Source organism: Pezoporus flaviventris, unplaced genomic scaffold, assembly GCF_033815535.1.
Source record: "Pezoporus flaviventris isolate CSIRO_AGI_PZ_B2104156 unplaced genomic scaffold, CSIRO_AGI_Pfla_v1 ptg000007l, whole genome shotgun sequence".
NCBI lineage: Eukaryota > Metazoa > Chordata > Aves > Psittaciformes > Psittacidae > Pezoporus > Pezoporus flaviventris.
In genome coordinates this window covers 96,627,062-96,915,419 of record NW_026892555.1, presented here as the reverse complement: position 1 = coordinate 96,915,419, position 288,358 = coordinate 96,627,062, and the positions used below count along the sequence as shown (strand labels likewise).

General features: G+C 38.6%; 4 protein-coding genes and 1 long non-coding RNA gene across 14 annotated transcripts; 3 read left to right on the top strand and 2 right to left on the bottom strand.

Annotated features, from left to right (window-relative positions):
• Nucleotides 1-32,423: 32,423 nt before the first annotated feature.
• On the bottom strand, nt 32,424-58,429 carry BRD9 (bromodomain containing 9). Of its 10 annotated transcripts, XM_061449682.1 has the most exons (19): nt 58,344-58,429; nt 57,400-57,620; nt 55,264-55,396; nt 52,567-52,627; nt 51,484-51,628; nt 48,411-48,521; nt 47,467-47,642; nt 46,010-46,138; nt 45,036-45,168; nt 42,863-42,938; nt 41,539-41,634; nt 40,877-41,009; nt 39,727-39,838; nt 38,117-38,155; nt 37,613-37,684; nt 36,225-36,327; nt 35,120-35,287; nt 34,229-34,337; nt 32,424-32,881 (listed from the first exon to the last, which is right to left on the bottom strand). In XM_061449682.1, the coding sequence occupies exons 1-18, from the start codon at nt 58,414-58,416 to the stop codon at nt 34,237-34,239; spliced, it is 2,082 nt and encodes a 693-aa protein (XP_061305666.1). In that variant the 5' UTR covers nt 58,417-58,429; the 3' UTR covers nt 32,424-32,881; nt 34,229-34,236. The 10 variants fall into 10 exon arrangements, with proteins under 10 accessions (XP_061305666.1, XP_061305667.1, XP_061305665.1 ...); XM_061449683.1 differs by lacking the exon at nt 32,424-32,881 and having other exon boundaries at nt 33,399-34,337; nt 36,225-36,308; nt 37,597-37,684; XM_061449681.1 differs by lacking the exon at nt 32,424-32,881 and having other exon boundaries at nt 33,399-34,337.
• Nucleotides 58,430-58,722: 293 nt separating this feature from the next.
• TRIP13 (thyroid hormone receptor interactor 13) lies at nt 58,723-71,898 on the top strand. The gene is made up of 13 exons (XM_061449692.1): nt 58,723-59,096; nt 60,364-60,529; nt 60,828-60,957; nt 61,748-61,803; nt 64,269-64,359; nt 65,900-65,972; nt 66,955-67,018; nt 67,268-67,354; nt 68,201-68,307; nt 69,117-69,270; nt 69,456-69,568; nt 71,093-71,162; nt 71,703-71,898. Exons 1-13 carry the CDS (start codon nt 59,005-59,007, stop codon nt 71,796-71,798), a joined length of 1,299 nt encoding a protein of 432 aa, XP_061305676.1. The 5' UTR covers nt 58,723-59,004; the 3' UTR covers nt 71,799-71,898.
• Nucleotides 71,899-104,712: 32,814 nt separating this feature from the next.
• LOC133267362 (collagen alpha-1(XV) chain-like) lies at nt 104,713-221,320 on the top strand. The gene is given in 42 exon segments (XM_061449642.1): nt 104,713-105,078; nt 105,202-105,284; nt 140,205-140,752; nt 144,177-144,251; nt 144,642-144,737; nt 146,599-146,722; nt 147,512-147,630; nt 149,773-149,880; nt 150,602-150,628; nt 152,298-152,360; nt 156,255-156,332; nt 158,350-158,412; nt 159,632-159,757; nt 162,486-162,548; nt 164,958-164,993; nt 165,331-165,483; nt 169,075-169,143; nt 174,043-174,078; nt 176,939-177,001; nt 177,912-177,947; nt 178,043-178,126; nt 187,040-187,105; nt 188,986-189,021; nt 190,574-190,636; nt 192,728-192,805; nt 192,926-192,961; nt 196,331-196,384; nt 196,465-196,524; nt 198,566-198,634; nt 199,012-199,053; nt 201,478-201,523; nt 204,748-204,837; nt 207,562-207,611; nt 209,221-209,331; nt 210,701-210,845; nt 214,200-214,264; nt 216,002-216,130; nt 216,299-216,358; nt 217,727-217,786; nt 219,270-219,455; nt 220,631-220,746; nt 221,104-221,320. Coding segments are annotated over 42 exon segments (3,840 nt in total). The 5' UTR covers nt 104,713-105,067.
• Nucleotides 221,321-221,377: 57 nt separating this feature from the next.
• Nucleotides 221,378-223,274, bottom strand: LOC133267363 (uncharacterized). The gene is made up of 2 exons (XR_009742754.1): nt 222,997-223,274; nt 221,378-222,067 (listed from the first exon to the last, which is right to left on the bottom strand). It is a non-coding gene; the product is annotated as an uncharacterized LOC133267363 (long non-coding RNA).
• Nucleotides 223,275-239,586: 16,312 nt separating this feature from the next.
• On the top strand, nt 239,587-277,371 carry TGFBR1 (transforming growth factor beta receptor 1). The gene is made up of 9 exons (XM_061449621.1): nt 239,587-239,741; nt 250,731-250,982; nt 251,389-251,631; nt 257,557-257,787; nt 263,971-264,138; nt 264,835-264,991; nt 270,951-271,075; nt 271,761-271,891; nt 274,179-277,371. The coding sequence occupies exons 1-9, from the start codon at nt 239,663-239,665 to the stop codon at nt 274,302-274,304; spliced, it is 1,512 nt and encodes a 503-aa protein (XP_061305605.1). The 5' UTR covers nt 239,587-239,662; the 3' UTR covers nt 274,305-277,371.
• Nucleotides 277,372-288,358: the final 10,987 nt, after the last annotated feature.

Below are 288,358 nucleotides of genomic sequence, written 5' to 3'. Positions count from 1 at the left end.
ACTATGAGAAGTACATAGATCCATTCAAAATAAAACTGGACAGATTTCCCTATTTCATTCTCCCCATCAGTTAACATGCCAGTTTGTCTTTCATTTCAAGACAAAGTCTTCTGGGAGGGATGCAGATCTGCTTCCTTCAATTGATAAGGCTCGTTTTCAAATTCCTACACTTACTGCCCATCCCTGTTATGTCTGTAATGTTCATCCTCATTTTAATTCTGTTCAAAGGTTTCATTATTTAATTTTTTTTTTTTCTTTCCTTCTCTAGTTCTCTACAAGATAGGGAATTCTTTGCTGCTTAGGCATCTCTTTTGCTAATACATGAGGCCAGTTGCACCAGAGCTGGGAAACTTTGTGACCAGCATCAGTTACCAGACTGAGAGAGATGAGATGCAACACTGACTTAATGATAGATTACATGAACAATGGGTGTTCAGTGAATCAGCAGTTATATCATATCTTGAGCCAGAACTATTAAACAGTAAATGAAAGATTTTTTCAAGTCGTCTGGCTTTGGTAGGAAAATGTTCCACCAAGACTGCATTGTGATTATAAAAGCCAACTTTAGTTCGCTTGTGATTTTCATACATGATAAGTTTTAATCAGAATATTTGTGTGAATCAAAGAGTATTAATTTAGTTGAAACTTCCATCAAAATGATGGAATAATTTTTAAATGTCAGCTAGTCACTCCATTTAGAAAAATAGGGCTTTTTCTGTTGTTGTTGCTTTTTTTAACCACTTCTTGGAATAGAAAGAAAAATCAATCAAGTCTACTCCAGTCTTTCATCTGGTGAAAACCAAGCACGATTTTCCAAGTTATAGTCATAAATATATTATCATTTGTATATTTACATGCAACATTCATATTGCCAATATGTTATACTATGTTACGCATAGTTGATTTATGTAGAGCTATGTGTATACTCTCAGACACATGAGGGCAAAACTAGCTACCTGCCAGATCCCCACTAGCAGTACAAATACATTTTTTTTATACATTTTTCATGTATAAAATTGCAAGGAATATTTAATTGTCTAAACAATGTGGCAGAATTTCAAGTAGATAAACAAGCATAAAGGGCCATTCTCATGCACAGGAAGTTTCACTTAAGATGTTCTGTATTTTGCAATGTGATGTTCTGTAACTTTGAATAAAAACTAATCCCATTATTTTTACAGAATTGATGCTGTACTTCAATTTTACTGAAATATAAATTAATAATAAAATAATGAAAATATGAAGGCCAGAGTTCAGGAGACGGGCACATGTATCAATGAAATAATTTCATCTCACTGACAGTACAGGGCAAATTCCTGACCATGACTGAATTCATTATTTATTTTTATTTGCTAAAGGTCCCATCAAAAAAAAAAAAAAAGTTAATGAAAACTTGAGCCTGAATCACAGCACATAATGCTTGAGAAGCTATAAAGTTAAAACCAGCCTATCTCACTCACTCTCCTTTGTTGCACACAGGCCCTTTCTGAAAGTCGCTTATCACATGCTCTTTCTTTCAAGTGGAATGCTATTCTAATCCATATTATATTATCTTCCCAACCCCCTACCAAAACCTGAAAAAGAACAAAAAGTAGGACAATCCAGAACAGCTTTAGAACAGGGTACAATTCTGCAGTAGATCCAGTAATTTGGATCAAGATTCAGGAAAGTGTAGTAGTGTTCCCAGTACTGTAGTAGATTATCAGTAGTGTGTTTCATACAGGCCTTCCATTGAGTAGCTAGCAATATGCATAGTCTCCCTCTGCATCTGTTTTGCAGATGTAATTTGAGGATAATCCATTTTGCAGTAAAGGATATCTGAGAGGTGTAGATATATTGTAGCACAAAGTCATTACTGAAAAGGAAAAAACCCAGTGATGTGAAAGTTATGAAAAGAGGCAGTTCTTTTTTAAAAAAAAAAAACAAACCAAAAATCTTTTTAAGGCAGGTCCTTCATTCACTGAATATCTTAGCTCTTTGTGAAGTGACCTTGTAGTTACAGTAGCTGACTTTGTCGTTAATTATGGCATATTCAAAAGCCCACTGCACTGAAACACTTCTAAATACCTATGCTCTCTATGATTTCATACAATAGACAAAGACTAAAATAGTTGCTGCAGCTTTACTAATTTTCTGATTTCTTTTTCCCTCAGTTGATTGTTGAAAAACATTTTGTTGTCCCTTTTTAGTAGTTTATTCAATTTATCATAGATAGTCCCAACTTCACTCTATCTTTGTTAGCTCAGCATTTATTCAGAGATCTAAAATACTCTTAGGAGGAGATATAAATCACACTTTTCTTTTTGGCAGGAGCAGAAACGGCCAGGAAGTGAACCTCAGAACTGCAGAGAGGGTAGGCATCTGTGGAATCTAATACCAAAGTACCAAAGATTCAGCATTGCAGTTAAGACAGTAAACAAATCTGATGTCATTTGTGTGGGAATGGCTACATGAAGATTTTGCTAGTGCAAGATTTTCAACACTGTTCTGCCTCTGGTGACCTACATTCTCAAATGTTTCAGGGAGTGATGGGGAAGTCAAAATAAAAGATAAAAAGCTTACCAAGGCTACCCACAAAACAGAAACAGCCCTTCAGGTACTCACAGCAATTAACTGCGACAATTTGAGAAGCTGGGTACTCTTTTGTTCAGTTTAGCTGAAGTTATTTTGTGTCAGCAGATGTGAAAACATATGAAGCATTTCTTAAACTCACCCATTTGTTCAGCTCAAATGTTAATGACTGTGCCTGGCACTAAACCCCACAATATTTTTTTTGTGTGTGTAAAAGTAAGAATTCTTTTACTATGACAATTTATAGCAGGCTACTGTTAACAAATGTTCATCAATTAGGAAACAAAGTGATATGTAGGTTTGTGTTAAAACTGATTGTTATCCAAGCAGGTACCACATGTCACCTTTTTTCTTGGGTAGACAATACGAGAAGCCTATCCAACAGTCTCTAGTTGTGATACTTTCTTTTCTAGCAGTGTTAAAACAAACAGAGCTTTGTCAGGCCTCATCCCATCAGTGTGAATATATGCTGGTACCACATGTGGACTTACTGTAATTCAGCCTAGAATCAACATGTAAAGTTCTAGCTCCAGTAAAACTAAGAGTTTTACTACTAACATAAAAGGAATTAGCATTTGATTTACAATACCCTTACTTTCTCATGTACTGGTACTAAATAAAGCCACAAAAAGTCAGTTTAAAAAAAAAAAAAAATAAAAGAAAGCAAAACTGAATCTGTTCTGTACTGCTTAGGGAGCATATGTTCAACACAACAAAAAGCAAAGGGCCAAATACAATAAAGGTTCTCATATTCTGTGTTGTTGATTTAGGTATAATGTCATATTTGGCCACCTAGTGCTCATTTGAATAGCTGAATCCTGCTCTTAATTTAGGCCTTCATCTATTACAAACAAAAGCCAAACAATTACAAAATATGAAGAAAACAGTTAACTAGAGTAAAATCAGAGCATTTTCTGGTCAATAATGAGAGCTAATACAAGAATCTTTTTTGCTATTCAATGGAGGTGAAGAATGATCTTTTCACAGTAAAAGGCACAGACATACCCTCTGTCAAACTTTGGTGAAGCTGCTCAAAATATCCTTGTCTTCAGGTGTTTATACTAGACTTCTTCCACAGCTCATTCTGTCCATAAATACGACAAACAGCAAGAACACCTCAGCTTCCTTCCAGACACCTATCTGGTCTCCAGCCTCCGTGCTGCAAGTTACATTCAGTCCCACTTTTTAGACAGTTGGAGCAGGAGGCTGGGGTCAGTGCGTTATCATTCTCATTTTCTTTTGTGGCTACTTGTTTCTTAGATGCACCAACGTGGGCTCCTCCAACAGTCACGGGACCTTTACAGTCATACCTCCCCCTGGGTCTCCTCTCTGTTATTTTGGTCATGCCTGACCTCCTCCTACATGGGCCACCCCTGCAGCCCTACAGTTACCAAAACCTTGACAGTCATGCTCAGTGGAGGGAACCATATGTAGCCAAGAATATCTGAACAGTCTAATTTAAGTTACTGTTTTTCTGCTAGCATCTGTTAAGTAGGTACAGTGACAGAAGAAGGGGTGAAGAGCAAAATAGCTTTGTTTAAAATTGCCCATTTAAAAAAATACTGATAATTTGCAAAGGCTAGTTTTAGGACCTACCTATCAGTGAGAACACTTGCTTTCTTGTAGAATTCCCTTTCTCTTCCCCTAAGTGAATGCCCCTGCCTGTCACCACCCAACCTCAGCACCAAAGATTCCAGGACTGTGCTGACAGCAACTTACTAATCTACACTTTCATGTTTCTTCATGCTATTAGGTTCTGACCCCTGAATCAAAAGAGAAGTCTATACATACATAACCCATCACACTGCAGAAAAACTGTAAGCGATCTCTGGAAGCTTAAATTCTTCCCAGGTTGCATTAACTTTCTACTAGTTTCATCTCTGTCTTCAAGTCAGTTAAACTTCCCTGTCCTACAGCACCAAGGTGCCAATGAAAAGAGAGGAGGGAGAACTGATAAGTCTCCATATACTGGCAACTAGTACATCAGGATTCCAAGACATCAGAGGGAAGCCAGTTAAGCCCCTGTAGTACTTGAATGTCTTCCAGTGTTAGGTTTCAAGCTTTAGCAAGTCTTCTGAACATGTAGAAACAGATACCTCATCACTGGCCATTGCCTTCTAGCATGAACAAAACATATTATTCTAGTATCTGGAAACTTCCCCTTCTTTTCCATTTTCCCAGACAGCAAAGTACTGATGAATGCAGTCTTCCAAAGGCAAAAACCTATAAAATGTGTAACATGGGCAAGTGATCCTCTCTCCTTTAAACGTGGAAGAGCCAAATTCTTTTGCCAGGTTCTCCCTGTGAAGGATTTTTATTAGTGGCTGAAATATGTCTCATGTAAGATTTCAGTCCAAATTATTGCAAAGTTACAAGCTACTGAAAATTTATTGTCTTGAAAAGCACTGTACAGTTTATGGTTGCTGCTTATTACAGCTAAAGCACATGTTAATTACTTCACAATCATAAAATGGAATGGGAAATAGAGCCCACATCTTTTGGGCACAGTCCCATAAAAGAAAAAGTAAGAATGTGAAAATAAATTTTTTTTAAATTAATAATACAAGATTAGCTAATTCTCTCCTTTCAATTTCCTTAGTTGTCCACACATGTGCAGTAGGTTACGTTTTTCTTCATATCACAATTAAATGCAGGTTCTTCCATTAGATATTTACATATGACGTTAGATGCAAGCAAATGACAAACGGGGGTAGTCTGCTCTTACTGTTTCCATCCCAATTCATTCTTGTAAAGCAAAGACCCTACACAGGAAATTAAAAATCTTCACCCAGCAAAGAGCAGCACAGAACTTCTTGCAAATGAAGAACAACAAGCAAATAAAGAAATCATAAAAGAAAAAGGTGGTGAGGAAATGAAGAAACGTTTAGAGGTTAAATTGCACTATTTGAGAAATAATATTATATTACATTCTATTTGTAGCAGACAAAAATAGATTTATCCTGATAATCCTGGTAATTTGCTAAGCAAGAGACTGTTTTGCATGTGTCTAGAACAGACCTGATGGCGCAGTTGCCTTACGTAAGCCACTATGAGAGAGATACTCAAAAGCTCTTGGTCATTTTGCACAGGATTTCATATGCATATCCTATATGTCTCTGGCCACCCAGTTAACCATTACAGATTAAAAACAAATACTGATTAAAAATGGCCAAAGTCTATGAAAAAATTCTCAGATTTAGATCAGCCAGTTCTGAGCATATAAAACAGCAATACTTCGTACAGTCTCCAAGAAATTCAGTTGCTTTGAAGAAACTAAATTATTGCATTTTCCTCTTTCTATTTTTGTATGGTTATCCTTCAAATTCTTCAGCAGAGTAGTATAAACTAAAACTGGTACAAAGCTTTGAGTTTTTACTTTCTTTGTCTAGTTCTTTTAATTATTTGTTACAGCCTTTTTTAAAATAGTCGATTTTTCCACAAGGCTAAATACTAAAATTATGGAAAGTTGGATTAAGGAAATAATTATATACAAATTCTAATTAAATTTGAAAAGTTAAAATTCATTCTGCTTGCTTTTTTTTTTTATTTCATTAAATACCAAAACCCAAGGCAATTATAAATACTGCCAGGAAAAAAAAACCACTGCATCTAGAACAGACTGCAGAATATCAAAACCCGTACCTTGAAAATAGACTTTAAAATCTGAAAAGAACTAATGCATAAATGGTAAGGTGAATGAATGTGTTTGGATATATTATTTAAAGGTACTGGACTGAAAATCTGTACTCAGTTTTGATACATATTACATTTTGTTTGGGAATATCACTAACAGCAAACTAACAAATAGTTCCAGCCACTAATTAATTGTTTGGATACATGCCTTTTCACTTGTATCTTCTCAGTATTACATGATATAAATTGTTCTTCCTCTCAGATTATACAGTATACATACACAAAGGCCCAAACATTTTATACGTTTGTGGGAACATCGCTAACAAAAGCTGTGCTGGTCAAAGAAGATATATTAAACTTCTCCAGCTATAATCGCAACACAGACACAAAATTGGTAACATAAAAAAAGAATGGAAAATGTTTTTTTCAGGTGCATATGCATTTCAGGTGGTATTAAAGACTAAAAGAAACCCAAGCATTAACAATAAGCCACAGGAAAGCTGAAGCATGTGTTTCCCATGGTACGGGTTCTTACGGTGTCTAATTTGTTCAGAAAGCTTGTTAGTAAAATAAATACATAACTTTATTAAGTAACAAAAGACATTCACTGGAATACAGTAATAAGGATAATATTTAAAAGGAAATCTCCCCAAGTATATCTTTCATTACCATGAAAGCTATTTAAAATAAACACCTTAATCAGAATATTAAAAAGACATAAAATAGGACATGGCAATATTGTGCAAGATCAAATGGAGCATATAACTCAACTGGTACAAGAGTGGTAAGAACTGCTACTAATTACCAAATGGAATTATAAAGAATATAAAATTCCGTTATTCCATTTCATATGCCCACACTCATTAGAACTGGTAGGAAAATTAAAAAGATTTACAATAAATATGATCAGATCACTGGCTCTCTTACAAGCCAGCAAACATTTTGAAAACTAAAAAAGACTTCTGAGCAAAGAAATTGTTCTTCACCACTGGCTCAGTTTGCAATCCGTACTAGTCTTTTCAATTCTTTGCACCTTTAAATGGTAACTTTCTCAGAGGTCCGTTGAGAAGTCTGCTAAAAACTTTGTTGCTAATAATATAAATTAAATTTCCCCTTGAGAAACATTGTGGGGTGTATTCAGATCAATTGTAAAATAACTTTTACTGGCTGAAAAGAACTTCTTGAGATCATGCCATTCCAGACTTACAGCAAAAGCAGAGCTAAGCTCAGTACTCAGTGTTTCATTCAGTCAAGTTCTCCGCTATCTCCAAAGACAGACTTCCCTGTGGAACTTTTTGCAGGGGTTATCTACTCTCACTTTTACTAATTTCTCTGGGAAACCACATCATTTGGAAAGTTGTCTATACACTTTTATATTCAGGACCTGGGATGCAAAAGTCCGTATTCCTAGAACTGAAACGAACTTAACCACAAACACAGGAAGTCAAAACATTCTTAAAATATTCTTAAAGCTTTGTATTCAGATTGGGGGTCCCCAAGGGAGATTATTGAAATAAAAAAACAACACTTATAAAGTTATATATAATTACAATTAGCACTTTGTCAAACAGCAGAAGACTCACAATGAAGGTCAGGATGAAATTTCACCTATGGAGAATCCTAAGCAGTGATCAAAAGACAGCAGTCATGCCTACAGAATTCCTTGCTGGCCAGAACTACATGCCTGACAATTCTAGTGAATAGGACTAGATGGGGAATCCCAGGCAGTTCTTGCATGATACTACTTACAGCATCTTCACAGTTCCACTTGAACAAGGAACATAAATGTCTTTGATCTGTTTCAAATGTACTTCTCTTTTAAGTACATAACCCCCCTTGGGTAGCAAGAAGGAAGAACTGCATTTACATGAGGCCAGAGCCTGCCTGGTTTGTATGACCAAATTCGCCTTCTCATCTAATCTACTACAGCACTCTGACAGGCAGGAAAAAAAATCCTCTCAAAGGAACACTGTGATCAATTAAATTTTTTTCTTTTGACTCCATTTAGAAATGATTCTAAAGCACATTACGTCATACTATAAAGCTGCTGTTCCACAAACTGCTCAGCTGCCAGTCTGTGACAGCCTGAGTCCTTCCCAAAGGCAACAAAGCAGACAATATAATCTGCTTCATCATGCCCTCAGCATACTAATGTTCAGGAATAGAATAAACATACAAATGCATATTTTTTATTTCCTTGCAGAACCAATTTTAGACTAAAATATTAAAAAAAATCCCCAACCAAACCCCCAACTGAAAACAATTAACCCACAAAGACAATGAATGAAAAAAAGAAGGCAACACTTTTCTCCCACATAATGATTTGAAGGGTTTTGACAAGAGTGCAATGAAGTTTTTCTGTCATTTATAAGAAAAAGAATGTACAGCATGGCACAAGTTTGTAACACTCCTGTCAAAGGCAGTGTGAGCCAGATTTTAAGTAAAAAGGGGAGGCAGGGGAGGCAAGAAGTATCTCACGTGGAAAAAAATGAGTCTGGTTTCGCGCAATTTCTTCAGTTAAGCTCACTTCAGGGCTTTGGAAGCTTGCACATGATGTATGTGGTTCCTTATAGAGCATCCCTTTATCGGTGGATGTTAATAATAAAGTAATTCTAACAGAAGTCTGCATGCTCTTCCCAACCAGCCCTAGAATGATGGCCATGAATGTCTGGAAAATCCTTTAAAAAAAGGCAGCAGCTAGACGGCAGGAGAAATGAGTTTCTATTTTCAGGATTGCTAGATTTTTACCTCAAAAAAACCAGCAAAATTTATGTGATACACTCACTTTTCAACCTGGTACAAATTCTCACATTATTTAGTTGGATAAATGTTGGTGTGACATAAATCCCACTTCTTCACCTTTAAATCTTTGGATATAATTTGAAGAAAGATGTCTTTCCTTTTTACATGCTATTTTAGAGCTCTGAATTTGTTCCAAGGTGAAGTACACAATCCTTGTTTTATCATTTTCTTGCTGGAAGGTAGGAAAAACTTCAGGACAAGCATCCCCTTGGGAGGGTTGTGTAGCCCTGGAAGGGTTTGCTGAAGAGGTTTGGGATCTCTAGCCCTGGAAGTTTTCAAATCTCAGGATAACCTGATAACCTTCAGCTGACCAAGATGGTCAGACTAGTTAATCTCCAGAGATCCAGCATTTCGGTGAACCTTTTTAAACAGAAAAAATGTTATGAACAACAAAACAAGGAAGAAAAATATGGTTACAGGCATGGGAAGAGAAAATCTGACTGACAAACTGGAGAATTTCACAGAACTCTCATGTTGGCACCCATGAGCCTTCAGGAACAGATACGAATTCTCTCACATCTAGGATTTAGTTAGTTCCTGATAACAAATTCGTGATAAGACTAGGAAGTGGTAACGTCAGCTATTTTTAGCCACATCTGTACAGACAGGAGCTCTTTTGGAATTGAACTTAGTAACTTAACACCTCTGTTACCACGTGATTGATATGACTGCTCATAAGGAATTGGACCATTTTCTAGGATAAGGATTTTAAGGAAACTGTAGGAACCTAAATCTTCAGTACCTTTCTTACAGAACTGCTTGGTTTCTGATGGCGATTCTTTCAATCTCTACTTTTTCAGAAGAGTATTTTTAAAGAATCATGAATATTGGAACATTAGGGGTGGTTAGAGCATCTCCCTGGTAGTTTGGTGTTCTTTGATACTCTTCAATTAATTCCTGTCAAAGCAGACAATGATTCTTCTGGACTAATATTCTGCCTCCTTTACACTGGTCATTAACATTTTCAGTTTACCTTCATGTTGCAATATGGTTATAATTCTCACACAGCTACATGAATGTTTGAAGCTCATTTACAGATGTTTTATGTTTATCTAAAACAGGAGACTAATAAGTTACTGATAGCAGTGGAAGTTAGACCCTGTACTTGTCCATTAAACAGCTTTCTGTTCAAGTCCCTGCTGAAATGGGGACCATGCTGTTTGGTCATTCAGATTATGACTCTAGTCTCTAATTCTTGTAATTTTTCCTTTTAAATAGTTTGGCTCCCTAAGCAAATGGAATAGATAAATGAATACAGATCAGTCATGCTCTCTAAAATAAATGTGCTCGGTATGACAGATTCACAACTGCAAACTTTATTAACAGTTTCATACTAGCTGCCTTTTATACTGTCCATATGGAACAGCTTAGGTACCTTAACTCAAGTGAAGAAAGTCAATTCCTGAAAGTAAGTGGCCAGTTGCATCCTGATTTTTCATTCCTGCTCTCATGTTCGGACATAAGCAGGAAAAGAGAAAGCACAGCCAAAAGGAGGCGTACCAATCAAACGCTTCTTAACAGCCATTTCTAGAACACTTAATGCTCATGTAAAAACCAAAATAATCCTGAGATTTCTTTATCACAAACCAGAAATCTGGGAGTGATACACTTCCCAGAACAGAGGAGCCTTGGTAAGGTAACTGCAAGGTGTTCGTCAGAATCAACTTTTTAAGAAGGTTAATTTATTGATGAAGATTCTTTATCTTAATGCCAATGTATTAATGCAATAAAAATTTGAGAAACACACTGAAGCATTTTTAATCAAAATATCCTATCTATCTTATTTTAAAAGTTCTATTGCATGTATATTTCTTAGTTTTATAAAAGTCACAATCTTGTCACTTCAAGGTTTCAAGTACTGTGCAGGTCACTACACTGAATGGTTCTAACAAGCCAATGGATTCACAGCACTTAGATTTCTTGGGGAACTTAGCGCCCTGTGAGCTGTTCTGGTCCTGACTGCTGGTAGAAAAAGAAAGTACAGCACAGCAAATGCAACTAAGCAGCTGCATAGCTTAGAATACAGCCAACAGCTAGACTGATGAGTTCAGGACAGGACTGATTCAGATCATGAACAAACAAGGTTTAACACTGAAGACCTGGGATCATAATTATCAAGTAGAGGAAAATAAAAGCCTGAAAGAGCATTTTGGTAGCTTCTTTTTTGTTGTGTCGATTTGTTTTAGTCTTGTTTCAAGCACAGAGCATAGGGATTTTGCAAGAATAAACTCTTGCTTGCTTTCTTTGTGAACTCCTAAGACACTAGCTGTTTGATTTAACTGAGAAGGGAGCAGCCTGCTACTATCTACAAGCACAGATGAGGGCAATGAGATGTGTGATCTGGTTGTCCAGTGACTACATGTTTAAATGGCTGTTTCTTTTAATGCAAGAAGCAAGCAGCCAGCCTTATTCTAAAGAGTAAAAGCTTCTCTTCCCTGCAAAGACGTTGTGCCTACAGCAGAAAGTTATCTTATGGAATGACATGTTTCCCTTAATTATGGTCAATAAAATTAAAGTAAGCAAGGCAGATTTTCATGTCTACCCCTCAAATGAGCCATTCACAGGTATAACAGTTCCTAATGAGATCCAACATCCTTATGCTTATATGGGCTGCATAAGATTTTTTTTCTCTTTGCATTAATTTTCTGAGACAGTTCTGATCAGATAAGTGCTCAGGGTACAGTCTTTAACCTCGTTGTCAAGAAAAGCAAAGATATGCAAACCGTAACCATGTGACATCGTTACGCTCTGTGATATCAAGCACCCTAGCAACTGGGATCTACAAACAGCAGCTGGAAAACACATTCACCTTATTATTTCCCTGAATTACTGTTTTTACAATGAGATGACTGCATTCATTTACAGGGATTTTCTCCTTCCCTCCCCACAGTAAACAAGTCTCATTACAAAGCTCAAAAGACAAATTATTTCAAATATAGATGAACAATTTGGACTTGGAGATCTGCCCTGTAACGATGCAACAGAACACAAGGCCTTATCTCTGTTGGATGAGAAATGATCTCAGCAGTAGCCATGTTAACAAAGAGGTCAATAATGACTAGTAAACATAACCCAAACAATTGAGTAAGTGAAGGGTAAGCCATTCAGGGGTTGGTGCAGAAGAGAGCCTAATGCTTTTACAAGGCCTTTAAAAAATAATTCTTCATTGCCTTGTATTGAGAGCACACAAAGCACAAATAGACGGTTAGCTGGACTCTTTTTTTTTTTTTTAATCATCGTAGAGAAATCATCATTCTCTTTAAATACAATTCACAACAATCCACTTCCAGACACTGCTAACCCTAACCACTCAGCATAAAAGATGGTCAGACTGGTATCTTGGATGTACAAATATCGCCAGCAGCGCTTTGTGAGAGACAGAATGTATGTACACAAGAGAAAATGAACATTTCTACTAAGTCAGCAAAAAAGGCCAGGTGTATAGAAACACCGTGATCTCAATAGGTCACAATACAGTGCAACTTTAAACAGTTCATTAAAAAATACCAAAGCATAAACCAAACACACAAGCAACTGTTTCTTTATTTTCTGATCTCCCTTGGACAATTCCTGAAAATATTTGTTGGCTCACTAATTTTACTTCATCCTCTTGATAAATAATTATTCCTTTAAGCACCTTGCCCATACCTACAAGGATACTGGGCAAAGGCTAATTTTAACGACAATGCTAAGAAAAATGTTCAGGTAAATGCTCCTCATTACTGTTCTGCCTTGCAGACTCCATCTGAAGAGTATGAGAACTATTCATATCAAGTAACTGGATCTTCTCTGATGAGTCTTTATCTAAACAAGTATTGATAAAGATCACAACTGAAAATAACAGGTATTAATTTTTTTTAATTTAACGTTTTATTCTTTAATTTGCCAATCGTGCTGTACAGTACTACACCTGACAAGCACCCTTCCCTGTGAATAAGAAATAAACTCTAACAGTTGCCACACAAAGATGTTATGACATCCATGTGGTATGTACCTTCACACTGCTGAACACAGCTTAACTCAGCTGTTCAATGGGAAGCTGTAGTTTAAACTCCACTAGCTCCTTCTGGAATGATAAAATCCACATTTCAGTGCCATTTTTTGAGAAACCATTCTGCTTTAATCTAGTTTGCAGGCAGTATTTCTGAAGTGCAAGTATGTATGCCAAGAAAAGAATCCTGAGAATAGATAAAACCAAAAACCAGCCTTTAAACCCAATATCTACTCCATCCCAGAATTTTTCACCAAAATTCTGTAAAAGTGCTTATTTGCTTCTTGGTTTGTGGGAAATATGGGTGCTACTAGTTGCACAGTGAACAGATGATTCCATGATGTATTTACTTGAAATACTGCCAGAAATCCACACCTTGCACTATCAAATCTGACTCAGGGATTTACCCTGAGGTACACATTACCTGGGGGAAAAAACATCAAACAATATAAAGAAATGAATGAAAAAAACCTCACCAAACAAAATTTTATTCTTTGTCCAATGTTGAAAAGGAAGACGTTGGGAATTCCTATAAAAGTAATTAAAAGAAAAAGTCATGGGAGTACAAAGAAAGTGACACTGGTTTGCTCAGTTGGTTGGTTTTTCCAGTGTAAACTGCCCTGAATCTCAGCAGATACTACCTGAAGTGCTACAGTTAGCCAATTATCACAGGTGTTTACAAAAATAGTTGCATAATTAAACAAATTATCAGCAATTTTCAATTCAATGAATATTCCAGCCACTTAGACCTTGGCAGAAAGCCCTGCCAAAAGAGATACAAAGACTACAAAAACCAGGGCAACATAGAAAGTACATTTCATGCTTACAATCTTGAAGCTATTACAAGATATTAGTCATGTAATAATTGTGCAAATATCTAGACATCTAAATAGTGAAGAAATTAATTATGCTCCTTAACCCAATCAAAGAGGCTTGAACTGAGAATGCTCAAAGCAGTCTTTTACTGCCTGTAACCTGCTGACAAATTCTCTGGGCTTTACTAGTGCCAAAGTGTGCAAGTGACTTCTGCACTATTTGTTCCTTAAAATAGTATTTCACTAGGGCTGATCAGGGCTGGCAGCCCCTTGCAGATCTTACTGCCAGCTTTAGAAAGGCAGTTCAACATCAAGGAATGAAACCTAAAGGAAAGAGCCTGCAAAAGAACCTTATTCTTAGTTAGGTATCTCCAGCTCTTTGTCACTGAAATAACAACTTGCTCCACCCCATCCTGCTGAGCCAGCAGTTTTTGTCCAGGTCTGTGGCAAAAGTGACTGATGGCAGGTAAAGTGTTGCAGAACCCGCTAGAAATTTCAAAACAACAAGTTCACTTCATGCAAACAGCTGGACAGTCAAAGGAGGACAGTGACCACTAACAACTCATGATATTTTAGGGACATCAACGTAGCAAACTCAGTTGTTCATTTGGTGGCAGTCTGTCTGCAGACAACAGCCTTTAATGTGGGGGACCGAGGTGCATATCCATTCCTTTATTCCCAGAGCAGTTATTTCCCAAGCTAAAGATGCTGGAATGGATCGCACAAAAGTCCCTATTACAAACATGCAAACAAAACCATCTGCCTCTAGTCCTACTAATTTTTCATCACCATGAAAAGAATGTCTCCCTTCTAATTCCTATTAAAGAAATAAAAAGCCACATGATCACTCTGTTTTATGCAAGATTTTAATGACGCTCACGTGCAACTGAAATGGCTCTTCAGGTACTTAAAGTCAAGCAGAGAAACCCAGTTTTTATTCTCATGATATAAAAAATTGATCTCCTTGGTTCCATCACCATAAATACGTGGAGCAGAAAAAGTAGCAAGACAAAAGGCAGACTGAACTACAGGATATTCTCAAAGTTGCCGAATGCCTCCATAAGAATTTTGGATTTGCAAGTTTTAAGTACTTTAACAAACATTCTTACAAAATAGTTTATGTTTACTCTGATTGAACACTTCATTTATTCTCAAGGCTGTGATCTAAAGATCAGCAAAGTTTATGATTCTTGTTCATCAGCAGAGCAGGGAGTAGCTGCCAGACTTAAGGTTTTTAGGGAAGTGGACTACTTCTTCCCTAGCCAGCCAGGCCTTCTTAGTATTCAAATTGTTAATTCATGAAATGCATTTATTTAAAAGTGTATTTATTACCTGCTCAAAGCTCTTACTCTTAGGTATATCGATGATCGAAGTATACTTTTCATTTTAGTGTGGGATAAAATGCATTCATTTTAGGTGTGTGTGTATGAACACGCCCATGATATACCACAATACCCTCCAGCCAAATATGGAGAAGGACAAGACAGTTCTTATCTCTTGCAGCAACCCAGGTTGCAGAGACAAGTTTAGCCACTCCTTTACATAGGCATCTGTAATATGCAGGGGCAAAAATGCCCCCCTCCCTGCAGGCCACATGAAATTTCTAGGTGAACAAAACAATTGTAAACAGGAATGAAGGCTATGAAAGGAAGGTACAACCACCTTTCCTCAGGAAACACCTATACAAGCACCCACTGCAGCTTCAAAGTTAAAAGAACATCTTCTGAATCAAAGAGCATTTACCGAATACTATGCTTGTGGTTTCCAGAATTAATTTTTCCCACATAGAGATTTTAATCTTGAATCAAAGCTCTTGACAGAAGTTGAATTCATCTGCTGCTTCAAACACAATTGTAAGAAGAACACACATAACCTGTTACAATTCCACAGGTTAAAAAAGATACGCGTTTTTAAATACCAACAAGAAAGTATAGAGCTCAGCATCTGGTACGCCAGTATTTTGACAGTGTATAGAAAACTCTTTGTGGTTATTTATTTCTCATTTTAAAATAATTGTTCAATTCTGTATGTCCTGGACAAGGGAGGAAAAAAATGAAAAAAGCACACAATTTAACTTTCAGAAAAAATAAAAATGAAAAATAAAAATTGTGAAAGATTCCTTCATTTTAACAAAGGAAATTTCAAACACTTGCACATATCTACAAGCAGAATAAAGAACTAACAAACAAGGTGGGTCTTCTCAGCATATGAGTAGGAGCAATATCAAAGATTAGAACAATTTTGATTTGTTAGAATACCCTTGTCCTGTATACACATACATATGAAACAGCCAATACAGATTCTAAGCAGAGTGTTTTGGAAAATTCCTTTGCAATTCAATTGCCTGCCATGGTTAAACAACACCATCTCTTTAATTTTCTGTGGTATAAAATAATTTCTTTAGGCTGAAAGGGTCGTGGAAAGGCTGTTGAAATGTTTCTGGAAAACCACAGATTATACGGGTTTTTTTCTTCCTCTTCTTCCTTTTTTCTTTTTCTTTTCTTTTCTTTTTTTTTTTCCCTACAAAGAGTAACATGAATCATAATCTAAATTATGAATACACTTTTCTGAGTTTTTTCTCACTCTTTGGTCTGGATGCAAGAATCCTTTTTTTTTGGTATAGATTTTGCATCTTTCTTGCCCTTTTGCCACTGCTCTACAATTACTTAGGCAACCATCTTCCGAAGCATTGCTGCCCACAACTCCAGTGTTCTGCATCAAGGCAGCCACCTGTGTCAGACCATTGCAATACCACAGCAACAGGGGGGGAAATCCAGCAGACTAGTGTGACTTAAAAAAGTGAATGATATGTCTAGCGTCAAATTGTCTGAAGATGAATTTACATTTTTCTAACATTTATGCTAATACCCAGATGATTTTCCATGTTCCTCTAACCTTTTATAGAGGGTATTTAACTAAAGATACAGGTATAGATTGACAGTTTCAAGTCTGATTTTTAACACAGAAATACACTCCCCTGCTCTCTCACCCTTAGACAAGAAGCTGAAGCAATCTAGGCACTAGAATAAGGAAAGGTTGCTAATTCACTAAGACAAAATGCTGAATGTTAACAATCCAGGACATCATGTCCAGCCTGTAGGAGGCTTTTGTTCTGATTTTTTGATTGCTTCCATGGCAGGAAGTTACTTCAGTTGTTGATTCAGAGTTTTCTGAGAATCACGATAGCAACAGAAAAAAAACCCCACCAAATCCTCAGAGTAATTAAGGTTTCTAGTCTTATTAAAAATATTCATTGCTTTATTGTTTTGTGCAATGATTATGAAGTTATTATGAGATCAAGCACATGTTTCCTACTAGGTTAGTTTCAAAATGCTTTATCAGTTTAAGAAAGAAAAAAGAAAGTACAGATTGCTTTTTCTCCATGCTCTGTGAGTTTTTCCTGTAGCAATAAAGGAAAAAAAAAAGCTAAGCTGACTTTTTATACAAGTGTGTGAGAGTCAACATGTATGAACCTCATGTTGAATAAGTTATTTTGTATCTTCCTCTTCATCCTCTCTCTCCACCTCCCACTTTAAAAAAATAACCGTGGTCTAAACTAATGCTTTTCTTCATGTTCATAGATCAGGAATTGAATGAATTCAATTAGTATGATTGTGATCAAAACAGAACTTGATGTCAAATCCTAGAATCTAATAGTCAGCCAGTGAAATTCTCTATTTTGGGAACATACAATCAATGCTTCTTCAGTTTCCCTATATACCTTGTCTAAAATCCATTTTGTTGCATATTTCCAATAGAATATTTTTTACTAATTTGGAGTATACAAAACCATAGGATTTCAGAGTTCTTTAAGAAGTTTTAAAAGTAAACAAGGAAAAGATTAAAATAACAAAAAAAGCACTAAAGAGAGTAATTGCTGAGAACATAACTAAAGAGATCTGGCAGAAGAGCAGCAAAATGACATGGGAAAGAAGGCCAATATATGACAGCCTGCTGCTGCAATTTTCAAGATATAGATCTGTAGGTTGAAGAATTTTATTTCTCTTCTTAACTTGCTCCTGTCAGATACTTGCACACACAGATGAGATCACTCCTGAGCTTCCTCTTGTCCAGGCTGAAGAGTTCCAGCTCTCTCAGCCCCTCCTCTATGAGAGATGCTCCAATCCCCTCATCATACTTGACATCCTGTGCTAGAATTGCTCCAGTAAGTGCATATCTCACATTTACTGCGGAGCCTGAAACTGGACACAGCATTACTGTCTCTTGTAATCACAAAAAAATACTGAAACATAACATAACATAACAACATAACAAAACAGTATATATAGTACCCTTTGGACAGAAAAATGGGTATTTTTTTCTGTTTAGCTACCATAAATACACTTTAGCAATAAATGTGATATACAAGGATGTATTGTATACCAGTGCATCTCTCCTATAGTACTTGCTATTCCATCTCATATTGCCTAGTCCAAAGATGTAACTGTGGCAGCTTCTTCTTTTGAAACAGCAGTAACAAACCTATGCTGAACATTAAATTCCAAAGAAAATAATGTTATGCACACAAAGGAATCATGTCAACACAGATATCCAAGCTTGGCAAAAGCCTTAATGGAGTGAGTACAAATGCATACAATAAATTGTACCTGCCATCTCAGTGGAGGCACAGGACAGAGATCCATGGGGCAGCAAAGACACAAGAGTTATTGATGTGCTAGAAACCACAGAAGTGCCTGAGAACAGTCACACAGGAATGAGGGCTTCTCCCCTAAAAAAGGTGTCAGGATCAATAGCCCAACTGAAGTGCATCTACACCAATGCCCGCAGCATGGGCAACAAACCCATGGGAAGCTAGAAGCCATTGTGCAGCAGGGACACTATGACAGAGTTGCTATCATGGAAAGATGGTGGGTTGACTCACACAACTGGAATGCTGCAATGGATGGGTAGAAACTCTTCAGAAGGGATAGGCAAGCAAGGAGACAGTGGGGTAGCTCTATATGTTAGGAACTTGGACACATGCAAGTCTATGGGGCTGGATGGGATCCACCCAGAGGTACTGAGGGAGCTGGCAGAAGTGCTTGCCAAGCCACTTTCCATCATTTATCAGCAGTCCTAGTTGATTTTAGGTTAGCAAATGTGATGCTCATCTACAAGGATGACTGGAATTAGCATCCGGGGTACTACAGGGCCATCAGTCTGACCTTGCTGCCAGAAAAACTCATGTAGCAGACCATTTTGAGTGCCATCACACGGCATGTACAGGACAATGGAACGATGACACTGAGTCATCATCATTTCATTTATGAAATGCAGGTCATGCTTGACTAACTTAATTTCCTTCTATGACCAGATAACCCACTTAGTGGATAAGGAAAAGCCTGTGAACGTTGTTCATTCAGACTTTAGTAAAGCCATTGACACCTTTTTCCCACAGCATTCTTTTGGAGAAACCAGCTGCTCATGACTTGGACTGGCATATTCGTTGCTGGGTAAAAAAATGGTTGGATGGTCAGAGCCAAAGGGTTGTGGTGAACGGAGTTAAATCCAGTCAGTAGCCAGTCACAAGTGGTGTTCTACAGGGCTCAGTACTGGGACAGTTCTGTTTAATATCTTCATCAGTAATCTGGATGATGGGATTGAGTGCACCCTCAGTAAATCTGCAGAAGACACCAAGGTGGGCAGGAGTGTTGTTCTACTTGAGGGTAGGAAGGATCTACAGAGGGATGTGGACAGGCTGGACTGACGGTATAAGGTTCAATAAGGCAAACTGCTACAGGCTTCGGGAAGAGTGGTTGGGAAGTTGCTTGGTGGAAAAGGACTTGGGGGTGTTGGTCAACAGGTCAAAATGAGCCAGCAGTGTGCCCAGGTGGCCAAGAAGGCCAACATCATCCCTGTGGCCAGAAGGACTAGGGAAGTGATTATCCCCCTGTAAGAAGGTGGCTATGAGGACAAGAAGTTCTCTCATGAGAAATTTACCAGACTGGTTCATCTTGTCTCTTTGGCAGTGAAACTGCTATTCTACAAGAACTTATTTTTGCTCATACTCCAGTTTTATTTTATGTATTCCCAATGAAGATATAAGAAATGGTGAGGTCAAAAAATCTATAAACTTTTCTCCCACCAGGCAAAGGATTTGCATAGATATTCATGTTCCTCTGCTTCATACATATACTTATTGTGAAACTGTGAAGTTTGCATTTCTAGGTGGAAAATACTTTTACATAGAAACCACTATAGTATTATTTTTTGAGTGAGGAGTGGTCCCCATTTAGTAATAACTAAACTATTTTCATAGGCAATGCAACTTTATGACATGTAGTAACTTTATGACATGTAGGTAAGTAATGGCCTTTGAAAGACACAACAACCTTTCTTGGTTTTCTAATAATGATTTAGGGGCTCTCGTGTGTAGATGGAAAACTGAACATTTGTCTATTTGCATTACTGCAACCACCATGATCTGCACTGCAGTGGTTATACTCTCAAGAGACACTAACTGATAAAATTTGTAGGGTCAGGAAATATTAGACATGCCAACAAGAGAAAACAATTGTTATACTTACCAGAACACTGACAGTTTCTGAACTGGAGCTGCAGTGCATGAATTGCAATCTAGTTAAGAACCCACACTAGCCTTTTTGACTTTCAAATGTTTAGAATACCAGCCGTGCCAGCTAAGGACAGTAACATGAAGCTGCTTAACAGTTTGTAAAAGCCCAAAGATGGGCCTCTAGAAATACCCCAAGAAGACAGACAAGATTGAATGATCTATAATTAAACACTATCAGGTGCAAAAAGGTCAGACACTAGCAAACTTTTGTCGTGTTTCACAGTATTCCCATCCTTGACTCCACTTTATAAGTGGGTAGAGCAGCCAACATAATTAGTGCTACAGACTGACTTTGGAAGAACCAATCCACTCCTTGAGAGGAAAAAAAATTGCTTTCCTCCAAGCATTGTATTAGTCACAATTCTACCGTGCTTACAATTCTACTGTGTTACTAGCCATAACATTGTTCTGATGGCTTACTGTTAGAATTATCCTAGCAACTGTTTTGTAGAAAACAATAATCCATCATACCGTTTGGAAAAAGAGAGCTGTTGCAGATTATCTAGCAGAACCGTATATTACAAATGAGAAATCTCTGTGTTACCATAATAGTTTGGGCTTGTTTGTTTTTTTTGGTTTTGGTTTTTTTCTTACATTTGCTGAAGATTTTACAACTCCTGCACTTTTTCTTTTTTAGTGCAGAGATTGACTGAGTACATAACAGTGCAAAGCTGTTTTAAGTTACTGCAGATATTTAATTTCTAAGGGTGATTTATGGAGAATAAGAAAACACAACTCAAGCTTATCAAGATACCTCTTGGGTATAAGAGTTGCTTTATTAGAAAAATTTAAAAAAGCTCTCCTGTTTTTTGTAATTAAAAAATAAAATGTGTTCATCTGGTCAATCGGTAAACCATTCATCCTGGGTTCAGCAGTAGCAGTCATTTTTCTCCTTAGTAGCTGGTGCAGTGCTGTGGTTTTGACTTTCAGCCTGGGAACAGCGCTGATAACACTGATGTTTTTAGCTGTTGCTCAGTAATGTTTACTCTGACAAAGGACTTTCTGATTCTCATGCTCTGCCAGGGAGGAGGGGAAGCTGGGAGGAAGCAGAGACAGGGCACCTGACCCAAACTAGCCAAAGAGGTATTCCATACCACAGCACAGCATGCCCAGGATGTAGAACCGGGAGCAGTTACCTGGAAGGGCTGGAGCACTGCTCGGTCAGGCTGGGTATCAGTCAGCGGGTGGTGAGTGGTTGTATTTTCTTCCCTTGTTATTTCCCTTATAATTATTATTATTGGTGGCAGCAGCAGTGGTTTGTGTTATACCTTAGTTACTGGACTGCTCTTATCTCAACCCATGGGAGTACATTCTTTTGATTCTCCTCCCCATCCCTCCAGGAGCGGGGTGAGGAAGGGGGGGGGAGTGAGCGAGGGCTGCGTGGCTGACTTGCCGACTGGGTTTAAACCACACCATGCCAAGAAAGTACAGCTATATTTTTTCCATCAATTCAAAAAGCATCAATGGAAATTATAGCCATATCTAGTTTCTTAAAAAAAACCCCAAACCAACCAACCAAACTAACAATCCACCCCCCCCCCCCAAAAAACAAAACACAAAGAGAAGCAAAAGAATAACTTTAAAATGGGGAATTATTGCAACATATTTACATTATTCTTTGTCTGAAGTACATAGACATGTTACAAATACTGACATAAGATTCACCCTTACACAGACCTCTGCAGAGCTTCAGGTAACAAGAAGTACATGATGATATGCCAACTTAGACTGATGGAAAATCATGTCTAAGCATTATGATTTGGTACAAATACCAACAAACATTTCTGTGTTCACCACAGCCACAATGTTATAACTTTAGTGATTAATTTTTAAATCAAGTTACAAGACCGCACCGAATTACAACAGGAATATTCCTGAAAAGCATCATAGGTCACTGTTAGCCAGTTTGTTTAGCAGTAAACTGCAAAAGTGTTGTAGGCCCTGTACACCAGAATGGGCTAGGGGGGTATTTGTTCTGAAGCCTTTCCCAGCATTCCTGGAAGCAAAGCAGTGCGTAAGAACAGTATACTAGATAATCTCCTATGTTATCTCAGTTGCTAAGATATTGCTTGAGTCAGTTAACGATTCAAAGGCCACTATAAATATTTATGTTTTAGTAAAATTGGCCAAGCCCTAAAAGAAAGGAAACACCGTAAAAAAAACCAACAAACCCCCCAGAAAACAACCTAAAGGTGCAAATAATTTAAAACTGAAGCCACATAATACTGGTTAAGAAAGAGGGTGGATACAAATTAGCCCGTTAATTCATTCATTGTCATGACTCAGAGGACTTTAACTTCATTTTAAAAGAAGCAATGAAATGTCAATCCTCCAAAAATTATGCTGTAATTTCATTCATCAGGAATGATATTACAAGTTTTTGTGTGTTTTATGTCAGAAGCAGTTTATCCTGTATTGCACAAGTTCAATGAGACAGGTTTCACATTGCAGTTCAATGACCAGAATATAAGAATCATAGAGTACCAGGTTGGAAAAGGATTATCTGGCCCAAACTCTCTAGGCAAAGCATGACCTAGACAAGATGTCCCAGGGCCCTGTCCATCTGAATGTTAACAGTGTCCAATGTTGGGGAATTCACCACTTCCCTGAGAGATTATTCCAGTAACTGATTTTTCTCATTGTGAAACATTTTCTTTTTGTGTCCAGTCAGAATCTCCCCAGGAGTAACTTGTGCCCATCACCACTCATCTGTTCCATGTGAAATTTTTAGATCTGATAGCATGCACAGGAACAGAATGGAATATAGAATATTTTCAAATTTTTTGTTATATAAACCAAATATACACATGAAAGTACCAGCAGCCAGTTTCAGCTTTGTTATATTACATCCATTCAAATCTTGGCTTACCTAAACTTAGAAGTTTGAACTTTGTATTTCTTCTGCAACCATACTAAAGATAAGATCTAAAGACATTTAAAGAAATTATACTTGATTGCACACCTCCAAGACTATGATTATTAGTAGCAATATTAGTATTATTAGCATTATTATATTTTCATATATCTTCCAGAAAATAAGATAGATCAAATATTTGTATAGTGCAACAAAAATGCTCAATTAGTGAATGAGGTACATCATAACACATGCCTGTTCAATATATTTCATACCTTGTTAAGTAAACCCCACTATCTTTCTTGACAGGATATGTACAAGACTAGGGTAGTATGACTGTGAACTCCTGGAATGCTGAGCTAGTCCATGTGTTTTCACAAGGTACTGAGCTTTGCTCAGCAGAGTAAACAGGCAACCACGGGGGATTAGAAATACCAAGCCTATTCCCATTTCAAGGACTACAGGAATAAAAGACAACGTTTGGAATTCAGAATCCACCTGGAAAGAAGCAATTCCACCAGATCACATTTTTTTCATGCTTCAAAGTCAGTTATGTAGTCCCTGATTTTCAGAACAGTTAAATCCAAACCTCAACAATGAGTTAACACTATTCTAAACCAAACAGAAATCAAAGTAGTAGCAATGGGTAAAGTAAGCAGCAGGCACTCTGTTACTAAGTCCTTACAATACAGGGAAGGAAGTTAGCAAAGATACTCTCTAGTAACTATAGGAAGGTGAAAAATATACTCAATGCAGGTAATACTTCAGAATCTGGCTTTAGTTTAACAAGTATGACAAAAATATGACTAAATTTGACCAAGTTTCAAGGCAAACAGAAAAAGGCACATTCAGACACAGTGTAGCAGACTTTAAAGGTCATAGGATGTATAACACTGATAAAAAACAATGCTTTAATCAATTTTATTCCTTGAAACTGCAAGATTATTTTAAGAAACTCACATCTAAACATTTAAAAGGAGAATACCTTGTCTCTTATATAAAGAATGAGTTTATAAATTCTAGTAAAATATGTGGAATTTAAAATATATAATGCCAGTACGCATTGCAACAATTAGCAATTCTTCTTACTATGGCCAAGCCACTAAAACACACACACACACACACACACACACAGAGAGGTCTGAAAACCACAACCCCTGTCCCTAAAAGCCGGAACCTGTTTGTTTCCTTAATGTAATGATTTACACATCAACTTTTCAGAGATAACAACATTGATTCTGGATGACATGCATATGTTTATTTCTGTCAAAGACTGGAACAGGATTATTTAAGTTTTTTTTTAGCACATTTTGCATCACTGGATCAATTGAAGCAGCAAGGTGAGAAAGTAAGGTGATGAAGAAAAATTAGACCAGTGACTTGTGTAACAAGTTAAAAAGGCATCAAGTATTTTAACAACAAATTGTCACTCAAAGGAAAACAAACTGTGATCGAGTATGTACCTCTTCTAACAGTTTTTTATCATATGACTTAAAATACTTGTTCTATTGGTAAGAGCTGCAGTATCATAAAGGAAGAGGAAAAATATCAGGTAGCATAGCTAATATTCATCCTGTGCAAAACCTGTGTTCGTTTTGTACCTTTCCCTCTCAATTGGCAAAAATGTATTCCAATACTATGAAGGGGAAAAACATTTTTTTCAGATTTTTTTAATAATTATTGACTGAAAGATAAATATTACGCTCTGTGTTTCCTCAGAACTTACGTAGCCTGCAGCATGCCACAGAACGGTGTGAATTAAAAATCTAATAAAGCGTTAGGGACTAGTCAAACCCTGTTGCAATCTCCTTTCTTTCACCTCTTTGAAGCCTCCTCCCTTGAATCAAATCCAAACGTGACAAGGTCAGCATGCCTTCCTCCGAACAGGAAATAAATCTTCTGTCTAAAAAGAACCTCAAGTTCCATTGTCTTCTCCAACTCAGTAGAACTACATCCTAAGGCAATAATTTACAATGAAACATTCTCTAATGCCTGTAAGTATATGAACTGCCTTCCTCAGAATTGGATGCTACAAGGTGATTGTTTTAAGTCTCACCAGTCATTGTTAGCTGGGGGGGGAGGGAAGGCATATTACCATTAAATTCATATTGCAGAAGCCCAAGAAAAAGGTCACACACAGAAGTCATCCAAATCTTCATTCATAGTTTGCCCCATTCTTCAGAAAGTCGTTATCTCCCCATCAGCTTATCTCATCTTCCTTCCCACTGTTTCTTGGCTGTTTTGTTACAGACATCTGAGGATCCATTTTTCCACATGTTGCAGTGTGACCACCACTTTCCATGAAACTCCTGTATTAGTTTATTGCCTTGTTTTGCGCTGAAGAACACAAGGGCTACATTGGTTATTGCCAGAGCCCTCAGAATTTCAGTGCCAGCCCCACACAGTTAGTTGCAGAAGTGTTCAGGACTAGTGCTATGAGGAACAAGTTGATTTCTTTGCACTGGTTGGGCTGTCATTCCCATCCCACCTCTAGAAATTAACCTGCTACCCATCTACCTAAAAGAACCCCAACGGAACAAAAAATACTTCAAATAAAGCCCACACCTGGACCGTCGTTCAGAAAATATTATTTACCTATATACCAGGTTTAAACTGGAGGACACCTCTTATCCTGGTTAAAAACTTATGTGTTTTACAGTCAGATGAGCCATCACATGTGCACTGCTGAAAATAGCTGCCACACCATGGTTTTGTTTTGTTACCATGACAGCAATTACCAATACTTTGAAGAGAATGACTGCTCACTGACACAACAAAAGGACAATGGGAAGGTGTGTTTTCTTCAGCAGTCCAGGAAGTCTCATTGTGTGCCCAAATGCAATTATTTCCTATTATGTTTAGGCAAAGTTATTCTTCATCAGAAACAGAACAGCAACTAAGCTGGTCAAAAAAAATCTCATTCAGAAAGGAAAAATGCAGAGGTACAGCAGTTTTAGGACTTTGCCTAAAAAAGGCAAAAATTTAAAGAAGAAAAAATAATTTCAATATTTCTTATATTTAAATCCTTCTCTCAGCTAGAACATAAAAACACATTGTCAAATTGGTAACAAATGCCTGTTTTGGCTGCATTTCCTTTTATACTTCTATTAGTGTTAGAATCAAACTTTCTTACTACAGTCTACAGCTTTGGTGTGTAAAAAGCAGTATTTTTAAAATGCCATAAAAATCAGGCTTCACAACAGTTAGTAGGATTCTTCGTCTTCCTAGCTCAGACCTATCTCCTCCTCCATACAGAGAGCAAAATGGGAAGACTTCTGAATGGACAACCTTATGTGCCATCTCTTTCAAGAATTCCTGAGCAAGAAATGCAGCATGCAACTGGGTTTACAGGTCTCAGTCTTCCTTTCCTAGATCTCTCCTGCACTGTGAATGCAACTGTACTTGCACTAACATGTTTCACACCCAAGTTATTCACATCCATCGTAATTGTGGATTTGTCTGACATTTTCAATACAAACCAGACATTAATATATAATGAATTCAGCTTCTTTCACTAGAACTTATAAAGCATAGCCTACTTGATACATGGTGTTGTAACTATGGCTCTTCTCAACATAAAGACTAATCAAATGGTTGTGAGACATGACATTTTTAAAGCACAAGTCCTCAATTGATAATACAGGGGATGCACATGGTTGAAAATACAGGACTGCAGGCAGATCAGAATTTCAGCAAGGCTGTTAATTACTCAGATATAAAGACATTGTATTCATCAGCATCCTGCTTTTCTTCCACTGTATGTTAAACTTTTCTTTTTTCAAAAAAGAAAGGACACAATTAATGGACTGTTTTATTACACACATTGCAAACAGGCATAAGACCTGCAGCTGTGCTGACTAGTCAACCTCTGTTTCAACAAGAATTACGGTGCTGTCATAGGAGTGCTCCATTGACACCCTAGCATTTCCTAGCAACTATCTATGTTTTGAACATTAAAAAGTGGATGAAATACCGCCGCCTATCAGTGTTTTCTTTCTCATTATGCTGTTAAACCTTTCTTCCTCTTCCATGTACAAGAGTCTCATTTGAACATAATGCAGAACTTCAGGCCATGCTCTCTAATGTACCGAATTACCAAAGAACGAGCAATCAGATTACAAGGTGGTTCATGTTATCCACGTTGACACTTCTAAAAAATAAAATTAGTGTTAGTTCATAAATCCACTACAGATTCACTGATGTTTAATCCTGTAATGGACAGAGTGCCTCATAAGCAAATAGAGAGCTGGTCATTCTGCTTTTCACAGGGCTGCTTCCAGGGTTGTTTTTTTCCCTGCAAATATAGTCTCCAGTCTTTCCAAATTTGTTGTGAGCCAAAGTATAAAGAGTATCATACATTACTGCTGAAAAGCAGCACTGTATACATTCCAATCACATAATAGCAACCCAGAACAACCTGTTTATAGTATTACACTAGGACACCTGGATCTCCGTGAGTAGACACCTGGACCTACGTCGTGGTTTAACCCCAGCTGCCACTCACTCACTCCCTCAGCAGGAGGGGGGGAACTGGGAAAAAAAAAGGAAAATCCATGAGCTGAGGTGAGAACAGTTTAATAATTAAAGTACAATATAATACTACTAAGAATAATGAAAAGGGAAATAACAAGGAGAGAGATAGAAAACTAAAAGGGGGGGGGGAGAACCCAATTTTAAAAAATAAAACTATAGCAGTGATGCACAACTCAGTTGTTCACTGATATCCAGCCTGACCCAAGCAGCCTTTCCAATAATTGTCCCCCGTTTCTATACTGGGTATGATGTGCTGTGGGTATGGAATACCCCTTTGGCTACTTTGGGTCAGGTATCCTGGCTCTGCTTCCTCCTTGTGCCCCCCCACACTGCCAGAGCATGGGAGAGCATGGGAGACTGAAAAGTCCTTGATCAGAGTTAAGTGCTACTTAGCAACAACTAAAACATCGGTGTGTTATCAGCATTGTTCTCAGACTAAAGCCAAAACACAGCACTGCACCAGCTTCTAGGAAGAAAATTAACTCTAACCCAGCCAAACCAGGACAATCATGATGAGTAGTCATGGAGATGCATGCAGGTTTGGTTTATGTATTAGTTTCCTTTATCAGATATGTGGAGGAAGAACATCACTCTGCCCTGGTTTCTTGCAGATTCTTGGTGAGCAAGACAACATCTCACCTGAAGTCAAGTAATGGCACAACAGCTGTTTAGAGTTCATTTCTTTCCTGCACTACTAGCTGGGCTACAGTTAGTGAAAGCGTGCACAGTGAAAAACACTTTCTAAATTCATGTAGAGATGCTTTCTTCCTAGCATATTATTTTTCTAATACCAGAAATATTCATTTAAAAAAAAAAAAAAATCAGCCTCTTTTACTTATTCAAAGACTGACATTTCTCTGTAAGAGGGTACTTTCTGTGATTAAGACATGTAGACTTTTTTAATCAGTCTAGGAAAAATACTTCAACTGAAATGCATTGTCTCTTGGCCTCCAAACAGCTGTGGCTCTTCTCCCTCTCTTGCCTCATGCCCCTTTTCTTCCAGCCACCACCTATTTAAAGTATCATTCAAAACATTAGTAACTAATGTACACACACAGTTATGTACACACATATCCTCCTGCAAGATGGGACCAACATAAACCCAACTAATCTACATAAAACTAGTTCTACAACATTCAAGTGTGGGCTTAAGCTCACTAGGAATAAATGCCACCCCTCTGGAGGTGCCCCAGCCCTCACTCATAGCATAATTAGTGAGGCAGGTGAGAGGTTTTTTCCTCCTGTCCTCTATTTGGACACCTATCAGTTAGCATTTATAATAAAACATGTATCAAGCAGGATGATAGAAGGTTAGGAGAAAAACAGAAAAACAAACCAGAACAGAAACCCCAGCATATTTCCATCCATGTGGCAGTAATGGTACAGACTCCAAATCCTTCAGTAGCCAGGTAAATAAAAAGCAGCAAGGCAACAAACTCAAAAAGGAGTGGCATGCTAAAGACCAACAATTCACTCTGGAATGTAGGGTGGAGAAAACAGATTATTTCTGCTGGTCAGCTGTTCAGGTCTTGTCTGCACAGAAAAACATGCCTTAAAAAAAAACAAACAAAGTGTGTGCTTTTAATGTGCTTTTTTCTTTATTCCTAACATTTTAATGTACATTCTGTACCTATACTTATGCATCTCAAAACAGACAGTGGAGGAAAGTTGATTCATGCTGAATCACTGTTTACAAAGATGTTTGCAGATGTGTGCAATGCATTCTCAACATTCCTTTTGCTGCCACTGAAGATGGCTGTGCTAAAGCATTATGTTGATGATAGCTGTCAGACAAAAAGAAATCGCAGTTATGTAGACAAATATCCATTTTCACTGACATATTCCTATCTCATGGAAGAACAGAACAAAGCTGATTTTTTTTTACCATTACTCACATCCTTGCTTCAGTACAATTTTTGATATAGCAGTTATTAGAAGAGAAAATAAATTGCAAATCAATCTTCAGTGTTGCCTTAAAATCATTTGGTGCATTTAGAACAAATGCACTCAATTTTCTCAATTTGTTATAGAAACTCTGGTTGGGTTTTAAAAAACATCCTGAGAAACACATCTATCTCTCAATAGCAGCATCAGAAACATTAATCCAAACTGATGGTAACTCACATAAAGTAGGTTGATGTATGGTGCCACCTAGCTAGATGATTATATGCTTGTCATGTATTACAGATTTAAATGTGTTGCCACAAAAGTACAGTTCTCTTCCAAATTATCTAAACATGAAATGTCTACCAGATAAACTTCAAACTCTGTCCACTTCTAGTCTATGCAGGATTACAGTTAAACAGAGGTAGGTATATGTTAAATAAAATCACAGACTACATAATGATTTCTCAAAATCTTAATGATTGCAAAGAATCATAAGCTTAGAGGTCAATAATGATTATTTCTAAGCTTTACAATGTATTTTAATATGAACTTACAACCTGCATAGACAAGAGCGAATGAGACATGGCTTAGGAATTTTTTTTCTGCTTCAAGTAAGTAGCAACAGGACTGGTATAATTGCTTCTTAAAGCTTTTCCAGGGTCAGACTGACAGGCCACTATCTCACCGGATTCTCATTCTAGCTATTCTTGTAGATGATCACTGTATTTGCTAATCTCCAGTCAACTGGGATCTCCCCAGTTAGCCATGGCTGCTGCTAAGTGATGGAAAGTGGCTTAGACAGGACTTCTCTCAGCTCCCTCACTACCTCTGAGTGGATCCCATAGACTTGTATGTGTCTAAGTTCCTAACATATTGAGCTACCCCACTGTCCCTCTTTCCTCACTTATCCCTTCTGAAGAGTTTCTACCCATCCATTGCAGCATTCCAGTTCCGTGAAACAACCTACCATCTTTCTGCGATGTCATAGTGTTCCTGCTGCACGATGGCTTCCAGCCACTGCTGTTTGTTGCCCACGCTGTGGGCTTTGGTGTAGATGCACTTCAGTTGGGCTATTGATCCTGACACCTTTTTTAGGGGAGAAGCCCTCATTCCTGTGTGACTGTTCTCAGGCACTACTGTGGTTTGTAACACGTCAATAACCCTTGTGTCTTTGCTGCCCGTGGATCTCTGTCCTGCATCAGCACTGAAATAGCAGGCACAATTTACTGTGTGCAAGGAATTGTTGCTTTTTCCATGAAGGACAAAAAAAAGATAATTTGCTATTTACTTTTAAGAAATGTGAAAATATTCTCACATTGTGAGGAGGGTGAGAAATAGCATGTAGAATAAAGTTTTAGAAGGCCATGTGAAACCCCTCTGCATTTCTGACTTTGGTGAATTTGTATTCATTAAGATTCGCTCTTAACTCCTTCCTGTCAGATAGTTGCACACATTGATAAGATTACTCCTGAGCCTCCTCCAGGCTGAAGAGTCCCAGCTCTCTCAGCCTCTCCTCCTATAAAGAGATGCTCCCACTTCCCTCATCATCCTTGACATCCTGTGCTAGAATTGCTCCAGTAACTGCATATCTGACCCATACTGGAGAGCCCAGAACTGGACAGTGCATTACTGTTTCTTGTAATCACAAAAAATACTGAAATATAACAACAGAATATATATATATAGCACCCTTTGAACATACAACTGGATTTTTTATTTTTTTTTCCTGTTTAGCTACCATGAATACACTTTTGCAATAAATGTGATATACAAGGAGTAAGAATTTTCTTCAGGACATTTTCTAATAGAAAGGTGAAACTCTTCTTTCTTATTTTGTATGAAAACTGTTAAAAACAAAGAAGTAACCCTTAACTAAAATATAGTCAGTTATCCAGAGGCTGAAGAGGCAGAGCACATTTACACAGTATGACAGTGAATTTACAATCTGTTTCAGAAGAGACAACCAGGTTTATTTTACTTACTTAAAACATTTTCTGCAGGGGTTACTGCAAATCCATAATTAATTTTAAAATACAAAACACAAAGATGTGATCAAAATAATCTGCTTGTAAAACAGTCTTCTTGGTTTCAAAAGATACTAATTGTTGATTTCATGTGCCCATTGATTCATGTCTTGTAAATCAACCCAGCCCTTTAAAGCTGGTACAGGCTACTTCTGCTAGTGATGTAATATATTGATTGCTATACTGTTTACCTGCAATTGGTAGCCATGAATACACAGTTACTGCAGCTTAAGCCTGCAGCAAAGTGACCCTCTTGAAACAATAAGGAATCATGGGTGCAAACAGATCTTGGTGATGTGTACAGTACAGTACTGCAGTAGCATAATGGTGAAGGTTTGGCATTTCTTTCGGATGGATGTGGTGTCTGAATAGTAAACGCAATGTAAATGTTAAACCTGACCTCCATTTCTACACAAAGTAGTATAGTAGTAGAATTCCAGTAGAATTTACATTTAATTTGACTCTCCAAAAAAATCCCAGAATTGTTTTATATAAAATCTTTGGTCCCAGTTTAATAAAAAAAAAAAAATAAATCCTTCCCCACAGAATTACACATGTGCACTGTGGAATATGTTTTCTATACACTCAAAAGTAATTATTCGTAAATACTTCATGTGATGAGTATCTTGGCTCTCCTATGATCTCTGGCAGATCTGCCCATTTGTGTTGTGTGATCCCAACTTTTCTAGACCAAAATATGCCAGTATTCTATATGTAAATAAAATAAGTAAAAAAAATAAAATTAAAAATATCAAAGTGCTTGCAGCCTTATGATTAAAAATACACTCCAACATTTAAACCTGAAACAAATAAATAGCACAATCTTATACATGCAAACTTTATACATGACCAAAACTTTTCACCTCAGGCTGAACTGCAAACCCAAGATATTTTCATCAAAGAAGGCTGGCCTAGGTAAGATACTTACCTGATTTATCAAAGTGTCTTATCAAAATCTGTGTTTCTGCTCATTATTAAGGCAAGACACAACAATGATGTACTAGCAGAGGAATATGCTGCAGAACTTTGCTCCTAGAGAAGAATCAGTATTAAATCCTTCACAATCGAGATAACTCATGAAAGCTTTGCTATCATTGCCAATGATGATTTCAAGAGTTCCCTCCTGTCTTCTGATCCTTACTTTACTTCCAGCCTTTAGGTGGGCACCACTGCTCCTTTAATTGTGAAACTGACTGACTAGGAGGAAAGCAAAGAAGAATGTTTGAAACTCAAAAGTTTTTGATCCAGTTCAGGTGGAAATCCTACAAATGATTTGTTGCAATAGAAACAGCAATCAACTAGTGTATAGAGAAGAAAAGGCAGCCACCAGAATCACCAAATCACCAGAAACCAGCTGATTTAACATAACATGACATCTAACAGCTAAACAGAAATCACACCGCTTAAGTGGGGTGGGGAAGGAGCTCTGAAGAGACATGTCAGAAGGGGAGGGAAACAGTCCAGACCACAAATAACTAGTCTGAGACATTCCTGTTTAACCTTTATCAAGGCTTTGATATCAGTTACCTGACAGACTTCCCTGTTGGTTCCTAGAAATTTACAGTTAATTTTGCTTACAACTATATGTGTCATAATGAAATTTATCTCTCAAGGCAGCACAAAAATTCAGACCAAGACCTCCTACTATTTCAGATTTAGTAAAGATAAGGAAATGAATTTTATCTTGGCAAGAACAAGGTATTTGCAAAAATAGAAAGTGGCTTAGTATTTTTATTAATATTTACAAAATATTGTAAATCCATAAATTTGTCCAGCTTGCATGTATCAAGGGTACAAAACCCCCAGTTTCATCAATACTGAATTATAAAAGTGTCATTAAAATTACTGAAAAGCACACCTTACCCAGATTTTTTTCAGCCAATATACATATATTAAAAAATAAAAGGATTATATTTTCTTTGTTTCAAGACACAAGGGACCACGAAAACGTCCTTTTTTTTAGATCCAGGGTAGAATTCTCATAGTGAGCATTTTAATGCAGCTATCAAGCAATGTTACTCTCCCTCGAGTGATTAAAAAAAGATTTAAGTACGTGGAAACAGAAACAACTTGTACAGATCATTAGCAACAGGAGATGGGAAATACAATAATGATCACAATTCATGCAGCTCTGTCACTGCTAGAATGAAACAGTCCTCCTTGAAGATGTTCAACTTAGAACCTGAACAGAACTGGTACATAATTTTACTAGAAGCATTTAATGACTGCTGCCATTATACTGGGAAAATTATCACTTTTTAATTTCTATGAAATACAATTTTTTCTAACACATTATTTGCTGGTTTTCAGCTAAGCCACACACACCAGTGTACAACAATCTCCCTCAAGAAACAAACCAAAAGCAGGTCTTTGTACATTGCTAACAACGTGACATACTATGTAGTTTTGTTTTGTCTAATCCAGCATACATGATAATAATATACAGGAATCCTCATAGAAAAGAGGAACAAAATTGAGGTTTCTGCCATGGACAAAAACTTTATAAAAGCATAATACAATTAAAATACAAAATATATATAGTACATGTCAGATTAGTTAGTAGTGGCATTTGAGGTTTCTGGAGACTGAAGAAATTCATAGGGATCATGAACCATGTCTTGCTGCTCTCCAACACTCAGATGAGAGGGGCTTCCTGCAGAACATGGGAAATAAAAGAAAAACTTTTAAAAGTACAGAAAATTAATGGAGAGGCGTTTATGCATATAAACAGCAAGGTTAGTTCATATGCTCCTTTCACACTTTTAAAGCACGACAGACATCTAAACAGTATGTAAAGAGCAGATTTTGAAAGAAAAAAAATAAATTACAAGATTCTTTACTATTTTAGACCTTTTTGGGAAAAGCAGTCACAATTCTACTAATTTGAGCTAAAAAAAAAAAACAAAAAACCCAAAAAACAGGATACAAAGTTTCATTAAGTATCATCAAATGGTCAACATGTCCTACCTTCACAGGGATGGCAACAAATTGTTAAGTGATATGTTAACCTACTATCCTGTTTTATCATTGAACTTTATAGTTGATAATGGAAGGCTATTGTAGAATCCCACCTGTTCTTTGCTGCATACAACCATGTCAAGGAAACATTAATACTCCTTAGTATTTCTAAGGGCATAAAATGCAAGTGCATATAGGGATTTACTGGTCAGTATCAATTTACTTCACAATTACTTCAACCATGCCTAATAAAAACCCAAGTAACTACAGTTAGTGCCCTTAATTTCACAGGTCAAAAGCGTATCTTCTGAGTTGTCTTTGCCTTACATATTTAAAAATTAAAACATAATTCTGTAGTTAACACACTATTTTATCAAAGTAGTTTCATACAAAGATTTATGTAAATTAAAATATAAATTTTAACAAGTTTCAATTATAGCAGTAGTACTGCAACTTCTATAACAAAGGTAACTTTACCAAGATGATGTTGGTCTCTTTCAGAAGTATTGGAGAGGGAACTCAAATTGGATGATGGCCGGGATCCCACTCTCTCAGCCTGAGCCTCATGAAGGTCCTGCAGCAGCTTAGTTGTTTCATCCAGATGTAAATGGTTATCGTCATGATCAAGCTCCTTCTTCACTTTCCCTAATGGTCACCAGTTACCAACCAAAACCCAAAATCAGCACATGCATACTGACTCATTATCAAGACACTATAAAAAAAAAAATCTAAAATAAACATTACACATGATCTTAATCCTGCATTTTCCTTCACACTTCTAAAAGGCAATAGCTGCAGATCTGTTTTCAGTTTCAAGAAATACATGTTGGAAAGCATTTTGTGATATTGGAGACTCAAGAAGAGCACCATGGGAAATGGCTGAAACTGAACTGACTCCTAGTATAGCTTGGCAACTTTCACATTCTGAATTAGAAGTATCTTAAACCATGAGTGATGCTATTTTTTTTGTGATGGCATTTTTGAAGACATTTGGCCAGCTTGGCAGACTGCAGAAATGGGAACATTGCTTTGTGTAGTATTTAAAGGATACCTCTCTCAAAGATGTTTATTTGAAGCAATATCCTAACATTTTCATACAACAGTCTTATTTGAAGCTAAAGTCTTCCTAATGCCTGAAATTTCTTCTGATTTTTCTTCTGGGACATTCCAAGTGATGATATGATTGAGCTCCACACATTTATTTACTGCCCGGGTTATTTCAAAAACCAGCATATGAAGCAGTAATATTTCTGAAACAAAGCTCCACACCGACCCTCAAAATTTATGAACACATAAAACCAAGCAGAACAATGAAAATTGTGAGGTACAAATACTTCAATTTCTTCAGTGATACAAAAAACTTAGCCTGGTTAGCACACTGATGTTTCAAAGGAAAAACAAGACCAATGTTTCATTTACCTTGTACAAGCCTTTTACCTATGTCTACCTATAGACTTTTACATATGCTAAATGTAGACTTATTTTGACTTTTTGAACATGCTTTTATGCTTAGCAAATGTAGCTGTTATTTTGCCTAAATAGTACAATAAAACTGCAATTGATGGCTTCTATATTTACTTACCTAATGAACTTAACATAGAAATATCAAGAGATACATCTGAGTACGGTTTCATAGACAGAAAGTCCAAGTCAGAAGTGTTACTGTCTCCAGCAGATTCTCCAACCTATTAAAATACAAGAAACAGAAACACTAGCAATAGTCATAAGCTGTCATAAACACTAAAAGTTATTAAGGTACATGCATGAATCTATACTCTCAAAAATGTGCACCAAAACACTTGAGTCTGGAGCATCTATAACCATCTTAGCTAACCTGCAACTCACAGGCAGCTCACAGATGGCTCCAGGACAGTCCAGTCATATGAATGACAAAGGATCTGTACAGTCAAGGGATCTTTCATCTCAACATCCAGGACTGTTGACACAAACATTACCAAGTCCTCTGGAACTCAATTACCTGTTCAATTCTTTCCTGTCCCATGTCAGAACTCTGGCAGAAGGACGCATTATCAGTATCGCCATGAGCCACTTCCAGATACCGTTTTTCCCCTCACCTATTCGATGCTATACTGGATTTATTGAAATTTTTAGTATGTGCCTAACAAAACCAGTAAGGTGGGCCTCCCTATACACAGCATCAGCTGGAGCTGGCCTCTCAAGTATTTCTTTTTTTGATACATTTGGATAATAAGATACAGCCTGCACTACAACAAAAATGCATTTTTTTCCCCATATTTATTGCAATACTACTATATAATCAGTGTAAAAGTTGTTAAGCTTCAAAACATATTCTAAACAAAATTCTGAGGTGGTCTATTCTAGCAGGAAGACTAAAATAAGACTAAAATATACAACGAGGTATTATTTTTTAGGAATATGAAAATGAAATACAGCACTTTCATGAATTAACTTAACCAATCACCTTCTAGAGAAATACAAACCTTTCCACAAAAAATAAGGAATATTTATAAAACTATAAATTTTATTAGTTGTTATAATGTAATCCATATGATTTTTATGTGAATTGCCGTGGAATACAACACAAATTTTCTGCTGTTACAAATAATTTGGAAGATAAAACCACTTAAAAAAAATTGATTAGTAGCTGTGAAAGCAGAAGATATGCATTATTTACCTCTACTTTCTAACACACATTTTCAATGGATATGGCAAAACTGAGGTTTTAAAAACTTTTATAGCAGGTTGAACCTCAAATATTCATCAACAGATTAAGTATCTCAGATTACTAATGGATCTTTCTGCCTCTGAGATTGTTATGCATGCTGAATTAAACTAGGGAATACAGAACAACAGGACAAACAAAGCCACTAACTGAAACAGACTGAGTGTCAAGAGAATCCATTTTAAGTACAGAAAAGCTTATTCTAGACAAAAAGAATGTGTCAATATATATTTTATTTTCTTTTTTAAACACATAAACCACTTTACCATAATCTGTTTGGAAGAATCTGGACAGGTATTACGCAACTTGTGCTCTTCTTTTATGAGAACTGGCAGAACCTAGAGAACCAAATCCTATTTTAGATGTTAGCATTTAATAGTTTATACTTATGTTTCCTAAGAATACTCTTAGTTTGTGTAACTTACTGATTTACCATGATTAGATCCCAAACTACCATGGAACACTATCACTATTTTGTGATGTTTGCATGAAACCTTTAAATAAAGCAACAAAAATGACTAGTTCTTCTCTAATGGGTGACCATATACATTTATGTAAACAATTTAGAGCTAAGACAGCCTCTTTAAGACTAACCTAACAGTCTTTTCTTTACGCAGTATTATACAGAACAGATGCACATTAAATAAAATTTGGAATTTGACTGTTGGAAACCCAGAGAACATCACTTTCTCTACTTCAAATGCCAAGACAATTTTCCAATAAAAAAAAACAAAACCAACTAAACCACACGGAGTATCAGCATAACTTACTTTAACTTCATCCAGTGGTTTTACTGGGATGTTTCGCCTCTGGAAAGACAGAAACACTGTTTTATTCAAAATAAGAGAGAGACCTCTCTCTTGTACATTTTCAAGTATATTTACATTCAAACTTCCCACACAAATTGAGGCTATAGACAGCTAACTTCTTGAAGTATCTGTAATGCAGTTATAGTGTAACAGTTACTGTTTCAAAATATATGCTTATGCATTTTAAGTAATCTTTGAGTCTCCTTACGCTATTTCTTCTACCCATGAACTTCATATTCAAGTGCAGTATCTTAGCTGTTACTTACGTAACTTCTGATTCCAAATCAGAAGATGGTAATTCTTAAGACTGCATTTCAGAGATACTCATTCTTACTCAAATATAGCAGCAGAAAGTATTCAAATACATGGCACATCACCACTGAAACATATTTAATTGCACTAAATCTGTACATATCCACATGTGTCACAACTGAGCACCCTTTCTAAATGTAAATAGCCAATGACCATTTGAAGGGTATTCAGAAATTTGCATTTGGAACTTGGTAAAAAGGGAAAAAAATTATTTTAAAGCTAAATTAAATATTGAACAATGTTCAAAATATTGGTTTTGAATTTCTCTTTTTTTTTAAACTAATCCTTTACATTTCCTCCTGTTTCATATAGAATCTTTTTCCAGTAGCTACTGGAAAAAAAAAACATAAAATTTTGAAGGATCCTCTGTATTTTTTATTCTATTATCTCCTTTTTCCTGAACCATAATCTCCCCTATTCTCCTTCTACATCTGCAGAGATTCAGCATAATCTCATTTCTACCATGTCAGGAAGTCAGAGTGCCTTCCATCCTCCCCTTCCACCTCCCTTTCTTTATTCCTGAATCATTCAGAATGTCACCATTTTAAACAGCAGACAACTACTTCAAACTAGAGTGGTTTTCAGGGTGAAGGTAACATGAAACAAGATTTTGCAATTTCTGGTAACCTATTTTGTCTTGGGAATGCAAACATTTCCACCAGAATTATATATACTTCTGAGAAAAATCTCTTCTCCAGTCTTAGTTTTAATCTCATTGGTAAAGTGCTTTTGGAAATAAGTTTTTCCTTCAGACATAATACATGAATTTAAAAGTTAGTACTGTTGAGTAATAGATACCTGTACAGTGATATTAATCTATTCTCCAACATTATATCAACATTCCAAATAATTAATCCTTCCACAAGGAATATTTTGCATTAAGAAAAAAACAATCCTTAGCAAAAGCATTGTACTGTAACTCAGAAGCAGATATGTTAAGTCATGACATTGAATAACAGGGCTTCCCAAACAGCATTTAGCTGGTAGGTCCTTTCTTTCCCCTGCTATATTGCGCATTTTCCTTTCTGCTGTCACACAGTGAACCACATTGGAGAAATGATCCAGCTAGAGAAAAGAAAAAGATTACTTCTCTGCTGAATAACTCAGTTCCTAAATTGGTTCACAATAGATGAATAGCTAAGCCTGCAATGCTTAAATTGACAGTGGATAACAAAGTATGTCATACAGTATTAAAAACCAGAAGTACGTCCATTCTTGTTTTGATGAACTCGTGACATTTCTCTGCATCAAGGACACACCTGCTTTAGCTGATACATAGTTTTGGAATGATCTCCACTAGTGATCTGGTCCAGAAGATCATCTACTATTTTCTTGCTGTAATTTCCAGCATCCTTCACAAATTCTTGTAAGCTGGTAGGAATGGAGATACAAGCATTACAGAACATGTTTATTACTTTAATTAAAAAAAAATAATAATATTTCAACATATAACACAGTTTTCCCTAAATACGCACCTACATTTTCTTTGTTCTTTTGATTTACTTTTTTTTTGCCAGGGGAAAGCCATTAAGGCCTTTCAGATAAGGTGGGTTTTTTTCCCCTCCCCTCCCCCCCCCCCCCTTTATTTTTAATGGAAGGAAATGTACATGCAAACTTGTTTTTTACAACTCTAAGCAAGTTTTCACTTGGAACTTTCACTGGTAGTGGATTAAAAAAAAAACAACACGAAACAACCAAAAAAATCCCCACAAAGGAAACAACAAGTTTGTGATTCTTTCCCTTTAAGAGGAGCAATTTAATGAAAATTGGTATTTTCCTTTTCAAGCAGCTTTAACTGTTTAGAAATGCCTTGAAATTATGACTGTTTTAAAGTCAGTGAAATCTACTACTTGCATATCTAAGCCTACTTATTGTGGGGTTTACAGCAAAACATTAAATTTTTAACACCTATAATATCCTGCAGTCAAAGATCCTAGTAACAAGATCCATAACAGCCTTGCAAACAAAACAGGGTAACTTAAAAATGAAAATGAAACAGAAAACCAACCTAACACCCCCCCCCCCAAGCCACCAATAAAGAAATGTAAGACAACCCCTTCCCCCCTAAAAACAAACCACAAAACAACCCCAAACCCAAACCAAACCCCACCAACAAGGTAGCCTCAAGTTTTATAGCGAGTTATTTTTAAAATCAGTTTTAGGGGACAAAAAAAAAAAAACAAAACACCAACCCCCCCCCCCAAAAAAAAACCACAAACAAACAAAAACCCCACCAAAAAAAACACAAAAAAAACCCCAATCCAAACAAAAACAAAAACCAAAACCAAGCAAACAAACAAACAAACAAAAATAAAATCAGGATTTGGAGGCTCCTAGTTAAGATTTAGGCCCAAATGCTTCTCATAGAATTTCTACAAGAAGTTAGGCCTCATATAAGGAAGCACTTACCTCAAGGCGCACTGTATCCCTGTTTCATCACCATATGCTGAGTACAAGAGCTCCATTTCGTCTGATTTCAAATCATGAAATATAGAGTTGTTTTGCATAGAAGGTGCTGTACTAGCACTTGTAAGAAAGGTTACTAGACAGGTAGGAGAAAGATGACAAATGATTATTACAAGTGTAAAAGATCATGGAGTGGGGGGAATATTTTGTTTTCTGAAATAGAAAGTGCAGTGCATTTTTCCCTCCAACTGAAATCAAGAGCAGTATCACAAGGGCATTTCCAGACTCTAGAATCAGCATGACTATTTTAACCATATAAATAAATGTACTTAGGGTTTTTTTTAAATCTCAAATCTAAGCACAGTTGTTCATGAAAAATTATTTCTTCCAGAGAACATGGAGTACCATTACTGGAAAGCTTTTATTGTGGTTATAACACAAAGACAAAACATTAATCCATAAACTCCTAATTAAGTTACATTTAATAAGCAAAAAAGACAAATTAATTAAAACTCCATTCTGCTGTAAATGGAATAATTATATATTACAGAAACAACCAAGTGAACTTTCACTTGGAGACAGGCATAATCTGAAATTGTTTTATATCAGGAAGTAATGCAAACATTTAATTAACACAAAGTTCAAACATGTTCTTTAGCATTTACCTTTATTTCTTCGTTCATCTTTAAAGCCCAGCGTAGTGAAGCCAGGTAATAATTTGCTTGACAGTGAACTCAGATCCACTGGGTGAGTCTCTTCCTCTAATAATTTAAAAGAGAATGATTATTTTTAGAAAAGCATTTCATGTATAAAGTTTATAGTGAAAATTGAGATTTTGCCACTTCAAAAAGCTGTTGTTATCATAAAGCCTAAATGTCTTTCAACCTGTACATTAAGGACAGGTAGTGTAATTCAAGCTCGCCATTTAAATTTCAAATACATGCTGTAAACGTATTTCCATCTCTTATTCACAAGATCTTATTCACAGAAACATTAAGTTAGCAGGACAGTTCTTTACATCACACAGTGAAAGCTTCCTCTGTTCCCTTTACCATCACTGTCTAAATTTTCAGTGGCATGATTTCAAAGGTAATAAATCACTCATTTATTATTTTTTTTTCTTTCCAGAATTAGGCAAGGGCATGATGACAGCTATATGTTCACTTCCATTCCAGAAAAATTTACTGCCAAATGAAAAGCAATGTAGGCAGAGGTTTGTATCCCCCCAGTCAAAAAATCAATAGATATGCAACTAGTCAAAAGGGTTCATACATTCATCAGTGCAACAATACGTGAGCTGTGAATGAATTCCAATCTCAAAAGGTGCAGAGAGGAGGTGCTAAATCAACATGACACAGCAGCATAAAGACTACGACATTTCCACATTAAACTTTGAAACTTCTGCATTTTGAGAAAAGCATAAAGCAGTATAAATTATGTATAGTAGTAACACAAACAAAACCCCCTAGAAAAGATCAGGGAACTAAAGAAAAACGATTGAGCAAAACCAAATTAACTTTAAACTGAAATTTAGTTAATAATTTAAATTATGAAATAAGCAAAAAATTATTCTGAATTTGCATCTGTGCATTGCACATTTACATAGGATTACAGACCTTTCCCTCACCTTTTATCTATTAGATTTTAACACTACCAGGTACCTGAAGAGAAAGCCTGTCTTTCAAAGTCTCTGTGAAGTTGTAGCAATGTATAACTGCTTATAAATAGATATTATTTTACCTCCTTACTGTTAGCATGAGTAAAACAGAGCATCTGAGGAGTGACAATTTGAAAGGCAGAGAAATACATTATACTGGAGATACTAAATATAGCTGTTGTGGAAAATGGTTTGGGGAGTTGTTTTTTGTTTGGTTGGGTTTTTTTTAAACTCATCTGTAATACACAGGATCTGTGTGTACAGTTAGGACATCAAAATCTGCTAAAACATTAGACATTAGAAATGTCTGCTTGAAAAATTTTGGCATTTACCTTCTGCTTCTGGATCAGATGAATTTACTACGTTAAATAATAAAGTTCCATCTCCATTTTTTTTTAGATAACCAATCTGCAAATAGAACCACAAAGATGTTGAAGCAATCACTCAAAACAGTCCGAACCCAAAAAAGGAGGTGTTTACTTACACAGAAAACTACAAAATGCATTTTTAGCCATATTCAGATCCTGCACTCTGGTACTCCTTTTAACACAGAAAATTAAATTATTTAACACTGCCTGGCAAATGCTTCACAGAAGACTCAGGAGTAACAGTTTGTATGTCACATATACAATTCCTTATTCATCTTCCTAAATCAGATCTAAAGTTTGCATCAAAGACAAAATCAATTCCATTATAATTAGTACAGAGCCAACCTTTCCAACTGCCAAACCTACAACACACTTTCTTTTTAGAAGCAGATCTGTAAATCCTATCCACAATCTACCTCATTGCTTATTTTTCAAATCTAGACCAAACTGCTCGTTTTCATATCTCAGCCACAACTTTCCATAAACAGAAGTATTTTTATGAATATCCAATTCTTAAACAGGTGACAAACCTATCAGAGCACACACACAAAATGCTAAACAGACAGCCAGAAACATGAAAGACATTAGAACACACTGGGGTCTGTAAACTGCCAGAAGTGATGCAACAAACTAAGCTGATGTTAGAAACTGACCATACTTAAGGCCAAAGCTAATGTTGACATATAATAAAAACAGAGGTGACAAACACTGGAAAGAGAATAAACAAGAACAATACCATGAAGTGATGGCAAAAGTTCATAATGGGTGAATTCTAAGAACATATCAGTTTTACCTAGATTCAGTGGGATCTGTAGCACATTGTCTAGCCTAGACAAGAGCTGCACACCTAGAACAATTCTCAAACACTGCAAAACTGACTGTATCTTCATGAAAGGCCTCTTCAGTAAAGTCAGCAATTAGCAGAAAATTGGTATTGCTTTAAAGCGTTTTTAAAAGACACTCTTAATTTGGAGGTTTGAAACTGCCTTCAATCCTAGCAAGTCTTTAATTATCCAAAGAAACAGAAATATACTGAAAAAACTAAACCTTCTCCTGCTGTTGAGGTTCTACTTCCTAATCCAGTTGAGCCTAAGGGCACTGCATAATAAGGGCCATTGTCCAAGAAAAAGATATTTAAGTTTGAAGACAACTGTTATCACTAATGCTTCAATGCAAATGCTTCTTCTGCAACAGTTGTTAAAAAAATTGGTGGAAAACACAGGCTGTAGCAACCTCCTGATTATTTTTTGACTGCAGTGGTCACTGGAGTATGTGACAAAATGAGAAATGAGGACAAAGAATAAAGACTACACACAATGCGATGTAAGCAGAGTAAATGCACCTCAGCATAAGCCTGTAGCAAATGCCTGTAGCATTCACTCCAACCCTAGCATGAAGTAGTGAAGGAATCTGCCATTATCACATAGCTAACAAAAACAGCCCATAAAAAGAACGTGCTGAGAAAACTGCACTAACAGTATCACTGAACTTTTCTTTCTAACTCTTGGAACAACACAAAACCAGACATGGAACAGTAACAATCACATTCAAGATGATGAAACCTATAGTTAGCACTGTCAAAAACTCCAACATGGACAAACTATTGCCATCTTCTCCTAGTCACTGAAGGATACCTGTAATTTGTACTCACACAAGAAGATGCTATAGGTGACTACAGCTACATGAAACTACAAGAGGTTCTGGGCTTCTCATTGAAAACTGTAATTTAACACTTAAAATTCCTGAATTTCAAACCTTCAAACTATGCCAAAGTTCGCTTTTTCTGAGTGCAACTATAAGAAGAGTGTGATGCTATTTTAATCACTTTCAATGCTAAGGTCTGTAATTAAGGAAGCCAGATTCAAGACTGAGCAACATTTCACTGTTTTCTGCAAGAGAATGACTAAATATATTCACTGCACAATATACAACTCAAAATCCTTTTAGGACACCCTAAAATGGGTCTTCAGTAGGAACTAAATGATAGACAATAGAGATACTGGTGCTCCTCACAGGGCATACATCCTAGATGTTATGGTCTTAGAAAATACAATACTAAAGCCTCTTTTCCAAGATGAAACAAAGCATTCAATAGTCAGACACAAAATGGAACTGTGAACTTTGTTGTGCAGTAGACCTTGCTGTTGGGTAGATATCGATTGATCCTATCCCGAGCTTCATCTGCTGCATGTTCCACTAGTGCCAGGACATGTTCTTCAGCAGTGCTATCTGTCAGGCTGCACGCATTTCCCTCAGGTTCAAATATGCAACTAAGAAAAAGAAAGGAGTAGCTGTAGAAATTAAAAGCTAAAACAAAACAAAGGGCTGAATTTTGGGTTTGCTAAATAGAACAATCCATCCCACCCCCTTCCCAGTGTCAGTCTACTTTAGAATTTAAGTGGAATTATATTATGAAACTGAAGTATTGCAGCAGAAGCTGAGAACTACCAAACTATGGAACTTCAAAAATTTTGTTTCTGTACCTTGAAGAAAATAAAGGAAGCGTTACAAAACAGATTTGGAATAAAATTGCATTAATACAAAGCGAATGCTGTATGCGCTCTTAGTCTCCCACATGCACAAATACACTATTTTCACAACTTCCAACTAGGAAGATGCAGAAAAGAAATTTTGAAATGACGGAATAGATACTGTGTACTCTAACCTGAAGGAAAAAAAAAAAAGGAAAAAAAAAAAGCTGCATTTTGAGGATTATATCAGTTAGTTGCTTATAGAAGCAAGACACTGCTCCCAGTTCAGCAGGGAGTCCTTTAATTCCTATGTTTGTTAATACTGGCAATTAGTATTCCTACTCAGTTTCAATCACACCACTTCTTCTCATTGAAATGACAGAAATTAACATTTATGTTTCAGTAGATCCCTTTTCATTAAAACACCCAAATAATAAAAATGTAACAAATAAGCATACCTAAGATGGAACAAGACATATCTTAGCTATTATATAAATATCAGAGAAAGGTAGTATTGTAAGGGAAAGTGTGAAGATATCATAAGACATGGCAGTCTTCGGTATATTATATATTTAAAATAAACTTTGTACATAAAATTTTTCAGGGTATTATACGGACATTAGACACTAGGGCCAAACACCTTAGGTACTGGGTAGAGCATCTCCTCACACCAAATCCATTTCTCTCTCCTGGGTTATCTTCTTCCATTTGCTTAGCTAAGAATTTCTCTCTGTATAGATATTCAGATCTGATACACAAGGAAGTTTTGCTATTAAAGACAATAAAAAGATCACAGGATCATACCATTATGAGACAAATGTGTTATACGATTTGTTTCATTGAAAGTTTAAGAAAAGGTGTACACAGCAGGAAACTCCTCAACAACTGGTACTTTCTATCACACTCTACAGAATACTTAACAAGATTTGTGAAATAATGTTCAGAAGATTGCAACATCCTGGACAAAATTTAAAAAAACTACTTAGGATGTCCAAGTAATCAAGTCACTTTTTTAAACCACAGTATATAGGTCTAAACTGCTTTAGCACTTTGCAAACATTGACTTCAGCTATTTTTCCATTTTTAACTGGGAAATAGGAAGACAAAAATATCTGATATTAGGTTCAATTCTCCCCTCCCAAAGCTCTTATTGTACATCAAAAAGAATATCCTACTGATGCCAAAATACAAGTGCTTAAAAGCTCAAGTCAATTAGAAAAATCAAATGTTTAAGAAGCCTGCAGAATATGTGATCAGATAATTTAAGACATGACTTGCTCTGCCACAGTTTTATTTTCATAAAATTCCAGTTGATATAATGGCCTACCATTTAAATTCAACATCTATCCTAGGAAGCCTATGCAAGAACATTGAACAACATGATGTTCTTCCAAATCACAGCTTCTGCTAAAATCTCAAAAATAGAAAAACAAACCCTTTAAATTAGATTTTAGCTGTAAAAACCACAACTTTGTGACATGGGGGTGCCTATTAGCTGGAAGATAGCTATTGCATTAGCATACAAAGAAGCTTAATTTAATTTGGAACATATAATCTGCTCTAAAAACAACCTCCTGTACCTCTACATCCTGCCCCAAAAAAAGAAGTTAAATAAAACAATTTACTGATTGGGAGCCACTTTGCTCTCCCAGAAAGGTCTTGATTTTGATACAGTCCATCATTTTAGGGGAAAAAAAAGGGGGTGGGGGGGGGGAAGGGAGGAGGGACATGATATAAAAATGCAGAAGGAATTTATGGCTATGTTCAAAAAAGAACATTTCAAACCTTTATGAGAAGAAACTATTCATTTAATAAAAAGAAAGATGAAAATATCTGTATCTGTATTTATATCTATATCTCTCTATATATATCTCTATATATATGTATCAACTATGTTTAAAAAAATATGTAGACATTCTTTGAATTGTCTGTTTCAACTTGGGAATCACTGTATTAAAATACAATAAAATCACCCATTTATCCTATGGACCACAAAGAGAAAGGCTGAAAGTAATTTATTTTCCCTCAATTCTTTGCTGCTGTCTAGCATTACAAAAGCTGAAACAAGCCAGTAAGCATGCCCATTAAAACCTTTACCTAATAACTTCTTTATTTTGCTTTTTGGATTTCTTGGTAGTCTCTGCTTGTACAGGAACAACTTCAGGGACAGGTTCCTCAACTGCTGTGTCTTCATCACCCAAAAGAGCTGCCTGCTGAGAAAAATCCATGTCCTGCATAAACGACATGCTGCGCTTCAAAGCTAACAGCCGTTCCTAGAATCAGAAAGGACAGAGCGGCAGGGACTTAACCTTTCCCTCATAGCCAAGATGCTATGATAATGGGATGGGATGGGAATGGCCATGGCCTTATTTTGTTCTTAATGCCTCGTTTCCAATGGCGATGCAACATGATTTGGTCATGGTAGCATGGCATCAGAATTTCTGCAGCCCAACTATCAAGAGAGAAACAAAAACAAAAAAAACTGCATATGCAAAGACAACTGCCTATTTTACACAAAACTTACCATAACTGCAATACATACACACACACACACACACACACACACAGAGCAGCTCATCAAAATAACTTCATTTTACAAGCCAACAGCTGTATTTGAGTAAAAAGCATTTGCATGTGCACATCTGTAAACACCCCTGAAACCTCCCCTACACCCACCATCTTCAAAAAAGGTTTCCGTTTACACAGAAATAAAACATAAATGAGATCCTGGTTTTAAAATTTCAGCCAGAAACAGTATTCAACACTTGAGATTTATATACATGGACACTAATCGCTTCCACTGAAGCCAGTGGAAAAAACTCCCTCAGACTTCAGTGGTGCAGATAAAAGTTGAGAAATATGCGTGTGGTTACAACAAGAATGCTATCAAGCCGTTTAAATACAGCAGTCCTAACAGGCACTACTATAATTTATCACAGATAGATGAAATAACATTTATCTTTGTAATTAATTGATCCTTTTAAGTATAGCAAAAAAACCTGCATAGAGTTTCTGCTTTTTGTTTTTAATAGGTCTCTTACTTTGCTCATCATCTTAAAGCCTGTATGCAGTATCTTCTTGGCTAGCTTGTAGTAAACAGTATCTGGTCTGTTGTAAGTCATTGCATTATCACACATCAGTTTAAAATCTGCCTGTAAAACACAAAACAAAAGAACTGTTAAAATTTCAAATTCCTTTTGTAAAGGAAGATACTATTCATCATGGCAGCTCTGTGAATAATAAAATAATATTTCAGCAGAAGGCTCATGGATTAAACACAAGCCAAAAGGTAACATAAAATTGCAAAGGTTTGAGCCCTTTTTGCTTCTTCAAGTTTTGTTTGGAATTAGCTTTTCGATTTTAAAAAAAGAATACTTTACTTTTCGCTGAATAACAAATGTAACACATTACACAAATGGACAGTGAAGAAATTCGTAAAACGGCTGAGGCACCAAGGTAAGTACATTTTTGGTAGTTTTGCCATCTTCTGAATCATACAAAGATATCAGAAAGATACAAAGCATCTTACATAAAATCTTAGTTCTATTAATTTGACCACTTTTTCAGACACTTGCATTGAAACAAAAAAACAAAAAAAGAAAACTTCAAAGTATAAGAACAGGCAAGCCTGATTTTGCCTGCTCCTTTGAATGTTTATCCATCAGACGTAATGTCAAGTAATTTTTATTGACGCAAGGTCCAAAAACAAAAGTACAACACACTCCACTGTAACAGAACCAAACAATTTGGGTGCTTTTTTTTCTAGTCACATGCTACTCATCTGTAAAGCATAGAAAGAATTATTAGAAGCTCTATGAAACACTGAATTAAAAAGACATTATTATACACCTCTGAAAAATTCTGAAGTTGGCAAATCAACAACCAAGAATTACACAGTGGTCTTTCCAGGCAGTTCACAAACTGGATCCTAACAAATTCAACTAGTGACTGATTTAAGAATATATTTTTCTCTCTTAATTTTTCAATATTTAAACAATGACTGTTCAAGCAATCAGTTGTCCTTCATTTTGTAGACAAATGCAAATATTTTTTTTGTGCAGGTGTCCATTATATTTGAAAATGAATGGATTATGTGCAAAAGTGTATGCAAACAGGATGATATGCTTTTTGGTAAGTTAACCCACTCAGTTTTCAGACCAGTGAATAATTTGCTGAGACAAAGATATTCTAAGGTTACTATTGTGGTTGGACATAGACATACTTCTACAGACGTTTTCTGGCACCCAACATTCACAAAAAATAACTTTGCCGTACTGCACTTATGACCGGATTCTGTGAAAAAACACCCCAAAATTGGTTTATTTCCTTTTTCCACACAGGGATGTCAGAGCAGTGCTTTCCCAATCATTTAGTAGTTGTCATCAAGCCAAAACTAAGCAAGTAGGTGAACACAGTTTAAACTGGCAGTCTCTGACTTTTTATGGTATTTAAGCCATCTGCCTTTGATTAATGAGACCATCACAAAACCAGAAATTGAGAAGGTGACATGGAGGAGGAAACTATAAACCCAACACCAGATAAAGAAGCCCACATGAGCTATATATCTAGTGGTGGCTTATGAAATGCTGCAGAAAAAAGACAGTCTTTGCATGACCAACTTTGAAGCACACCACTTTTTGGCAGCAAAACTGATGAGTTCTCTGCAGCAATTTCCCCTCCTTTAAATACAGCAAATGGTTCTTGTGGATTCTACTCTTAGATTATTTATTGGCTTGTGACTAGGCTCAGCTAGTTACATGTATTATAAATGAAAGATAACCTTTTGAGTAGGCTTCGTTTTAGAGGTTAAAAACCCATAAATTTAATTTCTGTATTATACAGAATTATAAAGGCAAAAACATAATTAGGTATACATATAATCTCTTTGTCACTGTAGGGCAGACACTTCTATCAACCATTTCACTGCTCCTTAGAATACCAGCAGAAATCAAGTCCTTCAAAAGGAACAGAACTTGTCAGTCTAAACAAGACTGATTTTCATAATTTAGGTTGTTATCTCCCCAGTATCAATATTGCAACCATATCTGTATCTAAATAGAGCCACAGAGCTCCCATTCACAATTCCTTTTTAAGCTGATGAATAAGGCAATCCAGAACACCACTAGAATTTAGAGACCTGAAGGCACTGCTAGTGGCAATGCTATTACGAATCTTTCTTTACTATTTCCTGTAAGTCCCTATACTTTTTTTTTGAAAAATAAAGCATACATAACACAAAAGAATAATCAAAGCACCCATAGGAAATATAAGCCATTATTTGCTCACCTCGCTGGACCCTTCAAAAGAAGTTATGCCTGATAAGCAAGCCAATGCTCTCTGCCAAGTCTATTGCTACATCAACACCACTCTAGAAAGCAGTAACAGTGAAGGCAGCAAACAGAACTCCATGTATCAGTTACAAACCCCTCCTTTCCTTCCAGCAGCTTGCAATACCATCAGAGATTTCTTACCGCACTGTCTATAAAACCACAGTGCATCTGATAAAGCTTTACAGTAATAGCAATACACAAAATAGCCAAGGAAAGTTGCCAATAAGCCTGCCAGGTAAGCTTCTGCCAAAAGACCATTCCAGATAAAGTTATATGGAAAACAGGATGGCTAAAGATAAAAATATATAGTTATTATTGGATCTTACACAAAATGTTCAGTATATCCAGTTCTCCTGCAGACAAGTCAAACTTGACATTTAATCACTCTAATCAGGTCTAAATAAAAAAAAAAACAAATTAAACCCCAAACCAAATAAACAACAAAACTGAACCAAAACCCTACCCCATTCCAAAAATAGTAAACACCAAAACAAAGAGCTCGCTCCAGTTTCTTTCATGAATTCTATAGAACTGTAGAGCATGTCCTTGATTTTTACAGTGATTTGTAGTAGACTGCATTAGATTCTCACAAACATAGAGCTTCCTCAGTGAAAAATAAAGCACAAACCTCATTCTAGCACACACAATTATTTTTATAAAGTGCTCAGCTCTGAAAAAAAAAATGACATTAAAATAATGAATGTAAGAAAGGCTGCTACAGCTAAAAAGAATCTTCAGTTTCTTACTAAAGAGCTCTGAAATAACTAAGTCTCTATGAATTTACCTTGAATTCAGTGACTGATTTGTATTCATTTGCTGCAATTTTTTCCTTCATTGTACCAAAATCCATAGGGTGCTTTATTATCATAGAATATCCAGGAGCAATGGCATCCGTGACTGGAAAAGCAAAAAACCCATGAGGATCTTTCCTAAAAATAAAAACAATACATTTAGATCAGCAAAATAAATTATCATAGTTTTTATACTGCATTAATGGTACAAAAAGAACAATACTACTTTAAAAAAAACAAAAAACAAAAACCCACCACCAACAAAACACAACAAACCCCCCTCACACACTAACACAATAAAAAACCTCACACACTAAAAGCACTCTTATAAAACAGAGGCATATTTGAAAATTTTTCTGATACAGGAAAAAAATTTACACATATGGAGACTTTTTTGAATTAGACTCAGCTAGTTCTTGAATTGTTTCTTGCAAGCTCTCTGTGTCTCAAATGGGTCTTTTCACTGAGTAATAAACTCTTTGATTCTTCTTGTTCATAAGGTCCTCTAAAAATAACTACTGTGTTTTGTAGTTTCAAATTAGTGTATTTTCAGATTAGCTAATTTTAAAATTATCTTATTACTATATAATAAAAAAATATTATATATATTTTTTAAACATGAGCTACAGGGATAACGTTTTATGGAAAAGAATAAAATAAAAGGCCTCTCCAGCTTTATCAAGTAAGTAGGTATAAACTTGCTTTGGCATCTGACAGAGGACACAGAATAACAAAATTTCGTAAGAAGAGTTCAATCTTTTAAACTATTAAAATTCATAACTGTTTTTATATTCCTAATGTAAGCCATTAATATTCAATAAATTTATAATGGCAACATACCCTCTGCCCAAAACACTTCCCTGCAAAAGCCAGAATTGCATACATGGTAATAATTTTCCTCAACTAATCTTTAAAACCTGCCAGGTTTGATATGATTGCAAAATTACCAAACATATTACAGCCAGTTTGTAGACACTATTTTCAAACAGAAAATCAGAATAAGAAGTTGTAAGGTAACAGATATAATTATGCATTAGACATCAGTGCCACAGCTGTAGATACAAAATGCTTAATACCTTTGAAGCTGGCGAAGGAAGTGTTCTAGTAATTGCTGGATTGGTGTGCTCTCATTTTCAGCTGCAGTTTGAGACAGAAACACAGAAAAGTACAATGAAACAGAATACAGGTATACGCACCTATTTAAAAATGTAAATACCAGAGAGAAAATCTTAACTACCAGTACAGCTTGTACTGATCTGAAGATCAATGAGACATGATTTCAAAGCAGAAGTACATCAGATTTCTAAGCATGCAGTAACTATTTCTTCTCCTTTACTACCTACTGAATTTAAATCCCAGTAAAAACTAGCACACATTAAATCAGATGCTAAGTCTAGTAGTTGTAAGAAAATGTATTAAGGTGAAAGTAAGGTATTCTGTATTTTACCAGGAAAAAAAAAAAACAACTGGGAACTTAAAACATGGCTCCTCAGATACTGCAGTTGGGAAATTCACATTCTTACAGCATGTTATCTATGCAATTATAATGGTTTCTTTACCATAACACCCATGCAATTAGCTTTTCTGAATCTTTTCAGTCAAAAAGAAGAGTGACAGATTGCTGGCAAGAGAAATATTGATTACCATTTCACTTTCATATAGATCAAACAGTAAACACTACAAGTTAATTTTACCTATCCATGAACATACTTTAGAGAGACTGGCTTTAATGTGAAGTTTGGAAAAAAAAGGAGCATGATAAAATCTAGAATGGAAACTCCAGCTTTTCTCATGCTAATGGAAAGATACTTGCCTTCTTAACCAGAACCGGTAAGGTAATTTATATGCTTTTGAACGGAATTTTCCAAGCAGGTGAAAACAGAAGCCTTGTATATACAGAGATCAGCTTTTAGCTTGTCAAGCTCCAGACTTCTTGGAGACATAAAGGTTTGACCAGAAAATTTCAGTTACCCCTATTAGGTCACCTTGACAGCTGACGGACACATTCCTCAATCTAACGTGCAGACATAAACAAAAATTTCTTCAGTAAATTACCTGACCAGTCAATGGGAAGTGTCCAAACACAAGACTTACAACACTCCTAAAGACACAGATTTTTGCTACTAAGTTGCTTTTCCAGGAAAAAGGAAGACCCAGAGAACTACACGCTGGTCAGTCTCACCTTGGTGCCTGGCAAGATCATGGAACAGATCTTCCTGGAAACTATGCTAAGGCACATGGACAGTAAGAGGGTGATTGGTGACAGCCAAGATGGCTTCACTAAGGGCAAATCATGCCTGACAAATTTGGTGGCCTTCTACAATAGGGTCACAGCATTGGTGGATAAAGGAAGAGCGACTGATGTCACCTAACATGGATCTGTGCAGGGCATTTAACCCTGTCCCACATAACATGCTTGTCTCTAAGTTGGAGAGGCATGCATTTGATGGACATACCACTCAGTGGATAAGGAACTGGCCAGATGGTGCCACTCTAAGTCGTATTCTATGGCTCAGTGTCCAAGTGGAACCAGTGAAGGGTGGTGTACCACAGGGTGGGGCTGGTATTGTGACCAGTGCTGTTTTAACAACTTTGCTGGCAACATGGACAGCAAGTTTGAGGACAACACTGAACCGTGTGGTGCAGCAGACATGCTGGAGGGAAGGGATGCCATCCCAAGGGACCGGGACAGGCTAAGAAGGTGGGTCTCCTGCAAACCTCACAAAGTTCAACAAAGCCAAGTGTAAGGTCCTGCACATGGGTTGAGGCAATTCCAAACACAAATACAGGCTCCGTGGAGACTGGATTGAGAGCAGCCCTGAGGAGAAAAACCTGGGGGGCTGGTTGACAATAAGCTCACCAAGACCTGGCAGTGAACACTTGCAGCCCAGAAACCAACCGTGTCCTGTGCTGCTGCTGGTCACCAGCAGCGTGACCAGGAGGTTAAGGAAGGGGATTCTCCCCCTCTACTGCATTCAGCTCTGGGGCCCCCAACACAAGAAGAGCATGGACCTGCTCAAGCGAATCCAGCACTTCTCCTATGGAGACAAGCTGAGAGAGTTGGGCTTGTTTAGCCTGGAGAAGTCTCTGGGGAGACTTTGGAGCAGCTTCCAGTGCCTAAAGGGGGCTGACAAGAAATCTGGGTAAGGCCTTTTGGTGAGGGCTGGTGGGGACAAGACAAGGAGGATTGGCTTTAAGCTGACAAAGGGGAGATTTAGATTAGATATAGGAAAAAATTATTCACTGTAAGGGTGGTAAGATAAAGGAGAATCTGTGGTTAAAGGAAGTGTTCAAGGCCAGGCTGGATGAGGATTTGAGCTACCTGGTTGAGTGGAAACAATTCCTGCCCATGGCAAGGGGGTTAGAACTGGATGATCTTTAAGGGCCTTTCCAACCTAAGCCATTCTATGATTCTATGAAAACTTGGTTTCAGACATTCTGACCACTGTTATGTAAATGCTGAGGAAATGTTATGGAAAAGAAATTAAGGGGACAATACACACAATAATACTTGTATACTAGCTTTATTCTGCCAAGTAGCAGAAGCCAGTGGCAAGTTTAGTTACATGAAAATAAACCTACTAAAACCCAGAAGTACCAAGAGGAATACTGACTTTTCAGATAGCTGAAAGCTCTTAATGTTGGAAAAAATAAAGGCTCTAGATTTTTGCAGATCCTCATGGATATTTTACGTTTTGGAATCTTTGGCAAAAGCTATGCTGTGCATGCTTTTTGAAAACACACAAGATGATTTAATTTTTGTCGCTGCTCACCTGGCTGAGTTCTGCATGCTCTGACAGGACGATCTGGAGGAGGTTCAACCTCCACTTTTTTCCCAGGATCAAAGTCATCAGTTTCTCCTTCAGTGTCACACTGTTCTTTCTCCCTTTTCCTCTTTTTCTCTTCCTAGCATAGCAGGAAGAAGACAGATTTTAGAAGAATGTACTTGGAATGTACAGTCCTGCACACCAAAAGGTAAGAGAGTGATTTTTCATTTGGAACACTCATTCTATATCTGAGCCATAATATGGCTTAAATAAGAGTGCATATATTTCCCTGTCACTTTTTTCAATTTTCTTCTCCAATGAAAACTAATTCTGTTCACCTTTTGCTTTGTATTTAATATATTATTGTTCTATCATTTATTACTGTTCTTTTAGTAAAAAGAATGTTAAACTCTGAAGCTATTTATATGTAAAATAGATATATTTCTATGTAAAATTGCATGATGATAAGCTACATCAGAGGGTAAAGGAAGTATAATTTACTATTCACTAAAGATCAGTCTGTAACTCTGCTATGATCAGTGTATTTTGGTTGTCTCATGCATTAAATGGGAACCAATAAAGTACATGACAATTTAGGAAACCTGCAAAATAACCATAAGACATCCTCTGTAACAGTGGTAGCAATTAATGATCTCTTCCTGAACTTCAAAGCAAACGCATGCCTGAGTCATTCCTATAATCTTACAAGTCATTACTCATGCTCATACAGAAAAGCATACTTCTATTAACCATACTTAGACTACAGTTTTATTGCTTACCTATCCGTTAGTTTCTTTTGCATGCACTAATAGTGAAATTCTGGGAGAAAAAAAAAAACCAACAAACTTGCCCCCTCCACCCCAATTTAGCAAAGGCAAAACAAATAATTAATTTGATGCTGCAAAATCTACATTTCAAGTGCCATGCTCTTGGCTGAAACATCTGAAAAATGTTTGTAGAAAAAACTTTGCACTATCTGCCCTGTATTCAAGAACTTCTGAATGATCCAACAGAGTTATAGCATTTTCAAGTAGGTCAAGCCTAACAAATCAATTCAAAATGATAGCGTTTAGCCATACACACATACAAAGTAGTGCCAAAGAAATATATTACAAGAATAAGAAAACTACAGGACTGTACAGGGCTGAAGATAATTAAAAAAGCAGGTATGTCAGAGAATCATTAGTACACAGAAGAAATAGAATCATAGAATAGTTAGGGTTTGAAAGGACCTTAACATCATCTAGTTCCAACCCCCTGCCATGGGCAGGGACACCTCACACTAAACCATGCCACCCAATGCCTCATTCAACCTGCCCTTGAGCACCACCAGGGATGGAGCATTCACAACTTCTCTGGGAAACCCATTCCAGTGCCTCACCACCCTAACAGTAAAGAATTTCTTCCTTATATCCAATCTAAACCTCTCCTGTTTAAGTTTTAACCTGTTACCCCTTGTCCTGTCACTACAGTCTCTAATGAATAGTTCACCCCCAGCATCCTTATAAGCCCCCTTCAGATACTGGAAGGCTGCTATGCGGTCTCCAGGAAGAAAGTGTACAGGTAACTGTACCACCAACACTGCCTTGCTGATTTCAAATTCTACTCCTAAAGGTCCTACACATACAATAAATATGTGACCATACCGGTTGCTACTAAGAAAGACACAAAGCCTAGCATGCAGGTTATTCTAAGCAAGAGCCAACAAGACTACCGTACCACAGTAATCAACAGATCAGATTTCAGAAAGCTGTTTTAACTAAACATATCAATTACAATGTTCAATAACTCGGTATATCTCAGAAACAGAAATGCAAGTTAGATTTATTTGAAAAACTGAAAATACCCTCCTCGAAGGGTAGCAAAACATGTTTCTGACCTGGCTGTAATCAGGAAGTATTCATACCTACAAACAAAGCAAATGAATAAAGAAACCAAGCAGTTACAAGAAAAAAAGCTTCTCCTTCGTTCAAGAAATCATCACAGGAACATCTCGTCCAAATAGGAGAAATATACCAACACATACACAGGGGTTTTCTACATCTGCCAAGAATAAGTTTCTTGTAATAGTGAATCAAATTGTACTCTGTGCCAGATTTTAGATCTGATAAGCAAGTCTGAATTCTAAAAATCACAGCTTACCTTTCTCTTTCTTCTTTCCTCATCATCTAGATGCTTTTCTTTTTCCTTCTCAGACTTCTTTTTCTTTTTTTTCTTCTTTTCTTTATGCCGTTCTCGCTCATGATCTGATCGGTCATCATAGTAACTAGAATCATGCCCTGACCCAGAAAGTTCAGTCACTTCACTTCCTCCAACTTTAAGCACCAGCTTTAATGGTTTTTCCAAAGGCTTATCCACGTAATCTAAATGAAAAAAAAGTAAAACATCTCATAAATGCACACAGAGATGACAGCACAAAGTAATTACTGATGCTTCCTCTAGAAATGTTCTTTACAATAATTTGCTGAAGGCTGAAAACATATGCAATGCATTTGGAGAGAAAAATAAGACTAACAAATCCATGTTAAACAGTTGTTCAGCACATCTTGCATCATGATTTTCCACAAACTGGGATCACATAAGGAACTAACCCATCAGCTTTCCCAGAAAACATCTCAAGATCCTTATCAGAGTAAGGTGAAACCAAGCACCACTCAACTACTGCAGCAACCGGAATCCATCAAGAAGAGCCATGCAAACCATGAAGGCGCCTGGTCTCAAAACCCCACCACACCAGCGCCCATCGCTCACTCCGCAATCCCCGTGCACCTCCCCGAGCCACCTCCTTCAGACCACCACCCACTTCACTTCTCCCACTACCGGTCTGCTAGGAGCCCCACAACACGCCATTTCCCTTCACTGCCGCCCCGTGCGACCGCCCGGCTTCCCCAGGTGCCCGACTACTGGACAGGATCAGCGGCCTGGCCCCCCACCCCTCACGTACTCAGACAAGACCCTTTCCCTCCCGACGCTCCGGTGCAGTCCAGCCCACGAAGAGATGCCGGGTCCTGCCGGCAGTAGAGACGTCCCTGAATATAAAGAGAGACCTCTCCCCGCCCCACCTCCGTACAGCTCCCAGTTCTTACCGCTGTAGGCGGTGGCGGAAGCAGAGCGCCATTCCGCTTTCTCTGCTTTGTGCTTCTTGTGCTTCTTTCCCATGGCCGAACCGCCCCCTCCCTAGTAACAGACTCCCTCCAGCCCCACACCGGAAGCAGTCAGAGCACAAGAACTCCTTCCGCCTGCCGCGGAGGAAGATCCAGGTCATGGGAGAGGGCCGGGCTGCCCCTCGCCAGCCCGCCTTTTACGAAAGGGCGGTAGCAGTGTGCTGGCTCTTCAGGTTCTCTTTGATCTTGACGGGCTTTTTTTCCGTTTTCTGCGCGGCGGAGGCTCAGTCCTCTCAGCAGGCAGGGTGCTGAGGGAACAGAGGAGCTGCTCGGTTCCTCCGCTTCCCGGTCGGACCTGATTTTTCCAATTGCAGCGTGCCGTTCTTGAGGTCGTGTCTGGCGTGAGGTGATTTCCTGTCCCCACCGTGGAGGTCCGCGAGGGAAGGAGCGGGCCGCTAATCCCCGCTGCCTAGCGTCGCGGTTTCCAGAGGGAGGAAGGGAAATGTCGGTTCACCCGCTGGGCGGCGTGCACAGAGACGGGGCTCGGCGTCTCCCGTGCCGGGAAGGACTGGTGGTGCCGTTGTCATGTAACGGTTGCTGAAAGCCTGCTCTTTGGTATTGCTTTCCCCCAGGAGTGGAAAAAATGGATGAAGTCGCTGGGGAATTGAAGCAAGCGCTCCCAAATGTGTGTGACAACATTCAAATACATGTGGAAGTTCTTCAGAAATCAAACAGGTCTCCAGTCGGGACTTCACTTGTTGGAGCTTGCGTCCTGTTGCATTTTGACCCTGTGCCGTGCACAGCACTCTGCTCTGCCTTCTCTATACTTTCCCATAAGTTTCCACATAGGTGTCGCTTCCTAAGATTGAACAAACGTCTCAGATTCTTGTGTGTCTTGTGACCTAGCCTCCTAATAGAGTCTATTCTGTACTTGCTCTTATACAGCAGAGCCTAAAACCACACACAGTATTTCAGATGTGGTCTTACAAGTGGCTAGTAGACTGAAAGAATCTCTTGTCCTAACATTTGTGCTCAATCTAAAATAAGGTTGGCTGTTATTGTAGGAGCACATGACTCATTGCCATCTTGTTCCCCAAGTACGTTGGTCTCTGGTCTGTACTGTTTACTGGGTAGTAGATGGAGGGACAGGGTTTCGTATTTACTTTTGTTGAACTTCAATAGATTGTTGTCAAACCGTATCTTCAACCTGCAGAGGTCCCTCTGATAGGTAGCCCTCTAGTATACTGAGAGTTTTCCCTGCTTTGATGTTATCCGTGAACTTGCTGTACTTGCTTTCATTCCTGTTGTCCATGGTGCAAATGAAGATGTAAAAACAGTGTGAGTGCCATTATTGCCAGCACTGCCTCGCCTTTCCCAATTGACATGCTGGCAGGTCTGTTTAGTCTTTGTACTTCTAATCACAGCCTTTTGAGCTGGACAGTTCAGCCAAGTTGTCTCATTATCCAGTTCTTAGCTTACCAGTTTGGCTATCTGGATACTTTGGGAGACTGTGTTGAATACGTTGCTAAAGTCAAAGTGTAAAATGTCCACTGCTCTCATTTTGTAAGAATTAAAAGACAAGGATCTGTGAATCCACACAGGGAATGTATCACCAAAATTGCAAAATTAAGTTAATTCCTTTCTGAAATCTTAAAATGGTGTTCCTTTTTTTATGTAGTTTTTGCCTCTTCTGCTGGAATTCTCCATATAGCATGTCCCCATCCTGAAATACCAGCTGTCCTTAGACTTGAAAGCATAATAGAGCTTCCAAGTAAGGTGTACCAAGTTCAGTTGAGTGGTTTGGCTATGAGTTTTTCTGCTTTTCCTAGTTGAAACAATCTGGGTGGTTTGTTTTGGGGGTTGGGGGGAGAGGTTGTATGGATTTTTTTATTTTGGCAAAAGACGGAAGCTTTTTTCCATGTATGAAATAAATCATTTTATGTTACTTCATACTTCCTTATAAATGTCAGTATCATAAATAATGCTCTTTATTTCTTGTTAGTGTGGCCAAGAAAGAAGATATCAGGATGAGTGTGTTGAAGCTGTTGAACAGACATAACATTGTGTTTGGTGATTACAAGTGGACAGAATTTGATGATGGTTTCCTTAACAACAATGTGCAGTCTGTGTCAATTGTGGATACGGATCTGAAACTGAAAGACAGACAGGTATTCACAATCAAGAATGTACAGCTCTGTTCATATGCCTGTGAACTGGTCGTAGGTAAACTACCGATAGCTAAAGGGCATAAGCAAGACAAGGTTTCTAGGATGCTGTAGTATCTTTAATAGCCAAACTGGTATAACTGGGAAAAGGTGGCTAAGTTTTTGGACCTACATCCCTAACTAAGGTCTGAAACATAAGTAGTAGGCTTCAAAGCTGGATGGACCAAAGCTGTAACTTTTTCATGTTCTCATTAGGATTGAATGATAAATAAGATGTATTAAAATTCTCTGTCTGTTCTAGCCCATTGACTTGAGCAAAGGCAGTCTTTCTCTTCATATTTTTCATCTGAATGAAGAAGGACCGAGCTCTGAAAATCTGGAAGAAGAGAATGAGGATATCATTGCAGCTAATCACTGGGTGCTACCATCAGGTACCTAGATGGTATTTCTGGAAGGTCTAGAGCACTTACAATGAAAAAAAGTCTTGGAAAGGCTAGAAGGCTTTGTTCTCCAATAGAGCATGGCCTGTCTATTACTGTCTTGTGCTTGGGGAGGTTGTATTCTGTGACTGGGAGAGGAAGTACAAATCTGAGCTTAAGCTCAAAGGGAGCTGTTCTGAGACATTTCTTGCTCTTTTGCCTGACTATCCATTCTGTAAGTATTCAATGTGATACTTTGACATTATTCCTGTGTTATTGTGGTTTATAATTGTTTAGTCTTTATTTATTCTTTCCTGAAAGTTAGAAACCAGCTGCTAGAAATGATTGATACCCAAATAAATTTTTTTTTTCTTTTTTATTGTCCTCTACATGTTGATGTTAAAAAAAGGGAAAAAAAACCTGAATGATAAAATTGGGCTTAGAACCCTCCTCCCACCCCAACTTTTCATATCTCTGTATCTTGGGGAAATGTAGGTCCATCCCTTATTGTGGATAGAAAGAATAATGTTTTTTATTTCATGTTAAGAAATGAAGAAAATTAATTTTTACTCACAGTTATTCGATGAAACAGAAACTCCTGAATTTGTTAGAAAGTAGTGTTTGCATTTTGAGAAAAAATAACTCATTTTTTTCCCCAAAATTTTAACTGCTCTCATATATTTGTTCTTAATCCTTAATTTTAGTTAAGAATAATTTAAAAACTGCTTTGTGCTGCAGTGATATATTACAAGTTCCCAGATTGATTTATCCTAAACAGGTATATAATGTATTGCTTTTGCAGCTGAATTCCATGGCCTTTGGGAAAGTCTTATCTATGAAACTGAAGTAAAATCACATGTAAGTTGAAAACGAATAACGATTAAAATTGCTTGAGAAGAGTTGAAATGTAGCCTGTCTGAAGTTTTCTGCATTCCGTGAAGAAGTTATTTGGGAATCATCAGCTCAAAAAACCTTTATGTAATTTTTGATAGTTACATACTTCTTTGAAAAACGCTTAACAGAAGTCAGAGCTGATGTTTTGAGATTAAACATCATATTTACAACGTATCAATATGTACTACTGTGAAGTCAGCTTTGTAAAAATCTGTTTCCCAGTGAAACTGGGTTCAGTGGTGCTTATGCCACAAATTATAAACAATTTCTTCCTATGCATTGGCTTATTATACAGACATCAGAAATTCAACAGCTAGAGGTGTTTTGCTAGCAGCTTATAACATCTCTTTCACTTTTGCTTTAGGCATATCAGCCTGTGTGTAAAAAAACTATGGATGTTCTGTAGAGCAGGGTAGAAATTCACTTCATTAAAATACTGCACCTTGTTTTAAGGCTCATGAGTTGCATAGTTTTCTAGAAGGGAAGAAGAAAATTGGGGGAAAGAAATAACTTCAGAGAGGCTTAGAAAAAAATTATGCAGCATTCTTTGAAATTGATTCTCTGTTTCTCCATTCTGAAAGTCCCACAAGATCCCACAAGATCTTTGGTGTGGCACTGATTACCTTGCAGTAAACTAACCAAGGAAACTAAATCACTCAAAGTGTTCAACTTATTGTGTGGTGCACTACTTTCCACCAGGTTTTGTCCCATTAATCAGTCCACTGTGACTATAGCTAATGGTCATTTAACAAAAGTGGTTATTACCATTATATCAAATGGCCATGTAACAGGCTAGTCAAAAGGTAATAGGAGCTTAATTATGTGTTTCTGACAGCAGCTAGGTAGTTCATTGGTAGCAGTAATGTCAGCCAGCAAGCACTGTCACTGTTCATACAAATCCCCGTTGAATGATTTAACTAGAGTGAGTTGGCTCCCACTTAAATGCTGGTAAAATATTTAGAAGAAACAAAGCAGTTTCATGGGGTCATTTTCTAGTTTGAAGATTCTGTGCATTCATCAAAGGTTGCAATGATAACTGTCAGTTTATAGAACTGTAATACTGGAATCTGAAATTCAATAATTGTGATGTAAAAACCACACATAGTTCAGTTGGTCTTCGACATCACTCACTAAGATGTTTTTTGTGCTTTTTAAAAAAAATTACTTCTACCTGAAGTTTCTGGACACAAGTAATTCACGTGCTTGTTTATAATAACATAAATACAGTATTCTCACTTAAGTCTTTATAACCATCTATAGTAAAGCAAAACATTACAATGATTGTACTTACTTCATTTATAAGGTAAACAACAATTAGTACATCCACAGCTGTCTGATTTATGGAGCTGCTTTCCAAGTCATCTGTGAAATTACAAGACTTTAATTAGCCTTACTGATGTACTAAATAACAGCAAGTTAATAACTGTTGACTGTCAGTGTATGTTGGTAGAAAGGAGTTAGAAGAAGCGGCTTTTAATGACTAAAATTAGAACTACTTAACTTTTGTAAAAGCAATTGTGATGAATGTTCATTCTTAAACAATTGAGCTAGCTGGGTGTGGTTGGGTTCTACAGACTAGTGGTTGCGGTGAATTTTCAAAATGTTCGTGTTGATATAGTAATTGAAAAACATGCTGGGTGGAATTCAGTTTTTTTGCTGTTGTGTAATTGCTACATCTTGGGCATGAGATATTGCAGGAATACTATTGTCCTACTAAGGCATAGAGATCAAAAGCATATTACAGGTAACAGCAATATAAAATAATATGGTATCAGGTGTTATTATAGGCAAAAAATCAGTGTAGATTCACACCTGAGATTTGTATACATTTTGTTGAGAGAGTTCTCTACTTCATAATTCTAGATAATTCTAAAATGAAGTAGTATTATTTTGAGAAGGAAGCATTCAGGGAAGTGCATGCAACTTCCCTTATTTGAAAGGATAACCAGTCTACAAAGTCCTTACAGTAGCTGATACAAATGCTTTGGTAGAAAGGAACTTAAATGTGACAGGAAATGCTTTGGTGGGTTGACTATAAAAAACTGAACAAATATACATCTAAACATGACCTGGAGTTTGAGTCTTTGACTCAGTGTGCTTGGGCAGTTTGTGTTTTAAAGACACACTAGAAGTGGGATAATGGAAAATGAAAATATTTTCACTTTCTTAAAGCATTTCATTTATTCATGTAAAAGTTCTGGAAGTCCATTTGTGCCCAGTACATGCTATGTTTTTTTTTTCTGAGGGCAGGAAGGAAATTAATTTCCAGTCTTTGTGAGAGAAAATTTACCTTTGACTAAATGACGTAAGCCTATTTTGTTTTGGTCTTTGAGTATACAGTAGATGTAGCTAGAAGATTGCTTTTAATTGTAATTGTATTTTTTAATATGTCTCTAATTTGTGTGTGTCTTTTTCTCCTCTATAATTAGTTACTTGATTATGTGACGACAACGCTACTATTTTCTGACAAAAATGTTGACAGCAACTTGATATCATGGAACAGAGTTGTTTTGCTGCACGGTAAAATTTATCTGTCTTAAATCAAGTAGATTAATTTGCCATCTGTTTAGACTTTCTTTCTGGTAAGACTTGTGTTGCACTTCTGTATAGTGAATTTAGATGATGCAAAAGCAGCAGAGAAGTGTTCTCTCTTACACAGATTTAGATTAAATTTAATGTCAGAATGAAATTAATGTTCACATGTACTATGTTTTGCAGGAATTTAGATTCTAGAATTTGCAATGCAGTTACAGTAGTTGGTTTTGATTTTTATTTTTTCTTAGTTTTTATTTTTAAGTGATGCTGTTTGTTTTTTTTTAAGTTCAAAAGGTAATGCAGCTACTGAGAGCATTAGGAGCCATATATTTCTTACAGTTCTATTGCAGTATTAAAACTTTGTTAGTTATGGCTCTATGAAAACTTCTGAGGAAACTGGGAAATCAGTCTGTGTGTTATTTTATTAACACTGTATTCTATTGCCAGATACGTAGGCAGTGCTTGCAAATTTGGTTATTACTATTTCAGTGAAGCCATAATCTTCAGTCAGTCCTATTTTACTGGGTAGGTTATACCATAAACGAGAGTAACATCAACTGGATCGGTTTTCTTGCAAAATGCAGCTTGCTGTTGATTAATCAATAGCAAGTCTTGACAATTTTGTTGTCAAAACTGGCATTCATAAATAAAAAGGTCATAGTGAAAATGTTTTTTATCAGTGTTGATTATATTAAAGTTATAATCATCAGTTTAGAAGCTGCAGGATATTTTTGTTTGGAAAGTTATTTATTTCAGACTATTAACAATATATTTAGGATTTATTTAATTTTTGTAATGAGTTCATTATTGCAATCACAAAGAAGTTAATGCTGGGAAATCCTCAACTGTAGTGCAAAATACATTTATGCTAAAATGACAGTATTGGTTTTGAATGAAAGTACTGTCTTCTGGCTGATGTTATCAATTTGTTTAGCACCCATACATCATCTTCCATACATTCGTTCTATGTTTAGCTATGCTTGTACTTGTCTATTTGGAGATGGTCTGTGTTGCTCTTCAATAGTGTGTCAAAACAGACCCGAAAGGTTTGTCCCACAGCATACTTCCTAAGATATTCTGTGTTGCCCCAATGTAGACATTTCTAGGCAAGTGGACAGCTGGTCAAACTAGGCATGATGTGTTTCTGGTTTGCATGTTAGAAAAGTATGTTTCAGGAAGATATGAGCATAGCACTGATTTTTGAGATTACTGTTAATCATAAGACATGCTAGGGTGATACTTCTGACTTCTGTGTCTGTTTTGTATTTTAACTTTATGGTGCCTACATACAAGCTATTACACTAAGTTTACTAATAATTGAAAATTATATGAATTCAAAGGTCAGCTCTAGGACTGCAGCTGAGTAAGCAGTCTTCTAAAACTACGCTGGTGTTCACAATCGTTGTCTTTGTGTTTTTATTCTACAGGTACTGCTGTAGTGAAATAAGGTAGTTATAATGATGTTACATGTAATTAACAGTATAATGCAGATTCTGTGTAATTTATGGATTTGATTTCAAACCAGGCCCTCCTGGAACTGGGAAAACTTCTCTTTGTAAAGCATTGGCTCAAAAGCTGACAATTCGGCTGTCATACAGGTGATAGTTTTTGGAATTTTATTCACTTAGTTTGCTATTGTTAATTGTTCTTTTGCAGTAGCCCAAAGATATTTAATACTTGCTATTAAGTAAGTGGTGCCATATGCTAATGTTCATAGTTCTTTGCTAGCTAGGTAAACTATGAATAAAATTGACTCTGATAGAGACTGCTTAGTATATTTAAAAATGTCTATTTATGCCCAGGTATGTGAAGAAAGTTCCAGTGGTGGTATAGTAATTTGTTTGTTCTCGCTTTGTACATCAATTAATATTAAAGGGCAAAGAATCACAGACTATTGAGCCTGCTATTTGTATTTTCATGTTCAAGAAAGCCTGTTTTTAATAGGTAGTCATTTTTGTAACCAGTTTGTTTTGAACTTGGGTTGTCTTGAGTGCCACAGTCTGCAGAGGTCAGTCTGTATATCAGGTGATTAATAAGTTAACCTTAAACTCCATAGCTGCTTAACAAAGTTAATCACATATATTTTAAAAGTTATATAAAATGCTAGGTGTAATATAATATGTAAATACTGGAGTGGATCTGACTGTAGGCCAAGCTGAATTTGTGATAAACGTGGTCGACATAATGGCTGGCTGAGGTATTCTGTTCTAAGGTTATCCATGCAGAGCTAAGTAAGTGAGCTTCTTGCTTTTATGTGTGTTCTTGCTATACTGAACAAAGCCTTACATGAACAGAAGAATGAGACTATTAGCATGGTACTATTACTTAAACTATATTTAAATAGCACCTGTTCTAATGAAGGAATCCTGATAGTAATTTAATATAAAAAATTCTAGTGAGACACGTTTCTGGAAATGACAAACTCGAAACAGGTATTATGTTTTGAAAGGTAAGTAGTTTAGGGACTAATTCACAGAATTCCAGGGTTGAAATGGGGAGAGTGAGATATATGGAAGTTAATGATATCACTGACTTTTATGTACAGTACAGTTGATACTTGTTTTTCCCTTCATACTTTAGGTATAGGTATGGACAGTTAATTGAGATAAACAGCCATAGCCTTTTCTCTAAATGGTTTTCTGAGGTATGTATTGATGCAGCTAATTAAGTAGACTTTTAGAAATTACACTGTTTTTGTTGAGCTTGTTTAATAAAATAAGTGTACATACCAAAGATTGCTCAGAAGAATTAATGTATTTGAGAACACTTAAATAGAAGCTATATTGGAAAGTTACTTTAAAAAAAGCAGGTAATTCAATTTTTAAATATGGTAAGGCGTGAAAAGTTGTGTGATAAGGAAATAGTTAAACATACGCATATGGTTTCTTTCTAGAGTGGCAAGCTTGTAACCAAGATGTTCCAGAAGATTCAAGAGTTAATTGATGACAAAGATGCTCTTGTATTTGTACTGATTGATGAGGTATGATTCTAATAGCATTGATGTACATAAAATTTAGCAGAAAGCAAATAGATGGGAGGGAACTCTGAGAGTGCTCACTTTTAAAGATTAATAAAAGCATACTTATGATTTTTTGTAAGTTACATAACTTTGTGCAACCGAATGAATTTTCAGTTTGACTGGTGCAGATTTCAGCGATTTGTGAGGAAAAAAGTGTGATTTAGCAGGCAAATTCCAGCTGAAAATGAATCTAAAACTTTCTTCATGGAACTTCCTTTGCTGCTGTATGTTACGGGTATTGTTTTAAACTTCAGAGTACCCTAGGTTTGTATTAACTGTGCTCTTACATATATCATAAAGCTCTAAAAAGCATTATCATGGTTCAGTTTATCGTCATTCTCTTCTGGCTTGCATATGTAAGCACCTTAGTAAATATGTACCTTATTAGCTTTGTTATATTGGAGTTCCTACGGGGAAGCTAATTCTAAATTCAATATATTCCTTATTCTGTGTGTCTTGTTCCCCCTTTGCTTGCAAAATTTAATTAGTATGATAAACAGCTTCCATTCTCCAGTCAGGAATTTCACTCACTCTACTTTACTTCCTTGACATTCCTTTCTCTTTCCTTGTAAATTCCTACTTAACAAAAATTTGGGAGGTGAAGTTTTAGATACCAGACATAAGAATCTGAAGGTACATTGGATTATTTGCTTGCTGCCAGCAGTCCAAATGTGCAATCCTTCATGTTTTGTTTTTGGGGTTTGGGGAGGGGAAGGTGGGGGAGTAATTTGGGCAATTTTTTGTTGTTGTTTTTTTTTTTTTAATATAGTTTTTTGGTTCTCTGTTTGTTGGTTTGGTTTTTTGTAGGTGGAAAGCCTCACGGCAGCCCGTAGTGCTTTCAAGGCAGGCACAGAGCCTTCAGATGCTATTCGTGTGGTGAATGCTGTGCTGACACAAATAGATCAGATTAAAAGGTAAACTCATTGTTGCAACAGGAAAAGGTATTTGATTCCTGCTAAATCTTAATTCCTATTTAGAATACTAAACCAAATTGGTTAATGAACTATTCTTTGTTAATCATGCTAACTGTGAAAAGAAATAGGAATAATCAAACAGAATATTTTGCATGTAGCTGAGTGAGCAATCATATCAGATGGTATGCTTCCTTTAAAGCTAGGGAGTGATACAGGCCAAATAGCCATGGTATCTGCTTGGAGAGAAGAATAAGATCAGTGGAGAATTCATTCATTATTTAGAGCTTCTGGATGTCAATTTAAAGCAGACTTGCACAACACATGGCTTAGAAGCAATCATTAATGATGCTTGGTCTGCTTTGTGCGCTGGATTTAGTGCAGCCTACCATATTCAGTTTTATTTGTATCACTTTCCTCCCCTTTTTGCTTGGCTCTGTTCATAGAAAGAAAGGTGCCACATATTTGACCCTGTCTTGTTGCTAATGAAAGGTAAGTGGCTTCCTTACACATAAAAGTTCACAGGCTTCCTCTAAAAATAGCTACTGTTAAGAATATCCTTTCAGTATTTCTTTGAGCAAGGAGATGGGTCAGAAACTATGCCAGTAGGCTCTAGATAGTTAATGTATAACACTTCTAAGGTAGGGTTAAAGAAAACTATGTATACTTGAGACACTGTGCGCGCTTGAGAAATAGTTGAAATAATAGATTGGTGATCACTGGCCAGAGCTTCAGAAGTAGTGTAATAAGTAGTGGCTGAGAAGGAGATAATTATTGTACATGTGACCTAAAAGTCTGCTTTTATCTTGAAGGTATCCCAATGTAGTCATCCTGACTACTTCAAATATTACAGAGAAAATTGACATGGCCTTTGTAGACAGGGCTGACATAAAGCAATACATTGGACCTCCATCCACTGCAGCAATATTTAGAATCTATCTTTCTTGCTTGGAAGAACTGATGAAGGTAATATTTTGAAAGCAAGACTCTAAAATGTCCTATTTAAATACATTTGACATTTTAATCATATTTCCTAAATAACAAAAATGCACAAAATTAATTTCTTCTCTTTATTTCCACTCTTACTGTACAAGTTAATTTTGAATGTATTTAAGTTTTTTCATACAACACTGTATAATTCTTCTTTCTAGTGTCAAATAATATATCCTCGACAGCAGCTCCTGACACTCAGAGAGCTAGAGATGATAGGCTTTGTAGAAAATAATGTGTCAAGGTTAAGCCTTGTACTAAAAGAAATCTCAAGGTAAGATTCTGAAATTCTACTTTTTTGTAATATATGAGTTGTGGAATGATGTATTAAAATAGTTGAATATGGCTGGAGTTCTGAAACATCTCCACACATCTCCATCTTTTTCTGGTAAAGTTACTGCAAAACCTGTCAGGGGACAAAGAGTAGAAGTAATCAGGATTTTCCAACATTTCTTAGTCTCAGATCTAGCTTGGCTTAGTATTCCTCTGGTTTCCGCTGTGCCCTTTGAAGTCCTCTTGACAAATTTTGCTGGCTGGATTAGTAAGATGCCTTGGGTTTCAGTGGATATGGTGAATTGTAATGCAGTTTAGCATAAATAGCATTGGCCTTATTTCTTGCTAAGAAAGTGTCTTAGAATGCTTTGCTGCAATCTACCAAGTGAGTTTTTAGCATCAAGGTGTAAGTGGACAGAAGCAAAGGTGAAAGGAGTGAAGTGCAAATGGACAGTGTTGTGATTTGCTGAGTATACTAGTAGAGCAAAATAGTCTTTCACTTCAGCATCACAATCCTTGAAACAATAATAATTATATTTGCAATATCAAGCAATATATTTTTCCAAGGTACTGGTTTCTGTGGTACAAAATAAAATAACATTGATAAAGTCAGGAAAGTTTGTTTTCCTTCTGCTCTATGTAATCTTAACCAGTAAGGAGCAGAGTAAAAGCAATAAAGTTTTCTCAGGCATAGGAGTTTGGTTTCTACATAGAGAGGTATTTGGAGGAGACAGAAACATATAGGCTGAGAAAGTTGGGGCTGTTCAGCCTGGAGAAGGCTGCGTGGAGAGCTCATAGCAGCCTTCCAGTATCTGAAGGGGGCCTATAGGGATGCTGGGGAGGGACTCTTCATTAGGGACTGTAGTGACAGGACAAGTGGTAACGGGTTAAAACTTAAACAGGGGAAGTTTAGATTGGAGATAAGGAGGAAATTCTTTCCTGTTAGGGTGGTGAGGCACTGGAATAGGTTGCCCAGGGAGGTTGTGAATGCTCTATCCCTGGCAGTGTTCAAGACCAGGTTGGACGAGGCCTTGGGTGATATGGTTTAGTGTGAGGTGTCCCTGCCCATGGCAGGGGGGTTGGAACTAGATGATCTTAAGGTCCTCTCCAACCCTAACTATTCTATGATTCTATATATTAAGTAGGTGAGGTAAAGGGAGTAGTGTGTAACTGGCGGGAAGAAGGAGATAATCGGTAGCTGAGAGGTGCAGCCTTCAAAACAAAATTTTCAAGTCCTTCCGGGGTATGTCTATATACCATTTCAGTGTAGACATTTCCCCAAATTAATGAGATATGGCACAGTGACGTGAAGGGCATGGTGTAAGCATCGGCAGGCAAATGTGACTACGCTGTTTCTGTACCCTTGCTTGCTTTTCTGTACTGTATAGCCTCCCATAGGCTGAAAGTGACTTGCTGAATTTTGATTTGAGTATTTTAGAGCAACTTATGTGAGAAACACAGAACACACTTCTTTTAAGAGTTGATATTTAGCATTTAAGCAGTACTTGTTTCTGTTTTACTATAGAAGAAGTGAAGGTCTTAGTGGCCGGGTCCTGAGAAAACTTCCTTTCCTAGCACATGCACTTTATATTCAAGTAAGTTTATTATATTATATTTTAGTTTGGTTTTGGACAAGTGGGAAGACATTTGGACACTGTATGAACTAAAAGATTTGGCCTACACCCCCCTTTTAAGCTAAATTGCACTGTTGCTGCAGCTTTGTGGACTGGAAGAATTTTGTGCTTCTCATAATTTAAAAAGTTGAAGAAGACATGTGGGATTGACCTGTCCAACAGCATTCTCTTTTAATTAAATGTTGTGACAGAACATTGATACTGTTTCTCTGATAATATCTTGCTGGAGCAAAACCCTCTGCCACTTTATAAATTACATTAATTTGTTAAAACCTTTTTTGAAGCAAATCCACAGTAATAGCAATTGACTTTGCATAGCTTGACTTTGACTTTGCTGTGTTAGCTGGTTTAAAATAAACCTAGAGTTTTATGCTTTGTAGCATTTTGAATATTTTGTTACATGGAAGTCAAATATTTCTCTTTTAAAAACTGATTTGTGTGTAAAATATTATGTATGCCTGTTGCAGTAGTGTGTCTAACAAGATGTTCCCTTATTTTCAGTCCCCCAGTGTTACAATGACAACGTTTCTTCAGGCTCTTTCACTTGCAGTAGACAAGCAATTTGAAGAAAGAAGCAAACTTGCAGACAGTGTGTGATACTCTCCTGTTTTATAGTTGTCTGTATTGTTAACACTGAAAAATACAATCTGTGTGACTGCTATTCATCTGTTTGTAAACACCCTAAAAACCTCCTGGAATGTCTCCTCAAAACTTTCATTAATAAACAATTAAGAAATTTTACAGCATATTTTTCAAAAGCTTTATTTCAAATGCCAGTAAAGGTACGTAAAACAAAATTCTTGCTAAAAGTCAGTTTTCATCTTTTACAGTTGTTAGAATTCGGCAGACTTCTGTTCCTTGTTTCTTAATCACTAACTTTCTATCCATGCATCAGTTTTTATACTTCTGTTTTTTTTTTTTATATTTTTGACAGCAATAAATGTTCAGGTTTTAGATCTGATACTTCTGCCGTAACTGTTTGTTATTGCTTCTGAAATCACAAGCATGAAACTGGGAAGCATTTGAAGTTCTCAGTGATGGCCCAGACCCTTTATAGTGACAAGTTTCTATCTTGAAATTTATTATCAACTGTTACTTTTAAAATTTCATTAGATTCAGAAGTTTCGAGCCAAGATATCACTTAATTGTATTTTGTAATACCATTTCTTTGTGAAATGCACTGACGTGAACCAGAATGGACCCTGTTTTCTTGCTGAAGAGTACAATGTGTAAGAAAGGTTCTTTAAAATGCATGAAATCTGGTTTTATTTTATTTTATAAACATGACATAGAAGTAACAAATAATCTGTGGAGAAAAATATTTTGTAGTGCGAAAGCCAGGAAATGTATGCATCCAGCTCCTAAAAGGAGCAGAGTCAACTTCTGCATGGTAAAATACATGCCCTATATAATATTGGTTACGAAACTGTCAACTCTTCTTTTTCTTTTGTATTTGCAAGTATTTTACCTGCAGTCAGATGAAAGAATGAAATGTTAGGAGAGTTTCCAGATTAGAAGGTTATTTTTTCTAAAATGAAGATAATAGTGAATTTAAGATAATGATATCCAGTTAATACTTGCTAGCTACTGGTATTGGAAATAATTCAATGATAGTCCATTTTCTTACTTCCTTATTTGTATCTTTTAAATGAATGTTATACTATACATTCATGAGATGATTTTGTCATGACCTACTTTTATTGATGAACTCTAGAAACTGTGCATTAAAAAATTGCACAGAACTTGTCAAGTGCTAGTACATTTTTATTATGGCATCTGTGTAAAGAGAGCCTGTTTGTTAAGCCTAAGTGTCTGTTCATTACCTTAATAAGAATAATGTATATTTTTCCCTATCCATCACCCGCAACCCATCCCCCCCCCCCCCCCCCCAATAAAGAAAGGTGGCTGGTGGGAGAAGATTGTACCAAATTCAGTCATTTGCAGTTGTGTTCTCTGTTTTTCCCACAATCACTGTTTTATAAATACTGGCGCATATAAGGAACTTCCTTAAAAGCCAGATGTAGAAAGTCTACTGAGAGGCAAAATTTTATACAGCCATAGTGGATTTGTGGCTTTTAAAATAAAGGCATCTAAAGACTTAAGCACTCATTACAGGTGTACATTATTATATGTGCCTGTCTTGATCCATATAATAGATATTGGAGTACTTCCATGGTAATGCAAAAGCATGAAATTATTTTCTTGTCTGGATTTGAAGTTCTTTAAGAACTGTAGAGGTTGCACATATTGCCAGTTTTTGTGTGTGTTTCATTGAGGGCCGATAAATTAACTCTCCTTCGAAAGCAGACTTTACTAGCACTGCTTGTTTGGCCTTTCTGTAGACCCATTGATTTTATCAAGGCTATAAAATGTGAAGACCAGCTCTTCCTGTTTACACCTGCCCTCTTCATTCCTTGATCTGAGATGACGTCATTTTCCCCAGCCATGTAGTTTGCCTTTTTCTTAACATTTCATAGATACTCTTAAGTATTTCTTGCTAAAACTAGGACACACTGGTATTCTGAGAATTTGGCAGAATTTAGAGACCATTTTTAGTATTTGCGATTTTGAGAATACATGGATTTGTGCTATGGCTGGCAATAGTATAATATTTTATTAAGATCCTAGTTAAGTAATTCTGATAAATGATTTATTTTAGGTGGCAATTCCAGAAAGAAAACTCACACAGTGACAAAAGCTTATTTCTGTTTTCCAATTGTGTGGAGCCTTTCTGCAACCTAGGAATTAGTCCTGGGAGAGGGTGCTTGGCAGGTTCTAGACTGAACTGTTTCTATCTTGTATTTAACGACCATCTACCCTGAAGTATGCACATTTTCTGCAGAACAGAAAAAGATGGTCATAGGAGCCCCCACGAAATCTTATTTAGGTTTTGTTGAGGTTTTTTTTTTTGCAAACAAGTAACAATCTTATTTACTGAAGGCAGACAAAGAATGCTTGTGCTCTGCTTGGATTGCCTTATGAATTTCTAGGACTGCTGTATGGAAGGACACGTTGGATATGAAGAGTCCTCATAGTAACCTCTCCCAGTCAAAGTAGGTGTTCATGTTCAAATGCAGTAACCATGGCTGTTCTTTTCAGAGGAGATTCTGTGGCCATGAATTAATCCTGTCTTTTCTATTTGTGTTCAGTTAATGGTTATATGGAGGGAATAAGCATCTTTCCCACGTACAATTCCAGAACAATTTTTTTTTATTTTCAAACTTAACCATAGATTGGAGCAACTGTCTTCTAGCGCAAAAAGCCCTTTAACTGATCGCCTCTAATTCTGTTGAAAGCCACTAGGTGGCAAGCATGAATCCTGAAGTTTTCGCAAGTCATGTAGAAATGGGAATGCTGACTGAAAGTCTCACAAGCCCTAATGAACAAGATAACCTTGATGCAGTGAAAATGCAGTGAAAATCCCTCTTCAAAATATAGTATTAGCTGTATTATAATGTAATGCTGTAGAATTCCTTTGCTTAGGCTTGCTGAAAGAGGGATTCTGAGATATAAAATGTTTTGCCAAATAAGCAATAGCAGAATTTGATCCGAAGGAATGAAAGTGAACTTCCCAAGCTATGGCAGAAGTTGTTTTATACTGTAGTTTAACTATTTCATCTGCTGGGTGGGGTCTAGGTCACTATAAGCATAGATGATGAAAGTCTGAGTCTGGTGAAGGCAAAGACTCTCAGCATAGTGAGTGGAATGTAAGATTTTATGACAGCTAAGTAATCCTGAAACAGTAAAATAAATTGAGTTTTTATTCCTTGCAAAAAGAAAACATATACCCTTTGCCAAGCTGAGCACTGCTTATTTTAAGATATTTCTGTGACTAACATTTTTCACAGCAGCTGAGAGTGTTCATTTCTGATCCAGACCCTATGACGTGATTCAAAATTGGGAGAGAAACGTTTGAAGAGAGAAGACTTATTATGCCATTTGTTCACTGGAAAATACGCAAAGACAATGATTTTCTTAAAAGTAATCTTAAAGGTTAAACAACTGTCTGAAACTGGACCTCAGATGCAAGGTCCTGCACCCGGGCTGGGGCAATCTCAAGCACAAACACAGGCTCAGTGGAGACTGGATTGAGAGCAGCCCCGGGGAGAAGTACTTGGGGGTGGGGGGGGAGTTCATTGACATAAAGCTTCCCATGACGCAGCAGAGTGCACTGGCAGCCCAAAAGCCAGCCATATCCTGGGCTGCATCACCAGCAGCATGACCAGCAGGTCTCCTGAGACCCCCCTCTTTTGCAGTCCTGCATCCAGCTCTGGGGCCCCGAACATAAGAAGGACATGGAACACTTGGAGCATGTCCAGAAGAGGGTCACGAAGATGCTCTGAGGGCAGGAGCACCTCTTCTATAAAGACAGGCCCAGAGAGCTGGGCTTGTTCAATGCAGAAAGGAGAAGGCTCAGGGGAGACCTTAGAGCAGCTTCCAGTGTTTAAAGGGGCCAGCAATAAAGCTGGAGAGGGGCTTTTGAAGCATAGGTAGTGATAGGACAAGGGGGAATGGTTTTAAGCTGAAAGAGGGTAGATTTAGATTAGATATTAGGTGAAGCCCTGGAGCCGGTTGCCCAGAGAAGTTGTGGCTGCCTCATCCCTGGCAGTGTTCAAGGCCAGGTTGGATGGGGCATTGAGCAACCTGGTCTAGTGGTAGGTGTCCCTGCCCATGGCAGGCTTGTTGGAACCAGATGATTTTTAAGGTCCCTTCCAACCCTAACCTTTCTATGATTATATAATTCTATAACCTGTGGAAATGCACAATTAATTTCAAATGATCCTACTTTCATGGCTCATTGTCAATGCAGTGTTATAGTTTTAGTTTAGAAAGGGTTGAGAACCCAGGGTAGGAAAGCCAAGGCCAGGCAATGAGAACAATATGATGATTTTAAAGCAAGGTTCTAGAAGTCAGAAGAGGATTTGTGTTGATTTAATTTATTTGTATGTTGTATATGTATTTGTAAGAGTTGAAAAGTTGTTGTGGTCTGCTAAGCGTCTCAGGTAATTTGAGAAAGAATGAGGACATTGATGCATTTTAAATCAGGCCTCTGGGGATGTATGTCAAAACTACTGGATCTGAAATAAAATAGCTTTATCTACAAATTTTAATGATGGTACATTGAAATCTCTAAGGATCAGCTCAGAGTTTAAATGAAAGATAATTCATACCATTTAAGAAGTTAATTAAAAAAAGCATTTTTTTGCTCAACTTCAAGCTAGATGAAGCTGTATTTAATGCATAATGAGCCTTTATTAGAGCAATGATTGAAGGTCCAGTGAAGTCTTCAGGCTAGACTTGAGTAAATAAAAGCATTGTGTATAAAGCTCTGGTGTTTTGTCAATTAAGAGGTACAAACATATACTTTGGAATAATTCTCTCATTTTATTAATAAAAATTTCATGTAAATCATAATCCTTCCTTTTGTTTTTATCATATATTCTGTGCCATGTAAAGAAATCCACTACTTGTATCTTTGCCCTAACATCCTCTGAATGCATTTCTGGGCAAGCTGCTTGTCTTTTAGTCGCCCCATTTTTCTTGTGATTTTAAATTCATCTGTCCTTCAAGAGTGTGTTTAAAGGATAGACTAGTTGATTTTTGCGTATATTTCGTCTGCTAAGTCATTCAGGGCATCAGAGTGGTCTGTGCTGCTTTTGTCTGCTTTCACAGAAAGAAAGGAATTAGGATGCTTGGTGGTATGATTTCTTTACAGAATTTCCAGCACGGATTGTCATTACCATGCATTGTCTTTCAGTAGTCAGGCTGCCATAGCGTCTCCTCTGTGCTGCTGCCAAGATAAACTCTCGGGGAAGATATTTCCAACTTTTTACCATCTCTATATGAGTTTGTAGGGGAAATAGCATTTCCAGTGGAATGTTCTAACTTGAGTACAATGCTAGTAGTCATAGCAAAATACCTTTTACATTGCTGCAGATCAAATTAAAGTGAAAAGCAGAATGCGGTCTGTTTTCTACTTCTGCTTAGGTTCTTGAGGCACTAACATAGTAAGTAGAGGTTGGATAGACCATGTTTCCTCATAACCAGTTGCTGGTTTGACCTACCATGCTTATAAACAATAGCATGATTCAGGCAGGGACCACAGACAGGGCCATAGGAGAGAGTGTACTTTTTGTTGCTGCTGGTCTCAAAGTAGCCAAGTAGTTTAAAGTTCAGCTTACAATGAAAGCCTGAAAATAAGCAAAAAGCATCTGAACAGGGGTCAGATCCAAAGCTTAGGTTTTTCTAAATGGCATAAAATTTCACAAAGTCATTTCAAAGTCCAGCCCATCAATAACAGCGACAACAAAAAAACACACATCCACAGAAAAGTGACCAGAGTGACACAAAGTAATGTAGATTATTCCAGCACACTTCTTAACCATTTTGCTGTTGTTGTTTCTTATCTTGAAGGCATTTACATCTTACATGGGTGAACTGGTATTAGCCAGAAAACAAAACGAAACAACCCCCCCAGACTTAAGTCTTTCTTTCTACTAAAGAGCTGCTGTTCATGAACAGCTGCTGTTCACAAAGAGCTGCTGTTTGCTGGCATTCATGGAGAGCTGCAGCACGCAAAGTGCTGCCCTTTGCAAAGAGCTGCTGTTTGTTGTTGTTTGCAAAGAACTACCACTTATGAAGTGATGCCAAATATAGGCTCCTCTCTCAGTTATGTTACAGTTCATGTCATAGTTGTGAGGCAATCCGTGTCACAGTACAGGTGGAAACTTAGATGGCAACTTCCTGAATCAGATCAGCTATACTGTTTCTTTTATTATGGGCTCCTTGAGTAGCCTTTCCAGCACACTTTGTTCTGATACTATATCCTCCCACTGATATTTTTCCTTCATTCTTGACATGTCAACTTACCAACATCCTCACTTAAAAGCAGGCATTCCAGTTACTCCATATTATTTCCTAGAATTCCTAAATTTGTGTAGGAAAATACGTGGGTTTGGTTTTTTGCATCCTTTTTAAATTACACTTGATTTTTTTTTCTGGCTTCTTTGTTTTCTATTTAACTATTGCATAATCTGCACTATCTTTTGAGGCCAGATCAAAATGTACACAACAATATGCAGCAAGCTAGACTGGAGCACACTGTTTCCCAAGTAGCCTCTTTTTCCCTCAGATTTGTTTTGTTGTGGTATAGGAGTAAGCTGTAGTCACTAGAACTGTAGAAATATTTGTACAGTAATTTGCCCAAGAATTCTGTTTTACGTAGTCTCAAGAAATAACATGGTGCTGCATATTCTCTGATTACAAGCATGCTTTAATTTTCCATCCCCAGCCAACCATTCTTATTTCTTTTGGCAGTTTGTCATCTCCTCATTTATGCTGATGATTTGTAGAACTTTTGGAAGAAGAAACAAAAAAGCTGTCATGGAAATGTCTTTAAGGAGTTTTGCTGCTAGAGAGAGTGATCATCAAATCAGTCCATCTAATGTAATCATTAATCATTAAATTGATATGCAGATAGACACCACAACTCGTTAAGGTTGTAAAGTAGGTATGCTTTTATTCAGAGCTGAGACGCATGGGGAACAGCTCCTCCAAAGGCATGCGTACCTCGGTGTTGTTTCCCTCTACATTTACTTTCTAAAGTTATATATATTCATAAGGTTGCACAATATGCCTATACATATTCATGTCCTATCCCTGCTTTGTATTATAATGAGCTAGAAGGTCCTTTGAGCCTGCCCAGTGCCCTTCTGGTCATGGGTGAGGATCTCAAGATGAAGTAAATGAGTCTTCCTCGAGCCTGAACTTTTCACCTCTAGCCGTCACACATGCTCTTTTGGGGTCTGGTCAAAGTCCAAACCACAAAGCTGGTCTTCACTGGAACTAAGTAACTGTTCCTCCCCCTTATTAGTCTGTGTCTTCCCCTTATCAGACTGTTTCTCCCCCTTATCAATAGCCTATTGTCCTGATACTGCATGGCAAGCTTGACAGGTATTTGCAAACAATGCTTTCTGTTAAACAGGCAAAATTCCTTTGTCCCCTCTTGCACAACCCCCTTCTACGGCCCCTGGTACTACCCCCTTGTACAACCCCCCAGTACATTGGTCAACCCTCTGCATCAAAATAAGGCCTTACTCCATTTGGCAGTCTTCTAGGAATAACAATAGGGTGGTACTCAGTACTTAGCAATCTGGGTGTGAAGCAGTCAAAAAATCACTCTGCTCCCAGGGAAGGCCCTTATCCTAAAACTACACAGCTATGCTTCCATTCAAAAGGACCTGGAGGCGCATGCTGTGCTCTTCACTCTGGGTCAGGACTATCCCAGCAAATTCTGCTTGAAGGACTCTGTGCTGGCAATTTCTTACTTGAACAGAGCTCAGCATCATCTTAAACCCACCTGCAGATATGCGTGCCTCATGTCAAACCTTTGAAGCAAACTATTCTTTGATTCTTTAGCCTGTTTGAAAGAGCCTTAATGTCACTGTAAGTGCCCTTAAGGTCACTGTAAGTGCTACTTAATGTCACTGTAAGTGTTAGGTCTTCTTTTGATTTCAGACACCTTTGGGGTCAGACTTGGTCACTGGAAAAGATTTAAAAGCCAAAGGTAGCTTGAAGCTTCCCTGCACTTGTCTGCTGCAGCTTTTTGGTCAGAGTCACTAAGAAAACAGAATCACAAAGAGGAAAGAGAGCCATTAAGAGCTCATTTATGCAGCACCATACTTCGCCTCTCTCAGTGGGACTACCAAAAGAGGTGGCCACTTGAAGGTGCCTAGGCTTTTCTCAGTTTTGCTGGTAGAGGTAGAGCACCTGAGTAGGCTGTTTATTGGCAACCTCTTGTGCTGGCAATCCCTAGAGATGTCCAGTAAGAGATTTTGATTCCAGATTTTTTTTCTTTTCAGAGTATAAACTAATCCTGGAAGAACAACATTTCTGTGAAGTAACCAGATTGCTTTGTTAAACATTTTAATTAAACTCACTCTAAAGGTTGGTATTTTCAGCACATTTGCTGCACGATCACTGTAAGTATAAATGCATCTAAAGGGGAGCAATGTCTCAGCAAATGTTTCCCACTCAGAAAAACGCTGTTTAGGGGACAAAACTTGTCTAAGAAAGCAGGGCCTGGATCTGACGGCTGTCAGATTATCCTATCAATTCTGCTAGCTGAACAAAATATAGAACATACTTTGAAACTGAGCTCAATTCTAGCAATTACTGGTATGTAGCTGGGGGTTTTCTATAGCCTTGCTTCTAGACTTTGTTTAGTCTGTAAATATACATAAAATACTCCTGAAAACTAACTTCCTGTTGCTTTGACAAATACTCGCACAACATCTGCACTAATGAATATATTAATATAGTGAAGGCTTACCCTTCAGCTGACATATTCAGGTAGAGTCTGTGGACTCATCTTCCTCAGTTTGCAAAGAACTGGCTATAGGTTGCAACTAGAGGCAATCAGATCTGGTGAAATAAACGTCTGTGTGCAGAGAAGCTAAGATGTGTTTCTGACTATTGACTTAATTTTACCGAGTTTGTTGCTTTCTGTTTCTTGAACTACCTCGCTGAACATCCCTTCTGGCACTACTAGATAAGCTGCATGGCCTTTTTTTAGTGGTTAAGCACCTATGGTACCACCATTTAAGTGCCAATTTAATAATTAGTTTCTAGGAAAACAAAGATCTGCAGCCTTGAAAACATATTTACAAATAAAATATGATAAAAGGAACTTTGATAATGTTTCTTCTCCTCAAAGGTGCATAAACATGGCTGAACTGAAATCTAAAAACAAGCAAGCAAAAAGAAATCTTAAAACAAGAAACAAAAAGCTAATTTCTTGAGCATTCTAGGAAGGTTCTTGCTCAGCCCAAGGAATTACTCAAAGCAGACACCAGGACTGATAAGAAAAAGGGTAAGGGAACAGATCGGAAGTACATCATTGGAAGGTGCAAAACAAAAAATCTGCACAAGTGAATATTTGTGGAAATTAATACTGAGATCATCTGTATGAATAAATACGGAGACAAAGCAAGAATTTTCCTGTAAAGGTGATGATTAGGCAAATAACTCATTTACACAAGCATATAGATGTCTCTGATTGTGGTAATCATACTGTGCAAATTAGATGAATGACTGTCCAAGAGTTTTCAATGAGAGTGTACATTTAATCTGTTTGAATAAAAGCTCACTGACTTAAACTTTGGATAATTGTAATTATTATCTTTCCTCAATAAAAGCATTTAGAAACTTGACAGAAAAAAGCAGCCCGACAGCAAGGCTGGAATCTTAGGGTGAATAATATTATTACTTTGAGAATTTGTGTGGGAGGTTTTACATTTGTTCTGCTTTCCTCTTTTCTCTCAGGAATATAAAACAAATACTGGGATGGTGCCATGGGAACTAAAGCAGCATTTGCTTTTCTGGAAACCTTCTTTTCAGCATTAACCTGCTGCCAATTTATTGTTCTAGCATCCAATTCTTATTTGTAGATTGCATATTAAATACAATACAGAGCAAAGCTTCTGAAACTGAACAGTAAGTTATGGCAAGTTTTCATATAGCTAAATCATTGAACCTTTGGGAAGTGTAATCTAACTCTAAAATAGAATGAAAGATTTCTGTCAACTGATGGCTCCTTTAACAAGGAAACCAAGAATCAGGTGCAGATATTCTGAAGCTTTTTATACCAGAAATCTGAATTTCATTGTCCACATCAGGGGTTACTCTTTTTGAAGAAACTATGAACAGGTGAGTAACTAGAAGCAGAATTGGTAAGCTTGTCCTAGAAGAATGAACTTTGTGCTAATGCTTTGTTTGAGAAAATGAGAAGACGAGCAACAATGTCTGGCTTGGGACGAAAAAAAACCAACACCCCCACCCCCAGCCCCCAGACTCTTTACCCCAGTATCCTACCCTCCATCCCCTTCCCCGGCTATTTTTCCTGTCTTTTTCTGAGGAGGATGCTAGAAGACAGCTAACTTCAGCAGGCCTCAGAATGTGGGGGGATTCCTGCTGTCTTAGCCTGCCCGATGCAAACCTGCTGCAGCTCCATGTTCCCAAGGCCTGCCACAGCAAGACTGAGCATTATATGCCCAATGGAACTATTAAAATAGCTGACCCCACAGATCATGACAGATGGAAATAGTGTCTGTTTTGAAGTTTGTTAGTATTCATACACATAATCAAGCACATCCATGGAGAAAATGGCTAGGAACAGGATGTAATAAGTTAGGACAAAGTATGGTGATAGCTCAGTGAGACAAGCATACTGTGCAGCCACCTGTTTAAACACGTGACCTCTTATCCATGTTTCCCTTTATTTTGTCACACTTGTTCCTAACCCAATCCATATTGGTCCCTGACTTTTCCCACCGTCATTCCTTTCCTATAAACATCACATGAACACAAAATTCACTTTCCCCTGTATCCGGTAACCCCTATATGGTATCCTTGTACCCCTTTGGACAATAACTTCCACTAGAGGCTGTTTTGGGGTAGTTTCTTTCCTTCATCTTAGTGGGTTTCATCCAAGGGAGAAGGTACATGGGGGCAGTATTGGTACTACTCCAGTTTGTGTGGATCAGAAAATTGTGCCTCTATCTACTTCTATCTCACCTTGAAGGCATCAGCACCCATCTTGTCAGTGTTTGCTAATGCCTGCCTATGTGAAGGTATCAATGTGTGCCTTGTAGAATCAAGAAAGCAGCAGATAAGTAAGCAGAACCACAGCTGAGCTCTTCCTGGAAGTCAGCATATAGGTCATACAGCACAGTTTGGGAACTTCTGAGAGCTACTTTAGTGAGTTCTGTTCCTCGTGAGATGCAGCTGGTTTTTAGCTGCATCATGCCAACAGATCACTCAGTCCCTGGATACATCAGTTTCTGCATCTGAAACAAAGAAGATTCTGCATAACCTTGTGCAGTCCCAGACACTTCATGAAATCAAAAAGTCATATTTGTGCTGCATATGAACCCAGAGAGAAACAACAGAGAGCAAGGGAAGAGACAGAGGCAAAGGATTCTGTCAAGGAAACCTTTCCCCTCAATTTTTAAAAGAATTACACCTGTCTCAGAGCAGACATACTGAGAAACAACACATCCTCTAGTTACTCTAGTATTGAATACAGACCTACATGCTACATTACATGAGCACTTGTCAGCGTATTGGCTCTTGGGAAAAATCAGGGAATAGAATATAGTTCTTCTTTTGGGGGCAAATTCAGCTGGGGGTAAATGGTAATCAGAGTACAGGAACTGTTACCAAGGAGGGTGCAATCCCACAGGCTTTGAACATAGCACACAATGCAGGGTAGTGAGGACAGTCTATTGGAGATCCCCAACAGGGTAAAGAAACCCATCAGATCCAGGCTCCTCCCACAGACAGCAGAAAATGAGGCCAGAAACGGGACTGGGAACAAGGGTACCATGCACATCCAATGGGCCCACCTGGTAGACAACCTACATAAATGCTTAGGTCCAAACCTCATCCAAGGGCCAGGATTTCGAACAGGCACACCTACAGCACAGTTCAGGCAGAGTAATACCCCAGACTGGGGTTGTGACAGCCATCCTGGGCCTATGGGCAGAAGGTATGGGTGGATGTTCCATATGAGGCTGCTCAGAGTCATTAAGGTGGCCTTGATGCACTCAGAGCCCAGTGCCCCTTAAAGCTAAATGGGGTAATGCCACCTCCAATGTACTTAGTGCTGTTTCTGTATTTTGAAACAAAATAGAATTTGGATAGCATGGGATTGTCTGCAAACCTGCTTTGCAGCTGTTGCAATAGTTCAAATACTTGGACTCTTGTCCAGTGTAAAGCCTTCCCCAGATGCTTGGCTGGATTTGGGAACTTTCTGAAGGCAATTAGATTCATAAATTGGAGGTGAGCCAGGTTTCACTTCTCTGAAGATGCCTGTGGGGTTCACTCTGTGGAAAACATAGTTCGTTAGACTGTAAATACAAATTTTTTCTTCCCTAAGTTAGGTTTGTTCTTCTACCATTAAAGTCAGTGTTTTTCTTTAGTTACTAATAGCATAGTATACAGTGTGTATGGATGCTCTGTTGTTTTCCTCTTTTTAATCATCCACATCCGTTAACTGGAAGGCTGGAGTGCTCAGCAAGCATTTACTGAGGTGATTAACTATGTTGCATTGTTGGGTTTTTTTAGTTACTGAAATAAAATGTGGACGCTTAGTGTGGATGTTTGTACAGGGCTTATTACGTTATTTTTTTTTTGGCTCTGTTCAACATAATACTCAGGATTTTCACAAAAAATAAAGAAAATGTGCCTGACATGCTGGAGCCAGATCTTTCCTACTTTTAGAATACTTAATTCCTGGCCTTGCTATGGGCTGTTAAATAGCTTTCAGCAGTTTATTTAAGCTTTATCTAAAGTGGATCAAAGCAGCATTCGTGTGGGTGCCCTTGAGATCAAGCTTCATATCTCTGTAATAGCCATGCTTTCAAATACTTCTGGGGTATTACAAAAACAGCTCTGAAGTACAGGAGTGCAACAGTAGAGAGAAAATCTTGGCCTGGCCACTATGGTAGCTACATTAGGCTTGTCCAAAGGCTCAAATCTGTTTAGCAACCAGTGATGTCATAGTCAAGATGACACTAATCACAGCATGATTTCTTGGCCAGTGTCCCGTTCACACACCTGCTTGATGGTACTGTGTTCCTTGGAAGTTTTTATTCATGCATGGAGATGAAGCCTGTTTGGAAATGCTCTGTCACCCTCCCTCATGCCAAACAGTGAAGACTCTGAACATGTGGGTACATAAATAATAAAACCCCAATGCTGTGTTTAGGCAGAGTTGTCTCTACATGTATTCCCAGACTTTCAAGCTATTACTTCCATACCCCATGTTTAACTTTCCTAGTTCAACACTTTGCAAAGGAGCAAGGTCTGATATAAGGCATTGAGAGCTCTCTCATCCTTGAGATCTAGCTTTTCTAGTCCAATCTGCCAAGGTGCTGAATAGCTATTGAATAATAGCATCAATCTGTTTATGAGGATTTTCTTCTTGCAAAACTTTAAAAGTAGATTTGTACTCACGTTCCTCTAGAATATAAAGATTGCTACTGAGTTAAGAAACAATATCTGGTTTTCCTGTTGAGATTTGTCCTAGAAATTCAGATCCAGACAAAGCATCAGGCCACTAAGAAGTGACAGAAGAACTGGATGCTCTATCAGAACTTCAGCTATAACATATTGACTCTGGAGATGAACAAGAAGACTAACCTATAAGAATCAGTTTTCTTCTATCTCACATGCCTGTGATTTAATCACTGCATTTCTTGAATGAATAATTCTAACTTATAGGCCTGGATTTTTCTGGTTGCAAACACCTTTAATTAATACACAGGCATGAGTGCATATGTATAATTATTTAATATGATTAACTTAATTATTAATTACATGACATAGCATAATACAAAATATGTTTTTTGTAATAAATTATGCATTTTATTATACATATGTATACTGAATGTGTATGATTTATACATGGGTAATACATTATACTGAGCAAGGAAATAAAACTGCTGCACTCAGTGCACTGTTGCCATATTTAGTATAGCTGCACATGTTGTGTTTATGCAAAGAAGCCAGTACTTACATCTGCATTATGGTAAGTAAATTCCTATACCTTTAATATCCATGTCAAGGAAATCTGAGGCATTAGCTCTAGTGAAAGAAACTTTATCTGCAGGCAAGCGGCGCTCACACACTGCTTTGCTCCTGTGCCACGGTATGAGCTTGGGGACAACAGCCTTTAATAGGAGCACATCCATCTGCTATAACTTACAGGATTTCTTAGAGATCTTTCTTCTTTCTGTCATAGACTACATACTGTGATAGTGAGCTGTGAAGGTGTGACCCATGAAATTAATCTCTTTCAAAATCAACAAATCACGTCAGTTGAGAACAACTTCTAATTTAGACTAAAACAAAGTGGGACTTATACCAAAGTTTAAAATATAAAAAGAGCTGAGGAAAACTGATAATTTTCTTTAGCATTCAGCCTGAATGAGGTACTCATTACCTTTTAGAGAAGGACTGTTTTCTGGGGAGGTGAAGTTTGAACTTTAGAAAACTTTTTCAGGCTTCCCACATCTTCTGTCCTCTCTACAAATAGTCACATTCCTGAGACAGAAACTGCTTTTATTATTAAACTTTATTATTATCACAAAGACAACTGTTCAGAAGTATTTCAGCTCAATATTTTTTGTTAAAAATCAGTCAGTTTTTCAAATCATTTTGCAAAAATACTTTTTTTAGAAGTTTTGCTTGTTTTGGGTTTTTGGGTTCTTTTTGGCTTCAGGTTTCTTTTGAGGTTGATCTAGTTTTGGGTTTTGTTAGGTTGTTTTTCTGTTTGTTTGTTTGTTTAAGTACACAAAATTGTTTTTTCCTAAAGCTTTTCAGTTCCACCATGGTTCTGGTCAAGAGGCAGCTGAAAAACATCAAAGAACAGCCATCATCACATCATCATGGGCTGGGATGACCGAGGTTTCAGGGTCTACTTTAGGTACCAAGGTATTCACAGAGAGTGGACTGGAAGAGAAGATCAAGACCTCACTGTCTGCTTTGTCTCTGGCAGTCTGGGAGCTACTATTGAGTGAAGGGTTGGGTTGTGCTACTATTGACTGAAGAAAAAAGCAACTGTCAGAAGCAGCAATTGTTGAACAATTCCTCCATCCCTCTACTGACCCTCTCAGCCCAGTTCTCTGTCCTATTGTGTTTCTATCCCTTGTATTTCTTACAGTCCTTCTTATATCAAGCTTGACTTTTCTGTTTGTCTTCATCCTTTGGGTGGTAGCAAAATCAATTTTAACTTTACTGCATAGAAATCACAGGCCATCTTTGTCTGAACTGAATAAGTAGGTTTCCCATACCCCCTGCCATAGTAGGTTTCCCATACCCCAGGCTATAAAAGCCTCTGCGGCCTAGATTCTCAGGCCTGGTTAGTTTCATACTTAGTACACATGCTTTCATGGGTCTCACTTTTGAGCATTTTACATGTGGCTTAAAGCTGTTAGAATTTTGTCATAGAAACAAATATGACTGTTAAAGGAATAAAATTTGCCTGAATCTCCAGCATCAAACCCACAACAATCTGATTCTTAAATATAAATGCCATTTTTAAATTAACAAATTGATTTCACAACAGCTAATGCGAACCCAGTAGGGAAGTCTTAACTAAAACTGTCTGAAATTGGAAGTATAGTTAGGGGTAAGGTCAAACAGATGAGCTGTGATCGCTATACTTAGCAGAATCAATATTTCACTGTGTGCAGGAAAAGAGTACATATATTAAACTGTGCCTGCAAATTAAATTAAGGAAAGAAAGATACAAAATGGAGTATTTACTGCTGGTGATAAACTACTAGTCATTTGAGTAAATTCTGGGTGAAATCTATTGCACCTGTTAAAGACAGTGAGTACATTTACTGGGCAACAGAAACAGCTGAAAATCCATTGCCCATTTTTCTGTATTTATTCATTTCATAAGTATGCAGTGCAAGATGGACTACTAGTTTGGAAGATTCTGCTTAAATCTGAATACATTTTGTGTTGTTTTCTTCATTTTGTCTCGCATGCGGGGTAAGACTTTTATAGAAAGAAGGCCTTCTTGTGGCATTCAAAACTGACCAAAATAAAGAAAGCAAGCAATCTTTCCCTCCTTCTCCTGCTGCTTCTGGCTGTATTCCTGCTCCCAACCCTGGTTCTCAACTTACATGCAGTAAGCCAAATGTTCTTAGTTACTTGGTAGAAAACTAGCGCAGCAGAAATGGACAGAATAACTCTGCCAGTTTAGTGAGCTCACATGAAAGAGCATGGACAGAATAGTACTGCTGGAAAATCTCATTTCTAGGCTTTGATTTCACAGCAATTGAAGCCAAACTAAGTGCTGACTATCATGGTCTTGCCCATCTGTTGCACCTACCCATCCTGCCCATCAGTTCCTGTCCTTACCTTCCACCTCACTGATCTTGCTCTGAGTCTTCAGGTGCTAAGTCTTCGGGAAACTACGTGTTTTGTTTAATCAGTTTTTCTGCTGGCTTAGTACAACCCCTGCTCCCAAATCTCAGTGAAGTTGCCAGTGTAATGGTGGTAGTGCCCAGGAAATGTTTTAGGGCAGTGGGGACAAACAATGGAACAGCTTTGTTTTTTCCCAGGATACTGGACCCGTCTTCAGGATGTGTGCTGATTAAACTGTATGAATATTTTTGCTATTATGTTTCTATATTGAAAATAAAAGGCGTACTGAAAGTACAGTTTCCTTTTGAGGAGAAAGTACATGAATCCCCTGCAAGTGATTCCTCTGGCAGCACAGGATCTATTTCCTTCAGAAAGAGAAGGTAAAAGATAATTTAGCTTCAAAAAGGTAATGTAGCTTCTCCACTTATTTAAATGAAACTAGGATTTTATTGGGATTCTGAATACCTACTTCTGAGATATGACCCAGATGTCTTATACATATCTGTGTGTTATTCTTGTTTAACAGCCAAAAAAAATTAAGAGCCACTGCAGCCATGCTCCCTCCAGAGTCACTATCTGTAACTCCTTTGAGGCCTAGTCTGCAATGGCCCTAGTCCTGACAATACTTTCTATTTCATGGTGCTTCCACATTGCCCAGCGGACGAAAAAGGCGACTGTATGTACAGATCTTAATTTCTCTAGAAAATTTTTGCTCGCTAGTTTCAGACAAAGTGCAATGGTTTGGGTTATTTGATCAAGACTTTCAATAATGAAGAAAACAGTAACGAGTGGTGTCCCTCAGGGATCGGTGTTGGGACCGGTCTTGTTCAACATCTTTGTTACTGACAAGGACAGTGGGATTGAGTGTGCCCTCAGCAAGTTTGCCAATGACACCAAGCTGTGTGGTTCGGTTGATACCCTGGAGGGAAGGAATGCCATCCAGAGGGACCTTGACACGCTTGTGAGGTGGGCTGATGCCAACCTCATGAAGTTTAACCATGAGAAGTGCAAGGTCCTGCACCTGGGTCGGAGCAATCCCACACTTACCTGCAGGTTGGGCAAAGAAGAGGTTCAGAGCAGCCCTGTGGAGAAGGACTTGGGGGTGTTGGTTGGTGAGAAACTGCACATGAGCCAACTTCAGTGTGCGCTCACAGCCCACAGACCAGCTAGAACCTGGGCTGCATCAAAAGGAGCGTGACCAGCAGGTCGAAGGAGGTGATCCTGCCCCTCTACTCTGCTCTCATGAGACCTCACCTGGAGTATTGTGTGCAGTTCTGGTGTCCTCAACATAAAAAGGACATGGAACTGTTGGAACAAGTCCAGAGAAGGGCCACGAGGATGATCAGGAGACTGGAGCACCTCCTGTATGAAGACAGGCTGAGGAAGTTGGGGCTGTTCAGCCTGGAGAAGAGAAGACTGCATGGAGACCTCATAGCAGCCTTCCAGTATCTGAAGGGGGGCTATAAGAATGCTGGGGAGGGATTCTTTGTTAGGCACTATAGTGGCAGGACAAGGGGTAATGGGTTAAAACTTAAACAGGGGAAATTTAGTTTAGATATAAGGAAGAAGTTCTTTCCTTAGGGTGGTGAGGCACTGGAATGGGTTGCCCAAGGAAGCTATGAATGCTCCATCCCTGGCAATGTTCAAGGCCGGGCTGGACAGAGCCTTGGGTGACATGGTTTAGTGTGAGGTGTCCCTGCCCATGGCAGGGGGGTTGGAACTGGATGATCTTAAGGTCCTTTCCAACCCTACACATTCTGTGATTCTATGGTTCTAAGCGGTGGGAAGCACAACCAGATTTTCCACTGACAGGAAAACTGGTTGAAGAGTTATCCTTCTTTGATTGATAATTTAAGCATCAGAAACCAGTGTAAAATACTGGTAACTGGTATTCATCCAAGTTTGGTATTCTGGGGACAAAAATAAAAATTCCCCAAGTAAGAGTGAATATAGATTTTGATTCCAACAATTAATTGATTGTATATTTTCTATCTTATGTTTAAAATAATTTATTTGCAGGTTCTGTATTTGAAATGTGACATGGGAATCTGGGTAGAGCAGATTAAAGGTTTTATTTTATATATGATAATTTTTTTTAAAGTTTTTCCTGTCCCCCATTGCTTTTTAGCACCTGCTTTCAGACATGGAAATTTTCAAGTTCTAAAATTTCACCTACAACGATAGCTTTCTAGATGCTGCGGCACAACAGTTTCATGAGGTTTAAGGAATTGCTTAGGACCTGAATTATTCTCAACTGCAGAAGCAAAAAGAAAAAAAAAAAGGAAAGTAAGTACTGACAGTAATTTCTATGTCCTGGAGAGCATCATGCATCTCTTTCAGGACCTGTTAGTGTTGAAGGTCAAAGAATGTAGGAACATGTAAATATTGAAATGATAAATTAGCCTTACTCTAGACAAACATCCACATTATTTCCACACAAGATGTTTGTAAAAAATATTTTTACTAAAATGCTAAACATCATTAGGTAGGCACTCTGAAACCTGTTTAAATCTGGTTTATATTCAACAGCGGAATGGACTTACAACTGAGACAGCTACAACCAAATATTTTCGTTTGAGTGTAGGCATTGCTTATACTAAATTCAAACTATGTGTTGGTTGCATGAATCCTACATCAGACATGTCTACATGCAGACCTCGTCTACAAAGGAAGCTGTAATTCTAGCATAACCGTGCAATGTAACTGTCAGCCTTGATCTCATACTTTTGGTCTTCATCTCCTGCTCCACAGCATTACTCTACCATATTCCGCATTCAGCATTTTTCTCCTCCACCTGTTTTCCTGCTTCATGCAGATATGTTAGATAGGAATTACTCTATAGAAACAGAATTTTAATAATGGCAGTGAAAATCAGTAAGGTTTCAGGCAGCAGACAGAGGAAACAAACCTATAGGAGTGCAAAAAATGGAGGGAGCTAAGAGAGGCAGCAAACTATGATGCAATTTCTTCATTCTGCTTGTAGGTGTCCTGTATCTCATGGGAACATTTTGGATCTTTTGAGAACGTCCAGGAGCTCTTGTTCTCCAGGGTGCTTGCTAAAGTTTGGAGATATTTGGTAGTAACAAATTTCAGCCATTTCTAGTCACTTTGGTCAACTATTCCTTATGAAATGTCCTTTGATCTGACTGCAAGATCTAGAGGGCATGTCCTAAACAGAAATAGTTCCTGCAGCAGATTGTGAAGAAGAGGGCTGTCCAATGAAGACAGTGGATAACGGTTCAACAATGATGGAGATGTGCCACAGGGCATAGCGCCCAACACCAAATGGAATTTGTATCCAGGTTTGAACCCTGGTAGGTAGTATCCTTAATCCATACAGAGCTCCAGATCCGTACTCTCTTTTTCATCCTTTGCTTTCATGTTACTTTGTATTGCCAACTACAATTGGCATTTCTTGCAATACATGTGCTATTTATACATGTGTTTGTCAATGTCATAATTCCTGAAGTCATAGAAATTTTAAAATAGTAATTTACAATATTTTGGGAGAAAAGTTTTAAGAAAATGTCTGATTCCTCATTTAAGACTCATTTGAGGTTGGGTCATGCTACCAACTGTATTGATAATTTTTTAGAAAGTTACATGACTAATATTTAGCTGTCTGCATTTTATATATAGTCAGATTAAAATGTTCCTTTTGCCTTATTGGTCCTGCAAAGATGCTCTCTTTACAGAACTGAGTAGAAGAGGGAAATATCAGCACTTGTGACAGTGGGGCGCTCCAATCCCACAAACGAACCAGAAAATATCTCTGATTTCCTTTCCAGATGAACCCTCCTTTTCCTCCTTTTGTTTCTAATAATTATCAGGGAAATATTAGCTGTTCTAACTGCTATACATAAAACAATAAGTGAGCTTCAAAATTGTCTTATGGCTTGTTTGGATATGATCCTGAAACTTGCATGGGATAAACTCAGAACTAATCCAGAGCTAACCCCTTTGAATTCTCAGAGACATAATGTTAGTGCAGAGTGGAGAAAATAGTCACCTGAATTTTGCTCAGAATACTTCAGGTTGCTGAATCTCAGCTGCTCTACAAAGAAGGTTAGCTGGCCATGTGTCTGAAACAACAGTAGACACCAAACTGTGGACAAAATGGCCTTCAGGAGTATTCTCTTATATCCAAATGCTTCAAGGAAGAAAGCTGATGCTCAATGAGCCATGTTGGGAAGAGGGGACAAAAATAAAAGAACTGTTAAAAGTCAGGGTTTTTTTATACAGAAAACATATGTAGGGAAGAAATGGACAGAGATATGGTGAAAAGACAGGAAAATGTCACCCCAGAGAGGGAGTTTGAAGGTAAATGTATGTCTTGTTTATCAAAGAATGAAGGTGAAGTGCTGCACAATGGCTTCACAGAGACAATGGCAACTACCCACGGAATCATTAAAACTATCAGTGTTTCTTTTGCTTATCTGTATTTTAGTAGCTCTGTTATCAGAAGTCCTGACAACTCATAACCTACTGCTGTGGCATAATTAAAAACTTTGACAGTCTAGAAATACTGGTGTGGTGGGTCACAGTCTTGAGTTCCAGATAGCTGTGTTTGTTAATTATTAGATACTGAGGAATGGGTATATAAATCTCTCTGATCTCCTGATCTTTGAAAGACACAAAACACTGTATTCTGGCAGAGTAGCAAGAAGCAGAATGTGTTGCTGGTTGTTATTTTGTGAAATAATGTTGTAAGTAAGATTTTTTAAAAATCAGGATTAAATCCTTTAATACACTCCAAATATATCCCAGAATCTCCAAAGGAAATGAGACTTTATGCAATCCTCCTGCCTTTGTGCGTCTGTTGTGTTACGTGTGTGTCCACAACCACATCCTTTCTGTGCATTTTAGCTAGTTTGTTAGCTTGTTTCAACCTTTTGGTGCAAACAGGATCTCAGGCAGATTAGTTTTTTACGCTTTTCACAGATAGACAGCAACAGATAAAAGACCTGATTTATTTAATGGCAAGTGGCTACGAAGGAGAAGTGTGGGTCTCCACAGTCTTAGTTTTCCTTTACTTTTCGTCACTGTGTCACTCAGGCAAATCCTTCTTGCAAATCCTGATCTGTCCCAGGCATTAATTCTTAGCTGCATTTACTAGAAGCTTCCCCTGCACCCCCAGACTGATGTCTCCCTCTCAATTTGTCATCTCCTGACTAATGGTTCTACATTCAGATCTGAAGCAGTTGGATGCCTTTTGCTCTTAACCATTTTTTTAAGAAAACGAAGCTTATTGTACTTTCTCTTTGCCCAGACATCTGATTTTTCTGTTCTCCATACCTTCATTCTGTCCTCTATACTCCTTCTATTGACACCTTTTCTTCTATGTATGTGGCAGTGAATTATGACTTACTTCAGCAATTTCAGCCAAGCTTAATGTAGAATCATAGATTTTCAAAGGTTTTGCTCTCAGTCTTGTGAGAATTGAAAGAATTCTAATCTGAAAGAATCCGAAATCCTAGCCTACAGTGAGGGAAAGGCAGTGAGAACTTCCACCCTTCAGGCAATCCAACATGCAGAGACCATCTGGGCAAATAACACATGCTGGTATGTCAGCATGTCTGTAGCTCAGAACCAAGTTTAGCACAAGCAATCACTCTTCAAGCAAATGACCTGAGAAGGTCAATGTGACCTGGGAGGTAAGCTGGAGTACTGAATCCTGACAGGCAAAACAACTCCAACAACAAATCAGAGGAACAGAGCAGCCTGACCATATCCCAGGACACCACAGGATAGTGTACAATCACTGTCGGAACATGAAACCCATCAACATGAGTCAAGGAAGAGAGGCTTCAGGACCACCTGACAGGCACAGGAGGAGTCACTGGCTACAGCAGTGTGGGACTTATTATTGGATGCTGGGCAGAAGCATCCTGTGATTGCTTAAGGGAGAGCTAAAGGTGTGGAAATGCGGGGGGATCACAATAGTTTTGGGGAGTGCAATCATAGGAAAATAGATGGATAAGGGTAAAAAAGCTACTGGTCATGTGTTAGCAGATGGATGGAAAGTATAATTTTCTGGCTGTGCCTTGTTGCTGTTGTGTCTGGATGGATGGATGAATGGATGGATGGATGGATGGATGGATGGATGGATGGATGGATGGATGGATGGATGGATGGATGAGTCAATCGATCATGTGTGAATGCTTGTGTAAGTCTGAGTACCAGCAACTAGAGTGGGACTGTACACTGGGGACTGTATATCTAGGTGTCAGCAATCATGAGAGTCAAAGGAATTGAGTGGAGAGATGCTGGATAGACCTGAGTATCTAAGAAGGGGAGCATATTATATATATATCTACACATTTTCCACTAATGGGCTTCCATCCTGATCAGTCATGGGGGGAACAGAATGGTGCTGTTTGTGCAAATGCTGTGATTTCTGTCTCTGTTGATCTGCATGGCCAGCAATGTGTACATACATATTATGTATGTTTGAGTGCCTATTGGTGCTACAGCTCCTCTACAGGCTCAACCTCAATACAGGCAGGACCTGGGGAAATGGTTCTTCCGGTCTCACCTCTGTCGGGGTACTGGATTGGCAACCGCTGACAGATACAGATGTTCATGTTATTAAACCCCTAGGGTAGTCATGATGTGAAGCTGGGGTGGGGTTTTTTTCAGTTATTTAAAAGGAATAGATGGCATTCTGGGCTTTAGGACTCAAGTTAGTATTTTTAATAAAAATTGGTGAAACAGGTTACTGTTACTACCTTATTTATGTAAAAAGTTTTCCCTTTAGAGTTTAAGAAAATCTAAGCTTTTAAAAAGTCTTTGTGATTTTTTGGTTGGTTGGTTTGGGGATTTTTTTCTCTTTTTCTTCATTTTTTCCTGTGGGGCTTTTCTTTTTGTTTGTTTGTTTGGTTGGTTAGTTGGTTTTATATATGTGATTAAATCAGTTTTAGAATAAGGAGAATTAATGATTCCTAACTGCATTTTCCTCCAACAGAATTTCATCAAAATAGGCATTTTCCTAAATTATCCTAACAGATGCAATTTTTTCATAACACTTTGACACATTTTCAGCTAGCACTAATGGAAATAGAATTGTAATACAATAACACAGGTCTTTTGGAGTCTGTGTCACAGAACAGCTAGGACTGACTGCTCCAAAAGGGAAGTGAGGCATAAGCTGAGAGTGATCATAGTTTAGGTAGAGACCTTGCTGTCCAGGACACTGTCCCACAGCACCTGAGCTGAGCAAACAAAGCAGGGTGCTAGTAACAAGGTCTGTTGACAGTTTCAGACAAGGCAAAGCAGTCACTCATATCCAGCATCTGTTGATGGAGTCTAGTGAAAAACAAATGGAGTCAGGACTGGTGGTAAGACTACAATGCAGGTCCTGAGTCCACCCAGGAGCCTAACTAACTGCAACATAGGTCTAAACCCCATCTGATGGTACCAGAGACAGGACCACAGACAGGCACATCTGCACCTACCTCAGGTACTGAAGCTGCAGGACTGATCTTCGATAGATAGAGTTCCTGGCACAACAAGCAAATAGTGTGAGTGGAGGTTCCTGGTGAGGCTGCTTAGAGCAATTAATGGCTATAGGTGCACTCAAGGCCCTGACAGTCTGTTACTTTTTTTGCATCAAACTGATGGAAGGACTTAAAAGAACAGCAACCTGAATGCTAAGGAACTTGTCAGTACTGGCAGCTCCTCCATATTCATATAATCAGAACCTGCTTCTTAGCAATAAGTGAGGCTTCAACGTTACACATCAGATTTAGAGGTGAGCAGACCCTAATCATCCTTCTTTGTCTAGGTATGCTCCTGTTGTGAGTAAAAATCTTTTCTCTGAAAGCTTAATGTGTTAGGCTATTTAAAAATACCTGATAAAACTCATTTGATACTGATATAGAGCATATTTTAGATAAAAGGAAGAAATTCTTTACTGTGAGGGTGGTGAGGCACTGGAACAGATTGCCCAAAGAAGTGGTAAATGATCCATCCCTGACAGTGCTCAAGGCCAGGTTGGACAGAGCCGTGGGTGACATGGCCTAGTGCAAGATGTCCCTGCCCATGGCAGGGGGGTTGGAACTAGATGACGTTAAGGTCCTTTCCAACCCAAACCATTCTATGATTCTATGATTTCTACAAATTTATTGCTAAACATAAAACATGTCTATGCCATTATATTTATTACTACTGCTCCTTCTCTCTTATTTTCTTATATAATTACTTGGTTTGTTTTGACTTAATAAATAAGAGCCATTACCACCATCAGAAATGATGAAACAAAAACAGAGATCATTGTTGTACTTTAATCACCTAAATATTATGTTTACTTTTACATTGTGTTATTATTGTGTTGTAACTTTTTTCATTTATTTAGCTTGATTTCTCACCCTTTTGGGTTTCATTGTCACATGAAAGGAATGAGCAAGTTAAGGGCAGACTAACAAAGGGATCATAAATCCCTGAGAAAATGTTACTGAGGAGAGGAAGTTCATCTAACACAGCTGCCAAGAATGAGGCAAATGAACATCTGCATTGGATTATAATGCTGCAGGAAAGCTAAAGTGATTCTGTGCTAAAGGAACCTTCTGTTAGTCTTACTTGTTTTTTTCCATTTCTCCTTTGTTTACACTTTCTTGGAGCCAAGGAAACACCAGTTTCTTTATTAATACAACTACCATCCAGATGTGCAAACAAAGGCTTGCAAAATCCCATTTTTATATATACTAGCATTGGGGCTAGTGTCAAAAACAGGTATTTCTTGAGAAGTCACCTTAAACACAAAATTTAATTGAAACCATCCCTGTGCTCTGCAGCAGTAGCTACTGTAGACAGGAAAGTTTCTATCACTTCTACAGGAAAGAAGAGAAAATTCCTGAGTAACATAGCAGAAGCTATATGATCAGCACATAGCCTTGATCTGTGAAGGATTTCATCAATCTGCATAGAATATCAATTGCGTATTGGTCACTCCTTGCTAAATGCTCTTGGTTTTAAATTAAAAATACAGGTTTTTTTCTGCTTTTTTGCAAGTTCACCTGTGAGCCAAAAATCCAACCAAGATTTTTTTCCTTTGCTGGTGTATTACCAGCTATCAAACTTGTCCCAAAGTAAATCCTTCACTGCTCTTGTAAGATCTTACTTACAGACTGCTGTCATCCCATACTACTGCAATTGCCATCACAGTTGTAACTGGTTGATATGTACTGCTCAGGTTTTTTTGCAATACTCAAGAAAACATAGAAGCTGAGCACACAGAACTGAGGAGGAAAGTCTGGAAAAGTAACATTTTGTTGCTCTAGGTAGCAAATGGAATTGTTAAGTAAATCGTGTGGGATTTATAGTTTTGTTTTGGGCCTTTTTTGTTTTGGTTTTGTTTGATTTTATTTTGTTTTTTTTGAACTGTTCTGGTCAATCTGAATCAAAAACTCAGAGAGGTTGAGAGAAATTACAAATAACTGCCATGCTTTATTTTTGGAAAATCCAAACTCTGAGATCTACTTCTCCTCCTTTCTCTCACAAATAGCGTTAAGAAACTTAGCTTTAGCCTTTCTTGAAAATCTATCCTGAGGTTTTGTTTGATTGTTTGCTACATATGTCACTTTAAACTGGTATTTAATTTTTTAAAAGGTTGAAATTTCCTTCTACCTTGGAAGACAGAAAGAGAAATGCCTCTTCTCTATTCCTCCTGGTATTGCTCTACAATGCATACCTCTCATGCAAGATCCCAACTGATGTACAAAAATACATTTTTTCTTATATAGTTTTTCTTGTTTGACTTCCTCTTTGCAAAGCATATAATTTAAAGGCTTTTTTCTTTTTTCTGTTTTTTTTTTTTTGTGTGTGTGTAATGAGTGCACCACAGAAGTGGGTTTTCCATAATTGTTGTGGAGGATCTGAGGTTTGGTTGCTCAGGTTGAGAAAGATGAAAAGAAAACCTTGAAAACCTAGTTAAAAGGTTTCTAAATATGCTTCAGAGATGGTAAAAACAGATGTGCTGTCAGCTGGCTTGGGTAGGCAATGATATGAAAAGGTTGGATTTTCTTGAAATGCCTTATAGGTGCGGGATTAATATTTGAGGTCTTGAGGTGTGGCTGACAGTGTTAATATACTGGCACCCTATTTATACCACAGTAGCAGGTGTAACTGTATTTTAAGCTTATTTCGCATGTTCTGTTAATTCGGTCCTGTCATGTAAACACAAGTGGAAACTTGAAGCATGTTAAATTAAAACTGACAGAAAAGAAACACTGAAAGTGAATGACAATGTTTGGGTTTTTTTTCCAAGCTGACACTTTCTAGAAGGCTTTTGGGATGTGCTCTGTGTGTGCCAAGGAGAAGTGCTTCTTGAAGCGCTCAGCGTTTGTGGTATTGGTTCATGCTCTTAAATGATTTATATTTTGCTAAGCTTTGATTAATTAGTTACTACCGTTTCCTATCCAGGTTGTCTGCCTAGGTTGTGTTGTATGGAAAGCTTAAAATGAGTGAGGATGGCCTAAGAAATAAAGGTTACTGGGGTTGGCTCTGAGGCCTGTGTTTGAAAAAACAAAAAAAACGCCCATGAACAGTATAGGTAAGTGGCAGAGTTGTAGCTCCATAGCTAAGGCCTTGTGCTCTGGCCTTTTTTTCTTTTTCCCCCCCAGGAAATACTAGTTAATTTACTAAGATTCATCTCTATTTATAAGCTTTGATTTGATCTCCGTGCATTTTTCTAGCAGTGTTGAACAGTCCCTGCTGATGTGCCAGAAGGCATGTGTTTATTTAAGTTGTGAAGCAGAGCCTTTTCATTTCAAATCAATTTTTGTAGAGCATTATTGGATGTGTTTATGCACCAAACAACTCTTCCTAAAATAAAATCAATGAAAAAACGGTTGGACTTACAACATGTGAATTGTGCTGTTGCTCAGAGTTTTCCCACATCTTCTTTTTAACAGGTATAACTAACTGTATTTTAAATTTGGGAAAAACTGTCAAGCACATGGGTAATGTGTTTATTTCTGTCTCGTAACTGTGGGTGGTTGCTATCCTGTAACAGTCATAGGCAGCATAAACGCATTTTCTATTCTGCTAGTATTGTGTGTTTCCTTTTTGTGGTACTTAAACGTCTAGCTTTTTTTTTTCCCCTGCTCCCTTCATTAGCAGGCTCACTGGCAGGGTTGTAGCCATAGCAGTCCCAGGACCAGGGCCTCATGTTCTGTGCACAGGTGTGTAGTCATGTCTACATGTAGACAGTCTAACAAGTATAGCCAGTGGAGAAACTTAATGTTGAAAGCCAATGTTGAAACCAGTCAGCAAGTTTAGTTTTTAACCTCTGCTGCCTTGTTCTGCCTGAACAGGCATTCCAGAAGTCTCAGCCAGAAAGTGTTCAGATGAAGAAAAATCACAATTGGTAATGGAAGGACAGGTAGTATGGAAAGCAGAATTTACTGTATTTTGAGAAGAGAGGGAGAAAAGTTCACAAAATGGTAGGAAAGTAGTCTGCCACTTGGAAAATATTTTCCAAAAATACACTGGTGAAGCAGAAACAGACATACTTGGATAAGAGTGAAGAATGCATTTATTTGCTAAAATGTGATGCCAGACTAAGGTGGTCATGTACTGTCCTTAAAAAAGTTCTTTGACAAACAATAATCTCAAAGAAAATTATTCTTGAAGAAAAAAAATCCATTCTGTGAACTGAAAAGTGAAACATAAGACATAAAAATTGCCATTTTTATTTAGAGCTGTTTCTGCTTTGAAGGTGTTTATTTATTTATATCCATTTAAACTTAATAATAGATGGTTTGGACTTTTTTTCTTTTTTCTTTTTTTTTTCTTAATAATTTTCCAACTGACTATTTAGAAAATTATTTGAAAATGCTTTTTTTTTTTTTTTTCTGTTTCGAGGTATAGTCAGTTCTCTTAACCATTAAAAATTATTATTATATTATCCCAGTTTTAAAATAGTTGGATGCCTTGATTTTCTCGAAATAATATGGCAGCTGAGCTACTGTGTAACACAGATTTGAAAAGGAAAGAGAAATCTGTTTGGAAGATCTTTGTGACACTGTTGCTCAGTGTTGGCAAATAAAGTTACCTCCCTGCAACATGGAGTGTTGATACTTCAGGCGTGAAGTTTGGTGTTCATCAGGAATATATATTCTACAGTACAAGTGTGATTATATCAGCCTGCCAGCAAATGTAGCCGTCATGCTGAGATCATCATACACAGTGGCCTTGCTTGACTGACAGTTTTCCAATGACAGATGGTGACAACTCTGTGTGTTAAACTTCATGCGATCAGAAACTTCTGCTCTTCCACCTCAATTATTTCAGATTAATATGTGATGGCTTTTTTTTTTCTGAATAGATCTTAGTTTTAATTTATATCTTAGCTTCCTTTTTTATGTGATGAATTTTGTTTAAAAATTTTAAAGTCCCAAAGTCAAAAGCAAATATGTCTTAGGGGAGAGGAAGAAGAAACAATCAGCATGAATATAGTATTCCTACCAGTAAAGGGCTCCAGATGTTGACAACTTGCTGTAAGACCTGATGGCCAACACCAAAGTGAAATCACTTCTGTCTAGCCTTCCTTTTCAATCAGTAGGCTTCCCAGAACTGTGTCTATGAGGATGGCTTTTGAATATCTCCAAGGATGGATATTGAACAGCCACCTTGTCCATTCCGTGACAATGCCTCGCAAGTGTTTGCTGATGTTCAGAGAGAACTTCCTATGTTTCTGTTTGTGTTCATTGCCTTTTGTCCTACCACTGGGCTCCACTGAAAAGAGGCTGGCTTCATCTTCTTTGCATCCTCCTTTCAGAGATTGATATACATTGATAAGATCCTCCCCTGGGCTTTCTGTTTTCCAGGCTGAACAGTCTTAACTCTCAACCCTCCTTGCAGGAGAGTTGCTCCTGTCCCATAATCATCTTTGTGTATCTGCATTGAACTTTCTCCAGTATGTCCTGGGTAGCCCAGAACTGGACACAGGACTCCAGGCATGACCTCACCACGCTGAACAGAGAGGAAGGAGCACCTCTGTCAACCTGCTGTCAACAGAAATAATCTGTAAGCCATCCCACCATGTCTCTGTGACTCCAACAAGATTGTAGGCCTGCAGCTGCACAGAGATCTCGAATCATTATGTTTATTCCCTGTGCTATGTACATCAGTGCACGTGCACTTCAGAGAGGTACCCCAGAATCCTGATTTGCCAGCAAGGGTCTGGGTTTTTCTAATAATGTTCCCTTATTTATATGCAAATGCTGGAGATCATCCTGCTTAAGCCTGCTTTTCCAGATTTTATTTTTCCTTTCTGCTTCCTAATTGGCTTCCAGAGGTCTTCTTAGCTTTGTCCTCACCTCTTCCCAACTTCCTGTCCCAGGCTTTTCATTCAGTCTTATTCTCCTTTTTGCACGCTTCTCTCTGTAGTCTTCATCCATCCTCCCACTAGTCTGGTTGCCCTTCTACCTGTCTGTGTGCCCAACAAACCTTTGCTTACTACAAAAGAAAGAGGGAGGAGAAATCCTAATTACACATAAAATTATTTCTTATTACTAAGCTTATGAGAGTTCCATGAAAATGTCACCTTGGCCCTGGTCAAGGTTGTGTTTCTCATCAGAGAAAATACAGAGAACATTGCTATGTCACTTAAAAAATTGTGACGTACAGTCATCCTAACCATTAATGTGCTTAATCATTGTGCAGTCACAATGCCCCCACCTCCACCAAAGATCAAAAGTGAAATACTAGAACACAGAAACTCTGAGAGCACGAAACTCTGAGAAGGGCTAAAGAGATATCCAGAGGTGTGGAATGGTTGCATTACAAGAATGACCAAGTAAGTTCACACTCAGTACAGAAATCAGACAAGCGATTTCAGAAAGCTTCAGAAATCACAAAGAGCATGGAGAAAACAGAATGAACAGTGAATAGGTGATCCCTATTCACTACAAGAACTTGGAGAGATCAAAGAACCCCAGGACCAAAATCAAAATCAAAGAAGCAGAGGCTTTTTTATGAAGGGCATAACTGAGCAGTGGATCTCCTTGCCAGAGGATATTGTGGATGACTAGAAGTCTAGGTAAAAGAGGAAACCTTTATTCTTTTTTTAGTATGGTTCCTAACTGACTCAGGCTTTTGTGCATACTGCTACTCTAACACTATTTTTGAACAAGAAAATCTTCTGGTTCTTAAATTCTAAGATTATAGAGGCTAGAAATGTGGAGCTAAGAAATTTGTATTGTAGTCAGGAGGAAAAAAAAACAACATCTGAACACAGAGATGATCAGAAATATAAGAACACCCAGCCATATAAACAAGAACCGAAACAGCAGAATTGTAGTCTGCCATTTCAAGTCTTAAGGAATGCAATCAGTTGACAGAGCTGAGAAAAGTAAACAAAACTTCTGCCTGGAAAATGGAGATTTTTAACCAGCAGGAAAACTCCAACTTAGTTGAAGGCAGCTGGAGACAGTACTGAAGAAAAGTGCTTATGTCCTAATTCAAAGAGGTCTTGCTGAGTTTGAAAAGGAAGGAAGAAACAAACAGCAAGGTTAAAACCGAGTGAATGTGTACAAATGTCACTGCCCTTGTGGGGAACAAGTTAGACATAAATAGATACAGCAGATATAGAGAGCCTGTTAATATTCCATAACTCTTGAGACTACAAACGAACACTAGAAACTTAAAAAATCTCAAGGCCCTGCAGGAGCAGGGGTAATAAACTATTTGTATTTAGAGATTCCTCCACTACTGTCTGTTTAAAAGTAATGGAACACAGAGGTCAAGACCGCTTTGCCTTTCTTTCCTTTATCCAGTAGCTCTAAAATTATTCAGCATTGGCCAGACATCCATATTAAAATATCCAGCAGAAACTAAAGGCTCTCTCAGCAGCATTTCATTTAGATCATCTACATGAACAGTAAACCTGTGAGGGAAGGAGAGGTGCTTCTTTTTTTCTATGGGTTTTCAAAAATCAGAGGGAAAATCCATCAAATGATAAACAATAGAAGAAATGGTTTTTTAAGAATTAAATCTTTGCAGCTTATGTTGTAAAAATAATCCTTACCAAATAGTCATCTAAATTTTATAGATCTCTGGAGTCTGATAATACATTTATCTCTTAAATATGCTAGACATATATTTTGGCCATATACACCAGACAAAAACTGTAGTGCAGCAGAAGGCATTATCCATTTTACTCATAGAGAGGTAGAGGGATTACTATTGAAAGAAGGAACTGAGTTAAAAAATAGTTTGACAAGGACTAATAATGGCTCTTGGTAGCTATTGCTAAAGATTACCTGAAAAAAAATAAAAAGGAAAAAGTGAGCCAGTCTCGTATATACAGACATTTTACAAGAATGCTTGAAAAAACAGGGAGAACATAAATCTAAAGTCCTAGAAAAAGTCTTAAAATGAAATAAATGTTTTTGGTATATGATTTGCACAAATGTTGCAAACACTTCCTATCAGCAGCATTGCTGGTTTTGATAACAATGGAGAAACTTTACGGACAGACAAAGAGCTGGCAGCCTCATGTAGAAAAGGTGAATAATGAAATTTTTTTTCAGCCCTGATGTAGTATTATGGAACAGAAAAAAGGTCCTCAAAAAAAACCTTTCAAAGTGTGTGTTTATAAGAAGAAACTTGATTAAACAATAGTTCAGTTTCTTGCTTCCTTATCATTAAGCAGAAGGTGGATAGCTAATAATGCTTGTCTATGGCTCAGTTAAAAATGTACCTGAAGAGAGTTGAGCTGTTGTGGTTTCTAACTTAAAAGAAGAGTCTGGGGCAGAATCAAGACTCCAGCTTTTAAAGCCCTAGGCTCAGTATTTCCTTACTTGAAAAAATAACAACAAAACTAATAAAACCCGATGCAAAAAAAAAAAACTAAGTAAAACCAGTTTTAGTTTTTAATCTCCTAGAGCAATCTTCAGCACCTTCTGGTCTAGATCTACCAAGAGAAAACTGGCATCTTTCCATATGAAAAGCTTTCCAGGCTCCCTTCTGTCCCAGTCAAAAAGTGACAATTGCAGTCTTTGTTAGAAATTGCGTGACTTAAAAATTGTCTTATTGATCTCAAACTTATTTTTCCAAAAATTCTTCCTTGAGCAAGAATTGGCTTTGAAGGACATGTGGAAAAAAAGGCTTTTCATGAAGTTAGGAGGGAGGGGTGAAATAACATTTAGAATGGAAACTATTAGAAACTCTTAGCTACAGGGTGTCTATAGCAGACTCCTATATGTACAGCTGCTGAGGTAGATAAACAGTCTTAACCTACATACAGGGTATAACTCTTTATAAATAAGAGTATTAGAGAAAAATTGTCAGGAAAAAAGGGTGTGGCTCAAAATGTCTCTGTAGGTGACAGAAAATCTATGGGACAGTAACGCTTCCAGGTGTATGTTGCAATTTAACTGTGACTGCTCTGTCCTGCTTGTACCTTAAAACTTTCTTCTGTTGAAGTTTGGTTAAAACAGTCAGAGGAATGTCCTATTCTGTATAAGAATGCAAGAATGCATATCATTGGCTATATAATGCTGGATGGAAGGATGTTGGAGGTCATGTTTTATTGGATTGAAGGTGATGAGTGGGCGGAGGGAAAGGGGAAGCTGGAGAAGCTATGCTACTGTTAGAGTACACGGTAGTTAAAGACAAGACTGGATAATAACAAGGTTGGGGTGATGTACAGCAGTAAGGGTTGTCCATCAATGAATAAAGTAGGAAGTTTTCAGCAATGGTCTGACAGGAAAGTCTACACGGAGTCAGATTTCAGAGCTGGAGCACTGAATTGCAGTGAGTCACACAGAGAGCCTGAGAGCTGCCTTTGTTCCACTTGTGTCTGAACGTTGGAGGAGAAACAGCAGGCTCAAGTTTTTATTAACTTCTTATTTTTGTAAGCATAAAACTCATGTGCACTGAACTTTTTCCTCACTGGAGGTCTTTCAACTGACTTTCAGAAAATGCTCCCATGGTAAGAACTCTCACTTCTAAATTTTACTTTTTCTTTTTTTACCCTTGTGCTTCTGTACTGCATTTTGGACTCATTATTTTCCATGCCTTACCCCCCCTTTATTTTTTGGCACACCTGCTCCAGGCACACCTGGTGGACCTGGGACTTGCTGCTATTGCTCTCTGGCCTGTCAATCCATGCTGGTTCAGCAGCTCAGGTCATAGAAGGTAAGACTTCTCCAAATCATGTATATAACTTGAGAGTAAGGGTTAATTTTAAGATAATCTTTCCTAATATGGAAAGAAACTCTTCATTTCAGATCTTAATTTTCTCTGCTGCTTACTGTTCTTTGTTTCATATAGGGAAGCCGCTCCAAGAGCTTAAACTGCCATTCATTCTGGAAAAGGTTAAAAAAGACTTTTCTCCAGCTGTTAAGGCAGCCTATCATATCTGCTATCTCAATTTCATAATAATCAACAGAATGTATTTTAAAAAAAAATTGAGATTACTGAATGGTTTTGGGTGTATCACCTCAGAGAAAGGTAGCAGAGAGCAATTATGATAGATGTATATGTCACTTTGGAGATACCAGGAATGTATCAGGCACAGTATGAATGCAAAGACAAAGATGTGATGCTTTCTCCAGTGCATAGAGGATTCTGCTGTTGTCTGAGCAAATAATGATTTTCGGATTTCTTGAGTTAAATGGTTAGTTTAACCAGCCTAGCCTTTCTGGATTTTCAGTGGAAAGTCTTTCTGTAATCGCAGATCATGTGTTCTTGTAACAAAGCCAAATCCCTCAGCATCTCTGGAACACATAGCCTCAAATTTAACTTAAGAGAGAGAACGCTGATTTAAAAGTTTACATGTAATTTTGAGAGAAGTTTGAAAACTTCATTTATCACTTTTCCATTATGAGCAATGATACCTACATCAAAAAGAGGGTTTTTTACTATCTTACAAAAAATGGTCTGAATTTGTTATGCAAATGACTCTTAGATAAGTATGTAGTAGGACCACTAGAAACTATTGAAGGGAAACGATATTGCACATGAAGACTTTAATGTTACTCAGACTGTATTTTCCTTTTTTAACTGATACTGCCATAGAATAGAAGGTTCATCTAAGAGTTAAAGCTCTAGGTTCATTGTAGTAGGAGAAAAAGATTAGTTATCACTAACAGATTAGTTACCACTAACAAGTGCTGCAAGTGCAGATGAGAAATATAATGCTGGACTACAGATTATTAATTAAGGCACCAAACTGGAAACAGATATTATAAAGAGGAAAATGTTATTGTATGTCTGAATAGTGACAGAAATACAATATATTATATATACACTGGAGATAAATCTGTTGCATTAGGCAAAACTGTTTTTCTTAAGCTGATGAATGAGAGTGCAGTGAGTGAGATCTGGACAGGAAAGAATCAAATTTCGGCACATAAAAGTTAATAAGCAGAAGCTCATTAAAACTTCAAGCACAGTGATAGAAAGAACAAATATTTACTTGACATACAGTTTGTCTTTTGGTAGATTTATGCCAGTTTCTATTACTCGAAGCTTTGGTCCTGTAAATATCCAATCCTGTGAATGTCAGAACAGAAGTCAGAAGTAAAAAAGTTAACCCTACTGCTACAGGACAATTTATTTCTGTGCAATACTGCTGGAGGGACTCCTAAATTTACCATGGATGAAGACCAAGTGGGGTTATGTAAGTCTCCTTAGAACACTGGAAACTTGGAGACTGTTCTGGCAATGTGTTCGTGCATGATTGTCCTACTCATTCCCTACTCATTTGTCTGTTAATATAAAAGTTCTTCTTCCCAAATGTTTACTTTTTTTTTTTTTTTTCTTAAACATGTGATTTTTAAGTGCCTGACTTTATAGGGTTCTCATGTTTTCTATTCCACAACATTGGACTATTTTACAAGCAATATTTTCCTGATGCTTGTTTTAAATGCTTTCATCTCCTGAAATCAGGTGTTGAATGCTAGAAATAGATGAACGGTATAAATTCTCCCTGTAACTACTGAAGAGATATATATTTCAGATCTTTTAGTCTAGCTATTGCAGAAATAACTTCTTCCTTTCCCACAGTTCCTTTTAGTAATAGAGTGCACAGAAATAAATTGTGTATTTAAGATGAAAATATTTGGAGACACAGGAGATTAATTGACCCTCTGGTATTCAGGCCTTTTGATGCTAAACTTATGCTTTATCCAGTGTTCATTTACTCACTGCCTCCTTTAAGAGTACTGCTTTCCAGGATTTTCCAGCCCATTGGATATTGCTGTACTGCTTTTCTAATGGCTGACCTCTCCTCTGTCTCTCCATATCACATATTTCTATCTCTAAATTCCTTTTTATATACAAAGAAATGGGAATGAATAAGTCTGGGTTTAGAGGAACAGTGCAGGTTTTAGAGGTACAGGTGCCTCCTGCTGTATCGTTGTACAGGCTATATTCAAAACAGAAAACATCACCGTGAGATATTCATGTCAAGAAAATTGCTCATGCATTCACTGAACAATGGGGAAGGAGTAACTTCTTTATAAACCTGCAGCCAAAGCAGTAACCCACAGAGAGTCTAGAGAAGAAAATTCTGTCATCTTTGCTTTTACCAGTTGGGCAGCCTCTTCAATGATGTCTAGTGAGTTTGCTTAGCGGTATGCAATTAGGTAGCTACAGCCTTGTCTTGTTTTCCCCAAGCACCAAAGGGGAGTACCAAATTGCAGAGGGAGCAGGTAGAAGCAAAAGTCTCAGTAGCACTCCATCACAGTCCTTGAGCTATGTCATGTCTTTGTGAGAGACATTATAAAGATGACTATGAAAATTTTGATAATTTTCCTATCAGGAAGTGTTTTGACCAGGTTGTTGTTCTTAAGGAAGTTGTATAACTATGGACAGTTCCTACAGAAAAAGAGGAAACAAACTGAAAGGATGGTGGGGAAGAGTAGGGGCAGTCTACTCTTACATCAGATTCAGATGGCAGTCTTTGAAATTGTTTCAGAGCTTCTGGGGTTTAGTTTAACTTTTTTGTGAACTTTTATGGTGTTGGGTCTTTTATTTCAGCAGAAGTGTTGCTTTCATTCCCAAGTCCTAGAATATCTGACTACTGCTTTCATTGTAAAATAAGACAGACAGTAAAACAATGTATTTAAAAAGCTTATATTTAAAATCGTGAGTTACTCATTCATAGTACCAGCTGACACCCCTTCTCAATCAAAATTACATCTGTTTAGATTGTTAAAATGAAGTTTTATATCTGTATGTAATCTGTAGATCAAGCTATGTGTTGTGACAAAATATTAAAAAAGAAGGAAGAAATATTTAATTCAGAATTTTAAAATTCTGTTGCGTATTCTGCAAATTGCTGGGATTTGGTCATTATTTCACCAAATCTCTTAAGAAATACTTAGATCTTGCTTTAGAGTGAAACTATACAGGAATTCTGAAATCTCAACAGTTCCTATGAATTAGAATTCTGATTTTTTATTAACTCTGTTGGGACATTTTAGCCTCTTTTGCTGGAGCTAGCAAAAAGGCAAGGAATAATATACCTTTTTCCTCTTCACCCAAATACAGTGTCATTTGAACTGTCCTGCTTTTGTAGTTTTTCTCCTGTGTTCATGAAAATTGTGTAAGTATAGTACCCTGTTCTACTTAGGTTTGTATGGGAGGGTTAAGGATATGTTGTGTGTTCATAAATTACTTAGTCATTTCACCTTTGTTCAAATTGACAATTGAGCATGTATCTATCTGTACATAAAAGTGTAGTCTATCTTATTCTAATTGGCATTGCCTTTGGTGCATGTACTTGGCCTTTAATTACACCTGATAATGTGTCTTGATTTACATTGATTTACATTGGCTGCTTTACCCATGTTGCTTTGTATCTTCCACCACAAATTAAGTTAGTGAATAGGTGGTCAGAACACAATCCTGAACATGCTGGGACCCAGGTTGTGGATAGAACTAAAGTTATAAAACCTGCAAGCTAACCTTGCTGAAATTTGAATAACAGAGTCCTCCCTATGACTTGATCTAGCCTTTTGCAGAAGTCATATTTATTCTTCCGGGCTATCTAGGCAGTTACCAGTGTTACTCAGTTCTTGGCATTCAAATCAGTGCATGCCTTAAAAATATATACATATATAAAAAGAAGGTTTAAGTGTATGTGGTTCTGCAGTTGGTATTATGGTTATGTGCTCTAAAATAAGCTTCAAAAATTTCTCATTGACATCTGGGGTTTATTACTAGCCAAGCTGAACAGCACTTTCTTGCCCTAAGTAACATGCTCAGCAATAGTTTACATAAAGTAAATATTTGTCTCTTTCCTTGGCTCTCTGTAGGCAGAATGGCTGTCATTAGGCTTTTGACATAAACTTTATACTCATGACCTGTTAAGTTTAATAGAGGAGTTCTGAATTATTGACTTTTATTGGCTGTTGGTCAACTGCTGTAATTCATACAAACATCTATCCTGCACTTCTGTTCAGAATGAACCAACATAATGAGAGTAAATAAATATCTATATGCATTTAAAAACTTGTTTCTATCAAGTAATAATGTATGTGCTTTAAAAGTTAAACGGATACAATTAAACTGATTGAAGTGGTGATGGGGACAGCTCATACTATTCTTTCCTAAGGTAGAACACAATTATGGTTATGCTGGTGTGTATGCAATGTACTAGTTTGTAAAGATAATTTAGATGGCACTATTTTCTCTTGTATCTTACTGAGCATTTGGACACCATCAAATTGCACTTGACTCTAAATTGAACGAGCCACTGTGTATCTTTCAGAGGCATCTTCAGGCTGTTACCAGCTGTTGTGCATGTTTTTAATGTGCAGTTGAGCCTAATTTCATAGTTGATAAAATGTCTTTCCATGAAAAATATACTTAATTTACTATAGAAAATCAGTTGGGTTCAGTTCGGGTCATCTGTGTGAGTAGCTGAAGAGATTGATAACACCAGTGGAACAAACCTGCTTTAGTAAATTTGTTCCATTTTGTCACTTTTCTAAATGGATTAGTTTCCTGTGTAACACCCTCTACATGCTAATTCTCTTGGACAGTAAACTACATGCTTGCTAAGCTACAGGCTTAGCTTCAGGCAACAGATTATTTTTTTTTGGCATTTTCTGAGGCCTCAAGGGGAAACCAGCTGGGTTAGATATAGCGTGATAATGGGTGACTTCTTTGAAGGCATCCTGGTCACACTCGAAGCCTGCAGCAAGCAGTTGTTCCCATGGTCTGAATAGAACTCAAAATCTCAATTGTGCTTGCATTTGCCACTAATTGGTGTTTGAAGGACCTGCTCTGCTAAGAAAGGCTATACTGACATATCTCCTTTCTATGTTGTTCTGGCTTAGCTGTAGGCAACGCGACACAAGGAATTTCTTGAAAGAAGTCCTAGTCATCTCCTGAGTATTTAAATGCATATACGTCTGTTTGGGCACTACCATGCCCTCTCACATATTTCCCACAGCCTATATGTAGTTTTGTTACTCAGTTTGTGTCCTGTGCAGCAGCTGCTGTGTATAAACTGCCATTTCCAAGTATTCCAGGTACTTCTGGTAGTACCTGCTAACCTATCAATTTAATAAAAATGTTTCAACTGTGATTTGTTTCTTATATGATAAAGACAATGGCTGACCCTGGTGATCTAGTGTTAGGTACTGAACTACCACTCCTTCCTACAGAAGTGAAAGGATGACTGGAGAGAATGAGAAGTACTGCTGTAAGTGGCTAGGAATAGTTAGAAGAATACAGTGATTTACACTGTGTGCATAAGAATAGCCTTGGCTTGTTTAGCTCAAGCAGGTGGACACCGACAAAAATACAGACTTCAACTGCAGGCTGCCATTTCAATAACTGCAGTGGAAAGGAAGATTTCGTTGCAGTATATATTTGGGGTATTCAAAAGGTTCCAAAGAACTCATTTCTTATTCTAACATGTTATTTTCCAAATGAAACACTTGTTTTGGAAGCTGCCTGTACCTTTGCCTGTGATTTCTTCCCCTTAAGTTTAGTGTATGAACTGTGGTTTGATTTGGATTTCTACTAGTAGTATCTCACATTTAACCAAATTCATGCCATAGCTTTGCCAATTTACACAGTGTGCCTTGACTAGTGCAATTTGATGGAATCTGATGACTTTATTTCAGATGTCATTAACGTTATCTATTTAAGAGAGTATGTCTATTTACCACCACAATTTCTAGGTCACCAAGTACTCTTTTCCCATTTGGCCAATGCACATGATTACAGCACATATGAAAAAGAACAAAATTAGTCAGCAATTTGGACTGTGGTGAATTACATCCGTATAATCTTCCCATCTCTCTGTTCCCAAACATTGAAAGTCACAGATACTGCATATAGTATAGTGTGGATAGAATTCTCCCAGAAAATGAGTAAAACAGGCCAAACCTAATTTTAATATATTTGCATACAAGCAGTGTGCAACAACAAACAGATGTGTTATTCAGGATACATTCTGGTAAGAAAGCCTTGGAAAAAGCAACAGACAGGGCTGCCAAAGAATTGCAGTATTTTAAACAAATATCTGTCTTAGAGCCCAATCTGAGAAGAGCTAGGGTTTGAACCATGTCTTCCTAAGGGGTTCAGAGAAGAACCAGGGTTTTCTGGAGGCACTCAAGTATATTTCATTTCAAACCTCCAATTGACTGAGGCCTGAAACTGGTAATAGCAATTCAGTGATGAGATTTGAATTTGAACTGCATGGTCTTTTGCTTCATCTTCAGTACAGAAGATAGAACATTAACAAGAATGATATTTGGCCATTTCATAGAATCATAGAATGGTTAGGATTGGAAGGGATTTTAAAGATCAGCTGGTTATGACCCCCCTGCCACAGGCAGGGACACCTTCCACAAGACCTGGTTGCTCAAAGCCCTGTCCAACCTGGCCTTGAACACTGCTAGGTATGGAGCAGCCACAGCTTCTCTGGGCAATCTGTGCCAGGGCTTCAACACCCTCATTGTGAAGTGTCTTTTCCTAATAGCTAATCTAAACTTACCATCTGTCAGTTTAAACCCATTTCCCCTTGACCTGTCACTACATGTCCTTATCAAAAGTCTCTCTCCAGCTTTCTTGTAAGGCCTCCTTTAGTTACTGGATGGCTGCTTTAAGGTCTCCCTTCTCTTCTCCCGGCGGAAGAAGCTCAAATCTCTTAGCCTGTCTTCACAGGCGAGGTGCTCCAGCCCTCTGATCATCTTCATGGCCCTTCTCTGGATTTATTCTATGCTTGGGGATCTCCTGGGTCTTATGACTCTGGGTCTACCTCCTCTGCTGCCACTGAATCCATGTTTTGCTGTGGCATGTTCCTACCATAGAAACTTGTAGTGGAAGCTTTCAGTCTTATTCATGGCATATATTTCTCTGAACTGTGAAATCACAGTTCCATACATAATCAGGATGTCTGACTGCTTTTTAGGAAAGCGAATATAGCTTTTGACTTTCCCTATAGGTTTTTGGTGGGCATTTATATTGCATGGTCATTGCTTATTGCATTTTATATCTACTTCCCTTCTTGCAAGTGATGCACATTACCTAACCCAGAGAGAACAGAACCCACATCATAGAAATAATTTCAGTTTTGTGCAGCATGCTAAAGAGTAAGTTGTTGACTTCTGAGAGAAAAGAATATTGCTCCAAGACATGCTTCAAAGTTTCCTATAAGCAGTAGCTATGTTGCATGGATATTCTGAGTAGCCAATAACTGGGGTTTACTGCAAAACAGTTTAAGAACATAAATTGCATGGCATCCAAGCTCTGATTCATCTCTGGTAATACTTCATATGACTAAACTCAAACAGTAAAAGGAATCACAGAAGAGATGGAAACAGGCTCAGATGGCACACCAGAAATATAAAGACACAGTCTGAAACTACAGAAACAGGTCAGGAAAGCTAGAGTCCATATGGAATTTAATCTAACAAGAGACATGAAGACCAACAAGAAGGGCTTCTACAGGTGTACCAGCAGAATAAAGAAGACTAGAGAACATGAGAACCTGCTGCTGAATGGGGCAAGGAACCTGGTGACAGGGACATGGAAATAGACAAGGTACTCAGTGCCTTCTTTGACTCACTTTTTGCTGGTAGGGTTTCCTTTCAGGAAACTGAGGCCATGAGCCCACTGGGAAAGTCTGGAGCAATGAAGATTTACTCTCCAAGGAGAAGAAACGAGTGAGGGAACATTGAAACCAGTTGGACGTATAAAGTCCACAGGACCTGATGGGACACATCCATGAGAGCTCATCAAGATGGTTGATGTCATTGAGATACAACTCTTGATTATCTTGACAGGCTGGAAAAATGTATAATAGAAATCTCCTGATGTTCAGCAAAGAAAAATGCCAAATTCTGCACCTGCTGGGGATTAACCTACTACAAGCTGGCGTAGGACTGTGGACAAGCTTATCATGAGCCAGCAATGTACCCAGTGGCAAAGAAGGCCAACAGCACCCCAGGCTGTGTTTTGGAAAAGTATAGGCTGCAGGATGAGGAAAGTGATCCTTCCCTTCTTCTCAGTGGTGAGGTCACTTTTGGACGGTCCATCTTTGGGCTTCCCTGTTTAGGAGAGACATGGACATACAAAACAAGTGCAGTAAAGGACAACTGAAATAACTCAAGGATTGGCGTGTCTGCCTTAGAGCAGTAATCAGCTGAATTTGCTCCAGTTTATCAACATCTTTCTTTTCCTGTGGTCCCAAAACCAGATTAAGTATTCTGTATGTGATCTAATGAGTGCCAAGTAAAGAGGAAAAATCTTTTCCCTCCTGATACTATGTTCCTGTCTTTATAGCCAACAATGCTGTTGCCAGCTTTTGCTGATTGAGCATGCTGCTGGCTCAGTGTTGAGTGTGCTGCTTACCACGCCTCCCATGTCCTTTTCTCTGGAGCTGTTGATCAGACTGTATTCTTGCAAAGAATTCTTCCTTGGCTGGTGCAGGTTTTTACATTTGCCCTTGTTGAATTTTACAGATTCCTGTTGTCCCATTCTTTCAGCCTTTTTAGGTCCCTCTAGATGGCAGACTTGTCCTCAAGCACATTAATTGCTCCTCCCAGCCCACCTGTTTTTATCCTCTTTGATGTCACCTGCAAATTTCATGAGTCCATTGTATTGCCTCCACAAGTCACTGATGAAGATGTTAAACAGGACATATCTCAGAGTATACACCTGTGGTCCACTTCTTACCTCAAGGTAGAGAATGACCCATTAATCACTACCCTAAATGCAGTCATCCAACCAGTTATTTACCCATGCAACTGCCTCCCCACTCAGAGTTACACTTCCTAACATCAACAGAAGAATGTTGTATCAATGCTTGAAGAATGGTTAGAATGGCTAAGTGGTCTAAGGCATTCTGGTTTTAATGTCTTCATTATCTGGTGGATTATCAAGTTATTTATCTAAATAAAAGTTACTTCTGGCTCAGTACCATTATGTTTCATTCGAAGGTATATCTTCAAGAGGCCTAGGGCTGTTGTGGACAGCCAAAAAAATGTATTGCTAGCTTATTTGATTATTAGGCATGATATGTACATGGTGTTTAAAAAAATGAGGGGAAATCGTGCAAAATCTGAGGCTTTTCTAGGAATTCTCTCATATTTGGGATTCCTGACATCAAAGTATCCATTGATCAAGCTCAAAAATACTCCTTGCCAGGCCATTGGCTGCATCACAGTGAGGGCGTGCAGTCTCTCCACAGTATAGACCTTTATTTCTGCCATCCAACTTTGTTTAACTACATACTAACTAATTACACTGCATCACTTCTGTGAATATGATGCTTTTTTACTCTCAGAGGACCAAAGTGCTAGCTTTTCTTAGTCTTCAGCTTTTCACAAGCTGTTCCAGTTTCATCTGTTTCAACACATTGCCAAACCAACATAGCTCTTGACTTCATAGAAGGAACCACTCATCTGCAATGAATGCTCCACAGTGGTACTGCCATTTTGCGGTGCATGTGAGTGCGTCTGTGTATGAATCTAATCCTTTCTTGCTGTTCACTGTAAAACCAAGCAAATATTTCATCCTTCTCAGAGTAGCTGTGAATGTGGTTTAACATGCATGGTTTGATTTTTTTCTTTTTTTAGTTTTCTTTCCCATGCAATTACATGAATGGTATATGACACATGCAAGTTTTCTCAGCTGAAAAAATCTGGCTTTGATCAAAATAAATTATCAGTTGTTATGATGAAGTGCTAGTCATGTAAAAACACTTATCTAAAAGAGTTTTGAATATTTAATTAGAGTTCTATAACATATGACATATTTGTGTGTAACTGCATTTGTTTTTAACAAACAATACTTGACTAAACTCAAAGTACTGCTAAGGTGGACAAGGCCTTGATTCTACATTTCTTGCTCTGGGTTTTTTTTCTCTGATGCACTTATAGTGAAACATTTATCTGTCATGAGATGCAAATTTGACAAATAGTACTGCATGGCAGTTTCCTGGTCCAGAGATACGAGTGGGGGTATGGTGAGAGTGATGTTCAGTGTAAAACTGAACATGCTTGAAATTTACAGGATGCATTCTCAGTGGAAAAATACACAAATCACTGGTGACCTGGTGAAGTCATTGATGTCCTTTTTACATTTGCTCTTATCAGATCTCAAAAGACAGAACAAAATTATGGCCACTCTGTAACTGTTTTATTCACACCAGCTTTGAAATGTCCAACAAGGAGGTTTTCATCACCTCTCTTGAAATATTATCCTTCAAAAACTAATTTTTTCTACATTGATCAAAGTTGCTTTTTATTTGTGGAAAAACAAAAAACCAAACCAAAAAGAAAAGAAAAAATTAAAAATAAAAAATAAAAACCAGTGGGGAAAGAAGACTGCTATTCTTACTATGAGTTAATGCAGACACCACTGAGGATATGCATTATAAATGTTAAATTAATACGTAACAACTCTATGGATACTGAAGTTATTTGTATCCTGAGTATCCTATTTCAATATATATTGTTTCCATACGCATTGCAGGATTCCCATAAAGAGTGTTCAGAAGTTAGTAGGCAGAACAAAACTTTACTAGTAAAGTCCTCTTCTCAGAGGACAAAACCAAGCAAAAGGACAAATAACAGTCAAAAGCTGAAGGAAATTTTGATTGAACAAGTGGAAAAAATTTCTTCACCAAGTTCTGGAAAAGGTTGCCGAGAGAGGTTGTGGGATCTCCATCCTTGCAGGTATCTGAAGCTTGACTAAACAGGGCTCTAAGCTACTTAGTTCCTCAGGTTAGCCCTGTATTGAGCAGCAGATTGGGCTAGATGACATTTAGAGGGCCCTTCTAAACTAATTTACTCTGTGATTTTAAATATGGAACTAAAAGTTGGACTTTACATATTCAATTCCTCTGTGACCTGGTTCTCACTGAGTTTCCTATGACCACAGACAAGGACAGTTAAAGACCGGGAGAGTGAGTACAGGTTACTATAAGACCTGGATCATGCATGGCTGCTGTTTTTGAAGCTTGTTAGAGCAAGTTAGAAAGCTAGCCTGCTAACACTAATTTAACTGGCTGTAGCGCTAGATCAAATATTTGTACGGAATCAAATGCCCCTTTTCCTCTGTACATATTTATCTAAAGATTGGTCAAAGTGTGTACCCTTTTCCATTTCCCTTTTACCTTTTGCATTTTCCTCTTTCTCTTTTACCTTTCCCCTTTTCTTTTTCCTCCCCTCTGTTCTTCCTTCTCCCTTCTCCCTTTTCTCTTCATTCTCCCCTTCTCTTTCCACTCCCTTTCTCATCTTGTTTTGTTTTGAATTTTTGTAAAATGCTTTTGGAAAACCAATTTTGGAACAAAACACAGAATTACGTTACAGTAACCCTTTGAATTCTCATCTTTCCTCGTGGTCCTGCTGACCATGAGGCTGAGTAAACAATGAATGGTTAGATGTTTGTATTATTGCTCTTTAAAACTCCTATCTTCAAACCTGGGCTGATGGAGCTCGTCTAGCCTTGCGTGGTCTTCAATCAAAGAGAAGGACACTCTTACAAAACCCACGACCTGACGCCTTTGCGGTCACCATCCTATCTAACTAGGCCATGGCAGTTAAACCTCAGGTTTAAAGAGTGGGGCCAGCTCTGCTCAAGCTGTGCTTCACCTAAAAAATCCACTGCGCAGGCTGCAAGGGCTCACTCTCACTTGTCTGTATGGACGGGCGAGGGTCTAAACGGTAGGTGACAAGGTACATGGGAAGCTGCAGATCCAATGCTGCATGTGGGCGGACCAGCACATGGGTAGCTCGAGTTAGCTCAGGAGTTGGCAGTCGTAGTTGGACGCTTCCTGATTGCCTAAGCAGCCTTTTTTCCAACCAGATTTGGTCATCGTGCTTGTAGTAAGCGTGGTTAAAGCCCCCCCAAATCTTCGCTCGCGAAGCCAAGCCATCAAAGGCAGGGATTTTCATAGAAGTCCAGGAACCTGAGAAATCTTCCATGTTTCTGTTTTATTGCACTTCCTACACACACTGTTTGCCTAGCATTTGCTGCTTAAACCTCCCTCCCATTCTCATGTACATTTCAGTAGACCTTTTTTTAATGTGTCTTCTTGAAAGGAATGTTGTCTACTATTATTTAACTCCTCTACTAATCCAAAATTCTTCTAAAGGCATGTTTCTTCCTTAAGAAAGCAGTGGCACAGGTTCTTGACTTTAGGCAAGTGTATGCCTAAAAATTTGTGCAATGTGGCCTTGAGTTTCTTAGAGCAGACTTGTTACTTCCTCAGCACCATTAAAATGACAATAGTATTCACAGTAACATACCAGTGAGCAATGACAGCTACAGAAGATGATTTTCCACCTGTAAAGCAAAATCATGGCAATGCAGGGTGGAAGAAAAGAACGCTGAAGATCATCTCTTCCAACTTCCCACTCAAACAGGTTGTGACCATTACTAGATCAGATCAGCTCTGGCTTTGCCTTGAACTTCCTAGATGTTTTGTACCTTCTTGGAGATAAATCTTTAATAACTTCTAAGTGATTGATATACATGGCATTGCCTATAGCCTTGTAATTGCAAGCAAAAAAATGCTTTTGGGGAAAATGATCTTACAAGCAGCACTGGCAATGTTATTCTCTTCTGTTCACTATTACTCAGTTCTGCTTTCATATAATGCTAGATACCAGTCACTAGAGTCTGTAGGTAGAAGGATTTCTACAGTATGGCCAAGGAAGTAACAAGAGGTCTATCTAGTTTTATTATCTTCAGCAGTTCTGATGTGAGCATTGAAGAGAAAGGAAAGAAAAATAAACCTCTGTTTTAGATACATAACTGAAGTAACTATTTTAAGAGGCTACTTTTAAAATTATACTTGAATTAGATATTCCTACATTACGTACTTATTTTGCTGGCATTAAAAACCAATCTGCTATGAAATGCATGTCTGGGAAGTATATTAAATAAGCATAGATTTCTGACTGCTCTTGGTGCTAAATATGTTTTGCAAAATCTGTGCTTGAAAATATGAGAGTTATTAAACGCGATTCTAGAATAAATAGTTTCACTTCTCATGGCCTCTCATAACACTTAGCATGCTGGGGACAAATGAAGTGGAGCTGCACAAAAAATTGCTAAAATGTAACAGTGGCTGAATTTTTAAAGATCTGCACCTAGAAAAACATCTTTCACAAACTGTGAATCCAGACTGCAGTAATTTAAACAGTAACTCCATTGATCAATGTATGGAATGAAAGAAATTCCTATGAAATGTAGGAAACTGTAGAAAAAGAGAGGTGGCCATTAGAGCAGCCTGTGTAAAGAAATCAGTCAAGCAGTATGTGCTTTGGAAAAAAGCCTTTTATTTTGCAATAGTGTTTTAGATATGATGCTGAGGCAGTTAGCATTTAGATGATACATTTAGCAGATGACACTTTTCTGGGCTTCATTTTGAGAGTTGAAACACATTTTGTCATAAGTTTTTGGTTTTTTTTAGAAGCTCAGCAATAAATTCCCATTAATTTTCACCTTTAAAATGGAGACTTCGAAGGGAATTTAGAAACTGCTTGTAAGGGGCATGACTGTCATAAATACATATGACAAAATTACAAAGACATACATAAAAAATTGGAGAAGAGTGATGTTTAGGCATACAATGAGTTTGCTTCCTCTATCAGCTTGGGATCTTCTTGAAAATTAAGTAGAAAAATGTGACAAGAATTTAAATGTAGTTTCAGTTTACCTTTCCGTAGCTCTAAATTTCCAAAAGTTCAAACTAAGTGTGCTCTGTAACACATTGCTTCTTTTTCTGTATTGGATGATATTTATTTCACTGAAGAGAGTGAACTCTGGAAATAGTCCTAGTGCATCGACATAGAAATGATACAGTAGTATGTCTAATGTATAAATCTTCTGTGAGTTTGATTAGGTTTCAGAGTTTTCAACAGAAAACAAATTCAAAGAAAAGACTGAAAGTCTGTCAGCCAAGTAGAATAATTTCAGCAGTCAGGACCCAATCCTCTGTTTGGCCTGAAGGATTTATAATTCCATGTAGAAGTAGGCTTGTGTGAATTAAAGATAATTATGGTATTGAACGAACAGATTGTGTAGAGATATCAAAATATGGTTTGGACATTAAAATAAACAAATACACATATCTCACTTTTTTTATTATGTCACTACACAGAAAACACTGATACATGCTTTAAAAGTCAGAATTACAGATATTGGAATATTTCTACATCCACCACAAAAAAGTGACAAAGATATATTCATACAGAAGTGAACAATTGCATGAGTCATACAGAGCAACTAATGAAAGAGGCAATTGCTGTTTATTCCTCACAAAAATTATGTTACACTCTTTCAGGATGCTCAGAAAATATCTTTTTAGTGATGTATTTATTTTCCATCATAGAAAGAAATGGCTAAGGTATTTATAAACTAGGAAGTATTCACTGATACACTCCAGTGAATAAAAGAAGAGTCAGTCTGGAGAATTTATGTATGGAGTTTACAGTAAGTAACCTCTGCATCAAACTGTAACATAGCAGAGGGACACCTGTAGATGATTTTACATCTGTGTGGATTTTACACCTGTGTGGACTAACAGAAGGTCACCAAACTGGCTTAAAAATTGTCCAGTCTGTTCAGTTGCATCATTGAATAACCATTAGATGGATGGAGGAACTTTTTTTGTGTTACGAGAAAGAGAATGATAGTATAATCAGTACCTTTTGAAGTAGAGTAAGTGTTTTCCAGGAGATATCCAATTTATGGCAGCATTCAGTTAAAACATGGCTGAGAAATCATCAAATAAAGGTCTGGGATAATATCTTCGAATGTGCTAAACGACACCAAGGATTTTTGAAAATTAAAAAAACAAGTTTCCGTAATAAACTATAGAAATGTATTCTGCTTCAGTAATTCTGAATGAAAACTAAACAAAACAAAACAAAACAACAAAGTGGTTCCACAATCATTAATGGCTCATCTATGCACTATCCAGTCATGCAAAAATATTTGTTTGATATCAGTTAGGCAAGATGTTTCACTGTTTCAGATAACATTTTTCTGTATGCCTGCATCTGATCCAGAGCAGGGCAGTCCAGGAGCACATAGATTTCAAATTAATGCTCAAGGCCCAATTCTACCATGTTCCTAGGAGATGGTAAAGACAGCCTATACAAAGCTAAACTAGAAAATGCTGCCTTAACATTAGGTTGTGATGATATTTTTATACAATTCCAGAACCTTGTAATCTAAATTTATTGTGTTGTTAAACTATGCTAGAATTATAATCTAAAGACATTTGGCATAGCTGTGTGTTTTATTTTACATGGGAAAATATGTATCAATGCACCTCCTAATAGAATTACTTGTGTATCATAACAATTTTGTTGTGTTGTTTTCATGAATTACAAAAACATGTAAAACAAGCACAAAATAGATGCATGAAAATAATCAGAGCTCATAGGGTGTTTGCAGCCCGAGTTGAACTAACTTTCTCTGGACTATATGAAGTCTCTTTTTTCACTCAAAAGTGGCACAGTTAGTAAATTTCATTAGTGGCTATGGTAGTAAATGTTACAGTCTTGTTAGCAGCTAATGACCCATCAGTAAAATAAATTTGCATTTCCAAAGGGAAGTATGTTATTTTTGCAGTTGAGTGTGGAAGGCATGTGTTTTTTTTTTCAGCATATTATTCCTCTGCCTTCTGCCTACTGTTTGTTTTTCTTCAAAAGAGTAAACCACAACCACTCCTACTTGAAGTGCTTGCTTCACATCTCCTTGCTGCTTGTTGTATTTGGGTACAGTGAGCATGCTGGAGAATTAGGTTTGTATTTTCATTCTGTACCGCTACTGGACTAAGCACAAGTCCTTATTTCAGACTTGTCTTAATGGAAATAAATGACCAATAAATACCCAGTCTTCAGTCTGAAATATCTGTAGCTGCCACATAGCCAAAGCTAGATCAAGCAGCATATAAGGTCCCGCTGTTAGCAAACACTTCACCAACTGCTTTAAAACTAGACTGAGCAGCTCTTGTTCAGAAAAAGGGAAAAAAAATCTGTTACCACATACTGTTTCAATGTTTATGGGGATTCCAGAGCGGTTGCATAATTTGAATGAATTTTTCATACTTGTACATTTTGGATCATGTAGTCTCAGAAAGAAAATTTTTATCATTAGAAATTCACAACTTGATAAGTTAAATTAAAAAAAGTCAAGTGTGCATATGTGTGTGTATATACATATATACTTCAGCAGAGTACAGGCTTGTAGGTTTTTGGTGCACCACCTTGCTATCATGGTTAACTACCTGAGCACTCCGGCAGTTTGCACAGCAGGAGTTATTCAGTCCTTGTTTTTTAGACTGTCTCCTTAGCGGTCTATTTTGTTGAAAACAGAATGAGACTTCCAAGTGGGAAGTCAATCAGTGGTTCTCTTCACCATGAACAAAAAATAAAAATTAAATGAAGGTATAGGAAAAAAATGGGAAAAAGAAATACTTTAGAATCAAATCATCAATACTTTCAAATATATACAGATTATTCTTAATATATCTGGACCTCTTTTTACCCTTTTTGTCTCTCAAGAATTTAACCTCCTCTCCTGCAATATGTTGTGCTTGGACACTCGCTGTTCTCTTTGTTTTTCAAGACACTTGCACAACTGTTCTACAGTTGTGCTGTTAGGATTGGTTCTGGATAGAGGTAAAGGGTGAAGGAACTGTAAAGGTAATCTGTTGTAATCCTCTGTCAGTCACAGAACCACAGCACCACAGCAGCACAGAATGAGATCATCTCATCCATCTTCCCTGCTTATGCTGGGCCACCTACAGCCTCTTGCCCAGGATCATGTCTAAACTGTTTTTTAATATCTCTACGTGTTGGAGACACAAAAAACTCCTGAGCTGCCTGTGCCAGTGCTCAACCACCCTCACAGTGAACAAGTGTTTCCTCATGCTCAGAGCGTTTCCCATGTTTCAGTTTCTGCCCATTCCCTCTTTTCCAGTCACTAAGGACCAGTGAAAAGAGCCTGGTTCCATCCTTTTTGCACCCTCCCTTCAAAAATTTATATACATTAATAAGATCAGAATAATAAGGTTCTGTGTGTCAGGTCCTTGAAACTCCTTTGAGAAAGTTACCTCTAATAGCTGCAGAAATTGGAGGCTTCAAGGGACCCAAACTCTCTTTTGTTCAGCCACATTTCCTGTGGAAAGCACACCTGTGTACATATATGTAAAAAATATGTATTTATAAAAGAAGATCTGTCTGTTTGTTTATAACAGAGTTATAAATATGTTTGCTGTTTATAACTCATTTTCCTTTGCTTGTAAGTCTTTGCCACAATATGAAGGTTTTACCATTGTGACCAAACCAGTGGACCCGGGTACCACTTTCTCAAAGTGTGTTTATGAAGGCAAGGAAGAGACAAAAGGAAGGACAATGGTGAAAACACCTACCCTTTTTAAACTACATATATTATGTTGCAATTCAAATACATTATTAGATTATTTATTATTAACAGACTGATACCATGAACTGTATTACTAAGTAGCTATTACTTCTGGTGATTAATAGCAGTTAATACCATAAGTTATAAAGCAAGAGGGGAGTTTAAAGATAGTGGTGGTATTGCTGGTATTTCTTTTGTACACTGTTTTTCTTCCTAATCAGAATGTGGATCTTTCTGCTGATTTCTTTTCAGACTGTCAAAGATCCCTCCTCTGGGACACAGTTCTAGGTATCTACTGACTGGTTTTTAAAAAATCTGTCTTTATTTTCTTGCTTATCAGAATTTGTGAGGTTACTTCAGGACAGTGCAGATGTTCACATACCAGATATGACAGTGTAGCCAAGTACATTAATAACATTATGACTTTGGCTATTGTGGTCATGTAACAAACAGAACTACAAAATTTCAGTTGCAGAAAGAGACATCCTATCAGATCCAAAACAAATGTCTTTCCCTGTTGAGTCTGAAGTTCTGAGTTGCATTCTAAAGCCAAGATAATTTTGTGATTATTTTCCTTACTTTAAAATAATATAACTCCACACGCATAGGACTCTACAGGCTGTATCAGCTAGTTCCTTGGTGCTATTCCAAAGCAAGCGATGCAGCTGCCAGAGAGAGCTGGGAACTGACCTGGTTCACAAAGAAGTTAATTTTTATGGAAATGTTCTTGTGGATGGTGTGAGGAAATGAATACTTTCAATCTCTGTATCTTAAATTTCAATTTTCTGGTTAAAGCGTCTATTTTCAGCTGCAATGATCATGTAAAATTGTGATTTATGCTTCTATGGAACATATTTAGCATTGAAACAAGATGGTGATGATTAAAGAAGAGGCTGATGAAATAACTGATGACTTTAAATTTGTTTTTACCATCAACCATGTTTCTCCATTTGGGGAGACTCCATTTAGATAATGGAGGTAGCTGCTATATTGTATAAAATTGTCACAACTGTATTGAAAGCCGCAGAACTACCATAATTCACCCCATCTGAAAATTAGTTACCCTACCTTTTTTTTTTTTTTCCTAACAACTACAGCACTTTGAGAACCAAGAAACCAATTTAAAACCAAACTTTCCTCCACAGTTTTCAGAACTGTTTCAAGTTTAACCTATTTCAGTGTGGTTCTGCTGTTACTTGAATGTGCTTTACTACTGCTGCATTTTACATATAGAATAGCATGTAAAAAGAAGATCAAACCTCAGTGAGTGCCACCGGAAATCCTAATGTTCAGCTTTCAGGGGATGAACCTAAACATGTCCTCAACATAAGAAGGACATGGAGCTGTTGGAACAAATCCAGAGGAGGGCCACAAGGATGATCAGGGGGCTGGAGCACCTCCCGTATGAAGACAGGCTGAGGAAGTTGGGGCTGTTCAGCCTGGAGAAGAGAAGGCTGCGTGGAGACCTCATAGCAGCCTTCCAGTATCTGAAGGGGGCCTGCAAGGATGCCAGAGAGGGACTTTTCATCGGGGACTGCAGCAACACGACAAGGAATAATGGGTTCAAACTTGCACAGGGAAAGTTTATGTTAGCTATAAGGAAGAAGTTCTTTACTGTGAGAGTGGTGAGGTTCTGAAACATGTTGTCCAGAGGAGTGGTAAATGCTCCATCCCTTGCAGTGTTCAAGGCCAGGACTGACAGGGCTTTGAGTGATCTGGTCTAGTGTGAGTTGTCCCTTCCCATGGCAGGGGAGTTGGAACTTGATGATTTTAAGTTCCTTTCCAACCCAAACCATTCTATGATTCTATGTTGAGTTTTTTGTTGGCAAGACTTTTATGACTTGCTGGATGCCAGTGGAAAAAACAGTGAAGTTACTCTTTTTTTTCTAAGCAGCCCAAGTTGGTCTACCAAACCTTTAACTCTGAAGGAGGACTGACTGAGACAGATTTGGATTTTTTTACTTGCTTTTCTCATTAACCACATTTTCTGGTACATGGTCTTTTCTTAAGATACACTTTTCCAGTGGAAGATTTGTGATTTCACAGTGCAATTTCTAATAAACCACTTTAGGAAGACTATATCCAGATGCATCAACTTCTAGGTTTCTCACACAAAAGTCAAGCTGAAAATGTGATCTTAATTGAAGCTATATCCTCCCTTCATGGTCATATGTTGTGTGCATGCGTGCATACACATGTACAAGGAGGACAATCTACTCAGCTATAGAATATGCTTATTTCTCAAATACTTTGGCCAGAAGAATAGACCATAACTGTTGATTTCAGATTAGTCATACTAATTGGTGCATGCTCAGGAAAGTGTACATGGGTATTACTATTAAATTACTAGGCCAGTTTGTAAAACGAACAAACAAACAAATACAAGCTTAATATTCTTTTCAAAGACTGACAAGGGAGAAGTAATAACTAGATTCTATTCACTTTAAATTTTTTTGATAGCTGTGAAAATGCGCATAGGGAAAGAGGGAGAGAGACGTAGGGGTCTGGAAGATTACTGTGACATTTTTGTTGACAAGAATGACAACACATTCAGAAGGCACTGGAAACTTTGATGCCTGTTGGTCTTACACAAACTCATGACTGTTCACAGATCTGGCAGTAGTTTGCACAGCATATGCCACAGAACAAGACTAAGCTGTGATATGTTCTCAGGGAATAGGCTGCAGCACTACCTGTATTTTTCAAGAAGCCTAGGGTTTGAAAAATTCCTCCAGAAGCTAGAGATCAATGCTTTTGATGGCACATCTTTCCAGTGCTTTTGGCAAGAAGATGCTATAGAAAGTCAGAACAAGGATGAAGTCATATTTGACTATATATGTCATGGTGGGGGAGAAAAGTCATTCCATCTAGAGAAGAACAAGTAGGCGAGAGCAGAGAACTGAAAGGGTCTGGAGAACTCACTGCTCTAAACTTGTAAAGCTTGGCCTTTAGCTTGCATAATGCTATAATTTCCATCACCTGAAGACTCCTGTTGAAGGCCTGACACATCATGCTTTAGTTCAGACATAATCAAAATTTTATGCAACATAGTTGTGCTATTAATACACATCTGTACTTATCAGCAGTGAAATTGGTGGAAACAGTGTCTTACAATACAAATGAAGTTTCAGACAGTGAAGAGAAAGAGAAAAGACTATAATTAAAGCCAAAAAATGCCAACACCCTTGTGGTTTGTTGTTTTTGTAATGTGGGTTTCTTTTTTTGACTTTCTGAATATTCAATTCAAATGGGCATTAACAAAATACAATAACTTCTAAGGACATTACCTCTTCTTCTCATCACAATAATAGCTTTGAGAAAGTAACCTTTGAGATTTAAGCCAAAAGTACAGTATTTTTTTGTCAACTAAGTTTTTAAAAGCAGAAGCCAACATGCCAACATACTTTAAATAGATTTGTAAATATTGGATACAGACGCAAATCAGCAATAATCTTTAAGTTTGGTATAGCATGCAGTTAAGACTTATCTGGGAAAGACTTTCAACTGATGTATCAAACAATATAAGTGCTGTTTACTACTTTTATCTTTTTATCTTTCTTTCAGCTCTTGGTTCAAGGAACATTTAAGTGAACTAAAAACGTAATATTCACCAAAAATAAGACTTCTGCTATACTTTACACACTCTGGAGGAAATTAAGTGTTTTTTTTGCCATGCACATGTAAAACATAATAAATTCTTTGCATTAAAAAAAAAAAGTCGGTTTTTTTTTTCCTTCAGTCATAAAACTTTAAATCCTCAATAAAATCCAATAGGCGATTCAGTTATTCTAGACATAATCTCTTGAATAATCCATGTTGTATGCAGGCAGTAGAAATCTGCTCTTGAGAGCATTAAGTTGCGGAGATGAAAGAATCAATTCAATGATTAAACATAATAGTAGAGCTGTTAAAATGAATATCAGCATGTTGGAAAATGTATTATCTACTATTTCACCTTGAGTCAGTTATATTACTGTTAATTATGATCTACCTAACAACATAGTTTATCTGATTTAGTCACCAGACAGTTATCAATGTTGTCATAGCTAGATAACTCAAGCTTTGGTATACATTTTAAGTCTTACTTACATGCTACAGTCTGATTAAAACAGTGAACTACACTGATGAGTTATCTAATTCATGTGGCTGTTCTAATGTTGTCATGTTGCTCCTGCCATATTTCCTTGGAAATAATGTAAAAGAAGTGTATCTTTGAATCAGAGAAGAAGTTGTCTTATCTCTCCTACGTTTCTCAAACCACTGAGTAAGACTGCATTTTGGGTCATGTGGTGGGGGTAGATAAGGATGCAGTGAAGGGGGAATGTGTGCCTGAAAATGCAGCTATGATGTGAGGAAAGACTTCTGGTCTTCAGCTACATGGAATAATGCATCTGACTTCTTGACACTTTCTGCATGGAGTCTTTTTTGAAAAAATCAGTTTATTATTGTTCCATAGTATTAATTCAGTTCAAAGTGTGGGATTAAAATAAGACAAGCAAACAAAAAAGATAGTGATAAATCTTATTTTTAGAACTTGTCATGAGTATATTGGCTTTTTTGGAGCTGAAAGAGTTAGCAGTAAGGCCAGTATGATTTCTACCTGAGGATTTATTCTAAACTTGTAGTATTTCTGGTTATGAAGAAAGTCTTTGAAACATGGATAATGTGTGTGGCTGTGCACATCTGAAGCCAGTTGAAAGTCACTACACTGAATTACAGCATCTATATGAGTGGGGTGCAAAGTCTGAAGTATCTATATCCAGCATCCCATCAATGTATGTTATGCTGCGAAAGTAGGTTTAATTTTTATTTCATTTTTTCTTTTAAAGAAAACTTCTATGTTCTTCTTAATGAAGTAACAACTCCCTTAATAGGTGCTTTGCAAAATATTTGTTTACGAAGTTGTGCAGCTAAAGCTGGTTTTACTTAGTTTACTGTTGCATAAGATCATGTGTGAGGTCCACAGTGGGAAATTTGTGGTCTGTGAGTAGTAAAAGCCGTTACTCCACTGAGCTGAAGAAAGAGCCTGCTGTATTTACATTCAAGAGAAGAGTTGTAAGCATGTATCACAGTGATGCATTGAGTTTAACATGGTTTCACAAGGAAACAAGCCATGTATAATAGCAGCACGTGTCTGCAACAGTTTCTGAGTGTGCTTTGAATTTGAGCTTGCATGTACCAAAATTGACAAAGACACAGAAGACTGACAGACATTAAGTTCTTACAAGTCTCATGGAACAGGAACAGAGTAAGGGTGGGAAATGATATTTCTGCCTCCACTAAGAGAGAGACTGTTTGGAGAAGCAACAAGTTTTCGTAACATTTTTTAAATGCTGGAAAAGCTTTAGTGACTACTTGCCTTTTCCTGACAACAGAATCCAATCACAAGCAAAAACTGTGGTCAAAATGAGTTTTCAGCAGTTCTGCTGCCTGCAGCAGCTTTTGTATTCAGGTGAATAGTTGAATTTTTCTGACACTGGGTTAAAGGTGAAAATGGCCAGCCAGCTCCTTCTCCACACACAGCAGGTTATAATGGATGTTCTCCTGCTATAGAGTTAAGACACTCTTCTACAGATATTTTTTTTCTAAGTTTCACCTGAAGTGTCAGGAGAAAATGAAAGTAAATTGGCAAAAACTCCAAATGACTTTGTAAGCAAGATGAAAGTGCTTTTCTTCTGTGCTCTTTTGTTGGGGACTGCAGTGATAGGACAATGGGCAATGGATTTAAACTTAAACAGGGAAAGTTTAGGCTAGATATAAGGATTGCCCTAACAAGTGGTGAATGCTCCATCCCTTGCAGTGTTCAAGGCCAGGTTGGACAGAATCTTGGGTGACATGGTCTAGTATGAGGTGTCTCTACCTATGGCAGGCGGGTTGGAACTCAATGATCTTAAGGTCCTTTCCAACCCGAACCATTCTACAATTTTATGATTCAATAATTCTGTGAATTACTGGAAGAAAACTGTCCTGAGGTGAAAAGTAGCCCTTGAACAAGACGTGTATTTCTGTCCCAGCTTTCTTAGACTTTTAAGTTTCAGCACAAGGACTGTAGCAGGTGAAGTTGCATAGCATTTAGAAAATTAGTGTTGATAATTAGAGAAAAAATATGATGTAATCAACAAGATGTTTCAATCTTTTTGACGGAAGTGTATCTAAAACAGCTTTCCATGCGTCTGGCCCTACTGGTCTTTGGTTGAATTTACCACAGTAGCAGAGTGTGCTTTTGGAAATGTACTTGCCTGCCCTGTTACTGACTGTGAAATCTTTGTCTGGCCCTAGACTTCCATTAACAGTGTGCTGTGGGACACGATCATTTATACTAATGAGTCAGTTTAAAACAAGAAGGTCTTTCACTTAGGACTTTAGCCAGGGTTTTAACATAGAACTTTTTGTACCAGGAATGACATTTTTAAGATATTTTGTTTAATTCATTCAGTGTATTCACTGGGGAAATGGAAAAAAAAACAAAAAGCCATGATCATAATAAAAGCATATGTGATTTACAGTAAGATATAAAAGTAGTGTAATGTAGCTCTTGGGAAATGAAATTCTTGGGAAAAGGAAGATGGAAGAAGTAGGATTACGTTGGTTGGATTTTTTTTCCCCTACAATTTTACTGGAGCATTCATGCTATAAAAGCATTGAGCTGTATGAAACGTTAATGTCCAATACAAGACATTTTTAGATTACACTGTTCCCATACCATCTACCTTACAATTATTTTTCAACTTCTCTGAATTCCAGCTTTTTATAGTATCAAATGCATTAGCTACTAAATCCAATAGTGTAAAGAATATATGACAATATACTTAACAGGATGAAAAATAATAATAAATATCAGGTGCATAAACTGGAAGACATTTATGAAAGAGGTGATCCTGGAATACAACACAAGTCCTCCCAAGGACTTGAAAGTAAAACTTCAGTAATAAAATATCAATTTTTGTTCTTTACATAAAAGAATGGGTAGCATAGTCATCTGAGAGAGGAATACAGTCCACCATGTTTCAAGGTGCCTTGTAAGAGCCAAAGATGCATAGAAAACCCTTTTATTTTCATCACCTTAATAGATCCACAGCCCTTAATTTTAACAATAGAAAACACACATACAAAAACCACAAAAACCACAAAACCAACCAAAAAAGAAAAAAAAACCAAACAAAACAAAACCCCCAAAAACCCAACTAACAAAAAAAAAAAAAAAAACCAAAACAAAAAAAAAAACACCAAAACCAAAGCAAAACGCTCAAAAACCCCAAACCAAAACAACCAAACCAAAGCCGAGTTATTGCAATATTCTTAGATTTCTGTTTTGATCTCATATGATCTGGAATTAAGTGATTTTCCACTCTCAGGTTAGTAGAAGATCTCACAATAAAGCTTTGCTTAAATCCCTGATGATGGCCTGTAGATGTATTAGCCTCCATCATATGGAGACCATGCCACAAGGTAGAAGTTACAGAAATACTGAATTTTTTTTTGTTTCTCTCATGTCCCACTCAAAGACTCCTTGTTGGCTGTCTTTCCAGCCCTGTCTGGGACAGTGCTTGCCCTTGCATACTTGGGTAGGCTTGAGGCTCTGCTTGCAAGATCAAACTGCACAGAGCATACAAATTTGGCCTGAAGTCAAGCCTCACTAGATGCTGACTCCTAATGCTTTGATGAAACAGATGTTGTGAAAGTGGTATGAGAAGGGAGCATGATATCTGTCTTCTTACAGAAGCACTGACTGGTGGTGGTGATGATCTGGAGCAAGATTTTCTTACAGGAAAGAAGATCCTTGGTCATTCACAGGGTCAAGTGGAAAGGCACGCTAAATTACTCCTGGGAAGTATAGAGAGATGACAGTGTTCAGATCACTTGGCTGAGCTAAGAGATATGGTGTGGTAGGTGTGAGGAGGGAAGGAACATTTCTGGGTGAAGGTTTCTGATTTTCACAGAGGAATTGTAAACCCACAATTCCCATCTGCTCATATCCTTCTTATGCCCCTGGTCCAAGGACAGAACCTTGTAGTGGAGACAGGTGCTAGCAAAGAGCAGGAGCAACTCCAGGAGCTGCTGATTAAGTGTTCTTTATCCTAGCTTCCCATTAAAATCTCTTTATATGGGATGAGAATTTATATTCAGGTCAGTGTGCCAGACTATGTCAGTGTCTTTAAATAGGTGTCCGTTTTTCCACATTTGGGCAGAGACTCTCTCCTGACGTGTACAACTGTTAAATCTAGGAAAGTGTCAGATGTTTCTCCCAGTACTTTAAGAGAACTGCCCTCATCATCTTAGAAATACATATTTTTGGAAATGAGGGTGTTGGCAATGCCCTTGCAAGAATTTTCTGCCTTAAAATTCGAGATTAAAAAAGAGACAGTGAAAGAGAAAACAAGAACAGCGATGTATTCTTTTTTTTTTCCCAAGAAAACACACAGCAGACTTGTTTAATGTACTTTGTCAGATTTCCAAGGTCATTGTGAAAGAAAAAGAACAGGGTGATAATTCACATCTGTTTTGTTATAAACGCAATGGAAATTAAAACATATGCTAGTTTAGACGTGGTAAAAGAAAGCACCCAGCAGACGCTGACACTGGTGAATCATCAGCAATGCTCATGCCTAAACCAAAGCTCCATCTGATTTATTAAGTGCTCTGCTGTCGCCTAGCGGTAAAATGCAAAAGCTCCTGCTCTCCTGCAATCGTTAAAGGCTACTTGTCCCTCCTGCTGGCAACGATATTGTCCGCGTCATAGTTTACATATTTACACCACACAAAACCTTAATTTCATAAAGCCGCTGTCCAACCTTGCCACAGGTGCATACTATTGGACAGCTGCAGTATTCAATACAGACTCTGCAATACTTATACAGGTAAACTTTGTTCAATTATCTTTAGGTGGGCAGTTGTCCTGGAAGCCTGTACTTTCCCCCTCATGCACACCTGCCCTACCTGAACAAGGCAGGACGCGATAGCATCTTTGCATTGTTCTGAATGCAAGAACTGCACAAAACCCATTTCAGTGCTGACTTTGTCAGGGGAAAGTCATTGGGATAGGGTTCTGTATTTCTAAAGAAATACTAAAGTTGCTCAAACTTACACTTTCATATGAGGTTTTGTTCTATCACTTTGTGCTGAACCCCTTTTCAGGCCAGCACCTAAGATGAGCTATTGCTTGTCACAAGCCCTGTCCCTTCTGAGCCTCCAACCACCCTTCAGCAGTTCAAGTTCTGCTGCACTTGTCTCTCTAATTCACCCCAGGGCTCTGTTCCCTTCCACCCAGCCTATTTCTGTATTCTTCCTGATAGTTACTAGCATAGCACCCCAAGCCTTTGTGCTTCTCTTCCAGCTAATTCTCCTTCTCTCCTACTCTCCTGCTGCAGATACTGTTTGTCCAGGATTATGGCTGAATAGAATCATAGAATCATAGAATCGTTAGGGTTGGAAAGGACCTTAAGATCATCTAGTTCCAGCCCCCCTGCCATGGGCAGGGACACCTTACGCTAAATCATATCACCCAAGGCCTGGTCCAACCTGGCCTTGAACACTGCCAGGGATGGAGCATTCTCAATCTCCCTGGGCAACCCATTCCAGTGCCTCACCACCCTAACAGTAAAGAACTTCCTCCTTATACCCAACCTAAACTTCCCCTGTTTAAGTTTTAACCCGTTACCCCTTGTCCTGTCACTGGAGTCCCTAATGAAGAGTCCCTCTCCAGCATCCCTATAGGCCCCCTTCAGATACTGGAAGGCTGCTATGAGGTCTCCACGCAGTCTTCTCTTCTCCAGGCTGAACAGCCCCAACTTTCTCAGCCTGTCTTCATACGGGAGGTGCTCCAGTCCCCTGATCATCCTCGTGGCCCTTCTCTGGACTTGTTCCAACAGTTCCATGTCCTTTTTCTGTTGAGGACATCAGAACTGCACACAATACTCCAGGTGAGGTCTCACAAGAGCAGAGTAGAGGGGCAGGATAACCTCCTTTGACCTGCTGGTCATGCTCCTTTTGATGCAGCCCAGGATACAGTTGGCTTTCTGGGCTGCAAGCACACACTGCAGCTGGCTCATGCTCATTTTCTCATCAAGCAACACCCCCAAGTCCTTCTCCACAGGGCTGCTCTGAATCTCTTCTCTGCCCAACCTGTAGCTGTGCCTGGGATTGCTCCGACCCAGGTGCAGGACCTTGCACTTGTCATGGTTAAACCTCATGAGGTTGGTATCAGCCCACCTCACAAGTGTGTCAAGGTCCCTCTGGATGGCATTCCTTCCCTCCAGGGTATCAACCGAACCACACAGCTTGGTGTCATCGGCAAACTTGCTGAGGGCACACTCAATCCCACTGTCCATTTCAGCAACAAAGATGTTGAACAAGACTCACCCCAATACCGATCCCTGAGGGACACCACTCGTTACTGGTCTCCAGCCAGGCATTGAGCCATTGACCACAACTCTTTGCATGTGGCCATCCAGCCAGTTCTTTATCCACCGAGTGTTCCATCCATCAGATTGGTGTCTCTCCAATTTAGAGACAAGGATGTCGTGTGGGACAGTGTCGAACGCTTTGCACAAGTCCAGGTAGATGACATCAACTGCTCTACCCCTGTCCATCAGTTCTGTAGTCCCATCATAGAAGGCCATCAAATTGGTCAGGCAGGATTTCCCCTTAGTGAAGCCATGCTGGCTGTCACCAAGCACCTTGTTGTTGTTCATGTGCCTTAGCATGCCTTCCAGGAGAATCTGCTCCAAGATTTTGCCAGGCACAGAGGTGAGACTGACTGATCAGTAATTCCCCAGGTCATCTGTTTTCCCCTTCTTGAAAATGGGGGTTATATTTCCCTTTTTCCAGTTGGCGGGCACTTCACCTGACTGCCATGATTTCTCAAATATGATGGACAGGGGCTTAGCAACTTCATTTGCCAGCTCCTTCAGGACCTGCGGATGGATCTCATCAGGACCCACGGACTTGTGCACGTTCAGATTTTTAAGATGGTCTCGAACCAGTTCCTCTCCTACAGTGGGTGCAAGGTCTTCATTCTCACAATCCCTGCGTCTGCCTTCCAAGACTTGGGTGGTTCTGTCAGAGCATTTGTCAGTGAAGACCGAGCAAAGAAGTCATTCAGAACCTCAGCCTTCTCCAAATCCTATGTAGCCAGTTCTCCCGATAGCTTCCTGAGGGGGCCTACCTTCTCCCTAGTCTGTTTTTTATTTTCTATGTACCTGTAGAATCCCTTCCTGGTATCTTTAATACCTCTAGCTAAGTTTAATTCTAACTGAGCCTTAGCTTTCCTTACCTGGTCCCTAGCTTCTCAGACAACAACCCTGTACTCTTCCCATGCCACCTGTCCTTGCTTCCACTTATTATAAGCCTCTTTTTTCAATTGAATTTTCCTCAGGAGCTCCTTATCCATCCAAGGAGGTCTCCTGGCCCTGCTGCTGCACTTCCTTCTGGTTGGGATACAACACTCCTGAGCTTGCAGCAGGTGATCCTTGAATATCAACCAACAGTCTTGGGCCCCTCTGCCCTCTAGGGCTGTATCCCCTGGAACCTTACTAAGCAGGCTCCTGAAGAGGCCAAAGTCTGCTCTTTTGAAGTCCAGGGTAGTGAACTTGCTGCACACTCTTCTCACTGTCCTGAGGATCTCAAATTCAAGCATCTCATGATCGCTGCATCCAAGGCTGCCCTGGAGAGTCACATTTCCAACGAGCCCTTCCCTGTTGGCGAGCACAAGGTCAAGCACGGCACCTCTCCTTGTCGGCTCCTCTGTTACTTGCAGAAGGAAGTTGTCTTCTACACAACTGAGGAACCTCCTGGACTGCTTGTGCCGGGCCGTACCGTCCTTCCAACAGATGTCAGGGTGGTTGAAGTCACCCATGAGAACAAGGCCCTGTGAGCGTGAGGCTTTTCCTATCTGTCTATGGAGTGCTTCATCCGCAGGTTCTCCTTGAGCAGGCGGTCTGTAACAGATCCCCACAGTAATGTCTCCCATAGCTATATTCCCTTTAACCCTGACCCACAAACTCTCTGTTAACTGCTCACCTGTCCCCAGACAGAGTTCCATACTCTCCAGCCTATCCCTAACATAAAGGGCAACTCCCCCTCCCCGCCTGCCAGGCCTGTCTTTTCTAAAGAGCCTGTAACCTTCCATTCCAACACTCCAGTCATAGGAGCCATCCCACCATGTTTCTGTGATGCCTGTTATATCATACCCCCTTAGACATGCACACATCTCTAATTCCTCTTGTTTGTTCAAAGGAATATCCCTTTGGCTAGTTTGGGTCAGGTGTCCTGTCTGCTCCCTCCCAGCTTCTTGTGCCCCTCCGCGCTGGCAGAGCATGAGAGACTGAAAAGTCCTTGGTCAAGATAAGTGCTACTAAGCAACAACTAAAACATCAGTGTGTTATCAGCATTGCTCTCAGATTAAAGCCAAAACACAGCACTGCACCAGCTACTATGAAGAAAATCAACTCTATCCCAGCTAAACCAGGACAATGTGTTTTAAATGCTGATTTTTTTAATGAAAGGAGAATAGTTCATTGAGTATAATACATATCAAAAGACCTTGGGTTTCTATACAAAAAACAATGTGCACAAAAATGTATATGGAAAATCTTCCAAACAAGCAACAAATGAAACAATAATTAGTCCAGTATTAGATCAGAAAACCTGAAAAATATAGCTTATATGTAAGACAAATTTTTTTTGTTGATTTGCTTGAAAGCACTGTGATGAAATAAAGTTTCTCAAACAAGACATGATGGGGACAAAAAGGACCATTTTGTGCAATATAGATTCATATTTAACGAACTATATTTAGGTACATAAACTACATATATTTTTGTCCAGAACAGGGCAGAATGATAATGATGTAAAACCAGCTGTTGGCAAAAAGTGTTGGAAAATGGTTTGCACAAAAGAATGTCGGGCCTCATTTTACATGTCAGTAAGTATCACAGTTCCTACTGACTGCAGCCTCACTTTTGGCTGTGCAACACCACTAAAAATAGCTTCTGAGGTTTCCTTAGGCATCCAGAAGAAAATGCTCCAACTGTCTATACCAATATATTCTAGGAGGACCTCCTGCCTATTTCTAAAGAGCTTTGTCTGTTTTTTCCAGTCCATTTTAAGATTCATGATCTTTCACTGTTACTGATTGCTTCATTAAGACACAATTAGGAAAACAGAATATCTTCCAATACCGAATAGCGGTTTGTTGTTTTTACAGCTTCACTATTTTCAGTACTGAAGCAGTGAGGTAATTACATGAAAAAATATAATTAAAAGAAGAAAAAACCTTCAGTACTGTCATCTGCAGTCTTGAAATAACCTAAATATTGATTTACAACACACTGATACTTCACAGCTAGTTCCTCAAGCGCCTCTGTGAGACTATCCACCTGTCCGCAAATGCTGTAACAATTCTGACTATAAAGTACAATAACAAATGTTAATAAATGCAGAACATAGCACAGCTTATAGCTCCAGAATGATAAAAATACCATCCCAATTTATGCTATTCCACTACTTTATTTTTTGAGATAAAACATAGATAATATTGAAGGTGTTTCTGTGCTATACCTTCCAGTGCCCCAGGTCCAGGAAACATGGACATGAATGTGATGAATTCTGGATGCTCCCGATATCCAGTGGCTTAGTAGCAGTACATGTTTGAAATAAAATTATACTGGTGCAACATAGTGTTCTGCTGGCTTTAAAGGTACTTAAAATAGCATAGTGTTTACCCATTGATTTAAGGGAATAAGAGGGCATTTTTGTTCTAACATAACTGCATCAAGGGGACATTAATTTATCAGAGATAATTGAATGGGAGCAAAACCTGTGGCTGTAAGTCTGCTCTTAACTGTAACTATACATCCTCATAAATCCATTAAGAGTTGGGATAAGTTGTAAGCCCAGAATTTGGCTAGAAGCTTCTTGTTTGCTTTTCTATAGGGGATAGATGCAAGCTTCTACTCCAGTCTCACTGAAGTTCAGATATTTGCTGAGCCTTCTGGCTCATTTTACTCAAATACTGATTGTTCTTACTGTCTTCTGCTGCCACCTTTTAAAAACATGTTTCATTTGTCTTAGAACCTATGCTAAAAGAGCAAGAGTTTTGAGCTCTGCATTTTATTGTTTGGTGTGTGACTAGGAAACTGTACATACACTGCAGCTCCACATAGTGTGTGAGGAGAATTAATGGGCTTTTTTGTATTTATGAAATCTTCCTTTGAGAATAGGAAGTGGGAAACTACAGTTCTATTAATTAGATTCACTCCTGGGATGCACCCTGCTATGCAAGTCTGATAAGCTGGCTGCTGGCCACCTTAAATATTCTCTGTCTTCTTTCTAGGTCCCTTTTGCCACGGCTCTTTGGAATTAGGTTTGGTATCTGTGTACAGCTCCTATATTCTTCTTCAATCTTACTATTTGTCTTATTTTTTTAAATTTAAGTAATTGCTTACGCATTTTGTTTGTAGCTGAGGTTCCTGTACATGTATGTGGGTGTGAATATAAAGTATGACTCAATATTAGAGTCACAATCAAAAAAATATTAGCTTTGTTTGGCCAGGAAAAAAAAATTAAAAAAAAAAAAATTGATTTTTTAAGCTATTAGGAAGGGGCAAAATCTATCAGGCAAAACATCAGACTTGGCTCAAGTACAGAGAGGATTACAGATTAGAACTGATTTCAACTGGACTGTAACAACTTTGGCACAGGGAGAATAATTTACCATTTCTTTGCAAAATCACTAGGACAGTAAAAAACACTTTGCAACACATAGCCCATTATAGTACTGCATATAAATAATGAATAACAAAGGTATATTTCAGCTGAAGAACCTCTCTCTAGCTGTTCTTCAGAACCAGCTTGCCAGGTTTCAGAGTCAAGTGCAAGATTCATTTATTTTTCCTGATTTTAATTAGGTATAAAGTTTTTGAGTCCACTTTGTGGTATTAATATGGACTGTCACTCCTTTTCCATTACTGCCCCAACTGGATATATTCAGCCTATATAACTATTACAGTTATGGTAATTAAGTTTAAAAATTGAAAGATACTTCATCAATCTACACTACACAAATATATACATTATGAAGGACTTGGGAATGCTTACAAATCAGGGAAGAAAGATTAAAAGTCATGTTTTAACTAATAACTTTGACATTATTATCTACAGTAATTTTTATTTTTTTTTTTTTACCAGTTTTGTTTCGAATCACCAGCCTGGAGGAAGGTCATTGTGTCCCTTGGGACATTAGACTGTAGGCAAAGTGAAGTATTGGCAGTACAATTTTCCTCATATCAAGATCATTTTCTCCTTTTATGGAGACTTATAAAGGCTCCATAAAAGCTATAATGCTTTAAATAAGACTCTCCAAATAAGCATGTAATAGGCACCCATCCTGTTATATTCTTGAAACCCAAAACCTCATGACATGGGAGTGGCACATTAGTATCTTAAGGAGAAGAAGATGTGGTGAGAGCTGTGAAATTATTTATGTAGTTTCTCCTTCTTGGTGGCAAATTATCATGCCTGAAGTGGCCAGGTAATATAAACACATGCACTTTGGAACTATCCTTTAGCACATCCTAGGGCAGGAAAGGGAGTACTACAGGTATTAGAAGCAGAAATAAGCCTATGCACATGAGGAAGAACTTGAGGTATTCTGGGTTGGTATTGCATGTATACATCCCACGGTTTTATATGCAACCAGGAAATCCCAGCTCATGCCGTGACCAGAGTGTACAGGCTGCTTCCAAAATGTAGCTCTTCTGAAGGTGAAATGCATCAGAATCTGAGGATGACTTAGTCCTTTACAGGTAGGCTGGGCTAGGAGCCAGTTTCATGTGTCTCTTCACTGCTTATATTCAGGCAGACTGGGAACTCGTTTTCAGCTTCTGTAAGTACTTATTCAGAAAAAAAGATTGGGGGACTGACTCTGCTGTCTGTTGCCCTGATATAAAAGATGGACTGTGTTTAGCTCCTGTACCCTGTAAATGTCTGCAGTGTTAAATTATCACAGGTGGCATCAGTTCTCCCTGTGCTGGGTTGAAAATTAAGTGACCATTGAGCGAGATAACTTTGCTTAATGCTGTCTAGGGACACCATTTTATGGAACTTTCCTCATAAAGAGATATCACAAGGAAGTGCCTCTGGGCAGTGCCTCATGCGTACTCATCTGTACTCATTCTACCACAAGGCCTCTTTCCACACTAGTTTTTTGTCTGATGGAGTTAATCTAAGAACCATGGGAGACTGGTGTGTGAAGTAGATAAAGAAAGGAAATGAAAAACAGTGGTTCCAAATATATCCTCTCTTTTACCAGGATCTGAAGATTTTCAGCAAAGAATGTAGAGAGGGGCTAGGTTGCAGTTCATAAGAAAGTGACGTAAAAATCTGACGTTCTTGAATCATGAAGATCTTTTCTCATGTTTGCTGAAAAAGCCAGCAGTTACTTAGTCACAAACCACAGTTTATGAGTGATTATATTTTTACATGATGTAGCTACACCTTAGCACTTTGTTTGCTTCTGAGTAACATAAATATTTTGGAAAGGATGAAAATGTACACCAGTAAGAAGAATTGAGACTTTTAGATAAAATGAGAAACTTAACTCATTTAGCTAAACTGAGAAACTTAAGAATGTAAGATTAGAGGAGATTGTAGAGGGAGGAAAGGCTCTCAGTTTCAGCGGAGCTGTGTTGTAGAAGCAGGTAACTGCAAGGGCTAAAGTAAATCCACTGTAATTTTTATCCTGTATTTGTGAAACCCTCTCATGCTTTTTGTAGAGAACTCTTACTGCCTTCTCAGTTTGTGAGGATAAAGGATCTTTCTTTGAGAAAGCAAAAGATTGCTCAGTCTTCACTGAATTCACTTTGCAAACACATTCAGCACTTTTTGTAATTTGTGGACAGCTGAAGCAGGAACTACTTGTTACCGATCAACTTCACCAAATTTTACATGCACTTTTCTTTAGTATAGGAGTAACCTTGGTTAGTTAAAGGACAAAGAATTACATGTGTATTTAGCTAGGTGTGTTTAATCACTGACTGAACTGGGGCCTAAAGTATTAGAAATATGTTAATAGTGTTATAAGACTGCATTACAGTTTTTAAGGCCTTTCTTAAATCATTTATATTAAATGGGCTGAGCGCCTCAAGAATAAAGAATGTTTCTCACACATTAACTAACATGTTTTTTTTTCTACACACTTTACAGAACGAGGCTCAAAAGGACATCTTGACCTCACTGAATTAATAGGAGTTCCTCTTCCTCCTTCTGTCTACTTTGTCACTGGCTATGGAGGGTTTCCAGCTTACAGCTTTGGTCCAGATGCTAACATCGGTCGATTGACAAGTGCCATTATACCATCACCTTTCTATAGAGATTTTGCTGTCGTCAATACAGTGAAACCAAACAGTGATCGTGGAGGAGTGTTATTTGCAATAACAGATGCCTTCCAGAAAACTATTTACCTGGGAATGAGAATTTCACCAGTTGATGACAACACCCAGAGAATAATTATGTACTACACAGAGCCTGGTTCCCATATCTCCCGAGAGGCTGCTTCATTTAAAGTACCAGTCATGACTAACAAGTGGAATAGGTTTACAGTGACTGTTCAGGGCAAGGATGTTGCTTTGTTCATGGACTGTGAAGAATACCAGAGAGTTCAGTTTCAAAGATCAGATCGAGCCTTGGTATTTGAATCTGGATCTGGGATATTTGTTGGTAATGCGGGAGCCACAGGATTGGAAAAGTTCACAGTAAGTAGCGCCTGATAAATTTGCATTCTTCAGTGTTTCATGCATGTACTCTACCCAAGAAAGTCTGCTTACAATGGCTATATCACAAATGAGATTACAAATTATGTAGCTTGTATTTTATTTACCTGGCCAGAGTTCAGGCAGTGCAGATATACAAGCTCTGGTTTAAACGCAAATGTTTGTAGAACCTCAGAAGTTTATAGTCCAGATATTAAGTTCAATGCTCAGTTCGAATACTAGGATTTTCACAGAAAATATATCACATAAATTTATATGGCCTTTTCATGAAGGGCTGATTTCAGAGTGTCCATTTGTTTAACTTGTAAGAATAATACCTTAGTAGAAAGTCTGTATTTTAAACGCTTATGCGCTAGGTATATTTACTTCACATTCAACATCAGGAAGAGAATGATGTCGTCAAAGATAAAGATACTTAGAAGATAAAGTTGTATTTCTACATTTTATATATTACTTGAAGCTTACCAAGTGCTTTAGAAAAACAGAAAGGACCAAAAACACTACTACAAGGCTCCCAAGCCTTCTAGCTTGAATGCAGACATCCTTCCTGCTGCATCCCCACTGGAATTCTCAGCCACTAAGCTTCCATATGGAAATGTGAAAGTTGTCAGTATGTATGAGATTGACTTATAGTCAAATGAAAGGGAAATGTCACACTTTTTCTATATTGTTTTTGTACTTCTCTTGTACTTCAAAACTTTACAGTATTTTGTGAGAATAATATCTTCTCCCCTAAGTTAGTAAAGCAGCATAAAAAACTGAGAGGATCCTTCCCTTTAGAGAAAAGTATGTTCTTTGAAAAGTTCAGGTGTGCTGGCAGGTTGTGAGCTTCATCTGGTAAGCAGCAAGAATAGTGCACTTTTATCATTTATCTGACTAGTCTAATCACCTAGAATTACAGGAGCATATTGATTCACAGCAAGTAAGTGGTAGAAGGGGTTGTTCAGAAAACCTGGCTGCTGGCACTACCTTTCTTGGACAGATGGGATGACTGGAGTATTGGGAATATATGATTAGTAAGTAGGAATTAGAAACGTTCAAGAAAATGAGACCCACCTTGGTACCCCACCAGGAAAACATGCAATGATCAGCTGCTGAGACTATCACCAATAAGTCTGTAAGTACAGTGAGAAGAATGCATGGTAGATTATACTCTAGGGCATTTCCACTGAAATAGGCTGTCTGTATGCTATAGTGAGTATACATAAATTTCAGCTAGTATTCTGGTTGCTTCAACACTGTTAACTAGGAGGTGTACTCTACGTCGTGTGCCTTTATTTCTTCATTTATTATATGTCACATCTGATTTTGGGTAGAAAAAACAAATGGTTTGTTCCTCCTCAAGCTCTGTTTGTATGACAAGAATTGTTTGCGTCAATTGCCCAAAATAGAAACAATTCATAGCAGATAGTACAAATGGCTCTGAATGAATGTCAGTTACTGGTTTACTCCAGTTAATGGGAATTCATGTGTCTAAAGCTCTGTTTGCTAGACAGGAAATGACATAATGGTTTATGTCATTCAGATTTTATGGCAACAAAAAGAAACTCTATCCCTGGTGCTTGAAAAGAAAAGTAGAAACCAGAAAACAACCAAATACAGCTGAAACAGTGATGAAGCCAGTTTCTGCAAACTGGCCTTAACAGGGAAAGAAGCAGCCGGCACAAGACTTGGAGGCGGAATCCAATACCTACTATCTACCATTCCTACTATGGCAAACTTGGCCATGACTTTTCTGGTTGGAGTAGTTGGCTAGCAGCAGCACTGGGGAAACAGTAGAGCTCTCCATTTTATTTCCTTCATCACCCAGAGCCACACTTTAGAGCAAGAGGAAAAATCTGTTCTCCAAATGCAATCTGCTCATACTGTATAATCACAGAATCACTTCCAAGACACTGCCTAAGTGTCTGGTTGTGCCTCTTTTCATGTATAATTTTTCAATGAACTGTTCTGTTAGTCTGTCATTGTTCAAGGCCTGAGTTGCCCATTACTAAATTTTGAGACGGTTCAGTTCAACTGAGCTGTTATCTCAGATTCTCTGCAAACTCAGGATGCCTGAACTGCATGAATTTCATGGTCTTTAAACATACATAAAGTAGAGGATCATTAAAGATAGAATCTCAGATTTTGCTAATTTCTGAAATATTCTAGAAGCTATCAGAAATGTTGCTTTAAAAGTACTTCCTTGCTTCTAATTCCTCAGTATTTTTAGGACAAGGAGAGAAGACTGCTGCAGAGGGGAAAGAGAGAGAAAAGTCAGACATAGCAGTGTAGATAAATGGCACCTTCCCCTCATCTGGATTTTGCATTTTTTGGTGGCATTAACAGCAAGGTTTTTCCCACTTCCCCAGCTGTTGCAGTTTTCCTTACCAAGACTCACGCTTTCTATGTCTTAGAGTGAGCACATATGCTGTGTGACTGTGGTAGTTACTCAGCAGACAGAGCATAACCGAGATATTTTTATATGGTGTAATTCATGGTTCTAGCTCCTTGAAGAGGAGTCAATGGACAGAGAAGTATTCTGTGTCTGTCTAGAGATAAAGATGAAATTTGTCAGCTTCTTCAGGCTCTTTTCTACAGAAAATATAAAACCACAGAAACAAAATATACAGTCAGCAAAACAGGAACAAGCGTGTCACATGTGTAAGTATGATGGCTCTTGATTTGAATATTCATCTTTCCATACTACGTGTGCACCATGCCTAACTCTGTAAGACCTCATAAGAAGGAAAACATCCCTCACGAGTTTCTTATGACACTCTGAGTCTGTGTAATCTAAGAAACAAGACTTAAATGTTTAAAATTAAATTGTTGCTGCACTTTCAGCATGTCAAATTGAGAAATATAATCTGAACTCTGAAAAAAAGTAACATTTGTTATCACAAAATACATCTCCTTTCTTTCTGCTTTGAAAAGCTTTAAGCTGGCTTCTCCCTGACCCACTCCATCACTTACAGGTATTTTCTTTTTCCATCATTCATGTTCATTTTCAGGGGTTTTCACATGCCATTTTTAGACCTGCAATGCACTTCTTAACTAGAAAAAGCAGACAGTTCTTTGCAGACTATAGAACATAATGTAGAACTAGATCTTTCAGGTGGGGCACTAATAATACAGCATAGCAATTGTATTGTCGTTGGGACATGATAGCCATTTTATTCTGGCAACTTCAATTTTTTTATACGTTTTGCAAAAGAAAACCATAAGAATATATTTAAATTTCTTTTAACTGAGTTTATTATCATAATAATTTATGCTTCACATCATTTTCCAAGCAAATCAGAACTGAGTCTGGGTTTTTTTGTTGACTTGTTTAATTCCCACCCCTCCACACACACAACCCCTCCACTTCACACGTCCTACTTCAAATATTACTTCCTTGAACTGTTTTTGTTGTTTCATGTAGGGCTCAATTCAACATCTGACAATCAAATCTGACCCAAGGGCTACTGAAGATCACTGTGAAGACGATGATCCTTACGTGAGTATTCTTATATTAGTTCTCCTCAGTGCCTCAGAGATTTCAAATTAATTTGCTATTAAACATTTTCCATAAGATTGAACATAGTATTTCTTCTTGAGAACATAATATCATGTGTAAAACTGTGTTTGTGAATCTCTTTTTTTGACCACACTCAAAAAGAATTGTTTTCTTTTTTCTGTAATGCCTTTCAGAAAATTAACTATGACTTATTTTTCCGAAGGGTGACTCATGAAACGTTGTAAGAACTGAAATAAGTTAACATTGTAATGACACTAAGGCTTCGCCAACTGAAAAGAAATAATCTGCATTGAAGTAGTTGATTCCTTGGAGATAATATTTTTTTTTCTGACTTTTATGAACTTGCTATCATGACTGGGTTTTGCACAGGCTTCAGGAGACAACAGTGGCAATGGCAGCATTCAAGAAGTTGGAGGTGTTTCGGAGACACAAGAAATCCTTGCACCTTCTCATCTCCCTATAACGGTAAATTTATTTATTTGCTTTACATTTCTGGCTTAATATTATTTTTTTGGATCATGAGGTCTGGATTTTGTCACTAGTTTTTTTGTATGTGGCTAGTTCCAAAGGCACCTATGAGAAAAACAGGCACCCAGCCATAAGAATGATTGCACCTTGCCAGATCAAAAATCTGGTATTTTTGACAACTCAACAGCCAGTACTTTAGGAAGAGTATAACAACAGATTAGGAACATAAATATGGCACTTACTGGGAATACTCTTTTACTCTGGAACAATTTACATCTCAACAAATGCTTGAGCCAGGAGCGTATCTGTGTTTGGTGGACCTCTGCTGAGTTTTTTGCCCTTGAATTTCATGCTTTGTTTTTTTTAACCCAAGGGAATTTTACCATCCTCATCTTCCTGCTGCAGGGTTCCTTAGCTTATTTAATGTTTGTGAAGGACTATCATCTTTTTCTTGCCCTTCTACGCATGTTAACTGCAGCTCTCATTTGGATGTTACTCTACTGGAGCACAGAGTAAATAATTGCTCTTTTCTCACCACAACATTTGTGCTTTTAGAGATTCCTATCACATCATATTCTCTCTTACTTTTTGTGCTCAGCTGAAATTCCCAAAACATAGCCTCATACTAACTCTTATAAGGAAAAAACTCTATCTCAGCCAAAACCAGCACATAAGAATGTTGATTCTCAGCATATCATTCACTGCTGCAGAGTAAAAAAGGTAGAAAATTTGTTTCAATAAGTGTTATTGTTAGATTACTAAAAAATGATTTACATGAACAGAGACCTGAAAGTGTAACAGCTATTGTTTATCATGACATACCACTCCCAGGGAGTAAAAATGTGACATTTTCCTTTGATTTTCCAAATATATACAATCAGTCTTGGATGCCAAAAATGTTATTTCAAGATCTGACAATGTCATGGTAATACATCGATGTCATGCCTGCTTCAGAAGACCTAGAAGTTGCTTATGATTAACTTGAATTCCATAATCAGGCTAGAATCAATGCCCAGAAGGAAAAATGTCACAGAAAATGATTACAGTATATAATAGATTATTCAAAAGGCCGTATCAACATGTCAATAAATAGTAACTGTTTCAACAAGCCTTAAATGCCAATTTTTAGATCATAATACGGTTCAACCCCAGGATGCTTGGTCCACTAAATCTGTTCAGGGTTACCATGACAACATAACCACTTCTAAATCTTATTTAGATGGCAAATGCAGGTTTGCATGATGTGATTACACTGGGACAGCACTTGACCAGGCCTCTAACCCTGGTAGGGAGTAAGCTTTTTGCATTCCTGCATGCAGCTGATACCAGATTATTTAAATGTCTGCCTCTTGCCCACCCACAGACAGCATGGGGAAGGGTGGGTACTAGCCAGCTCTAGGCTCTTAGACTTGAAGTGATAACATTATATTCCTTGTGAGTTATTCCCTCTCTATGTGTTTGACAGGTGTACATGACTTGGTTTGGAAAAGAGGAGTTCAAAAGTACTGTGCTAGGTTTCCTCAAGAACTTGACTAGATGTGTAGTGTGAAGAGGAAAAATGAAATAGAAGACAAAATAAATTAGAAACTTGGTAATGAAGGAGGGTGTATAATTGGCCATCAATAAACTTCAGGTTTTATGATAGCAATGACAGATAATATTTCTAAGGGCAGTAGAACAGTAAGGACAGATAATGGCAAGATATTAAGTGGGACAGATATGGATTTCTGTTTTGCTTCATAAATGTAGTAGTTGTGATTACTATGCTTTGAGCAAGGTAATCTACAGATTCTTGCTTTAAAATATGTGATAAACCTGTTGTCTAAACAGTTCTTTGGGATTTTATGGTTTTCTTTAGCCTGAAGATACGTCAGCTGAGCCAGTGGAAGCCCCCCCAACTATATTGTCTTATTTGGAAGAAAATGATTTCTCCGGAAATCACAGATCAGAAGAAATCTCTGAAGCAGCAGTTAAAGAGCAAGGCACTACTTCATTTTCTTTGGGGGGTGGAGGGTGGTCATTTACATTCTAGATCTGAGTCTGGCATTTCCCTGTGTACGAAAAGCCAGTGCTATATTTTGGGTGATGACAGGAATCAAAAATCCTATGGTTTTGGACATCCTTTGTGTTAGAAAAGAACCGGCACATCAAACATTTGGTCTTTGAAACTGCAGTCTGTTAGGCTGCAATTTGTTAATAGCAGAAACAGTTAAGTGGTAGCAACAACCACTACTAGCCAACACATCCCCCATTTTTCACTCCATTTAGGTGCTTATCTCAGTCATTGTAGTTAAACATGCAAGGCAATAAGAGCACGGAATAATGCTCTGAGTAAGGCAATTTCAGAACATTCCTAGAAAACAGAAAGTAGAACTAGTTATTGTAAAAAGTCCAAAGACAATGTTCCTGTTTGAATTTTATACATACTTCGGATAGTACCTGTTGTACTCTTATTTTTATTGTTACAGAGATGAAAAATAGGCAACCATTAGACTGGAGCTTGAGTCAAATAAGATGATGCAATACAGTCTTTGTTCTTAAAATAAACGTCTGTTTTATAATTTTATTCTCACTTTTTTTCTTTTTTTTCTTTTCCTTCTAAAATTTTCAGAGTTATTAGATGACTAATACTAATATTTGGAATATATTTTGGACATAATCAAAAAAATTTCTTTTTTTTCAATCAACTTGCAGGATCTGTGCTCTGATAGATAGCTCTGGGCTGGTTTATTTTGCTCTGTCTCTCATTAATAAGTGATTATTCTATTTAGATTCAGCTGTCATGGAAACTGAACAAGGCAACAATGAGTCCACCACTGTAACACAGAAAACCTTAAGAGAAGAAGATGGCTCTGGTGATAGTACTTTGCCAGGAGTAAGCAGAGAGGAGGTCTGTATAATGGGTTCATAATATGCCTTATATTTTTGTTCCAAGAGCAAGAAAACATATGAATTTTAAGTGCTTTTCTGAGGTGGTACCTTTATCTAGTCCATCTTAGAAGCATGCCAAACAGAAGCAACTTTTTAAATTCTTGAATGCCCTTTCATGACATCAGACAATAATGCAGACGCTATGCAGAAGTTGGGATCTATAACCATTGAGATGGGCTTGAGATTTTTGACTAACAAACCAAAATTGTTCTTTCAGTTTTGCATTTCTTTATTTTGCATTTAAGAAACTGAGAAACACATAAAATAACCAACATAAATCCTTGCCTTAAAAGCCCATGGTTTTTGTACCTTAAAAGCAGGCAGCTTGGTCTTAGTAAATGCCTTGCAGGTGAAAGTGGTATATAAACAGATTTAAAATTAGGCCCTTTGAGTGCTCACTAAGTGCTTCTGTGTGAAGTACCAAGTGCATAAAAGCAGTTCATTATCACAGTGCTTCATTATCAGGTGGTCCAAACAGAAGTTAAACTCTAAAACACGCTAAACTCTGGAGGAATCCATGTCTAAAATGTGTATCAATGGATTTCCTAGTTGCCCACAGACTATCTTAAAATGCATAGTTTGTGCAAATTATCTCTTTATAAACCAAACCTTACTCAAGTTACCATCCAAGAGGCTGATCCTATATTCCATGTCTTGACAAGGGAAAGACCTCCTGGATTGCACTGGAGAAGTATCTGCAACTCCTAGTTATTTCTTTAAGAAGCAGGGTATGCTCACTACTGACAGCTGCACACATTTAACACCTAGAGAGGAAAAAATAAATCCACTGAAGAAGCAACCAACAGCTTTCCTGGCATTCACAGTAAAAAGATATTTTGATTAATAAAATATTAGACTGAACAACCTTTTTACTCCTAGTAGATGGCCTTATAAAGGAGCAAAGTTGAAGCAAGTCAGCAAAATTGTTTGACATTCTTGTATTACTCATGTCTGTATCAGAGCAGTTATATGAATAAATGTTGTTTACAGCCATGCCCAGCTTCTCTAGGCTGCCAGCACACTTTTTTAGCAGTACTCTAGAAAAGGCTGTATCTGGACATCTTTCATCTGTCAGAGATGCCTTCCAGAAATCCTGGATAGGCTGTCTTGTAAGTGTCCAAGCAGGAATTTCTTTCAGGATCGACCTATATCAACAATCCTGTTATCTCACTCAGCTTATGATCTTACACATATCTTAGTTATCTATGTTCTCTTCTAACATTTTTTCAGATGGGAAAAAAGATCTGTAATGGTAATAGATTTAATAACCTCTAGTCTCTGGGAACTTTCCTAGAAACAAAACCCAATAAGATCCTTAAAAAATCAGTTAATATCTCCTTTGCTGAAAGCTGTCATCCTACCTGACGCTTGGATATTCACTGTATTGCATGCCTCCTAGCTTCATTAGTTACTAAAGAAACTCAAAATATTTCATTGCTGCTGTAAAATGTGAGCAAATCCTAGTGCTTGTTTCAAGATATGATACAACGGTGACTTAAATGATCCATCATCTATACTGGATTTTAATTTAAGTATGTATTAGAGTCTGAGCTTCGCAACTGAAAAGGTTTATTTTGTTCCTTAGACAATTTTTGCTCTTGCTGGTTGTCCATTTTTACTCTTTGCTATCAGTTTCCTCAGTTCCTCTTCTATAACTTTCTTTTTTAACCAAAATGGATATATAAAACTCTTTTGTTAGAGTTGTAGATCTCAGGGTACTTGTTTAAAGCATTCCTAAACATTCATTTTTAACATTCACGATTTTTTTTCCCAGACTGAGTTTGTGAAACTGGTCTTTTTCAAACCTACATTATTGATTCAGACTCTGCAGATCTGTGCAGATCTGAAGTTAGACCATGATCACTTGCATGTGGGTAACCAGCTCTTGTTTTTTTCCATCTCAGTGAGCAATTTATTTAAACTTGCATGAATGATCTCTAATGTGGACTGCCTTTGCTGAATGGAGTATGTTATCTGTATGGTGCCTAACAGGTTTCTGATTGCATTGAACAAAGCAGGAGCTCTAGGAGAGAGGGAAGAAAGGAAAAAAATGGGAAAAGCAATGCAACACATTTTTCATATTTCACATTGTATTGTGCAGGTCCAGAGAGGTCAGGCAGGATCTCCAGGAATGCCAGGAGAAGATGTGGAGAAAAAAGATCAAGGACCTCCTGGACCTCCAGGGAAACTTGGACAACATGGTCAGCCCGTGAGTATTTTCTGTCTATTGAAAGAATTCATGTATTTTAGAAAGGGTCGCTCATCACACATGCATAAAGGGCTGAAACTTCACAACTTCATACACAGTGTCTTACTTCTACAAGATGGGGTTTTAGAGCCACCAAATCAAATCAAGAAGTGTCGTATCTGCTTTGCAGATGTCTCAGCAGCTATAGAAGTGTTGATGAGAGACAATCATCAGAAAGCACAAGGCAAACAGCTGATGTGCTAATATTCATAGAGAAGTGCTCTTTGGGCAGCTTTTGCAGTACTGCACCACCCTCCCAGCTGTCATATTTGAACATGTTCAAAGCTACTGGGCTTCAGAACTCTCAAGCCTCCTTCAGTAGCTTCTGTATATCCAGGATGTTTCATATGTCATAGCTTTCTGAACCATCAGCACAAGATGTATACAGTAAAACATGGATATGCAAGGGGATTGGACTAGACGACCTTTGCAGGTCCCTTCCAACTCAAACCATTCTACGATTCCATGATAATTCTATAATGCTAAATCATATAGAATTATAAATCTGTATCATTCTAAACAGAGGTGAAAAACAGATCACACTGTGAGATAGTATTTCTTACGGTTCTGGTTTGTTTTGTTACTACATGACACATCAAGCTATAGTTCATTGTTTTTCTCTTTTGTTGCTTCTTTGTTACAATGATTTATCTACTTGTCTAACAAGGATGTTTTATTTTAGGGCACTCCTGGCAAAAACGGGTTACCCGTAAGTACTCTTTCATGCATATTTGGTTAACTGAAGAAAACAAAACAAAACATTTTTTATCAGAGACTCAGCTACATGGAAGCTTAAGCAGCAAAGTGCTTTCTTCATGTCCTCTCTTTAGATGGCAGCTCTGGTGCTGCAGTTGACTTCCTCAGGTTGCCTAGAGAGGGGGACCCAGGTTTCTAAGAGAAATTTATGATTTCCCAGTTACAAAGAAAGAGACATGGCATGCTATAAGCAGCTCTGCAAGAGTCCAGATCTGGTGAGTCTGGCTTGGTTTCAGACAGGAACTTCAAAAAAAAAGGGCAAACTCAGACCCAGACCTCTTCCAGGCCAAAAACAATGTTCTTCATTGACTCTTCAGACACACATGTTGCCGTATTGCATGCTCCTAACCTCAGCTGCTGTTAACTTTCCAGATGTACCTCTCAGCCCTCAAGTCTTATGCAGTAATTCAACTGCACTTTCCTGTCCCTGCAGTCCTCTATTTTACCCTTTCTTCTTTCACATTTGCTGTCATCTTCCTATAATGCTCCTTCCACCCCTCTCCAGGTGACTCCCATTCGTATGTCAGTTTACCGCAAGCTGCTGACAGATTGTATATGCATCCTCCACAGTGAAGTATTGCCCAGCAACCCACACAATAACAAATTCATATTCTATAAATGTCTCAGCTGCTGTTTGTGCATCTGTCCCCTGCAGACGCTTGACTACCTGGCTTCTTTGTTTCCTTACTCTTTCCTGTTGCTGTCACTTCATGCATCTGTGTCCTAACTGAATTACAAATAGCACCACTTTATAATAGCACTGACTTTCAAGCTAGTGGAAGTTTCTAGCCAATGATCAGCCTCTATAGGAAGGGCGTGTGTGTTAAGGGTAGAAAAGGTGAACATATATAGAAAGGTTATTTGGGATTAATTTGACTAGTGAGGTTTAGAATGGAAAATATGCTAAAATTGCTATGTAGTACCACACATTCCCTGTCATGAAGCATTCTACTTGGTAGGAGCTGGATATATTCAGGTGGGTCAAGGCAAAAAGGATTTCAGTAGAAGGTGGGAACAGGCTAATGCCAATGATATGATTTGATGCACTCAGGGCAGCAGTTCGCAGTAGTGGCAAATACTCTCTTTTGACCATCACTTCTGTATGAAATTAAAAGTAGGCTTCTTCCAAGTGACCATTTTCCCATAATTTGGAAGTTGTTAGGGAAGAGGAATTCTAGCCCAGAATTCACCTGCTGAAAGCATACTCAGCAACTTCAGAATAAATGAAGAGTTTCTTATCTCTTAGATAAGTAAATGGCTGAGAGACAGAAAATTTGAAGAGGACTTTTCAGACACCTGTCCCGATTTGTTCTAGTGGAGCATTATCGTTTTCAAAATATTTGTCATCAGATCTGTCTGGTTCACCTGTCAAATCCAAATGAAGACTGCCAAGTCTTTCCATCTGTATCCTCCAAACAGGCTTCGCTGCCGCTTTGTTGTGGGCAAAGCAGATTTGGTGAAGCACATTTTGCGCACTGCCGGCTGCAAAGGTGAAGGTCCCCTATCTCCTCCCACTGTGCAAAACAAGAGTTAGAATCTAGCACCCTTATGTCCAGCCTCTGCACAGTCTCTTCAACCTGCATAAACAATAATGTCTAATTTAAAAAATTACTTTCTTTTAGGGCAAAAATGGACTTCAGGGCTTGCCAGGTCTGAAAGGAAAAGCAGGCCTAAAAGGAGAAAAGGTATGTGTCCTGTTAATAACCAACAATCAATCAGATCCCATTTATGCTTGGACAAGTGATAATTTGGTACAGTTTGAGAGAAAGAATAATATTAATAGGGAATCACAGGAAGAATTCAAACATCCTGCTATTCACTCATGAATCTGCATGAAGGGTAGCCATAATAGAAACCATAAGGATTTTTCAAGAACATGAATAAACTTCAGCTGTAGAAAAAGTTGAGCTTTCACAGGGGAACTAAGGAATATATACGTAACACTTAATAAAGTCGATTGCTATATACAACTTCTCTGTGCAACTTACTCCACTGGCTAAGTGATTTAACAGAGGCAATATGATCATATTACTCTTATGAAATTAACATAATGAAAATAAGAGTTAAACCATCTGAAGTAAAAACTTGTATCACTTCCAGGATAAAGTGATTGATAATGGATTAATCTACCATTAAAGCACATGTTGTACACAAAAATTGGCATTCAGCCAGTAAGTCCAAGTGCTAAGTTAATAACTTGTTTCGTGCGTTTACCAAGCCAATTCAGGCTTCATAATGCCTCAGCACTGCCCATGTGTAGCATTGTTTGTTAACTGTTCCCAGTATGCTACAAGAAGACCCTGTGCACGGGTTGTCTCTGTCACTGTAAATGCTCCGCCGCAGTGCTATTCCAGCAGGCTTTTAACTTTGAAATACTCATCATGCGGATGAGTTGCAGTATAGTTCTCATGTTATTTCATGAAAATTGCACCAAAACCCCATACTCAAAATATTAGCTTTAAACATAGCTGAAAGGACACCCGGGGTCAGGTACCTAAGTACTCTATAAACACAGCCAGTTTGTTCTACCTGACCTCAGGGCTAAAGAATAGTCCCCAGCTTTACTTTATTGATTAGAATAGGCATCAGAAGAAGAATGTTTTGGCAGCAGGAGAAGCAGCTTAGCCACAGTGAGCTAATATCTGGAAGCAAAAGACTCCTGTAATTTATTCCTGATAACTTAGGTGGCAATTTTAATAAAGACATCTTAAACTTTATTTTCCATTATTAAAACAGGATTAATATTTTCAAGAGATACTTCAAAGAGGTGTAGTAAACGTACTAAAAAAAAAAAATCAACATACTGAAAAGAACTAAGGAACACTGACAGCTTCATATGCAGAGCTTTTTCTTGGTTATATTTTAGCAGACCCAATTCCTGCAGCAGAAAGCAGGACAGCCAAGAAGACACACACCCTGGTCAGTGTGATTTCCTAGGACCTGTTATGTTAGTGGGGTGAGCAAAGCTTAAAGAGGTGATGTGTGCACACAAAAAAATTCAAACCAGTTATGCTCTCTAAAGACAGTCAGTTCTTTTTCAGCATAATAATACTTAAATTTGAGGAACAGTAGCAAGATCCACCTGCCCGTTTCTGGTTCTTCTAATTGAAAATGGAAAGGTGAGAATGAATGGGGTGCTACGTGTTAGTGCAGAGTGGGGACCTGGCCTGTCACTTTTTCACTGTGGTCCTTGTTGTCAAGGAACCAATAAATTGAGGCTAAATGAAAATTATTGTTCAAATTCAGTTAAAGCTCCACCAACATCAGCTACTCATTTTGGATGTCACGTGTAAGAGCAACTCGATCTAGTTGAAGATGTGTCTGCTCATAGCAGGGGGGTTGGACTTGATGACCTTTGAAGGTCACTTCCAATTTAAATTATTCTATGGATTTGTCACTACCACTTCTGATTCTTAAAATTTACGGCAAATGATCCAAAATGTGCAATCGCTCACTTAAAAAGGGAGGGCTCTCAACATCAAGGAGTTATTTTGGATAGTGTCCTGATCCAAGGGAAGACTGCAGGCCTGCTGCTCCAAGGAGAATCAACTTCTAATGGCTCTCCAGTGGGCCTTCATTTATAACCTAAGTTTTTGCAGGTTTTTGTCAGGGATTTGTCAGGGAGGATGACAGAGATACAGCGAGATGATATGGTCTTTGGAAATGGATACAATTAAGCTTCCAAGACATGACTGTGATCTAAATGGGAGGGATTTTTCTTCCTTGTAGTACACACATTTGGAAGAAATTGCATGAAAACAAGCACAAAATTCTAGCAGGAGCTAATGTAATATTCACTGAAAAAAAAAAAAAGCAAAGGATATGTTAAAATGAATGAAAAGTATCTGTAAATGAGCATGCTGGCAGACAGTGAAAATAACCCGAAATTAACTAAACACATTCTCTGTGAATATGACTAAAGTATCACTATAGAAACCGTTTGACAAAGCCACAGGGAACAAAGAAATTAATGAATACATTTATCTAATGAATTCTCAAGTGTAAAGGGCAAGTGATCAAGAGGCAGGGAAAACTCAGTGTTTCCTGCTATGAACTGGACATACGCATTTAGAGAACATAAAGTGCTAATAAGTCCAGATGACAAATTTGCAGGTCAGAGGGTAAAGCATAGATCAGTAGAGGCTGGCTAACAGTGTTAGTTATGTCTCTATGACTTCTACCCTGTTAAGAAAGCTCAGTGAAAACAGTCTGTTTTCACTGTTTTCTCTGCTCCTGGTGCAAAGTGAGAAAGAGGTCACACCTTACAGCTCTGCAGTGTCAATATGGAGGGCAACAATCTGTGCTATGTGAAAGCATTGGTAGAGGGAAAGCTGAGTTTTTCATTCCCAGTGTTGAGAGAAGCTTCGGGAATTGAGCAGTTACATCACTCTTTCTTTGCCTCTAAATGTACGTCTTTCCTGAAAACAGGATCACCATGTAGGAAGAATGTCTAAAATGCACATTGAGGAACTCATCAGTATGGTGAACTGTGGTTATTGAATGCCAAAGGCAAGAAATGTGAGACAGCTAGGGAGGGAGAAGAAGGCACTGCATTTTCTCCTGGCATTCCCTCCAACAGATGTATTAGGTAAAAAGCGGGCTCAATCACTTTTAGTGGTATACAAGACTTCAAAAAATGAAATTAAATGAGTGCCAATCCTATGATCCTGTGTGCCAACATAAATAATAAGCAGTCATAATGTTTTGCTCTGCCAGCTACTTATGAACCCGTTGCTCCCATTTCAGGGGATGCAGATGCACCTTTCTCCCAAAAGAGTTTAAAATACAAAGGCCAAATATTGCATAGTGAATTCTCCTGAAAAAGGCACATAGACGGTTGAGAATGAAAAGATACATAATAAAATACTTCCAAATTAGATTAAAACAGTTGAGACAGAACATCAGTCCTGACTTGAGTGAAAAATGCTGGAGTTGAGCAGAAAATTCAATAGAAGTTGTAAATATCTTAAGAAGAAGCCCTTCATACTAGCTTCAGCAAAAGGTTAGGGGTGATGTAAGAAAGCCAAAGTAGAAGAGATGGTAGTAATTATGAGGGAAAATGGCACAGTTCTGAACAGGATTTTTTGTTGTCTTGGCAGTCGATAAAGGTCAACACATGGAATAATCATGACATGGTGGTATTGGAGAAAGTATTACAGATGGTGCCAGTGACATGAAGAAACTACTTATTGAGTACCGTGGTGTGAACACACTTTCTACTTACTTATTTATGGAGGGACGGGCCTAAAATGTACCTTAAAAGTGCAAGACCAACAGTAAAACATTGTGACAAGATATTTATACTGTCTAACACTGTTAATGCTGCTTGCACATTTGCAAAATCATTGCAGAAGCCAGAAAGGGCAAAGTCCTTTCTTCCTTTGCCAATACAAAGATCATGTTTCTTGGGAGCTTGTCTTAGAAATTAACAAAGTTCAACTCTGCTCATAGCATCAAAGCAGACACATTTGTTATTTCTTGTGACTAGAAATCCACACAGGCTGCAGCCAGTGCTGAAAAATCCTGCTCTTCGTTTACATGATTAAAACCTTGTTGCTTTATCTTCATTCCCCTTTTAGGGTGATCCTGGCGAGGGATTGCCAGGACCCCCTGGCCCACCAGGACCTGCCGGACCATCTGCTTCTTCCAGAGGATTAGTGAGTATTTGGGACTCTCTGTCATTGAGCTCAGTTTACCACAGAGGAATCCAGAACTAAGTAGGACGTTTCCTTTGGGAAAGTAGCCTGACTGCTACAGAGATAATCATGTTTTCTAAAACACTCATGGAGAAGTGCAAATAAATGGCTGGTTAATGTGTAATGTTATTTACGTAAACACCCAATATTCATATTTTAGAAATCCAGTCGATGTGTGTGCTCTCCTAGGCAAGATCAATAATATATGTGAGAACAACAGACCAAAAATTCCTTAAAAAACATTATAAATCTGAATTATTCATTTCTTCCCTTTGCTGAACACAGAAATGGTTTGACAGTCACTTACATTTGCTGTCATTAACTACTACAACACATACCAGCATGGTGACAGTATTTACATATTGAATGTTCAGTACTTCGGCAGTGTTAAAGAATATGTTTCAGCTTCATCTCTTTTCTGTGCTAGGAACTTTCCCACTGTTTCCATGAGGATACATGTATATGCAGCTTAAAAAGAATTTTCAGTTCATGGTGCGGGACCTTATTTTACATGTAGACACAGCCCATCACTAACAGCAGTGAAGTCCTGTAGTGGACTTTTAAACAAAACTATCTGTCACACTGGGTATTGTGAGTATTTAACAAGATAGCTTATAACATACTTCATGAACAAACTGGATTATGTGCTTCCCTGATCTAGGGTCTGCTAAACTGTACCAATCTGGTTTTGCAGCATTGAAGTAGAGTAGCAGTGTTATGAAGGCCTGCACCATTTAGCATCCACTGATCCTGACTTGAAGACAGCTTCAGATCACTAGGACAAAGTCCTCCAATCCAACAGCTTTTCTTGCCCAAAGGCTACTTCTTTAAATGTAGCAGTGAACACCAGGTCCTGCACCACCTTTACTCTCCTGTTGTCTGTGATGATAGCAAGATTCAAGACTTCTTATTCTCGAGTGAAGGAAGTCTCAGTGCAGTCACGGAATGCATCCCTTACACAGGGGCTTTTGAAACATTAGCTTTGGTGCTATTATAACTGATTTGGGTACTAGTTCTCTGTGCATTTTGGACTGTAGTTTACAAAGCATACACAGCTATGGAATTCATCAAGAACTTGCAACGGGAATCTGTAATGAATTTACTTTTATATGAGATGACATTTCATTTTAAATGTGGTGGAACTCGCATGTAAAAAAGTCTTACTTCAACAGCCAAGTTTGTTGCACATCTTAGTTTAATCTTTTAGTTTTGAAATCATGAGTTCTATGAAACTTTCATAGCAAGCTCTATAAAAATGGATAACTGGACTTCGTTTCACTTTGCTATATATACTATGCTGAGAAACTGCAGGATGGCAAATTTACCATGAATAATACTTTTTTCTTTGGAGGTTTTAAAAAAAAATTTTGACAGTATGTATGCTGCGTATAGTTTTCACTATAGGTTCCACAATATAGGAAGATTGTTGAAAGCTGAAAAAGCTTGAGTCTATGAAATTGTCTTATAGATGAGTACAACTAGATTGCAATACTAAACCCAAACTTTTTTCTAACAAAATATTTTAGAAAATGCTTTATTAATTTCCCTTTATAAACTGCCTCTTTAGGTTCAAGTTGTAGGAATCTTAGAATTTGGGTTTTGACCTAAGAGGCACAATCTAGGAAACAGTGGCCACTTGTTTAGGCAGGGAGCACCACACAGCTCGGTATCATCGCCAAACTTGCTGAAGATCACTCAATCCCACTGTCCATGTTGTCAACAAAGATATTAAACATGATCAATCCCAGTACTGATGTCTGAAGGAAACCACTTGTTACTGATCTTCACTTGGACATCGCGATGGTACGAAACACCAGAAACAGGGCTGAAATGTTTTTTTTTGTATTAGAATTTCCACAGTTTATGACAGTCTGCTGCAGGGATATTGACTATAATTGTATTTGCTGTAATTGTCAAGTGATATTTTCATTTGCAACTTTAGAAGCAGTATTTTAAAATGGAATTCTCCTAATTTCAGAATAGACTGGAACCTGAAGAATCGGGTTCAGGAGACATTGATGGAGAAACCGAGATTTTAAGAGTAAGTATATATTGATGTTTATTTCTCATTAGCATAATAAAGAGGTTTTCTTTCCTCATCCAGACTGTAGAAGGTCCATTTCACAATGCAAATTTTGTACATACTTAATTCACAGCATACAAAAATGCTTTGTAGGGTTTCATTTCAAGATCTGAAAAGGCCTAAGTGTATGTGAGTGAGGAAGTATGAGAAAGAGGACAACAAAGAAGTAAAAGCAAGAGGACTTTTTAAAATGAGAACATGCTTTTAATCTGATTCTGAGAAGACAGTAAAGAGGAGAGAGATGGGAATTACACTGTTCTTTGCTTCCTTTAATTTATAATAACTGTTCTAAAAATTAAGTATTAATTTTACACTACAACTTCCACTGTTGATCCATTTTAATGGCAATTAGAACGTCGTTGTATCCTTGCCCTTGTGAAGAATTTTAACACTGTCACATGAAGGCTGGGTAGTACAGAGGGATGCTTTGGCTTAGTGCATGTTAGAAAGATTTTCATGTACATGTTCCTGAGTGAGGTTCTCTGGGCTGTGTAACATGGGATGCCAGACTTCTGTCCCTGGGAAGGAGTTCCATGCCCCAAAATTTCAAACTGTCCACGTTTGCCTGCTAATACAATCAGTAACAAGGATGAACTTGCACATGAGAAGGAGTATTTGTAAACATACTATTTCTCCTCAAGTAACATATTTCATTCACTTTATTAAATTTAAATGCTCGTGTCTACACAGGATAGATGTTTGGAGCAAATGCCATTTTTACAGCACTTAGCACAGTGAGATCTTGACCATGAATACACATCCTCAGTGCTGCAGCAATAGCATTGCGAAACCCTTTGAAATAAACAGAAAAAACTAACCGTTTCCATGTGCTCAGGGTTAAGTTTAACATTAGGTCGATCACTGGTGTATCTCTAAGGTCTGTACTGAACTAAGGAGAGCCGAGACAGAATTTTTTGGTTTTTGTCTTCCTGCTTGCTGTGCATGCCATAAGGTGAGGTGGCATAGTTCAGAGAGCAAGGATGGAGGAGGTCAATGTGCCCTAGGTGAAGTGTGTATCTGTGAATATAAAATTGGTTCTTAATGAAGCAGAAAGTGGATGGTAACTCAAGCTGATAGTTTTATGGATCTGAATAGTCTGTGTGAACTTTTCCTCTTCCATATATATACAAATGAACCTGGCTAGGGTCATTTCTAACAATGATACTGATTTTTCAAGGGTCCTCCTGGGCCACCAGGGCCTCCCGGACGTCCTGGTCTTCCAGGAAAGCCCGCACCCGATTCAGGTGTAGGACCTCCTGGGTCACCAGGGGAAGACGGAGCTTCTGGTGAAGAAGGCCCTGAGGTGAGTAGCCATTTATGCACAAACATTAATGTTGCTTCTGTCCTACAAGGCTAAGTGCTAAGTCTTACAGCCCATATAATTCTTAAGAATATTGCAGAATATTTTTAACTTAAGAGCTTGGATTTTATGCATACTTTTTATAAAAAAATATATATAATAAATGTCTAGTTAACCAAAGCATATTAATCCACAGCAGGATGTACATTTGGCAGACATACTGGTCAATCTGGACCAGAATAAATAAAAAGTAAGGATGTTTTTACCAACACTGCATAAGCCTAAGGATTACTTTTCCTGCTGTGCTTTCCAGAAAATGAAGTTTGCTAAATCACTTACCTAATCTGCAGGGAATTTTTAGCATAAATTGAATTAAATAAATTTCCTCCTTCAGGAAATCTCCTCCTTGTTCCTCTTCAGATACATAGAAACTCTTACTCCCACTAAGTGCTGTGAATACTCCAGATTAAGAGAATGGCTAGTGCTAAAGACCATGGCACTGAAACAGTTTAGGCATATACTTCATTGTACCTTTTGTCTCACTTTAAACATGAACAGAAGTCCTATAATATAACTAGGAAAAAGGCATAGCTTTTCTACATAAATGCAAAACCCAGCTAGACTTTCCTTGCTTTCAATTAATTACCTTACTTTGTATTTTAATTGTCTGAAGGTAAGCTATTTTGTCACTGAATGAGTGGCTTAGACCTAGCAAAAAACCACATCCTCTGGGATTTAGGAGAGTGTCAAGCATTCTAAAAAATCCTGCAGAGACCTGTCATGAAAATGCCTATTTTGGAAACATTTCTCAGAACCACAGTATCTTCAGAACCACAGTATCCTTAGAGAATAATTATAGGTCTTCTGCCCTCTAATGTAAATTCAGTGTTGCTCCCCAGTGCTTATATATTCAAAATGGAGAAGCATTTTTTAGTAAAATGAAGACTGTTAGCATCTTAAGGCTTTACTATCAGAAGCAGTCTACTCCATGACCAGGCATGTTTTCCCATGTTTTTCTTTATGTTTAGATAAAAATTAAAAAAAAAAAAAAATACAAAGAGTCTAGGATCAGTAAAAGCAAAATTTAATGATTGAAAAAATTTTTGGATTGGAATCCTCATTCAGTAACACATTGAAATAGATGTTAATTAAATTCATTTGCAAATCCTAATTTCAAAAGAGTAGTCAATTACTTGAAGTTGTGTGCAGGCTGAAGTTCTTCCTAAGTCAAGGACTTTGTGACATAACATCTTTCCTGATGAGAAGTGTGTCTTGGAAATGTTTGGGTAAAGGCCTCCTTTTGCAATGGGAAATACTGCTTCTCTAACTGCTCCACATTGCATCTGATACTGACGTGATATTGATGTGATTAAACACATATTTCCTAAATGCTACATGAAACTGAAGTGCTTCATGGTATTGCATATGGATATTTTCTATGGTAATTTTTTAAAAGTAGTTCACAAATGAAAGAATACACCCTGAAGTGAGTAACAAATTTCCAAGTGTTGCTTGCTAGCTACATGACAGAGACTACTCAAAAGCTATAAAGGAAACAAGCAATTTTGGAGCAATGAAACTTAAAATTGCTAAGCAGTTCAGGGAAAATAGTCGGTAAAATTTAGAGCAATTATTGCTGTTAGCCCAACCTCTCTTCTAATTTTCCTGTGTCTATGCAATCATGGCAAAATACAACGTGATTGTGCTTGAAGCATACTGAAAATATTTCCTTTTCATATTGAAAAGGATTGATTAGCTATTTTATCACATACAGTGTATCCAAAGGGAAAAATGGCAGAGGGAGGAGTTAAGGAGTACAGGGAAAATGAGGCCTTTGTGACCATTCTAAAAACACTAGAGGAAAATAATGTTTTCCATCTCCTTCTGCAGCCATACTTATCCTTCCCTACAACAGATGAATAAATAAATGAATAAAAACTCTCAGAGGCCAGAATGCACACCTGTAAACTTAATGAAAGGCTCTCAGAGCCAAATTGAAAAAAGCACAGAGCATACGAATATGTGTGTAACTGCTCCCTTTCTTTCATGCATAGTTACTGAGGGCTGGACTTCAATACTTCACAGATTGACTGGTTGACCCTACAAAGCCATTATTTCCCAGCCATACTGCTCACTCAAATGCATGCTAGGTCATGGATACAACACAGTTGGGTGGAGAACTAAAAATGTGTGTCTTAAGGCAAAATTAAAGTGAGGCACACAGAAAACCTGGTCCACTTTCTGACTTTGTCAATACCAACATTTTCTCAGCTAGTCCTTGCCTGACACTGAGGTTGTCAAAAGTGCGGATGGCAGGTGTGCCACCATCAACTCCCATCATATCTGTAGTAATATTGTCAAAACCTGCTTGGATAGCCCCATTATTTTTCATGCTAACTGTGTAATTACATTATGCTTATTTATATTATTTTGTATTATTTTGTCATTAATTTATACTTTTATATACATATTGTTTGAAATATATTTAGATATGGCTTTGGTACAAAGCAAAACTCTGAAGACAAGAAATACAAATGATTGATAGAACTTAATGGTGTTATATGCTATCTTATGCTGCACATTAGTCTTTTATAATGCTGTATCATCAGTTGATCGAAAATACTTACATACATGCACTCTCGTGGTACCTGCTTTAGATTTACATCTCTACAGATGTATAGATTTTATACGTCTTTATACTTTATAGATTTACCCTGCTTTACATCTACAGGGTCCTCAAGGTCCTCCTGGTCTTGATGGAGTGGCTGGCTCGCCAGGACAGAAGGGAGAAAAGGTAAGTCTGTCTTGCTTCCACTTCAATGAAAAATCTTTGTCAGTTCTAGGCTGAAAAAATCGTAAATAATTGTCCCTGCAATGCAGTGTTGGCTGGTTTCAATTGGTTTTAATTGAATAGAGCTGCTAATAGCTTATTAGAATGTATCTCAAAAGGCATATTCAGAAATCCAGAATTCCCTGTTGGGTACAGTCTCATTTTCTGCAGCATGCAGTATTCAAAATTCAATATGAGCTACTATGGGGAAGAAAGAAAACTCCAACTAGTCCAGACTGGCATAGACTGACAGCATATTACCTTGCAGCAGCCCATATTTGCCTTAACTGCTGACTACTCCACTGCTGCTGCCCCCAGGTAGGATATGCCATTTCCACATTTGTGGCAGTTTCGGCCTTCCTTCAACTCTTAATTAGACATTTCAGGATCCTAACCTGGCAGTTTTCTGTTCACTTGCTGCACTGTTTGGCTTTATGCATGATCAGATGAGTACTTTAGCCAGAAAAAGGGGAGGAGTGGGGAACATACAGATGAAAGCAAGGGATCATAGCATCCAGAAGACAGAATTTCATGTGTTGCCATAGAACCAGAAAGTACATATTGCAAAATTGCCACACTTTTTTAATGTTTGCCCAAATTATTGCATTCATTTTTTTGCACCCAACTTCAAGAAGAATGTGGACAAGACAGAGACATTGCAGCAAAAAGAGCTATGGAGATAGGCAGGGGCCTTGAGTACATGACTAATGAGGAGAGGCTGAAGAAACTCAAACCATTTAATCTGGTGAAAAAGAGGTAAAAGCATGCCCAACAGATATAAAGACATAATTATAACCCTTTAATGAGGACTGTTGAGTCCGTATTTGAAATACTCAATCCATTTTTTTGCACCCCACTTCAAGAAGGTTGTAGAGAAGATAGAGACAAAGACTCCAGGAAAATTTCATTCCCTATTGAGCTTTAGCATCACTGTCCATTTACAAGATCTTGAAAATACATTCCCACGTGTACACTGAAAGTTGACACACTGTAAAAGAAAGTAATGGCCAGAATATTGATTTTTATATAGATTTTTTTTTTTTAATTACAAGATTTTAAAAAAAAAATTCTTCTCTGGAGATTGAAGAATCTGAGTTGTGATTACAAAAAGTTGGTAAAACTGCAGCGCACATTGGAACCAGTAGCTGTCAAGAAGATGCAGTATATATGTTACAAAGCAGACATCGAAATCTTGTGTTCATTGTAATCAGTGGTATGTGTTTTATATAAAGAAATATTAGAAAGAAGTCTAGCTAAAATTAACTTATCCTGAATCACATATTATAGGAAAAGACTAACAAGGAAAGTAATTGGAAGAAAGATAAAATTTTCAGAAAGCACAGAATCCTCAAAAAGCCAAGGACAAATCCACAAAAAAATCAAAACCTCCCTGAGCCTGTTTTTTGAATGTGCATATTTGATAAAATTTTAATTAGAATTGAGGCACCACATATTTGCACCTGCTCAATACAATCCCCAACACCTTGGGATAACAATATTTTTCTATTTCTACTAGAAACCTTGATTTAACCTATATTGCAATTTATACTTTTAATCATTATTCCAGATTAATCCAGAGAAGATTATGGGGGGAAACTGCAGGTTGCATTGAAAATAAAGTCAGTTTATTCCTTGGAGTGGAATTTGGTGGGGGTTTTGCCATTACTTTTGGAAGAAAACATTGTTATCGTTTTAATCCTGGTCCTTACTCATTTTTTTCATACCTCACTTGAGCAATATTTCTATTGAATGAGTAAGGACAGGAGCTTGCCAGTATAATAATTAATCCTGTTAGATTTAGTGCAATTTGGAAAAGAAGTATTTGTGTGCTGTGAATTTCTATCTACTCCAAGAACTAGAAGTGGAAAAAAACAGTATCTAAGTAAAGTAAAAAAAGCAAATCAAATAACTTGATTGCTGAAGAGGAACCTTAAAATCATATTAGTCATCATATCCCTTATTTGGAATGATGCCCTAGATAAATTGTGTGGGATCAGTTTCTAATTCTGTGATATCCCATGAGAGTTTTGACATTTAAGTTCAGAAGCATGAGGATGTGACCCTCAGTGTTTAATTCTATGTGCTCCAGACACAGAATCTGCAGAAATAATTGAAATACAAGATTGGATTGCATCCTGACTGCATACCAGACCAGAGCTATTCATTTGTTGTTATAACTCCTGAATTACAGTTTTTTTTCTTTTTAAATAAGAAGACAATGTTTTCTTATGTCTAATGTTTCATGTAAAGAACATTATGACATCAAATGAAACACCAAAGAAATCTGTGGACATTTTAATTAAGCAAAAATACTATAAGTGTGTTTTTGTTGTGCTCTTACTGTAAGTAATTAGGATTGGTTTTCTTTTACAGGGTGATAAAGGTGTTCCTGGTTCTGCTGGTCCAAAGGTAAAAAAAAAATAAAAACAGTGTCTTTATGTGGTAAGAGTATCACTGTAACAAAACGTGTTACTGAAAAGGTGTGAGAAGCGTAAAAGTTTATTATTGTGAAACCTAACGAAGTTGGCAAACTTGGCTTCTCAGTTGACTAATGTACGCCTCCTTGAAAGTGTCCAAGGCCAAGTTGGATGGCGCTTTGAGAAAGGTATCCCTGCCCATGGCAGGAAGGTTGGATCTACATGATCTTTAAGGTCCCTTCTAACCCAAAACATTCTGTGGTTCTATGATTCTACTTGCATTTACTTATTCGTGTTCTGTTTACCAATAGATTGACTTTTTATTTTAGGGTGATACTGGAGACACTGGATCAATAGGTCCTAAAGGAGAGGCTGGTGCTGTTGGGTCTCCTGGGAAACCTGGACCACCAGGACCTCCCGGCCCCCCTGGGCCCCCTGGACCTCCTGGACCCCCAGGACTCAGCTACAGTTTGGGATTTGAGGTATTTTGCTATCATGGGGTTTGTAGTAGCTATGGATCTACTTCCTTCAGAGGAAGGAGAGCTCAAAGCTGAACTGATGACAGATGACAGTAATTTGCTCAAGACTGAAATTTGCCTACAATTCCTTTTACATTTGACTATATAACTGACCGTGCTAGACTACAGAATTAAAGGACTTTTTGGGGCAATTTTCATGAAACTATTCAGTAGTAACAGCGTTCAGATACTATTTTTGATTCTTATATCATTGCTAATATAAAATACTCAAATACTGTACTACAAGGGAAATCTTCAGCACTTTATTTTTTTCATATAAATAATTTAAAGCAATGATTTAAATGTGCATAGAGACCTGTCAGTATTTGCTGAAATCAAATTGCAGGTCCCCCTTAAACTATGACATCCCTCACTGTCATTCTTGAGGCTGCAAGTTTAGTTTAGGCGTGTCACTTACATAGCATGTAAATTCAGAGACAGATGTTGGACGTTTCTGACCTCATGGTCTGTTCTACTCAGAGGAAAAGTGTTCTATTAAAAAAAAAACAAAACCAACAAACCAAACCCAAAAATGACAAATCTGCTTCTGAAAATAATACTTTCATCACTTTAAAATATGACATCTGGCCAGCTTAAACTGAGCTTAACAAGTCTTTTGAGAACTTAGATGATGCTTTTGGAGCAAAAAGTTGCTTTGCAGAAAAGAAAGGCAAAGGGAGCATGCTCAAGTTCAAGAACAAGAGCTGCTGCATTAACATATTTATGAAGAGAGGTTGGAAAATTGCCTACATCAGCATTGACATATGAGTCATCTTTGTTTAATATTTCCATGCATTTTTCATCTGTAATTTAGCTGCTTAACTCAGGAAAGTCTTTCCAGGGTTTTCATGGTTTTACATCATGGGATATAGTACAAGTTTGCATAGAAACTGAGGGCAGTTTCAGCAGAGAAGTAAACAACATCTAACCAAAATTGTGGCCATCTGTAAAACTGCTGTGGTAAAGTTCTGTTTAAAATATACCAGTTTACTCACACAAGTTTCTCCTGGATTTACCTCTTTTGTATTTCTTTTTTCCTTACTCTAGAGACACTTCGAGTACTCCAAGAACAGAGGTGACCACTAATTCTTGTTTAGAGACATATTCTGATTTCCGATGTCTAGCTAAATAATATTGTACTATATACATTACTGGTTAATAATCTCACTGATATCAGTGAGAGCAGTTCACAAGGTCTTAATCACCAGCACTGTAATTGTTAGCAAGGAACAGCATAAAATCTAAGCATACAAACACTCTATTGCCTTAACTTAGGCACACTGTAAAGGCTAGTATAGACTCTTCTCCTGAATAAATATGTACTTGTCTCAGAATGGGATAAGGACAATGGTAAGCCACAACTTCATCCTAGTCCTGGTCTGAGTTTTAGCCCAGGATGATGGCTTGTCTGACTTACAGTCATCTTCTGTGACCCTTGACGATCCAGTGTTAAGAGATTCTCCAGTCTTCCCCATTCACACTATTTGAATAGAAGCCAACTTTGCCTCATTGTGCCACCAGAGTTCCCCTGTACTATGTATTTAGGACCAAACTCTGTTACTTCTGATACCTATGTCTCTAGAGGAAGAAAGTTAGCAGATAAGCAGAAGAGAGTGGAAACAGGAAGTCCCCAGTTTTATGGACACAAACACAGAAGGATTCCAGCTTTAACCGCAGAAACAATACCTTGACTGGCTTCATCTTGGACTTCATCTAGTCCTAACAGAGTTAGCATGATTGTCATTTCCCTGAGAGGAATATTGCTGTTAACAGGCTTGCTAGTTCTAGCTGATCTTTTGGATGCCCACCCCTGCCATCTGTTAAGGCAGCACCGTGGTCTGCCAGTTCTTTAGGGCAACACTACCTTTTGGTTGGCAGTCTGTTTATTGCTGCAAGGCTGTTTCTGCAAAACATTCCTGTTAGCACTTGCTAGCATCTGTGATCAGCTATGTGCAAAAACCAAATGGCATGGGGTTTGCTGGCACTTACACTTGCCAAAAAAACAGTTTGAGCTGCAGAAGGTACCTGGTAAACCCATTAAAAACATGCTGATGTCAAAAGCGATGGTGTGTAATATAAAGCAAGCATCAAGCACTCATTTAAAAAGGAAAAAAAATATTGGCACAGTGGAGGCAAGGGAAAGAAGGACCCAGAAGCATAGCTTGTGGTTTAATATAAGTAGCGAGCATTTGGTTAAACAGGGAAAAAATATCAGCAGATTGTGTGCTGATATTTGATACATCGATAGCTGATGGTGAAGCAAAATAAAAGTATGAATAATGTTCAGTCTCAGGTGAAATTGCATGAAAGGCCTTGACCTGATGACTCAATGTCTCTCACCATGGTCCTCGAAAGGAAGGGCCTGATTCCAGCTGTGCACTCTTCCTGCTTCCTTAGTTTTTTCAATTCTCATGGGGTTGGTGGGAAAGGGCAAAAGAATAAGATCTCTCTTTTTCACTGGAGTCGGATCAGTTGATGTTTTCCATAACTTTGGCATTAGGTTGTCATTCCATAGCAGCATAATCTGATCTAATTGGTCTTCCACCTTTTCCTTTACACCATCTCCGGAGTGCATGAGATCTGTGATAATGTGAGCCATTTCAAGACACTAGCAAAAAGCTAAGTAGGCAAGGAGTAAAGGATCTCTAAATATGATAAGCTGATACAAGGGCTCATTGTCACTAAGAGGAGGAGATTCTGCTTTGCTCCTACTACCAGCTAAAGCCGTTCTTGGCACAGGCCTGCCATTCATATTCACAAACATCCAGTGTTCCATCAATCAGTACTTCCACACGCCAATTTAATTTACTAACATTTTAGAGAACCATCCCACCCTCAAAAAGTAATGTATTTTTTGCCATTTAAGTGATTAAAAGTGGCTCACAGGAAAGTGAGAGGATTAAACACATGGCACTGATGTTGAAAATTAAGGCTGTATGGCTGTGAGCAGCAAAGTGGAGCAAAGAAAGATTAAGATTTTCCCTTTTCAGAAAAAGGAAACAGTTAAGCCAATGCAGCTGCATTTAAAACTGCAGCTAAAAGCAAGTGAACAGTTTCCTGGTGGCATGGTTCATACAACTGGTTTGAAGTACAGTCTGACAAGTTCTAGATTAAGAATAACACAAGGTATAGGAATATGTGGTGGTGGTGGTGGTGCTGGGAGTAAAACAGATTATTATGGCAGCCTGCAATTTTATTTCTTTGGTTGCTTTGGAACTGGCAGTTCCTGGTTCTTGCATGGGTTGGTAAATTGGCAAGACTGTAGAGACTGGATTTTCTGTAAGCAGGATCAGCATGTCCTTATTGCATTTGAGTGGAGCCTATCTCCAGAATATCATACATTGGTCAAAAAAGGATTCATGAGAGAAGACAACTATATTTTTGTTCAGTATCTTTTCAGCTTTCTACAGGACTCCAGAAAACAGAGCAGCTGGGACAAAACAAACAAACAAACAAACAACCCACAAAAAAAAAAAAAAAAACAACAAAGCAACAAAACCAACAAACAAAGCAACCAAAAGGTAAATTCTCTATCATTTTTTTCTTTTTCATTAGGACATGGAAGGATCAGGTAGCCTTGACCTATTAAGTGAATCCAGAATTCCAGGATCAAGAGGGCCAAAGGTAAGTGGATGCTTTGGAAGAGGGGAACACTTTTTGGTTTTCAAGTTGGTTTTTGTGTCCTGCTCTCTGCTTTTTGGAAACACAGAGCCACAGTCAACTGTAGATTTGGAATCACTGTACTGGATGAAATTGCTCTAGAATAGCATTACAATAACTGTGTCCTCCAAAGAATCTGAATGGTATTTCTCTGATACCTAATTAGCTGATGATTTTTAAATTCTGCTCTGCTGTGTTTCTGGGAGACCAAAGGATGAAATGTTTTTTTTATTATTATTATCTAGCTCTCTATTTCTTGTTTTACCCTAATAGATGCCCTTCTTGTTTTTGAAGATGAATTACATACACTACTGAAATTGAAATGTCATAGTTTAGCAATCAAATGGACATAATCTGAAATGCCACTTTTAAACTAAAGAAATGTTCCCAGTAGTGTGGAAGCAATGTCCTAGAATAAGGGGTGTTTTTTACTCCATCACTGTGTCTTTAGGAGATTTTTGCTAGTGTGGGCTGCTTTAAAACACCAAGTAGGGAATATGTGAATACAATGTGTGAGTTCTTACGAGAACATTTAGATTTATCCTCATTCTCAGCAATAACATCAAAACTGTAGCCTGTGATGCCTTCCCTAAAGCAGGCAATTATCCAGCATTCCTTCTCCCAGAGCTGTCTGCATTGTTCTAGTTTGGTCTTCAGAAGTTCTACCTCTGTGCTCACTCCAAAAGAAAAATTCAGACTTTCAAAGCATAGCTTTGACAGAATGAGTCTTGTTACCTAGACCTGGAGTAAGTGATGATGATGACCTTGGATTATGGTAGATGCCAGACTGAATACTAAGCAACACTGCACTGTCACTGCAAATAAGGCAACCCCTATACTGGAATACATCAGAAAGAGCAGATACAGAGTTATTATTATAGCCCTTTACTCAGGGCTAGTGAGGCTGCATTGCAATACTAAATCCAGGGGTTTTGTACTGCACTTCAAGGTGGACGTGGAGAAGACAGAGACACTGTGTCAAAAAGGAGACAAGGAATGATCCAATAGCTGCTTACAAGTCTTTGATGTTTCATCATATTGCAAGCATGATGAAACCAAACTGCTTCTCATAGTGTCAGATGGTGCAGCAAAAGATAGTGATCACAATTTGCAGCTTGAGAAATTCAGGCCAAACAGTAGAAGAAACCTGTTCACAAGGAGGTTGATGCAGAACCAGGGCACTGTGCCTGGGGAGGTTGTAGGAGCTCTGTTCTTGGAAGTTTTCAAGGCTTTGCTGGACAGAGACATGACTGATCTGATCTAGAGCTGCTGATGGTTCTACTTCAAGGCAGTGATTGGATTAGATTTGCCTCCAGAGACCCTGTACAGCCCTGTCTCTATGATTCCATGAATCATAGAAATCCCAAGAAATTAACTGAATGCAGGAGAGAGGAGTGAGTTTGAGAACGTTTTTGCCATGATTGTTTTAAGTATGAGTAATTCTGAGTCACTAAAGTTATAGCTGACTCAGTATCTTTGAGACCTTTGCCTGCTCATATCTTTCCCTAGGTATTAAAGAAGTGGCACAAGAAATACTTCTGTTACAGAAGTTACAAAATATAGTTCTTTAGCTGAAACAAGCAAGTGTCCAAAACGAGATGTCCAAAACCAGTGCCAAAATTGCACAGTCTGACCTGCCTAAATGCCAGCCTTACTCTCTGTTTTGGTTTTGTAAGAGGCATTGTTTCCAAGTCACTCAGATATAAATACTGAAAAAATGTCTCATTGCAGCTGAACAAAATCCTGGAATTTTGTTTTCCTGTTGCTGCTGAGTCACAAAGTTTCAGTCAGTAAAAAGGGCACATAAGAGCTTTTCTGTAGTTATTAAAATGATTATGCTGTGCATTTTTACTGGTTCTGCATGAAAGTATTATAAGCTGCTTACATCCTATAACAACTCCAGAGGTTGCTGATTGTGTTTGAGTGAATAGAGTGTATCTGCTTCTAAGAAGGCTGTAACTTAAAGCAGCTGCTTGGAAATAAATTACACTTATTTGCATTGCTTTGTATCTGTAGATTTTTTCTATTAATCTTTCATGAGAAAGTAGTGGTCATGTATTGAAGTACCAAACTTATTTTGTCTTCAGGGTTTGCTATCATTTCCAGGGTTTCTGTTATCATTCTTACACAGATCGATGTAAAGTTTTGTTGGTGTTTGGTTTATTAGTGTCTTGTCATCATATTCCAGATGAAGAGAACTCAACCACTCTGTTGAATTATTTTTTCATTCAACTTTCTAAAATGATCAGTAATGAGCTGTTGTTCACTTTACCATCAGAGTCATAATTGTATGCTACAACTGATGTCACCATATAGAGACAAGAGAGGAATTTGCTTCCGCAAATGTTTGTTTCAAGCTGCTTTTAAACCTAGCAAGACAATGCTGTGTTGTCTCGAAACTCGTCACATATCTTAATTTTAGCCAAGGAGGCAAATTAAAAAATTTGTACACCATTGAAAGCAATGGCTTACAACAAATGCACTTGAACAGTTTTATTTCTCGTATTTTCTAAAAATACGCATAGTATGCAGTGACGAGATTAAAGTTGTCTTTGAAAGAAAAAAGATCTTTAGATCTTTGCATGATAATATCGAGCATGGCAATATTTATTAGAACAACAGATCTAAAACAGTGCTCACATTCTATTACTCTCCATTGATGCTACTGGTCTCCAACATTGCTTTTTGGTTTTTGGTTGTGTTTGTGAATTAGGTTTTTTTTCTGAGAAAATTTATTATGAAATGCTACACGGATTTACCAGTAAATTCAATGTAATTTTATAGGGTTTTGTAGGAAGACATGGACAGCGTGGGCCATTAGGACCAAAGGTACCCTGTACAACAAGGAACACCTGAAAGCTAACCTATTTTGCTTTGGCATATATATTTTTTTTATTTCTATATTCCCAGAATTTGCCTTAACAAAACAGCTTTTGTTTAACATTCATATACTGACTAAGTGTAGGACAAATGTTATTCCCATTCACACTGCTTATCCATCCAGAATGTGTATTAATAGAGCTATTTTACATCCACACCAGAATAGTGAGTAAATATCAGCTGAGCCATTACATTCCAAGGCACTTGGTGCTTTTTTGTTAAATTTTCCAAGGACACTTGGCAGTTTCTCTTTGTTGCTTATTTATACATCATTTTGGTTTCTAAGAGGTTACATGTATGCTGTTGGAACAGAAACCTGCAGAAAAAGACCTTCTGGCATAATCCCAGAAAGTGACAGGAATATGTTCTGGAAGATGCTGAGGGAAAGAAGAGACATGCCATGACTGCTATGCCTTGTTTTTTATTTGAGCTCAGAAGTGACTGAATTTTTCCACTTTGATGCTGCTGTTGGTTAAGTAACCCATGAGAAAAAAATGCAGAGATTAAAAAAAAAACAAAAAACCAACAACAAAACAGAAAAAAGAGGGCAAATTCACATCTGGCCAGTCCCGTGTCTAGAGCCTCTATACACCTCAGATTATGGGGCTGAAAAAGTCTCTCTATTGGGTACTACTTCTGCTAATGCTGGAGAACAACATTATTTATGAGTGAAAAATTCAAGTATTTGCACAGCATTTGTTAGTGAATGATACTGCAAAAGTGTGGCTGGAATAGACATGCTCTCCACATGGTGCTGCTCTATGGACATAAGTAGGTGCCAAGTGTCCATGCTGAAAATACATATTTTGTTACAAATTTATTCTCTGCAATTAACTAGAAATTTTGTTTCAAAAATATAGTGCAAATACTGTTTCACAAATACTTCAGAAATGGAGGTAAGCATGATTCCTAGGATTTAGGAACTGTGCTGGAACTGAAAAGGTAGTCATCAGCCTTGGCTAAGAGACTTCACCACCACTTACACTAAGATTTTAGTTGTTTAGTCTTGAGTCATTCATCCCCAAGGTCATGGAGACACAGAAAGGGACACGCTATTGCCTGACATCTTACAAAATCAGGTACACTACAGAAAAATTAATAGGAAGTGTTTACAATACACTACCATTGTCATGGGGATGAATTTTACACCCACTCTTCATGGTTATAAATTACTTCACTAGGCAACAGTGGCAAAACGCAACAACTGTGATCAAATTTTTCTCTCTTTCTTAGCAAGTAGAGTACAGATCCAAATTCTGTTTTCACTATTATTATTATGAAAAACTGGTTTCATTAAAAAACAGTCTACAATCTTCATGAGGTCATGAATATAAGCACTCCTGTCTTTTAGACGGAAATCATTAAGATAACATTCCAGGCAATGGCCATAGCTCCTTGCTGATTCATTCATTTTTATATTCTCTACCTCATATGAAAGAAACTAAATTTTGTGTTCTCTGTCTGTGATGAAATCAAGGAATCATGTCTACTCAGAGCTAGAATACAGCAGGATCAGACCTGAACGTGGAAGACTGCACCACTCACTACATTGCTCATGCTATAACACAGTGGCTGGGTAGATGGGGAGAGCAGTAGTGTGGAGGCTGAGTTAGTTGTGTTGAAGGAAGATGGTGGGTCATTTGTGGAGGCACAAAATAATTGTCATTGGTGGGTGCCACAATGTTACCATCTGCTGATTTCAGACACCAAAGTGAAGATTCAGGCATGTGGCTTGATTGATGCTCAGCAAAAATCACATGTGACAACCAGAAACTAAGATATGGGTGGCAAGTGGGCAATTAAACCTCCCAGAACCAATTCACAAATGTATGCTGAGCATCACTTTTTATCAAAAATATGTCCTACTTTTGCTAATCATTTTACTCAATTCACTCTGTTTGCAAGGAAAGTAATATACATGTTTAAAATCCTTGTGATTACTGTTCATTTTGATATTTGAGCCTTACTGTGTCTCTCTTTCAGGGAGAAAGAGGCAACACTGGCCCACCAGGTTCAAAGGTGGGAAATTTCTTAACTTGATTTAAGGTCTCAGTAATTTCTTCTCAGTTGCCTTTCTTCTCTTAATCTAGTCATGGTATGTTCTGCTGCTTCACTATCCTCTTTGGAAAGACAATTTCCCTAATGTGCATGGAATGTACTTCTCAAGCTGTAGTTTGTATTAGTTGTCTAACTCACCCCATACACCAGTGTGCAACCCAGACCTGCTGCTCTGGACTAGTGCAGCTTCTAGACATGAGACCCTGATTGGCAGAGAAACCTGACAGTTTATACTGCTTTGCACAGTATTAGTACTGAAATGGATGGAGTTGGAGTCCCTTCGTCCCTCTCTTTCTTCTCTGTCATTATGTCTACTCTGGTTTGAACGCTTCTTGAAGTTCCCCAAAGCTTCTGTTTTTATCTGTGCTGCTGTTTGACAGGCTCTGGGTGACTTGTGTGGCTTTTGCAGGCATAAGTCAGCAGAGGGCGATGTGTGACACACAGAAAATTAAACACGAAAAAAAAGTGAAATTAAATTATAAAATAAAATGGAAAGGAAAGAGGAGAGGAGAGGAGAGGAGAGGAGAGGAGAGGAGAGGAGAGGAGAGGAGAGGAGAGGAGAGGAGAGGAGAGGAGAGGAGAGGAGAGGAGAGGAGAGGAGAGGAGAGGAGAGCTTGTTCAATCTGGGGAAGAGAAGGCTGCAGGGAAGCTTTAGGACAGCTTCCAGTATCTAAAGAGGTCTGATAAGAAATCTGGAGAGGGACTTTTGACAAGGACAGGAGGGACAGGACAAGGGGGAATGGCTTTAAACTGACAGAGGGGAGACTGAGATGAGATCTGAGGAAGAAGTTCTTCCCTGTGAGGGTGGTGAGGCCCTGGCACAGGTTGCTCAGAGAAGCTGTGGCTGCCCCATCCCTGGCAGTGTTCAAGGCCAGGCTGGATGGGGCTTTGAGCAACCTGGTCTAGTGGAAGGTGGCCCTGCTCATGGCAGGGTGCTTGGAGCTATCTGATCTTTAAGGGCCCTTTCAATCCAAACCATTCTATGGTTTCATGATTTGGGACAGTACTGAAATTAAGAGTTGCTCTAGGAAACAAGATAAAAGCAATTATGAATCTACCCTTTTGCTTGCTGAATGTCTACTTCAATTTCATCATAGTCTTCTAGCAACATCTGCTTTTTATTTAAAAAAAAACAAAAAACAAAAAACCACAACAATAAAATAATGTAGCAGGACTCTGTTTCCATAAATTCCATCTGGTGTACATATTTTGATTATTGCCATTTCACAGAGGTATTTGTCAGCATGATCATTAAAAGCTGATGTATAGGACGGTGGTTTCATTCTTTTTATTTTATTTGAGACTACAGATTATATTCTTAATTATTATGCAAACGAGTGTTTTCTTCTCGTTCTAGTTATTACTGTTGATGTGACATAAATTTCACATGTATATGTTGTAAGCGACTACAGCGCTATTAAAAACAATCCATCTCTTCAATCTTCAGATTAAAAATGTATCTTAGTTCTCTTACATTTGAGCAAATAGCTACATTCTTACAATATGGAGGGAGTTAGAAATAAGGATGTCTCTGCTACATTGTTTATAGTAAAACATCCTGCCTATCCTGAGTCTTTGCTTCCAAATTAAATTTCATTAGGAAAATCAACTGGTGAAGTTATTCAGTATTTATAATAGTAGGAAGCTGATCTACAGGCACCAACATGCCTGAAATGACAGTATTCTTTTGCAGAAATGCTGGTGGTTCGAGGTTATTTCCTTTGCTCAATTACATTTGCTGCACATAGATATATATAATTTCCTACGAGCACTGGAGAGAATTAAGTCCCAAGTACCATTTTTACTAGTCACGTAGGTGCCCAAATACTTGTACTTGTGTAAGTGCCTAAATCTATTAGCATTCAGAGATGCCTTTTTTCCTGCACATGTCTATAAAATGAAAACTGAAGTACTTCAGAAATTATGTTATATTGATGAACTGTTTATTCCTGAACCACATGCTTTGCTGATCACAGACAAAAATAGAAATAACAGTGAGAATATCCTTTTAGACATATTAAATCTTTTATGCTAATGCTTCTGTAGAATGGCATGAGAGAGGATTTTGCATCCTATGAAGTGTTAATTTGAATTTCTTCTATCACACCAGAAATGCAGCAGAGAATACCATTTGACTTTGGATTCTTTGCAACTTTGTTGTTCTTTAAGACACTTCTGTAAAGTATTAGATAATTCTCAAAGGTTTTATTGGGTCACATCCTTCCATACATCCCTGTATCCTGCCTCCAACAGTGTCAAAAGCATAATCAATTTGAGCAGTTGCTTAGATGTAATTTGACCTTATAAAAGGGCAAGTACTATATCATAGTTCTCCTGACTTCAACAATTTGTGGTTCAGGGACTTTCTCAGCAAGAAATGATTTCTGAACCATAACTGGATCTCTAACTCTTAAAGTAGAGCAGGGGCAATCAAACATTTTTGCTTCACATAGCAACTCCCATCTACATTCAATGACTCTGTCTCCTCTTCGTCCAGCCTGAGAGTACATAACTGAAGGGTAGAAATAACCCATTAAATGTATCTTGGGGGAAAGCAACAGAATTCACTCTTTTGCTAAGCAGAGGCGGGAACACTGGAGAATGATTAAAGAGGCATTAAAAACATGCTATGAAGAGGGGGAAACAGCAGGAGTGAGCCAGCAGGTGACTAATGAGATGGTGCTGACTCTATAGAGGCCCCTGCAAACCCACCTCCTAGTTCATTCAGAAACATACTGTGTCCCTCCCAAAAGTGGCAGCCTTCTGCTTGAATTAAACTGAATATAATTTGGAGAGAATAATAGTAAATTTCTTGTTGCAGGGAATGCCAGGTACAGACGGAAAACCAGGCTTTCCTGGCACTGCTGGACATCCTGGAGATGTGGTGAGTAGGGCTATCATAATCTGTGATTACGTAACACGCAGTGGCACTGAAATCTATGTCTTTAGGATCAGCGGGAGCCCTAACAGCGCTTGCCAGCAGGATGTGCAGAGAAGGGCCTGGGTTTGTCCTACTTAACCTGGAGCAGTTACCTCAGACACCAAATACAAGAACAGAGTGTTCCTTGTCTTGTCTCCTTCACCAGTCAGAAGTGATACGGGCTTCTCCAGAGGCTAGTTCTGATTCTTCAATGCTCCTTTTGCCTTTAATTATGCAGATATCAGCTCTGCTTTTAATTAAAGGGAAGCCAACAGGCTCATAAGTGATTTTAATTTATTTCTCATGCTTAAGATCTGTGAGGATTACAGAGCTCTTTGGCTGTGAAGTCCCAAGGCTCATCCCCTGACACATTCCTCTCACTGGTGCCAGATAAACTGTGTATGTCCCCAGCACAGAGTTCTGTTGTTCAATGAGGGGCTGATTAAGCTTAGAAATAACCTGCCTGAAAATGACTGTTCAGCTCACCTGTGTTCCCTTTCCCGGTTCATTGAGCAATACCAGACAGAACTGTGGTGATCAATGTTGAAAAAGGAGGAGCAGCCAGGCATGGCAGTGCAGTGCAGGGAAGGAAAAGCTTGTTGAATTAATCCCCAACTAATGAAATATTGTGTGCCCATTTGCTTCTGGTCATCTGTGAACTCTTGTCAAATGTGCTGGGAAATACTTTTTAACATCAGATCCTCAGAGGATGTGAGTTGAAACCAGCTGGCCCCATCTGTGGTTTGAGTGAGGCCCTGGGGACTGAGCCTTCTATACCTGCATTTTACTGATGTGCTTTTTTGAAGCTGAAGAAAGCACATATTTACAATTTTTCCTTTTAAATCACTTAGCTCATTTTTCTAATCCAATGCAGGGTCCAAAAGGAGAGAAGGGTGACCCAGGACCTCAGGTGAGACTGTGTGGATTTCATTCCTTCTGAGAAACATATGTTAAAAGTAATACTTAGTGAATGCTTTTTTCCCATTTTTAATGTTTTTGAAATAGGGTGTACCAGGACAGGATGGGAACAGTATCGTGGGCCCGCCTGGACCACCAGGACCACCAGGACCAATCATAGCTATACCTGAGGTGTGTTCGTCAAGAATTAAAGTCTCTGTAGCTCATCTTACAGGGAAGAGGGCACAAATGGCTAACAAACTGGAAAATTTGTTCAGGTCATGAGTCTACTCCTTATAACAAGAATATCTCAATATATCTCTATACCAAGTGGATTTGTTCTGAAAAGACAGGAAGGCACACTGGTGAAGAGCTTGCATGAAGAGCTTGCATAGAAGAATTACAAGGTCACAGTGAGAGCTTCTCTCCAGGTGATTCTGCAGGAGTTGTGAACATCAAACGAAAAATAAAGAGAAATACAAACTGCGAAAGTTTGACAAAGCAAGGTACCTGAGACATAGCAGTATTTAGGAGAGAGACACGTTGTGTTTTCTGACAGGTGTCCACTATACAAACCAGAGCATTGACTCTGGTGTGGAAGCAACAGCCAAAAGTACCTAAGCATAAAATGCTAGAAGCTCATAAAAACTGTCCAGTATCCTTTAGCTGTATGTATATTTTCAGTCAGTTTTGTTCTGTGTACATCATTTACAAAACCAATACGAGTTAGCAATAGTATTAGCTAGTCTAGTAGGCTAGAGATTAAAAGGAATCCCATTTCAAACTCACAAGAAAAATCTTTGTAACTGGCATATGACATGAAAATCTGGAGAAACTAAGTTGCTGCAAGAAATTCCTCACCTCTGAGAGCTGAAGGTGCCTAAAACAACCAGATGCACCCGCAGGAATGCATATAACCATAGAATCATAGAATAGTTAGGGTTGGAAAGGACCTTAAGAACATCAAGTTCCAACCCCCCTGCCATGGGCAGGGACACCTCACACTAAACCATATCACCCAAGGCTTTGTCCAACCTGGTCTTGAACACTGCCAGGGATGAAGCATTCACAACCTCCCTGGGCAACCTATTCCAGTGCCTCACCACCCTTACAGTAAAAAAATTTCCTCCTTACATCCAATCTAAACTTCCCCTGTTTAAGTTTTAACCCCTTACCCCTTGTTCTATCACTACAGTTTCTAATGAAGAGTCCCTCCCCCACATCCCTATAGGCCACCTTCAGATACTGGAAGGCTACTATGAGGTCTCCACGCAGCCTCTTCTTCTCCAGGCTGAACAGCCCCAACTTCCTCAGCCTGTCTTCATACAGGAGGTGCTCCAGTGCCCTGATCATCCTCGTGGCCCTTCTCTGGACTTGTTCCAACAGTCCCATGTCCTTTTTATGTTGAGGACACCAGAACTGCACACAATACTCCAGGTGAGGTCTCACAACAGCAGAGTAAAGGGGCAGGATCACCTCCTTCGACCTGCTGGTCACGCTCCTTTTGATGCAGCCCAGGATACGGTTGGCTTTCTGGGCTGCAAGCGCACACTCAAGCCGGCTCATGTTCGTTTTCTCATGAAGGACCTACCCGACCTGGAAGAGGTCCAGGAGACCTGTGTGGCTAAATAGGGAATTGCTGGGTATGCTCAAGTGGAAGAGGAGAGTTTACAGGCCATGGAAGGAGGGGCTGGCCACTTGGGAGGAATATAAGGCTGCTGCTAGAGGATGTAGGAAGGCAGCTAGGATGACTAAGGCCTCCTTAGAATTAAACCTGGCGAGAAGGGTCAAGGACAGCAAAAAGAGCTTTTTCAAATACATGGCAGATAAAACTAACACCAGAGGAAATGTAGGCCCACTGATGAACGGGATGGGTGCCCTGGTGACAGAAGATACAGAGATGGCAGAGTTACTGAATGCCTTCTTTGTCTCTGTCTACTCTGCTGCAGGCAGTCCTGAAGAGCCCTGTACCCCTGAGACCTTAGATGAAGTCAGGTCGACGGAGCGGTTTGCCTTAGTCGATGAGGAATGGGTTAGAGACCAGTTGAGCAATCTGGACATCCATAAATCCATGGGTCCAGATGAGATGCACCCGCGGGTGCTGAGGGAACTGGCAGAAGTCATTGCTAGACCACTCTCCATCATCTTTACCAAGTCTTGGGAAACGGGAGAGGTGCCTGAGGACTGGAGGAAAGCAAATGTCACTCCAGTCTTCAAAAAGGGCAAGAAGGAGGACCCGGGTAACTATAGACCGGTCAGCCTCACCTCCATCCCTGGGAAAGTGATGGAACACCTTATCCTTGGTGCCATCTTAAGGCATATCAAGGATAAGAGGGTTATGAGGGGCAGTCAACATGGCTTCACCAGGGGGAAATCATGTTTGACCAATCTCTTAGCCTTTTATGAGGAAATAACACGGTGAATGGATGATGGCAGAGCGGTGGATGTGGTCTACCTTGACTTCAGCAAAGCATTTGACACAGTCTCCCACAGCATCCTCACAGCTAAAATGAGGAAGTGTGGTCTGGATGATCAGGTAGTGAGGTGGACTGCGAACTGGCTGAAGGAGAGAAGCCAGAGAGTTGTAGTCTATGGGGCTGAGTCTAGTTGGAGGCCTGTAACTAGTGGAGTGCCTCAAGGGTCAGTACTGGGACCGGTATTATTTAATATATTCATCAATGATTTAGATGAGGGAATTGAGTGTACTATCAGCAAGTTTGCTGATGACACTAAGCTGGGAGGAGTGGCTGACACGCCAGAAGGCTGTGCTGCCATCCAGCGAGACCTGGATAGGCTGGAGAGTTGGGCAGGGAGTAACTTGATGAAATATAACAAGGGAAAGTGTAGAGTCCTGCATCTGGGCAGGAACAACACCAGGTTCCAGTATAGGTTGGGAAACGACCTGTTAGAGAGCAGTGTAGGGGAGAGGGACCTGGGGGTCCTAGTGGACAACAGGATGACCATGAGCCAACACTGTGCCCTTGTGTCTAAGAAGGCCAATGGCATCCTGGGGTGTATTAGAAGGGGGGTGGTTAGTAGGTCGAGAGAGGTCCTCCTTCCCCTCTACTCTGCCCTGGTGAGACCGCATCTGGAATATTGTGTCCAGTTCTGGGCCCCTCAGTTCAAGAAGGACAGGGAGCTGCTGGAGAGAGTCCAGCGCAGGGCAACTAAGATGATTAAGGGAGTGGAGCATCTCCCTTATGAGGAAAGACTGAGGGAGCTGGGTCTCTATAGTTTAGAGAAGAGGAGACTGAGGGGTGACCTTATTAGTGTATATAAATATATAAAGGGGGAGTGTCACGAGGATGGAGCCAGGCTCTACTCAGTGGCAAACAATGATAGGACAAGGGGTAATGGGTACAAACTGGAACACAAGAGGTTCCACTTAAACTTGAGAAGAAACTTCTTCTCGGTGAGGGTGACAGAACACTGGAACAGGCTGCCCAGGGAGGTTGTGGAGTCTCCTTCCCTGGAGACATTCAAAACCCGCCTGGACACATTCCTGTGTAACATTATCTAGGTGTTCCTGCTCCGGCAGGGGGATTGGACTAGATGATCTTTTGAGGTCCCTTCCAATCTCTAGCATACTGTGATACCGTGATACTGTGACTTTTTATACTGTATTTTGATGAAGCTAGGGGGTGTGTGTAAGTATATGTCACTATGTATGACACTGAGTTCTATCTACCTCACAAATGCTTGTATAACAGGACCTTTGGTTACTATACATTTGCTGAGATAGAAGATTAATTTATCCAGATACACTTTGCTGACTCAGTCTCTCATCACCTTGGAAAGGACTACTGCAAGCAAACCTATCAATTGCAATTGGAACAACAGAACTAAAACAAATACTGGCACCAGCTGTTGTAACGTGGATATTGGCTTGATGTGGGTAGAGCAGCTGTGATATTTAAGTGACCTAAGAGAACCATGGGGCAGTTAGAGAGATCGCTCTCTGGGTCAGGGACTATTAGTTCACTCATTTAACCACTGTGTAGCCAATGACAACAGTACTTCTTGGGCTATGCAAGTCCAAAGGCTTGATCAGAATTGGAAGGAAGTTTTATTATGAAGGGCTGTGTGGTTACAACTAAGCAGATTTTATGCTGCTCAATCAAAATAAAACAATTTAAAGAGCTGGTGCAGTTTCAGTATATATTAATATCTGATGTGGACAGCTGTGGCTTAGGGCCAGGCCTCACCAGTATTTGGTCAATAGCACATTGATTGAACTGCACTGGAAAGCAGACCTTGGTTTCCTCCTCATTTATCTTGTCTCTATGTGAACTGAGGGGATTTGACTCCTTCATGAGACACTTCTAACCCTGAGAATAGACCTGATAAGATAAAACTGAGGTCTGCAGTAAAACCTAGCCATTTCCAGGCTAGGTTCCTGCAGTACCTTCCAACACTGTGGGTCTCAATGGCTTGCAGTCATCCGTTGCCTCCTGTTGCAGGTCAGAAGTCTGTTCTGCAATGTCATGTTTAAATAACAGTGTCTCTTTAGTTTGCTGCTGTTCGATATTTAAAAATACTGAAACCAATATTCCTCATTCTATATTGGCCATTTTGCTCTTTTGGAACATAATCTTTAATGCTCAGTGTGTTTTCATGCATAGAATCATGATAACCAAGAAAATCATGTTAAATGTTACTGTGATTTTATCATATCAATTTAGTTGAAAACAGTACAGAAATAGAGAAATTTTACTGGATTGAAATTTAAAACTTTTTAAAGACATTTATTGTTGCCTTTATCCATCCATACTTTAGGTACCAGAACTGAATAAAAGGTCTGGAGAAAGGTTAATGCTGGGGGTAAAGCAGATGTCAGAAAATTTTGTTTCCTGTGTCCTTTCTGTAATTCTAATACAGGCATATTCACACTATTTGGGTACAAAGCTGAAGGTTTGCTTAGAACCCAACCTAGAAAATCACACTAAAAACTATTGTTTCTTCCTCTTCTTAACAGTGAAAAAAATATGAAAAACAATGTCTTTACTTTGTAGCTACCACTTTCTGAACTGATTTTATGTGTTGAAAAGTTATGTTGCTGGATTGTTGCTATTAAAGCAGCTTGCACATCCAAAAAAGAAGAAAAATGACTCTTTACATGGAACAGGTTGTGAAAGGTGCAATCTTTTTCTCTAATCAACATCCTTACATCCTCTCATCCTCTATTTTCCTATTTTCTTCAGCACTGTATACAGTTTTCTGAATTCCAACCACATTTTCCATCTGTAGCAGGACTCTAGTCATAAAATAGACAAAGTGCCTGATCCCAAGCTCAGCAAAGCTTTTGGGATTCTTTGCACTGACTTCAATAAAGTTTGGATTGAGCCCAAAAAGAATGAATACTGAGTAATTCCACAGTGAAAAGACTGTAAATCCAGGGTTCCTGGATTTCTGCCACCAGTTGCAGATAAAGCAAAACAATTGAGCAGCAAGACTCTCATATTACTGCCATGAAAGTAACAGCCCATGTCTTATTCCCTTTCTGGGCCATTTAGAGCTGGGAATACAGTGGGACTGATGGCGTTGTGCTACCCCTGGAGCAATGCAACAGAGAGATCATGCAGTCTGGGAGTTGGAGTGCTGCCTGCAGAACTTAAACTGTTTTTTTATTTGACAGTTTTCCAGTGTTTTTTGTAGAACATGAGGACAGTGAGCAGGTAGCAACACCCAGTAAAAGTAACAGGCTTTAGCTGCATGATTCGTAGTGTCAGCATGACCTCAAAGTACAGAAAGCTGACTACATACTGCCATGCTCAAATGACATAGGATAGGACAGGACAGGACAGGGTATGTGATGTGACCAAGCACATCTGTTCTCTTTTGTGTCCTCATTCACATCCCAGATTAGAAAAATAGTATTCAGAGACTCGTAAGATAGTTCAAAGTGACCTCTGGAGGCCATATGGCTAGACCTCCTATACAAAGCAGAGGTAGCTTCAATCTTACTTCCTGTGTACTGTAATCATAACAAACGTTGCAAAAGATGGTGATCTGATAGCATTGACCTGCACATGGTTACAAGCAGAAGAGGCATTCAGATTTCACAATACCTCAGTGACAACACACTTATTCATGCGCTAAGTGAATCCTTGGCACCTGAAGGCATGCCCTGCCCTAGCCTTGTGAAATTCAGAAGATTTTAATTACATGTAATGCAAATAGCGCTGCACAGAGAGCCTTGTATTGAAATGGGTGTCATGGTTTGCCTGCTGAACAAGTGGACTAGTTCAAGCCTCTAAGGAGATTCAGTACATATTTCTGAATCTAAAATAAGGCTACACTATCACACAATAAACAGGATTCTTGAAGTGAAAGAAATGAAAAAAATGGCAAAAACTGAGTGAGGATCACTTCACCTACAACATATGCGTGGAGCTAGCACTTACATATTATCTGTCCTGAACTGTAATATATGACCATATGATATAATAGTGGGAACACCTTTTTAAACCAGAAAGGCAGCTATCTGAAACCAAAATGAAAGCCTGATGTTGTGGTTTAACCATGGTTGGCAACTAAGTACCACACAGCTGCTCGCTCAGCCCCCTGATCTGGTGGGATGGGAAGGAAAATCAGAAAAAAAGGTAAAATCTGTGGATTGAGATATGAACAGTTTAATAACTGAAATAAAATAGTTAAAAAAGATAAATAATAATGATGATGATGAAAAGGGAGACAACAAAAAGAGAGAGAAATCAGACCCAGGAAAGGTGATGTACAACTTGGTTGCTCACCACCTCCTGAACAGTACCCAGCCTGACCCAAGCAGCAATCCCCCCTTCTGGGTATCTCTCCCCAGTTTATATATGGACCTGACTTGCTGGATTATGGACTATCCCTTTAGCTAGTTTGGGTCAGGTGTCCTGTCTCTGTTCCCTCCCAGCTTCTTGTACCCCTTCGCACTGGCAGAGCATGAGACTGAAAAGTCCTTGATCAGGATAAGTGCTTCTGAGCAACAACTAAAACATTAGTGTGTTATCAGCATTGTTCTCAGACCAAAGACAAAACACAGCACTGCACCAGGACTAGGAAGAAAACTAACTCTGTCCCAGCTGAAACCATGACAGTATATACCCCTTATTCTATGCAATTTACTTCATTGCCTGGATCCCACACTTTCCAAAAATCATCAGTTTTCCTGTCTTTTGATACATACACACAGATAATCATTCTCTTATGTATGCATTCCCTTATGGATGTATTGGACTTCCCTGTAAAATATCACTGGGGTTAATTTAGTCCATGACTTTGGGCTCCATCTGTCATTAGTTTTTCAGGGACAAAAGATGGTGTGTGGTGTTGGATTGTTGCATGCTAAAGCCAGTTCTGATTCCACCACAACTCTACTTGTCCGGTTCCATCAAAGTTCATTCTTCATTGATCTGGGTGATTTTTACTGTAATTCCCTTCATATGTCAATCAAAAGGGAGTCAGGTTTAGGTCCCCAAGTCCAGAGAGCTGAGAGAGGCACTGCAAGGCACCCAGTGCAGTGATGGACATTTAGCCACCACAGAAATGATAATAATTGTTATATAGCAATTACATCATAAAATTTAACTTACTGGCTATTCTCACCCAAAATCAAATCTCCTTGAGGTAACATCAGAATTCCCCATTTTTCACATTGCCCACCAAGTGCACTTAGGTCCTTGAGCAAAAGCAATCCCACAAATGGGTTTGCTTTTGCCTGAGGCAGGAACAACCCAGACTCTTTTTCTTAGCATATTTTTATGTCCACTACAGGAACTTTATACCCTTCTACTGTATGTAAAGGTTTTGATTGGGCAGAGCCAGCCTGATTGGCAGATGTTCTCAAGGTGACTAACCATGTGGCTTTTGCTAAATGTGTATCCCAGTGCTTCAAGGTCCCACCACTCATTGCTCTCAGTGTAGTTTTTAATAGTCCATTGTACTTCTTGATTTTCCCAGTGCGTGACAGGGGATGTCATATACCCATTCAATGCCATGCTTTTTGGCCCAGGTGTCTTTGATGCTGTTTCAGAAATGAGTCGCACTGTCTGACTCAATTGTTTCTGGGGTAACTATGTCACCATAAGGCTTTTCTTTCAAGGCCCAGGATAGTGTCCCAGGCAGTGGCATGTGGCATAGGATACATTTCTGCCATTGTAAGCACATGGTTTTTGCCTTGGTAGGTCAGTGGGAGTGTGATATAGTCAATCTGCCAGGCCTCCCCATCTTCATATTTCAGCCATCATCCTTCACACCACAGAGATTTTAACTGCTTGGCTTGTTTAATTGCAACAGATATTTCACATTCATAAATAACCTGTGCAATAATGTCCATGGTCAAGTCCACCCCTCAGTCACAAGCCCATCTATATGTCACATCTCTTCTTCGGTGGCTTGACGTGTCATGAGCACATGAGCATTTACCTGACATACCTTCACAATCAGGTTCTCCACCCAGACAGTGATTTCTAGTCACAGTGTGGCAGCCCAGATGATCTTACCTCTGCTCTGCCGCCTGCTCTGCTTCCATCGCTGCAACCACCCTCAACAGGGAATTTACCACCACCCATTAGTCAGTATAAAGTACTGGTCTTTTTTCTCATCCGGTAATGTCTAAGACCAGCTAGATAGCTTTCACCTCTGCAATGTGACTGAGCAATCACAGCATGGCATTGCATGGTGTGATGCAGACATGTCCAGAATATAATTATAACTTCAACTATACAACAGGATGAATGTGGTCAGACCAATTCCCTGTCTTTGAATGCCAGTGACGTATTGGAGTATAAAACATCCATTTGGTCTTTATCTCGCTGAGGAGAAATGAATTCAGGCTCCAACATTTAATGTCATCATTTTCTAATTGAGTTTTCAGTTAGTTAAAGTTTTGAAAGCATTCTGAGATCCTTACATAAGAAGTGTAAAATGAATTCTAGGTTTTGTTACTCCAGATGTAACAAAAATTAGAAGTAGAAAGCCTTTTCTGTGGCCTTATTTGTGGTTTTCTTCCCACATTTATTAAGGGATGCTTTAACTGCCTATACATTTTTAAACATGTATGTATGTGTGCCTTAGCCAATCAATGTGAAATAACCTGTTCCTTAACCACTTTTTTAGCTACTACTCAATGATACAGATGGAATTTTAAACTTTACTGGAATTAAAGGACTTCTTGGGCCTCCAGTGAGTATATGCTGCTTTATTAAATCTTCAGATTTGCTCTATCTTCTCTGCCTCCTTTTAAGTATCAGCTAGAGGTGAGTTTCACATGCTTTAGAATTGTGTTCCTGCTAACTTCAGCACCAAGCTTTGTGGAATTATTTCAGGGCAGAACTGAATTCTGTGTGAATGAATTACTTATAAACATTCGCATCAAAGTATCTGAATCTGAGCTATATGCTCAGAATGACAGGAATGTGGGACTGATATAAAATTAGGGACCAAGACTTACATAGCATTTGTTCCTTTTTTTTTTTTTATTCTTTTTTTTTAAGTCAAAAAATGTTGAGATATATTTTGCTCAGTTCTGCTTGAGACTGCAGCTGGGAATACTTGGCTCCTGTGAATGAGTTTAGTCTCACAGCAACTACTGTGAGATGAAAAGCTGTGGATGAAAAGGTGGAAATTTCATGAAAGAACAACAGGTGTGAAATCTCAGGTTTTGTTTTGCAGTTGGGAGTATAGTTGCAAAATAATTCAAATATTTGAAATTCTTAATGCTTCTTTGTAAGGATTTCAAATTCCTAGGACTGGACCCAAAGAGAAATCTACTTTTTCCAGGCTGTGGAGTCCATTCAAACTTGCCTGAAAGTCTACACTTTGAAAAATTTTAATCCCCCAAAATGAAGCATCTTACTTCACTAGTTTCATTTTGGACTGTTGTTTGCGTATTATATTTTATCTGTTTTCTTGTTTCTGAGCAGAATTCTCTCCACCACATTCAATCCCTCATGAAACAAGACCAGAACTTGTGTACATGATAGCAGGATTTCACTTGACATAGCTGTAGTTTGAAAAAAAAAAATCATGTACTTTATTAATACAGCTGTCCTAAACCAAATATTTACTGAATATATCAGTGAACTGGAAAGAAGGGCATTAGCTTCAATAACAGCTTTTAACCTTTATCTGTTAGCCTAGTATGCCTTTTTTATACTTGTCACATGGTAGAAATAAATCATATTATTGTGGCTACATCTAGCTGTGCTTATGGTAAAACACCTTTCAAGGAAGAGTATCTTGATGTGTTTCCTAAAGACTTGAGTCTCCTACTCCCTGAACATAGTAGAGCGCCAGATAGAATGGGCCCTCTTGTGTGAGCTCTGTCACTGCAGGTAGTAGCAATTCCTAGTTGATAGCAAAACCTAGTTGATAGGTTCTCAAAACAACATAGACAAGTGGGCTCATGAGCATAAATGTATTGATTTGTAACGGTTATTACAGTCGCAAGAGAAAGAACCAGGTCCTGTAGCTCAAACTGCCGTTGCAATTGGAAAGATCTTTGAACCTTAACCTCTGACTTCACCCTAGTCAGGAAAGAAGTGCACTCTTACATTTGCTTGGGTAATACACATCCAGGTGATATGAACTAAAACTAAAGGGTCTCTTTGCGGATATCACAGTGGGCCAATCTTAAATATGCCCAGTACAAATCCAAATCCATAATCCATGTTTCTATTCATAGCCTATTGCACACTCTTTTTTTATGTCTACAGACAACCAGGAGCAAATTGACAAAGGTGGGAGGGCTACTGTCGTCTCTGTGCTAGAATCTGGAAAAGATTCAGAGGAGGCTGAATTATGGTTGTATGCCTTTCATATGCCACTTGACTTCAGCCCTTCCTAGATCTCTGCCTGTTCAATTTTGGGAAGTAAATGATCATGTCCCACAAAAGTTAGAAGCATAGCTCATTGTGGAGTACTCACAACTTTACCACTGGCTGAATGAAGTTCTTAAACCAGTTTCAGATCAGTCAATACTCACAAATGATACAACACATGGAAAATGCATACTCTGTTTTGTAAGTCTAATACGCTTTTGTAAGGGGTTTTGCATTTTGCAGGGGCCAGATGGCAAGCCTGGTCTACCAGGATTTCCTGTAAGTATTATGTTCCTTGGATTTGAGAAAGTATTTTTCAATATCACTTAATATTTTAAAATAATTATATTGTACAGAATTTACACAAAGTGTAACGTTTTCATATTGGAGACTGTAGGTGTTCATGGAATCAAAAGCCATGGTAGAAATTAACTCTGCTGTAAATGAACTATACTAGGATATGTACATCATGTCTTTCTGCTTATTTCCAAATCAGTTCTGTAGTAAACATAATTGACTCTAATGAGAAATTGCTACCTAAGAAAAAGACCAGTGCCACTTAGGAGGGATAAATGGAACAAATGGACTTCTAAAAGATATCTTCATATGTATATGTAGTTACAGTTTTCTTTAGGCTCTTTTTGTCCCCACTACAGAGTACAGTAAAGCCCTATGAGGTGTACCCTTTTTATTTCATCATTTAGGAAACATTTGTTATTTTTTTATAATAACATACCAATGCTACTACTTAAGCATTGCACAGCCGTAGTATCAAAAGGTGCCTTATACTGTGCTACCTACTTGCTCAGACTGACACACCATATAAACACTACCTGGCTTGTGACTTCAGATAGATAATATTGTTTATACTATTATATTTATATTCTATATAATGTGATAGAATTATTTTCCCTTGTTACGGTTGTTTCACAGTTCAGATGCATCCATATGGTCTCAGGATCCTTTGTCTATTGCCTGAGAATAACTAAGGAGAAAACTGGGAAAGCTGACAAACAATGTTGATAAAATGCTGGCAAATTTCCCATAATTCTACAGAAGGTTGTTTACTAGGTCCTGAGTATTATACATTGCAAAGGAAGATGACAGGGGCAACTCCTTGAAAATACTTTTCATTTGAAAAAGAGCTGATAATATTTAGAAAGTGATGTAATGAATTCTTACTCTCTCATTTACAGAATTTCTACAGATCTGAAAATACCATTCTTGTTCTTAACTCAGGTCTTTTCTTTATCTCTTCACCAATGCACAAATTGTGTGGTCTTGAATTTAGTTATTGGTGTGTAAAAAATTGCTCCTGAGTGCACTGATACTGGAAGATTGTAAAACAAAACTGTGATCTGAATGGAATGGTTTCACCACAGAAATTACATATTTTTCAAATGTATTATCTCTATTTCAGATTAAGATTTTTTTAATAAAAATATAGCTTCATAAATCCTGTTGAACATCATTCTGGCTGAATAATTGTGGAGGGAGGGAGAATAAAGTAAGGAGGAAATAGAGAATTTCAGGCTTAATTTCCACTCTTATTAATGTTTACATATTTCTCTTTGTAAATGTATCATCTACACTGTGATAAACATCAGGGGGAGGTTGGTTGTTCTTTTTAACAGATTCTCCCTAAATTATATTTGCTTTAGGGAATACTTTGATTCAGACAGCAATTTCGTCTTATAAGAGTTCTTCGATTGCAACCAGACTGACTAAAATTCAGGTTTTCCAGTTATTTGCAATTACATTTAGTCTAATTGCCTAGTTTCATATTCTTAGCAGATATCACTATGGATTTATGTATTTGGTTTTTGTTTAGGGCCCTCAGGGACCAAAGGGTGATACTGGTTTGCCTGGATCACAAGGACCCAAAGGACAACAAGTAAGAAAGAGGAAATGCATAGGGAAAAGTACATGCTGCAAAATGTGTTAGATGACAAATATTTAGTGACATTAAAAGTTTAATGATTCTAATTTTACTAGGGATTGGGATGTTAATCAGTTCGCATGAAGAATTTACTAAGTGGAAGTTGAAAGAGTTCAAAAAATACCTTGATATAATACCACCGAGAGCTAAGATTCCTGCCTCGGTGTTGAGATACCACAGTACAGTGTGCACTTATCAGAATCAGTTTATATAAACATTAAACATGAGGTGAGCTCTTCTTGCAAGTTAATTGTCTGTGCTGACACCCTGGGATCCTAAAAGAAAGGCCAAATAAAAAAACTTTAAAACAGATTAGTCTTTCTTCTCCTCGTTTGGCACAGAGGGCTTTGCATACAGAATGAAGATTGCAGTTTTACATTCCCAAAGAAAGCAAAGACTTGGGGAGCTCTCTCTTTAAGTTCCTTTCTCTGATTTCTGCACAACAGTGTTTATCTGATAGCACTGGTGAGAAAGACTAAGGACTGATTCTGCTATTTACAAAACATTGCTGCTGTTCTGTTTTTCTTCCCCTTCTCACCCACCTGCAGGAAGCAGGGGAGAGGAACATCTAAGTTATTACAATCTTGGGGATAACAAAAAACAAAACCAAAACCACTTCCTCTTTTAAGTATCTGACCTCACTTTCTCACAAGTAATAGGAAGGCTTGGAAATGGTTAATTGTGGTTTGAAATGCGCCTGTGGATGAACAGCATCTAATTGCTCAGATGAAAACATCTCCACAAATACAAGCCCTTTTTTGTCATAAGGACTCTTGTGCTTTTATGGAGTGCATAAAATAATCAAACTTAACCTTAAAACCAGTTGGGTGTTTTTTGGTTTGTGTTAGGGTTTTTTTTAATCTGTTGGGGTTTTTTATTAGCTTATGCTGTCCACACTGGAAGGAACACAAAACTTTGAAGCCATTATGTTTTGTACCCATCAATGAGATAGTGATGTTTCTGAGGCTGTTTCTGAACACCATGTTATGCTCAAGAATTACGAAGTGGGAACCGCAATGAAGCTGCACAGACACCAAGGAGCATTTTGCTTTGAAAATCGTGAGATGCTTCTGTTGCAACCTTAGATCCAGAAAATCTCACAGAAGATAAAGACAGTGAAGCTAAGCCTGAGGAAGACTTCAAAGTATCCAAAGTATTCTCAGGGAAACTCCAAAGACTCCAAATATTTAAGAACCTGAAAGAGGAACTGAGTTATAGCACTTCCCACTCAGCAGAAGTTCTGTATCCTGCACCATCATTTTAATCAGAAATGTAATTGTTAGTTTCAAGCCATGTTTGCTCCATAAGAGATCTTAGGACAGCTATTATATCAAGCTGCTAGGAGCTAGGAGGACGGAAGTTACAGCTGAAAGATCCAGAGTGGGAACCATGCACTGGCACTGGGGAATGATGATTCATGGTTGTAGTGCCGTTATTCAATGGAATTATCCCTTGAAGAAGTGGAATGCAGAAGTTCATGATTTTAATGCAGGGGATTAGCCTTCACTAAAGGCAATGAAGACGCATCATGCCAGGCACACAGAGAGAATGATTCATGCTTTCTTGATAGTAAAATCAGGACAGTGTTCTATCAAGATTTCACATTTCCAGCAGTATTTCCTGAGCCATATCTAAGCTGATGGTACACAAGAAGACACCAATAGCCTGTTTTCCCTTGGCAGAGACCTATTGTGAGCACAGTATGTTTCACATAGTTACTTTACTGAGAGCAGTCAGAAGTCTTTCTTAAAAAATGAGTATATATTCATCCCAGAATGATTTGCACAAGCAGGATGTGTTTAGTGTACTCTATTATACTTTAATAGTGCAATATAGTAATAGTGTAATAGTTTAATTATTTCAAGAAAGTTCAACCCTTTTCTTCCCCAGAATCAAGCTTCACCCTACTCATACTGATACCACTTTATGTTTGATATCACAGTATGACTCATCTGTCATGCTTCTAACAGCAGTAATGCTGCTTTGACTTCTGATTCAATTGAGAACTATTTTGTAAACACTGTAAAATTACTTTGATAATTGCAGGGTGAAAAGGGAGAACCAGGAGCTATCATTGCTGCTGATGGATCTTTAACTGAATTATTAGGAAGAAAAGGGGAGAAGGTGAGCTAATATTGTGTTGTGTTCTGCCAGAATGTTTGGTGGCCCTGTTACCAGCCACCTCTGCCTGGATACTGAAGGAGTTCTCCCTGTCATTGCTCTGTGTGTGTCTGTCCTCAACAGGGTGAAGCTGGAGTGGTGGGACCAGTGGGACCAATGGTAAGACATTTCCAAAGATGAGTGGAATCTTTTCTTATTTTGCTTTGGTTTTACAGATTATAGTAAATGTAAAGGTAGTTTGCTTTAGGTTTACATTCCTTCTGAGTAGGGATGATAAGGAGTATTCTTGCTTCAGGATAATCAATGTCCTTAAGAAAAGAAAGTGGTTGTTACATATGCGGTGCTGTAAACTACTGACGATTCAGAATTTAATTCTGGTAGCACAAATGTATCTGTTACTCCCTAAATAGTGAAATATAGTCAGAGCTAGAAACTGACATAACTTATGACTCTGAATGAACTGAGTTTGTTTAGCCCTGAAGATAAAAGGTTAAGAGGAGCTCTATTTGCTCCCTGTCACTGCCTGAAAGAGAATTACAGAAGAAACAAAGTCAGGTCCTTCTCAGAGGTGCGCAGGAAAAAGAAGAGTGCCAATGATCACAAGTTCCAGCAAGGGAAATTCCAGTTAGATTTGAAAAAAATAAAAATAAAATACAGTAAAAGTAGTTAAACACAGAAATAGGTGCCCAGAGAGATGGTGGATTGTGGAAGAAGGTGCTTCGCAGCATGACCTAACTTGGAAGTTTGTCTCGCTTTAAGGAAGAGGTGTTCTAGATGACCTCTAATGATCCCTTCCAATCTAAATTATTCTCTATTTCTATCATTTATCATAAACCAACTGACTGCATCAGGCTCTGGTTCTGTTGGTGCCAATAATTTGCAACTGCCTTGGATTCTGAGGAAGCTGCAAATCAGGTAGTAGAGTCAGAACATTCACAGAAATCAGAATTCTGAGGCCTTCTTTCAGGTACTTGGCCTGATATTTTTGACAGGACACAGAACGTTGTAGAAAAGCACAAGAAATTAGTTAGAAAGTAAGAACAGAACAGTTGCCCAGACTCAGAAGTATTAGAGCAAGAATTAATTTCTTCTAATCTAATGTTCCAAAGATCAAGGATATCGAGTGTTTCTTTGCTTCTGCTTTTGATGTAGCCTTTTCTCTGCTGTGCCTAAGTGAATGTTAGTAGGTGTTGTCATTTCTGTGCACCAAGTCCGTAAAAGATTCTGCCATCAGTTTCTGCAGTCTTTAAAACGGGCTAACTGGGTGTGCTGAGTAATTGCTTTCTTAATTACTGTGTATCAGAATACCTTGAGGGGGCTATCCTAATTTACTGGAAGGAAAGCTCCTTTTCTTCTCCTTGAATGACTGCAAGATGAGTCTATACTATCGCCTTGACATAGAATCATACAGTAATTTTGAATGGAAGTGAACTTCAGAGATTATCTAGTCTACACCAGTGGTCAAAGTAGGTCTATTTGGCTCAGGGACTTGCCCAGTTGAGTCTTCAGCATCTCTCAGGAGACACACTCCATATCTGCTCTGGACAGCACATTCCAGTATTTGACAACCTTCAGGGTTAAAAAAAGAAATAATATTTTGCTTATATTTATTTTGAATTTCTCATGCTGTAGCCTGTGTTCCTTGCCTATCATCCTATTGCTGTGTACCCGTCAGGACATGTCCTTTCCTATCAGCTCCAAACTGTGTGTTGACATCTTTTGCACTGCTACAAGATGCTTCATACAGTTCAGCATGCAGACAAGGCCATTCAGAGGAAGTTCTTGCCAGCATTGGTGTGAATGATTATTCTGTAGGACAATTTGGCACAAAGGACCTGTCTCAAGACTTTGCTCAGCCAGTTCCTCTTCTTAGTGCAAAACTTCAGTTTAACCATCACTGCTAATATGGATGATTAGTTTTGATGTTGTCTCAGGGAAAAAATCCCTTTGTAGTCAGTGGGAGTCCTGTGCAACAAAAAGCTGCAGAGAAGTACTGGTTTGGCAAATGAGAGCTAGGGATAGTCAGGAGCTTAATACTGTTACCAGATAAAGCAGAAGACACAGACTGAATCCAGCCTCCTGCTACAGGGAAAATGAGAATCTTTTACCTGTTCAATTATGTTGTTCGCTTTCAGTGAAACACACCATTGCACATTACTGAATAGGAGCCCTTAGTAAGAACCACAGTGTCAATCTGCTCAAATCAACTCTGCTGTTGTAAATTAAATCTTCTTTTCTGGTAAGCAGTCTCCTGTGACTTCCTCTTTCACTTCTAACTGTGACTGCTGGCTTCTGTCAGGGGTGGGCTGGCACTTTGACAGAGGAAATAGTAACAGTGGCTCCAGCATGCTCAACTCTCACACTGTTGATGTTGATTTAAAGTCCCAGTTACAGCACGAGATCCAGACACTTCTCTTGATTAGAAACAGACTTTTTTAATAGTTTAAATCATCTTCATTTCTCAGTAAAGCTCAGATTTGCATATTCTTTAAAGTCTCAAATACCTGAAAGTGAAATACAAAAATACCCCAAGGCATTTTGGATTTCTTTTTTTTTTTTTCAGACCCCATTATTGGATATGGCATCACAGAAGGATAGGATGAATAATTTTGAAATTCTAGGGGCATGATACTGAAATTCACATCTGCCAGAGCCCACCAGAAATCTATTGCCTGCTTTAGACAGAGCCATTAGCTTTGATCATACAGGCAGAAATTACCTTCAAACAGGACATGAAAGAGAAGTTTAATAAAGGTCCTACCAACTTTGAACATTTTCAGCTGCCGCTAGTTAGCTTTCAACTCTGATTACAGTGGTGATGTTTTAAATTAATATGTTCACATGTTGACCATTTCCAAATTTCATTTCTAATCCAGTCTTAAATTTTGGCACGATAAAATTAAAACAGTTAATCCATTAATTTCAGCTCGATGCTAAGATAAATCACATCATCATAATCAGATAAATATTCTATTAACGTATGTATGTCACTTTCCAGCAAAATGATATCACATAAAGGCAAGGACAAATAAATAAATAAATTCATATGCCCAGGCTGGCAAGAGGCATGTAGAAGCCTGGCACTGTATGAATTCTCAGGCTGATCCACAAACATTTCCTCATAGGGCCTGATTCAAAAATAATTAGAAAAACAAAGCAAAACAAAAAGGAGATGTACAAAGCATACACAACTAACTGCATTTTTTCTAGTGATCGAAACATTTAATGTTCCTTTTATGCATGGTGACTCAGTTGTGAAGTGCACACCCTACAGCTGGCTGAGAATTCAGACTTTATTTCTGACAACAGTCTTTTCCAAGCCAGAGTTGACTGTTACATGCAGGCCTCAGCTTCTGAGATCATTCAGCAGGGCAGGGAGAGAGGACATTCTGTGCTTTCTCTGCAGATGATCACAGACTTATTTTTAATGCAAATATAAAACTATGCCTCTTATTCTAAATAATCAAAATATATGTCAAATATACGTTTTATATGTTCTTCATAATCACATTTTCTGTTTTTGTCCAGGGACCCATAGGACCTACTGGACCTAAAGGAGAGCTTGGTTTTCCAGGACGTCCAGTATGTATTATGCTCTAAAGTGGAATAAAGATAGAGGAGCTTGCTTCTGACACATACTACACTATTTCTACTTATTTCAGGGCCGCCCAGGACTGAATGGACTGAGAGGTGTGAAAGGTGATCGAGGTGACTCATTTAATGTAAGTATTTAAATATTGCAATTGGTTGAAGAAAAAAATCCCTTTAAAATCTGAACTCATCTGGTTTATATGAGTTCCTTTAAAATGATGAGAGGACTCAAAATGTGAAATGATCTAGAAATAATTCTATGTTTCTGCTACTTTTCCTATCTGATAACAATTATTTAAAAGTCAATTTCTGGGTCCATCTGGACAGTTCTTAAAGACATACATAGTTGCATCAGCTCCCAGGTGTAACAATCATATGTGTGATGCACTGTTAGCACAGCTAAATAATAGCAAATTATCTGGGATTGCCGATTCTTTCTATATACCAAAGACTTCTGGATCCAGGCCATCAGTATGACTCCTCATCGTGTGAACATACTCCCATAGGTTCTTAGCTATCTAGCACAGGTGTAAACAGCACTTGGGCATATCATAGTGAAATGGAATCCTCTCTGCTACCAATGAGATACTTGCTAAGACTTAGTACCTGGTTTAGTTGTCATGTACATGTATCCAGAATAATGACCACCGCATACACGATAGCCTATATGTGCCCACGTACAACCTGTAATTATGGAATGATGAGTGATGAACCAAGCTCCTGGTGCTGCAAGTCTGTTCTTCTGAAAAGACTTCATACAAGTGGTTTCAGGGCAAACATGAGGACTGGACTACACAGCAATAAACACTGCTGAGCATAAGCAACAAATTTCACAATAGCAGAGTAATTTGTGTGGTTGTTCTGATGTCATGGGCAATCTGTGTTAGAAGAATTGGTACTCATACCACAAGAGCAGCTAAGAATATTTCATCTGCATCAGAGACATGCCGGAAAAAAAGACAAACATATTTTACTGTGATAGCATGGAAATCATAAAGCATGGATCAGCTAGGCATCAGAAGAGGTGATCTAGTCAATATAACTATTTCAGTAGAGCACTTTTTGTAAATGAATTCTGTTGCATGACTTCTCTTGTTCTATTTTGTTTAAAATGAAAAAAAATATATATGGCACAAAAACTGCAAAACACAAGTATATTTTCTATCTGGACAATAAAGAGAGATTGTGATACTGCTTTATACAACTAACAGGGAGACTGAAGATGGGTATCCTCACAGAAGAAAATAGTAGGTACTGGAGGTTGCTTACACCTCTAGAGAAAGGTGTAAATAGAAAATTAGTTGCTGAAATGAGGCAAATTAGACAAATTCAAATTGGAAGAAAATGACAGAAAAGAGGAACACCCACTGGCAGAAAATACTAAAGTAGATCTTCCATTCTTCCCTATCTTCAAACAGTGTCAAGTTTCATTTTCTGGATTGTCTGCCTTAACCAAACAAAAACTATTAAAGTAAGTATAACCAGATGAAGTACATCAGGCTGGGAGACTGAAGCAAACAAGCAAACAAAACAGGCTACAGGTTCTAATAGCGTTTTGTGGAGTACTCAGGGAAGATGAAACCTTTAATTATTGCTGAGAAGACATGCGTCACCTCACAGAAGCTTTCACTGATGTGGATTGAAAGATGGACATGGTGTGGCGCCAGCTTTTTAAATGATACAGGAAAGAATAGGCGTTTTTTTTTTTTTTTAAATGGCAGTCATGCCTCTGGTTCCTTGAAGGTGCAGTTATCTGACTGGCATTTGAAAAGATATGAATCTCAGCAGTCTTGGGAATCCAAGATCAGTCTTGGATACCTAATTTTCCTTGGATAAGAAATCCACTGCCTTTAATTCAGTTTTGATTTTTAGTACTTTGGGGGGTTTCTATCTGGGATTTGGTTTTGGTTGTTTGGTTTGGTTTTTGTCCCCTGGAAACAACAATCTTAGACCATTTTGATCTCCACAGAGTGCTTTAGGTTAAATATTACAATTCACCTGACAGGTTGGTCTTTGTAACTAAATGCTCAATCTCCCCTCAGGCTATTTAATACAAAACTTCTTGTTTAAATAGTGTCCTCGGAGCCCCTTGGCCTTCTTTCTGTAGACTAAGTTGCACTGCATATGAAAAGATCTGTCTAATATCTTCCTTCTTTCACTTTCTCTTACCAGGGCCTTCCTGGCTTGCCTGGACCCCCAGGACCTCCTGGACCACCAGGACGTATAGTTTATATCAAAGGAGTAAGTACAACCGGGGATCAGTTGCTGTTCTATCTTTGTATCAGAAATGTGCTACTCTAGAAACGGTTTGCAAAAGGAAACATCAAAACTTGTTTCAGGCAACACAGTTTACAGGGGGGGACTGTGCTTGTGTGCACAGGAAAAAAATCTCTTAACAGGAGCCACTGTCATGTAAGAGTTTTGCCACACACACAGAGCATGTTACTTGCTGAAAGGCCTGTAAGAGCTCTCAGGCAGCAAGCAGGGCTCTCTGCCCAGGAGGTGCCAATTTTTGTTTCCAGGCTTTCTCCTGAAATGTCCATAAGATCTATGTGGTGTGTTATTTACTGTATTATACCTACATGGATTAAAATAATTTTCCTTCCTTTTTTCAATAGACAGTTTTCCCAGTCTCACCCAGACCTCATTGCAAAATGCCGGTAAGTCACACACAGGATCTGCTCTTAGCAAAAAGCATGGCTGTGACAGTATATAACCAAATTAGCTATGTGCATAACCACAGCAGCTTTGCAGCTTTTCACTCCCTGTCTTCTGCTTTGCACCAGAGACGTGTTTTACCTAGTCTTCAAAATAACAGATTTTCAAGCATTTAGATACCCAAAGTTAGCCATAGGTAAAATACATAACAGAACTAAAAGCACTAGAACCTTTTGCTTAAAGCACTTCGATCACTTGTTCTAACACTTTTTAAACCCTACATTTCCATAGCTTAAGAGTTGCTTTGGGGAGCTGAATGCTTATACATACATGCACATGCATTCTTCAGATGTATATATAAATACTGTCTCCAAGTTCTTACGTCTTTAGCTGTTTTCCATTTCCCTGTACAAAATAACACTTGTTACATGTTTCATTGTGGCATGAAAGATTCATTAGGAAAGAAAGATCATGTTCTTTATTTGATCCTCAAATGCAATCTATTCACATGTAGACATTTATTATCTCAAGAATGGCATCCGGTAAAGCTCTGCCCCTGCTTTCCAAAGGGAATGGCAAAGCCCCCTTTAGCTTCAAAGGACCTGCATTTACACGCATAGTATAAAAAGAAAGGAGATGGGGTTTGTATTTTCAGAACACCCTGATGCAACTTTTGTTTAATGAATTATGAATATTACATCCCACAATGAACAACAAAAGAAGTCCAGTCCTGGAATTACTTTCCCTAGGGCAATATTGTACCGTTAAGATGTGGGTTAAGATGTTGGAAAGGATTCTGTCACAGTCCTCCTCTGAATAGTGTGGTGTGCAGTATGGCTGTTATACTTTTCCATTAGACAGTATAGCTCAAAATAGCATTGTGCCCCCTCCTCCAATTTCCATTCCAGTTCTTTTTCACTTATTTTAAAGAAACAGCTCTGGACTTACACCATACTAGATGTATCTGTACTCAACATTACCCTACATTTATTGCTGAAGAAAGATGTATCCCAGCTTATGGATCTTTCTGCTAATTACTGATAAATAATCATTATTGTATGGTAAGTTGACATTGCAGTTTTGGCCTATCACCTCCAGGCACCGTTTACCTCTTTGAATTTCTCCTTTAAAACTCCCCATTCCCACCATATAACACTTCTGTAGCTTAATCATGCATGTCCATAATCGCATTCTGTTTGCGTCATCTCTGAAACCTGTCTGGATGAGGCCAGGCCCTAAGCAACTTGATGTAGTTGATCCTGCTTTGGGCTAGCCAATCTCCAGAAATGCCTTCCAGCCTCAACTCTCTTATGATTCCCTGTGGAACGATTCAAACAATATAAGCCTATTTCTGCTGAATTTCAGATAATAATGGTCACTTTTTAAGAAGGTTACAATTGGTGAATAGGAGCAACTTTTATGTGCACAAGCAATAAAAACCTGTACTTATAAACACGTCAATGCATTTGAGTATGCTAGATAGATTTGTCCTACATTTGTGAGTAATATCCTAAACCTATTCAAGTTTACATATAAGAAGTCTGCTGTTTATGCCTACATAAATGAATATTGATAAAGAACTACAGACTGAACCCACAAGGTTTCCTCATGTGAGCTAAACTTCTGAAGTTAATGGAGCTGTCCATGTGAGTAAGACTTCTAAGAGCCAGGTTAGCCAGATGTAGCACCTTTGATGTTTTTTCATACACTTGCCTAGATTCATATAAATAGTTCTAGCTAGTACTAAGATCTGGCCATTTCCAAGTACTGTGATACTTTTCACTTCCTGCACTCTCCTTATTCTGAAGATAGGCAGTAGAGGTTAAGTAGCCTGCCCACTGTTACAGGTGGCTGGTGCCAGAAGGATAGACTAGAATAGCTTCTGCCTCCCAGTTCTGATCTCAATGCCTCTGGAGCACAGGTTAACATCAGACAGTAGGCATAGCCATGGTCTGATTAGAAATTTACAAACACAGTCTGCTAACTTACAATCAAAAGTCAAATCTGCTTTCAAATGCAGTGATGTAAATTCAAAATTGTCCTTGGAGAATGAGTTTTCTGGTGCTTCACTGGCATGACTGAGAGCAGGATTTGCTGATACCTCAAAACATGTGTTGTTGCCCTTTTGCTAAAAGCATGTGGCATGTTAAAGAGAGCACAATCCTGAAAAAAGCTTGATCAGCTAATACGTGGACAAATATATATATACACACACTCAGATTATATCAAACTTGATATTATATCAATATAATGTTATATAAGTTATATCAATATAACTTGATATTAGATCAAACTTGATATAATCCAGAGTGTTGTTATAATATTTATTAGCATGCAAAATATCTAGGCTTTTCAGTTACACCAAGTAATGCACTTCCATTGGTTAATGTGTAAAAATAATTTTCAATGGATTTCTTTGTCTGCAGGTGAGCACTCTTTACCCTGGAAATCAAGAAACTCTTAATGTCCATGGTGAGTAATTATTTTCTTGTACCCTGGTGTGAATAAGCTTTTGTTTTGTTTTTTTCTAAGATAAGTACTTTTTTGTGGTTATTGCATAACTGGGGTTCCTGGAAGGAGAGGGGGGAAAGAAGTGGTCTTCTTTCTTTTTCTGGTGAAACTGTAAGATCCCATCTTGGTCCAGTCCCAACATGCTCCTAAATTCAAAGACTCCCGATTACTTGTGTCCACCTCCATACAGGGACTGAAAAAGTTTTTTATGTCCACTTTTATTTTTTTAACAAAGAATCCATGATTTAACAGAATAAATGCCCATAACGAGCCTTAAGTTCAAGGCACTTTCCTTAGTTCTAAGAGTTGACTCCAAGCTGATAAAGGACATTCTGCTGTTTTTAGACTTTCAGCCTAGGTAAATGCTTGAAACTGAGGATTTTAACTATGACAATTTTGTTTAAAACTTGTGTCTATTCAGTTGATCGTTATAGGGTTTTTTTCTCTAAATGCATACTAATTCTCAGCCCCAATAGTAAATCCTAAAATCATTCCAGTATGCATCCCTTCTTTCTTCAGTTTAAGGAGGAAAAGTTACCATTTACACAGAGTTTTCTCTCTCTCTCCCATTTTAAGATTATATAAGGTTCAATCTTTCCATTCCTGAGACAGAACTCTATCAGATAAGCACAAGGTGGTCACCTACTCTGTGCATCAGGCATCAAAATTAATGCAAGCCTGAGTCTGTGCTTTCGTCCTTCCTCAAAGACATGCTCCAAGGATGCATGAGGGAAACATGTAGAGAGAAACAGGAAGCAATTCTGTGCAAAAAAAAAGCAACAAACCAACCAACCAACAAACGAACAACAACAAAAAAAAAAACACCAAAAAAACCCAAGAAAAAAGAAGAGAAAAAACCCACACAAAAAAAACAGTGGTGACAGATGTTTAAAATCATGCTGCCATGATCAAATTGTGTGGAAGTCTTTCAGTTCCAAGGGAAACAGAAAATTCTGTGACAGTTTTGCCCCTTCAGAGCTTTTTGAAGCTGGAAAAAAAAAAGACCGAACACTATAACAAAGTCCCTGAGCATCCACCGGGAGCAGCTGGCTATTTTATTATGATACAGTGAAACACAGTGGAGAAAGAGGTCTTCTCAAGATCTCAGAGGAAATAAAGTCAGTGGTCTTCTTCCTTTTATTTAAATACTTAAAACAAAAGTTCATTCCTGCCTACTCATTATATTTTCAGAGTGGGGGGAAAAAAAAGCAGTAGTGCAGCCCTAAATATACAGCCTAAACCTGTTACCCTGCTCCCATGTTCCTGAGGATCAAATCAGTGTTCCCATCACTGTGCGAAGGAATCTGGAAAGTTTACAGTTTAATCAGATAACTCAGAGTGTGCATGCAAAACAAGTTGAATTGAGGCAGCAGTAGTATACGCTATATCAGCTCCAAATGCTGGATCTTGGAGGTGTTTCTGGAAGAAGAGATGGCTACCTGGGGACCAGCTTGGTAGCATGGTCCAGAGAGTAGGCAGAGCAGGCACAGCAACTGGAAGAGCTCCTCTCCCTCAGCAATGACTGAGACACTCAGAAAGACCAGGCCACCTTGATCCAAATGGAAAAAGAAAGCAAGAGAAGGAAAAGTGTGTAAGGGATCAGGATAAAGGGCAAGAATGGACATAGTAACTGGTCGAAGAAGACACTGCGAGAACAGCTTGCTTGTATAACTCTGTATTGGTCTCAATATTTTAAGATGACCTAAAATACTGATGACTAGATTGGAAATCTGCCTGGAAAATAAATCTGAAGACGTCACAGTGCAATAGTTAGGGTTCAGCTGACAACTAGGAAAACTAGCTGTGCACCTGAGACATTGTGCGATTGGCCTCAGTGGAATTATAAAATGAGGCCTCACTGTTTTGTCAGTAGGCATTGGAACATGGGCTCACAACTGGAGGCTGAGTCACCAGACAGATCATGGGGAGACCTGTGGGCGTATGACCAACTTTCTCATGGCTGAAAGACAAGAGAAAGGTGTAGAGGAACTGTCTGGAAACTTCCATTGTAACATGGGACTCTGAAAGGGAAGAAGTCTATCTCATTCTTCTAAATTTGCAGTCATTCTGCACAACTAAAGAAGAAAAAATGCTGCAACTATTTTTCAAACTAAGGCTTTCTTACCAATAAGGTCTTTATTTATTTCTTAATCATGAAATCTTATTTATAAGTGGCACCAGGCTGTGGAGCATGGACTGGGTACCCAAGCAAGAGACTGTTTCTGTGCTTGCCCCAGTGAAATTGACAAATTCAATCGTATCAGGTAAGAAGATCCACTGACTGCAAGAATAGATCACTACTAGCCACAGGGGCTGAAGATACCTTGGGCAGGGAACAATCAAAAATTACTTCAAGAGATGTATCTTGTATCTGCTTGTCATTGCATTCTTCCTGCTCGTAACTCTGAATAGGACCAGCTGACCTTAAGCTTTAAAAGCATTTTTACCTGAAGGAAGTGGCTATAAGATGTTATCATGGTACAATTGTGTTATTTTATATTAATTTTGCAAAGATGCTAGCAATTACTCATGTAGAACAAAGGGAGAAATCAGACCTAAGAAGTCTAAATACTCACAGGTCGTTTTACCCAGATATTTTATAGGGTAAGGTTACCATGGAAGTTGAATCATATCTGGGAAAATAGAGGCTTTACCTAGATGTATTTGGATGCAATTCTACCCTTAGCCCACCTGGGTGTAAAATTATGCCAAAAGCACATCTGTTCTCAGAGAATGTTTTCTTCATTATTAATGCTTTTATGACATGAAGGAGCAATAAATTGTAACATTTTTTACATTCACAGTTTCGGATGTTATCATTTATTGGTTTGGTTTTAAGTCTGGAGCTAGTAAAAGGTGTGATGTCAAAAGCAGAGCCATAACTCAAGAACTGTTTGTACACCTGCCCCAGTGAAATTCACAAATGCAGTGAGAATAGGTTTGTCTTAGGCTAGGTGGTTAGGGAAGACTGACCTGTAAGACACTGTCTTGCACATGTTGGAGTTCATAAGAGAGGACAATCAGACAGCTGTTCAATGTTCATGAGGCAAGCGAGACAAGCACATAAGGACTAGAGCCACGTGTCCCACATGTGTAGCAAAGCCTGCTCTCACTTTCGGTGGTTGTCACTGCTATTGTCTCTGCTGTTTGCAAGATCCTGTGAATTCATGATGCTTTTGTGGCAGGTGCTAAAGCAAACAGAGATTCCTGGGGGCTGAGCAATTCAGTGGACTTAAAAGGAGAAAAGGGAGACAGAGGTGCTCCAGGACCACCAGGTAGGTATACTAAACCTGGTATATCATTGGCATCCTATAAATGAATACATGAAGGAATACAAAACAGACATTTAAATTAGAAAGCAATTCAACAAAGTGCTTTGATACTTACTCCTGAAGCCTTACCTGCCTAAAGACTTATACCAAGGTTCCTTGCTGAATTGACACACAGAACAACAAAGCCATGATATTATGCAAAATGTCTTATGGAAAGAAGTACCTACACTGTACATTTGTGAGCATTATGAATGAGTTAAGTACGAGAATACATATTGAAATGTAACTGCCTGGTCAGAGATTTTTTGAAATTTTAGGACATCATGTCCATTTTCTGAGATAACATTTTGTTGGAAATTTTTTTGAGTCAATTAGACTAAAATCCAGTGCTTTCCATCTCAGGGTAACACACTTCCGCATTCTGAGTTCAAGGCAGTCATTTGCTGATGACAGTCTCACTTCCAGCAAGAAGTGTAACTAGATGTTCAACCAGCTTTTTAATATTCTATGCTTTATTTATGAAAATCATGAGAAGTCTGTGTGAACTAAAAATACCAACTCACTGGTGGTAGGAGTATCATAGCAGATGTTCCACTATAAACATTTACTTTTCTGTATCAAAAAGTTGATGCATGTTGCTAATTCTTACACATTCAAAAATAGATACAGAAACAAGCATCTGTTTGAAAAGATTACAATCTCTTCCTTTTCTGTACATTTTTTGAAATCTCGTATACTGAGATAAGCCTTTGGTCAGTGCCAGAAATATTTTGAAATAGGAGAAGCCATATTTCAAATTAATATTGTTATAGCATATTCATAATCTTTATCTTTTTGTTTATAATAAATACAAAGCTATATCTACATGGATATTTCTCTCTTCGTCCCAAAGACACAGTTCTGTTGACTGAAGGTAATTTGGTTATTATTAAGAGGACATCTGTTTGTTCTAATAAAACCTGTTTTAGTGCCTCATCCTAATTCATTTTTATTCTGTTCAGTATCCAGTGCCTTAAAATAAGTGGTTAGTGCTTCCTAATCATCAATAAACGTGTAAAAAGAAGCAGCAGAAATTAAGAAAATTTCATCTTCTGTGATGGCTTATCCACCATGAACATGCTGTTCCATGTTCTGTATTTAATGCAAATTCATGTCCTACAAGTATTTTTGTCTATACCTTACAATATCAGGTTCTTCAGAAGAAGAGGATTATGAAAAGATTATGCTTATGATCTTGTTATAAAACTGCAGCTAGTGGAGGATGGTGAAAATAACACAAGAATTCTGGTTAACCTGAAAACTGAATTCACCTTCCTCTTAAAATAACAGATATTCATTTACTTGTTTTCCAACCAAATCCTAACTAGCTTCAATATTTTGTGAAGTTAAAACATGTTAAATAAGACTAATTCTGTTCCTGCTCTATAAAATATTCCTGTTTGGTTCTTGCTCATTGATGTAGTTGCTAAAATATTCTTTCATACAAACCAATTTTCTAGGTCTCACAGATGTACATATAATCATTGACAGTAAAAATTCACAAGCCAGAAGTTGCAGGGTAGTGGAACATGATTAAAGTATTGGAATTTTTCAAAACCTTCTCTTAGGGACAGATGGCTGAAGATCCTTCCACTACAGTATCTGTTAAGTTTCAGCAATCAGAAAAGCTTTCTGAACTGTAGTACTTGTCCACGCAGTGGATTTATTATTTATATTCACAAAATATCTACTGTACAACCTTACAAATAGGCTCTATTAATTGATTTCATGCAAAAATATGAAGTCAACAGAAAAGTGGGTAAAAAGCATCTCCTCACATGGATCGAGTAAACTGCTGCAGGGAGCTATAATTGGCAGGGTTGAAATAAAGTCAAAATAGCTGCCATAGGGGGAATACATTTCTGATTCATACAGATGTATACAATGTCTACTTGATTTAATTGTATCTGAGATAGCATACTGAGATCTCAGTCCTATGGCTGGCACAAAGTTGGACCCAAAGGTATCAAAAATTAATCGGAACACATTTGAAGAAGATGCATGAAGCTGTTATGGACAGCTTTAAAACAATCTTTTTTTGTATGCCGAGTGTATGCCAAACAGAGATTATTTGAAGGCTTTTTGGACTTTTTGTGCCTGCTTGGCAGCTTTGGCTGACCACCATTGGCAGACAACAGAACACAGGTGGTATAACCATTGATACTGGTATTGTTTTTTGTTGCAGAAAAGCTTCACAGAACAATTATTCTGTGATCAGCACAGCACAACAAGTTCCTTTCATTTGTCAGTTATGGTACTCTCCTTGCCTAAAAGATAACGCGGCTACTGACTGGTCACCCCACTGCTGACAAAACGTGGAAAGCTTTTCTTTTACCTTGGTTTCCATCAAATTTGAATGCTTCTCTTTAAGCCTCTGCTAGGCTGCCGTGTGTTTTTTTCAGAAGACTGGGAATTTTTCACCTTTGAGACTTCTTGGCTTTCAAATTTGTCTGAAATTCATAATTAGATTCAGAAGTTATTAAGGTGGAATAACAGACAAGTTAGGGCATGTAAGCCTTGCTTTGTTAGGAAACCAAGCTAAAAATATCTGTTAGATTTAAAGGTTAATGTTATAATTGTAAATATTTTTTCCTTTAAACTCCCAAACCAGTAATATCCAAAGGACTGCTTTTAAAAAGAAAATTACAGATAATTATTGTACCTAATTGTATTTTCTTCATTTTTCAGGTCCACCTCTGCCTCCATCATATTTTAGCCACTTTATTAATAGCATAAAGGTAATTATATCCCATTTGTGCTTGAGTTCTGTTAACCTTTTTTAAAATGTACTTCACTATAAATTAAGCATAAAACAGTATAGCATGGTGAAATATACAAAACAAATCAGAGCATCAGTAATTATAAATAATACAAATTTCTTAAACTCCAGCTGCATAGACAAGCTTATTACAAGTATAGAGATAGCAGATGTCAGTAGTCTATAAAGATTACTTTTGTTAAAAATTTATTATTGAGGCTTTTTACCTTCCTGGTGATATTAGAGTGAGTCATAATTCACTGTTACCTAACATAAATTGGTATAAATTATCTGCCATAAATGAACGCTTGTGTTTCCATGCCAGGTCAGCTAAGAGACATCCATTACCCAAAGGGCTTCTAGAAAAATTTAGCAATAGTTAACACATTGCAGGGGGGAGAAATTACTTCTGTGTAATGCTATTTCTCTTTTAAGCACCCTGAATATGTTCAAAGAATGAAAACTACTTTCTCTGGAATCTCTTACAAGAAAGTATACCCACACCTTGATGTGTTTGGTCTCTCTTTGTTCCGTTATTCTCCTGAACACTTCAAGAGACAAGGAAGACTACCAATGCAATATTATTTTAAATGTTTTTTAGTAAACAAGGCTCTTTATCAGTAGATCTGAAAGAATTTGAAACGAGTTATCATTTAATGATACCACCAAAAGCAGTATACTGTCAGTTTCCTTGAAGGACTCTTAGTGCTGTCTGGCTTACAGATTTTGTTTCAGTTTGGCTGAGTGCATCTAAGTTATTCCCATGATATAAAGTGCTACATGTATGCATGACAGAACTGACATGGCTTCTTTGATCTTACAGAATTGTGTCTGTAGCTTTACAGTTTTAGCTACAAAGAATTCATTTTCCATCTATTCCTTCATCTCTGCAAAATGGCATGCCATACATAAAGCTTTATAGTGCTGTTTGCTGGGAAACTAAAAGGAAGACAAGTCAGAGAAGGAGCTATATATAGCCATCCCTGCTAGCTTTTTGCAGTTATCTTGTCCTTCTTGCTTTGCTCTTTGCCTCTTCTATTCACAGGTTTATTTCTCAGAAAGGTGAAACAAAGTAGACCAAAAAAAGGTGAAGTTAAAAAAAAAGGCAGATGAACAGAAGAAAATAATGTGAGGAGGAACCTACGATTGTTGTGGCTCATTTTGCACAGAGAGATAATGACCTAGTAATGACACTGTTCCCCAAACTAACTGATAACCAACAATGAAGTACAGAAAAAGGGATGCAGGTCAAAGTGTCTGCAATTTTGTGTGGTGTCTTTTTTGTTATCCTGTTACAACCCCCCTCCCTCCCCTTTCTCTCATCCTGTGCACAGTAATCTTGCCACATACTTTTAAATATGTGTCCATTCCATGTCAATCTTGCTTTGCTTTTGCCTTGATGAAGCAGAAAAGCAGAAAAACAAAAAACAGGCTTTTATGCTTCCTCCAACTTTCTCTTTACCTCCACTTACTGCACAAAATAAGAGTAGGTAGAATAGCAGAAAACAACAGGTTTCATGTAACTTTGAAAGATCAGTACATAGAGATCTCACTTCAGCTCAGTGTTTTAAAATATATTCTCTTCAAAGGGTGAAAAAGGAGACAACGGAGTCACTGGTTTAAAAGGAGAAAAAGGAGAACCAAATGGAGGTTTTTTTCTGACAGGACCTCCTGGACCACCTGGAAGACCAGGATTAGTTGTAAGTCATGCGAGCTGTAGAACAGGAATATTTGCGGGTACCCACTGCTTTAAATTAGAAGGCACTAAAAAGAGATAGACAAAATGATGCTAAGAGCTATATAAAAATTTATATGCTAACCATTAGGTGAATAGAACAGAGTTGCATTAGGCATAAACACAAACACTTCACTGTTGTGCACAGAATTAATTGGTATGAAAAACTGATGCAATGTTATGCTCAGCTGCCTAATACAACTACATCAGTATGTAGGTTCATGCTATTAATAGCATTACAAATCAAGGCAGTATATATAACTTGTGACGTTCCTACTTATATCCCCATAAATGCCAAAATAATTATGTTCCATCTAAATAATTCATCTCATTTTCTATTCCAGTAATCCAAAAACATTAATGTAAAGTCCAGTGTATATCAGTCTGGATCATTCCTATAAAATTCATCCACTGTCTAATCTCTGCCTAGTTGTTTTATCTTCTGGCAATTCCCACCACAGTTACTTTAGAATCAAATGCACTAATTATTTGGAAACTTGATCTTATCCTTGAGATCTGGCAACAAATACGTGCATTGCATTGCTCCATTATCATATTCAGTGCCAAGGAGCATGAATAGGTGGGTCACAACTGAGGTCGAAGTGTTAGGTTAGCAAGCCCACCTCCAAAAAATCCCCTAGTACTCCACATTTCTGAGAACCATCTCCCCTTTTAGAAACTGTTCTACTGGCAAGAAGGAGTTGGTTGGCACAGCTGAGCTCTCCTAGTCCAGAGACCAAAAACTGTTCCATGTATGCAAGCCAGTTTTAGCACAGGGACCACAAGCCCTCCTCATTCAGGCTGAGGACACACTGCTGAACTGGAAAAGCAGAGTTGGAGCCTTTTTAATCTGGAAGACTAGCAGCTGGAGAGTTTAAGGACTATGAGCTGAAATTTCATCACAGGAGGGAGAAGACAGCACTCATCATGATACATGCATCCTGCATAGACACACTTCATGTTAAAGCTTTGCACCGTGTACCTTCTGACAAACTCTTATAAACACATCAAATCAAGTAGTCTCAGCAAGAGCAAAGTTGAGATCCAGGGCTTTGAGAGTACTGTTGAGAGTTTTGCAGGTGTCAGCAACTACGGAATAGGTGCAAAAATTTTCAGAAAGCTTTCTGAAACTTAAATTCTTTAATTTGGTTTAGTACATGGTCACCTTTTCCTTTTCCATTAATATCCATGCCTCCTTGAAGAAAACTACATACAGCCTTATGTCTGAACACTGACGTGGTACCAGGCCTTCAGAAAATGTCACCACCAGAGACGAAGGCTCTGCACTAGTGAAACTGATACATTCAAAGAAACACTGTTTTTATCACTGATAGGGACCAAAAGGGGATTCAGTTGTTGGACCCAGAGGACCTCCAGGATTACCAGGCCTACCTGGCTTACCAGGTTATGGAAAAATTGGACCTCCTGGCCCACCTGGCCCACCAGGCCCACCAGGACCCCCTGCAATATACGGCTCAGGTGAGAGGGTGTGATTTCACTTTTCACTGTGTATGTGAGTGCATATGCATGTGCCCACACCCACACCACCACTGTCTTTATGTACCTGTTCTTCCATCTGCCCACACACTCTGCACATCTGATTCAGATTGCTTCCCTCTTCCTTCCTGCTCTCTACCAATTTCACCTTGAGGGAGTAATGGGGAACATGCTCTTCTTGAGGTGAATGGAATTAAATCTGGGTGGCAGCCAGGCACAGGTGGTGTTCCCCACGACTCAGTACTGGGGCCAGTCCTGTTTAATGTCTCTATCAATGATCTGGATGAGTGGATCAAGTAAACCCTCAGTAAGTTTGCAGATGACACCAAGTCAGGTGGGAGTGTTGATCGGCTTGAGATTGGCTTGAGGTGAGGAAGGCTCTACAGAGGGATCTGGACATGCTGGCTTGATGGGCCAAGGCCCATTGAGGTTCAAAAAGGCTCAGTGCTGAGCCCTGTACTTGGATGTGTTGGACTCAGTGATATTAAAAGCTTTTTCCAACCTAAATGATTCTATGATATAAATGATATAAAGGTAGTACCTACAGTAAAGTTTAGGTCTAGAATGAAACTGCTGGAGAAGTGCTTCTAAAAGCTAGTTGTTATGCAAATGCTGTATAGAAACAAAACTCTGAAAGGGTTGATTACTGTACCTTTAATGATTTTCAACTTACTGGACTAGAAAGGGAGTAAAATGGTCTACAAATAGTCACATGGAAGGGGGGACCTTTACAAACAAGGTGGCACTTGAGCTTCAGAATGTACTTCAGCTTGAGAATCTACCAGATGCTCTCAAACTTGCATCAAAGGGAGTATGTGGCTATAAACCAAGTGCTGTAGTTCAAGACATTTTTGCTTTGGCTCTTGGGTCACAGGTCTGCTAGTGACAAGCCTCATACTGTTAGTGTCTAGCCCTTAGATTGAGTCCTTGTGGATTGGGTCCTGGCCTCCTCTGACCTTACTCTACAGGTCTGCCTGAGCAAGTGACTCTAATTCCTCCCTCTGGGAATTCTGACCAGCTTGAGAATCCAGCCAGGTAAACCAGAGCAAAGCATTCCTTAGTCTCAGCTGAAGACGGTTTACTAACAGAAAGGACATTGTTAACTGAATAGAGAGGCTATAATGCACATCTGTCCTGCCTAAAGTTTGGGCAGGTCTAGCTAATACTGATTTTTTTTTTTTCTGAGTACTAACAATCAGTCTGTTTGATCACAAGACCTGTGCCTCAGTATGCTCGTTGGGAAGCAGGCTACTCTGTCCCCATTTTGTTCTCTCCAGCTATTTCTTGAACCTGGTCAGATTGATTTATATAGCTGTCCAGGGAGAAGGTCCAATCTGTGCTCCAATAAATATTATTAACTGAATATTTATCAGAAGTCTTCATCCTTTGACAAATATTTGAAGAAGAAGAAATACTTAATATCTTTGATGTTGGAACATAAGCCTGTACCTGAATTGGCCCCTCACCATTATAATACAGACAGATCCTCAGCATCCATAAAGACCTTCAGGCCTTTTCCTGTGTAATTTATGTTAAGGACTTCTGAAAATTAGCTAAGAGACCCAGTCAGACAAAACAAATTATTATTAGCATTCCATCCCTATACTTTCACCTCTCTGCCATTAGTCTTCATCATCCTCCTACACATTTTCCTCTCTGCTTTGTAAAAAGCTTCTTTAGGCAGCACACTGATGGATGTCCATTTTACTAAATGTTACGAACACAGATGTTTATTTATTTCTAGCTTCAAAGCACTGTTATCTCTGTTAAAGCTGTTACTGTAATATGGGGCTCACATACTGTAATATGGGGAAAGATGCTTGCTTTCAGTCTTCCATATCTTTCCTTCTTCCCTTCCTAAAAAGAACTGAGCTTTTACTCCAGAAAACAGGGACTTTCACCTCAAGGTGAAGAAATTCAGGTTTGGAGTAGAGCCAGCTGCTAGGTACTAGATATTGTGGACCACAGTCTTAGAAGTTCAAATCCATACTACTGCAGAATTCTTTACTGCTTTGTTAACTTTTACAGAAAAAGCCTCCCTCAAAGAATATATGGGCAGGAGCTAAAAGTTCTTCCTCTTCCGTATGTACGCCATTAGCAGCTTCCAGAAGAGCATTCTGGTAATTTTAAGTGAATCTGGTTCATTTGGAGCTCCTGGACAAAATCCAACACACACACACAAAAAAGCATAGAGGGTGGAAACAAGGATGGGTAGCCTGAGAGAAATATAGAGAAATTGGCTGAGCAGTCAGGGATCAGGATAGGAAAGCTAAAGCCCTGACAGAATTAAATCTGGGCAGGGACATTAACAGCAACAAGAAAAGCTTCTACAGCTTTTATTGGGGATATAAGCTTTTACTGGGGATAAAAGGAAGATGAGAGAATATGTGGGCCCCCTTCAGAAGCAAACGGGAGACCTGGTTACCCATGACATGGAGAAGGCCGAGGTACTCAATGACTTTTTTGCACCAGCAAGAGCTCCAGCCACAACACCCAAGTCATGGAATGCAAAGGCAGGGACTGGGAGAATGAAGAACCACCCACTGTAGGAGATAGGTTTGAGACCATCTAAGGAACCTGACGGTGCACAAGTCCATGGGACCTGATGAGATGCATAGACAGGTTCTGAAGGAACTGGCAGATTAAGTTCACTGGAGCACCTCTGCTAGGGACACAGGCTGAGAGAGCTGGGCTTGTTCAGCCCGGAGAAGAGAAGGATTCGGGGAGACTTTAGGACAGCTTCCAGTACCTAAAAGGGCTGACAAGAAAGCTGGAGAGAGCCTTTCTAAAAGAGCATGTAGGGAAAGGACAAGGGGGAATGCATTTGAACTGACAGAGGGGAGATTGAGATGAGATCTGAGGAAGAAGTTCTTCCCTGTGAGGGTGGTGAGGCCCTGGCACAGGTTGCCCAGAGAAGCTGTGGCTGCCCCATCCCTGGCAGTGTTCAAGGCCAGCTTGGACGGGACCTTGAGCAACCTGGTCTGGTGGAAGGTGTCCCTGTGCGTGCCACGGGGGTTGGAGCCAGATGATGTTTAAGGTCCCTTCCAATCCAAATCATTCTATGATTCCATGATTTGCAGAGTATCTGCAACAGATTGAAATCTGTTGACCTTAACCTCCCAAGTAACAGAGAAAAGGCTGTTTCACCACTGCTTTACAAAAAATCCTTTGAATGTATTTTCCATGGTTGTCTTAAACACAGCTTAATTATGTAAGTTCTATGTGAGGCATATGGCTATTTAAAGACACCACCACCAAGCCCTTTCTTTATGTCACTAATCTTGTCTCTCAAGAATGACGACCTTCAACATGTATTGTGTGCTTGTTTCATTTTAGCAGCTGCAATGCCTGGGCCACCAGGTCCTCCTGGAGAGCCAGGGCCACCTGCAACCAGGAGTCTGGTAAGACAGCAAAATAAGGAATTTTGCCATTGAAACATTGCTTCAAATCTTTTGGTGGCCATTGGAAGCACTGAGAGGAGGGAAAGCTCCTTCCTGTGTTTTTAATAGAATGCTTTCTGGTTTTCTGAACCTCCATATTTTTCAGCAAGAAATTAAAAGAATTGGGAAAAGTGATAAGAGAAGTCTGTCCATTGCCTTGTTAGTTACAGCCTATTCAAACATAAAGATTGATGGCATGCTAAAGTATTGGAAAAGTGCATATTCTATGTTCACAGCAATGCCTCTGAAAGAGTTTAGCAACTTCACCTGCTGAGATACTAAAATAACTACTGAATGCCCAGTTTCCATGAAAAAAAACGTTACTGAATTAAAATCCATTAATATAGATCACTTTATTCTAAGAAAACCATAGATTTTTCCAGCAAATCTAAAAATTGTTGTGTCAGACAATACACATAAATTTGTTTCCTTTTCTTACTGCATGAATCAAATCAGAATTGTATCCCAGATATCCATGCAGTAAAAATGACACCTTAGACTTCTGTCTTGTTAATTTCTAAATTAAATAGTCATAGTTTCTGGGGTGGGGGGGTGGGGGGAGAATCAAGCTAGCAGAGGGGGCTCATTGGAAATTCTTCCTTTTCCACATTCTCGTATTATGGTAGAACAGCAATACACTGGATAACTTAAGCAATCATTTGAGAATGCACTAATGAACAAGCAGACTTTCAGATCATGTATATCATATCAAATAAATTAAGAAGAATCTGAGTTTCAATTTCTTAATGCCTTCCCACCCTAGTGTCATACCTCTGCTGACTGTCTTTTGTCATAGAAATTCAGGACTGACAATAATAACAGATCAGGGGAGAAACAGGTGTTCAAAGGCTGGTGCCTCAAGGTAGTAGACTGCAGACACAGGCTGGGAGCTACTGTCACAGACAGAAGATCCAGGACTTAGGTCAAAATCAACACTAAATCCCAACATTAAAAAACAATAGGCAGATCTATAGTAGGGTCTGTATGATTCAGAAAGCATTTATATGCCTTCTGACCCAGAAGAAATGAGAAAGAAATTACACTCCAGTGTTAAGAAATAGCACTGTCAAGAAACTTGCCCCTGATTTTACACTACCTGCAATTATCAGACTGTAAAAGCAACACATCTTACGGAGGACTGTGCTCTTATCTTCAGGTGACAAAGGCAGAGGTAGTAAGTGCAACGTCCATATCTGACAGACATTAGTTTAAGTCTCATGATGATCTGTGAAAGCGAAATTGAAAAATACTTGCTGTGTAAACTAGAGGTGTCTGGAAACATAAAGAAAGGAATAAGTAAACACCCTTAAAGAAAAGAGATAACACCACTAACAAAAATGTAACAGAAGCAAATTAATCTAGAGTTGTGTATGATATTTACAAGCCTTATCAAATCTCTTCTGAACTCTGCCATTTTCATCAAGTGTGCTAAACTGTAGAGATGCAATAATCTTCACTCAGTGCAAAATTAACTATTGGTGTAGTTCTACAACAATCCAGAGAATGATGACACCAGTGTGCTAAATTATTGAGATATTTATGTTACTGAAGCTTTTTGTATGAAATTATGCACAACTGATTTTATGAGCATTACCTGCAGAAGAAGCCTTGACAATTATGTCTTCAATGAGACTTCAGTTTAACTTGCAAAATGTTTTGTGTGTCTGATGAAGCATCTTTCATTTTCCTACTTGACAGGTTACAACATTCCATAACATTGAGGGTATGCTGGAAAAAGTTCATTTGGTAGCAGAAGGTACGCTAATCTATCTGAGTGAAACCAGTGAGGTTTATATCCGTGTTCGAAATGGATGGAGAAAATTGCAGGTACTATTGCACTATGTCCAAATCCTTTCCAAATTCCTTGCTTAAAATAGAATTGTTGCAGATATTTTTTACATGGATGGAGAAGTATGGGCACAAAGATTTCTCTTTTACAGTTTAGAAACTGTTGGTGATGTGGTTTTGTGTTCTTGTCCTTTTGGATTCTTTCAGCTTGGTGAGCTAATTCCTATCCCTGCTGACAGCCTTCCTCCTCCAGCCTTATCAAGCCATGTAAGTATGATATATGGGACTGTGAAAAAACGAGTCTAAATGTGCAAAACCAGGCAATACATTTGGCAGACTGCAGGCAGTTCCCTGTACAACATGATTTTCTGCTGAGACTTGTCAGTTCAAAGTAAACATCCTACCACTTGCAAATGGGTTCACAATTGCCAGTCATCTGTTTCCATTATCTTCTGAGACTCTAAACACTATAGAGACAAAGCAGCATCTACAAAAAGCAGTACAAAGCAAGCTGCCTACCAGAAAAAAAAAAAAAAACAAGCAACAAAAAAAAAACAACAAAACAACAAAAACCACCAAACAGTACTCTGTTTTGCAATACTGAAGTCACCCATAGAATCCTAGAATGGTTTGGGTTGGAAGGGACCTTCAAAGATCATCTAGTCCAATCCCCCCGCAATGAGCAGGGACATCTTCAACTAGATCAGATCGCCCAGAACCACATCAAGCCCTGGTCTTTTTCAAGCAAACTCAGAATTCTATTTCTGAAAAGGTTTTCTTTAAATTATTATAGTCCTGTATTCAGGGTATATTATCATCACCTGCATGTAGCTTATACCAGAGTGTGCTGACAGTCTGTTCTAAAGCCTCAATTGTTAGCTTGCACCTGACCCCATTCTGCAAGTTATTGTACCAACCGGCATGTGAACACGCTGTCTGTCCCCAAAAAAATTGCAGGAGGATGAAAACCAAGAAGTGGTGAAGGGGCTAGTGAGCAGTCTGATGAGAGAGAAATGCACTTAACACACTTGAGAAAATGTCTAGACTTACGTTACAGGAAATTGTATGCAGCTTTTACCTGACACCACATGATTTCCCAACTGGTACAGCTTGTTACTCTTACTGCAACTAGAGAAGAAAACTTTGCTGTTCCTCACACAGTCTGAAGATCATCAACTTTCTGGTTCCTACATGCCAATTGCTTCAAAGAAGGAATTACAGAGGCCTTGAGAAATATTCCCACCACTACATTTTCTGTTTCCACATCCTCCTTACTGTTCCAGTTTTAATTTCCCTGAACTGGTCTTCTGCTCCTGCCAAGAGCAAGCTGCCTCCACAAAGGATTCCAGGTGCTGACATCAGCTCTGGCAGAGCACTGTGGATGGGTACACTTGAGTCTAGAAAAGCAACTCTGGCCAGGACAGCTTTCAAATACATATTTATGTGACAGACCATTAATTTGGTCTGATATGTGGATAAAGTATCCTGGCTACGTGGTTTGTGTTTATTTTTCAGAGGCAAGAGAGTTTCATATTCTCCAATGTTCAATGTTTGTTTTATTTAGAAAATTATTGTCTAAAACTCTGATCTGAGTAAAATGTCTAACATATCTGTTTGCATGTGTTAAAATAACAGGGATTTCAGTCTCTTCCAGCGCGAAGTCCAGTACCAAACATGAACAATGGAAAACCATCAGTAAGTGTGAGATCTGTATTCCAACTGCATAGTTTTGGTTTGAAACATGACAGTGTACATCTTGAGAGAGATTTGTGATAATTGCTCTTCAAATTCACATATTTCATTTTTATATAAAAAATATATTATCTATTATTACATTACATATTTTATATTCTATAGTATATATAATACGTTATTATATATTATAATTATATTATATATAGATTAAATAGATCAATATACACATTTATTTATGTGAATATAATATTATTTATTATATCACTTTAGATATTTACAAATACACTACTTTAACTGGTTTAGAAATCTCAGAGACAATTTTAAATTGTTTCCTCCAAATCTATTTTCATCATCCTAGCCCCTTTCCCATCTCAAAGGAAAAAAAAAAAGCTAATTCTGATTTAGTAATACCTCTTTACTTTAGTGATAGTACCTACAATAAAACAGTAATTTTTAAGTTAATAATATTGTTGCACTCAAATCATTAAAAAAAAAATTAGAATATTTTCTATCTTCATGGTGCTGGTTTTTTTTTAGGTAGACAATTCAGAATCTAAGCATTCATTTACAATACTTAAAACCAGTAAGACGAATACAGAAAGGCAACTAACATCTAAAACAAAAAACAAGCAGAACTCCACAAACACACAAACAAAAAAAAAAGTGTGGATTAGTTCTTGCATCTATACTGTTTGATTCAAGCATGCTACTTGTATTTGCTAACAGTGAGTTTTTAAATGGTGTATGGTCACTTCTTACTACTTATTTCATACTTGTAGGATTTGGGATTTTGTTTGTGTGATAACTCCAAGACTTCTACTTAAAAATATTAGGTGCTTTAAAATAATTTTATTTTAGGAATATATAATCTTCATGGTTTCCTTAATTTTCATCAATCCTAGAATGGTTTGGATTGGAAGGGACCTTATACATCATCTGGCTCCAACCCCCCGGCATGGGCAGGGCCACCTTCCACTAGACCAGGTTGCTCAAAGCCCTGTCCAGCCTGGGCACTGCCAGGGATGGGGCAGGCACAGCTTCTCTGGGCAATCTGTGCCAGAGCCTCACCACCCTCACAGGGAAGAACTTCTTCCTCAGATCTCACCTAAATCTGTCCTGTTTCAGCTTAAAGCTATTCTCCCTTGTCCTGTTTCTACCTGTCCTTGTCACTCCAGCATTTTGTAGGCCTCCTTTAGCTATGGGAAGGCTGCTGTAGGATCTCCCTAGAGCCTTCTCTTCAGATAAATTTCAAATTATTTCTGCTAGGGGTCACAGCTTTAAGAAATGTAACGTTAAGGCAGGAACTACCTGTCATACCTGGTATGGAAGGTAACAGTTCTTGTTCTGGCAGGAGGAGGGAAGGTCTAGTGTGTATTCAAATATATGTCTTCCTTCTACTACAGACTTTAAAAAAAAAAACAAAAACAAACAAACAAACAAAAACCACCATAAAATTGGTGACTTTCTTACTTTTTTTCTCCAGCTGCATCTGGTAGCTTTAAACTTGCCATCTTCTGGTGACATCCGAGCAGATTTTCAGTGCTTTCAACAGGCCCAACTAGCAGGTTTGACATCTACCTATAGAGCCTTCCTCTCATCGCATTTGCAAGATCTGGCAACAGTTGTCAGAAAAACCGACCGACAACATTTACCAATAGTCAATCTTAAGGTAAAAATGAGTACTTGATATATGTTTTATTAGGACAGGCTGTAATTGCCAAATATCTTGGAAAATGGCAAAGCAGAAAGTTTCAACCCAAGCTGCATTTTATAAAGAAGCAGCTTTGCTTTGCATTTCACAGTCAGGTTCAAAAACCAAAAAAGTAGTGATAAAGTTGAAAGTTACAGATTGTCTCATATTTCCTTTGCATTTTCAAAGGGTTGATTTTTTCCGGTATCCTAAGGCTAATGGCAGAAATAAAGGTATGAGAATAGTCTACTTCGAGCAGATCACTGACAAAGCAACAATACAATGTTCAGCTTTCTAGCTATTTTTTCTTTCAGAAAAAGTGCATCCTCATTTCTCAAAACCAGATATGTTCTACCTTCTAGTATGATTACAGAGTACAGTAGGCTAAAATGCCCATTTTTCTTATTCCTCAACATAAAGGCAAAGTCTGCTTAGGAGTGATGCTGGACTTACCCCAGTGAAACTGCAAGTCTAGAGCATGAGTCATTTTGTGGTCTCACATAAACAGACACACTGTAAAACTGAGGAAACAAACCATGTCTCCCATAGCATTGGCTGGGTAAACGGCCAAAGGAATCTAAAGGAATAATACATGATGCTTAGAACATGCTGAACGGATGCTACTCTGAAGCATGCAAATACGGAGCCTTGGAAACAAATTTGTAAACACAATATTATTTCAACTTTGACTGGAAAAAATCAAAATCAGGTAGCCTGATGCAAGTTTTTTTCCTTGATCATTTGCAACAAATGCCACAATTTTCACAAAATTATGACCTCAACAGAATTTCCAACACAAATTATCTGTATATTTTGTCTATAGCTAGTTCTAAGCAATTGTTCAAAGAACTCCTCAGGCAGTTGAGGGAGAAAAGGAGTGGAAATGGAGATGATCATGCTGACTAGCTGGAGTGACAATACAACTGAGATGCAACTGTGAGGCAAAGGTATGAATCAGAGAGCTATTAGCTTAGAGATGATAGATCAGACAAGTTTATTCAGGAGCACCATGCAGAGACTGATATGAAAACTGGAATCATAAGTGTCCTAAAATTCAGATAAGCTTTTAGATGTATAGATAAGTCTACAAAAATCAGGTATGATATGGATTTTGGATTTGTTTTATTTGTAAAAATGCCTTTGAATTTTAACAGGGAGAAACACTTTTCAGTAACTGGAATTCTATATTTAATGGAAATGGTGGACAATTTAACATTCATGTTCCCATATACTCCTTTGATGGGAAGAATGTAATGACCGATCCATCTTGGTAAGTTTACACTACCATTTATAAGACTTGCATGACATTTATTTTTACCAGATAGTACAAGTAGCAATATTTTGGCCTACTAGAAATTATGCCATCTTTCTTCTCAAATTCCCATAGTCTATGAGTGGGATATCAAGTTGTGTCCTCCTTTTTCTCTTTTCTACCTTAATATTTCCCTACCCACTGCTTGGTTCAAGCAGGAGGAAAGCAGAAAAACGGGCCACCACATATGTAAGTGTGCAGTTAAATAAAGCAAAACAAAAAACAAAAAACAAAACCCCCAAACCCCAAAAACCAAACCAAAAACAAAAAAAAACATACTTTTTCAGGAAATAACTTCTTAACATTACTTTTCAGGCCTCAAAAAGTAATATGGCATGGTTCAACTACAAATGGGATCCGACTGGTTAGCAACTACTGTGAAGCCTGGCACACAGCTGATATAGGAGCTATGGGACAAGCATCACCGCTGAAGACAGGGAAACTTCTTGATCAGAAAGTATATAGCTGTAGTAATCATTTTATTGTTCTCTGTATTGAAAACAGTTTTGTATCAGATCCCTAAGGAAAATAATTCATCTGTTGCACATAGGAATATTCCATTTTATGACAGAAAAAGCTGACACTGAAATTTCATTTGTAATGATGTAAATATTTTGTTTTTAGTAATTGCACATTTCAGGAAAAAACAGCCAAAGAAAACATACCTCAACACAAACTGCATTCCAGTTAGATGGAGCATCCAGTCACATGTGGCTGACTTAAAGCCCATTCTTTCACTTGAACCCCCCACAGTTCAAAGATTGCCAACAATTAATTCACAGAGCCTTGGCTTTCTGGATGAGCTGAAGATCACTCAAGAGTAAAGACACTGAAGTGTAGATTATGAGAAGGTCCAGTAGCCTCTCTTAAGAAGTATGGCTCAGCAAGGCTGCTGCTTCTTCACAGCTGAAAAGCTGCATGCCCTATGATCTTCTTTTCACTTGCATAGACTTTGAATACCCAAGGCAATATTCATATACATATATATACTGCCCCTGAGCAAACAATGGGAGGCTGTTATACCTTACATGGCTGGAAGGTTCAAAAGGCTTTAAGAACAAAGGTGCTCACCTCCTTAGATTTCAGAGGAAGCCAAGTACCTAACGCATGTAAGCTTGCGTGGATTGCAGCCTGGTGCTTACACATAAATTTAGCAGCTTCTACATCTTACTTCAGCTTTTTTTCTTGCAGATTCTAGGCATAGGGCTTTAGGCAGGAGGAGTGAATTTCACTTAGACAAAATCTGCTCTTTATTTTGGTGCTATTGTTACCAGGAAACCTGCAGCAATGTTAATAGAAAACATCCTGTTTTACTGGTAGAACTGTGCAAAGTAAATGCAGACAAACAAACCATCTGACCTATATTTATTTCATTGCGTATTAAAGGAAGTAATTTCCTGTTGTGGCAGACTACTGCATGAAAGATGTCTGTCATGGTTGCTTTAAATTAGGTTCTAGACATGTTAAACCACTAAGTTATATATAAAGTTATTTTACTTTTTGTGAATATACCATTCTGGCATTCACATAATTAAAGAATTGTTAATATAAAATAACAGCAGCAATGATAGGAATGATCAGTAAATGCTAATATTCTTTGCAAACAGTACCACCATAATATCTAAAGTCTTTTGCCTATATATTTTTCTACTGCATACTTTAAACAGCGTATTTACTTGTATTTTATCAGGCAGTAACTAAGGAGGTCAAACTCCACATTATCATTTTTTAAGATTTAATCTAGAGTCTGTGTTGGAAATACATGTTCATAAGCTGACAGTATTAAATCACTAGATTTAATTCAAAAGACAAAAGCAAACCACACTTACTATACTAAACTGATATAATCATATAACGTAATATTGTGACATACAGCTTTGTTTTTCCATTTTACTATAAAAGCTTATTTCCCAGGGTCAGCTGAATCATATCTTCTTTTTTCCTTGGAAAAGTCACGACTCCATTGTTACAACATGCTAATGAGGCAAAAGCAGTTTATATTACATTTAAAATGTATGCATAACAATTCACTGCACTCATTTATAGTCCATTTCCTTACAATACTGAGCACTCTTGTGAAATACCAAATTCCTTCATTTCACACAGTTGGAAGAGTTGTATATGTATGCCAGGGTTTCACTCTGAGTCACAGAAGGCTCAAAGAGGAAAATAAAGTGCTTTTACATATATCCATCAGGAACCATCTACCTTTAAGCCTTTTGTTGGTAGACTCTCAGCTCAGCCAAGTCATGGCCAGTGGGGTTTGCACTTGCAGCCAGTCATCACCCAGTCATCACTATCAGTTCTTGCTCTTCCACTCCTGAGCTAGAGCCAGCAGCTAGGGAGCTGGCTATTTCTTTGCCTGGAATTGCAGTGATAATGAGATGGGGGAGAGATGGGATAACACAAAAGAGCTGTGTGAAGGGGAAAGAGAGAAGACAAAAAAACTCATGCAGTTCTTAGGAGATACTGAACTAGCATTTAAGTTGGACTCAGCAACACTGTGTCCAGAACTCTGTTTGTGCCCCTTTTAAAGGGCTAATCCCCTCTCTGTAACCTGTATAGCGGCTACAGTTTAGCAGGGAACTGAAATGGTTAAGTACCATCACTGAGATATTAAAGAACCCTCAATGGTTGCTTGCCACTTCTAACGTTAATCTGCAGGCTAGAGGAATTTACTGCACTCTTCAACTTCATATACAGAGCATGAACCATGCATTTTCTGCGCTACTGTGGTGCTGAGTTCACATGCTGTGCTCACACGTCATCAATGGAGCTAGCCTACCAGAGAATGGAATGAGAGATCTGTTGAAACGTGAGGCTTCCCTTGGAAAAAAAAACCACTTTTTGTAATTTTTAACCAGAGCCCGTGAGGTTGTTTATACTCCCTAGTATAACTGCAGAGAAAACATGACAGAGAAAAAAAATCAGCCAGTACTTAAAAATAAATTAGCTTTCTCTATCAGAGCAGAATACTTTTTTCAGCATGATTCCAACACAAAGCTCAGGTGCACTTGAGGAAGAACATTTGTTAATTCAGGTAAGGAACTGTGTATAAAGCAAATTAATCGCCAGAATGAGCACCAGAGCAAGGCTGAAAAAGTAACTGCACTAGAAACCAATGCAGGAGTCTGAACGAATGAAATCAGAGTATCAGTCAAATAAGCTTCTGTTTTTAAGAGGAAGGCTTTGGTTGAAAACATCCATTTGTTTTGAAGCTTTGATGTACTTGAAAAGGATCAAGTGCACTTACAGAATACACTGTAAACACAGACGAAATGAAAATCTTCTAAACTATGAGAACTCCAGGGCTAGTTGATGAAAAAAATACAGCAGATCCATTTCAGCTATTGGAATGAGTATTTCTAGAAATCAAACTGATAGATTTTCTTCCATACGAATTAGAGGTGCAAGCTATAACAGAAGCTTACTTTCAATCAAAAAGAATCCACAGTGGGGTTTGCAATTCTGCAAAACAATTGGTGATCCATTAATAACAATTAAAATGTAATTTTAATTAATCTGGTGATTAATCTGGTGGGGGGAGGGGGTTGGGGATCAGAAAAAAAGGGGGGGGGGGGGGGAGAAAAAAACCAACCAGAGCAAAACAGCAAGGTCTAGGAAAAGTAATAACAATTTGAAAAAGGAATATTGAACTGTTACTGGAGAAATTTGTTTATTTATCATGGATACTTCCTGGAAAAAAAACACTTTTTTCCATCCTTGCCACTTCATACCCCATAGCTGTGCTAGTCTTTAACTGTTTATCAGCTTATTTGACCTCACGTAAAGGATGGTGAATTTCTGACAACCAATTCACAAATCTAAGCCCAACAAAAATGTGGCTTCCCTTCAACTCACTTTCTTACAGTTCTATTTTTCATGATAGCAAATACTTCCCCACAGGGCCATATTTGTACTGATTTGTGAATATAAGAAGTGGATTGCAGACACCCCACAGTCCTGTTATGGCCCTTTAAAAAGTCTTTTGCCCTTCAGCTCAAGGATCTTTTCTCTGGGCAGTTGTAAAATGTGACATGTTACCATTGATCAGTAGTGTGCTGCTCTGCCTGAATGAACCACAGTGAGATAAGTGGTTTCTCCTCTCATTGCCATTATAATAAGCAAGCCAAACCTATGATTTTTCTGCAGTCCAGCATATACACCTCAAAGGACTGAAAATTAAGAACACTGCTCTTGGTGGTTTAATCAAAGACTGTTCAGCCTTGTTTCTGAGCTGTACATTCAGGTGAAAGAAGAAAGAATGAGTTGCAGTATGTACCGCTTTGAAGACCGCACAGTCTTTTGCATTAAGGTTTACATGTTTCAGAAGAAACATTGAAAGAGCTCCAAGACGGAGGACTTCAGAAGAAGTAACATTTGCAACTCCTGTTTTCACGCCAGTCCTCTGCCTGGAGAAGAAAACCTGTCTTCTAAATTTTAAAGGAATTAGATGCCAGAATTGCAATTTCACTTCAGTGTTCAAGTACAGGAGTTAATGGTATACATACATCCTCAAAAACACCTGATCAGCGTTTGGCTGTTAGAATTGAGCTAACCTTTTTTACTTCCCAGATTCTCCTCCACTTTATCCATTACTAAAAAAAAGAAAAAAAAGTCCCACAAAAACAACACCACAAAATAAACCACAAACAAAACTGTTCTACTCCTAAGTAATGGCTATGTATGCACAACCTAATGTGGAAATGCACCCAGAGTGAATGGTTCAGCTCTAGCAGTATTAGACTTTTCCTGGAGGAGAAGGAATGAGAAGTCAGAACACATCTACTTCCTCTATAGGAAGAAACAAGAAATGCAGTGGGGCTTTTTTTTCATTTGTACTTTCCTCCACCTCATGATTGACCTCCTCCTTCACTTGTCTTTCCCTAACCATTTGTCTTTTATTTAAAACTTGTGTGGCTCCTCCGGAGAAAAGCTGGACATCATTTGGAGCTGCACATGAAAGTTCCAACTTTCACATGGATCTTCTGCTCTCTGTTTTCCACAGCACCCACATAAGCAACAAAGGCTAACTTCCATTTGTGTGTGCTTTGCTGGGAGTACTGTATATAGGTGTTAGGATGGAAGAGAGTCCAGAGAGGTCCCTTTGGAGCCAACAAGAAACCACAACTCCTCCTTCCCTTACAAAGCAGCTAACCTCCCTGCATGCTCTTCCAAAGTACTACACTGTAGCTCTTTCAAACTCAGTGCACAGAATTACAGATAGCATAGGCTGTGGGAATTTCTACATGTAAAGTCAATTCAGCATCACACCCTGGTGCTGGTCAGGGGTAACACTATAACCTGCTTTTCTCAGCTCTTCTCAGGGGATACTTGTGATGCTTCAGTGGAAAAGGGAGTGACAGCCCTGCCTGACTTTATCAGAAGTACCTAAGATCACCTGCAAATTCAAATTCAAGCCAGGGTAATGATGATAAGAATGACTGCAGGAAAGGTATGAAGGTATGTTTTATATGCTGCACTTGAAGTTTGTTCTTATGAACAGCAGCAGGGGATGTCCTAATAGCTGTTTCTCCACTGGTCAGTATCAGTATTTCCTCACAGTCATTTTGTTTGGCTGACTTTGATTCCAGACATAGTCACAAGATCCACAGCAATGACTTGCTACTGGAAAAACGTATCTCCTCACTGAGTTAGGGGATGGGTTAATGTTAACCTCTGAAAAATGGTTCACTGTTGTTTAGCTTTGCTATAGCTTATGTATTTTAACCTTGCAGGCTGCAAGGTCTCAATAGAGGCTAGTTACATCTCTGAGGCTACATCTATATTAGAAAATTATCAGGGTGAGGGTACAGAAGATAGCACAAATAGCATGACTGATTTCTGAACTATTTACTCCCTGGTACAGTTCTGGTCAGTGCCACCTGCAACCCTTCCAGAGATTGCACCCCTTGATTCTACATCATGTTTAGGGCAGGATGAGTGGTTTATTTTAGCTCATGAGTTTGATAAATTCTCATTGTGATGTCGACCAAAACCAAACCCAAAAGTCATTAGATTTCCTTTTTTTCAGTTGGGAATTGTTCATCAGCTTCATCAAAACTCAGCAGCAATTTACAACTTGTTGATCAGATTATTTTCGAGTCCATGTTTCCTTCCAAGGAGGTATACTCCAGTGGGCTCTGAGCCTTCACAAGTGCCTGGGGTTTAGGAATTCCCTAGGGTACATCCGTGAAAAGATTGCTTCAGAAGCATTTACTGCAGCACATTTTCACTAATGTGTCCTTCACTGACATTAGTTCTGCCTCCAGAGTGAGAATCTGGCTCGTTCTCAGCAGCTTTTTCCCACACCACTACTTTGCAAAGTTTATCATTATAGCAAAGCCATTCTCAAACCACAAACTTAGTCATTTTTTGCACTTGATCTCAAACATCCAGGATTCAGAAGTAGCCCATATCAGGAAGACAGGGCGATCTTGATATCATACACTTATGTTGTGGTTTAAACCCAGTCAGCCACCCAGTTTCTACTCCCCATTTCTTTCCTTTCCTCCCCAACCCCCCCACCGGAGGGATGGGGAGGAGAATCAAAAGAATGTAACTCCCCTGGGCTGAGATAAGAACAGTCCAGTAACTAAGGTATAACACAAATCACTACTGTTACCACTAATAATAATAATGATAAGAGAAATAACAGGGGAAGAGAATATGGTATCACCTGCCAAAACGAGCCTGACCGAGGAGAGTGCCCTTCTGGGTAACTGGCCCCAGTTTTTATATAGTGGGCATGACGTGCTGTGGTATGGAATACCTCTTTGGCTAGTTTGGGTCAGGTGTCCTGTCCCTGCTTCCTCCCGGCCTCCCCCCCTCCCTGGCAGAGCATGAGACTGAGAAAGTCCTTGGTCAGAGTAAACATCAGTGTTAACAGCTCTGTTCCTAGACTGAAAGTCAAAACACAATGCTGCACCAGCTACTAAGAAGGAGAAAAATTGACTGCTACTGCTAAACCCAGGACAACTTACAAGTCAAGGTCTTTCAAACACATCCTGAGGCTGTTTGCCCCCACTGTTAGGATATCCTAACAGATAGAGCCAAAACCATTGTACTAGAGCTAAGTGTCTAACAGGTTGTAAGATTACACTAAAATTTGCTATGGCAGTGCTGATCTAAGTAATTAAAACATACACCACTGACAAAGCTTGAACACTGGGGGGCTTGTTTACAAATTTTTTCATTCTTGAGACTGCAGAATGTCCATCTTGACCCCATTTTCTAAAAGTTTACAGAAATTCAAAAAAGCGTATGTAAGACTGTTGTTTGTGCAAAGGGTTCAGATCCAGCCAAAGCTGATGCCACATATTAATTCACATGAATTAAAAATGGACACAGATTGCTAGTCAGAAGGGGTACTTATTAATAGCCACAGTTCATTGAGATTCATAGATTGAATGTGTATTCACTGCCTCTGTCCCTGCTTGCCGGTAGTTTGATATGTCTCAGAATGGTAAAACGTCAGCTAATGGTAGAAGGTCATCTAATCCAACTCCCTGCTCAAAGCACAGCTAAGCTAACTTGTAAATTAGGTCTTCTCAAATTGCAGTTGGAAGAACTGAAGGTGCACAGTGTGCTCACACGTCTGTGCCTCCATTTTAAGAAGGCAAGAAGCTGGTATATACATGTGCCATGATACTTTTCTGCCAGGGCAGGAAAGTATCTAGTTGATGTTACCAAACTGTCAGAAAAGATCTGTGGCCTGGGCCTCTCAAACTGTATCTCCTGAAGAAAGACCTCTGTGTTTACAAAGAAAAGGCTGGGGGAGAGAAGAAAGACAAGTTAATTGCATCTAACTCAGTCGTCTCCCAGTATCCACTTTTTTTTTTTTTCGGGGAAAAAAGTAGTCAACCCTCCCAGCCTAGCTGTTGATTATGTATCAGAGAACACTGTACGCCTTAGGCACACGCCAAGTCCTGCTCTCAATCAAGTGCTGAAGTCATGGACTCACAGTACCTTTCTTACAAACACCCAATGGCTCATCACCAGGAAAAAACATCAAGAATACTGATGAATAGCCTAGAGGAGGGACCAAAATAGTCACAGCTGTATCTTCTTTTACTGGTACACTCAGTAGGACATGAGGTAAGAAGGGAGAAGAAAGACGAGTCAAAAGGAGGAATAATAAAACACTGGAGTTGTGGTGAACTCCGTGAATGAGACGTTAGAAGAAAATAGCAACTTATCAGCTCTGTGTAGGATTTATAAAAGTGACTCTGAAGGTGGTAAACAAGCTAGTCTACAGGTTGGAGCTATAAAAGGGACAGTAAAATCAGAGATGTTTGTGAAAAGCAGCCTAGTAAATCCAATACATGTCAAACACAGTGAAAAAAAAAAGGATTTATGTAGCCATGTCCAAAATTTATGATCCTCTATCTTTCCCTCAACCACTGGTAAATACCCATAAGCAACTATAAGTCTATTCACACTCTGGGCAGTTAAAGAGAAAGAATATCTTTCCATAGCCCATGAATAAGAATCCAGACATTGAAAGAGCTTCAAGTAGCAGTCCAAATATCCTTAAGTCGTGCAAGTGAGGTCTGTGAGAACAAATCACTTGGGCATTAAACCTGTATTTCCCACTAGGACAATGGGTTAAAAGGTAACAGATCCCAGGTATACTTTTGCAGAAAAACTCTTGATTTTACATAGAAACAACTATGTGGAGAGAGTGAAGACATTTAGACAATGCTTTGTGTGCTGCTCACAAGACTTTCTATTAATTTTCACATGAGCATCTCTCTCTGTACATTGCGCAGACAACTTAAGCATCCGGCAGTAAAAAACTACAGTAATAAGACTTGAGCTGCCTAAATCTGAAATAATAAGCTACTTCCAAACTACTGAAACCTATTTTAATCAAAGGCAGGTCAAGATAAGAAATAAAGCAGCAACTATTTTGCCATCCAAAATTACAGCCTGCTCAAAAGTTAATCCTAGTTCACATGCAAGAGAAGCCTAAACTTGTTTTAGGCCAAAGTAAGATACAGAAGATTAATGTAGTAACAAGCCACCTACTCCACTTCTTCTGGGAGAGCTTGTCAGCATCTTTCATTATTACCAGTAGTGCCCAGTAACAACTGTGACTCTCCCATCAAAGCCAACTCAGAAGCATACAGAGAAGTAAGCAGAGGACAAAGCACAGAACAGGACACCAACCTGTTGAGACCCAGTTATGCCTTTAAGTGTTTTGGTAGCAGTATTCAAATGCACACTGTTTTCAGAATCAAGTGGTTTATGGTGTTTTCCTTTTCACAACACTTCTTCTTCATTTTGCTCACAGAAAAGCAATATCCAGAGAGTAAACTAGGACTATTCATCATGGTAAGGCTGCCTGGAAAATCCCAGCTTCGTGTGTTACAAATGCTGCTATGACTAAGGCATTGTGTGGCCAAAAAGAAAGGATGGGAGAAAGGATGATCTCATGTTTAGGGCAACAGAACAGTGCCCAAAGAAACTGGATTCTGTCCCTGATTCACTCGTGGAAGAAAAGGTCCATAGAAATTAGTCCATTTTAGAACAGGTTACAAACAGCGTGGAGTAGATTGTGGAGTAGATCAACATGCAATTCCATGACAGTTAAAATACGTTTGTGCTCCATGGCCTACATTCTCCCTTGTGTCCACCCTCCTTATCATGAAGCCCCACAGAGAGCACAAGAGATCAAAAAGAAACCCTGCAAAGTAAAAGAAATATGTTCCTTGCTGATTTAGCTCTTTGATTTGGCTCCTGTGGGATAAGATATGGGCAAGCGTCAGCAGAAGGGAGGGCAGAATCACATAGCCACAGATGCAGAGAACAATACTGCTTGCTTACATTGTTAAGGTACTGCACCCTCATGCACAGGCCACCTACTGAGCTGTGACAGTGAAACAAAATTTTGAAGAGCTTATCACTAAGCAGGCTCTGCTCATTCTGTGCACTGAATAAGGCAAAAATATTGTAAATATGATCACAAATTAAAAAAACCCCACCATACTAAAATGTGCAAATCCAAGTGGAAATGGGGCATTGGTAAACCCAGTTCTGGCACTTTTAAGTGCTTTATTGCATAGTGTTGAATGTTTTTTCTATCATAGGCTTCTTGTGTATGTGTAATTTATGACTCTTTTCATGCACCTAAATACAACTCCTTTTATCTCACCTCCTGGATAATCCTACAAAATGCTGAGAAGCACTTTTTCTCAGCCAGGCTATGAGAACAAATTAATTCTGTTGTGTTTGTAGGCCAGTCCATTTTTGAGAGCTGATCTGATCAGAAATTAAAACTGTATTAAAAAAGACACCACAGCAAGTCTTCAAAATGTAATACTTACACAGACCTTTGACCTTTAGCAAAGTTCTAAGAGAAACTGTATCCTGGAAAAAGACAAAGCATTCGGCTTCTCAGGAAAATTTGTTCATCTGAAAACTAACAGCATGATAGACTGAACTTCTAGCTACAAAAGGAGTAACCTTCCGTATAAAACTAAACTGCAACATAACAATACTTGGAAATACTCAAATATTTTGCCCTAGTGAATACTGAACATTTCTTGTTCAAGAAATATTCTTGTTCAATAATGAATGCTCAATGAACATTTCTTGTTCAATATTTCTTGAGCTTTTAATTTTCTTGAGCCTTTAATTTTCTGTACCGTAATATATTCACTAACTTTGACAAAGTTAATACCCTGACTAATTAGTCAAACTGAAAAGATCTTGCCAGTGAACTTTTCCTTTTCCATCTTTTACTCTTCATTAGATCAAATATATTCTTACTAACATAATTTCCAGTATTTTTTTAAAGAATAATCGAGTGCCATGATGGACATTTTCCCAACATTCATTCAAATGCTCATTTTTGCCTTATTTTTCTCCTGTTTTTAAGTTAGGAAGTGACACATTTATCCTGATTTCTTAGCAATGGTCACTTCTAAACCTACTGACAATACACAGTTTGTTTGGGCCGGTGTGATGAAAGCATTTTCAGCACTACTATTGCAGACATTCTGCGATATGTAGGTTATCTAGAACCTCATTTAATCAGATGCAAGGTCAAGTTTGGCTGGATAGTATCTCTTTAATTTCAGTTTTGACTAGTCTTAATTTTGGGAATAGGAAATACTTGGATGACATCAGTGGCAAGAAATTTAAACATCCTCTCAGACTTTAACAGAAGTATTTATTTCTTAGTGTCAACTTCCTCTTGCATTTCCCATTCAGTGGCTTGTGATGGTCTCCACATAGTTTAACAGCAGTTAACATTCACTATCAGAAGTGTAAAAATAGGTTAATAGATTTAATACACCCCAGCTTTTAGGTGCATTTCTTCATGAATCATCATAGGAAAGAATGACTACACCAGAGCAGGATTCATTGTTTCATAATCTGTAAAAACAAGTCCTGTTTCAGAGACCAGAAATGAATTCTCAGCTTCCAAAGTCCAACACAATTATCTGGTCTAGCTGGTGGGTTTTAATGGGCCACAGAAGCAAGATGGTCCCCAGAAAGGACAGTTACTTTTTTCAGAGTATCAAAAAGGGATGGGTTCCTCTCAAGTGTGCAGAGAAACCATATGATGAGATTTTTATTTTTGTTATTATTATGTTTTTACATCTTTCTGCCTGCACAATCACTTAAATTTGAACCTAACCTATTCAGAAATGAATGGAAGTAATTTGGCTCAAAGAAACTGGTGATTTGTATGCTGCCCCCAGAAAGTAGCATACAGGTAATTTTGCTGGAGGAATGCAGAGCGGTTTGTGAAGCTGGAGAACACTTGGTGTCCAGATTCTGGCATCTATTCTAGCAGCAAAAAGACCTGATTACAGCAAGGACAGCTGAGTATATCGATTTGGTTTTGCTAGATGGACAGCCAGCACCCAGATGTTAGTGCTCAGGGTTCTGCTCACAGCCCAGGTCAATGCGGCACAACGCAACTTCAATATTCTGTCCATCACCAAAGGGGATCTGTGAACTGCTCACAAATATTGGCAGAAACAAACAAGGAGGGTAAGACTAGAAGCCCACATCTCTTGGCTTGTTATTTAAAAGCTACATGAAAAAGCCTTTTCCATGTCAAATATATTAGAACTATTTTACCAAATGCAGGCAAGCAAACAACTGAGTGCCAGGAAACCTGTATGATGTTTGCTAGGTCTGTGACTGTGCTGTGCTGTTGCAGTGCTGAATTTTTAAAATGAAACCAGAAATTACTCATGACTTCAGGAGCAATTTGAAGCTTTATTAGTAGACAAATTTAGAGGTGTGAGTCAGCTATTATCTTTATGTACTAGGGCACTTTGAAAAATTTTTAAACGTGATTAAAGACTAGCAAAACTAAAAAAAACCCAAAACATTAATTGACAGACAATGGATACCAGCAGTCATCTATGAGGACCTCTCATCAAAAAGGCTTTCTGTCCCCGACTTGAGCTTATTTTTTTAATTATGTGCTGTAAGATCCACCTACATTCACAAACACTTGGGGAGAGCATTACCTGAGGAACCTGCCAACTGAGATTATCACTGGCCTGAAAAATAGATATGAAGAACATGATAGGAATGGTTTATTTAGATTTTGAAGGTCAGGTTCTTAAGCCTGGTTTTTAAAAAAAAAACAAAACCAACATACCACAACCCTGTGAAAAAAACTGTGTATCCATAGAAGGTCATTCCTGATAGCAACTTCTCCTTTTTTCTCACTTTATCTTATCAACTGGCACTCTTCCAAACCATCATAGTTAATATTGCATACTGTTTGGAAGCAGGCTACTTAAGCTCTTGAAAGCAGTACCGTTGCAAATATAGTAATATTTGAGACAATGTTCCAGGCAGTGAAGTCACTTTAAGAGGCAAGACAAATTGTTCAATAATTTGTTAACCATCAAAGATAAAAAAACAATTCACACATCTTCTAGAAAGATAGAACTCACATCAGATAACAGTGACATATCACCAGACATTCAAAAGAATTCACATTATAATGTAATCATTAGGATTTTGCACAGGATGCATATATAGATGGGAGTATTTCCATATCCAAAGACACGGGAACTATGTATTTGCTTAGTCTGCTTTTATATACAGTTATTAGGACCTCAGTAACTGCCAGTCAGCAACCCCACTTGGAAAACAAAGACCCAACATGAAAAAATGCCTAAAGATAAAACAAAAAGCAAGAAAATGAACAGTTACTTTCTACCAACAAAACACTCTAGACTCAGTAAGAAGAACATTCAGTTTCTTGTGTGAGGATATTGCAGTTGTCACTGTCTTTGAAACAGTAAAAAAAAACACAAACCAAAAAGCCAAAAACCTGCTTCAGAAGTTTGTTTACTAAGGCCATGACTTAAAAACTCATCCTTCCAAGTAGTTTATGGTACAAATGAAATAATTTTTCAATGTATGAAAAGGTTTGTACATCCCTAGCCTTTCCTAAACAAATTTGAGATTTGAGAGCTTCCACATTTCCATAGTCTCTCACTACTTTTTCAGCCTTATTGTGTTCTTCAAGTTGTATTTTAGTACCAGCATCCTCACTACCTTCCTTAATTCTCAAGAGAGACAGTTTCTTCAGCAATCTTGTATCAAGCCTAATATTCTTCTTGGATAAAAGTCAATCTTTGGCATCACACTTAAGGAATATGGCTGATGGAAAATTATCTTTGTAGAGAAACAGAATGAAGTACATTCTTATTATTTGCAACCAAAAAATGTTGTTCAGAATACCCATACTAACTCAGAAATGAAAACAGCAAAAATTATTCTTTTTTATAGGTCCAGTGGCAAAAGTCTTCCCTGTTAATAATGTTGTTTGAAAATGGAGAAATAACGAAGGACTTAATCTCAAAGTTATATATTCTTGGAGAAAAGTCAGAAACTTAACTGCTCAAGAACGGGTAAAGAACAAAGTTCTACAACTGATGTCCACCATCTCTCTTCACTGACCAATTTGTCATCTTATTCAAATAGACCTTTGGTCCATTTTTCGCTTTTAAATTTTTTGTTCCTGAGTAGGTACAAACTTCATTACCCAATTTAAAGGAAAAAGCACTTTTTTAGAATGCGCTACAGAAAATCTCCATATAATTTTCTTGGCATGCACCTTTGGAGTAAACTCAGCTCAGTTTGGGGTAAAGTAAACTTTGCTCAGTTTGCAAATGAACAAGTGAAAACATACAGAAAACACTGCTAGGAGAGACTACAGAAAAGGATTTTGAAACAATCAGGCAGAACCTAACTGCAATAGAAAGTCTGACATACCACTTCAGGTAACCTACAGTCACAAGCTCTGAAGAATGGACTGACAGGGGTATATATAGCAAGTCTAGAAAAACTGCAGTGAAACAGTCAGTTCCTACAACACACTCTAGAATAAACTCTTTTCTCATTCCCAGTTTGCAAGGCCAATAAATCAGTGTCAGGAGTTTACATCATTACTGAAGGTTGTGGGTTGGGTTTCTTTGGTGTTGTTTTGGGTTTTTTTTTGATTTATTGTGGATGTACACTTAACTGAACAAAATATTTTAACAACACAGTGGCAGTTTTATTGGGAAAAAAAAATTAAAGAGGACTGATATTTAAACTGGAATCTAGATCCTCCATCTAATGCTTTGGGATCTTAGTAACTTAAACACAAAATCCACTTCCTGCTCTAAGAAATTTCTTGTCTGTAATGATCTCTAATTAAATGGAATAGAAAGTCAAGTTCATCAAACACACAATAGGAAAACTCTGTGATCTGTGCATTGCTAGAGAGACACTAACTTTTGGTGCTTTACACATGCAGCTCCTTCCCTACTGAAGTCTAAATTGAGTCCAATCTCAAATTTGGTGTCAGTGTAGGAGGAAACTGACCTTTCTTGAAAAGCAGAATGATATAAATTATCACTTGCCCCATACCATATTACTTGGTATGAGGAGTAGTGTACAGGCAGGAAAAAAAGTTGTACTTCCACAGAAAAAAAACAAAGTATCCTAATTAGAAGCAAGCTGCATTAATGCATCTATCCTTCTCTATAGACACAGGTGAGATACTCAGGCAATTTCAGGGTTGCTATAGCAATATCAGGCCTTCAAATAGATAATGACATGCAGTCTAAAGTCATTTCCAGACCCTGTTGATGTCAGCCTGTTTGCTTGTGGCAACCCCTCCCTAAGCTAACTGGTCTTAGTCACTTCTGTGTTTAGCAACATGTCTTGCACTATGTACTTTTTCCCGGCTTTCAGCATAAACCGGACCTCTCTTAAATCAACACTGATCTCTTTAAACACACTTAAACCTAATTTCAAATGAAGTAGGGTATCATACATGTAGGAAACAAGCTCAGCAGCTGATGGACTCTACAATTCAAGGGGTTTAACAGCAGCAGCGCAAAACTGTCATCACTGAGATATGCTGAACTGCAGAGTAAGAACTTGCAACATTATAACGTTTCCACAAACCTCTTAGCAGCATAATAGGGAAAGCGTTAGCTGGAGGGATCAAGCATACTGCGTACTGACACAGGGTATTATTAGGCTGCTCAGTTCGTGACTCTGAGATATGGATCTGGTATGTTTCACGGTGAAATAAAAGCAAAAAGGGTTTCACACATCTTAAGCTTTGACTGGCTTTTTCTTACCAGAGTTGATTAAGTGGGGTTTAAATCCCACTGTATTTAGTTTTGGAAGCACTGATGAGGCAAATCAGGCAATGTTCATAAAGGTTATAAAGTGAATAATTCTGAATATTTTATAAAGCAGTGACTTAAAGTGTTTTCATTTGCTTGACTAATTTAGCAAGATCACAAATCTTTCCTAAACTTTCTCATTTGCAGGCTTATAGAAACTGCACACTAAAAAGCACTTTGATCCTTTCTGTCCCAGTTTTGAGCAGGAAAACTGCTTGGGAAAATTGAGGACTGAGGGGTGGGGGGAGTGGGGTTGGGGTGGCGGTGGTGTTTTGGGTGGTGGGTTTTTTTAGTATCACTTACTTTGTTGTCTTGGTAAACATTACACATTCAGTATTTTTCCTCTTGCTGAGTTCCTTGGTGATTATAATTTGTAAATATCATGATGCACTCAATAGTTCTTTAAAAAGCATATAAAATGTAGCTAATTACCATGGAGAGAAAACAGTAAAAGCTGCAAATGAAGTTTTGCAACACCTTTATTTCTTCTTGTTCTAGCACTAACTGTGCATACTTTCTTGCTGAAAGATTCATTAGAATTCCTTATTACCCTGATCTTTACAGTGAAATTATTTTTCTGGTTATTTTGGCAGAAAAAAAAAAGGCCAAGTAATTACTGTAATTTTGAAAAATCTGAAATCACAGGAGAGTTATTTTCTTCCTAAATAAAATGTTGCTTTACAGAAAGGTGTATCTTAGAAACTGTTTATTGACTGTGTCGTGGTCTAACATAGCCTTATTTGCACAGTCATATGTAAGATCTCATTTTCTTTGGATTGGCATTCAACTGTTTGCAGACACAGGGAGAAGCCTATTATTAAATTCTTCATAGGCTATCATTTTTATTTTGTATTTTTTATGTGACTGTACCATCTTATATGGCAAAAAAGACAGATGATTAATTATCAAACAGAATATATAACTTGAACTACTGTGCATCTCAAACAGTAAATCTAAGTACCTCCCACGTAACCCTCCCAAAGATACAGTCCTACCCAGACCAACTAAAACCAATTACGAAGTTCATATGAAGAAACAGGAACACCAAAATATTAGAAGGGAAGAACTGACTACAGAAGCAATAGTGGAAAAAAAGATGATGGAAGAACACAGGGACGAATCCTACAGAAACAAGGGGCAGCTAATGGGGAAAGGTGTAGGTACTGATTTTCACAGTCAGTGACCTTCCAACAAGATCAAGATCCAATTGGCTACCAGAGTCCTTCCAGCATCAAGAATCTGTATCATAATCTGAAGTTCCTAGACACCACCTTAATCAAGACCAGAAGGTGCAGCCCTAAGAATCTAGAAACATGGAATGGAAGCATGGCAAGAAAAGAGGTATTCCAGACATACAGAATCCATTTCAGTAGCTTTGCAATCATTAAAATATGATTTTGCAAGAGAAAATATAACTAGGGTCTGCTTACATATGATGCTGGTTGCTGCTCAGAGAGAAATGGAAAGAAAATGAATTAATAAAAATGTACCTCACTTTGAACTGTTATATTATCAAGATTCTTATCCAGGTGAACTGTACTGTAGGAGAAACAAGACTTTTTTATAAAAGCTGTGTTGGCTGAACAACTGAAAAAAAAAAAGAGACAGGAGATCAATGTGACATGGAAATGAATGTGGCACTGAAGACTGCAGAGGTTGCTGCCCTGAATACTGAACTGGGAAGTCACCATTTGGCAGAGACAGTACACGAAGTTTGCAAGACTAACTGCAAGTAATAATGTAGAAAAGCTCCTGTGACCTACATGTCTTGTCCTACGACTGGAGGGTGACACCTCAAGTAAAACGAATAGTACAGAAGTATATGCTGAACTTGACGGACTCTGAACACAACAGCCACGTAATGGAGCTCGGATGTCAGGGGAGAGGGGGCAAGCAGATAACTTCTGGGAGAGTGGTTACCTGATCCCAAGAGACAAGAGAGCCTTTCCTCTTTTCTTGCCACCCATACAATAGCTAATAAAGCTCTGGACAGAATGAACAACCTCAGTCATGGTAATTTTCTTCAAAGGGTTGATTCCAGTTGCCACAGTTTGTAAGATCAAGTAGAACCTCAAACACCTATTTGGACTGTCCAAATTTGTTTCTGATTCCCAAGTAACTCCCGCAGTTAAACTGTGAAATAAGACGGGAGCCACACATGGCGACTAGCGCTGTTCTTTCCTCGCACAGTACTAAAACTTGTAGGCTCTCTACCCTATAGCTCTTTGTGCTGCGGGAAGGTGCACCCTTTACTCCCGAATCGCGACGCAGTCTTCACTAACAGCACGACCGCTGAGCCGTCTCATACATACACCAGCTGGTAGGCTAGCAGGGAATAAGCTGTCAGACTGTTTGCGTGTTACATCTACAACCCATCCGACAGACTCACGTAAGAGAAGCATCGCAGCTGAGCAACGAAAGGGCCCCGCATAGTTCTGCTAGCCCGTCTCCCACCCGCAGTCTCCAGAGGAGCAATTCCTCGGGTAACAGCAGCTTTCCCTCTTCTCCCGAAGCTATCTGAGGGCTGTGTAACTCCTCCCGCCTGATTAACCGCTATCCCCCGCTTCCTTCCAGCCCCGGCACCGGACCATAGCTTTAGCGGCCACCCGGCGGCCCTGGACCCTGCTGTGTCTGATGGTTGCCGGTGAGAGCAGCCGCAGAGCCTCAGCCACACGCTCGGGTGCTTCCTCACCGCCCTAACGCGCGGCCCGCCCCTGTTTCTAAGAGACGTTATCAGCCACATCGCCCCGGGCTGCATGCGCAGGGACAGCAGTTCCCGCCGACCAAGTACCTCACGGGGCCGGCTGCGTTCCCGCCGCCGCCGCCGCCGCCGCCGGTCCTCACCAGCACCGCGACGAGACGCCGACAGCCAACCGCCAATCACAACCCAGCCGCGCCCCGCCCCTCGGACGCGCCGGTTGCGCCCTCCAGCCGCCTGTTGTTGTTGGGGCTTTCCGCAGCTGCCGGGGGCGGGGCCGGGGCCGGGCCGGAGCGGAGCGGAGCGGGGGACAGAGGCCAATCAGGCGGCGCTGCCGCGTCAGTTAGTTTAGCGGTAGGAGCGAGCCGGGGAGGTGTAGGGGTAGCGTGAGCGGCTGGCTGCTTCTCTCTCGGGGGAGGAGGAGAGGGGCGGGGCCGCGATAGGCGGAATCCTGGCGCGCGGGTGCGCGCGCGCGCGCGCCCTGGCTCCACGGTTTCGGGACCGGACCATGGCGGTAGCGGCCACTCGGCGGCTCTGGGCCCTGCTGTGCTTGGTGGTGTCCGCGCCGCTCTTCCCAGGGGCAGCCGGTGAGTGCCCGCGTGTCTGAGGGAAGGAAGGAAGGAGAGGAAATGAGGGGAGGGAGTGGGTGAGGTGGTGCTTGGGACGGGAGGGGAGGGGGGGGGGAAAGAGAGAGATGAGGAGCTGCGGGTCCCCGTCGGTTCCTTTCAACAACATGGCGGAGGGGCCGGCTGGGGCGGAGTCGCCTTCCTCCCCCCCTACCCCTCCCACCACCCCGGTGTCCGAGCCCGGCGGGTGCTCGTCCCTTTGTTGGCCGAGTGCAGTGGTGGCTACGCGGGAGGGGCCGCGGCGCTGGGCAGACGTGGTGCGGCTGGGTGAGGAGGGGCAGTGATGAGGAGTGGACGCAGTACTGTGCACACTTGACACTCGCCCCCCGCCGGTGCCCGCGTTGCCGCCTCGGGTGGCTCAGTCTGAGGTAACTTTCCCGCGCCCCTAGCCCCGTGAGCCCGTCGGCCCCTGAGGACTGTGGCCGGCTGCGGCTCTTCCTTTCGCACGCGGGTTCGGGTGGCCGTGGCCTGTGAAGGTAATTTGGTTATCGGTGGCGGAGCACCCTCCTCTCTCTCTCTCCCCATCGTTATGGGCACATCAGCCCGCGAGAGCTACCTTTGCTCTGCCTGGGGTGTGCCAATTTAGGCACCAGATTGGGGAAGAGCCGCCGTGCCTTGTGAGCTCCTGAGGAGCGCTTACAAACAGTTTCACGGGGGAGGAGAGACAAGCGGCATCTGCTCGTGTAGATACGTGTTGAATGTTCCATGTAGTGAAGGTAAAAGACTCCCTTAACTCCCACGTTAGATGCTTTAGCTCCGTTACACGCCACATTGTGGTGTGCTGGCAGCGTCTGCTCGGAAAGCTAGTAGCTTGGAGATAGAGGTGATCTCTCAGTTACAGTCAGAGAGCTAACCTGAATACTCTGTAAGGTCCAAGCCATGCAGAAATAAAATCTTTGATGAACTTTGTACAGTAAAACAGTTTTGTTTCTCCAGCCTTCTGTACCTATGTTTTCTTGTAAGAGAGATGTACTGTTAGAGCTGTGCTGTTGCAGAGCTAATGCATGAAACGGGAGTTCTTAGCAGCATTCAGAAATACAAGAAATAGGTAATTTTCCATTAAAAAAAACACAAACAACAAACCGTTTTGTTCTACAGTTAGCAGTTTGGGCCGTATGCCTCAATAGGCTATACAAATGTTATAGACACTAAGCTAATTGATTTAGGTTTCAATCTCATCTATGGTGAGTTAGATGATGATGATGACAGACACACAAAATCTGCATTTTATAATTGGCCTGCTCCCTGAATTCCTCTGTAGATATATTGCATATTGCTTTGGGTTCTAAAGAGGAAGTGGAGAAGCACCATGGCTTTCTTCAGTTATAGCTTTAAGATGCCCCTTCATCTGGATTTTTACCATGCTGTTCATAATTCAACCTAAGATGGTACTTGTGCAGTAAAGAAAGTATTACTTAAAGAAGACAGAAGTTGCTATACTAAAATGCTGTGTTAATTGCCCATGTTCTTGTTGAAGAAGATAGAGAATCCTTGATGGGGAGACAGTAAATTAAGCTTAAGTTAACCGTGGTTCTTGTGTTCTTGAAAAGCTGCAACAGGCTTTAATAATTAAAAGCTTTCTTATGTAACATGTCCAGTTTAGGCATTGAAGGCAATTTATCTTGATGTGATCTTTGAACTTTTCCCTCTTAATGCCTCAGATCAATCAACAGTTTTCCCTTAATATCAGTAATGAAATTAATGTCTAAAAGCTTTATGTGAAAACAAGGCAATAGACTTCCATACAAAAACATACAAGGATGGAACTGGTGGTGTGCGGCCTTTGTTTTGGTGGTGATGGTGGTGGTTGTTGGGTTGGGGGTGGGGGGAAGTCAGTTTTTCAAAGAGAGAGAAATCCTCCTTATCCAGGAGAATATGGGGAATACAGGCTTCTTGATCCATAACTCAAAGACCAGTCCTGGTACTGGTGAAGGATTAATTAGAACATTGTGGTCTGAGTTGACAAGGAAGTGCAAGGTATGATTTAGCTACTGTTACTTAGTATTATCATGGGTTGACAGAAGTTAGGCATTTTCTGACTTATACTGCTGTTCTGCAGTATACTAGTGAAACTGCGTTAATGAATTGCCTTGTGATATGTTTTATATCACCATATGGAGATCAGGCCTGTAATGAGTCAGAGCAGCTAGCTTAACAGTAGAACCCTTGATTTTAACGACAGTCTAAAATTAGGTTGCTTTATTTATTTATTTAACTGTGTAAGCAGTAGATTTTGGTCTCCCCAAAGTTCTGGGGAGTCATCTTGGAAATTCTTGCATTTGCACAATTGCTCCTAATACATATAATGATGGAAATATGGTTTGTATGCTGAAATGAATTTCAAAGTAAAAATGAAGATCTTTATTCTTTCTGCTTTCATAATTTTAGTAAAATTATAATCTAGGCTTATAACTTTCTTTTTTCTAAAGCGTACTCTTCTGTGAAAGATGACAGAAATAAATTTTCATACATCTTGCTGCAGGAGGCATGAACATACCTGTGAGTAGGTCTATGGATGAGCTACAACTTGGCACCTGCACTATGGAGAAGATAATGTTGCTTTTTTTTTCGAAGCTGGGATTTTTCACAAGGGTTTCCCATTACTTGCAATTTGAGAATATTGCCTTAATAAAGTAGTTTGTCTGTTTTCTTGAGTGCACCACTTTGTTTTCCATTGGAAACAGTAGTTTTTGGTAATATTGCTTGACAAAGATAGGTGAAATGTCTATTAAAGTAGTCCTGAAAACTTGACATCCACTGCTGTTACTTTACAAAAGTCAAACTTAGTGCCTTTGTGAGAAGATTTAGTCAGTGCAGCCCTTAAAATGTCGTGGCTTAAAAATATGTACGCATGATCCAGAAATTGTAAGACCTAAGATGTCATTTTTATATCCTGAGCTGGAAGAGTTCAGACATGAGTCAGGTGTATTGTTGGAGGGAATTGTCTGAATAAGAGAATAGAAAGCTGACAGCACTGTTCTGTATTATGCTTTTTTGCTTCTGGCAAATTTCATAGGAGAAGAAAAAAAAACTACAAGTACAGCCCTTTTGCTCATCTGCCCAAAATCTAATACTGTCTCTTGCATATAGTCTAGCCTTGTCCCTTTATCCCTTGAAACTACATCTTGGTGGAACTGAGAGTCCTGATGGTGGTTCTGGTGAAGTTCCACTTCCAGTGAAACTTCTGTTTCAGAAATTGTACTTTCATAGAATCATAGAATGTTTTGGTTTGGAAGGGATGTTAAGGATCATTTAGATCCTCCTGTGGCATAGAGGTTGGAACACCTCCCACTAGACCAGGTTGCTCCAAAGTCCATCTAACCTGGCTTTGAACACTTCCAGGGATGGGACAGCCACAACTTCTCCAGGCAACCTCTGTTAGTGTCTCACCAACCTCACAGTAAAGAATTCCTTCCTTATATCTAATCTCTACCTCCTTTCAGTTTGAACCCATTATCCTTTGTCCTGTCACTAAAGTCCCTGATGAAGAGTCCCTCTCTGGCAAACTTGTAGGCCCCCTTCCAATACTGGAAGGCTGCTGTGAGGTCTCTATGCAGCCTTCTCTTCTCTGGGCTGAGCAAGCTCAACTGTCTGTTTCCATAGAAGTGCTCCAGCCCTTGGAGCATCTTTGTGGCCTCTTCTGGACTCACTCCAAGTACACATCCTTCTCATGTTGGGAGCCCCAGAGCTGAACACAGGACTGCAGGTGGGGTCTCACAAAAGCAGAGTAAAGGGGGAGAATCCCCTCTGACCTGCTGGTGATGCAGCCCAGCCCACGATTGTTTTCTGGGCTCAAGCATACACTGCTGGGTCATGTTTTGCTTCTTACTGACCAACACCCACCAATTCTTCTCCTCGGGGTTGTTCTCAATCCGAGCTGCTGCCCAGCCTGTATTTGTGCCTGGGATTGTCCCAACTCAGGTGCAGAACCTTGCACTTGGACTTATTGAACTTCATGAGGTTCACATGATCCCACTTCTCCAGGCTGCCCAGGTTCCTCTGGATGACATCCCTTCCCTCCAGTGTGTCAGCTGCACTGCACAGCTTGAGCTTGGTTTCTTCAGAAAATTTGGTGAGGGTGCTCAATCACAGAATCATAGAATAGTTAGGGTTGGAAAGGACCTTACCATCATCTAGCTCCAACCTGTCTGCCACAGACAGGGACACCACACACTAAACCATGTCACCCAAGACTCCTGCTATCCATGTTGCTAACAAAAGTGGTTGAACTGTCCCATTACTGACCCCTGAGGAGCAGCACTGGTCACTGGTCTCCACTTGGACATGGAGCCGTTGACCGCAACTCTGAGCACAGCTGTCCAGACAGATCTTATCTGCTGATCCATCTGTCAGTTCCGTGCCTTTCCAGTTTAGAGGCGAGGATGTCACGTGGTATAGTGTCAAAACTTTGCACAAGTCCAAGTAGGCGATGTCAGTTGCTCTTCCCTCTTACCAGTGCTGTAGTCCTATCACTGTAGGCCACAGTAGGGTTTTGTTTTGCCTTTAATGAAGCCATGTTGGCTGTCACTAGTCACCCCCTTATTGTTCATGTGCCTTAGAACAGTTTCCAGGAGGATCTGCTCTGCGATCATGCCAGGCACTGAAGTGAGACTGACCGGCCTGTAGTCCCATCTGTCTTCCTTTATTCCTTTCTTAAAAATGGGGGTTGTATTTCCCCCTTTCCAGTCAGTGGGAACTTCACCAGCGTGCCGTGACTGGATAGTGGCTTGGCAGCTTCATCCACCAGTTCCCTCAGGACCCATGGATGCATCTCATGAGGTCCCATGGACTTGTGCACCTTCAGGTTCCTTAGATGGTCTCAAACTCCTCTTCCTTCCAGGTCTTTACCCCATGTCAGTCCGCGAAGCAGATCTACCAAGAGGCCAGTTTGCTCTCCTGAAGTCCAGGGTAGTGAGCTTGCTGCACACACATCTTGTCACTCTAAGGATCTCAAACTCTGCCAAACTCTACTCTGCATTTTGTGGTCACTGCAGCCAAGTCTGCCCTTGGACTTCATAATCGACACAGCCCCCCTGCATTGGTAAGAACAAGGTCCAGCATAACCCCTCTTATTGTCTCTTAGTCTCCTTTATTACTTGGCGAATGAATTTATCAATGCATTACAGGAACCTCCTGGGCTCATGCTGTGCTGTGTTATCCCTCCAACAGATATTGGGGTGGTTGAAGTCTCCTTCATGAAGAACAGAGCTTGTGAATATGAGTCTCTGCATATCTGCCTATAGAGGGCCTCATTCACTCAGTCTTCCTCGTTGGGTGGCCTGTAGCAGACGCCCTCCCCTGTGATGTTGCCTACGCCTGCCCTTACTGTAATCCTGACCCTTAAACTCTTGGTAGACTCCTCATCCATCCCTAGGCAGAGATCTATGCACTCCAGCTGGTCATTGACACCCCGTCCTCATCTCCCCAGCCTGTCTTCCCTGAAGAGCCTCTATCCTTGTTGATGTTCTGGTCGAGAGACTATTTGTCTTTCAGTAAATAAATAAAAATATGAGTAGCCTGGCATAGTGAAAGGTGCACCTGCCCATGGCAGGTGTTTGGAACTGGATGATCTTTAAGGTCCCTTCCAACGCAAACCGTTTTGTGATTCTATGATATAAAATTGTTAATCACTCTTAATGAAATTTGGTTTGAGATGTTTTGGTTTCTTTAGAGCACCTCACAAGTTTAACTGCTGTAACACCTTCTGTTAGCATCCTTTGAAAGACAGTATTTCAACATACGATTTCCAACCAAAAATTCTTTGGCTGAAGGTGTTCTATGCCAAACTGTCAGGTTGAAGTAATTTTGCAGGATGTTAGCAAATACTATAGTGATTCATAGGTTTTTATGCGATTCTAAAAATAAAGGTTTTGTGCTATTTTCCTGCTTCAGAAGGACAACAGAGACAAAAAAAAGACTTGTTTCCATAGGTACCTGATCGTACAGACTTCTGAAAGTGAAGTGGATAGTGTGTACTTAATTCTCTGTTCGTATTTTGTATACAGAATTAATATTGGAGCTTTGGGGAACAGATTTTCTTCAGGCTGTGTACTTTGTGTCTAAATTATGTCACCAGCTTGCTTTACTCTTACTGTGGGCTTTCCAGGCTGCAGCGCCCATGGAAGAGAGACTTCTTAAAGGAAATACCAAACTGTCAAACTGAGAGTCTCAGCCTGAGAAATCACGCAAGTAATTGTGTTCAACACTACAGATGAATCATAGAATAGTTTGGGCTGGAAGGGATCTTAAAGATAATCTAATTCCAGCCCCCTGCTATGGGCTGGGACACCTTCCACTAGGCCAGGTTGCTCCAAGGCTCATCCAGTCTGGCCTTGAACACTACCAGGGACAGTCACAGCTTCTCTGGGCAATCTGTGCCAGTGCCTCACCAGCCTCACAGGGAAGAACTTCTTCCTAATATCTAATCTGTCAGCTTAAAGCCATTACTCCTTGTCCTTTGCATACATGCTCTTGTAAAAAGGCTCTCTCCAGCATTCTTGTAGGCCCCGTTGAATACTGGAAGCTGCTCTAAGGTGTCCGTGGACCCTTTTCCAGGCTGATCAAACCCAGCTCTTAGCCTGTTAATAATCTTCTTACTAAATGAGATTGAGGTATGGGAAATATGCTGTTGATAACTTCTATGACATATATGTGTCATAATACACATGCATTCTTTTATAACTGTATTGTCTTGCTGTTCACTGTTACAGTAAACAGTCACGTAAAGCAGGAATGATCATGTAGAACGGTCATGGTGCAGTGAGGAAATGCAATAGAGAGGGCACTAAATTGCGATGGTGCTTCAAATCCTGTTCTTTCTGTTCTTGGCTTTGTCACTGGTTGTTTACATAACCTTCAGTATATTCATTTAGTTGTCTGTACTTTTCGTTTCCCAAGCTTCATATCATTTGCAGGCATGACCTTTCATTAGTTGGTATGGAGCTTCATGCTAGTGGTTTCAACCAAACACTGTAGTAATACTTAAAAAAAGAACAAACACAAAACAACAAAAAAGTGCCATGGAAATCATGGGCTAAGAAGTGAAAACTTTTTTTTCCCTCCTCTTTGGGTAAAGTAGTTTTGAAGGAGGTTTTTGTGGTAGTAGATTGGAAATGCATCACACCTGAAAGATATGCCAATGACACCAAGCTGTGTGGTTCAGTTGATACGCTGGAGGGAAGGAATGCCATGAGAGGGACCTTGACATGCTTGTGAGGTGGGCTGATGCCAACCTCATGAAGTTTAACCATGACAAGTGCAAGGTCCTGCACCTGGGTCGGAGCAATCCCAGGCACAGCTATAGGTTGGGCAGAGAAGAGATTCAGAGCAGCCCTGTGGAGAAGGACTTGGGGGTGTTGGTTGATGAGAAAAATGAACATGAGCCGGCAGTGTGTGCTTGCAGCCCAGAAAGCCAACCGTATCCTGGGCTGCATCAAAAGGAGCGTGACCAGCAGGTCGAAGGAGGTGATCCTGTCCCTTTACTCTGCTCTCGTGAGACCTCACCTGGAGTATTGTGTGCAGTTCTGGTGTCCTCAACAGAAAAAGGACATGAAACTGTTTGAACAAGTCCAGAGAAGGGCCACAAGGATGATCAGGGGACTGGAGCACCTCCTGTATGAAGACAGGCTGAGGAAATTGGGGCTGTTCAGCCTGGAGAAGAGAAGGCTGCATGGAGACCTCATAGCAGCCTTCCAGTATCTGAAGGTGGCCTATAGGGATGCTGGGGAGGGACTCTTCATTAGAGACTGTAGTGAAAGGACAAGGGGTAATGGGTTAAAACTTAAACAGGGGAAGTTTAGATTGGATATAAGGAGGAAATTCTTTCCTGTTAGGGTGGTGAGGCACTGGAATGGGTTGCCCAGGGAGGTTGTGAATGCTCCATCCCTGGCAGTGTTCAAGTCCAGGTTGGACGAGGCCTTGAGTGATATGATTTAGCGTGAGGTGTCCCTGCCCATGGCAGGGGGATTGGAACTAGATGATCTTAAGGTCCTTTCCAACCCTAACTATTCTATGATTCTATGATTCCATATTCCTGGCTCTGGAAAATTAGCTTACTTCAGAGTTGTCATTCTCTTATCACATGCTGCTGTCAACCCATTTTACAAATGTATGTATTCATTCAAGTGAAGTTGGAGACCTGACTGGTTTCTCTCTGACTTGTTTTTAATTGCTATAATGCTTTTTGGAGAAAAATATTGGACTACCTGGAAACCATAAAAATTTACATCTCCAAGAGGACAATGGCATGGTATTTTTCTCTTTGAGATCAGTTACAAGTGAAAACACTTCCTTATAGAAATGAAGTGATTTAACTACAGTTGGTAATTGACATTTCCTCATCCCATTGATGGCAAATCTAATCTACAGTGTATTCACATAGTCATAGTCTGTTCTTTTACACATAGATAATGGGAGAGTGAGACATAGGCAAGGATATTTGAGTTCTGTTTTCTTCTGGAATGGATTGTTGCTGAAGATGCTGAGTTAGCTTTCCTGTTAGAAAATATGGAAATTCAATTATTTTCCACTTAAGTTGGAAGGCATGAAGAATTGTTAGTGGTAAGAGTAGGAAGGGGGCTGAAGAATTTTTTAATGTTGTTGATTTTTTATTTATTTTTAAGAGTGTGCCCACTAGAGAGCAGCAGAAACCTGTATTCCTAGAAGCTTTGGTTATTCATCTGATTAGGTATTGTTTTCTCCTTTTAAGGCAGGGGGAGAGTAGCTTCAGAAGGAAGTAAGGATACATTTGTGCTGAGGTAACTATTCAGTTGTGTGTGACAGTGTACTGTGTTTTGACAGGAGATTAGAAGGTACTGGCATCAAGGTGGAGCAGAAGTACAAATTGTATCAAATTACATTCATTGGGAATTCTGTAGCAAAAGAGAGGTGGGAACAAAATGAATGAGGAAGATAAGACACCAAATGCTTATTTAGTCATAGTGGTATCAGTGTGTCTCTATAACTTCACCAGGTCAGGAATATGAGTAAGTGTAACAAGGTCAACCCAAACCTCATTTTTCACTTCAAGTAACTTGGTCTTTGTACAGTGACCCAATGTAAATATATCTTACTGAATAATGTCTCTTACTGTAGGCATTCAGATGCATGTGCTGTTATGATGAGCCAAGAATATTATTTAAATAGGAAAAAAAGTCATGGAGGATGCAGTGAGATAAAGTCCTGCTTGTTAAGAAAGTTGAAAGAAATATCAATGTGTGAATATTTTAGGAAACTTTAATGCTTTAACGGGTTTAAAAATAAAGTGTAAATTACCAAAGGGACACTGACAGGAAAATAACTGTTTAATTTTCTCATAGTTAAACTCAGAATAAGACTTGCCTTACTACTCTGATGGGGGTGTGCGAAATTATATCTTCAAGAAGTGGTACTCTAAAGAAGCTTTACCTTCCCATGTGCCAGTTCTCATTTTATATATATTCTAATTATTTTTTCAGTAATCTTAATACAAAATAATTTTGCAATTCCATTTCTGCCTTCCTCCCCTCCTTTTTTTTTCTGATTGGTCTGTGGGCTGATGAATCTCTTAGAAACACGGGTTTTCGTTCTGTACCGTATACTTTATTCTACAGCATAAAGCAGATACTTTACCATGTTTTTACTCTAACAGTAGAGGATGATTGTCAGTAATATGTTTTGACTCAAGATCTGAGGGGAAGGAGGTATTTTCAGAGAAATGGAATCAAGACTTTGAGATGGAATGTGTATTTGAGATTAGATTGCCATTTATTTAAATCTGTGATATCCAGTGATTGAGGAGAGTGTAAAATCAGAGACAGTTCAGGTGATTACCTTAAACTTGTGAATTTAAGTAAAGCACACAAATTTCAGATTTTGGGGCATCTTTTGCTTTGCCACCAGTTAATCCTCACACCCTTGAGAGGGGCTTGTTTATGGCTCAGCACATTTTTGTATTTGGGGTGTGGATGCTTAAGATTGTAAATTTGTCTAAATTTCTGTATTTTAATCTTTCTGTGTGCATGTACACAAGCTCTATGCAAACCTTTGGTCTCCACAGATGAACAAGTCAGTGTATTGATATTTTTATTGTTGCTACTGCACCATTCCCTATCTGGCTTTGGTCCTGTAAATGCAGGAAGAATGGAGAAATATGGAGAAAGAAAGCTGAAATAGTAAACTTCCATCTCCAACAACTTCTGCAATGTAAAGAATGTAACCTGATCATCTTAGATGTGATTAGTCTGTCATTCCTGCTTCCCTACCCATGCCTTCTCCTTTTCTAGTGCAATTGATAGCTTTAGTAAACCAGCAACTTGAGTAATGCAAAGCAGTGTTTTCCTGTGGCTTCATAAATAGCAAGTCTAAACCATTTTCTGCTTGCATGAAAGCATATGTTCTTTGGTCATTCAGGGTTTGTATTTTTAATGAGGATTAAGCCTTTATATGACCTTTCCTTGGTGCAAAGTTGAAGCCATCAAGTCATGTGTAAAGTATTAATCTTAGGTAGCCAGCAGCATTCTTATTTGTCACTTACTGAAGCTATTCCCCTGATTGTTGCGGAAAAAAAAAAAAAAAAGGCATTATTTGTATTCAGTATGAAAACAGCAAATTGCCATGTTGTAGAGGATGTGGTGGTGTTAAAAAGTCCAGAACTTTACTATGAGGATCTGTAATGAAACTCCTTTACCTGGAGGAACATCTAGGATTGCAGCCTTTCTCTGTTACTACGTAATTGTATAAGGAGAGATTATGTCCGCTATAAATTTTACTTTCATCTGATCACCTCCTAATTTTGTTTTTTGTCCTGCTAAAAAGCCTTGTGTTGTTCTTCAATGCTGCAGTTCTGTGTTTACGCAACCAAAAAGATCATAGGCCTCATGGTGGTTTGAACTCTATTTCTTTAGTCCTTCAAGTTATTTCTTGGCTCAGAACATGTACCAATACTAACATTCATGTTTTTTTTCAACACAGCATTACGGTGTTACTGCCACCTATGCACGAAAGACAACTTTACATGTGTGACAGATGGGCTGTGTTTTACCTCAGTAACACGAACTGCAGACAAAGTAATACACAATAGTATGTGTATAGCAGAGATTGATCTGATTCCCCGAGACAGACCATTTGTTTGTGCCCACTCCTCCAGAGATGGAGTCTTTACTTTCCCTCATTGCTGTGACAGAGACTACTGCAATAAAATAGAACTTCCAATTCCAACACCAGGTAAGGGGTTTTAACTTATTTGGGGGGGTTATTTTTTTTTTAAATAGAAAATTCTGTAAGAGTAGAAGCTTCAGTTTTGAAGTTGGAGGTGAGTTTGAAGGCATAAAATACACCTTAGATTCTGCAAATAAAATTTAAAGATATTTGGAACAAGAAATTTAATCTTCTGGATAGGGATGTTAGGGACAGTGTTGAAGACCTATATGCAAAGTAAATGGAAACTGTGAGTAAGCACATAGTTGCTTTTGTGCCTTTGTAATACTTATTTTGATTCTTGAAAGAGTTACTGTGCAAAAGTTATAAACAATACATTGAAATAATTTGCAGATTACTGCAAAATACAGTCAATTTAGTATCATAAAAAGAAAGAAGTGGTTTTACTATTTTCTTTTGTTTTTACTGTCAGGCCCTACTCCAGGAAAACCAGCTTCTAATCTAGGACCCGTGGAACTGGCTGCTGTCATTGCTGGACCTGTGTGCTTTGTCTGCATTTCACTAATGTTGATTCTGTATCTTTGTCATAATCGTACTGTAATTCATCATCGTGTGCCAAGTGAAGAAGATCCCTCATTGGATCGTCCCTTTATATCGGAAGGAACTACTTTAAAGGATTTGATTTATGATATGACAACTTCAGGCTCTGGGTCAGGTAATGTCGCACTTTTAGTAGTAATTGTTCTGGTTTTAAGAAACTTATAAGGCATCAATTTTTTTATATTGTCAAATCTACTTAAACTTGCAATTAACTGGAGAAATTACTAGAAAAGCTACTTCCATGCAGATTCATTCAGTATCAGTGGAAATTCAAAGTATGGAAATAAGTGAAATAAAAGATACTGAGTTGCTGCTAGTGTTTCTCTTTCTGAGATTGCAGTCTGATATGCAGGGACTGTCAAGCTATTGTAAATGTTTTGTTTTCTCTATTAGTAAGATCAGTCATTCACCTTTTTGTTCTGCATGGCATATATATATTACTGTCTTCTGTGGTTTTGAGATAATTTGTGAAGTTTTTATCTTTAACCTGAAAATTCATTTATATCTGTAGCTATCGGAATATGAATAATATTCTGAATTCTGAGTTAATATTTTAGCCAGTTCTCTCCTTACTGAAGATCTTTTTTGAGTTGCAAGTAGCAGTAGCTATGTGTATAGAATGGATGGAGTATGCAGACCATGTCTGAACAATTTCTGTCCCTCGATTTCATGAATTTTTGTTCTAATTCTGACTTTAACATGTGTTGCTCTGGAAGATGATGTAATAGTCTGTTCACTGCATATAGTCTTTGCTGTCATAATCTTGACATTGTTGCCTATAGGATTGTGGTGGTCTGTGTCACAGAAATACGGCTTAATAGGTGTTGATAGGGGATGATGTGTCATATAAATAATTTTATAAATTATATAATTTCTGGTCCACGTTAAGGAGAGAGACATCAGATTGTGTACTGCAACCTCTTATCAACTTTCTACTATATAGAAAGATTAAATAATACTGAAAATTATTCCAACTACTTGCAAATGTATGTGCTGAATTATACATGCCCTTTCAGCATACTTTCTGCAAAGAAATATCGGTGTTTGATTCTCAATTGATGTATTTTTTAATTTTCCATAACTGAAAAGATTTATATCAACAAAACCTAAGCATCTAGGTTGTGTTTCTTTCTCAAAGGCAGTAACTGGTAAAACTGTTCAGAGTCCATTGCTCTATCAAGTAAAATCAATGTAACTTAGCTGAGCATATTTAGAATATAGTTTAAATAAAGAGTAATCTTCAGCCATATCTTCACTGAAGAAGGTTAGGTTGCGCTGAGTGTCTAAGGGGGTTGTTTCAATTGAGAAAGTGTCCAAATAAGATTTGATAGGGGTAAGCTGCTCTCTGGTTAGAACTGGAGCTTTAGTAGTTTGTGGTAATCTTAAATTTTTCATTTACTAATAGCGATAACTACTCAAATAATGAAAATGATTATAGATTAAATGAAATAGGTGTTCCAGTATATTGGGCTAGAACTTGATAAATGCAAACGCTGGACCTACTCCTCCAGTTATGTCCTTTCTAGGAGGGGTATACAGAATTAAGAGACTTGGAGAATGTGAAGGAGTTGGCGATTTACATTTCTTGGAATGCAAGAACCTATGATATATAGTTGTTACATTATTAGGAGCATAAAACTCTTAATATCTGCAGGTACAGACTTTTCTTAAAGAAAGCTGAAAAGAAATGTAATGGAGAGAGGGGAACCCAAACAAACAAAGAACTTAAAAGAGCAGGTGTATGTTTTTTTAAAGTACTGTCTAGTTGATAGTTCCCTTTTAACTTCTCAGATAATCACAGCACTTCTGCCACTTTCTGCATTGCTGCTTTCCCACACTTCTTTGTATCAGAAATCAGGCCTATGATAATGTTAATTCAGACTTAGTTGTCAATTGGTCTTTCTGCTTGTTATCAGGAATATTCCTTCCTTTTCCTCTGGCCTTCCTCCCTGTGGTGTTTCTGAGCCTCTCTTCGTGTTTGAAGACTCTGGAAGTGCTCCTTCAAAATACGCTCTTGAAAAGTGGGGAATCCCAGTTAGAAGAAACTTAGGATTCTTCCTCCAGAGCAAATGGTTAGAAACTACTGACTCTTCCCTTGCCTATTTGTGAATTACATTTTAAGTAAAAGCAGCATGCTGGAGAATTACTTTGTTTTCAGATCTTCAAGACACTCAAGCTGGTCTAGACTGCCAGAGCACCTTACCTGCTGCAGTATTTGAGCACTAGCTAATGATGAAAGAGAAGGTTGTGTTCCCTGTAAAACAAGACTGGATGTTTCCTTAGAAGTGATCTCTTAAGTTAAGCTGCAACGAGTTCCATGTTGTGAATCTGTTTGTAAGAGAAGTATTAGCTTTATTTAGCAATCTGTACTTCCCTTTTATTATCCTAGAATGGTTTGAGTTGGAAGGGACTTTAAAGATGATCTAGTTTCAACCCCCTGCCAGAGGCAGGGACACCTTCCACTAGACCAGGTTGCTCAAAGCCCCATCCAGCCTGGCCTTCAACACTGCCAGGGATGGGGCAGCCACGACTTCTCTGGGCAACCTGTGCCAGTGCCTCACCACCCTCACAGTAAAGAATTCCTTGCTTATATCTAATTTCTGTCTACCCTCTTTCAGCTTGAACCCATTACCCCTTGTCCTATCACTACAGCCCCTGATGAGGAGTCCCTCTCTGGCATCCTTGTAGGCTCCCTTCAGATATTGGAAGGCTGCTATGAGGTCTCCCTGCAGCCTTCTCCAAGCTGAACAAGCCCAGCTCTCTCAGCCTCTCTCTAGGAGAGGTGCTCCAGCCCTTGGAGCATCTTTGTGGCTTCCTCTGGACTCACTCAAACAGGTCCGTGTCCTTCTCATGTTGGGTGCCGTGGAATTATGGCAGTGGGATAGGAGGTGCTTCAAGTACTTTTCTGTACTGTTGGCAGCGTATGTATTTGCAATGACTTTTATCACCTTGTTTCAAAATTAGTCAGTCAGTGACTATCTAAATTCACAGTGCCTTAGCACTTGCACTGTTAATTTTCTTGTGTTCTGAAATATGCCTGCAGCAGTTGAATCTCGTTGAGAAGACTGTACATTTATGGGATAAACTGGGGTGAGGGGCATGGTCACTGGAGGGAGAAAATTCAGAGCTGCTAGTTATCATAGTGCTTAACCCTGTCAAACTTAACTGTGTGAAAGGAATGCTGCTAGGCAAGAGGTTGCAAGAAACATAATGGAAATGTACAGAACAGACAAAATAATCCAGACCTAAGAGGCACAGCTGAGGAAGTGTTTAGTCTAGTGACCTAAAGTAGATGTTCTACTTTAAAATTCATGCTGAGGGACCAGAAGGGATTGAAGTCAAATAAAAAGGATTCTGCCAGTTTTGGTTTGTGGTATTGTTGAAGAAAAGCATATAAAATAGAACTGAACAAAACTCTAAAAATGAGGTTCCTACTCAAAAGGGAAGTAGGATTCATTTTCTGCAATGATGGATAGTAAGCTGTTATTCAGTCTTGACTTGTGTTAGTATTGCCTTGTTGTTTCATGACAATCAAGACCTGAAAGAGCTAGAGGCTTGATGAAAGGAATTGATGAAACACCAGAAATGCATTCTTCTGCTGAACCTACAGCTTTTAAGAGAAGGATTTCGAAGTCTTTTGGAGCTGAGAACAATTTTCAGATCATGATGGAAATCTCTTTAAGTATCAACTACATACTATATAGATAGATTGGGATGGTCAGCTGTTACTTTCCAACTTACAAATGACAACTGTTAAACTGTCAGAAGGTTTGATTGAGGGTACTTTGTTATGATGTATGAAGATGATGATAAAGGTTTCAGGGATAAATTGGGTGACTATGGCTGAAGAAAAGGTGCTAAATGTTCTGAGCTGCTGTTGAATTTAACAGGGTCTTGACTAGCAAACTGACCATCATCTTCATGCACAGTTAAAAGAAGCGGTACTTCAAGAGCTTGCAGTACGGTTGTGCCCAATGTGTATGTCAAAGGCTGGTGTTGTAGCTATTGCCAGTTAGCTCCTTTTCAGGCAGTCTGGTTTGCAGTAAAGCAGTTGCTCAAGTTCTTGGTGATACAGGGCTGTGTTTCCTCTATAGCAAAATGAAGAGACTGCTCAGTTACAACAAAGTCTGTAAGGAATTCTTATGGATGTAAGATAAATATGGATTGCAGTCTTACAATTTTGTTCAGCAGCAGTAGTAGGAGAAAGCACAGTTGCAAAAAAGAGAGGCGAGTTGAATCTTGTAAATACTGCAAAAGTAACTATAGGAGCACAGTGGGTAGATCAGTTAGCAGGGAGTTTGTTGTACTGTGACATGTTAATGTGATGTTTGGGCACTTGTAATGTGAAGTTGAAGTGCTTCATGTCTGGAAGGTTTAGAGCTTAGTAGCTATCTGTTTAGAGGTTCACTGATACCCCTTTGACATCTTTTTTAAGCAAGAAGGCATGTCTGTAAATGGCACAGCAACTCTGAAAAAATACATTTGAAACTCAAAATGTACAGTTTACTGAAACAGCCGTAGAACAAATATTAGGCATCTTGCCCATTTCACTTGTAGGAAATAGGCTTGTTTTTACCATTTCTCAGTGGAATTTGCCATAGCACATAAGTACTAAGCAGAAAGCTTTCTCTGGCCAACAAAGTCAAATTATACATTTTTAGGGTTTGGTTTGGTCCCATGGTTTTTCTAGCCTGGCTTTTTCTACATTTCAAGAGTTTGTCTATAAGGAATGCAAGTTAGGCTTCACAGATGAGCCTTTACAGTTTGGGCACACAGTACCGTGAACCTGAGGCTGTTACAGCAAAAAAAATTAACTTTCTCAGTAGGAATTATCACAGCACCTGACAATAATTAATCACTGGCATGGTGTCCATTTTTTCCCCTTATTTCATGTAGTTATGTTGTCAGTACAGGTCATACAGAAAATTCCTGTAGGTCTGTAAGTCTTGAAGAATTGCTCTGTACACTGCTGTGTTTTAGGTTGCACTCCTCAGACTGAGATACAAGCATGGCAATGCTGCTTACCAGATCAGATGTCCTTTCAGTGCTGTTACTAGCAAAGAATGACCCGAGATGGACTCAAAGTAGTTATTTGAGCTATTAGTTGGTATTTATTTTCTATAGCATATGCAGATGTTCTTCTATCAGCTATTGTAACAGTGATTATGGAGTAATAGATTACTTTGTAAAGTGTTTTATTTAAGTGAAATAATCCTATACCAAAAGAGCTTATTGTGAGCAGATAACCTGGCTGCATTCATCCTGCAGCTTAGTATCACCACAGATTCGTGTGATAAGCTTTGCAGTTACAACAGGAAGGGTTTAAAATAAACCAGCTATGGTTGGGGGATGCCAGTGCTCCTTGTTTCTTGTATAAACTTACTGAAGCATGGTATGAGGTGCTGTGAGTTGGAAGCATGTAGATATTCCAAAGCTATACAACCTTCATGAATGTAAGTATTTTTCTCAAGTATAATTACAGTGAGGTTTACAAGAATGGCCTGTGAAATGGGAAGCTTGTGTTACAAGAATGTTTTCCTATTTTACGCTGGCTTGAGAGTGCTGACAGGCTGCTGGTGTACTTGGGCATGAGCGTAAACTTTTGACAGTATTTCTGATAAGCATGGTTTAATTTTAACTTAGAAGTGCTCTTGAACTGCGAGTTATGGGCAGATCCAATTGCCCTCCTGCCCTACCCCCCCCCCCCCCCCCCCCCCCCAGTTAAAAAAACCCAAACCCCTAAACCTCAATCCTGATCCCAGTTGCTTCATGGTTTGAATTAAACCATCAAAATTCTGAACTGAAAGGAAGTTTGTATCTTCTTCTGTAGAGGCAGTTTGTAGTATAACATCTTGTTTTGCTGGCCTTTAAGGTTGAAGGCAGCATCATACTAGTTAGCAGTTCACAAGAAGCTCTTAAAATCTTAAGAGAGTTTATGTACCTTCTAAGAGAAATATGTTATGGCTGGATCTTACATTTAATACTTACCGTAAGTGTTTATTTTGTTAGAATGCTTTTTAATGTTAAATCTTCTTTTTAGGTTTACCTTTACTTGTGCAAAGAACAATTGCAAGAACTATAGTACTTCAAGAAAGCATTGGTAAGGGTCGTTTCGGAGAAGTCTGGCGAGGGAAGTGGAGAGGAGAAGAAGTTGCTGTGAAGATCTTCTCTTCAAGAGAGGAACGCTCATGGTTTCGCGAAGCAGAAATTTATCAAACAGTTATGCTAAGGCATGAAAACATTCTTGGATTTATAGCTGCAGACAACAAAGGTTAGTGATACTATGAATTCATTTTGCTGATCGTGTATTCAGAATAGATGGTAAATGGGGCGGAAAATAAAGTTGTGAGGGTCCAATTAGAGTAGAAAAAAAAAATCTTGTTACTAGAGATTTCAGGTTTTGACAGGCTTCTCATAGCCTTTATGAAGGAAAAAAATAAATTTTCCTTTTTCTGGAAAACATGCTTTGTTTAATTTTTAACTTTTATTGCATATTTAATATGATTTCTGCAAGCAGGTTAAACTACTGGCTAAGATTGGTACCAAAAAGGAAATGCCTTGTCCTGTCAGCACACACATCTGCTGAATACATGTACCTGTACTTCCCTTATAGCCTAATAAGATAGATTTGTGGGACCGAAAGAGGTGATGTCTAATCCTGTTGTCCTAATAGAAAATAGGAGTTAGAGAATTTGTTTTAAGGCTGAGATGTGAGAAGTTATTAAATAAGAACTCCAGCTAGAAGAGAATTTGGAAAAGGGGAATTACTGGTTTGTTCCTAGTATGAAAAATTATACCTGTTTCCTGAAGCTCTCCTTATAAGCTTTTAAGCATCCACTAAGAGGAGCAGTTTAAACATTTTTATTTTTTTTTTTAACTTGATTTGTTGAAGTTTCAGTCAGATGAGTTTCCTGGGTTTTCCTGCTGTCCAGTTTTAGACACAAGAATTTGTCAAAACCAACAGAAGTTTTGAATTTCTTACATTAAGAGGAGCTAAAATGTTATACTGTTTCATTCAGTTGTTTTAATCTGAAATTACATGTTTCACCATAAGTGGCTTTTGACTTTTTTTGCAGAGAAAGCACTGACAGAAAATTCTGTCATGCTAGGGGGAAGTCAAGAATCCACAGACATCCTTGGCTTCTAAAAGGGCTCTCAGTTTTGTGGGAAATTCCTAAATAGTTTAGCGTAGTTGAAATACACACAGAAATAGAGTTATTTTTAATTATCAGTAGATTAATGTCAAGTTTCTACATCTCTACAGATCTCTAGAATTGGAACAGAACCAAAGAGGTTGTGTGTAACACTTCCCTTCTCCAGGAAAGGGCTAGCTCCTACCAAATCTCCAACAGCTTGCAGATCTGTAGCATGCCAGGCAATGTTTTCCTGCAATTTATTATGCTTACCATTAGAAACTATCTTACTTTCATGCCTAAGGTTGGATTGGATATTACTAGCACCTGTGAGAGCTTGAATTTTTCTGATGGACCTATTGGAGTTTCTTCAGCCTGGGTTTAAAATTAATAGAGCAGTTGCATTAAAGACATAAATGGAAATCCACCTCTGCAGAAGCCTTAGATACTATGTCTCACTGAAAAGCTTAAAGGATATATTGCAATACCTTAGCTATGACTTTTAACAAAATCTCTCTGTGGTTAAGCATACCAGGCTCCCATTTTGCCCCAAACCCGTAGATAGTTTGTCTAAAAAATATATTTGACTACTGTGTGGAAGAGTTACAAGGAAGATTTCCAGAATAAGTAGGTTCCTAAAATAATTTCTTGAGTGCTGGTGCAGGTTTCAGATGCAATAGGAAGAAATTCCATTTGGCTTAGTCATCTTTAGGTTCCTTGTGATATAATATAGTTTGATATAACATTATTCCTTGATTCTGTTGTTGATATGCTGTACACACAAAGAAAAAATCCTTAGTTGATAGGTCATGCCATTATTTGAGACTTTAGGGGTTATGGCAAGACTCCCGTTTTCTTGAGAATTAATTGGTAATTGAGAAATGAGTAAAGACATGTTTTGAAAATGCTGCTGTTCTTGGCTATATTTTCTAACAGCATTGCTCTCTGAACAGATGTGGAAAGCTGGATTATTATTTTTAACCCACTGATGAAGAATTCTGAGTATAACCACCTGCATCCTCTCAGTGAGGAAAGATATACACACCATTCTCTCTCTAGGTTAAGCATTTGGAAGTCCTGAATATTGAAGTTAATACTTCAGCTCTTGTTAGAATACTTTAGGCCACCTGTATCCCATTAAATTGGAGAACATAGTGGAGAGGGACCATTATGGAAGTAGTTCTTCGAGTTTGTCAGGTGTGCACTGTCATGATACTCTGAAAGGAGCAAGTGTACCACAGTATGTCTTTAGAGACCACTGGCTTAAAACCCACCTATTTTCTTCTACTATAGATGCTGGTTCTAACTGCTAAATGCTTATTAGGTGCCAGGGGCAAGATGAAGTATTAGTTCACAGCAATAATAGCTTTAATGGATTTGCATCCATTTCATGGAATCATAGAATAGTTAGGGTTGGAAAGGACCTTAAAATCATCTAGTTTCAACCTCCCTGCCATGGGCAGGGACACCTCCCACTAAACCATGTCACCCAAGACTCTGTCCAACCCTGCCTTGAACACTGCCAGGGATGGAGCATTCACAACTTCCCTGGGAAACCCATTCCAGTGCCTCACCACCTTTACAGTAAAGAACTTCTTCCTTATATCCAATATAAACTTCCCCTGTTTAAGTTTTAACCTGTTAACTCTTGTCCTGTCACTACAGTCCCTAATGAAGAGTCCTTCCCCAGCATCCTTACAGGCCCCTTTCAGATACTGAAAGGCTGCTATGAGGTCTCCGTGCAGCCTTCTCTTCGCTAGGTTGAGCAGCTCCAACTTTCTCAGCCTGTCTTCATATAGGAGGTGCTCCAGCCCCCTGATCATCCTCATGGCCCTCCTTTGGGCTTGTTCAAACAGTTTCATATCCTTTTTCTGTTGAGGACACCAGAACTGTACACAGTACTCGAAGTGGGGTCTCACGAGAGCAGAGTAGAGGGGCAGGATCACCTCCTTCGACCTGCTGGTCACTCTTCTTTTGATGCGCCTTCTGATTTCTCCATAAGGTGTACTGTTGAATGCATTCAGGAGTTACTACAGCCTAGCTGGAATGCACAAAGTCATGAGACTAAGAATCTCACCTGAGACTTTGCAAAGTTAACTACAGAGATGGAGCAGTAAAATGGTTACTTTCGCAATCCCAACTCAGTGCTTGCTGAAGGCTTTGGTGATACATGTAGAATTCTCAGGAGCAGGTTCTCATGTATCCATCATGAATGCTTAGGACTCTTGCCTCCTGGCACGTAGCTTGTGCTGTAAGTTTGGGCCAGTGTTAATGCTGCAAATCTTTCTACCAGCAAAGGCATTAATTAGGTCTCTCCTCTTCACACAACTGCTTATTTTTCACAGCTGCTGGGGGACATCTCGCTGGCCATTGTAGTTGTAAAATTGTGGGGGTTCCTTCAAGTAGAAAGGTGCATGTATAAGATTAGAAAGTGTTTACAAGTGCAGGTAGATTAGCTAAATTGGTGGTGTTCAGCTCAGATGGTGGAGTCAAAGCTTGTGACTAAACTGCTGTCTTGACTCCTTGTTATGCTACACTGTTCAGTCTTTCCATGTGCCTTAATGGCACATTCTCGCATCTCATTCTCTACCTCCGCTTGATTATATGGTATTCATATACCATATAAGGCTACAGGTGCTGGTCCTGTCTGCTTTCCCATCCCAAAATTCACTGGGGTAGGTGCTGCTGGAAATCAGTAAATTATTTTAACTGCAGTTGTGTTCTGTCTGGCTAGCATGTTTGTGTTCTGGTTAGCTCTTTACTTATCCAAGAGTGTATACTAACTTTCAAATACTGCTGGGTCATGGAAATTACTTCCTGGACCATGTGTTGCCTTGTTTTGAAACATCTAAGAAGATAGTCTGGGTTTTGGGTGGGTTTTTTGTTTTGTTCTTTTTAACCTAGATACTTAAGTAGTCCCCGATACACTTTACAATTATCTGCAATATTCTACTAGCAGAAGAGGAGTGGCAGCAGGCAGCAACCTCTGTTTACAGTACTAAAGGCTTCCCTTGATTAGTTGTCTGTAATCATACCTGTCTGTAGTCATGTTGCAAGTAAGGTGAAGTCTTATACTGCACACTTTCAGATAATTTTGTGCACTAAAATACTTAAGCCTCTCCATACATTCTCCTTAATTGAAAGCTGCACTTGACTAACTGAAAGTTTTGTTCAGACTACCTTATGTGATAAGTAGATCCCCAAGAATAATATCAGGCAGTATGCTTTGGAGAAATGAGCAGAATTCCTTTATCTTGAGAAAAGTAATATTTGAGATATTTACTCTTTCTAAAGCTCTGGTTTAGCCTTAGCAGTTTGCCTGGAAGATCTTGCTAATCTACACAGCTCAAGCACTTTTCATTAATTTAATCATATGACTATCACATTGAGATAGTCAAACTGTTCACTGACAAAATATCAGCCCTCTTTCAGCCACAGACAAAAGTATTTTCCCTGACATCTCCTTGAGTACCTCATTTCTAAGAGTTTTCTAGTTATAGATCCTATCTCTGTCTGATCTTTTCAATCCTTTTCCTTTGGTTTTTGGTTGGTATTTTTCTTTTTACTTTATCTGCATGCTAAAAAAGGCTATTGTATCTCACTGTCTGCTTTGAAACACTTTTTACTATATGACACTGGAGAGCACATACAATTAGGCAGTTTTCATAACTTCTTTTGAAAATTCAAGTTGGAACATAAGTCTGTGGTTCGAAACTCTTGTACCAAGCAATACTATTACATCTTAAAACCTAGTATTCGGTTTGAAAACAAGCATATGATATGCCAAGTCCTAATTTTTGTTTTGCTAATACCAATGTGAAAAAAGTGTCTTAAGTAAATTCAGTCCATTCAATTTTAATTCAAACACGATTATATATTTTATAGAGCATTTGTTATAAATCCCTTTCTTCAAGAGGCAGCTTGTCTAAGATGAATGTTGCTTCAAGTGCACTAATGTTTCTCTGAAACTAACCAGTCTTCTACCAAATCTGAAAGCTTCTTTACTCATAATTTCAAATTTTGTTAGAACTGCAAAAGAAAAACCTGTTACTTCTGAGTGATTTTGATAATCTAAAATGCTTTCATGTTTCATGCAAATAAATGAAATAACCTTAATTAATCTCGTTACAGAAATTAAATAGGTTTCCAAGAACATATGTAATGTTCTTGAATGTTCTGAAATTGCTTGAGATTCTTGATCAGGGTGTGTATATGAATTAAATTAGGTTATCTTGTTATGGAAGGCTGTGCTACTGTATGTAATTACTACTTAATGTAATTACTTTTTATTACTTGATAATGCATATCCTGTAATTGAAAGCTTCATGGCAGATGCTGTTTACTGTGCAGCCAAAAATACTCAGGGTCAGGTTAATTATTACTTGGTAATAATTAACTGCTGTCAACAGTATAAGAAGACGTAAGTTCATCAGAATGTGTTCTTAGATAGCTGAACAAATGCGTAGCTTTTCAGATATAGCAAGGTAAAGAAAATGTAGTATGTCTCACCTAATAGCTGGACACCATATTTATTACTTCATTTCATCTTGTCTGTAAGTAATACTATTCATGTAAGCTTGGATGTAACACTGTCCCTCTTAAAATCTGGTTGAAGGGCCACAAGTAAGACATACAATAGGGAAGAACTGTGACAGGATTGTTTTTTTCTGGGTATATTTCTAATTCTTAGGTAACAAAAAAACCAAAAAAAACCAAAAAAACCCCACCAAACTTTTACCCCATCCTGATTGACTGTTCCTTTAATAGTCAGGAAAGTCTCTCTGTGGCTTAAACTTCAAGGTATTTTGTGTCCACTAGTTTAATAATGAACAATTTAGTTCTTACCTGTCATTTGTGTTTCTTGGGATATCTGCATATATATTATGGCCTGTCTTGTTCTTCGTAGTTATGTGTAGTCTGGACAATATTGTACTAGACCAACAGTGACAGGGTTAATTTCACATCATGCATTCAGCACTGTTCCCCCCAAGCAGAAAAGTTATGGGCGGGCAGGGCCTGGCTAATGCTACAAAATAGTTCTCTTCAGAATCACAGTGACATCAGATTTCTATGATCTGTGTTTTAGCCTAAATAAAATAATACTCAGTAAGCTATTTGGAAAATCTTGCATGGTAGTCCCAGCCCTTATATGGGCATTTAAATGTTACAGGGATAGAAGTAAAGGTTTTAGAGTCTAATTGGCTGAAGCTACTTGCAAATCATAATTTGTATTTCATAAGCGTTGTATTAAAGTGGCGTATATGGTTTGCTTGTCGTTTTGTGTGTGTATGTGTGGTATTCATGCCAGTGTTGTTTTGCAGACAATGGTACATGGACTCAGCTGTGGTTGGTGTCTGACTATCATGAGCATGGATCACTCTTTGATTACCTGAACAGGTATACAGTAACAGTGGAAGGAATGATAAAATTAGCTTTGTCCACTGCTAGTGGTCTTGCTCATCTTCACATGGAAATTGTTGGCACACAAGGTAATCTTACAACTATTCAGCCTGTCATGTGCGTAGTATTGGATTTTTTAAGAAATTATACATGCTCTTTCTACTATAATTCTTTTCTTTAATTAGAACATTCTCAACCTGTAGTTGCTTTGCACACAGCTACTTATGTGATGATAAGACAGCTAAACTCAGTGCAGGTACTCAGGTTAATCCCTTGTGGAGCTGAGGGAATTGAAAAATGTCTGTTTGGGGCCTGTCATAATATCTGAATGAATAGAACTTCTTAATTTGGATTTTTTTTTTATCTTTCTGTGGTGTATCCAGGTTTTGTGATGTGACAGTCCTTCCTACAAAATGCCTATTAAAAGGCAGTAGGTAATGGTGCCTTTAGAATCTTCTTTGATTTGAGACAGCACTGTGTGTCTGTTTCCAAAGACATTAGAAACTTTTCTGTGGCAAGTATTATTGCGTACACAGTAAGTACTTGCAAGAAGAGGAATAGGAGCAGTAGAGTGGCGTAATATGGCAGGCATTTAAGGTACTTTTCTGGACAGGCAGCCAGTCCACAGTGAATGGTTTCAGGAGTTAACTTAATGTACATGAAGCAGCAGAACTGGAAGGAATTCTGTAACATAAAACAAAATCTGCACCCATTTTAGAACAGTAGCAGTTATTTTTTTACAGATGTGTTATTTCTGTTTTGGTTTTCGTTTTGTTTCCTTACAGGCAAACCAGCGATTGCTCATAGAGATTTGAAATCAAAAAATATATTGGTAAAAAAGAATGGAACATGCTGCATTGCAGACCTAGGATTGGCAGTTAGGCACGATTCAGCTACAGACACAATTGATATTGCCCCAAACCACAGAGTGGGAACAAAAAGGTAAAATCATTAATGTGATGTGTCAGGTGATATTTACAGTAAAATGCTTTGGATTTTCTTGCCCCGTATAAAAGATTTACATGTGTACAAACACAAGCAGCAGGAAAATGTAAACAATGGCAGGTAGAGTTCCTAGGCACTTCTTTGCCAGCTGGTTTTCAGTTAGACAGTAGGTGCTTAAAAAGCATATTGAATCTTGGCATCTTCTACTAGTATGTGTAAAATACAGAAAATTTTCAAAATATTGTAGAGTGCAAGTATATCCTAAAACACTTAGTAGACTATGAGTGACAGTCTTGAAATTTCACTGCTGTATCTTTATTCTTTGTGCCTTGTGTTGCACGGAAATGATTGCAGCTCAATCTGGAGTGTAAAACAGGATATTGACAGTGAAAGTTAAAAGCTGGATTTTTTTTCAGTGTGAAGCCTGTGTGGTAGATCATACAAGGTACAGTCTTGGATACGGGCTATCATAGGATCGTATTTTTGAGAGAAATATGAGAATGTAAAACAGCATTCATCTTTGTTATCTAATACATAAGTAGAATTATCAGTACATGAGTCAGTATACTACCTTTCCTAAGTGTACTTCTGAATTTAGAAATACAGATCTGGTTTTTTGTCCTCAAAAGAACTTGGAGTTTTTAACTCCATTGACACTAGTGCAGTTTGTTATTGGCTGTAATTTAGCATTGCTGAACCTTCAGAGAATAATAATTGGAAGATGTTCTGAAGAGAAGATTAATTTTCTTTAGCAATCTGTGCAGCTATACAGCATACGGAGATAACAGCACTAACAGTGAACCACAGCAACAGAGTTATGTGATACAGACAACATTTTGTCCTTTTCATGCCTATAGGTCCAGTACTATGCCATACTAAAGTTTGTATGCCTATCACTGAGAAATGTGTGGAAGCCCAAGTGGTTCAGGGCTGTATGTGATTAACTTCAGCATATGCCCTAGCAGGTTTTCAGTTATGTATCTCTTTAGTGGTACTGCAAGGGGACTTTAGGGATGAGCATAAAGGATGAACTGGGATGTACCTGTAGCACTGTCTTTTTGGAAGAAAAAAACAAACTTCTTTTTTAAGGCCCAGTGAACAAAAGTTTTTAGAACATATACTGAAAATTTACTGACAATTATATTGCTGACATTACTTTATTCTAAAGCTCTTCTGTACTAGTCCTTTGCCAACTTTAGAAATACCACACAAACGGCCAGATGAGATTTACTTTTGAAATGCTACTGGGTTACAAAGTACTGGGTGTTATTCCTTCTCAAAGTCTCCAGGAATCATTAGTAGTAAAACAGCAGACTGCTTTGGGATTTGTCATTGCAGACTTACCTGTGTGCAGGGTGCATTTCATGTCACGGCATTTTTTACTATACCTACATGCGAAAAAAAAAAAGTGCAAATCTGTTACTTTCTTTAGTCTTTGGAGGAAGCGTCCTTTCAGCTGTGTCTGTAAATCCCACTTACAAGCTCTATTCTTGTGTAGGCGCTATTAAATCTGTATCTGAATGAAGATGCAGCTGCCTTATGCTTCTTTGCAATGGTAATGCTGTAGTAACTCTTGCTTGCTGCAGTGGGCAGCAGCAAGACCAAGTTCATTTCCCACTTCGAAGACATTAGTCACTTCTACCTTTCTGAAAACTGTTCATTCTCATAAAAGTCTTGGTCTCCTCTTCCTCCCTCCTGTGCGTTCTTGGTAAGTAATGCTGCACCTGTGGCTAATTTTTCATAATACAGTTCAGATCTTACCTTAACTCCCATTGATTACTGCTGCTGGTACCTTTTCTGCACATGGACGCTCTGTGTGCAGGTTCAGGGAGATTTGGCTAAGTTTATATTTTTCTTATGATTGTCTGTTGTAAGGATGTATGGCCTAGAAAGCAAGCAAGACTCATTCTTGTTTGTGTGATGTAGGTGCTGAGTCAGACTGATGATCCTTCCTTCTGAATGAATCTTTATTTCTTTTCTGTTCAGAGGCTTAGCTTTATCCCAGAGGGTGTGAACTGTGTGCTTTCACAGCTCAGCCTGCAGTATAAAGCAGAGAATATGAGCTTTAAACTGAGAAGAAAATATAATTCCTCTCTTACTCCCTAAGGCTCAAATTCCACTTTAACATGGGGGCTTTTCTGTAGTTTATCCAAGCCAAATATGAACAGAATCCTAGTTATGCTTGTTCAGAAGATGGAAATGTCATACTCAACTTGTTGTGTATGCTTCCTGTTTGATGACACCAGCCCTATATGTGCAAGAAGTTTAGGCAACTAATACAGAGTTTTCAGACTAAAAGAGGCGGGGAGGTTAGTAGGCACCCAAAGTGCCAAATGTGACCCATGCTCAGCATTTTTAAACTTCTTTGTAGACTTTGCCTGTCAGTCTTGGAGGGTATTGAATTGCAGACCTAGTTCAGAAGGGTATTGAATTGGAGACCTAGTTATGGTCTGTGTAGAGTAATTCTCTCCAGAACCCAAAATACTGTTTCTGACAAGCAGTGCATTTCTGATATATAAACTGTAAAGGAGATGTATGTTTCTCTCTCTTTTGTCTGATAGCCGTTAAATGGCTAGTCTGCTGACTGCACTAGATGACCTACTTGCCTTTCGCCTCTCTTGTTCCAGCAATAATCTCTCAGACTTTTTGATCAGTCATTTACCATTCTATGTTATGGACACCAAAGCCAATCTAAATGCATTGATGGAAGATCATGGTAAGAGGTCAATTTGCCAATAAATTCAGTCAAAGTCACTTTTGGAAAAGGTGGGGGGGGTTTATTTTCTTTTGAGGGTATGAATTCAGCTCCATTGACACATGGAGCCTCTTTCAGTATTTCCTGTGAAAACCTATGTCCTTAGGCCAATATACAGAAACTGATACTATCTCCTTTACTGCTTGTATCAGTGATTTTGGCTGATAGTCTCGCAGCGTGGTTGGGGGTTTTGGTTTGGTGGCTTTCCACCTTTATTACACTTCACATCCCCATGTGATCTTAAGACAGCTCAAATACTCTTCCTTCTAAACCCAAAGCTGATCACTATACTGTCAAGTGCATTAAGATTATCCAATAATGCAAAATCTTTGGAGAGCATTAAAACGCTCATCACAGTCTTGCATTCTTGATTAAAAAGCTTTTGATACAGGTGGCCCAGAATAATTTGAGTCTTGATTATGTTAAAGATTGTGACATATATAAACTTAACTTAGAATTCTGCTTCCATTCAATTAATACTGTCAAAGTAAACCTTATGTTCCTCTTTAAACAGTTGTCCTCTGCTTGTGCTGTGTTTATCGGTTGTGGGGAATTTCTGTGTCTGTACAGTGCTTAGGAAAACTCTCGTGACAGCAGCCCTTGTTGAAGTTCTGGATAGTCCAGAACAAATACAACTACTGGGTACATTTTTGCTCTTTTGTTTATAGCCCATGCTTCCTTGAATGTATGGCACTTCTGTAAGACAGTAGTGCTGAGTGTTGTTGAAGGTCTCATAGTCGTGAAATTTAAGTACTGTGTCTTGTGTTCTGCCTCACTCCCTATGGAAAGAAAACCCTGGTATTATGTTGATAAAATGAAACTCTGCATAGGCTTCTGTGGCTATTCAAGGCTCAGCTATCACCTGACATTGTATTCCATTCCAGTAATCTATGTGTGTTGCTTTTTTACCAGTTATCTGTGCTTTCCAAAGCCCTGGTGGTGGTTCTCCCTGCTTCATTAGTATGGCAGCGTGAGATTGACAAGACTGAACTCTGTTAAACATTACATATTGGATTTAGTAGCCAGAGCTATACCACATTGAGAAAGCAGAACTACAGCTGATGTTGACTGCAGCAAATACCATTCGTTCCTTCTAGCAGCCAGTGAGGATGCTGCTAACTTTCACAATGCAGTCCACACTGACATTTTGCTTGATGTTCCCACATTGGGCTTAGTCACTAAACAAGGTAACAATGCCACGACCCGTTTTCAGTCTTTCTTTCTCAGTTGAAAGTCTACTGAAACCAGGAAAGTCTGTCACAGATTTTTCTGTTGCAGGAAATGCTGATAAGGTATTCTATTAAAAAAAAAAAAGAAAAAATCTTTGTGATTTATAATGGAATAATCAGTTACTGTAATGGCAGGGAGCCTTTGTTCCCAAGGGATCCTTATCAGTGCTGCTTTTTTAATCAGCTCTTCATGTCTGTTCCCTCTGTGGTCTTGCTAGGGGATGTTGTAAGTGGCTGCTGTATGGTAGCAGATTCCAGGAGCTCGGGCTTCCCTCTGCCTGGCTTCTGCCAGCCTGGTGTGTCCTAAGGGCTGGGCTCTGTCCATTCCAGGTCCATGGATATAGCTGCTGCTTTCTTTCTTGGGCTTCAACCAGTAGTGAGGCTACGCATATACAGACACATACAATACTGACAGGGCTGGTTACACAGATTGCTATATACCATGTGCTGTCTTCAACACCCACATAAAACACTGTCAGAACTTGTATAAAATATAAGTGTTAACAGCCAAGTCTTCTTCCTTCAGCTGGTGAGGATTGAACTTCATTAGTTAAAAGGCAAACTCCCTCCTGTAGCCTGACAAGCCCATGTATGCTTATGAATTCCTCCCATGTGAATGCAACCTTTGGTCTGTCTAATGCCCTCTTCTGTGCTCTGCATGTCTCCTACTAACCAGCTGGGCTAGGTTAATGCACAGTAGCAAACAGATGCATATACCTGTATGCACACCTATATGCATGGTTTCCCTTTAATACCAGTGTATACTTGCGTGGTATTCCCTCGAATACTATCCCTGCGTGGGTCAGCTCTTTGCTGGCTAGACTAGCTTGAAATTAGCTAGTGAATGACACATATGGACACCTGCCATGCATGCCAGGTTTGGGGGAGGTACACCCCAGCAGCTGGCATATAGATCTTATGACCTGTTATTCCCACTCCAGTTGCTGCTGTTGAGAGCTTCTTACTCTGCTTCTGTCATCTTAGTTCTTCCGTGTAGCGGTTATCTTTAAGCTGGTGACTGTGAAGCCTGTGACACATGGTCCTACTTCAGTGGCTGAAGCAGAGACCCTCATTTGCTCCAGTTGCTGGCACCAGAGGTATCTTCACGCACTGTCTGATTGCAGTTGCTGGTACCCCCACAGCAGCTCCAGATACATAGTTCTAAGACCTTCGGACACTTGCTTGCAGGATCTGCAGTTCCCTTCCAGTTGCTGGCACACCAGGCCCAAGGGCAACTTAATCCCTTGTCTGACTCCAGTTGCTACCCCTGAACTCCCTCATGCCTGGCTCCAGTTGCTGGCATGTAGTCCTTAAAGCACACGTGCACATGGGGTTGAGAGTGAGATTGCATAAAAAGATAGTTAAGATTTAGTCAGAAGATAAGATACACTGCTGCAAGCCTTTGGAGGTCTTGGTCAAACAAGCATAGTTACTGGCAAGTGTTTATGCAGGTGGCTCCTTGCATAAACCTTACTGTCTTTTGCTCACTTTTGTTCCTCTCAGTTACCCTTCTCCTGAACATTCCTTGATAGGCATTGCATTGTCCTACAGGCCTCCCTCGAATATTGACAGTCCTCATGTTCCTCTTGCTTCCCACGTATCAGCAGTTACAGCATGCAGGCTGGCCCTCCCTAAAGCTATGCCTGGAGTTTTTTAATAGCACATCAGTTAGCAACTGAGACTTTGGGTCTTTGTTATTGTCTCTGTTATCCCATGTTTGTCAGGCTTATGGCTCTATTTGGTCATTATTTCCCCTTATTCCACTATTGCTTTGCTTGTTTCTCTCAGTTTACTTATCCCTCTTGCATTGGAGGTCTTTGATTAATGAAGCAGATTTTCCTTTGTCTCATACTTACATTTGGTTTTGAGCAGCTCAATAGCATTGAAGTTTTCTCTACAGTAAGTATTTATGAAATTAAATGTTCTGTTGTTTATTTGATGTTTTTTTTTTTTGTTTCATTATTGCAAATAGGTACATGGCTCCAGAAGTTCTAGATGATTCCATAAATATGAAACATTTTGAGTCATTCAAAAGAGCAGACATCTATGCCATGGGATTAGTGTTTTGGGAAATAGCTCGGCGATGTTCAATTGGTGGTATGTAGCAGTCTTTACAAAAGTGGAGATACTAAGGAATTGTAGCTTACAGAACCTGAATAAGTTTTTGTAAAGTCTGTTCTAAAAAATGGTACAAGGTAGTAATATCTAGTGTTTTTCAGACTTTTTAACTGTTAATCCTTTAGATGATGGTGGGTTTATTTAACCTGTTTTTAAATTGATGAACCATACCTTTTGAAAAAAATATGAAATGTCCCTGTCTATGTTTGGTGGGGTCTTTTTTCCCTAAAACCTTTACATACATGGGAGAAAAGGGTGAAGCTAAATGTCCTTGAGAGCAAGGGGCAAACACCACAAGTAAGTGTTAGGTATAATGTGTTCAGGTAACATCCATACTGTATTTAAAATAAAACATGCTATTACAAATCATACACTTCCAAGGAGCATGTCTTCAGTATAGCATGTGAAAGATTCAGCATAGCTTTCACCTTTTCCAAATACATAAATCTAAAAATTGAAAATTCCTCAAGGGTAATATGAACATACCAAAGGTATGGTTAAGGTGGTGGTCGGGTTTTTTTTAATGTTAGTCATTGTAATGTAGTTTTTAAAAATGAAAACCAAAAAAAAAGAAAATGATAGGGTACTGATAAGGAACACAGTAAAATGTGAAGAGTATGTAATTTAGTGTTACCTAAATTAAGCCATTTACAATCTGTTACAGGAATCCACGAAGATTACCAGTTGCCGTACTATGACCTTGTTCCTTCAGACCCTTCTGTTGAAGAAATGAGGAAAGTTGTGTGTGAGCAGAAGTTAAGGCCCAATATTCCAAACAGATGGCAGAGCTGTGAGGTATTAACTAACCTTGCTAAAGCTGCTTTAATGGACACTGAAGCTTTTATTGATTTCAATGGCTTACAAATTGTGCTTGTTGTTGAAGGGAGAAGGGTTGCTTCGAGACCTTAATTACATTTTGATCATTGTAGCTTTATTGAATGTCATTGATCCTTGGTTATACACTAATATTTAATGTATTTTCATGCACATTAATAGCTAACCTTGTGTGGAGCATTCTGTAATCTGTTCCTGTGCAGCATAGGTGATACTAATGTAAATTAAAGCTAGTCTGAATTATATTGATGGCTTGGCTTCGCAAGTGAAGATTTGGAAAGGGCGTTACCCACGCTTACTACAAGCACGGTGACCAAGGGCATGTGGGATAGGCAAATCTGTTTGGAAAAAAGGCTGCTTAGCCAATCAGGAAGTTTCTGGACAGAACTGACATCTCCTGAGGCAATCTCAAGCATACAGGAATCATCACTGCAAATAAATTGTGCAGATGGGGTTGTACTGCAGCTGCCTGGGGTTGAGTTTTGTGACCAAAACAGATAGCACACCAGTGTCTTATGTAATGCTGAACAGTGTTTATGGACCTTGAAGGCTTTCTCCATTTCTCATTCACTCCCCCCCCAGCACGTATTGCTGAGTAAGCTGGGGGTAGACAGGATGCTGAGAAGGAAGACAGCTGGGACAGCTGACCCAAATCAGTCAGAGAGATATTCCATATCATGTAGTGTCATGCTCAGCAGTACAACTGAGGGAGGGGGAAGTTTTGCAGGGGTTGCTCATGCTCATGGACAGGCTAGGCCTCAGTTGGATGGTGGTAAGCAATTGGGTTTGTATCATTTGTTTATAGAATCATAGAATAGTTGAGGTTGGAAAGGACCTTAAGATCATCTAGTTCCAATCCCCCTGCCATGGGCAGGGACACCTCCCACTAAACCGTGTCACCCAAGGCTCTGTCCAACCTGGCCTTGAACACTGCCAGGGATGGAGCATTCACAACTTCCTTGGGAAACCCATTCCAGTGCCTCACCACCTTTACAGTAAAGAACTTCTTCCTTATATCCAGTCTAAACTTCCCCTGTTCAAGTTTTAACCCATTACCCCTTGTCCTGTCACTACAGTCCCTAATGAAGAGTCCCTCTCCAGCATCCTTGTAGGCCCCCTTCAGATACTGAAAGGCTGCTATGAGGTCTCCACGCAGCCTTCTCTTCTCCAGGCTGAACAGCCCCAACTTTCTCAACTTATCTTCATACGGGAGGTGCTCCAGTCCCCTGATCATCCTCGTGGCCCTCCTCTGGACTTGTTCCTTTGTCTTTTTTCTGTTGAGGACACCAGAACTGCACACAGTACTCCAAGTGAGGTCTCACGAGAGCAGAGCAGAGGGGCAGGATTTGTTTTGGCTTGTTTTTTCCCCTTTACCTATCAAACTGTCTTCATCTCAACCCACAAGTTTTCTCACTTCGCCCTTGTGATTCTCTCTCCCATCCCACTGGGCGGGGAGTGAGTGAGTGGCTCTGTGGGGCTTAACTGCCTACTGGGGTTAACCCACAACAAGGGTAGTAAACATACATGAGGTAATCAGGTCTGTGCCAGTTGGTTTGTAACTAGGCTGGTTATCTCTTTCAAGAGTGCTGTGTTGCCTCATGTAAATGCTTGCTTGGAACTCACTCAAGGGTTTTTGCCCTGTCATTGTGTAATGAAGAGGTATACTACAGACCGGCCAAAATAGGAATTTTTCTTTAAAAAAAAAAAAAAAAGTTTAAGAATTTTCACCCAAAATTGTGATGGCCTTAGTACTTTGTACATCTCGGAATTTGTACTTTATGCACTTACTGAAAGATGAACACTGTTATTAGGATGCTGAAGCTCTAGTAAGCCAAAGACTTAGAACTGCTGTGTACATGTGGTGGTGACTACTGACCATGCCTCTCTAGAAGCGTTTACCTGATTCTGGGGTGAGTTCATTATTCTGGTGGTCACTGCACAGGCATTAGTATGCACAGCAGTGAGCTCTTTCCAGCCAGCTTTGTTCATATTGCTTACTGTAGGAACCCATCTAGGGCTAGAACCAATGCTTTCTGATTCAGACCTTAAGAGAATAGCTGTGGTAGGCTACAATAGGAATGAGAAATTGATAAGATATAATGGAAGAGAGAACTGGGTTGTAACGTGTGAAATGAATACATGGGTAATAATAGACTTCAGAAACAGATGAAGAGGATAAGGTAGAACAGAAGCTACCTCATCTGTGCTGGAACTGCAGTACATATAATTGCTTCTCTTTCCTTTACAGGCATTACGAGTAATGGCAAAAATTATGCGGGAATGCTGGTATGCCAATGGAGCTGCTAGGCTAACAGCTTTGCGCATTAAGAAAACATTATCACAACTTAGTCAACAGGAGGGGATAAAGATGTAATCCTGGATTCGCTACCGAAGAATACTGTAAAAATCCATGTCTGCACCAGAGTGGCGTGTTAAGAAGGTTAATTGTTCTACCTCACTGGGGGAACAGAAGGATATTGCTGCCTTTTAGTACTTCATAGGAACGTCACTTACTAGGATTTTTGTGGACGTGCTGAACAGTTGTGTTGGGTCCTTTCTGTGCACTATGAACCTCTTTCCCAGGTTACTTACAAAACATTGTGTAGTCTAGTTTTCTTTTTATTAACCTATAATTTTTTATTTTGATAGCTGGTCTTCTAGTTAACTGTGCTAAAAACAGGAGGTCACTTTTAAAATTGAACTGGTTCACTAATTTGTTCTAGAGTGCATTGATGGCTCTGTAAGCAGCTTTATTCCTGGCTGGTACATTGACTATTCTGAACCACTGTTAAGGTTCTTTGATTCAGATTGTGAATGTACTGTTGGAGTACACTTTGCTAGCTATGAACGTAGTACATCGTTTGGACTCTTTGATTTACAAATTGACCTCATTCAGTTGTGGGAACATAATTTATGCAACTGTACTTTATACATGATCACTGGGGGTTTTTTCCACTTTCTCAGAACATTGCATTGCCTTCAAAATAGATTGTATTATGCCAGTAAGTGCCGCTTTTGAGTCTTTTAATGCAAAACAGTAGGAGCGTACAAACCCTAAGGTACTTTTGGTTTCAAAAAACAGATTAATGATCAACTGTTCCTTTGCCTAGCTAAGATCTAATTCACACTCATTTCAGCAAGTGAGTACATAATTCATGGAATACCTTTAATTTTACCAAAATCTGACCCTTTAAACCACTGTGGGAGTTTTAAATAATGTAAGATAGTTAATTCACTGTCGTAATTGTCAAGTCATGAGTCATAATTATATTTAAGGGAGTTTTTTTGTTTTTTTATCAAATGGTACTTCTAAAATGCTTGAAGTACCTATCTGCTTCAGAAAAGTAGCATGAGGAGTAAAATGCTCTTAAGGGAGATTTTGCTCCATTAAATCAAATATGAAAAGCATATTTTCTGTGCCGTTCTGCAGGGTCTTAAGGCTCAAAGAACAGTGTTTGCAATTAAACAAGGATTAAGTGCACCTGTAATTAGGGAGAAGTTATTTGGGCTTTTGTATGAGAAAGTTCAAAGCTGCTTATAAATTTTATGTGCATGTATTTTGTGTGTGCCTCATACACAGAAACCGGTGAGCTGCAGAAAGTGCTGAGCTGCAGGTCTTTGGATACAAATACCAGAGGATTTCAGCAATTCTCTTCATAGTTACAAGAACAAAGCTTATGATGGCTTGTGTTGTCATAAGAACACAGAAGATTATGCATAGCTTTAGTCAAGATTTGCCCAAGATTTTAAGGGTATTGCAAGATTTTTGCAAACTTCTTTAGAAATTGAATTGCTTCTTTGCCCAGATGTACAACTTCTGGAGGGGATGGGGAAAATTAATTTCTCTTTAAAAAATTGCTGTTAACAGGAAATTTTGTTTATTGCCACTTCAGGAAGAGCCTGGTTGTCCTTTGCTTTTATTAATACCCAAAACACTTGGTAGTATTTCAGTATTTAAAAGTGGTAATTAATATGCCACCTAAGTTCCTACTCTTCAGAGCACATCAGTATCCATCCTGTTATCAACAAACGCAGCAACCTTAACTCTGCTTCCATTTCATTCTTCAGCATATAGTCACAAGAGAGTTTTTTATAGGCATAACTGGATCTTTACCATAGATACAAATGGTATAGTTCGTACTTCAGAATCATCAGGCTACCGGCGTGCTTCAGATCTCTGTAGTAATCTTGATGGTAACATCAGAGAGCTTCCAATGAAGTTCATCAAATAATTTCATTAGGGGCTTATTTTAGCACCTACAAAGCTTTATTACTATAATGGTTAGTTTCCTAAAATGTAAGGATAGTTCTATTGCATTTAAAAGAGAATCTAAGGCAGCTGAGCAACATCACAGCATGCAGACTTTTCAGTCAACTCTACAGTGGTTTGTTACATACATGTCATCTCAAACACCTAGTAGTCTTCATTCTCCTGAATTACTAGCAACTATTCTTAAATTGTTCTAATTTTTCATTTTGTAATAGAAGCTTGCAAAAACAAAGCACAGCTAGGATGCTTGATACAGTGTGTGATGTTAGGAATGTTATTTTGGGACACATTCATATTGGAATTCAGAACAGGGAAATTCTGAATAAGGCTGTATGTATCCTCAGTTCTGACACCACAACTTCAAGCTTTGTTCTTCTTTTCCATTATATAAACTGAACACCTTTTACAAAGGCTGTGTCTGTATATATTATGTAACTTTAAATGTTACCTGTGTAAGATCATATCTTATATATATGGACACAGGTATACATAAGTATTTTTTAAATTAAGATTGTAATATCACCAGATTTGCTCTTGGAAATCCAGGGGGACCAAAATATTTTAGCATTCAGAATATTAATTTTGTATCATTTCAAGTATATACCAAAACATTTTCTGATGAATACTGATGCAAATGTTTATTGTAAATATTTCATACATTATACATTCACTTAACTTTTGTGGATTTAATCAATTTGACATTCTAGTAGCATTGAAGCCTCAGTTTGGTTTACAGACTTGTGACCACGTGGATATGGATGTGGAAAATAAAGAGCATTGGAAATGGTCTGATGCTGAAAAGCCCAAAATGTTGATTTTTGGAATGCTGGAATTCTTCAGGGACCTTCCAACCTTAAAAGCTGGAATTCTGGGATGTTTCTCAAGCTGACTTTCCAAGTATGACACACTGTCACCTTCCAATGGTTCCACTTACAATCCTAAGAGAGACTTTGTGTGCAGGTAAAGACATTGGGATTGATTATATGGGGACATGAAGGTATCAAATAAAGAGGCTATTTTTTTTTTTTCCAGTAATCATTCTGAGTGTGATTGCCATGAAATTCACCTTTTAGTTAGTTCCTTGTTTATATAGTGCCATTGAAAGGATTGCAAGGTGTTAATCATTTTGTGGTTTGGTTTGGTTTTGGTTTTGTGAGTTTTTGTTTTGTTTTTTTTTTTAAAAAACCTTCACCATATCAGTTGCTTTAAACTCAAATTACCTCTTAAAAGACCAAGGTACATTTACCTCGTGTATATAATGTTTAATATTTTTCAGAACATTCTCTGGGTTTGCAGTTACATGTTTCTAGAAATATGGGTATTACTAAATTTACAACTTCAGCGGTACTAAATGTGTTATCTGGTGCCCCAAAACACTTTAATTTTCTGTATTTTATTGTATTAGCAAGTTTGCTGCTTTGTCACTGTAGCACCTGCCTTTACATAGCTGTGTGCATACTGCTTTGTAAATTTTACTTTTTTGGATGATTTGAGAATCCTGTACAGATGAGTGTAACTTTTTTAAACCCTACAAAATTGTGTATTTCCCGTACATTTCTGAAAATATGTATTGTATTTGTAGAGTATACATTTCAATGGATTGTAAATAGAACAGTAGAAGAGTGGATGCTTCTGTTAAGTGCTAACACTACAGTAGAGAGATTAAAGCAGTGAAAATAAATAAATTTTTTCAAAATGCATGCGTTGTCTTTCAGAGGAAGAAGTTTCAGGTAGGTATGGGTTTGGGTGTGATACTCTTACTTGGCAAAAAATGGGTTTACAACAAATTCCCTTCATCAGAAGGAGTTTCTGCTCGTATAAAAATGATAAAGTGGTCTGCTAATGCTGAGGCAATCAGCCTCATATATGCTATACAGTTACCGATTAAGTGCCTGAGCTTCTGTGTGTCTCACAATGTAAATACCAAGTAAATACCTTGCTTGGTATTCACAAGTGAAGTAAGTAACTTCACTAGACTGCAGATGCAGTGTCCAGTAGTCCCTGCGAAACCCACAGTCTCGAATCTTCCCGAGAGTTTTCTGAAAATAAGATTGCAGTCCCTAGTCTATGCGATGTAATGGTACCTGCAATTGTTACCTCTCTTTTGAAGAGAAAAAAGAGCAAGACATGCAGATATTGTCCCAGGTGCAAATTTGCAGTGTTTGCTGGTATTAAAATAGGTATATGGAGATGAAGATTAAACATCCTTGATGTGTTTCTAATTAGCTCAATTATGAAACTGAAAAGAGCTCTCCAATTGCCAGTAGTTGGAAATCTGTGGAAGCCATTAAAGAATTGGGCACAGGAGTTGATATTAATTTTAATTTAGTATCAGATACATTTGTGTAGGTAGTTAAATGAGGGGAGAGGAGGTTTTTTTGAATGCTCTCTCTGACCTAGGGAAAGTCTGAGCCCCACACTGCATGCCTCATCTTGGCCAAAATATTTCTTCCTTTTGGTTATTTGCTTAGACTGGAACCGGGGACTGGTACATAGAGGGTGTATATGCTGGTTCAGTGGCAACCCATGGTGCAGGTATTGCACCGTATTCCTTGCTTTTAATATTGCTTTTTAGTAAAATCAGGCATTTCATTTTCAACTGCAAGGAAGGGGTGGAAAACCTGCTAGCCTTGCCAGCTAGATCCATACCTACTGAATGGATCTGGGAGATGGAGCACTGTATGTGTTGAGCTCATATCCAGGAGCTGATCCAGCTTCTCAGCTGGTGAAAGGCAATATCATGCTATTAACTTCTTATGTTTAATGTCAAATCTTGCCATTTTTTATTTTTTCCTTAAATCCTAGTTGTAGGAATAAAATAGTTCACTGAAATACTTCCAATTTTATCCTGTATAAAAGCTTTTCCAAAAAATGGTGGAAAATACTGATTGCACTCTTACTCAGAAACCGGAAGGAAAAGTCAATCTGATTCATTCAAATAAAGAATGTCTCTCTGTTTGTAGGATTATTTTGAGGGCTTTTAGCTTATGGTTAAGAGAGAGAGACATAAAGCTTCCAAGGACTGCACATAAGTAGTAAACCCCTTTTCTCAGCTTTCCCTTCCCACGTTGTATTGAAGAGTTTCTGAAACGTGTTTGTGTGTGTTGGTGCAGGGTAGACCTGCACAGGAAACCAAAAATGCCATGTTTTGATTGATGAAGTTAAAGGTAAAATACACACACGAAAACCCGCATAAGAGATTAAATGTGCATTTGAAGTTTACACTCATCATCATCTCTTGCAGAGGTATATTTTAATTGCTAATGGCTGAATTGGGAGAAGTTACCAGCATTTCCAAAGCAATGGCTTATTACGTGGTGATGAGCACCAAAGGAAAGCACAAATGCATTAGCCTGCCTTAACACTGTGTTCCCTTCTCATTCTGCATTTTATTCCTCAGATGCCAATAGTAGTCTCCTTGTCAATGACTCCATGTTTTTTGCTTACACATCCTATACATGTAATTTCTAGGATGCTGGCAAACATGCCGAGCAGTGGGGCCAGTTACACACACACTGTGCCTCACCTAAAAAAATCCACTGCGCAAGCGGGAAGGGTTTACACACTTGTAGTAAGCGTGGGTAAAGGCCTTCCCAAATCTTCCGCAAAGTCAAGCCATCATCACCTGTTTATGCAGAAGAAAGTCTTTCTGTCAAATACTGAGAGGAATGCAAATGTATCCCCCACCACAACAGACTGACTCTCATGTAAAGGCTTCTTAAACAAGAAAAAAAACCTTCACAAAATTATGCGTAATTTCCTGAAACCAGAGTTGTGGGTATTTGGTAAAGATTCGGCAAAGACTAGACAAGCAACCTTTTCTTGGTGAAGATAAATGAAAAGGTTATGAAGATTGCTTCCTGACTACTTTAAATGTAAGTGGAAAAACTGACTCAAGAAGGAAGTTTGAAACTCTGTTTTCTCTTTTTTTTTTTTTTTTTTGGCTGTTGTCTATACCAGTTCCCTTTCCCATTCATCTCCATTTTTAGGTGTTTCTCACAAAGCACCTGTACAGTCCAAGATTCGTACTTATTTTTAAATCAACTCCTTTCTGAAATGCCACCTTACTTCACTTCGTGCTGTGTAAATCATCTTACCCCTCTTTTTATGGGAAAGTAATTTCACTTTAGTTTTCTGTAAAATGGGATAAAGGTTTTCACAAACTCCCTCAGGTTTCATGAGGTCAGCTGTGCTGCTGTCTCCCTCCTCTCATGCTGGAAAGCTTTTTCAGTTAATCCTGGAAACATCTCTTCCTTTTCTGAGTACTTCTACCTCTTAGGCTGGCCTGCGCAGTCCTTCAGGCCACAGGCTTTTGATACGAGAGATGCTGGAGACCTGGGTACATGTGTGGAGATAGAAAAGAGCAAAGATGACCTTCTTGCTCTGTTCCGAAGGCTCTTTCATTAACATTCCCAGGATATGTCCTGATTAGCATATTCATGGCTTTAGGCTTCTTGTGTCCATTATAGCCTTCTAAAGACAGTGGTAAAACTTTATACATTGTATTAGGAGAAACATTACATGCCCAGTTATTTCAGGAAGTTCAGAACAAATCTTGTTTTGTGAGCATTATGTAAAGATCAAAGCCAACACCACAGCTAGTGAAATCAGGCATGGGAAACTTGGATTGACTAATGCTGCCAACGTCCAGTTGACCAAGATTCTGAGCAATGTGATTTAGGTTACTCACAGAGGGCATGGGGATGGATAGAGAGATGTCAGGCTCTCTTGTCCACCAGAAATTTTTTGGGCACCTACTGGATGGAGTAGACTCTGTCTCCTTGAAGAACCTGGTAAGGGGAGAGCAGGGAGGACACTGTGCCCGTCCACACATGAAAATTTTCCTGTTATCTCTCGAGATGATCTTTTACCATGCCTAAGCTGGAGTACAGTAACTTTATAAGTTATTACAGATGTCTTATGTATAAGAAGCACATGGAGCTGTTAGAGCAAGTCCAGAGGAGGGCCACAAGGACTATAAGGGGGCTGGAGCACCTCCCATATAAAGACAGGCTGAGGAAGTTGGGGCTGTTCAGCCTGGAGAAGAGAAGGCTGCGTGGAGACCTCATAGCAGCCTTCCAGTATCTGAAGGGGGCCTATAGGGATGCTGGGGAGGGACTCTTCATCAGGGACTGTAGTGATAGGACAAGGGGTAATGGGTTCAGAGTTAAAGAGGGAAAGTTCAGGTTAGATATAAGGAGGAAGTTCTTTACAGTGAGGGTGGTGAGGCACTGGAACAGGCTACCCAAAAAAGTGGTAAATGCTCCATCCCTGGCAGTGTTCAAGGACAGAGCCTTGGGTGACATGGTCTAGTGTGAGGTGCCCCTGCCCATGGCAGGGAGTTGGAATTAGATGATCTTAAGGTCCTTTCCAAACCAAACCATTCTGTGATTCTCTGATTCTATGACTGATCAGGTTATGAATCACTCACATACAGATGTGGTTTTTCTGGCTCCATGGCAGCCTCTTTCAAACTGTCTCCCTAGATGAATCCTGACACTTGGTAAGTAGGAGCTACAAGTCCTAGCACTGCATCTGACTGTGGGCTTGAAAGAGGCCAGGCTGAATGCATTGTCTAATCCAGTTTTCACAAAGAAAATACTTTGAAGAATTGATGGAAGAAATCAAAGCTGATTCTCAAGCAGTATGGACTGATGGCTTTTTACCCAGGCAAGTGTCTCCAATACCCTATTCAAAACAGCACTGAGACAGTGACACAGAGTGAGAAATGAAGTTACTCTCCTTGAGGAAGGCTTGGGAGACATCTGACAAGCCAAAAATAACTACAGAAAGCAAAGCATCATAGCAAGGAACATAATGCAGGTATTTTTGAAACTCTTAATAAAGAAATGGCTGTGCAAGACTAAAAGCATGATCTCATGCAATAAAAATTCAAAAGATGTGAAAATTATGATTTATATCAAGGATGAAAAATCAAGGCTAAGAAAGTGAGAAAGAAAGAGACCAAGCTGTTTCACTAGCAGTTCTCATGCCATCTGTGCATATGAGGAGGTGCTAGACAGAATTTTGCTGATGCATCCTATTTTGAAGGCGATGTTGAAGTTAACACAAGTATTGCATTGTCTGTGCTGTTATTTTTGTTCTTCCATACAGAAAATCATTCCAGAATCAATTTGTTTTCATACAGACTTTGAACAACAGCAAAAAGACCCCAAAACATGGACTGTTGCTATCTAGGCAGCTAGAACACCAAGGTGCAAAGAAAGCTCATCTCTAGCAGAGAACAGAGGAGAGAAGTGATAACCACTGGAGGAAAACATGATCCTTATATAGGAGTGGAAGTTTTATTCTGTTTCTGTATCAATCTTCTCCAGTCTAGTGAAAGGACATAAAGCAAGCTGGAAAATACTTACATAGTAGATTGTTTCTCCTGTGAATATAGAGTATAAGTTATCCCTGATTATTCCATTCTGCAAAGGGCATCTTGCTGATGGCTTAAAGGAGCCAGAAAAGGCAGTGAGCTTTGGCATCCTAGTCTGTGATTTGGCTTCATCCCTTGCTTTAAGAGGAAAGCAGCTGATAGCTTTATCCTGTAGCAAGTACTACTGGGCAGCAAACTTTTCTGTTAGCAGACACAGTCCATGTTTTAGTCTCCCACTGGATGCTCCAATTTGCAGTTACTTAGAAAAGGACCACAGTTAATTCACATGGTAAAAATACACAATGCAATTGTAGCCAAGTAGCATATCATGGAATGTGAAGACCATATCTGTGGGTAGGACAGAAATTTGATGCAGTTGTGAAAATTCTAGTATTGCTAATGTTTCTAGACTGTTCATTGTGACAGTTGTATGTTCCAGGCTGGAGAAAGTAGGTTTTCCATTCAGGTGTGGTTTTTTTGCACGTGCAGTCATGTCATGCTCTGTTAGAAAAGCTACACTGGGATCTCTTGGGAAGGGAGAGCTTTTTCTGCCAGAAGCTTTACAGCTATTGATGTTTACCCTAGGTTTACAGCACAGTACTCTCCCGTCTTGTGCTAAAAGTCCAGGATTTGGGTATTTCGATTCTGGTTTTGCTGCAACTGATTGTCCTACTTAGATTGAAACAGGACATCTCCCTGCCAAAAAAAAAAAACACCCATATCTACAAAGACAGAGAATTATTCTGCGTGGAGGATCACGAGCATTCAGTTCTTGTAAAGTATTTTTATTAGTCTCAGTCAAGATCTTCATTGCACTATGCATGCTTAAAGTTTGGCATTTCCCACACTCAGTTTTGTATGTGTCTTATTTACTGATGCATTAAAATAAACAGTTTATAGAGAAGGAGGACTCGCTTGACTGATCAAGAAATCAGGCCAGGTTGGACAGGGCACTAAGCAACCTGGCCTAGTGGAAGATGTCCCTGCCCATGGCAGGAGAGCTTGAACTAGATGATCTTAAGGTCCTTTCCAACCCAAACCATTCTATGATTCTGTACCCAAGAAAAGTAAATATGTGCATTTTAAAGGGAAACTATTTTAATTCTCAGTTATCAAAGACAGTAAGAACTTAGCTCCGAATTTTTTAATATATAGAATGATAGACTAGTTTGGGTTGAAATGGACCTTCAAAGGCCTTCTAGTCCAATGCCCCTGCAATGAGCAGGGACATTTCAACTAGATGGTAGGGGAGCTTTAAAGTTATTCTTTAGGATCTGAAATCTGATCAAATATGGTGTGTTTTCAAAATTTAGAGGTTATTTTGCTGTAGTGGGCATTATTTAAAGCTGCCTAATATAAAAAGTTCCATTTGATCCTCATGTCCCTGTGTCATGATGATGGTAAGGACAACTGCATATGGAGAACCCACTGGCCCATATCACAGTGTGCCTGAGCAGGTGCAGACTATGCTGCGTGTGCCCAGCTCTCTGCAACCAAGGAGCATTCAGGCAGCACTTGCTCCTGCCAGCCCACTGCCTTATCCCAGTGCACTACTCCTTCTTATCAAAAACCACGACTCCCTCTCTCCATTCTTGTCAGATGCATGTGGCTTTTCCATTCCTAGCAAAGATATCAGTTCTCTAATAACCTCCATCACTGTTAATATGTAAATTATGCATATATATATTTATTACAAACAGTTACAGAAGTTAGACTAAGTAAAGTACCTTTTGACATTTTTATTAAGGTATTTTGAGAAATATTCAGGATTAATTCATACTAGCCAAATTCTACCCTAATTCGCTCATGTCACTCAAGTGTAGGTATAGATGGGAACAGGCTGTTCTGTAATTCATAATAACTATAATGTCATCTTGACAGAGCTTGCTAGCTAATGTATGGAATAGCAAGAAAAAAAGAATTTTATTTTAACTAAAGCTGATTAGTTTTAGTTAGCTTAAAATTGATTTAAATAGTACTACACAAACTGGTAGCAAAAAAGTGGTATTTTATGCCTTGCCCTTTCTTTTTTATCTGCCAGTCTACACTGACTTCTTTTCCTGTTTGAAACTAGAAGCAACTGCATAGTTGTCAATTAGCAGCATAAATGATTTCATACCACCCACACCCACTTTTGCAAAGCTTGCAGACTGTATTCATACGGAAATGTATGTATAGCAGTGAATGAATTATACAGAGTTCTTCAAAGATTACTAATTGAGAGAGTAATGTAATTGCTAAAACATGGAGGAAAATGTATAAAGGTCTTCGGATGCTTTAAAATATCTCAGTGTAGGTGCAGGTTATGATGCAATTTTTAACGCAATCCCACAGTACAGCAAAACATAAAAATAACCTTTGGAAAATATTCCAGCAGCAATTTGGCCCTTAAGCACCATATGGAGAAGTAACTAATCCTATATACAAGTAGATGATTCAGTAGGATAATCCACAGAAGAATTAGCATATGGCATTCTCAGTGTTCTTCAACATATCCTTTTCTATCTCCAGCCCATACTTATGATATGCTGGCAAATGCACTGCTGATACGGAAGCCTGACTTGAAAAGCAAAATGAATATCCATTCTATCTGTATTCAAAGACACAGATGTGTCATCACTTGCTAAATGCTGTTATTTGTCCTCTTGGATGGTGAGCCAAAGCCAGAAAGAAGATAGGATTTTGACTGGCCCATCTTTACTACAGTACAGGTGTGACAGACTTCATATTTAGACACTTGAGTTTAGATTCAGATTTAGGTCATTAAGATGGTTGAAGGATTTGACTGGACTGAACATGATTCTGGTTGAAGTATTGGTTTTCCACATTTTGAAGAGATCAATTTTCTGCTCTGCAAACTCTGGAACTTTCCAATATAGTTTCTCTTGTTTTCAATTGCTTAAACTGGAAAGAAAAAGAAAGCTCTATCAATCCCTCAATGTTATTCCAGAAATCAAATTGAAATTATCTTCTGTCTCATTATAGAGCTTTTCACAAGAAGGTGCTCCACATGCAAGCAACTCTGGCCTGCCCTGTGTTGAAGGCAGCAAATTGATAGTTACATTACTACATAACTCCATTATAGACAGTATAGAGTACAAAATTCTATACAGCATACAAAGCAGTATAGAGAGTAAAATGCATCTGACCAAATAGCATAAATGTAAATGTATCTTCCTGACATTTGTTAGGGTTTTTTTTCTACCATCGCCTTCTCTAACATGGAAGGATAATTAGGCTTTACTGACACAGTTTTTCTATGTCAAAGAGAATGAATTGTCTTGATGCTTCCACCAGTCAACAACCTGTTTTTAAATTATCCCTTTCATAAGCTCTGTTACCAAGAAGTGTATTTTACTTCACTGAGCATTCTCATTAGAAGGGAAGCAGACATGTTTCTAATCCCATAACTGATTTCAGGGGTTTTAAATTTAGACTGACAGGCGACTTCAGTTTCAGGTTATTTGCTCTGTTGAGAAAAGTTATGAAAGGTAAAGCAGAACCAGATTTTTATTTTTTTTATGGCACATTTTATGAACATCAAAACTTCCTGTTTCAGCAAACATGAGATCTATTTTAAATTCTTTTCCAAATGATGGAATAGTTTCTTAACATACAATGACAGAATCTTGTTTACTTTTTTACTACTTTTCTAGCAAATTATAATTAATTCTATACTCCACACTTCTTAATCACTTTCAGTTGGCTGTCCTTCCAGACTTGATGTATGCACATTAATTGTTTGCCTGTGGCAAGATTTTATGAACTCTAATATGCACCACATGTTCGACTTGCTTAAAATTAATTGCAGACATTGTATTTAGCATTAATGTACATCTTTATTGGCTTTAATTTCACATCTGTCTTGCTTTATATACAACTTTATCAGTGTAACCGATGTGTGTAATAGCAACCACCAAACCTTGCTTTTGTATTTGTGTTTTACCTATTAATACAATTTTCTTTCTGTGGTTTTGCAAAAAAAGTGAAGTAATTTGAAAATAAATTAATCTTTCTTATTCGCTATTTGGAAAGTCAACTGCAAAATACTGTGTGAGATCTAGTGGTGAAAAAATAAAGCAGCTATGGTTTGCCTGTACAAAAAGGTTTGCCTGTTTAAGAACAAAATCTCTTTGAAAGAGGATTTGCTGTGGTGATCCATTCTTAGAATGAAGAAACAAGAGACCACCTCACTTACTAGCTAGCAGCTTGCTAGGGCAGTCCCACAGATGGTTCCACAATTCCTACCACTTCAGGCACAGGCAGGCACATTTCAGGTAGCTGTCAACCCCTACCTAGCTGCAACACAGAGATGAAATGGAAACAAGCCTCAGCACAGAAAAGCTACTCAACATGCACTAAAAATCTGGCATCGGCTTATCATGCAGGTATCTAGTTGCTGATACACAGATTAGACAAATTAATGCAAATTAGGGTATGTCTGCAAATTGTACGGTGTAGATATCTAAGAATCACAGCAGAGCAATTTTTAACATGTTTGTAGCTAAAACACAATGGCTTTAGTAGTTACCAAGAAGGAAAATGCTACTGGCTTCCAGAATGCAATAAGAATACAAGGTATACATGGTGAAAACAACCTTTTATCTTATAAAGTACCATGTTGAGAGGGGTGACTGTATATTGGTTCTTAAAGATCTTAAAAAGTTGCGAAGCCAGATTTATGGTGCACAGAATTCATGTACATCTCAAACCAGACATACTAATACATTAAATTCAAATATAGAACAGTATAGAACAGTATAGAAACACATAGAGATATGCCACATTGGAGCACCTCCTGTATGAAGATAGGTTGAGAAAGTTGGGGCTGTTCAGCCTGGAGAAGAGAAGGCTGCGTGGAGACCTCATAGCAGCCTTCCAGTATCTGAAGGGGGATGCTGGGGAGGGACTCATTATTAGGGACTGTAGTGACGGGACAAGGGGTAACAGGTTCAAACTTAAACAGGGGAAGTTTAGACTGGATATAAGGAGGAAATTCTTTCCTGTTAGGGTGGTGAGGCACTGGAATAGGTTGCCAAGGGAGGCTGTGAATGCTCCATCCCTGGCAGTGTTCAAGACCAGGTTGGATGAAGTCATGGGTGAGATACTTTAGTGTGAGGTGTCCCTGCCCATGGCAGGGGGGCTGGAACTAGATGATCTCAAGATCCTTTCCAACCCTAACCGTTCTATGATTCTATGATAATATGGCATTGTTTTACTTTCTGAAGGGATGCTGATCAGGTCAGATCTCTTCCAGTAAAACGTATGTGTGGACCAGGAATTCAGACCATGAGTACATCAAAAAGTTCACCTATTGCTGAAGGAGACTTCACATAAAATACAAAGTAGTATTCCAACCTTTTAAAGTTTCAGCAATTTTTAGGATAAGAAAGCAGGATCAAATGCTAGTCAGAACAAAATACAATGAACTAACTGTTCAAGCTAATACAAAATAATATAGATGAAGGAGCAGATTTTATTATATTCTAAGCAACAAGAAGTACAGCATATAGAAGAGAATGACAGAATCATGGAACTGTTCAGATTGGAAAGGACCTTAAGCTCATCTAGTTTCATGGGCAGGGATGCCCCACACTAGACTAGGTCACTCAAAGCCCCGTCCAGCCTGGCCTTCAACACTGCCAGGGATGGGGCAGTCACAGCTTCCTTGGGCAGCCTGTACAGGGCCCCACCACTCTCACAGCAATGAATTTCTTCCTTATATCTAACCTAAATCTCCCCTGTTTAAGTTTAAACTTGTTACTCTTCGTCCTAT

Excerpts from the sequence above, each read along its gene's own strand:
- TGFBR1 (XM_061449621.1), top strand. The coding sequence starts at position 239,663 with ATGGCGGTAGCGGCCACTCGGCGGCTCTGGGCCCTGCTGTGCTTGGTG. Across the intron at positions 257,788-263,970 it reads TATAGCTGCAGACAACAAAG|ACAATGGTACATGGACTCAG; the intron begins GTTAGTGATACT and ends GTTGTTTTGCAG. Across the intron at positions 264,139-264,834 it reads GGAAATTGTTGGCACACAAG|GCAAACCAGCGATTGCTCAT; the intron begins GTAATCTTACAA and ends GTTTCCTTACAG.
- BRD9 (XM_061449682.1), bottom strand. The coding sequence starts at position 58,416 with ATGGGAAAGAAGCACAAGAAGCACAAAGCAGAGAAAGCGGAATGGCGC. Across the intron at positions 55,397-57,399 it reads AGGAAAGAAGAAAGAGAAAG|GAAGAGAAAAAGAGGAAAAG; the intron begins GTAAGCTGTGAT and ends CTGCTATGCTAG. Across the intron at positions 45,169-46,009 it reads TGCTCTACCCAGTACCTAAG|TTGCATATTTGAACCTGAGG; the intron begins GTGTTTGGCCCT and ends TCTTTTTCTTAG.
- TRIP13 (XM_061449692.1), top strand. The coding sequence starts at position 59,005 with ATGGATGAAGTCGCTGGGGAATTGAAGCAAGCGCTCCCAAATGTGTGT. Across the intron at positions 61,804-64,268 it reads AAACTGAAGTAAAATCACAT|TTACTTGATTATGTGACGAC; the intron begins GTAAGTTGAAAA and ends CTCTATAATTAG. Across the intron at positions 64,360-65,899 it reads CAGAGTTGTTTTGCTGCACG|GCCCTCCTGGAACTGGGAAA; the intron begins GTAAAATTTATC and ends ATTTCAAACCAG.